The sequence below is a fragment of the Podarcis pityusensis genome, assembly GCF_964106645.2.
Source record: "Podarcis pityusensis genome assembly, chromosome: Z".
Taxonomy (NCBI): Eukaryota; Metazoa; Chordata; class Lepidosauria; order Squamata; family Lacertidae; genus Podarcis; species Podarcis pityusensis.
In genome coordinates this window covers 15,413,610-15,701,967 of record NC_138044.1, presented here as the reverse complement: position 1 = coordinate 15,701,967, position 288,358 = coordinate 15,413,610, and the positions used below count along the sequence as shown (strand labels likewise).

Sequence of the window (288,358 nt, the reverse complement as noted above, 5' to 3'; positions counted from 1 at the left end):
CACCCACTCCACTTCAGGCCTGGGGCCTTCGCTTGCATCCTGATGTCATCCAAGCTTTTGTTTTCCAAGATGTGCTTGGATCAAGCAAAACTGCTCTGCTGGATCCATTTCCCCGGCTGAACATTTGTTTGGATAACCTTTTGGAATGAAAAGGGGCTCCTCATTAAATGTGGGTTTGGGAAGGGTGCTATTATTCCCTAATAATTCTTGTAACTGCTGTTTTGGAAGCTGGGGGAGGGGGACATGGAGAGCAGGGGATGTTTCATTGTACACCCTTCAGTCGAAATGCATCTGAAAAGATCTGAGCTGGCAAGTTGTGTGTGTGTGTGTGTTTCTTTCAACTGCCCTCAAGACAACTCTGGAGAAATAATGGCTTATTCCTTGTTTAAGTCGCATCCCTGCTGTGTCTAACACTTTGTGTAAAAGTTCGGGCATATATTTTCTACTCCTTTTCTTCTTCCACTTCTTCTCCCTCCTCAGATGTAATTTGATCGCTCAGGCTTGGTCCTCTTAACTCTGGAAGAAGGCTTTTATTAACTGTTTCCTCCCCGCTTGGAGGAGTGAGTTTGTGAAGAGTGCTGCTGTCTGTAACAGGGTATGTCAAGGAAAAGGGCAACCCAAACGATCAAGTGGATGAAGCGACTCCTCTGCAAGGGAAATTTGCAGTGTTTGTGGCTTTTTAGTCTACAAAAAAAAGACAACTAAGAGATTACATGACAAAAGTTTATAAAATTATGCCTGGCATGGAGAAAGTGGATAGAGAAAATTTTATCTCCCTATCTCTTAACACCAAAACTTGTGGGCATTCAATGAAGCTGAGCACTGGAATATTCAGGACAGATAAAATAAAGGACTTCTTCATGCAGCATATTGTTAAACTATGAAACTCTTTCCCAGAGGAGGCAGTGATAGCCACCACTTGAATGGCTTTAAAAGAGGATTGGACAAATTCATGGAGTTGAGGGCTATCAACGGCTACTAGTCATGATGGCTAACTCTCTGCCTCCCATAGTTGAGGCAGCAATGTTTCTGAATACCAGTTGCTGGAAACCACAGGAAGGGGAGAATGCTGCACTCAGGTCCTGCTTGCAGGTTGCCCTTAATGGGCATCTGGTTGTCTGCTGTGAGAAGAGGATGCTGGACTAGAAGGGCTGTTGGCCTGATTCAGCACTAACCTATGGCCCTTCTCAGCTGAGGCTTACCCCTAGTGGCTATGACACAAAAGTTAGGAATAGACTAGTTGGCAGAAGTGGGATCACATGCCCAACATCTCTGTATGTCTGAATCTGTTGTGAAAACAGAGAATCTTAAGCGACCCTGGATTCAGCATGCAAGTAGCAGATGGAAATATCTGTGCTCTTGAAAAGGAAATCTGGAATATCAAAGAGACCCACCCATCCTAGATTTTTTGGTTTTGCAAGTAGTGGAAACAAAATTTTCCCTCCCGGTTTTATCGCTCTAATTTGGGCCTGAGGGAAGGGAGCCATGAGGCTCTTTAAGAAGGAGAAGTTGGCATCGAAGCACAAAACTGCTCAGATTTCCTGCTCATCTTCCTTTCTTCGGCATGGAGTGTGTTAACCTTGTTGTCCCTCTCTTGAGCGTTAATAGGGGCAGTCTTAGTAATCCCATTTAGTAATTCCACTGGAATTCTTATGGAATTCTGCATTCCTGCAGCTGCAGCAGTAGACAGACCTCATGCTATGGAAAGCAGGAGGGGTCAGAATTGCTTAGTTTCAGGATATGCTCTTGTGATACTCCCTGCAGTGTGACTATGCTGCAATTTCCCAGAACTGCTGTCCTCAACTTGGGAGGGTCAGGATTGCCCCATGATCTGTGTTACATAATATTCAGTCTTGTTTTGTTTTTTGGTACCTCTCCCCACTGTTGACAAAGCAATATTTGAAAAATGTTATGATATACCATATAGGTTTTTGGCCCAGTGCTGTGGGGTCCACTCTCTCTGGTCACTTTCCCCACCCAGATTAACCCACCTACTCAGACAGACAGAAAGGGAGAAAGTGTGCTCACTCTCTTTCACATACTAATAGATACATACTTAGCTTTTCCAAGAAGAAGAAGAGGATTTGATATCCTGCTTTATCACTCCCCTTCAGGAGTCTCAAAGCGGCTAACATTCTCCTTTCCCTTCCTCCCCCACAACAAACACTCTGTGAGGTGAGTGGGGCTGAGAGACTTCAGAGAAGTGTGACTAGCCTGAGGTCACCCAGCAGCTGCATGTGGAGGAGCGGAGACGCAAACCTGGTTCCCCAGATTATGAGACTACCACTCTTAACCACTACACCACACTGGCTCGGGTCGGGTGAAAAACTGGATCCAGAAGAATGAACAGTTAGTATGTCATACTAGAGACCAGGGATTGAATCCTCACTCAAATCATTTATTTAATCAATTTATTTAATCAATATATTGGGTTACTGCTTTTGGTTTGATTTTATATGTTGTGGTCTTGTTGTGAACCGCCCTGAGACCTCCAGGTATAGGGTGGTGTATAAGTTGAATGAATGAATGAATGAAGTTCACTGAGTGACCTTGGGTCACAGCCACTGCCTCTCAGCCTATAACATACCTCACAGGGGTGGAATGGGGATTAAATGAGGAGGGGGAAAACTTTATACACCACCCTGAGATCCTTGGAGAAAAAAGGTGGGAAATAGATTCAATCAATCAATCAATCAATCAGTCATCAGTCAAAGAAGCCCTGAGAAGCACATAGAGTTGAAAGAGGGAGTTGGGAGGAGCATCACTCCTCCAATTTCCTCCTTCAGCTCTAAGAACTTTTCATAGGAGAAAAGTGGCAACTGCGCTCTCCATCTCATGACCAAGGGAGGCAGTGAGTAGGGTGGGGCTCAGAGACACTGAGGACACCTGGGGAAAGATCTCAAGGGCCACTGTGACCATGGGTGCCATTTTGAAAATAGGCCAGGCACAATGTGACATATAAGGGCCTTGGGGGGGGGGCTGTTTGTCAGCCTCCATGAGAAGCACTGGTGGCTACCAGTTTGTGGCTGGATTGTGACTATTATTATTATTATTGAATTTATATACCACCCTATCAGGGTGGTTTATGGAATAAAATCTATCCAGTGGATAGATTAGCAAGTGGATGAGTACCACACTAAATATGTATAGCAAGGATAAAGCTCATGGATAACAGAGACAGGTTAATGAGAAAGGTTCATTTATTTCATAAAAGAAAGGACTTCTTCACACAGTGCACTCACTCCCAAAGGAGGCAGTGATGCCCACCAACTTTGAGCTTCAGAAGAGGGTTGGGCAAATTTGTGGAGGATAAGGCCATCAATGGCTACTAGTCATGCTGGCTATGCTCTGCCTCTGCAGTTGGAGGTGGTAATAAATCTGAATATCAGTTGCTGGAAACTGCAGGAGGGGCAGAGTGCTGTTGCACTCAGGTCCTGCTTGAGGGCTTCCTATAGGGGCACCTGGTTGGCCACTATGAGCACAGGAGGCTGGACTAGAGGGACCATTGTCTTGATCCTATAGGACTGGTCTTACGTTCCTAATATGGACTCCTTTCTTTCAGCATAGTTTTTTTTTGGGGGGGGGGGGGGCAGACGAATCTCCTGGCTTCCATTAGGATTAGCTTCTATATTCTCACTAAATTCTCACTTTTCTTGTCTTTGAGTTCTGTTTTACCATCTCCAGAAAAAAATCTGAGAACCTCTGTCTCATGCTGCTGTGAAGCTAGAAAGCAACAGATAGTTGTCTAAACATGTCTACCCACTACCCACCCCTTAAGAATTTCTGAAGGGCTGAGGCCACCACCTGTAGAGTCTCAGCTGACCCTTTTCTAGTGAAGTGGGCGGGGGAAGAGAATTTCAGTTTTCTTAGCCTTTCAATAAGAAGCTGACCAGTTCATGCTTGTTGAACCAGTACAAGAACTGGAGCACAATGATCTTTCAGAATTCACACTCCTCTGAATTTTGCAACCATATACTCCATGCAAGCAGTAAGTATTAATAAAGAGCCACTGTGGTATGGTGGTTAGTGCCAGACTAGGGCCTGGGAGACACCAGAATTCAAATCCCCACTTGGTAACCTTGGTCACTGCCTCTCAGCCTCACCTACCTCATAGGGTTGATGTGGGGATTAAATGAGGAGATATAGAACCTTGAGCTCCTTGAGGGGGAAAAGGTGAGATATAAATGCAATAAATAAGTAATAAAAAACAAAAATGCACAAATTAGAAAAATGTGTACGATGGTACCTCGGGTTAAGTACTTAATTTGTTCCGGAGGTCCGTTCTTAACCTGAAACTGTTCTTAACCTGAAGCACCACTTTAGCTAATGGGGCCTCCCGCTGCCGCCACGCCGCCGGAGCACGATTTCTGTTCTCATCCTGAAGCAAAGTTCTTAACCCGAGGTACTATTTTGGGGTTAGCGGAGTCTGTAACCTGAAGCGTATGTAACCTGAAGCGTATGTAACCCGAGGTACCACTGTACATTAATGAAGATAATATACAAAAATGCATTAACTAGGGCGAGTTGCTTTGCAAAAATGTGTCTGGTCTTGGTCAAAACTGCATACAGAAATGAGTACGTTAGGAGATACTTACCCTAAAACACTTATGAATTTTCACAATTGCAGTTAGGAGATACTGACCCTAAAACACTGATGAATTTTCACAATCGCAGATTGCTGCAGAAGTGTGGAGAACTGGATTTAGGATTTGGAAAGTGAGAAACTCGAAAGAAACTGAAATTGTTAGTTTCATCCCTCCCCTCCTCTGCTTGGAAAGCGGAGCCATGAGGGGTTAACATGGGATGGGCGTTCCTTTCCTGATGTCACAAAGTCAGACAACCAAAGCCTGAAGGGGGCCCTTTGTTGGCAGTTCAATGTATGCAGCCTCTGCTTGAGTTGGATGTAGGACGGAGCTGGAAAGTGGGATGGCAAAATTTGGGAGCTCTCATTTGGAGTAATTAATCATAATAGAAAATCAAAGAATCATAAAAAATGGATGATCCACTGCGTTGACTTCTTCAGTTAACAGTTTTTAAATGAAGGCTGGATTTGTAGCCTTTTTGTGTGTGTATGTACCGGAGGGAACTTTTGTGTGAAGTTTTCAAGAGGAGAAGAGGAGGAGGAGGGGAGGAGACAGCAAGCCTACAAAACCAAGGGCCTTGCTCTAACCGATGAAAATGTTGGAGATCTGCCTGAAATTAGTGGGTTGCAAGTCGAAAAAGGGTCTCTCTTCATCATCCAGTTGCTACTTGGAAGGTGAGTTCAGAGCTGCAGGGTCATTTGGTGGGAGGGAGGAGAGAGAGTAGTTAATCTGTCAGGAGGGCCCCACAAAAGCAGAATTCTTAGCTCCATACTCACTTTGCCTAAGCCTCTGTTCAATTGTGCTTGTGCTTTTCCAGAGAGGGGCCAGCTGCATTGATAGGGGACTGGGCTGGAGGACTTCAGAGGGCCCTTCCCCGGAGTTAGCCTCCACTTGATGGTTTTAGTCCTTGCATGAGGGGTAGGGGGAGCTGTTGGGGGTGGGGTTAGCAGCATCAAAGAAGAAGCTTATTTTTTAAGCAGTTTCTGTGTAACTTTCAAACCAGGTGATTTTTATTAACCACAATGTACAAAAAGTGTGTCCGATTCTCTTCCATTTATGGTTGGAAACTGACGAGAGCTCACTGACAATCTGCTAACAAAACCACGTATCTGTGCCTTGGGCTTCTTTCTTGCCGGGAGCAGCCCAAGAGGTTGCTTTTCAGAGGAGAGGATGAAGCCACCCAGGCCTTTGAAGAAGAATTTTAAGTGAGACCCATTCTTGAAGAGAGATTTGCATCAATTGATCCAGAAAGTTTATATGTACGTGTGTCTTGGGGTTGTGTAGTGCTGTTAGTTTGTTTTTTAATTCTTCCTTTTCGACGCAGATATTTTATTTGCATCATTTAAACTTCACTTCTGTTGGCCTTCTACGTCTTTTAACTTCACATATAGTCTTTGGGACATGTCCTTAAGATCAGCACAAGACCTTAAAAAAAAAGCCTTGCACAAGACCTAGAAGTGAAAAGACAACCTTTTTAAAAAAAGCTATACTCTTCCTTTGGAATATTAGAGCTCAGGATTCAGTTTTCAACTTGTGTCACCAATTGTTCATTTGGACTTGGTCAAGTTCTTTAACCTTTTGTCCCAGTTCCCCCAGGGATCAATGGCACGTTTTCCCCCATCCAGATTTTTTATTCTTTCTCTTCTGGCATTGTTTGGACTGTTCAAGCAGACCATGGCTTTCTTTTCTTTTCTTCTAGGGCTTTGGACAGTGGGTTGGCTGAGGCTTTTGGATGTGGCTCATATACAAACATCATGCATGCCAGGAGCCTCCTCTTGTTCATCAGTTTAGCAAGCGGAAATGAGTCCCCGTGACTTCCTTGAGCCAGTCAGCAATATCTGTTTCTTGGAAGGTTGGCCAGTGAATTCTCCACAAAAATAGTTCTGAAAAGTGGATCATAAAAGCAGATCTTAATAAGTACCTTCAGAGCAGGAATTGTGGCCTGCTTGTAATCATTTGTTATATCTGGGGTTCCAGGAGTTATTGAGTTTGATTTTCAACACTGAGCAAAAGCAAAGGCACCCCCCTTTACTCAAAATTTCCATCTTCTCAGTCAATTCTGCTTTTTTTAAAATAGAAAAAATGCCATCTTATTGTAACAGTTGTCTGCCATTAACATAAGTTCTACTTGGAGTAGAGCGGGGACACAAAGAATCAGGGCTGGGAGAAAAATAAACACATTTGTAATGCGAAAAATTTATAGGAGCATTCATTAAAAAATAATTATCAGGCACTGGCTCTATGGAACATTAAAGTGAAAGGGGTGGGAGGAAGGAATACCGGACACCTAGGAATGCAGATCTGACTCCTAAGAATCGGGACCCTATGCTGTGTCGTTCCATAGCCAGCTATCTAGGTTGGGAAAGGGTTGAAGGGTCCTGGGTCAAGATCCCTTCAACAGCTCCACAGAATATTATTATTATTATTATTATTATTAATAATAATAATAATAATATTTCAATTTATATACCACCCTTTATCAAAAGATCCCAGGGTGGAGTATAGCATTAAAAACATATTAAAGAACATCAATGATAGAAACAAAGTAAAAAGCATATTGACAGACAGCATAATAATAATTCTAATAATACTACTAATAATAAGATAATCATCATAATAGTCCCCACTTTTACATGCCATAGATTATTTAATAGCCATAGGCCTAGGTAGATAGGAATGTTTTTGCCTGGTACCTAAAGACATGTAATGATGGTGCCTGGTGAACCTCTTTGGGGAGAGCATTCCATAGTCAGGGAGTCACCACAGAAAAGGCCTGTTCTTTGTTGCCACCCTCCAAACCTCTCTGGGAGGGGGGAAATAGAGAATGGCCTCAGATGACAAGTGCAGGGTCTAGGTTGGTTTGTATGAGGAGAGGCAGTCCATAAGGTACAGAGGTGCTGAGGTGTATAAGGCTTTATACGTCAACATCAGCACTTTGAATTTGTCCTAGAAACTAATCGGCAGCCAGTGCAGTTGTGCCATAATTGGCACACACCGTACTCTTAAGCTTCTGTTAGAGCTCTTCAGGCTGTCAGAACCCAACAGATGCTTGCCATTATGTTTCGACCATTGACTTTCTTGACTAGACCACTGTAATTCTCTGTGTGTAGGACTGTTCTTGAAGACTGTCCAGAAACTTTGGCTGGGGCAAAATAAAGCTGCTAGAATAGCCATGCCAGTGGTGAGGACCTTCCAGTTTCTGTGACTAATGAATGCTACCCGGCTGTTTTGGCTAGGCCAAGAAAATGCCACCTATTCTACATCTGAAGTGGGGTGTGGGGCAGAGAGAGACATGGCTGGCCGAAAGGGGGCTTGCAGTTATCATTGATTAGAAGCATGTGAAAATCTATGTGCACCAACAATCAGCTGATCAATTTAGCTTGCAAAGCAGTTTGAACATTGTAACTTGCAACCGTTTTGCTTTAGTTATATTGGTTGCCAGTTTGTTTCCAGGCTGAATTTAAAGTTCAGTGGTACCTCTGGTTGCGAACGGGATCCGTTCCAGAGCCCCGTTCACAACCTGAAAGGAACGCAACCCCCTTCTGCACGTCTGTGCACGCGCAGGTCACGATTCACTGCTTCTGCGCATGCGCATGACGTCATTTTGCGCCTCTGTGTATGCACGAGCGGTGAAACCGGGAAGTAACCCTTTCCGGTACTTCCAGGTCACCACAGGATGCAACCTGAAGCAAACATAACCTGAGGTATGACTGTACTGTATCTGCTTTCCATGCAGAATGTTCCTGGTTCAACCCCCAGCAGTATCTCCAGGTAGGGCTGGGAGTGCCACCTGCCTAATACCCCAGAGAGCCACAGGCTGTCAATGTAGACAATATTGAGGTAGATGGACCGATCACCCAACTCTATATAAATAAACTTTCTATGTTTAAATGCATAATAAAAAAAGGGGACACAGATTTACATAAAAGGCAAATTTAGAAATAATGAATGAAGCAGGGGTGGCCAAACGCTCCAGATGTTGTTGGACTCCCATAAACCCCAGTGAGCGTTGCCAATAGTCAACGGGTTGGGAGTTGTAGCTGAGCAACATGTGAAAGTCCAAACGTTAGCTCCCTTTGCTTTATTAAGAAATACAGCACATTTTCTCACTCCATATCTGTAAGGGTATGTATATAGAAAAAGATAGATGGATAGATTCTGCTCTATTGTACCATAGCTGTGTGCCTGTTCAGCTTGCTGTCCTGGTGCTAACTGCAGATGAGCAACTTCAGGGCCTCTTCTGCTGTCCCAGACTTTCCTATAAGATGTAAGGTGGTGGGCACCAATAGAATGTCTTTAAAAGAGGATTAGACAAAGTCATGGAGTAGTAAGGCCATCAATGGCTGTGTTCTCCCTCCACAGGCAGAGGCAATCTGCCTCTGAATACCAGTTGCTGGGAGTCACAAGTGGCAAGAGTTGCTGTCAGGCTCAGGTCCTGCTTGTGGGCTTCCCATTTGGGCATCTGGTTGCCCATCATGAGAACAGAGTGCTGGACTTGATGGTTCATTCCAGCAGAGCTCCCTATGTTCAGACCTACTGTGGTACCAGAACCTCCATGCTCAGATGCAGTCTCTCGCTGTATACCAGTTGCTAGGAATCACAACTGGGGAGAGTGGAGCTGCAGTCAGGTTCTACTTTGTGGGCTTCCCATTGTGGCATTTGTTTAGCCACTGGGACCAGAATGCTTTACTGTATGGGTCCCCTTTGGCCTGATCCAGCAGCCAACCTCTTATTATGTTCTTATGGCCAGACAGCCGTTTAAATTGAGGACTTCTCTCTGTCAAGGAAAGCACATGGTGTCCCCCCCACCATGTTGCAGGTCTTTCAAGAGCAGGGGTCAGCAAACTTTATCAGCAGGGGGCCGGTCCACTATCCCTCAGACCTTGTGGGGGGCCGGTCTATATTTTGGAAAAGAAAAAAGAGAATGAATTCCTATGCCCCACAAATAACCTAGAGATGCATTTTAAATAAAAGCACACATTCTACTCATGTAAAAATATGCTGATTCCCGGACCATCCGCAAGCTGGATTTAGAAGGCAATTGGGCCGGATCTGGCCCCCGGGCCTTAGTTTGCCTACCCATGCTCAAGAGTTTTAAGCAGAGGTTCCCAAACTGAGGCTTGAAGGTTTCTTGTTTCAAGACTTCAACTTCCTCCAGTGGCAGGGCTCTTTATTGCCCTCCTTTGATGTAGCCACTGTCTGCATGGAGATAATTAAGCATTACAGAAACACCAGTAGAAAACATTACTCCAATTGTTATTGTTGTTTAAATTACAAGAAAGTAGTTTCTGATTAATCCTTAGGAAGAATGTTCTGATAGTAAGAGCTGTTCAACAGTGGAACGGACTCCTTCGGAAGGTGGTGGACTCTCTCCTTCCTTGGAAGTTTTTAAGCAGAGGTTGGATGGCCATCTGTCAGGGATTCTTTAACTGTGATTCCTGCATTGCAGGGGGTTGGACTAAATGACTTTTGGGGTTCCTTCCAACTTTGTATGATTCTATTCCATACCTGGATATGAAAGACACTGCAAACTCACAAGCCTTGTCTGAACGTTCAGCAGACATAATAAAGAAGTGGAAGGTGTGATGAATTGCTAAACTACAAACTGTATATACTGATCAAAGCCTTGTAGCTTATTTGAGTTATCTGACACTGCCGTTCAGCAATCAGGTGGAATTTATCACAGCATAGTGACCATGTGACTGTGCCTCTTGCTTTGCCTTTATTGGGAGGGTGTGGGTAAAGAACCTCTGATTTTTGCACTGGCAGAATGTAGCCCTTGGTTCAGAGGTTAAGAGTTGCATTGGTTGGGAAACTGCCCTACTAGAAAAACCAACTAACTAAACGAAACTATCACAGGGACAAACAAAGGAGGCTGCCTTCACCCCATCACATACACACACCTAGAAGACTATGACCCCCCCCCCAAAAAACCCCCACATATGAATCAATATAGTTACCTGAACCCAGCAACACCGCCCCCCCCATCAAAACACACTGCAGCCAATCAACAACAACCAACCATGCCCTGGGCCCTCTGATCTCTCCTCTGCCAGCAAAAATAAGGCACCTATCCACGCAACACTTGCAAAAAACCCCCACTCATATACTTTGTAAAGGATGAAAGGATTTTTAAAATAACATTTTTATGAAGTCTCCAAAAACATTTTAAGGCATTTATCACCATATACAATTTTTTTTTAACATCCAAAGTTTCTTATTGACTTCCCACCCCATCTTCTTCGTAAAGAATGAAAGTTTACTATCCCTCTCACCCTGCTTCTTTTTTCTCCCCCTCTCTCGTCAATTCTCTTTCTCCCTCAGCCCCACATTGCCGGCAACAAAAAGGTCTCAAATTGACTGTAATTGGCTTGTATGAAATACTCTATGTCTTGAAAACAGAGACACTGGATGTACTTTTGTTACTAATGGAATATATTTTAATAAAAATTGATATTTAGAAAAGATTTGCATTGGTTGCCCCGTCCACTTTTTGCCTCTAATCCCATGCCTCACTGGTGCCATGCAGCCCCTGGAAGGTTGTCCAAGAGGGGAAGTGGTCCTTGGGGTGGAAAAGGGCTGAAAAAACAGTGATGGAAATAGTGTAGGGCAAGAGCATCTTGGGAAATATGAAAGACACATCCACACACACACACTGAGATCTATCACTGATGCTGAGCTCAGGATACCATCATTTTGTGACACACGATTAGGTTTCGCCAGGAGCTGGGCTTCTTCAATTTTGTCCTGAGGTTGTGAAATGTTCCCTCTTGGGAGACTTGCTCATCCCCTTTCAGATACTGACAAAAACATTCTTTAGTCTGCCTAGACCCGTTGATTCTACTACTGCTGTTTGCTCTGCTCTTTTAAAAGTTTTATTGGGTTTCAACTGGGCTAAATGTTGTGTTTTAATCATCGTGGCAGTGTCTTAGATGTTTTGTGTCAAAAACAGCTTTGATAACTACTGTTAAGAAGTAGTTGGAAGGACAGTTCCACAGTGGCAGAGCATCTGATTGGCATGCAGAAGGTCCCAGGTTTCATCCCCAGCAGCATCTCCATGTAGAGCTGGGAAAAGACAATCCCTGAAACTCTGGACAGCCACTGCCAGTCAGTGTTGACAGTATGGAGCCAGATGGACCAAAAGTCTGATTTTATATGAAGCAGCTTCTTGTATTCTTATTTGATTCAGCTCTTTATTCAGAACCATGATGACTAGAATCTTTCTTGGGGGGGGCATAGATGAATGGTAAAAATGCCTGTTTTGCATGTAGAAGGTCTCAACTTCAATCTCTGGCATCCCCAGTAGGGCTGGAATAAAACTCCCAGACCCAAACCCTGGAGAGCTGCTTCTGCCAGTCAGTGTAGACCAGGGGTCTGCAATCTTTAAGACAAAAAGAGCCACTTGGACCCGTTTCCGAAGAAAAAAAAACTGGGAGCTGCAAAACTCGTCATTATAAAAATAACTTTTTTGTCACTTTTTTATTATTTCTTTGTTTGACCCCTCAGAATTACTCCTCCTCATAGAAATAAACGTTAAATTAACGTTACCTTTTTTTGTGTGTGTGTTCTTCACTCCCCTTCAAAACAGTGACCAGCGTACATGCCCCCTTTCAATGCAGTGACCAGCCTACATGCCCCTTACAATGTAGCGGGCGGGCAGGCAGGAAGGTGACGTCGGGACGGTGCGTGACTAACGCACGCACTGCCCCCATGCGACGTCACAGCCAGTACAGCGCCCGCCACAGTGGGGAGTGTTGGGGTGCACAATGCGCCTCCTCCCCTCGCTAGTATCCACCCCGGAGCTGCGGTAAAGGTGTAAAAGAGCCACATGCGGCTCCGGAGCCGTGGGTTGCCGACCCCTGGTGTAGACAATGGTGAGCTAGCTGGACCAAGGGTCTGACTCCACATAAGGCATCTTCATACATCCCTAGTGGGTAAATAGTTTTGTGAATTGTGGTGGATTTTTGTTTTTGTTTTAAGCCATCGTTGCTAGCTCGAGCAATATTGCTCCCTAATACAGTGGTTTCCAAAGTGGAATTTCCTTGGGGGGGTGGCACTGAGAGGCAAAGGGGAGACAGGGGGTGCTGGAGTATCAGACTTTGAAAAGCTAGTGTCACTGGATCAAGTCATCAGTTTTGTTGAATTAATCAAACTGAGAAGTTTGAACTGGATTTTTACTAAATGTGCAATTGTTACTGTTTTTAATTTTATTGTTCTGGTATCTTCCTTAGTGGCTTGTGCAAACTCTTTTTCTGAACAATCCTTTTTCTAGGGTAGGGTAGTGGGCACTGGGGATGAGTTTATGGAACCATGGGGGTAGTGGCCCGAAAAAAGTTGGGGAACTACTGTGTTTGTGGTGCTTAATCAAAATACCCCCATTACGGCTTCTATAAGGGTTGTCTCTCCCCCCTTCCCTTCCTGCTTGATTCCACCTGGTAAATATTATCTTAAATGGTTTGAAGAACCAAATGGTTGACAGCTGCAGCTCCCACCCTTTCTAGCTCTCCTCTTTCTTCCCAGTTTGGATACTTATTCGCACCCCCTTTTTGCATTGTGAAAAGGAGTAGATCAGATGCAGGGTGTGTGTGTGTGCTGCTGTCTGTTCTTGCTGCAGATGTGGTCTCAACAAACGAACTGCATCCATATGTCTCGAAGAGAGGATAAAATTAACTTGCTCTCGCTGTATTTTTATTTTAAAACACAAGTTACTTTTAAAGCAGAGAATTTTCCCATCAAAGCAAAAGCTAGTTCTTGTAAAAACTTAGCTCAAATGGAGCAGAGAAGGTGTGGTTGTTGGGGAACCCTCCCCAATTCAGTGCGCTCTGGTTAAAAAAAAAACCCCAAAAAATTGTAACCAGAGAAGTGATTTCTTTCACTGCCAGCTATTAGATTCTGTAGACATTCCTGTATGGTGAAAGTATCTTGTTACAGTAACCCCAGAGTAGCCTAGTGAAGATTTGACGTTTGCTGTGGTTCTTAGAAAATGCTGGGCTCTTTCTCTACGTGATTTGCAAGGATATGTGTTTGAACCAGATTCCAATTTCCATAATTGGGAGAACTGAAGCATTATCTATACCCACCCACCTAAATTCAGTTCTGATCAAAATACAACAGATGAAATCCAGTACCAGAAAAGCGCAAAGTTTGTGCTGTTTGAACCCTTAATGCAGAAAGGTTGTAGCATTTTGGAATATTTAAGTCACACCCAAACTATACATTTAAAGTGATGTAAACAAAATCTGCTCCCTTTCCCTTATGGGGTATCCAAGAGCCCGTACAGAGTCCTTAAGTGGGTTCCCTATCGGCAGAAGAAAATAACAGAGCCCAACCAGAGAATATTGAGAAGCAAAGTGGCTAGTAAGCCTGATCTTTATTGAACTGTTGCAACGGGGTCCTCACACCACATGCAAGAGGGAGGAACGACCCAGAACAATGGTGTGCAAGCCCTTATATAGACTTTTTGAAATTGCTACCCTGTAAGCTTAAGGCCACCCCCCAGTACATCACACATACATCACAGAAAGAGCGGTCTACAGCAGAATCCTAAGGCCAGGATACCTGATAATGGTCACTGATTTCATTACTTGTACAGTCTGGCTACACTTTTGTGATGGTTAATACTTTAGTTCCTGAATCCAGGTCACAGGTTTACCCTATTCATACCCAAATGTGCCCTTAAGGCAGGATTTTCTGAGCACAGAGACAATAGGGAGGCTTTTCGTATTTCCATCCAAACTGCAGAGGAATATTTGAGGTGACTGAAAGAGTCAAAATGACTTTAAGACTGTTTTCCTATACTGTTTCAGACATGTGGTGTGGGTGTGTGTGTGTGTCTGGTCTGTGTGTCTGTGTATCTGTCTTTGCCTGGTACATTTATGAACATTTATTTTATATCTTAGACCTTATAATTCTTATAACAAAAGCATTCTAGTTCCACGTTAACAGACAGAGCTTCCACTCTAGGAATCCTGGGAACTGTAGTTTGAAGAATGCTGACCTCACAGACTTACAGGTTCCAGCAACCTTAACAAACATTTACCTAGATTCTCCATGGCTGTTAAAGTGCTTTAGGAATGCTTTAAATGCAAGGCATGGAGATCACCTAAGTTTAGAGAAAATCCGAGTAAGAGGTGACATGATAGAAGTTTATAAAATTATGCATGGTGTGTAGAAAGTGGATAGAAAAACGTTTTTCCTCCTCTGTGGTAACACTTGGACTTGGGGACATCCAATGAAACTTAATGTTGGAAAATTCAGGACAGATAAAAGAAAATACTTCTCCATATTGCTCGTAGTTAGACTGTGGAACTTGTTCCCACAGGAGGTGGTGACAGCCACCAACTTGGATGGCTTAAAATAGGATTGGACAGATTCATGGTTGAGAAGATGGCTACTAGCCATGATTTCTATGCTCTGCCTCCACAGTTGGAGAGAATAATGCTTCTGAATACCAGTTTGGAAACTGCAAGAGAGGACAGGGCTCTTCTACTCAGATCCTGTTCTGAGGCTTCCCATTGGCTCATCTAGTTGGGCACTGTGAGAACAGGGTGCTGGACTAGGTGGGCCATTGGCCTGATCCAGCAGGGCTCTTCTTAAGTTGTTATTGTCAGATCTGAAACTTCAGAGAGCTTCATTGGAGTGTTTGAGAATTGCTGTAAATAGTTACCATTGCTTTTAGTTTGTGTGCTGTCTTTCTGTGTAGATGTATCCCAAAACTGTTCACAGCTCAAGACTAGCAGTACAGGAACAAGGGTATGTGTGAAAACATTATTACGATAAACTGGGACTGGAGAACCTTGTTCAGCACCAAAAGTAGTGCCACCTACTTCCAACTCGACAGCCACTCCAGAAGGATCCCATGGTTGATGGTATTGAAAGCTGCTGAGAGGTTGAGGATATTTACTGTAAGAGGGACACATCTCTTCTGTTTCTCTCCTGATAGAGGTAATCATACAGAGTGACCAAAGCAGTTTCTGTGCCAAAACTGCTAAGCCCTGATTGAAATGGATCTAGAAAATCAGTTTCCTCCAAGAGTGCCTAGATCTGGGTTGTGGCTACCCACTCAGGAACCTTGTCCAAGAAGGAGAGATTAGTAACTGGCCAGTAGTTTTTCCAAATCCAGGGAGGATTTTTTGAGGAGCGGTTTTACCACTGCCTCCTTCAAGCAAGGAGGGACCACCCCCACTCGCAATGAGGCATTAATCACCTCCCTGGCACAGCCAACTGCTCCCTCTCTGCTAGTTTTTATCAACCAAGTGGGGCAAGGGTCCATTCCGCAAGTGGTCACCCTGACCAATCCAAACATCTTGTCCACATCCTTGAGCCTTGCAAGCTGAAACTCATCCAACACAGCAGGACTAGGAAATGCTCTGTACACCCCACTGAGCAGAATCAAGATCCTGGTGGATGCAAGCAGTTTTATCCTCAAAATGCTTTGCAAACAAGTCACAGTGAGCTACCATTGGTTTCTACCACCTCTTTTAGGTCAGACTGTAGCAGGCCCCATACTACCTGGGAAAGCTTCTGGACAGCACAATGCGGATGCAATGGAAGCAGCAAAGTAAGCCTTCTTTGCAGGCTTCACTGCCCACTAGGTAGGCCCAATGATGAGCCCTCACCATTGTTCAGTTGCATTCAGCCGGATCTTTCCTCCACTTGCATTTGAGCCATCTCCTAGCTTGTTTCCTCACCCTAACCTCTGGAGTATGCCAGACATCAAACTGCTTCCCTTACAAATGACATGCATTTCATGCTAACTGTTGCTGTCCAGACAGGTGTCTCTTATTTTGTTTGATGAAGCTAAACAGCTTTTGTTAAACATGGGACGTTTGTGTTAGTGTTTTGCATGAAGGGGGAAATAAGTCCCTGTCTTTCTCTCCTTCATTATGCATTTCTTCCTAGGCCTTCTGCTGCTTTATTTGGTTCCAGACTGTGTGTTTTCCATCCATCCATCTCCTCAGTCTCCCCAGTGAATCTAGTATCTTGCTTCCTCACAAAAGGCTTGGCTCCTGCCTATCACCCACTTAAAAGAAACACCCAGTTGTAATGAAACTGGGTGTGTAGTGTCATGGGAAGATGTGTTTCGCAAGTGTGAAAGGTCATATGCCTGCAGGATCCCTAACAATATTTATTTACACACACACACAGAGAGAGAGAGAGAGAGAGAGAGAGAGCAGTCGCTGTAGCAAGTTATTTGTGACTTCATCATGTGCACAGTGAGCGTGCATTGATTTCTTTTCCCCTCTGATTTCCATTGAGCATGCATAACAGGATGCAATCTTAAAGCAGCAAATTGGAATACAGGCGAGGTATCCTTTCTGAGTTGCTCAGACTTTGTGTTGGGCACCAGGGTACATGATCTGGCCGTATGTTCTCTTTGCTGATAGATTAAGACTCTGCCTATCTCTGTTGAGCAGATCGCACCTGTGTCTGATGTCACAGGTGCATGATGGTGATGCGATATTTAGAAAATTTGGCACCACCTCTGCCTGATACTGGAAGCCAAAGCTCTGTGGTGAAGCCCACATTTTATTCATGCATGCATGCATGCACACACATACATATATACCAGAGTGGTTTACAACCACAGTAAATATATACTGCCCGCCGCCTGGCCACCCTGCCCTCCTCCCATTTCTGTGGAAGGAAAGCCACATTCTTGTCCATGGGATTCACCTCCCAGCTACTATAAAAGTCCTGCTGCACCTTTGGGACTGTGGAGACTCCAGTCCACAAATGCTGCCGCTGTAAGGAAATGTGCAAGTCCTCAAAAAGTGCACCAATATTTGTTCTTGTTGCAATGTGCTAAAGGTAGTCTGGTGGAGATTAGCTGTAGTGGAAAAGTTAACTGAAAAAGCAGACATTGAGGGGAGTCAGTCTGAAAAGTACAAGCTGAACATGAGTCAACAGTGTGATGCAGCAGCGAAAAAAGCTAATGTTATTCTAGGCTGCATCAACAGAAGTCTAGTGTCCTGATCAAGGGAAGTCATAGTATCACTTTATTCTGCCTTTGTCAGACCACAGCTAGAGTACTGTGTCCAGTTCTGGGCACTACAATTTAATAAAGATACTTATAAGCTGGAAGTTGTGCAGAGGAGGGCAACCAAGATGATCAGGGGTCTAAAAATCAAACCTTATGAGGAACAGTTGGGGGAGCTGGGTATGTTTAGCCTAGAAAAGAGGAGACTGAGAGGTGATATGATAGCATTTTCCGTCTCTAAAGGGCTGTCACATGGAAGATGGAGCAAGCTGGTTTTCTGCAGCTCCAGAGGGCAGGACCTGAACCAGTGGCTTCAAGTTGTAAGAAAGGAGATTCTGACTGAATATCAGTAAGAACTTTCTGGTGGTAAGAGCAGTTCAACAGTGGAATGGGCTTCCTCAAGAGATGGTGGGCTCTCCTTCTTTGGAGGTTTTTAAGCAGAGGTTGGGTGGCTATCCATCATGGATGCTTTAGCTGAGATTCCTGCATTGGACTAGATTACCCTCATGGTCCCTTCCATCTCTACAATTCTGTGATTAAATGAAAAACCATACTAAAATAGTTAACATCAGAAATTAGCTATTGTGGAAATATGTATACTTAATAGCCTGCATAGGGCTGGTGGAATAGAAATGTTTTCAGCAGATATTTAAACGCTGAAACAAGGTGCCTGTTGAATCCCTACTGGCAGAGTATTCCGCAGGACTAGGCCAATAAAACTAACGGCTTGGCTCCTTATTCTTGTCAAATGTGTCTCACCAATTGAGGGAATAACTAACAACCCTCCTGCAGGTGGTCTCAGTGATTGAGCTGGGATACACGGGTTCAGGCAGTCCTTGAACCACCCTGGATCTACGTTGTTCAATATTTTGTAAATTAATAGCTTGAACCTGGCTTGGTAGAAGATGGGCAGCCAGTGCATCTGTTTTAACAATGGTGCCATGTGCTGTCAGCCAGATGCCCCCATCAGCAGTCTGCCCACCACATTCTGCACCATCTGGAGCTTCCGAATCAGACCCAAGAGCAATTCTACATAGAGTGCATTGCAGTAATCCAGGCTTGAGGTTACCAGTGCATGGACTACAGTGGTCAGGCTATCCGTGTTCAGGAATGGCTGTATCTGGCAAACCAGACTGAGCTGGTAAAAGGCACTTCTAGCTACAGAGGACACTTGAGCTTCTAGTTATAGAGATGCTCCTTCAGAGCTGCTGCAGTTCTTCAGGAGTGCTGAATACGGTACAGAATCCAGTCACTCTACACTCCATTTACCTTAAATATATATATATATATTGCTGTGCAGTAATACTGCTTAGTCTTGTATTTATCCTGGACTGTCCACACATCCTTCCGCTTTATTACGTTTGTGATGCTTCCACTGTGTTACTGAATTATTGCCATATGGAGCAGACACTGTTGTGTAGTGCTACAAAAGTGGTTGGGTGGGGGACCAGAACATCTGGGGTATGAAAAGTTACAGGATTGCAGCAGGAAGTTACAGGACATGCATCAATTGGAAACAAACCTCAAAACATTTGCAGGAGCAAACCATACTGAAAATGGAATTGTGTGTAACCACCCGATGCCTTCTTACATGCAAATAATCATGAATGCGCAATGAAATTGATGCCTGGAGGGACTGTGTGGTGTTCTGAAGTGTTTCTTCAAAGAAAGTCACTGGGTGAGGTGACCCAGAGGTTGCATTAGAAGAGCCTGCTGGATCAGGATATAGGCACATGTTGTCCAACATCATGTTCTTACCAGGGCAAGCCAAATGTTTATATGGGAAACCTGTAAACAGGACTGGAATGAAAGAGCTCTCTCTCCTGCTGCAGGTTCAAGAAACCAGTATTCAGAAACATTGCTGCTTCCAACTATGGAGGCAGAACATAGCCACCATGGCTAGTAGCCATTGATAGTCCTCTCCATGAATTTGTCTAATCCTGTTTTAAAGCTATCTAGGTTGGTGGCCATCATTGCCTCCTGTAGGAGTGATTGTCAACTGTGAAGAAGTTCTTCCTTTTTCCTGTTTTGAATCATCCAATATTCAGCTTCATTGGAAGTCCACGAGTTCTAGCGTTATTAGAGATAGAGAAGGTTTCTCCATCCAATCTGCCATGCCATGCAAAATTTTATAAATTTCTATCATATCACCTCTTACCCACCATTTCTCTAAGCTAAAAAGTCCCAAATGCTGCAACCTTTTTGTTCACCCAGTTTGGCGAGATCCTTTGGTGTTTTTTTGTTTTTGCATGCTGCTTACGTTGTGTCTGAAAACATGGACACTTAAATGTTCTTCGTAATTATCTAATAAATATAGGGCTAAGATCTCAAATGACCAGCATAGGACTCAGTACCTCTTTTCCTTGATAAGTGAAATTGATTTTCTGCTATGAAACTTGAACCAAATTGGAAGTTAGCAATTTCAGGACCCCACTCATCAGTTACTACAGCCAGTTCCAAAACTGCTGCTATTTTGAGGGTGGGATTAAATCATACCCTGTCAAATTCAGGCTGGGCACAGTTGGGCCATTTGCACAGCAAACACAACCTCCCCCCCCCCCCAAAAAAATCAGACACTTTGATCAGGAGAGTGATAGAGAAATGGTTTGGTATCACATCTTCTAACCTTCCTGGAATGAATGCTCAGCAAAACAGCCATTGTTGTTGCCATTGTTCCTTGCAAAGTTTGGTGCAAGCAACATCAGGAGGGAAGCTGAATTAACAGGCTGCCTGCATGTGACCTACGATGCATGTGAGCTCTGTGAGTGCAGCTTTCTCCCTATTGAAGTGCAGAGTATTTGAGGACTGGGACATTCGCAGAGAAACCAAAATGCTTGTTTACAAAGCTATTGTACTACCAACCTTACTATATGCTTGTGAAATATGGACCACTTATAAACGCCATTCCCAGCTCCTCGAAAGATTCCATCAACTGTGTCTCCGAAAATTTTTACATATCACTTGGGAAGACAGGCAAGCTAATATCAGTGTACTGGAAGAAGCAAAGATCACCAGTGTTGAAGCAATGATTCTTCAACATCAACTTCGTTGGACTGGTCATGTTGTGCGGATGCCTGATGATCATCTTCCAAAGCAACTACAGTGGTACCTCGGGTTACATACGCTTCAGGTTACAGACTCCGCTAACCCAGAAATAGTACCTCGGGTTAAGAACTTTGCAACAGGATGAGAACAGAAATTGTGCTCCGGCGGCCCGGCGGCAGCAGGAAGCCCCGTTAGCTAAAGTGGCGCTTCAGGTTAAGAACAGACCTCCGGAACGAATTAAGTACTTAACCCAAGGTACTACTGTACTCTATTCCAAACTTAAAAATGGAAAGCGTAATGCTGGTGGTCAACAAAAGAGGTTTAAAGACTGTCTCATGGCAAATATAAAAAAATGTAGTTGCAACTGGGAAACACTGGCATGCGAGCGCTCCAGTTGGAGAACAGCCTTTACCAAAGGTGTTATGGGCTTTGAAGACACTCGAACTCAGGACGCAAGGGAGAAAAGTGCTAAGAGGAAGGCACGCTTGGCAAATCCACACCGTGATCAACTCCTGCCTGGAAACCAATGTCCCCACTGTGGAAGGATGTGTGGATCCAGAATTAGCCTCCACAGTCACTTACGGACTCATTGTTAAAACCGTGTTTATGGAAGACAATCTTACTCGGCTACGAGGGATCGCCGAAGAAGAAGAAGAAGAAGAAGAAGAAGAAGAAGAAGAAGACGACGACGACGATTAGGGGTGTAATTCAGCATATTTTCCCGTTCTGCCCCATATTTGTTGCCTGCAGCCTTGGATCTGTTCTGCTGCAATTCACTTTCTATCAAAAACCATGTTATTTGTCTCACTGCCTGCTGTGAGGAAATCGTGTAGCACACGTAATTAATCATGTAAATTATGTAACTTAGGTTGTCATTAGGTCATTCCTCCCCATTCATTCCAGTGCAAAGGAAAATAAATGCATTTAGGGGTGGGGGACCATAATCAATTACCTATTGTTTGCGTGCTGAAGGCAGCAAAAGTAGCAGCAATTATCAGTTGTATTCACTGGGTTGCTTTCTGTTGCAGACATAAAGTGAACACCGGCAATTTCCCCTCCTGTGTCTGTTTTTGTCGGAATGTTCTGACATCCCTAACCTTGAGGGAAGCTGTCATGGCGTGCCATTGTTTGAGGAAGTGGGCCTGTAATTGGCAGCCGAGGAAGTAGCTGCAGTGCAGAAGGAAGTCTGTCGCTTCACTTTAAAGGATGCTTTTGTGGGGAGGTGATTATGATGTCTGCAAGTCCACGGGACGTGGCACTTGTTGTTGATAGATGTTGGATGTTGTCTTTCCGTTGGACCTGCCTTGCAGTTGGTACAGCTTGGAAGCTGATTTCCCCTGTAGGTTTCTAGTGTTTGTTTGAGAGGAGAAATGCAAAGTTTAGTCTGGGGTGGAAGCTCCTGACTTCAAGAGCTTTTGTGTGGGTGGGTGGATATGTCAACTGCAAATAGGGATTGAAGGATATTTTTAATGTTCTGGTTCTGTCTGTTTCTCATCTCTATCCCTCCCTCTCTCCCCCCCGCCCGCCCCAAGTTTTCCACCTTTCTGCACATATTTGCATTAGAGGGGAGCAGCTGAATTCTCATAAATATTTTTGTGTTAATTTCTCCCAACAAACTTTGTATGATTTCTTTAATCTGTTTGTTTATTTCATAAAATTTACACCCTGCTTTATTGTAAACAAAAAAAAGACCCTCAAAGTACACCTTCTTTATGGCAGCCTCACCTAAAGAAAAAACTTCTCAGTCATTGGCACCACCAGTGAATTTTTCCAGTCCTTTTTTAAAGCCATCCATGTTGGTGGCATTCACCACCAGGTGAGCACAACTTCCTTATGGCACTTTAGAGAGGCACATTTGAATCTGATTTAGTGGAAAAGAGAAGGAGAGACAGGCACACACACAGATTTGAATGTGCCTCTCTAAAGAATTTGGCTCCCTGTTTGGAACAGATGCTTCTGCGAGGAGGAAGTAAAGGTGAAAAGAGGTGTTTTAAGATGTGTACGTGTGCTTCTCCTAGTGTGGAGGCTGTGGTGCGAAGTAGGGTGGGAAGTGGTGTGTTGTAGAGCACAAGTGAACAGGAACCCTGGAGAAACAGTAGCAGACTGAGGCTGATCAGACCCAGTGACTAGTGAGCTTCGAGCCAAGAGCCTCCTCCTCAGCAGCTCCCCTATGCCGCATGTGAGAGAGGCATTGCTCAAATCTGGAAATGTTGCATTGATTTAAATACGGGTGCCACCTTAACTAGTGACAGTTTCTGTAGCATAGTGCTTATTATGTTTGCCTAACACGCAAAAGATCCTCAGTTCAAAACCAGGTAGAAACAATTAAAGTGTCAGACAGGGACCCAGGAGAGACCAGGATTCAAATCCCCACTGGTGCCAAAGAAGGAAAGAGTTTTTTTCATGTATGCTACAACAGCAACAAGAATACTCATTGCAAAGCACTGGAAGACACAAGACTTACCTACCAGGGAAGAATGGCAGATGAAGGTGATGGACTACATGGAATTGGCGGAAATGACTGGCAGAATCCGAGACCAGGGAGAAGAGTCGGTGGAAGAAGATTGGAAAAAATTCAAAGCTTATTTACAGAAATATTCCAAAATTAATGAATGTTAGAAAGATGCTGGAAAGAAGTTATATGACTTTAGTAGAAATATTATAAAGAATCAAGTATGAATAGATTGACATTGGGGAAAGAGGTAAATTTAAGTCTAAAATTGCATTAAGTTAAACCATGGAACTAAATTTGTGAAAAGGGGAAAGGACTTGCTGGAATATTTAATTGAACTAGAATACAAAAAAGGAGGTGTGAGGAAGTCGAGGAAATAAGCAAATGAAAGATAAGGATATGAAAATATGTGGTTCTTTTGTATGTTTGTTTGTTCTTTTTGGGGTTTTTCTTTTCCTTTTTAATGCTTTTGTCTTCTTTTTTTTCTTTTTGTATTGTTGATGTTTTGTATTTCTGTATTTATTTTTGTTTTTGAGGTCTTGTAATTGTTTATTGCTCATATTTTTCTTCTGTTTTGCTTCTGTTTTTTCCCAATCTTTAAATTTTAATAAATATTTTATAAAAAAAACAAAAACAAAAAACAAATCCCCACTGGGCCATGAAACTCACTGGGTGTGACCTTCGGCTACTCATTCACTCAGCCTAACCAACCTCTCAGGGTTGTTGTGGGAAGCTGTGTACACCACCTTAAGCTTCTTGGACAAAAAAGTAGGATGTCAACGTAAAAAATGAACACATATGGATGGACAAATACGTCAAATTTTCATTTCCCCCAAAAGTTCAGTTCGGTTCAAAAACATCAGTTTTTGAATTCTTCTGTCTTCATGAAAATTTATCTGCATTTTAGTGTGAATTTATCCTAATATGCACATTTTTAATATGCAGTTTTGCCTAAAATGTACTGATTTGCAAAGCAATCTGCCTTAGTGCAATGCATTTGTGTGTGTGTGTGTGTGATTTTCATTAACATACTCATTTTTGTACACACTTCCCTTGCTATGTAATTATTTGTACATATCGCTTGGCTGGAGAACTATGTGAATTTTGGAGGATTTCTGTGTTTTGGTTTCTTGTATTTAGTTGAGAAAAAAACCAAACCTGGATAGATTATGCTTGCTGGAAGGATGCTGGAGTTGGTAGATTGAAATTTAATCATCATCATCAACATCATCATCATCATCATCATAATCTGCCTTTCTTTTCAATAAGAAATACCCAGGTGGTTCAGAAATTGACATAACATCAAAATAACAAGAATCAAATTATTGTAAAAAGTACAGCTACCTGTAATTAAAGTACATAGCAAACAAAAAAACCTCCCTACATTAAAGCATCCTTAACATAATAAACAAGCCCACCAGGACAATGTGACAGTTTAAATAGCAATCAAAGCAGAAGGTTCAAGTCAGATATTGGGGATGTCTGCTGAAGCAGGTGGTCTCTTCAAAAGCAGGCTTTGTTCTCAAATAACAAAGCAGGAGATAGATGTTGTCTTTTTACTTCTGCCACTGAAGTTCATACTACGTGGAGTGCAAACTTTCAATACATGTGAAGATCTTCAGATTCTATGTTCAAGAAAAGCATCACAAAATGTGTGTGTGTGTGTGTGTGTGAGAGAGAGAGAGAGAGAGAGAGAGAGAGAGAGAGAGACCTTCAGCATGCAAAGCAAGTGCTCTGTCACTGAATTTACACCCCTCCCTAAATTTGGCTGCCAATAGGTCCTGTTGTTAAGGATTCAGATATTCTTGGAAGTTGTGCCATTTTCCATCTGTCAGCCGTGATTGTGTGGTCACTCAGGCCTAATAGGTTTCAAGATCTATGGCCAATGAGCACTATGAAGATACGGGTGATACTTTGCATCATGTCCTGCTTTCAGGTTTCTGTTCAAGGCATCTAGTTGGCCACTGTTAGAATAGGATGCTGGACTAGATGGGCCTTTGACCTGATCCAGGAGGGATCTTCTTACAGTCTCCCTCCATTGTCGGAGGCAGTATGCCTCTGAATGTCAGCTACTGGGACCCGCAACTAGGTAGGGGGTTGCTGTTGTTTGTAAAGTCCTGCTTGCAAGCTTCCCCTAAGCATCTAGTTGACCACTGTCAGAACAGCCTGCTGGACCAGATGGGCCCCAGTTGGCCTGATCCAGCAGGGAGGCTCTTTCTATTTCTTTATGAAGATCACTCAAAAGTAAATAGTTTTCCTTGATTTCCAAGTTGTGCTTTCACTGTTCTCCTGAAGTCTGGCCTGTTGCGTCTCCTCATCTCAAAAGAGAGCAAGTAATTTGGTGCAGAGAGAAGGGAGGGGTCAAATTTTTAACATAAACATGAGGGGAGGGGGGAGCGAGGGGAGTTCTCATGCTGTTCACAGCGTGGCCTCTCTCCAGGATCTTGATTCAAGACCTGGCATGAGCCCTTCACCACTTGTCCTTGGTCGTGGTGTAATTGGAGGGGAAGACAGTGCTGGATTTCCGGCCTTCCTGTTGAATCAGTCCCCATTGGGAGGCATTTTTTCTCACTGACCGAGGTTACATGACATCCCACTGTGTACAGTTTACAGTAAAGCCTTTGCACAGGGAGGATGGAGCAGCAGCAGGGGGTGAGGGGGCAGCCTTTTCTCTCTGCACTGCTCTTCACTGATGTCATCTTTCCACCATCTCCAGCTGTTTGCTGTCTGTTTATTTCAGGTGTTTACCCAGCTGATGATGTCACACACACACACACACACACACATACACACAGCACATCCAATATGTATGGCGCCTCTTTGCTTGATAAAGGGAGCTTTTTAATGGGCTTGACAAGATCAAAGCATTCTTCGGGGTAAAATGATTAATCAGCTTAATTTTCTCCAAGTGGCTCTTCTGTTTCTCTCATAATTGTCGTAATTAAATCGCTGCGGGGATGATAAAATGGGTAATCTGTGTGTACAAAAAAGGGACAGATGAGGGGGGTGGGGGGGAAGGCTGAATCCCCGTAGCATGTTTGAAAACTTAATTGTTTTACAGCCCATCAGACCTTTCTTCTTTTCTAGGTATTTTGCCTTGGTGAATAAGGCAGCTTTTGAGGAGAGCTATGCAACCAAAGCTGGTGTGTTTGTGTGCAGATAGCTATAGGATAGGCCTTTCAGAGCAGGTGGTGGGTGGCACTGTGGTCTAAACCACAGAGCCTAGGGCTTGCCGATCAGAAGATTGGCGGTTCGAATCCCCGTGACAGGGTGAGCTCCTGTTGCTCGGTCCCAGCTCTTGCCAACCTAGCAGTTCAAAAGCACGTCAAAGTGTAAGTAGATAAATAGGTACCACTCCAGTGGGAAGGTAAACAGTGTTTCCGTGCACTGCTCTGGTTCTCCACAAGCGGCTTAGTCATTCTGGCCACATGACCCGGAAGCTGTCTGCGGACAAATGCCGGCTCCCCTGGCCTATAGAGCGAGATGAGCGCGCAACCCCAGAGTTGTCCGCGACTGGACCTAACAGTCAAGGGTCATTTTACCTTTACCTTCAGAGGAGACCCATTAAAATTAATGGGCCTATTCTGAGTAGGACAAGCATTGGATACAACCTACCTCTTGGCCTAACCTACCTCACTAGGTTGTTGGGATTGAATGAGGACAGAGAGGGCCATGTACTCCACTTTGAGCTCCTTGGAGGAAAAAGTGAGATAGAAATGCAAAAAATAAAAAAATTAATAATGCTTGCAGTATATTTACATAAAATCATAAAATAATAAAACAACATTGTTTACACACACACACACACACACACTAATAATATAAATCAGCCAAAATACAAAATAAATGTCCTTTAACAGTGGTTCTCAAACTTTTTTCTCTGGGCCACACTTTCAGAATAAAAGTTTGCTCATGCCACACCAAATTTTATATTGATAAATACACTGGAAAACAAAAAGAAACAACTCCTGGCAGTGCTTGATTTATAACATAGAACACAAGTACTTTATAATATGATCATGGGACATCCAGAAAGTATAAATCAACGCAGCTACGTAAGAACGTGAATCATTCTCACAATATAGCGATTCTGGATCACAACTAGGAGTGTCCTCAGTATCACTTGATGCTCTTGCTCTCATATTCTACTAATAAAAAATATTATTTTGACATTATACTATACTATTCTACACTGGAATGTTAAAATGTTTATTTGATTGTCCTTGAATATTCCCACCACACTTGCCATCCTCTCCTGATTAGTGGTGGAGCGTACCCCACCAGCACCTGGGGTGGGTATACTCTGGGCAATAGGGTGGGGGTGCTGGGGGCAGAGCATCTGCATCCTTCTTAGCTGGAGGGACGCAGCAGCTCTGTGCCCTGGCCCTGTGCTGCTTTTAAGTCAGTGTAGAACCTGTAAGGGCACCCTTGCAGCCTTGGGTCCCAGCATCAGAGAGGGGCAGTGCTGCCTCTCCCATGCTTTGGGACTGCACTGCACAGCCTGCCTGGCTGCCCCTCACAGCGCCCTGTAAGCCCAGCATCGCTTTGCAAGAATTGCAAAAATGACGCTGGGCTTGCAGGATGCATGAACTCTTGCAGTCTTCTCAGGCACCCTCCAGGCTCCAACAGGAGGGCGACTGAGGAGGAGGCAACAGGCAAGCATCATCCCCACGCTGCTTTTGCGAGCGGCGCTGGGCTTGCAGGATCCCTGAGCTGTTGCCTCCTTCTCAGGCGCCCTTCTGCTGGAGGGTTCCTGAGAAGGACACAACAGCTAACCATAGGCAGGGCGTCAGGAATGCCCCCCCCCCTCGAAACAATGCCCGGTGCATCGGCACCCCAGCAACCTCCACACTACGCCTCTGCTTCTGATACACAAGGCGCTCCACACCCTTTGAGAACCACTGCACTAAGCACATTCAAAGCAAAACTGTGATTAAGAGAAAAGGGGAGGGGGGACCAGATTCTTTTTTGAAAATTAACCTTTTTCTTCCCCTCCCCTTTTCATTTACTTTTCCAGAAGCGCTTCAGAGGCCAGTAGCCTCTGAATTTGAGCCCCAGGGCCTAAGTGAAGCCGTCCGCTGGAACTCCAAGGAGAATCTGCTTTCGGGTCCCGGAGAAAATGACCCCAACCTTTTCGTTGCCCTGTATGATTTTGTAGCAAGTGGAGACAACACTCTCAGCATAACTAAAGGTAAGAGATGTATGTCAGGATCAGACTACAAAGTGTGTATGAGACCAAGTGTGCGTCCAGATTGTCATTATTTTCATTCAGAACAGTGCTTGTCCAAAAACAGTGCATGGCCTGAAAGGACAAACTATGGGGAGGGCATAGGGAACAAGCAAACTCAGGCACCAAATCCCAAAACAGTAGCTTTTATAATATGTAACCAGACAGAATTGAAGGAGGTCAATGAGGTTGGTATTCCAGTCTTCCTTCTATCTCTGCAGCAGCCTGCTGATGGGCTCCCTCCTTTGTTCATTCCATCTATATGAACTTCCAATTTGATGCTGATCTGAAGTCCAGGTTCTTGGTGCTAGTGCTAAACTCGACAAAGTGTGTCTCTGGTGTCTTTGAAGGAGCATCTTCTCTCAATATGGGCCTTGAGATCAACTTTGGTCTCTTTGCTCTGAGATGAAGATGTGTGGAGTTTGGAGCTGCCTTGGGAATGGCACCACAGTGGTTCTCCCTGCCCCCCCCCCATCACTTCTCTTCATGCAGAAGTTTTAAAACCAATTTTCAGCTCCCATTCCCCATATCAGATCTGTTTCACACGGACAGCAATGTGGGAACCCTCTCTGGAAATGGTGGGTGCCTTTTTTTCCACTGGGATTCTTCCAGCGGGCACACCTGGAACAGTGAAGTTGACCATGTCCATGCTGGTTCCACACCAGGGTTAGGAAAGATTTTTCAGCCTGAGGACTGGCCCACCCTCCACAGGCCATTTTTGGCAGGTGGATGAGGACACCTATCCGGTAATTGCCTGGTTTAAGATGACTCCAGGTGGTTCAAAGTTCAAGTTGCAGGAGCAGACAGAGGCTTGCCTCTGATCTCAGTGCTGTAGTCACACAGCGCTAAAATCAGAGATGACCTTTTGCTTGCTCTTTAAGAGTCAACAGGCAGAGGCTTATCTCCAGTCTTAGCACTCTGGGATCACAGTGCTAAGTCTTTGCTGCTGCTTTTTACCATCAAAGAGCAAGCTGCCTCTTGGATCTTCGTACTTAGATTGGAGATAACAGATCTCTACAGCTGGTATCATATTATGTAGGGTGATTGACAAGTGGGCATGTTTTGCCCCAAATGCCCTTGTAGACCAAATTCAAAGGCCTCGTACAAGATGTGGACCAGGTTCCCTACCCCTGATCTACCTGATGACCACTCTTAGCAACCATGTGATAACGCTTTCTGCAATTGTGACTTCTGGCTTCATAAAAATTGTTTCCAGTTCAAAAATTAAGCAGATTCAGATTATTTCCCCCTCTGATGCTTTTAAATTTGCATTTGTCTGTTGGGTTTTATTACCACATGCTGCCTCAGATGCTTGCCTGTCCATGTAAAAATAAACACTGTATGTGCTGTTTTTATTTAATCCATTGATCCATCTTTTGATTATAGTCAATGACCAATATTCGTTCTTTTTGTTTTAATTGTTTTAATGGAAAGGTGAAAAGCTCCGCGTCTTGGGCTATAACCACAATGGGGAGTGGTGTGAGGCCCAGACAAAGAATGGGCAAGGCTGGGTCCCCAGCAACTACATCACCCCCGTGAACAGCTTAGAGAAGCACTCATGGTACCATGGGCCAGTGTCGCGGAATGCGGCAGAGTACCTGCTGAGCAGTGGGATCAACGGTAGCTTCCTGGTGCGGGAAAGTGAGAGCAGTCCAGGCCAGCGGTCCATATCGCTGAGATACGAGGGAAGGGTTTACCACTACCGGATCAACACTGCATCTGATGGGAAGGTGAGAGCAGACCCTGGTTGACCTTCCAGGCGTATCTTATTTATTTATTTTACATCATTTTTTTGCTAAAAGCATGCATGGTAGTTAGACCACTACTGTTCTTTCTTGAGCATTTGTTCTGATTAATCTGTGGGACGGGGTTATATGATAGCAAGCATTCATCCTGGTTTGCTCGCAGCTTGCTCACATGTCTCTCCGTTCATTGTCCATTCATCGGTTTGTTTCTCCATCATTTTCCAAACAACAAAAAAATTGTGTGTGCATGTGTTTGGTATGGCTTTGTTGGGTGAGGGTAGCAGAGCCAAGTACTGCTGGTTTCCAAATGGATCATTGGAAGATTGAAAACCTGTGAAGATGACAAAAAATAAATAAATGAATAATAGCAAGAACAAATGACAAGAAAGGAGATTCTGACTAAACATTGGATATGTTTAGCCTGTAGAGCAGAAGACTGAGAGGTGATACGAGAGCCATCTTCAAAAATCTGAGGACTTCCGGGTTGGCGCCATTGATAATGGCGGATTTCCTCTGAGTCTCTGAGGGACCAGCTCCGCGGGATCGGGTCTTACCGCTGCGGCGAAGCGGGGGCCCTTTAAAAATCACAGGCGGGCGAAGCCTGTGAACATGGGGACTCGGCGGGCACCTTTTGTGCCCCCCCAAGTCGCGAAGGGACCCTTTTAAGGGCTCCGGAGCGGGACGGGGTGAGTGGTGCTGTGCTGAGAGTCGACTGCTTCTTCCGCGGAGTGAAGCCGCATAGCCGTTATCAGAGAGCGCTGACTTTTTCCTGGGACAATTTGACTTTGAAAGCAACTACCGGTGAGTAGGATTAAATTGGATTTAAAGGGAAAAAACAAGTTAATTCGGCACCAAAGCGGGAAGGTATAAACAGGAAGTCTGCCTTCCTTTCTTGTAAATAGATCAAAGCAAAGAGACTGTAAGCGGAAACTCGGAAAGACGTTTGAAAAAAGACTTAAATCTTAACATCTGGAAAAAGATCTCCCCTCCGGATTGCAGGAGAGGAGGGGGGAAAGGTTTGAACTGTATTTATCTGCAAAAAAAGGGGGAAAGGAAGTTAAAATCCACCGCCTAAAACCTGGGAACGGACTGCTCCGAGATAAGGAATGCCATTTTGTGGAAAGCCTATCGGTAAGCAGAGGACTTTTGACAGCTAACTCTGCAAAAGAGATACAGTGTTTCTGAACTTCTCCTGGTTTTAAAGTAACTGATTAAGTGCAACTGAAACTGTTGTTTTTATGTGAATTGGGGGACTTATAAGGACTATTTTCTTTTTTAAAAGTTGCAAGCTTTAGCTGTTACTGTGTCCCCCTAGAGGAGGCTTGACATTGCTACAATAACAACTGGGGCTAGAGGGATTTTCCATTCCAAAACAAATTTCCAGCCGTGGGATCGATCTTGAATTCTCATGAGAGTGTTATGGCAGATGGAAGAGGAAAGTTAGAGTTGGCGCAGGAAAAAACTACTAGGTCTGGCAGACCCTATCGGACAGATACTACGTTGCAGTGAAGGGCTTCAACATCTGGACCATCTGGAATACCAGGGGCTGCACCTCCACAGGTTAAACCAAAAGTTATGTCGTCCGAAGACGTTTTGGCACAGGCACTTGGAAAAATTAATGAATCTTTGGAAAATTTAGCTAGACAAGTAGCTGAAACAAATAAACAAGTAGCTGAAGCATCGGCTAAAATTGACCAGAATACTACAAGCATCAATAATTTGGGACAGAAGGTGAATACCAACACAGAGTCTATTGAAAAATTACTACAGGAATCTGCTTCGACTCGAAAGATAGCTGAAGAAGCAAAAGATATAGCAACTGCTACTCAAGAGAAGATACCACCGGTATATAAGCAACTGGAGGACCACGGCTTGACATTGCCTATGATTGAATTGAAAGAGAAACAAAGAAATTTAAGAATCAGGGCTGTACCAGAACGTGAGAAAGACAATCTGGCTGATTTTCTTACACAGGAATTCGCAGATTTCTGGCAACAGGATTTGGGGAAGGAAGAATTTAAGATAGAGAGTGCATTTAGACTTGGAAGAGGAGGAAGGAGGAATAAGGTGAGAGACTGCTTGATTACCCTTCGAACAAAAGAGGAGAGAGACAAAATTTTGAATCTGCATTACCAAAAGACTTTGGAAATTTACGATTCAAGTGTGGAGATATTCAAGGACATTCCAAAACATCTTTTGGACTTAAGGCTCAACTACGGAGATCTGGTTGCCCTGCTGAGAAGAAACAGAATCATCTTTAGGTGGGAATTCCCTCAAGGCCTGTCCTTTTAATATAAAGGAAGAAAGATAAAAATAAGATCAGTCAATGACAAAGATAGGTTTCTGAAGGATCACGGAGAAGATCTACAGAAAAAAGTGGAATCCGGAGAAGAGCCAAAAACACTGGAAAAAGGAATACTAGACATAGCAAATTTATATTTTGGACTGCATGGTCCAGAGAAAGAGATACCACTGACAGAACAAGAACAGACACTTGGCGCAGTTGGAGGTAAAGTGAAGTAACCCCATCATGGCTCTGCAACTGTTAAGTTGGAATTGTAATGGTTTGAACTCTCTCGAAAGAGAAAAAGTGTTTTTCATTTACTAAAAAAGGAACAATTGGACTTGATTTGTCTACAAGAAACACATGTAACAAGGTTACACAGGAAACTACTGATTAATAAGAGATTGGGACAGGAGTTTATCTCATCTGACAAAATCAAAAAAAGAGGAGTTGTGATATATGCAAAGGAGAGACTATCACCGAAATTAATTCTTAAAGATGACCAAGGAAGATTTTTGGCAATTGAAATTCAAGTTCAAGGAGAGAAATTTTTGATAGTAGGAATTTATGCACCGAATGAGGGGAAATCTGAATTCTTTAAAAAGTTGCATGAGACCTTATTGGATTATTTGGATTACAATCTGATTTTGATGGGGGACATGAATGGAGTAGTATCTACAAACATGGATAAGGCACAGAGACAGGTAGTTACCAAGGATGGTAGACTACCGAAAACATTTTTTGAGATGATAGACAATTTTGATTTAGTGGACACTTGGAGAACAAAGAACCCCTTGGGAAGAGAGGGAACCTTCTTTTCTGAAGCTAAGATGACATGGACTAGAATTGACCAAATATGGGTAACTAGAGGAATGGCACCAAAGATAAAGAAAGTGGAAATCTGCCCAAAAACCTGCTCCGACCATAATGCGGTAAGGATGGAGTTGAAACTAACATCAACTGGCTCCTTCAGATGGAGGATGAATGACACCCTATTTAGAGATGAAGAAGTTTATAAAAAGGCCCAAAAAACCTTGAGAGACTATTTTGAAATAAATATGAACACTAATGTAGAAAAAAGAGTAATCTGGGACGCAAGTAAAGCTGTCATGAGAGGGTTTCTGATACAACAGAATGCAATAAAGAAGAGAAGTCAAAATGAGAAGAAAGATAAAATTTTGGGGAAAATAAAAGAAAGTGAAAAGAAATTGAGAGCAAAACCAAAGTTGCAGGAGATTTTGAGAGAAATAAAGTTATATCAAGTACAATATATGGAAATGATGAATCAGGAAATAGAATGGAAAATTAAACAAATGAGACAAAAAACATTTGAATCAGCTAACAAATGTGGGAAATTGCTGGCCTGGCAAATGAAAAAAAGACAAAAATTAAAGACTACCACAAATTTAGAAGTGGAAGGAAAGAATATACATAACCCAACTGAGATTAGAAATTGTTTCCAGAGGTACTTTATACAACTATATACACAAGGGCCACAGAAGGAAATGGATATAGACCAATTTCTGAAGACAAATGGATTACAAAAAATATCCCAAGAAAGTAAGTTAATGCTGAACTATAAAATATCTGAACAGGAAGTAGAAGGTGCCATTCAAAATATGCAATTAGGCAAATCTCCAGGACCGGATGGGCTAACTTCTAGATATTATAGATTTTTGAAAGAGTGGTTATTACAACCTTTAAAGGAAGTCTGCAATGAAATATTGGAAGGGAAAAGGGCACCAGAGTCTTGGAAAGAGGCGTACATTACACTTATACCGAAGACAGAGACTGAAAAGACTCAGCTTAAGAACTACCGCCCTATATCGTTACTTAATGTGGATTACAAAATTTTTGCAGACATTTTGGCCAAGAGATTGAAAAAAGTATTGATGGAAGAGATTCATAAAGACCAAGCGGGCTTTCTCCTGGGAAGACGCTTGTCCGATAATTTGAGGAATATAATTGATATTTTGGAAAAACTAGAAGTGAACATAAATACTAAAGCATTTTGGTATTTGTGGACGCGGAGAAAGCTTTTGACAATATCTCTTGGAGTTTTATGAAGAAGAACCTACAGGGGATGGGGGTAGGCCAAGGTTTTGAAAACGGTATAAGTGCAATTTATTCAGAACAAAAGGCTAAACTAATTGCAAATAATGTGGTGACAGTACAAATTGAGAGCATTTGCAGATGACTTAGTATTGACGTTACAGGAGCCAGAATCTAGTACCAAAAGAGTTTTAGAACTGATTCAAGAATTTGGTCAAGTTGCAGGATTTAAGTTGAATAAGTTAAAGACCAAGGTTTTAGAGAAAAATTTAACACCAATGGAGAGAGAGAGGTTTCAGAATGGGAACTTATTTAAAGATAATTATGAAAAATGCTGGGCTGAAGTGAAAAAAGATTTAGAAATTTGGTCAAATTTGAAGCTTTCACTGCTGGGCCGTATTGCTGCGGTAAAAATGAATGTATTCCCTAGAATGTTGTTTTTGTTTCAAACACTGCAAATTGTGGACAAAATGGACTGTTTCAAGAGGTGGCAGAGAGATATTTCTAAATTTGTCTGGCAGGGCAAGAAGCCTAGAATAAAATTTAAAATATTAACAGATGCAAAGGAACGAGGTGGATTTGCCCTGCCAGACCTTAAAACTTTACTATGAATCAGCAGCTTTTTGCTGGTTGAAAGAATGGTTGCTTCTTGAAAACACTGACATTTTGGATCTAGAAGGGTTCAACAATGTATTTGGATGGCATGCATATCTGTGGTATGATAAGGTCAAAGCACATAAAGCATTTAAAAATCACATTGTCAGGAAAGCATTGTTTAATGTCTGGATAAGATACAAGGACTTATTGGAAAATAAAACTCCAAGGTGGCTGTCACCGATGGAAGCAAAAGCTCTGAAAAAGCTCAATATGGAGGCCAAATGGCCGAAATATTGGGAAATTTTGGAACAAGACGGAGATAGACTGAAATTGCAGAGTTTTGAGAAATTAAAAAACAAAGTGCGAGATTGGCTTCATTATTATCAGATAGTGGAGGCATATAAGTTGGATACGAAAATTGGTTTCCAGGTGGAAAAATCAAAATTAGAAACAGAACTATTAGAACCTAAAACTAAGATTTTGTCAAAGATGTATAACTTGCTGTTGAAATGGAATACTCAGGATGAAATGGTGAAATCTGCTATGATTAAATGAGCACAAGATGTTGGACATAACATAATGATGGCTGACTGGGAACAGTTATGGACCACAGGTATGAAGTTTACGGCATGTAATGCCTTAAGAGAGAATATTATGAAAATGATATACAGGTGGTACATGACCCCAGTCAAGCTTGCAAAAAATTAATATTTGCCCGATAACAAATGTTGGAAATGTAAAGAAACTGAAGGTACATTCTTTCACCTTTGGTGGACGTGCCCAAGGATTAAGGCTTTCTGGGAAATGATATACAATGAACTGAAAAAAGTATTTAAATATACCTTCTTGAAAAAACCAGAGGCCTTTCTCCTGGGCATAGTCGGTCAATTGGTGCCAAAGAAGGATAGAACTTTTTTCATGTATGCCACAACAGCAGCAAGAATACTTATTGCAAAGTATTGGAAGACACAAGATCTACCCACTCTGGAAGAATGGCAGATGAAGTTGATGGACTATATGGAACTGGCAGAAATGACTGGCAGAATCCGAGACCAGGGAGAAGAGTCAGTGGAAGAAGATTGGAAGAAGTTCAAAGATTATCTACAGAAATATTGTAAAATTAATGAATGTTAGAAAGATGTTGGATAGAAATTAAGTGGTTTCCAGCTGTAATGCTTTAAGGGAATATGAAAAATGGGTTGTTAAGAGGTAAAAATCTAATGTTACTATTTTAAGACCAAAGATTAGGACAAATAAAGAGGGTAAGGATTTGCTGAACCAACAAACTGAACTGGAATACAAAAAAGGGAGGTATGAGGAGGTCCGGGAAACAAGCTAAGGAAAAATAAGCAATGGAAAAATTGAGTGGTTTTTAATCATTTTTATTTTGTATTTTTTTTTCTTTTTCATTTGTTATTGTAATATTTAAAAAAATCTTAATAAATATCTTATTAAAAAATAAATAAATCTGAAAGGCTATCCCATGAAAGATGGAGCAAGCTTGTTTTTTGCTGCTCCAGGGGGCAGGACCTGAACCAATGGATTCAAATGACAAGGAAGTTGTTGTTGTTTAGTCATGTCCGACTCTTCGTGACCCCATGGACCAGAGCACGCCAGGCACTCCTGTCCTCCACTGCCTCCCGCAGTTTGGTCAGAGACAAGGAAGTACGTAGGTTCCAACTAAACATTAGGAAAACCTTTCTGGCAGTAAAAGGTGTTAAACAATGGAGTGAATTCCCTTGGAAGGTGGTGGATTCTCCTTCGCTTGAGGTTTTTAAACAGAGGCTGGCTATCTGTCAGGGAGCCTAGTTGTGATTTCTGCATTGCAGGGGGTTGGACGAGATGACCTTTGGGTATTCATTTCCTATCAATGTTTGGTTTTTATTATTGTTCTGTCTATGTTTTTACAGTTCTTGCTTTTAACTATAAGCTGCTTTGAGTCCCATCAAGGGAAAAGGTGGGGTTTAACAACAACAACAACTTTTTGAATATGTTGTAATAATAAATAGCATCTATTATTATTGTTATTATTATTATTATTCAATTGAAACCCTCTGAGGATGGTAAAATAAGAAACGAGCACTTGTTGTTTTATTGTTGTTTTTATTTTTATTACTAGTAATAATTATAATTTATTTTTTTACCTGCCCTTCACAATAAGGTTCCAGGGCAGGTTATAGCAATTTAAAAATACAATACAGTGGTACCTTGATTTGCATACATTTTGGTTTGCATAAGTTTTGGATTACAAACACGTCAAACCCAGAAGTGCGGGTCCCAGTTTGCAACCTTTTTTGGGGGGGATTACGAATGTGGTTTTTTTGGAGGCCCCATTGGTGAAAGCACGCCTTGGATTACAACCTGTTTCAGTCTACAAACAGACCTCCAGTATTATGGTTGTAAACCAAGGTACCACTGTACTGAAAATATTTTACGACAAACTACAGTCACAAGAACCAGGGTAAAGAGCTTTGTCTTCAGCACAGGACACAAACTAAGCAGTGAAGGTGCCCAGTACATCTCTGTGGGGAGAGATTTAGATCTTCTTGCTGACATAAGGCAGTGCAGCATCAGCGACAAGGTGTTCTGCCACTTGTAGCCTGCTCCAGCATTGCGATAAGGCACTCTGTTTAGTCTGGCAGCACTCTCAGTGCCAAGGAATGACCAATACTCGCTATGATAATCAGTTTAGATTTGCGCAAAGCAGGTTAATAGTTTTTCTTTCCATGGAACTGTTTTAATTGGAATTATTGGGAATGGGTACCAGCAGGATGATTTCATTAAAGCGAACAGCCACTGGCTTACCACCAGGAATCTATGGATTTTCATCCTAATTTTATTGTGAAGGGAAGAGAAGAAGACACCAAGAGTCTCAGCAGGCCTAGTTCTTAAACGATCAAGATATGTAGATGACGTGTTAATTTCTACAAAAATTAAACAGGAATATGAACAGGTAGTATCACAGTTACAGAAGAAATTTGATGTGGTAGAATTAGGCATAGCTAAAAATTACTTATCCATGCAAATTGAGAAAGGCAAAAATGGATCTTTTCTGGTTCATCAAACTGCAAAAATTGATGACCTTGTTGAAATGCTATGTTTAGAAAATGCAAATGGGAAGGAAACGCCTATGGTATGTGGTTTCACCTTTACAGGTGAAGATAAACCATTTCCTAACAAAACTTTGTATCGTTCTGCTATAGGCAAGCTAAATTTTATTCAAAGAATCTCAAGACCAGATATAACTTATGCTTTTCACTTTCTGGCAAAATTTGTGGAAAAGCCCACTACACAATGTTTTTCTGCTCTTAAGAGAGTGGTAATGTACCTTAAACATACCAAACATTATAGGTTGCAGTTTACATCAAGCATTGACAAAGGTTTTGAAATTTTCTGCGATGCATCTCATGCAGTGGAACAAAATAATTGCAGGGGTGTGTCTGGTATGGTGTTTTGTTATAACGGTTGTCCATTTGAATGGAAGTCCCAGACACAAACCATTATTTGTCTCTCCACAACAGAGAGTGAATTATGTGTATGCGTTCAGGCCACTCGTGATGTGGAATGGTATTTGCAGGTATTTGCAGACCTACAGATGCAAGTAACACTACCAGTAAAAGTTTACCTTGATTCTCAGAGCGGCCTCGCTATCCTATGTTCAGAGACCAATACGCAGTGCACTAGAGTCTTAAGATTACGTTTAGAATTTGTAAAGAAACTAATTGCTGATGAAATGGTTGTATTTAAATATGTTCCAGGTGACAATCAAATTGCAGACATTTTTACAAAAGCACTTCCAAAGGTTACACATGAAAGACATGTACAAAGTATGCTTTATGTTTTTGTTCCACAATGATGAACCGCAGGGGAAATGTTGAATGGTTACTTTAAATGTAAAGGTTCATCATTGTTCCACTCGATGTGTATGTCTTTAAGGGGCCAGAGCAAGGGCCAGAGCAAGATAACGAGACCCAGCTTTACAGCTGTGAAACATAGCAGGTGCTGCTGAGTTGTATTGATTAAGCTGTGTCAGCAATTGGGTGTAGTATATAAGGAGCAGCACCTAGCTCTCCCTTCCCCCTGGGGGATGGGTTGGTGGTTGGGTCATGTTTGTTTGTTAATGTATTTAGTGTAAAAGGAGTTTTTGTTTTTGTAATTAAAACCTTGTTTAAGTTATTTTTGAGTCCCTTTTTAATGCATGGTCTCCCCAGCAAGCTCTCTGCAGCACTACCATACTGCAAATAACCACACTGTGCCACTGTCTCCATCTCTTATAACATTAGCACTTGTGGACAGCCAGTGAAGCTGAATGTTGGAGGTTTCAGGAAAGATAAATGAAAGTACTTATTCACACAGTGCAAGGTTAATAACTGCAGCACTTAACTCCTACAGGAGGCAGTGGTGGCCATCAACTTTGATGGCTCTAAAAGAGGATGTGACAAATTCATGGAGGAGAGAGCAATGCATGGCTATTAGCCACCATAGTTATTCTCTGCCTCCATGGTTGGAGGCACAAATGCTTCTCATTGCCAGTTGCTGGAAACCACTGGAGTGCTCTTGTGTTTGCATCCTGCTTGTGAGTTTCCCATGGCCTTCTTGGTTGGCCACTGTGAGAGCAGGATGTTGGACTTCATGGACCATTGGTCTGAACCTGCTGTAGGGCTCTTATATCCCCCTCCCCCCGGGTTGGAGGCAGTATGAATACTTCTTCTGAATACCAGTTTCTGGGAATCACAAGTGAGTAGAGTTGCTGCTGCACTCAGGTCCTGCTTGTAGGTTCCTGTTGGGGCGTCTAGTTGGCTTCATTGAGATCAGGGTGCTGGACTAGATGAGCCAGTGACCTGATCCAGCAGGCTTTTCTTATGTTCTTACAACTGTATCAATATATTTTCAGCCCCCTAGACCTTTCTGTCCAGCGCTCAGAACTCTCCCCAGGCCACACTGGTCTTGTTTTATACCCCAAGTGATGATGCGGGTGGTGCTATGGTCTAAACCACTGAGCCTCTTGGGCTTGTCTTCGGAAGGTTGGCAGTTTGAATACGCAATGAGATGAGCTCCTGTTGCTCTGGCCCAGCTTCTGCCAACCTAGCAGTTCAAAAGCACACCCGTGGAAGTACATAAATAGGTACCGCTGCAGCAGGAAGGTAAATAGCATTTCCATGCGCTCTGGCACTTGTCAGGGTCTTCCTTGCGCCAGTAGCAGTTTAGTCATGCTGGCCACATGACTTGGAAAGCTGTTTGTGGACAAATGCCAGCTCCCTCAGCCTGAAGTGATGTGAGCACCACACCGCATAGTCGCCTTCGACTGGACTTAACTGCCCAGGGGTCCATTACCTTTTACCCCAAGTGTTTTTGCCTGGCTGGGCTGTGTCCTTGAACTCTCCAGTTAAAGGATCAGAGAGCTTTGTAGCATGAAAGACAGATAGACAGATGGTCAAATATCCAGACTGGTTCAAAGGCAGCTTTCTTTTATTTCTTTCACAAAATTTGGTATTATAAAAAGAACAACAACAACAAAAACCCACCTCAAAGTGGTTTACAAAAGAATAGAAGAATAAAATTATTGGTAAAATAGATAATTATAATCAACCACAAGCTAAAAATCAGATTAAAACACATGTCAACATTCTACATATCTAGGCAGGCTTGTCTAAACCAAAATGTTTTGTAAGAGGTATTGAAAAGAGTATAGCGAAGACACCTGCCTGATGTCAACAGGCAGGGTGTTCCAAAGTTGTGGTGCTGCCATGCTGAAAGATTGATTTCTTACTAATCCAAAAGCTTTCTCTGATGCAGCTTGTCCAGGATTGGGGCAGCACTGTTATAAAAAAGTGGGATCAGTTGAGAAGTGGGATCTGATGGGGGTCTAGACGGGAGAGATACTTCATTTCTTTAAACTTTTACATTTACTATTTGCAAAAGCCTGGTGGGGTGGGGGGAGGCCATGGAAAAAATGCACTCCAGTGTCGTCTGCTTGGCTCAAAATCTTGGCACAACATTTTTGGGGCAGTCTCCTTTGTGGTCTGCCCAGATTGCAAGCTCTGATATATATGCCAGGCTCATATATTGCTTATGGGATCGAACCTGGGCCTTAGAAGGGCTGTAGCTAAGGGGTGGAACATCTGTTTGCATCTGTGAAAGGTCCCAGGTTCAATCCCTGGTGTCTTCACATAGGGTTGGGATTGTTCCCTCCCTGAAACTCTGGCAAGTGTGGATAGTATTGAGCTAGATGAACCTATGGTCTGACTTGAAATAAGGCAGCTTCCTATTTTTTTCAAAATTATGAGAACTGGAATCTTACATACTTCTTAGAGGAAAGGACTTTAGTTCACTGGTAGAGCATCTGCTTTGCATGCAGAAGGCTCCAGGTTCAGTCCCCAGCATCTCCAGGTAGAGCTGGGACTATTCCCTGACTGAAATGCCAGAAGAGCTGCTGCCAGTCAGTGTAGACAAACCTGAGCTGGATTGACCCAATGATCCGACTCAGCATAAGGTAGTTTCCAGTGAATTTGCAGAGCAGCACATCTGACATCAATATGAAACAGAGCCTTCGGTATTATTGGCTCACTCCTGTGGAATGCTCTTCCAACAGAGAGATTCAAGCAGGCGCCTTCTATATTAACCTTCAAACGTTCACTGAAAACTTTCCTTATGCAGATAATTACAGGAAAACATTTTCCTATAATAGTTAGCTGGCAATCTGTTTTAATTTGTGGTTAGCTTTTATTATATTACAGTTGCTTGAAACCTCCCTGATGTTGCTGTTGCTTTTATTAAATTGCAACGTGCAAATATTATTTTTTTTAACAAAAGAATATTAATTTATTTTATTTACTGATAAATATATTTATATACTGCTAAGTCAGTATATTAATTGCCTGTATGATAAAAATATAAATATGTAGGAAAGCTTTTAGGAATAACTTAAGAGACTGCCTTATCCCTTATGCACCCCATATATTCTTGTGGTCTGCAAGTTCCAAAGCTCTCGGAAGACGTCTCTGCAGTAACTCTGAGCGTGCAGGAACCTTTAGTGTGGCTGCTCCTGTTCTGTGAAACGGCATTTCTGTCAAGAAACGACAGGGGCCCACTCTCTGTACTTCCTGGAAACATTTTTGTTCTGACAGGCTTTCACAGCTGGACAAAGGCATCTTTTACCATGCATGTCCACTTCTTAGGGTTTTAGTCTTAAAAAAAAAGTGTTCATCATTTGTGAGTTGTTAACTTTTTTATTATCTTAAACGTGAATCACCTTGATATGGTGGTTTGGAAGGTGACAAATAAATTAATTATGATAATAAGTTTTAATTGGATGATTTAATTTAGAGATTTAATTTGATGATTTTAATGTATTGGTTCATTTAACCTTTCATATTGTAATCTTTTCTAACCTTTTGGTGATGTTTTATTATTACTATTACTATTACTATTACTGTATTTTGATGCAATATTTGATGCAAATATATATTTTGGTTTAAGTTATTTTTAATATTGTATTAGTGCATATATTTTATCTGTGGTTGATATGACCATGGCGGTTGAAACAGCAATAATAAACTAGTAACTGTATAAATATGTGCCATGTAAATGAATAAACATGCAATTTTGTGGTTCATGGAGTTGTGGTGCATGGAGTTGTGGTGACTCTCTCTTCCTCTCTGCTTTTGCTCCCAGCTCTACGTGTCTTCGGAGAGCCGCTTCAACACTTTGGCTGAGCTGGTCCACCATCACTCGACTGTGGCAGATGGGCTGATCACCACTCTGCACTACCCGGCCCCCAAGCGCAACAAGCCCACGATCTATGGTGTGTCCCCCAACTATGACAAGTGGGAGATTGAACGGACGGACATCACCATGAAGCACAAACTTGGAGGGGGCCAGTATGGCGAGGTATACGAAGGCGTCTGGAAGAAGTATAACCTCACAGTGGCGGTGAAGACCTTAAAGGTAGGTACTGAAACCTTTTCTTATCTTCTCTCTTTCTACCACTCTTCTGTTTGGTAGCCACTGCCCTTTTAAAGAGGAAAACTCCACCACGCTTAGAAGGCCCCAAAAGGTACAGACTCCCCCTAATGAAGAAAGGTTGCAGCATTTGGGACTTTTTAGTTTAGAGAAAAGGTGAGAAAGGTGACATGATAGAAGTTTATGAAACTATGCACGGCATGGAGAAAGTGGTTAGGGAGTAGTTTTTCTCCTTCTCTTATGATACCTGTGGGAATGCAATGCAGCTGAATGTTGAAAGATTCAGGACAAATAAAAGAAAGGACTTCTTCACACAGCAGAGCACAGTTAAACTATGGAACTCGCTCCCACAGGAAACAGTGAAGGCCACCAACCTGGATGGATTTAAAAGTTGATTAGACAAATTGGTGGAGGAGAGGGCTATGAGTGGCTGATCACCCTGATTGCTATGTTCCACCTCTACTGTCAGAAGGTTTGCACCTTCACTGTACTCTCTTTGGTGCGTGGAAGAAACATTTTTGTTTAGGCAGAGCCCTGATATGTAGAATGTTGACCTGTGTTTTATCTTCATGTTTATTTTAATTGCTTTCGAAGATTTAAAATAGTTTCTACACTCTACCTCCACTGTCAGAGGCAGCAGTATTCCTGGATACCAGTTTCTGGAAATAACAGGAGGGGAGAGTGCTCTTGTGCTCAGATCCTTCCTGCAAGTTTCCTCTGCAGGCATCTGGTTACCCAGTGTGAGAAGATGCTGGGCTAGTTGGGCCCTCTTTTTATATTCTTAGGATTTGCATTTGAACTGCTGAGTTGTTTTCCCACCTCTGATTTGTACCCCTAGAGAAGCAAATTCCTCAAGTCGGCTTTGTGGATTCTTTTTTAAGAGCATATGCAGACAGTGACACCTAGTGTTCTAACCATGCAGATTATAAGACTTTGGGGGCGGGGGGGGGGAGAGAAATGTTCCTTTCTGATTGCTGCAGATATAGCCTCCATTAACAGATACATTGCGCTCCCTGGGCAGGTGTTTTACTTACTTTAAAAAACAAACAAAAAAAACCTGTACTTTCATCCAGAAATCTCAGCGTTACCAGGAACAGTATTCTTCAGTCATCAAATGCAACTAGGTAAATAGGAATGTTTTCAAATTCCTCTCAAAAAAGTGAATGACAATGTGCACATCATGGGGAATGCCTTCCACAATCTATTAGTAGCAGTAGCAGCAGCAGCAGTATTTAATGTATATGTATCCTGCCTTTCTCTCAAATTAGGATTCAAAGGAGCTTAAAATATTAATAACATATTTATAAAATATGAAACAATAAAAACAAATTAGTTAAAAACAATAAGTAATAATACATCAGAATGTATTGAGAGACAGCAATTAGAATCTAGTTTGCCCAGTGGTCAGCGTTGTCTGCTCCTTAGTTTTCAAAGCTCTGTCTGAACATCTGGTTGGCTGCTGAAAATTGGATGTTGGACTACATGGGCCATTGGCCTGATTCAGCATAAGCTCTTCTTATGTTCTCTGCATCTGATGGAATGGGATCTGTTCTGCAAAGTGCTTCTTATGGTGTAATGAAAATGGTTAGTCTTTGGCTCAGTCTGTGCTATACATCTTAAGCAGTATCAGACCCCTCAGTCATGAAACCACCACCACTACCACTCTGAGCTTCTATGGGGAGCTGGAACCGCAGAACTTAACATCGGGGAGAGTCTGTAAGGAAGGTAGTGATCTCTCAGATATTTGGGGCAGGAGCTGTGTAATACACTTTATATGTTATTATCACTTATATATACATTTTTAGGAACATTTAACCCAAGTATATGTGAGGGGAATAGGGGGTTTCCTAACAACTTCACATAAACTATGCAAAGGAGGAGGTTGCAGCAGATTCTCCAGGTCTAGTATCTTCAGTTCAGATAAAGCAAAGGAATCTGAACACCCACAAGTCCTTTAGACCTGTTGGTCTGCAATGCCAAATGCCCACTGTATTTCAGCCCTTGACACAGTTCTGGATTGCAGAATTTAATCATGTGAGATACATGCCTCCACCACTATCCCAGTCATGCCATACTGCTTTGTAGCTTTTTTGGGTGGTGGAGGGCAGGCTTGCCATTTCCACGGGTAACTTCCCTCCTCCCGCAAACCACCTCTTCCTGCTCTGGGAAGCTGATTTCTCTTAGATGTTTCAGTTATGCATTCTATCGTAAAATCTCCCTGTTTTTCTGAGTTGAAAGCGGGTACTTTGCCACGCTCCGCCGCCAATTCCTAAACGCCAGATAAATACTTAATGAAGGATGACTGGAAGCTGGGACTAAAATAATATAAAGCGGCTTTTTCTTTCTCTCCCTCTCCCCCTCTCTCTCTGTGCAGGGAGAGCTATCAGAGCACTCAGAGAAACTCTCCCCAAAAAGGTGCAGAGCCTGAAATTATGCATGGCTAAAAACACACTTGAAAGGCAGGTTCCTAATCCACCTTCCTTAAATCCGTCAATCTAGTCTTAGACTGCAGGATTAGGGCGCCTTCTTCAAAGGTGTGGAGAATGCCGGGTGGTGTTTTGTTTTTTGTTTTTTTTAAAAACACCTCATATCTGTCTTTAGACACCAGCAGGGGGAGACAGGCCCTTAGCGGTCTCTTTGCAGGGAGAACTCTTGAGAGGTATAATTTGTCTTCCAGAAAAGAGTTTCCAAAGCACTTTGGGCATCCCTTCCCTCCGTCCCTCGCCGTGCCTGCCCCCGCAGCAAAGAAGATCGACACCTTAAAATAATAACGGGAAGGAGGCTGCCTTGGTAGTTTCAACGGACGTCGCTCATGATGAATTATTCCTGCTGCAGCCTATTTATTATCCTGCTTCAAAGTGGCTGGAAGCGACTCAGTGCGTCTTGGCAAAGTAGTTCCTACAGAGAGGAAAAACGAGGGCTGGGGGGACCCCGTCCAGTGCTTCGGTAATGTTGAGCTCCATAGGGCCATTAAGTAAGACTTCAATTAGCACATTGCATTTGGCAAGAGAGAAAGAGAGAGATCGAGATCAAGGATATTTGACAACCTGATTTGCCCAGAGCAGAATGGAAGGGAACCTCCTTCTGACAATCCTCAATTTAGAACCTAACTTCTCTGACTTTGCAAAAGTTTCCCCAACTTCTGAGATTGCATTTCAGCCTTTAGGACTTGCCTACAATTGATTGAAACCGCCAGCCTACACCCAGAGATTTGGCTTGGGTTGTTTTCGAATTGATACAGCAACTCTTAGACTTCTTCATCTCTGTGGCCCCATGGTCATGTCAGCCCCAGCAGGGGAGAGTGCTCCTGTGCTCAGACATTGGTTGCTGGGACCTTCTGAATGCAAGGCCTGAGCTTTAAGCCTTTGATATTCCTCTTCTCTTCAAAGTAAAGTAAGATTCCAGTTCTTATGGTTATTAATAGAAGGAATTTAAGGGGGGATGCCAGAGATTAAACCTGGATCTTCTGCATGCAAGTCGTAGTTATCTTGATTTCAGTAAGGCTTTTGACAAAGTCCTCCCTGATATTCCTGTGAAGAAGCTGATAAAATGTGGACTGGATGAGATAAATGTTAGGTGGATTTTTAGCTGGTTGACTGACCAAATCCAAAGGGTACTCACTCATGGTTCCTCATCATCCTGGACAAAAGTGGCAAGTGGGGTGTCACAGGGTTCTGTCCTGGGCCCATTGTTGTTCAACCTCTTTATAAATGACTTGGAGGAAGGAATTGAGGGGGTGTTCATCTAATTTGCAGATGACACCAAACTGGGAGGCGTAGGCAATGCCACTGAAGACAGAATCAGGATTCAAGATTACTTTAACTGATTGGAGAAGTGGCTCCAAACTAGAGAAATTAATTTCAGTAGGGACAAATGTCAGCTTCTGGGCTGGCAGGAAGATCCATCAATTTAAGACGGCGGACACCTGGCTTACTAGTAGTACATGTAAAAAGGACCCAGGGGTCTTAGTGGATCACAAGCTTAACATGAGTTAATGGTGTGATGCAGCAGCATAAAAAGCTAATGCTATTTTAGGCTGCATCAAGAGAAGTATCCAGATCAAGGGAAGTAATAGAATAACTTTATTCTGCTTTGGTCAGACCCCACCTGGAGTAATGTGTCCAGTTCTGGGCGCCACAGTTTAAGAAGGATAATGACAAGCTAGAACATGTGCAGAGAAGGACATCCAAGATGATCAAGGATTTGAGGCCAAAGGTTTACAATGTACCGCAGGCCAGAGGTTATTGATATTCTGCAACCTGAAAACATTGAAAACCTCTGGCCTCAGGCTGTGGAACATCAAAAACCTCTGGCCTCAGGTTGCAGAATATTTTGCCCCACAACCATTCCCCTTTTGCAGAGCTTTTGTTGCCTGCATCAAGACAAGACAAGGCCTCTCCATTGTTTTAGCACACAAGAGCTTGATTTCTCTCCCCCGCCCCCATCCCCCAGGCTTTCTGTGGTCCTACAGATCTGGCCAGGCGCTTGCTCCATTTCCTCTGATGATGTGATGTGATTGAATCCAGCAGCCTGACCCACCTGGGTGCCTCTGGAGGGTCACGTTTGAGACATCCATCCTGCAGCTGACGTTGGCCACGGCCTCTTTCCAGCCCCAGCCTTGTGGGAGGCTGAAGATCAGTCAGCCTGGAATCTTTTCATGCCCAATAGGCTTACAAACAAATTATTGCCACTGTCAGGCTTCCCCTGATAGTTCATGCATGCTGTGGTCTTCCTGGAAGAGGAGGAAAATGAGGTGTACATCAAGGAGCTAAGACAGAGATTCTGGAAGAGGTTTTTCATTGCATCATAGAAGCAGAGGCAGTGTGGTGTAGTGGTTAGCATCTTTGACTAGGACCTGGGAGAGACCAGGGTTCAAATTCCCACTTGGCCATGAAACTCACTGAGTGACCCTGACCACTTCCTCCCACCCTAGCCCTCCTCACAGGGTTGTTGCGGGGATTAAGCAAGGAGGGGGAGAACCATGTTCACCAGCATAAATGAAACCAACCAACCAACCAACCAACCAACCAGGAAGTCAGAATTCCACAGCAAAGGGTGAAAGGGAATAAGGATGGAGGAGAAACTCAATTCAGTTTGCATTTTAATTTGCACTTTCTGGAACCATGAACAAAACCAGGTGCAAGGTTTTTTCCTGAATTTGCACTTCTCTGAAATTTTCAGTGTGGTTCTCCAGAAAGGTAATGTTTACAAAATGTTTACAAAAATGTGTATATTTGGGCAAAGTGTGCCTAACAATGTATACATGAGTGAAAATAGCATTTAAAACTTAATATATGACTTGGGTCCCAAATATCTGAGATATTGCCTCCTTTCTTACAGATCCTCATGAGTGTTAAGATCAGTGGGGGGAGGGGCTTTTTGTAGTTTTACCTCCCTCAGAAATTTGGGGGAGGGTGGCAGCCCAGGGGAGGACATTCCCTTGTAATAGCCCCTAAGTTGTGGAATTTCCTCCCCATAGTGGTGCATCTAGCACCTCCATTATACAGCTTTTCGAAGCACCTATTTACCCTGACTTTTTGACACTTGAGATGTGTGTTTTCAGGGCCCACCCCATTCCTGTGGTTGTAATCTGTTTTAAGTGTTCTGAATTATAAATTGTTGGGACCTGCTAGTGAGGCACAGGTAATAATAATAATAATAATAATAATAATGTGGTACCTCGGGTTAAGAACTTAATTTGTTCTGGAGGTCTGTTCTTAACCTGAAACTGTTCTTAACCTGAAGCACCACTTTAGCTAATGGGGCCTCCCGCTGCTGCCACACCGCCGGAGCACAATTTCTGTTCTCATCCTGAAGCAAGGTTCTTAACCCGAGGTAATATTTATGGGTTAGCAGAGTATGTAACCTGAAGCTTATGTAATTTGAAGCGTAAGTAACCCGAGGTACCCCTGTATAAGGCTATAGCTATCAGTCTATAGAGCACTCTAATACGAGTGCTCATTATATCTAGTTCGTGGCACTAGTCATCATCCGACGAATTTTGAGCACTCCTGTGCAGAATCTGGCAACGTATGTTGTAGCAGGGTTGGTATCTGAAAGCAGCAGGGAAGTATAAAATTGTCCTGTGTGCCCTGGATACTTATGCAGTAATGGTAAGATGAGGCTAGTACGAATGTCTCTATAGTAAAGACTCTGGAGAAGCACGTGGTCTGTTGTTTCTATTTGTCCAGAGTCACAGGGGCATTGTCTCTAGGCATCATTGCAATTCAAGAGCATATTCTGGACAAGCAGAAGCACTTAGGGAAGGACTAGGAGGGTTGTGGCCTGGGAAGAGTCCTAAGGGCCAGATAGAGAAGGCTGGAGGGCCACATTCCTGAAGTTCCCCATTCCTTGTAAGCTGTTGCAACCCACTGTGAGACCAGCTGGTAATGACAACGAGGATGGTAATAGGAAAAAAAATGCTTGCAAAATTCTAATATTTGACTCTAAAATGCCGTGGAAATGTGGAGAGCTGAACTTAAAACTAAGGGGTGAGGTGAGTGAATCCAGGAGAAACAAAAATTGATAGATTTGCCCAGCGCTAGAAAAGAAGCTGCATTGTAGGGCTCATGAGAGCTGGACTCTGTTCTGTGGGTTCTCAGTCAGTAGCCTCATGCAGATTCCTTTCACACCCTCTCTCTATAAGAAAATAAATGGCTTATTAAGTAAACAGAATGTAGAAGGACAGGAAATCACAGCATGGGGTAACTCTGTCTCTTGACCACCACTCCCAGGCTCAAAGGCTATAAAGCCAACCTGGATTGTGAACCTTTATTTAGCATGCCTAGCCAACATGTCTCCAGAGTTCTGAAGAAGATTCTTGAGGACAAGAAACTTGTTTAGAAGCTAAGATTCTTCACAGCCAGCACTAACCACTAGGTTTCTCGGCTGTGTGATTTATAGCCAGACTTATTTTTTTACCCTTCGCCTTACCGTTCAGACATCATCCTTGCTTACTTTTTATTAGCCCGGTTTCTGTTGGCTAGGGAGAGGAAGTCACCTGCCAGCTGCCAGTCAAACTAATTGGAAGCAAATACATGGATGGGGTGAAAATGCCGAACAGCAAAATGAGCACTGAGCCAGATTTTAAGAACATAAGACGGGCCTGCCAGCTGAATCGTTCCAAAGGCTCATCTAGTACAGCATACTGTCCTCACAGTGGTCAACCAGATCCCTCGAACAGAAGCCTGTAACCGGGACCTGAGTGCAATGGTAGCACTTTCCCCACTTGTGATTCCTAGCAGCTGGGAACAGGAACATCTTTAGTCCTCAGGGCTGGCCAGATACATTCAAGCACCTCTAGCAGAAAAACTCTCACACCAAATTAGAGTTGGTACAGTGTGGTGATTAGAGTACCAGACTAGGACTTGGGAGACCAGGGTTCAAATCACCCACTTGGCCATGAAGCACACTGGGTGTGACCTTGGGCCAGTCACTGTCTCTCAGCCTAACTTTCCTCACGTGGTTGTGGGGATTAAATTGGGGGGGGCACTACTATGTACACCACCCTGAGCTCTTTGGGGAAGAAGGTGAGGTATAAATGCAGGGATGTACCAAAAATTTTCTTGAAGCTACCAGCATGAGTTTGACCAAACTGCGGGAGTGCCTGGTGTGCTCTGGTCCATGGGGTCACGAAGAGTCGGACAAGACTAAACAACTAAACAACAACAACTAAAAAATTAATCTGTGCAAGCCCCATTGAAAAAAGTGGAGGCCACAATCTAGTGTAGTTCTCATTCATTTTACTAGCCGCTGTGCAGGAGAAATTCCAGCAAGCAGGTGGCATTGGGCTGGATCTCCCCTTTTCCTAGCTTCTGAAATTCCAAGGTTTCTTCTCCGTTTCACAGTGGTGCTGCCTCTGTGCCATTTTCCCACCTCCCAGTATCCCCTTCTGCCATTTTCTGCCTTATCCCTCATCAATGTTTTGTTTTCCTGCCCAGAAAGAAAGAAGCCCAGGGACAGAGAACAGCATTGTCTGTAAAGGCACAGCCTCCTCCCAGCCGTGCTTTGTAAATGACCTTCTGGCCACCCAAGCTTCTGTTTATCTTGGACTCTACGCCCTGCTGAGCAGGAACCGTACCTTCCTCACTCCAGAGTGAGGCCAAGCCGAGATGGCTTTCTGCTAATAACATCATAATGCAATTTTAACTGTGGCAGTGGAAGACACTGCGGGGAAAAAGAGAGAGGCAGTGGCTTTTAAAATGCAAAACTTTCTCTCCATGGTTTGGGTTCCATTGCAAACTCTGAGGGGGGCAGAATTCTGTGGCAGAAGCTCTTCTAGACTTGTATAGTTGGAATCGGACCCCTTCAATGCAGGAATCACAGCTAAAGAATTCTGCTTGTGCTGTTAGCCACGGTTTCCAGAGAGGCAATGTGCCATTGAGTTTTAGTGGCTGGAGACAAGCAATTGGGGAGCGAATCGGATACTGGACTAGATGGAATTTTGGTTGAAGCCAGTGAGGCCCCTCTTAATACTTTTTAATACTTTTAAAAGCATCTCCAGATCAGGAAGGCAGTGTATGTAGTTCTCCACACTTAATCTCCACAACAGCCCTGTGTGGTTGGGAGATGATGACTGGTGAGTGGTCATCCAGAGAACTTCATGGTCGAGTGGGAGATTGAAATCCTGGTTTCCCAATTCCTAGTCTTACACTCTAACCACTACACCACACTGGGTTTTTCTCATTTTGTATTTGTAGATTATATGTGACAGGAACAGTGAACTTGTTGACCCCCCCCCCCATGTCACCCTCTCAACTCCCATGAGGTTCAGTAACCATCATGGTTGGGGATGATGGGAGTTGAAGTCCACTGATGTCTGGAAGGATGGTTGGAACAGGAGTCCAGTGACATCTGGAGGGATGATGGGAGCTGGAATCTAGAGGACTAGAGATTTCTCCACTCTGGTATATGCCTCTGAACTTTTTAAGCTACTGATACATCTTCCCTCTGCGAATATTGACTACCTAATCAAGCCTTAAGTGTCATGTCTCACACAAGATGCAGGAAGCAAGGAGGGAAAAGATTATTAATGTGGGGACAGCAGCAGTTTATGGAATTTATCTGTGTTATGCATAATTCCATGGAAAGAGAACAAGGAAGGGGATCCTTTTTCCTCCATGATATTAAAACTTGGGGTCACCTGGGGAAGTTGTTTGTCAGTAGATCTGGACAGGCAAAAGTGTGTCTTTTTATATAATACTTCATTAACTCATCAAGGTGTGCTGATGGAAACTAGTTTTGATGGCTTTGAACACTGACTAAACAAATTCATTGGGGAGGTCTGTTGGCAGCTTAATAGGTTAACAGACCCTCCACATTCAGGTGTGGCCTGAAGCAAGTCCTGAGGGCCCGATAGAGAGGCCTGGGGGGCCATATTTGGCCTCTGGACTTGCGGTTCCCCACAGGGGATCAGCCAGGAGCCCACAGATTGATTCTTGACTTACTCCAAATTCCAGTTAACCCAGCCACCACCATCCCTGGCTCAGCATGTAAATTAGCCCCTATGATATTTCAGAGGAAGGTGACAATTTCTGAAGTTGCATCGATTTCCACATTGCTCAGCCATTCTCTGGATGGTACCTGTGTGGCCTTTTCAAAACAAATAAAGGGAGAGTTTAATCTGGATATAGGGAATAAAATTGTCTCCTGGAACTGCAGTAACCCAACACCAGCAAAATATAAAATAAAAGAGCTTCAAGCAAAATATAGGGTGGTATCAATGCACTTGTTCCATTAGCAAAGATTTTCGCTCACACAATGGAACTCCTCCCCCCTCGTCCACCCCGTGCATGCCCTGCACCCTCCCCAAACTGCTCCTGAGGATTGGAGAAACCCCCAGATTTAAGGGGCAATTGTGAGGAAGAGAGAGATGGAAAGGACAGTGTCCCAGTGCATGCTGGTCAGTAATCATACAGTCCAAAGTTGGAGTTAACTCTTTATTAGCAAAAACATGATCTCCACAGACATTGCGCAGTGGCTAATTTCTGGTGGGTCTTATTCCATGGAATCAGTTGCTGAGACTGAAGGTCCCCACCTCCCCACAGCTATCTACGTCTCCTCTCCAGGGCTATTTCCAAGCAATCAGATACTGCGCCTGCATACAGCCAATCTCTCCTCTCTTTTCATACCTTTCCTTGTTCTGGAAGACTTGGGGGGGGGGGAGGTGAGCGTGTCACAGCAGGAGGGGGAGACACCCATGACTTTTCACCAGCCTGACTCATCTCTGCATATTGACCTTCCTCCTCCCACTTGCCAGATTCAGATTCAGATTCAGCTTCTGATTCTTAACTTCTCTCTGCCACAAACACTCGCAGCTCACTAAGCCCAGTTACTTCTTCAGATTACGACACCTCTTCTTTGCAGTCTTATTCCTCTGACCACTCATTGTCATCCCGTAACCACGCCCTGGGCTCTAAACCTTCTTCCCTTGGGGGTTCCCCAGCTGGTTCCTTCCACCATTCCTCTGTGTCCAACCAGACCATGACATAGAGTTGTGTAAAAATAAATCCATGCATGGACAAGGATTGGATATAGCCAATTGCTGCGCTGAGGGGCAGGCCTGAGGCTAGAGGTTTTTGATGTTCTGCAGCCTGAGGCCAGAGGTTATCAATATTATGTAATGTAAGGCCAGAGGTTATCAATGCTCCACAGCCTGAGACCAGAGGTTATCGATTTTCTGCAACCTGAGGCTAGAGGTTATCGATATTCCACAGCCTGAGACTGGAGGTTATTATTGTTCGTGCAAATGTAATTTCCAGTGATTCCATTATCTAGAGTCTAGACCATGTGCTGAAATCATTCTCTCTCTTCCTGTGCTCCCCTTACCTCTTTTCCTGCAGGAGGACACTATGGAGGTAGAAGAATTCTTGAAAGAAGCAGCGGTAATGAAGGAGATCAAGCATCCAAACTTGGTGCAATTACTGGGTAAGTGTCAGAAATACCAAGCAGGGCGACTCAAACCAAAGCCTTGCGCAGCAATACAGGACATTAAGGAGAAGATAAACCACTTAACCACACCAAGGCTTCACAGAGAGGCATTTCAATTCACTGGCAGGAGCTGGCAATTAATTTTTTTAAAAGTTGAACTGAGTTAGGTTTGTGTGTCTGTGTGTGTTTAAATCTTCATACTTGTATTTAATCTATAAAAGGCCAGAAAGCTTAGACATCTTTAACCAGCTTCTGGAGGAAACTTTGTCTTCTCTTACCATAGTAAGTTGTTTTATTTCAAGTCAGAGCTTTGAACCATCTAACTCAGTATTGTCCACACTGACTTGCAGCATCTCCCCAGGATTTCAGGTAGGGAGACTCTCCCAGACGTACCTGGAGATGCTGGGAATTGAACCCTGGGACCTTTTGCATGCAAATCAGATGCTTTATTACTGAGCTGTGGTCCCTTCCTCATAGGAGTGCAGCACCTCTAGCTTAAAAATCATTCATCCTAGTCATAGGAAGCTGCCTTACACAGTCAGACCTTTGGTCCATCTAGTTAAGTATTGTCTACATTGGCTGGCAGCAGCTCATCAGGGTTTCAGACAGTGGGTCTCTCCTAGCCAGTGTGGTGTGGTAGTTAGTGTTAGTCCAGGACCACCGAGACCAGTATTCATATTGCCACACAACCATGAAGCTCACTGAGTAACTGTAGGGCTAGTCACTGCTTCTCAGCCTAACCCACCTCGCAGGTTTGTTGTGGGCATTAAATGAAAGGGGGCGGGGGAAGAATCATAAACACCACCTTGAGCTCCTTTCAGAAAATTAATCCCTAGGAAAAGGGATTGATTGTTAAACCACACTGAGAACTGTAGTTTTGGGAGGCCAATAGGGGTCTCAGCACCCTTAACAAGCCACAATTCTTTGTGGGAGAGGTTTGCAGTGGTATCATAGTGCTTTAAATGCATGGTGTGAAGATGGCCCGACAATGGATACAACCCAGAATTAATACTGCAAATCATAAATTATTATTTTTCTTTCTTTAGCAGGATTTATTTTTTTAAAATCTAATTTGTTCATTTTTAAATGTTTCATAGGCGTATGCACACGGGAGCCTCCGTTTTACATCATCACCGAGTTCATGACATATGGAAACCTCTTGGATTACCTGCGGGACTGCAACAGGCAGGAGGTGAACGCTGTTGTGCTCCTCTACATGGCCACCCAGATCTCCTCTGCTATGGAGTACCTAGAGAAGAAGAATTTCATCCATAGGTAGGAAAACTTTGTGCTGCTATTCAGAATAGTGATATGATTTGCTTGCTTGTTTGTTTCCTGTTGAAAGAGCCCAGGTCTGCAAATGGATCCACAATTTAAAAAGAAAAACATTATAGAGCAGTTAAAACATACTTTAAAAAATGGTGGCAGTGACAGCCACTAACTTGGATGGCTTTAAAAGAGTGATTAGACAGATTCATGATGGATAAATAAGGCTATCAAACAGCTCCACTGTAAAAGGTTCTTGTTTGCTGGGAAGTACAAGTAGGCAGAGTTTGGTAGCGCTCAGGCTGTGCTTGTTAGCTTCCCACTGGGGCATCTGGTTGGCGACTGTGAAGACGGGGTTGTACTATGTGAGCCTTTGGCCTGATCCAGCAGGACTCTGCTTCTGTTCTTACAGAAGAAAATGGAACCACCTCCCCTTCCACCACTAGCCTGCTACAGAGGCTGTTAATACAATATTTCACAGACAGAGCGATGCAGCTTTACAGTAGCACATTAATGTTGTCTGCTGTGTCTTGGAACACACAGGCACTCCTTAGGGAATCACGTCTTGCTTCTGGATTATTTTTCCTGCCAAGGGTATGTTGCATCCCTGCACAGCTTAGCAGCTGGCAAACCCAGACGTTCAGCTATTTTGGGAGTGGTGATGCTGCACACTCAACCCTGCAACTGTGTATAATGTGAACCTGAGCAAGAGTTCACTTTGCAGCAGAGAAAGTGGGGGAGATTTCAGTCCTTCCCGTACCAGCTGTTTCCCTCCACCCTAAAAAAATCCTCTTCTCCCCACCCCAAGGAGTGTTACAGATCCACCTTTGTCTGAAACCCTGGGAAGCCACTGCCATTGTAAATGATACTGAGATGATGGAGCAATGGTATAAGGAAATTTCATGTGTTCCTATATAAGCCAGTGCTTTCTTCACAACCATGAGCCCTGGAATTCTTTTTTTTTTTTTAATGATATTTATTGAGAATTTAAAATTACAGAGAAAAAAAAAAGGAAAAGGAAAAAAGGTAAACAAAAAGAAAAATTAAACAATACAAGTCAATAAAAAGAAAAAAAGAAAAAACAAAACACACAATACATCAAAACCAAAAACCAAAATAAGCAAAAAATTTAAAAACAAATCCAATATTCCCAAATCTTTATCTTTCGTTAACTTGTTTCATCGACCTCCTCACACCTCCCTTTTTTGTATTCTAGTTATTAATTATCTCAGCAAATCCTTTCCATCTTTCACTATATTCTGTCATTAAATTACCTTAATTTATTTTAACCTTATCTTACCATAAAAAGCCCTAAAGCTTAAAACTTAAAACTTATTTATACGTAATTCCTTTTAACATTTCTACTAAAGCCAAATAGTTTCATTCTAACATTTTTCTAATACTCATTAATTTTACAATGATTTTCTAAATGAATTTTTAAAACTTTCTTCCAATCTTCATCCATCGTCTCTTCTTCCTGGTCTCGGGTTTTATCAGTCCTTTCTATCCCTTCCATCTAGTCCATCAACCTGGTGACCTTCTATCCAAGGCTCTTAAGTCTTTTCCATGTCCCTTCTGCAGGTCTTCTTCATGTTTATACCTGCACTTTACTTTATCTTCTGCTGATCTTATTCTTAATTTCCTTCCTTTCTCACTGAGGGGTAGATCTCGGGGAGACTCCAACTTGACAATATCTTTATCCCTTCTCGACAAGTCAGCCCATTCTCCATAGTCAGCACTGAAATCCAAAAGATATTTAAAAGCATGCTTCAAAGTCCCTCCAAGGTTAAGGGCCCCCACAACTCCAAACTCCCCCTGGGCCGAAACCAGGTCCGAAAAGTCAAAACATCCCTGCATAGGGGGAGCTATCCAACTTCCCATCTCCAGACCAAACAGTACTCCATCTCTCCAAATCTGACTTTCTCCAGGTTCAGTCGTCAGAAACAACAACTTATGTTCCTGCAAGGCCGCAGCTCTCTCCATTTCTATTGCTTGAGGTTCAGCAACAACCTCCTCCTTTATCTTCTTCACAACTTGCCCTGTCAAAGCACATTCCTGGGTTGGTTCCTAACGAGCCCTGGAATTCTTAGGGGAAGGACAATAGTTCAGTGGTGGAATTTCTTGCCTTGCAAGCAGAAGGTCCCAGGTTCAATTTCTGTCATCTCCAGATGGGACTTGGAGAGAGACCCCTGGCTGAAACCCTGGAGAACATTGGGCAGTCATTGTGGACAATACTCTGCTAGATAAACCCATGGTCTGATTCAGCATGAGAGAGCTTCCTATCTTTTTAGTATAATGGCATTACAGTATTGGACCAAATAGATTCTGAGATGGTGTGTGAGGGTCCTGGCTTAAACTGCATGCAGCCCTTCCTTTAATTGGCAGGCCACCACTTTCTGATCCCCAAGGGCTCCCCTTGGCACAAAGGGAAGCTTACTTCTGCTACTTTTGTTGTACCTCCTATCCCATATCTTAATCATAAAATTGAGAGAGGGCTAGATAACCCAATGCTGTCACAAAAACATGGGATCAGGCCAGTGGCCCATCTAGTCCAGCCTCCTGTTCTCACAGTGGCCATTTGGGAAACCCTCAAGCCCATTATGGGAAACCCACGAGCAGGACCTGAGTGCAAAAGCTCTCCCACACCCTGTGGTTTCCAGCTGCTGGCATTCAGAAACATTGCTGCCTCCAACTGTGGTGGCAGAGCATACACATCGTGGCTGGCAGCCAATGAAAACCCTCACCTCCTTGCCCCTGTGTGGTCATAACCCCCAGGATGCCCTTGTCCCTTCCATCACTCCTGCCTTTCAGTCTTTCTCAGTCCTGATGTGGTGTACCAGTGTTTCTACCTCCTCTGTGATTTTACAATAAAACCTCATGATGAAACCTTCCTTCCTAATCACCACAGCTCTTTGTGCAAAATGAGCTCTTCCCCATCCTTCCTTCTTTCCTTCCTTCCCCTGAGCCAGTAAATTGCCCATAATGACACCCCTTTTCTCTCCCCACCCCGAACCATCATTCGCCGCTTTACAGTTACTGGAGTTCTCAGAAAGTCTCTTTCTCTCTCTCTCTCTCTCTCTCTCTCTCTCTCCCCCCGCCCCCTGCCCCCCACCCCCCATCTTTTCAACACGCTTTCCATCCTCCTCTCTCCTTGTCATCTTGTGCTTTTTAGTGATTCCTTTCTCCACCTGCTATTGTCTGGATTGTGTGCCTCTCCCGCTTCTCTCCATTAAGCATCTTTGCCATTCTTGCTGTCTGGAGGATTTTGACCTTTCAGTGTGCTGCAATTATTGCTAGCACTTTACATTCTTTGTCTGGGGAAATGGCCTCTGAGCAATCTAATAGCTGGTGGGTGACTTGATCAACTTTTTGGGGGCATTGTCAGTGTCTGTCTTGAAAGGAACTTGGGCTGAGCTTGGTGCCGTGTGGGAGGTCTCTATTTCCTTTCCGGGATGCTTCCTCTGTGACTTAGGAATGTTGACATGCTGGAAACAACCCCAGTCACTGGGCGGGGGGGGGGCATTCTTCAAATGGGACATTTGTACATCTCTTTCTCCACCCCACAGGGAAACGTGCACACCCACACCCACCAGAGTACATTTGAAAATGATTACAGTACTTCCAAACCACTCAGAAAACTTCAATTTGGTGCATGTTTAATCAAAGACTAGAATATAGATCATTTGCAGTGCATAGTCATTAAATTCACCTCACAATAAAGGGTAGTATTTATAGCAAATAATGCATGTGAGGCCCTTCCATTTGGGGAAGAGGTAGAGCATCTGTTGTGCATTCAGAAGGTCCCAGGTTCAACCCCCAATGGCATCTTCAGGTGGGAGAGACTCCCATCTAGCTCAGTATTACCCATAAGGTAAAGGTAAAGGAAAAGGATCCCTGGACGGTTAACCCAAGCCAAAGGAGACTATAGGGTGTAGTGCTCATCTTTCTTTTCAGGCGGAGGGAGCTGGCATTTGTCCACAGACAGCTTTGCTTTATTGCCTCTACTGACTGGCAGCAACTCTCCAGTGTTTCAGGCAGGGAGTCTTTCCCAGCCCTACTTGGAGAAACCACTAGGGTTGAAGCTGAGACCTTCTGCGTGCAAAGCAGATGCTCTGTTTCCAAGGTACAACCTTTCTCCTTTTAATTTTTCAGATGTCAATGTACATTATTCCACTTATTTCAACGTGTGATGAGCCAGCCTTGCTATTTTGGGTGTGTTTGTGCATGTATGCTGTTTATTGTAGTAAGTGGATCCATGCCTACCATCATGGCACTACTGTTCCCCACCCCCGACCATCTCAGACACTATTTATTTATTTATTTTATTCATTTATTGCATTTACATCCCCCCTTTTTTCCAGGAGCTCAAGTGGAACCACATGGTTCTCCCTCTCCTTGTTTAATCCCAACAACACTGTGAGAATGAGTGGCTGGCCCAAGGTCACCCAGTGAGCTTCATGGCTGAGTGGGGATTCGAACCTTGGTCTCTCAGATCCTAGTCCAGCACTAACTACTACACCACACTTGCCCTTTATGTCTGTTTTGCATGACTTTCCAGGTTGTGCCTGGATCAGGAGCCCTTTTTGCCTCACCTTTCTGTTGGTTAAGAGAGAGAACTTGAGGAAGTGCACCACTACACTCTGCTGGCGCTCTCTCTCTCTCTCTCTCTCTCTCTCTCTCTCTCTCTCACACACACACACACACACACACGCTGAGGTCAACTGCGTTTCATCAGAGTGGTGATCTTTCCCACACAATTAGCACGCCCACCAAAGGTTGCCCACCTGCTTCCCCTGTAACAAGCCTGATGATCCCACACTGAAATGCTGACCGTTTATCCCTAAGACACAAGCTTTTTTTCTGCTGTATCTAAAGGCTCATTCAGGCACCTCCATCTCTGATAATGGCACCACCAGTGTCTCATAGAATTGTAGAATTGGAAGGGACTCAAAGGGCCAATCCCTCCTCAGTGCAGGAATCACAGCCAAAGAATTTGGCTGCAGATTATGGGAGTTGTAGTCCAACAACATTTAGAGCTCAAAGTGTTTCCCACCAACCTTATCCAATCACTCCCCACTCCAAACACAAACTCTCCCCCTCCCAACCTAACGCTTACTGTCTCAACTGGTTCAATTTGCTCCATGCTGGGATCCTCATCTCCGGTCCAACCCCTCCTGCAAAGGGAACTTAGCTTCTTCTTTTTAGAGGAAGAAAAAAATTCAAGTATCACTCTCTGTCTCATTCCTTCTGCACTCTTGGGCACTTTGTTCTGCACTGTCAGTGACCCCAGATCGCAGGAGCAGGCAGGAAAAGTGTCTTGCTTCCCGTTCTCTTCTCTTCTTTGCAAACGGCTCACCCCCACAGACTCCCAGTCCCTTCAGGGGGGTGCTGTTGCTGTCCTCCTCAATGGATTTCAGATGCATGTTGGTGACCTCACTGAATGACTGGAGTTGGCGGGAAATGACGGTCGCTAATGACAAGGTGCTTTTCTCCCCTTTATGTGCTGTGTTGACTGCATTCTCGCTGACGAGAACAGGACATGTCGGCAACGGTGTGTGACAAATTAATGTGCCCTTTCAGTATGGCGCTCTCTCATTGAACAAGGAGCTCTTCTGTGGCTCTGCCAGTGACTTTGCAAAGTTCACAAGCACTGGGAAAGTGGTTCATGTATCTTTCACGTAGGGAAAGAGTTGCGCAGTTGGATTGATTTCCAATTTAGCGTGGCGTTGGGTGGAAACAATTTATTCAGCCTCATCGAACATAAGAAGTCGTGCTGGATCAGGCCAATGGCCCATCTAATCCAGCATCCTGTTTTCACAGTAGCCACCCAGATGCCCTAGTGGTAGATCTTCAAGCAGGACCTAAGCACAAGAGCAGCTCTCCCCTCCTGTGGTTTCCAGCAACTGGTATTCAGAACCATTGCTGCCTCTGACTTTGGAGACAGAGTTATTATGGCTAGTAACTCTTGATAGCCTTATCCTCCTCCTCGGATTTGTCTGCTTTAAAGCCATCTAAGTTGGTGGATATAATCCCCTCTTGTGGCACTGAGTTCCACAGTCAAATACATGCTGCACGAAGAATGACTTTCTTTTAAATGTCCTGAATCCACCAACATTCAGCTTCATTGGATGACCATGAGTCCAAGTATTAGGAGAGAAGGAGAATTCCCCCCCCCCCCATCCACTGTCTCCACGCCACACATAAAGGAGTCACTCTACCCTTTTGGTCATTTTGGTATTTTCTGAAACTTCCAGCTCTATTTTATACTTTTTGAGGTGAACTCTCTTCCATTGTTTTATGAAGGAGCTGAAAAATTGTATGGAAACAATTCCTCCATTCTCTCTCTTGTGTGTTATGGCTTCTACACCCTTCATTGAGGTTGTTACTTACTCCCCACTCCACAAACTCCTGATGCAGTGGCTCCTAAACCTTTTCAGGCCACTGCCCCCTTGGTTCCACAAACTAATCCCTAGTGCCCCATACTTTACCCTACCCTGTACAAATCATTATTCAGAATAGCAGTTTTCATGACCCACTGAGGAAGATAATAACACAAAAAAGTTCAAAACAATAATCATTAACTGCACATTTGTTCAGTTACAACTACTCAGTTTAATTCAACAAAATGAATGCACTTGATTCTGTGAAGCCAGCTTTTCAAAGTCTGATAGTCATTAACACCTCCATTTACACCCTCCTGCTACCCCCTTGCTTCTTAGGGCCCCCAGGTAATCCTGCCCACTTTGAGAACTTTGAGACTGTTGTAATGTTTGCTTTTTCATCACCAGGTGGATGTGTGTTACCAATAAATTTGGCTCCTTGGCCCAATTAAAATGATTGGTGAAGGGTTGTAGCTTAATGGCAGAACATCTGCTTTGTATGCAGAAGGTCCCAGCTTCAGCCCTCAGTGGCGTCTCTAGATAGAACTGGGAATAGCCCCTCCTGAACTCCTGGAGAGCATTGACAATACTGAGATAGATGTACCTATAAGCTGATTCAAACCAGCTTCTTGTTTAAATCTCTTTTTCCAGAATCATGAAAATTAGATTTTTTTATTTTATTTTAAGAGAACAGGACCAATTTTTCAGGTACAGAGCATCTGCTTTGCATGCAGAAGGTCCCAGCTTCAATGCCCAGTGGCACCTCCAGATATTGCTGGGACGGTCCCATACCTGAAACCCTGGAGAGAAACTGCCAGCCGGGGTGGGCTATACTGAGCTAGATGAACCAGTGGTCTGATGCAGGATAATAAGGCAACTTCCTATGCTCCTTGGGAGAATCTATTGCTCAGTGATAGAGCATCTGCTTTTCATGCAGATGAACTTATACACCGCACTATACCCGGAGGTCTCAGGGCGGTTCACAACAAGACCACAACATAGAAAATCAAACCAAAAGCATTAACCCAATAACCCCCCCCCCAAAAAAAACCCCACATTCTAAGAGGGTGTAAAGTGTATCAAAAAAATCAACATTCTAAATGGTGCAAAGTGTAAAACCAACACTTCAAACTGGGCCCAGAAACAAATATAGTGCAAAGACCTTTTAAAATTTCCTCAGGCTCTGTAGTTTATAAGTCACCCTGATGATACATTGTAAGGGCAGGGTATAAATCCAAATAAATAAATCGTCTGCCATTATTGATTTCCCCCCCTTCCCTCTCACTGAGGGAGTCCTAATGAGCTTCAGAGGAAGTACAGGAGTTGCGGAACACTGTTTGAAAATGACTGTTCTAGATCTCCTTTCATTCTTGACCTCTGCTGGGGAAAATACTTTCCTCGAGGTTGCTTAGTCTGGTGTTCCTTCAAAAGGAAGCTTTAAAAAGTCTCAGTTCTCTGCTAGCATCAGAGCCATTGGTTGAGAGGAGGCAAATCAGCTGGGAGAAGGTAAACCTGGAGCAGTGACCAAGTGGTGAGCAGAGAGTTCAATCCTGCTGGCTGTGGGGGTCTGCTTTGCCAGGGAAGATGCACACAGCAGGATTGAACCCCTCCCACCCATTCTTGGTGTCACCCAGTGACATCAGCTGATGGACAGTTGGGTGTGCTTTTGCAGAGAAATGGCCTTGTGGGCCAAACTGGGCTCCCTGGCAGGCCAGAGGGTCCCCATCCCTGAGGCATATCCCTGATTTTGCTAGTGGGGTACAGTGGGAATATTTGAAGCTCCCTGCAGCAAACAGCCACCGCCACCAAATTGTAGATGGCAGCAAAGAAGCCACAGTTTTCACTGCCATCCCATTCTTACATTCAGTTGGTAGAGCATGAGACTCTTCGTCTCAGGGTCGTGTTTTCGAGCCCCACGTTTGGCAAAAAAACTCTGCATTGTAGGGTGCTGGACTAGATGACCCTTGTGGTCCCTTCCAACTTTTGTCAGCATCTACACTTGAAACGTGCTTGTGTAAATTTGATGGAGCAGCCTCTGGTTATGTGAACTGACACTTAATGAGAAGCAGTGAGCACGTAATGGAACAGAAGTTGTATCTGCAGTGAAATGTAGAGAGAGATTTCATAGCCCATCTCCCATCACTGCTGCCACAGGGACCTGGCTGCCCGGAACTGCCTCGTTGGGGAGAACCACCTGGTGAAGGTGGCCGATTTTGGTTTGAGCCGGCTGATGACAGGTGACACCTACACAGCTCACGCTGGCGCCAAGTTCCCCATCAAGTGGACTGCACCAGAAAGTCTCGCCTACAACAAGTTCTCCATCAAATCTGACGTCTGGGGTAAGAGCTGTGTAGTGTGCCTGTGGTGTTCTGTTGTACATGTAAATAATATTGTGTTTGTATATATGTAATAATTTTAGATTAATAAAGTGATATGTGGTACATGCATATTAGGTAAATTGAGGGAAGCATTAGGTTGGGAGGCGGGGGGGGGGGGGAGTGTGCTCGGAATAGTGAGAGTGAACAGGAAGAACAGAAGAAGAGCCCTGCTGGATCAGGCTAATGGCCCATCTGGCTCAACATCCTGTTCTCATGGTGGCCAACAGTGAATGGATAAGCCTTTGAATATTGGTGAGAGACAGTTTGGGATCTAAATGTTGTTGGACTACAATGCCCATCATCCTCAGCAGGCTTAGCCAACAGTCAGAGATGATGGGAGATGTAGTCTAGCAACATCTGTGGACCCCCCAAGGGTGAAGATCACTGGTTCTGACAGACAGTTCAGGGCACTTGGACTCGGGAGTTGGATGTGGAGAGAATGACTGGATGTGCATGGGGTAACTACGTTGATTGTAACCAATTTTTGCATGATGGTTTCTGAGATCAAGGGAACAAGTCTTTGTGCTTGGATGCTACAAGAAACCATTTTGAATCAAGATGACAGGCTGAACCTTTCAAAACTGCAGTGATATCAGCCACTGATTTCAAAACTGCCTGGACTCCCATCATAGCTGTAGAAAAATCCAGTTTTCCAAGGTGGATAATATGCCTGCATCTGTGGAGGCTGTGGGTTGTGTTTTTTTTAACATCACATTTTCTCCTCAATCTCCCAAGTGCTGGAGGACCGAGCTGTTAACAAAAGAAATGGCTGGACTAGAACAGTCCCTGGTTGTTTCCCATGTAATGCATTGTGACACCTCTCAATACACAAGACGGCAGTGGCCTTCCCTTCATGTTAAGAGAGAGAGGGGTGGCTGAAGTAATTACATACAGGTTGCTGAGCTGATGACAAGAGGCTCTGCCTTGCCTAGGGGAATCTCAAGTACCTTTAAAGCACATTTGGAACATATCCCTACCCCCCAGCACCAAAGAATCCTGGGAAGTGTAGTTTGTCAAAGATGCTGGGTAAATTTCAGTTCCCATAATTCTTTGAGGAGGAAAATGTGCTTCAAATCTATGGTGTGTACACAGCTTTCATTTCCTAGGTGGGTTGCAATGCTTGAGGATTTCGTTCAGTCTCCCATCTTTAAGCAAACCAACCTGACATCAAGAATCACAAAACAGAGAAACCAGTAGGAGAACACTTTAATCTCCCAGGACATTCTATACAAGATCTCAAAGTAGCTGTTTTACTACAAAGGAATTTCAGAAATAGACTGGAAAGAGAAGCTGCTGAATTGCAACTCATTACCAAACTTAAAACCATGGAGAAACCTGGTTTGAACAAAGACATTGGATTCTTATCCCATTATACATGACTAAGCCATTTCTCACCTTCTCACCCCTTGCCTTTTCCTGTAAGACCCATTACAGTCGTTAAGAGTCGTCAGCAGGCTCATCCCAGCTATCTGCCAATCTCCCATTCCCACCACCCTTCTGAGTAATACCCCTCCCCACCTTCTCACTATATAGAAGGAGCTGGCAACTTCTGTTTCAGTGTATCTGAAGAAGTGTGCTTGCACACGAAAGCTCATACCAAGAACTAACTTAGTTGGTCTTAAAGGTGCTACTGGAAGGATTTTTTTTATTTTGATTATGGCAGACCAACACGGCTACCTATCTGTAACTGGAACCATGGAAGGCACCACATTGAGCCGCATGAAATGGAAGTCCATCAACCTCACCAAGAAACTTGCACAGGTACAGACTGATATCTTCTTTCTTACTAAATGCAAGAACCTGGACATTATACCCAAGGGTCTTAGAATTAAGAACCCTCTACAATCCACGTATCCCACTGAATATGCAAGAAAACTATGCAACACTTTCTCTAAGAAGCTGCTCAAACATCTGATCAGCGTTCTCTACTCTAAACAGAAGCTAATAAAGGAGGAACTCCTCGTATTAGACAACTCTATCAGGAACCACCAAGCTTGGCAAGAGTTCCAAAAGGAAAAACAAAACATTTACCACTCTCAACTGGAGCTACTGAAAAAACAGAAAAACAAGAAACTCTCTAACCTTTCCAACCTACAGGCTACTAATCAAAACAAGATCAACAATATTGTCAATCTCTCACAGCAAGCACTCAGCCCAGCCGAGGAATCAGTCCTTTCACGTGGACTATCATTCTGCCCTGCCAAATCCCCACACATGATTCAGTTCTATGGGGACTTGGAAGCATTTTTCCGCCGTTTACGCCTGAAGGAGTATTTTCAACACACACAACAACAAGACCAATCAGAACAAACAACAACTTCACAACACAACACCTCTCAACCCACTGGAGAACAACAACCACCCTCCCAACAGAACACTGACCACCAACTACCTCCGAAAAAGTGTTACACAAAAAGGGACTCCACATGGACCCCTCCTGACGGACGCAATACCACACTGGACTTGTACATTGACTGCTTCCGCCACAGAATCCAAACAGATGTGACCAGAAAACACCATCGCTTACAACAAAATCTAAACCATGCTGAAAGGAGAGCCATAGATAATCTCAGAAACAACCCAGACATTATAATTAAAGAAGCAGACAAAGGTGGAGCTGTCGTCATCATGAACAAAACTGACTACATTCAGGAGGCTAACAGACAACTTTCCAATACCGCCTTTTACACAAAATTGGACTCAGACCCCACACAAGAATACAAGAAAGAACTGAACAAGATTGTTAAGGAGCTACCCCCACACATCCAAGAACAGATCCTCACCAACACACCAACAGAACCTCGACCAGGAACTTTCTATCTTCTACCTAAAATACACAAACCAGGAAATCCAGGACGCCCCATCATTTCAGGTATTGGCACTATTACAGTGGGTGTCTCCGGTTATATGGACTCTGTTCTGAAACCATATGCCATCAGTGCTCCCAGCTATGTACGTGACACCACAGATTTTCTGAGGAAAATACAATCTTTAAATAATCTTCCCAACAACACTATACTAGCTACTATGGATGTGGAATCTCTGTATACCAACATCCCACACAACGATGGTTTACAAGCTATAAGGAACACCATTCCAGATAAAACCACAGCGGACCTTGCCACCAAACTCTGCCAATTTGTCCTTACCCACAACAACTTCAAATTCAGTGATGACCTGTTCCTTCAGATCAGCGGCACAGCAATGGGCACCCGCATGGCCCCACAGTATGCCAACATCTTCATGGCAGATTTAGAACAACGTTTCCTAAACTCCTACCCACTCAAACCTCTCTTGTATCTGCGATACATTGACGATATTTTTATCATCTGGACACATGGGCAACAGACCCTGGACACCTTTCACCAGAAATTTAATGATTTTCACCCCACAATCAACCTTACAATGAATCAATCTATGCAAGAAATACATTTTTTGGACACTACTATAAAAATACAGGATGGGCGCATGGACACCACCTTATACCGTAAACCAACTGACCGACAAACATATCTACATGCCTCTAGCTACCATCCCAAACATACCAAACAGTCCATTGTATATAGCCAGGCACTACGTTACAGCCGCATCTGTTCCAATTCTACAGACAGAGACTCTCACCTAAGAGATCTACAGCAAACCTTTTCAGAACTAAAATACCCAGCAGATGAAGTTAGACAACAGATCAACAGAGCCAGACTTATACCCAGAGAGAACTTGCTGCAAGACAGACCCAAAAAAGAAAATAACAGAACACCTCTAGTCATCACATACAGCTCCCAAGTTAAAACTGTACAACGCATCATCAGAGATCTACAACCTCTCCTGGACAATGACAGTTCTCTTTCTCAAGCTCTGGGAGGAAGACCTTTCATTGCCTACAGACAGCCACCCAATCTTAAACAACTCCTAACCCACAATAATACTACAACCAGACTTAACACGGACACTGGCACCAGAGCCTGCAATAAACCCAGATGCCAACTTTGCTGCCACATACACCCGGACAACACCATTACTGGCCCCAACAACATCACACATACCATCTCGGGACTATTCAATTGCTCATCATCTAACATTGTGTATGGCATCAAATGCCAACAGTGTCCTTCAGCTCTCTATATTGGACAAACAGGCCAAACCTTACGCCAAAGAATAAATGGACATAAATCTGACATCAAGAATCACAAAACAGAGAAACCAGTAGGAGAACACTTTAATCTCCCAGGACATTCTATACAAGATCTCAAAGTAGCTGTTTTACTACAAAGGAATTTCAGAAATAGACTGGAAAGAGAAGCTGCTGAATTGCAACTCATTACCAAACTTAAAACCATGGAGAAACCTGGTTTGAACAAAGACATTGGATTCTTATCCCATTATACATGACTAAGCCATTTCTCACCTTCTCACCCCTTGCCTTTTCCTGTAAGACCCATTACAGTCGTTAAGAGTCGTCAGCAGGCTCATCCCAGCTATCTGCCAATCTCCCATTCCCACCACCCTTCTGAGTAATACCCCTCCCCACCTTCTCACTATATAGAAGGAGCTGGCAACTTCTGTTTCAGTGTATCTGAAGAAGTGTGCTTGCACACGAAAGCTCATACCAAGAACTAACTTAGTTGGTCTTAAAGGTGCTACTGGAAGGATTTTTTTTATTTTGATTATGGCAGACCAACACGGCTACCTATCTGTAACTCAAACCAACCTGATTACTGATACATGTATCACCTTATCCTTCCTTTGGGAAAAAGCCATAGCTCAGTGGCAGAGCATCTATCTTGCATGCAGAAGTTCACAGGTTCAGTCCCCAACGGTATCTCCAAGTGAAGCTGGGAATATCCCCTGCCTGAAACCCTGGAAAGCCACTGCCTGTCCGTGTAGATAGAACTGAGCTAGATGAAACAACGATCAGTATAATGCAGCATCCTATGTTCCTGCTTAAATTGGCCTTTTATTTAGAACTATGAGGACTGGAATCTTGCTTTGTTTCTAGGAGAAGGACTGTAGCTCTGTGTCAGAACATTTGCTTTGCATGCAGAAGGTCCCAGCTTCAATTCTCAGCATCTCTGGCTAGGGCTGGAAATGTACACTCTCTGAAACCCCTGGAGAGTAGCTGCCTGTCAGTGTAGACAAGACTGCACTAGGTGGACCAGTGGTCTGATTCACTTTACTTGTGTTTTACTTCCATTCTTGGAGGAAGTATGCCTCTGAATACCATTTGCTGGGAATCACAGGTGGGAAGAGCACTGTTGTGCTGCTTGCAGACTTCCCTTTGAGGCATCTGTTTGGCCACTGAGGGAACAGAACACAGGACTAGATGGGCCCCTTTTGGCCTGATCCAGCAGCCAGGCTCTTCTTATGCTCTTAGGATAGAAGCGAGAAAGGAGGTCAGAGGGCTTTTTTGGAGTGCGTTAGAGAAGGTGAAGGAGAGCTATTTGATTCCCAGAGAAGAAGCAGCATCTCAGTAGGAAAGGAGGTTTCAATTAATCCGCCCTGACGTCTCTTAATTGTGCCTTTAACAGGACTTGAAGGAACTTGAAGTGTTCGCACTGGAGACAAGCTAGTAAATTGAAAATTAGGCTAATTCTGCCCTGTCTTATCTCATGAGACTTGTCTGGATTGATGAAGAGGCTTGTTACTCTTCCTTAACGTCTTCGCAGCCGTTTGGCATGGAATGTGAGCTGCCCAGAGTGGGGAACTGCCAGAGCGTGTTTTGCTCGCGGCTCTCCCACCTCTGGGGAACAAATTTACATGTTGCATTAAAATCAGTTGGGAGTAGGCAAGCCTGGAGTGGGGACTCCTGCAGAGTAGCATTGGGCAGCCTCACCCAAGTGTGAATAATTCTGCAGCATTTTTGCCCCAGGATATGGAGAACACTCCAATCACAGCAGGGGCAGAGGTGTGACTGAGGGACCCACCCATTGCAGAGACTGTGTCAGGGCAGCAAATCACACAGAGATGCACCAGGCAACCTCCTCTGTTCCAGAGGCAGCTTCCATAGGATTTCATTATTTCAGTGGTGTGTTTCTTCTAGCACACTCACAGGAAGGAAACAGGGAGGGGGGGATGGGACGAAAATTGAGAAAATAAATAAAAATAAATACCAGCTCAGACTAGTATGTCCCTATGACTCCAGTGATGTCAGTGGTGCTCCAAGGTTGTAATAAGAGAAAAGACTCCTCTCCCCCCCCCCCCATGACCTATCCTCTCTTTGATCGGAGATGCTGAGAGTCTTCATGCAAAGGGGTGGCTGCTGAGTGATAGTACTTCCTCAAAAGAATTATTATTATTATTATTCATCATTAAATTAATCTATATATCACTTGTATCGCAAAATGACTTCTAAAGCAGTTTACTTTAAAATCAGTACATAGTTAAAATATACACTAAGAGATCCACAGTGGCATTAAAACACCCTTAATTAAAGTATTCAACAAAACATGGAATTACGAAGCACAACAAGTTGTTTTTTTTTTGAAAAATAAGTTAAAACAATAAGTTAAAACTCTTCCTTGTGGATGGAGAAATGTTAATGTATATAGAATTGTACATATGGTTGATTTGAATATGTTATTATTGATTATTTATACGCAATGTATCAGCTGCCTGGGGGGTTTCACTGTTTGGGTTTTGGTTGTTGGTAAAAAATAAAGAAAAATAAACAAATAAATATGAAAAAGAAAAAGAAACAATAAAATTATAAGTTCAGTTCACCGAAAATGGTGTGTCTTCAGGAGCCGGCAGAACATCAACACAGATGGGGCCTCTGTGGCATGCCATGAGACTGTGGCCTCCAGTGAAGCAGCCTGCCTCTGTGTTACCACCAGCGGATAATCTTCACCTTTCCCCAGAGGACCCTTCACCTGGAGGGTGCCAAAGATTTGGGCAGGGATGCTCTGCGAGCAAAGTATCTCAACTGAGGTTTATATATCAATCTGTTGACAACGACAACAACCCTCTGAGCAATTTACATACAATTATATGTGAACTATTCATTAAAAGCATCAATAAAATCAAACATCGTAAATCAGATTGACCTAAAATGCATCAAAATATAGACGAAATCAGCAGCTTTACACATTTGAATATGCTTTGGATGCCCCTTTCTTTTGCTTATTAAGTCCAACCCAGGGATAGTTTAGATGGCCTCTTTACCTCAGCAATCATTTTGGAGAGATTTGTTTTGGTTTAACTAGCCCTGGTGGTTACTTCTCCTAGACTTTTCCTTGCCATGCACGAACCTGGTTTGGGTATGTGCATTGCATGATTAACAGGCAAGCTAAGTGTGAAACACACACCATAGCTCTAGTCCCTGTATTTATTGAGGCAATGCTTATTTTTTTTCTTGGCAAAGAAATTGAATGAATGAATGAATGAATGAATGAATAAAAACAATAGTTCAACACAATATAATTGCATGTTAAAATTACGTGTGGTATGCCATGTTAGCCCTAACTCAGAGTAGACCCATTGAAATTGTTGGGCATAACTCATTTCAGTGGGTCTGCTTGAAGTAGAATTTAGTTGGCTACACCTGTATGTGTCTTAAAATTACATTGGTTTCCCCCCAAATGTCAATCCTACTTAGAGTAGACCCATTGAAATTGATGGGTGTGACTAATAATCATTTTTATTGCATTTACATCCCACCTTTCTCTCCAATGAGCTCAAGGTGGCACATATGGTTCTTCTGCTCCATTTAATCACCACAACAACCCCGTGAGGTAGATGTGGCTAAGAGGCAGAGACTGGCCCAAGGTCACACCCAGTGAATTACATGGTTAAGTGGGGATTTGAATCCTGGTCCTAGTCTGACACTCTTAACTACTACACCACATGGGTCTGCTTTGAGTAGAATTGGCTACAATGATACATGCCTTAAAATCACACTGGGCTTTGTCAGCCGAATGTTAATCCTACTTAGAGTAGACCCTTTAAAACTGATGGGATTAATTTGGGTCCATTAATTTCAGTGGATCTACTCTGAACAGAAGGTAGATACAACCTGTTGTTGTTGTTTATATGTGTTCCCACCTTTGCCATAACCTCCCATTTAAAGTATCAGTACATTGAAAATGTCTTACTGACTTCCTCTTCCCCTGTAGCCTTTGGTGTCTTGCTTTGGGAAATCGCAACGTATGGGATGTCTCCCTACCCTGGGATCGACCTATCTCAGGTCTATGAGCTCCTGGAGAAGGACTACCGAATGGAACGACCTGAGGGCTGTCCGGAGAAAGTCTATGAGCTCATGAGAGCATGTAAGGTTTTACTTACTTCTACATCTTAGTGGGTTGCTGGGGTCGGCTGCAGTCACAGAGAAGCAGGGAGCTGCTCTTCACCTGGTCTTCTGCCCTTACTGACCCTGGTAAGAACAAGCTGATAGATGACAGGCCCAGGTGTCCCCTTGAGAAATGTGAGTTAATTGTTATTCCAAATGAAGATGAAACCATTGCATTGTTTTACCTGGCTTTAGTTACACTCCTTATGTTCTTGTTTATTTTATTTATCGCATTTACATCCCACCTTTTTTCCCAAGGAGCTCGAGGTGGTGTACATGGTCTGCCCCCCACTCCTCATTTAATCTGCAGAACATAATCTGTGGCATAGGTTAGGCCGAGAGACGATGCCTGGCCCAAGCTCACCCATTGAGCTCCATTGCCAAGTGTGGGATTTGAATCCCAGTCTTCTAGGTCCTCATTTAATTCTCACAGTGACCCTGTGAGGTAGGTTAGGCTGGTAGCCCCTATCGCTTCACCCTTATGGCTAGGAGGGAGAACTCAAGGAAGTGCACCTTCTCACCCATCAGGGAGTTTGGCTTCTCCTCCCAAAGAGCTCTTAACTTGTGAGAATGGGAAGAAACTGCATGGTAGAGAGAGTGGGTTTGCACATGTGTTGAAGGTATTTCACAAAAACGCTAACATTCCACCCTTCCTTTCCTACTTTTCAGGCTGGCAGTGGAGCCCATCCGATAGGCCTTCCTTTGCAGAAATCCACCAAGCGTTTGAAACTATGTTTCAGGAATCCAGCATTTCTGATGGTAGGTGCCATCACGGATAATTCTCGCTCTGTGGGAGGCGAGATAAGTGCTTTGTTTTCTGCATGATTGCTTCATCTGCATAACCCCACGCATTTTATTTTATTTTTGGAGATGTAGTGGAAATCTTCTTTTGATAAGTCAGGGTAGGGGGCCACCAACAGTTCTGGGTTCAGAAACTCAGGCAGACAAAACCCACTGCAGTCAACTGAAGGCAACCAAACATGCTCTTAGCACCAATGAAAACTAATAAATGAATAGAAAGAACCTACCCAAGTGATGCTGACATAAAAACCTCACATATACACTAAGTAAAAGAATCTAATTTTACTTTCCCCCATCTGAAAGTAGAGTTTATGTAGATACTTTTGTAACCCAAGAAAATCTTTAATAAAAGCAATTTTAAAAGAAACTAAAGACTAGCACCCAAAATGGACTAGTAGCCAACACAAACACGCGCACACACAGATACTAGGGACTGTGTCCCCAACTCTCTCTGCTCTCCAACCCCTTGCTATTCCTCACATTAACCCCCTAGAGCAGTGGTTCTCAACCTGTGGGTTGGATGTTGTTGGACTACAACTCCCATCATCCCTGACCACTGGTCATGCTGGCTAGGAATGATGGGAGTTGTAGTCCAACAACATCTGGGGACCCACAGGTTGAGAAACACTGCCCTAGAGCTTTCCCTCCCCATGCACCTAGTAAGCAGAGCCAACCAAGGCTGGATCTAGACACATCGAAGAAGCGTTTCCGTTTAAAGTGTTGTAAATTTAAACAGGGAAAACAGGCAGAGAAAACCAGGACTCCACATCACCATCTGGTGGCACAATGTTATATTGCATATACAACACATTCAAATCGCTTTTCCTTTACCAGTCTAGCTGAGTCCCAACTTGTATTTTTGTCCCCATCCTCCTTCTCCCTGCTGAGTTTTACAAGGGGCAGTAGCAAGACTTGATAAGGAAGCTGATGGGCAGGGCTGCCCCCTGAGTTGGTTTTAAGGAAGGCTGGGGTTGGTGGGGTGGTGCTTCACTTGTCCCAATAGAATGGCCTGCACTGCAGTAAAGGCTTAATTTCTGTCAGTTGCTAACTCTGGTTAGTGCCTGTTGACTCTTTGCTCTCTCTCCCCCTGCTCCCCACCCCATCCTTGTGTTTTCCAGAGGTGGAGAAAGAATTGGGGAAGAAAGGAATGAGAAGCGTTGTGAGCACCTTACTACAAGCTCCAGAACTGCCAACAAAGACAAGGACATCCAGAAGAGGAGCTGAATGCAAAGAAGCCAATGAGAGCTTGGAGGCAGGACCCACCAAAGGGCCAGGGGAATGCGGTATGTCCTAGCTCTGGTAGCAAGGCGACTCAAGGTGCCTTCAGGACACTTGAGGCACCTTGAAGAGGCTTGAGGCAGTCTGCAGCACACAAAGCAGCTGGGTCAGGACTCCAGTGCACCATTGGGGTTGCTCCTTCCTAGATTTGATGTGTGTGTGTTTATGAGAAAGAGATAAAATATGGATGTGGTTGTTTTGTATAGCATTATGAGGATTTTTTTAGAAGTATGCTCATACCAGACCAGGGCACAATCTGGATTTTAACATTTAAAAAATAATAATAATAATTATTAAACAAATTGAGAGCAGTACATGTGAAAAGGATCTAGGAGTCTTGGTTGACCACAAACTTGACATGAGCCAACAGTGTGACGCGGCAGCTAAAAAAGCCAATGCAATTCTGGGCTGCATCAATAGGAGTATAGCATCTAGATCAAGGGAAGTAATAGTGCCACTGTATTCTGCTCTGGTCAGACCTCACCTGGAGTACTGTGCCCAGTTCTGGGCACCACAGTTCAAGAAGGACACTGACAAACTGGAACGTGTCCAGAGGAGGGCAACCAAAATGGTCAAAGGCCTGGAGACGATGCCTTATGAGGAACGGCTAAGAGAGCTGGGCATGTTTAGCCTGGAGAAGAGGAGGTTAAGGGGTGATATGATAGCCATGTTCAAATATATAAAAGGATGTCACATAGAGGAGGGAGAAAGGTTGTTTTCTGCTGCTCCAGAGAAGCGGACACGGAGCAATGGATCCAAACTACAAGAAAGAAGATTCCACCTAAACATTAGGAAGAACTTCCTGACAGTAAGAGCTGTTCGACAGTGGAATTTGCTGCCAAGGAGTGTGGTGGAGTCTCCTTCTTTGGAGGTCTTTAAGCAGAGGCTTGACAACCATATGTCAGGAGTGCTCTGATGGTGTTTCCTGCTTGGCAGGGGGTTGGACTCGATGGCCCTTGTGGTCTCTTCCAACTCTATGATTCTATGATTCTATGAAATTAACAAAATTTATATGCCACTTGATTGTACATGGAACTCCTAAGCACTTTGCACAAATAATATTAAGCAAACATTAAAATTATTGACAACAGACAAAGTTAAAAACAGGAGTTTAAAAAAAATGATTCCAAAGGGTGGGTGACTCTCAAATTAAAAACACATCCAAGTTCAAAATCAGTTAATTAAAAACATCTTAAACAATGAGGGCAAGGCCATCCCCAGAGAGGTGGTGTTAAGGGGGTAGCCCTTGCCCTTGCTTACCTCTGAAGCAGCTGCTGCTGCTTGGGGCGCCCCTGCCCCCATTGGACCAGGCCTTGATATAGCTCCTACTACCCTGGTAGATTGAGCCCAGGTGTGCTCTCAAGCAATCTGGCCAGGCCTCCCTCTGCCAGTGAAATCCAGCTGCTATGGAGGGGGGTCACTTACAGTCTCCGGCTGCTGCACTAAATTGGGCCCCCTTTACCCTGATCCACTAGCCAGGCTCCTTGTGTTCTTATTAGCTGTGGTATTTGGGAAAGATCCTCCATGTCTAAGAGATATCTACCTGGAAGTGCCATTTGCTGGTGAGGCAATGGCATGGGCCTTCCAGCCCTGCTTCTGGGGTTGGATGGGCCACTGGTCTGATCCAGCAAGGATGGTTTGCCTTCACTCCTTGGAGGCACTATGCCCCCTGGTGCCAGTTGTTTGGAATCCCAGGTGTCCCTGGTGACGCTGGTATGCTGAGATCTTGCTTGTGGGCTTCCCATAGGGCATCTGGTTGATCACAAGTGTATTTCCCAGTCCTAACTGGGAATTGAACCTGGGACCTCCTGCATGTGAAGCAGGTGCCTTGCCACTGATCTGTGGTTCTATGTCTTAATGATAAAGAAAGATTTCATTCCTCATGGTTCTGAATTAAATAGGGGCATAGGAAGCTGCCTCATACACAGAGCATTGTTCTATCATGCTCAGTATGGTCTACAGTGACCGGCAGTGGCTCTCCAGGGTTTGAGGCAGCTGGTCTTTCCTAGCCCTACCTGGAGACACTGCCAGGGATTGAACCTAAGACTTTCCACATACATAGCAGGTGCTGTATTGCTGAGCTAAGTTTGCAGTTTGACACTTGAGATTAAGAGGCAGCTACACACAAATGGCCACCCAGCTCCAGAAAGCCTATTCAAATTGGCCTACAGCCCAGAGATTTCTGTTGCAAGTTACTGGAGTGAGAACTTAAGAAGGGCCATGCTGGTTCTTCAGACTCCAAACCTGTCCACCATCCTCTATTCCAGCATCAGATAACCAGATGCCTCTGACGATGCAAGGGCACTGGCATGTTGCTTCCCAGCAGCTCTCAGATAAACTGCCTCCAAACAGAGAGGCTGCACCTAACTATCATGGCTAACAGCTGCTGATAAATAAACCTTCCCATTCCTCCATGAACGTGCCTGATCCGCTCTTAAACTCAGTAGTCGTCACTGCGTCTCACAGTAGTAAATCTTTAAAAGTAGCTACTTAAGAGAACGAGCTGAGAAGTCATTTGGTGTCCTTAGATAAGCTGCTCTCTGCCCGCCCCCCGCCAAACAAATCTGCAGCATGGCGCGGGATAATCATGCTGCTGTACCTTATAAGAGTTACTGACATAATTCATGTGAAGCACTTTGAGAGCTTAGAATAAATACCAGGTCTTATTATTATAGCAGTGTAACTTATGCCTTCCATATTTCAAATCAACCTCCAGACAGGCCCATAAGGCGAGGAGATTGGTTTGCCGGTTAAGCAAGTGCTGTCTAATTCTTGACTTTCTATTTTTCCTGATCTGCAGATCCCACAGACCACGAGCCAGCAGTGTCCCCCTTGCTGCTGCGGAAGGAGAGGGGCCCTGCAGACGGGGGCTTGAATGAGGATGACCGCTTGCTCCCGAAGGACAAGAAGACCAACCTCTTCAGCGCCCTCATCAAGAAGAAGAAGAAGATGGCCCCCACCCCGCCCAAGCGGAGCAGCTCCTTCCGGGAGGCGGACGCCCACCTGGACCGCAAGGGAGGGGGTGAGGAAGAGGGCAAGGAGGGCAGCAACGGGGCTGCTCTGGCAGACACCGAGGACCGCTCCAGGTTCCAAGGTGCCATCAGCGAGGCTGGAGTCACAAATGGGACTGTGTCTGGGAACTCAGGGTTGCTGTCGCCCAACCCCTGGAAAAAATCTGGCCCTGCCACCAATAGCCGGCCAGGGGCCAGTGAGGAAGAAAACAGCTTGAACTCTGCCAGCAAGCGCTTCCTGCGATCGTGCTCGGCCTCCTGCGTGCCCCATGGGACCAAGGACACAGAGTGGAAGTCTGTCACCCTGCCCCGGAACCTGCAATCCACAGGGCGTCAGTTCAACTCGTCCACCTTTGGGGGGCACAAGAGTGAGAAGCCTGCCCTGCCTCGGAAGAGGGCCAACGAGGCAAAGGCAGACGTGGTCACCTGGGGGACAGTGACCCCACCTCCTCGGCTGCTCAAGAAGAGCGATGAGGCGCCTGAAGATGTCTTCAGAGATGCTGAGTCCAGCCCGGGTTCCAGCCCGCCCACACTGACGCCGAAACTTATCCGGAGGCAGCAGCTTGTGCCTCCCGCCAGCCTTCCTCACAAAGAGGAAGGCATGAAATCCAGTGCCTTAGGAGGTGGGTTGGGAGCAGAGCAGAGCCCCTCTGCCAAAGCTGGCATCTTCCTCAGCAAAGCTCCTGCTGAAGAGCCCCGGCTGAGGAAGGCAAAACAGCCTTCGGAGAAAGACAAGGGGAAGCTCTCCAAGTTGAAACCAGCCCCGCCCCCTCCACTCTCCTCCTCATCTTTTTCCATAGGGAAAAGCAGCAAGGGGGGTCTTAGCCCAGGACACGAGGAGACACCCATGCCAAAGGGCAAGCAGCCAACTCAGGCCACAGACTCCTCGAGCATTGAGCCCCCCAAGTCCAGTCTGTTAGCAGAGGGGATGAAAAAGCCTGCGATCTCCTCTGTACCAAAGCCCCCATCCTCCACAAAACTGCTGCTGATGGCAGCCTCCGCCTCCTCCACTACTTCTCCCTCATCTGCCCCAAGTGTTGACCAGCCTCCCTCTACGGCCTTCATCCCCCTCATCTCCACTCGTGTCTCCCTGCGAAAGACCCGCCAGCCCCCAGAGAAGATCGCCAGTGGTGCTGTCACCAAGGGGATGGTCTTGGAGAGCTCTGAGGCTCTGCGGACGGCCATCAGCAAGAACTCTGAGCAGATGGTGAGCCACAGCGCCGTCCTGGAGGCAGGCAAGAATCTCTACACTTTCTGTGTCAGCTACGTGGACTCCATTCAGCAGATGCGGAAGTTCACATTCCGGGAAGCCATCAACAAGCTGGAGAACAGCCTCCGGGAACTCCAGATCTGCCCTACTGCAGCTACCGGGGGCCCCTCTGCCACCCAGGACTTTAGCAAGCTGCTCAGTTCTGTGAAAGAAATTAGTGACATCGTCCAGAGGTAGCAGAAGCCACTGGATACCTGTAACTGGGGAAGATGATGGGTTGCTGCACAGCTGAGTGCAGATGCAGGACTTGGGGGTGGGGTGGCATGGGTGGGGGTGGAGGGCATCAGTTGGAACTGGCCAAGGCATTTTGTGGCCTGGGGCAGAACAAAGCAGCCCCAAAATCGTCACACATATTAACTAACACAGGGTGATGTCTTCTGCGCTTGACCCAACTGAAACCAGTGGGTCCCAGGAAATACAATTCAAGGGGTGTGTGAGGCTATGAAGCTCACTGAAGTGAAGCAGGTCTGGATCTGGTCACTGCCGGAAAAGGAGGCTTCCCAGGAGATACAAAGGTGCACCACCTGGGGTCCTGTGATGGAAAGAAGTCAATACACAAACAGACACAGAAAGTGTGCAAGAACAGCTCTCCTCAATTTTAGCCAGGGGTTACACAGGATCCTCTGAGGGTTTCTACCTCCCTCCCTCCCTCTGTGTCACCCTTAAGGGCTCTCAAAACCCTCTGCCTCACCTTGAACCACCCTATCCTATCAGGTGTGGGCACAAAGCTGCCTGTTCATTGCAAGTCTAGCCCCTGAACCAGAGACTCATTGAGAGATGGTCCACCCATCCACATCTCTCTTCCCCTCTCCCTTTTCTAACCCAGATTCCCTGCTGTCTTGAAATCCTCTTATCTGTGGAGTTCTCGCCTTAAGGGGAAATGACTGAACAGTGTTGAGCCTGGCATCATTTCCTTTTATTCCTGTTTAATGTTTCATTTCTTTTGGACTAACCTGTACATTGGAGGCTGTGCTTGATGAACCCTGCTACCTGGACCAGTTTTCCTGGCCAAAAGGTGTATGGAGGAGGTGTCTTCAAGTTCCTTCCTCCTCTTCTCCCCTGTATGGTGTTTTATTCCATACTTGCCCTTCTCCACTTCCCTGACATGTGCACCAGATCTCTGTTTTTTTCCAGTTTGGAACTGGCTAGCGAAGGGGACAGAGGGAGGAGGAGATACTGGCAATGATGCAAAAGCCCTGTCTTGCCAGGAGAACCTGAGCAATTATTATGTCCCTTTGCCCCCATGTTCCCACCACTACCTGTATCTACTGTCGATGGGTCCTTTACCTTACCTTACCTTACCTTACCTTACCTTAGACCTATTCTGGTGGTGAAAAACACCACCACTACCGCATTCCCATCTCTCCAGTAAATAGCCTAGCCAAATTATTTCGAAAATGGCATGATTCAACCAGGGCATCAGTTAAAGCAGAAACCTCCCTAAATGTATGCTGGTGGTGAATTGCAGCATCTGACTAGAAATTAAAATGGGAGCTGTAAATCTGTCCCCCTCAAAAAAAAATAGTATGTAGCACTGCCCTGCAAAGAAACACTTTTGGTGGGTTTTCAGAAATTTGTTAATTTTCATAGAAGTGGGGCTTACTATCAGTATTTAACCAGAGGCAGAAGATAATTTTATCCTCCCTTTATCCTAATTTTCTTCCTGAAACAAGCTGCAGTCATTCCCACTGTAGATTAACTTTGTGCTTTCATATTTGGACTACAAAGCACTTTGTTCAGGGCATGGATAGGAAACCTGTGGCCTTCTGGATCCTGTTGAAACTCCCAGTTCTCAGCGGCCAGCATGGCCAACAGTCCAGTGGGGAAGGGAGCTGTGAGCTGTGAGCCCAACAATGAGGGACTGGCAACTAGTTCTTGTTGGATGCCTGGCCCCTTGTCAGGGATTTTGGAAGTTGTAGTCCAATAACATCTGTAAGGGCACACAACCACTGACTCTTGATTTAATGAAAATGAACTGCAATCCTTTGTGTTCATAAACCCCTCTTGACAAAGGCTCATCTTACAGTAGCACTACTCCTAACAAGTGCCAAGAGGGGATTAGATGATTAAATGCAAAAGGTAATTCCCTGCAGATGCCAAACTAGGCATGTCAGGAAGAAGTGTGCAGGAAGAAGGCATGTCACATGCTGTCTTTGTCTCTGTAGGATCCCTCATCCTCAATTAAATAGATAGATATATAGATAAGATAGACTTGGATTGCTTTAAAAGAGGAGTGGACAAATTCAGGGAGCAGAAGGCTATTGATGGCTACTTGCCATGGTGGCTAAGCTCTGCTTCCATAGTCGGAGGCAGTAATGCTTCTGATTTCCAGTTGCTGGAACTCTTGAGAGGGGAGAGTGCTGTTTGCCTGTTTCCTGTGGGCATCTGGTTAGCCACTGTGAGAACAGGATTCTGGGCGAGATGGGTCATTGGCCTGATCCAGCAGGCTCTTATGTTCTTAGATAAACAGACACGCACAGGGGAGCATTTGATCCCATCTGCACAGAGGGTTCTAAGAGCCAAGAGCAGTTTTATCCAATGAGACATTTGTTGACAGAATCTCCTAATCCAAGCGCATAACTAGCCCCCTGCCCTTTTGCAAAGCGATTAGCTCCCCTGTCTTGCTGGCTTCCCAAAGCCTTGTCCCATCACCTGCTCACCAGTCTACTGTCACATTTACTGCCCAGGAGGTTTCAATCCCACCTACTGTCCCCTTGGCAAAAATTGTTTTTTTTTTTAATCAGCTCAATGCTACTTCACCCTGTTAACTGCAATTTACCGCCACTTGATTTTTTAAAAAGCGAGGCTCAAGGAAACCAAAACCGATTATCATTCGCCCCTTCCTTTTCTTCTTTGGCCTCGCGCTGTCCTTATCCTCTCTATGTGTCTTCAGCACTAACCACTTTTAAATTACATTGCTGCCTTCCTCTTTGAGGGTTCTTTAGCTGTGATTCCTGCATTGCAGAGGGTTGGACTAGATGACCCTACCAATTCTATGATGCTACAATTTCCTTTTTTATACGTTGGTTATGTCGCTGTGACATTTCTGAGACTCTTTCCTCTTCACTCCACCCACAAAACCCACTCGCACACCGCTTTGCAACATAGTCATAACATTTTTTTTTGTACATGACAATAAATATGGGGATGTAAATGCACCACTGCCAGCTGCCTTTGTGGACCCAGATGTGCATGACAAAAAACAAACAGTAGACCAAAAAAGACTTGCACCCCTAAACACTCACATACACACCCAGAAAACGATCTCTCTTTTCCAGTTGGGCTCTACTGTTTCCAGAGGGTACCAATTTCGTTTTTGTGGATAATCTCTTGTTGCCACTATAGATATATGTTTGTAACTCAATATTACACACAGTTTTTGTAGGTCTTTCTGTCTGTTTCGTTTTACAACATGTGAATAGCTGTGTCTCTCTTTGCACCCCCACCCACCCATGCAATAATACTTGCGGGACTTTGTAGTTTTCCTCCTTCAGCTGATGATTGTCCAGTTCAGAATGCGGGGGTGGGGGTTGGAGGATACCTTCCCTCCCCCCTGTAAATGGCTTTTTCTCTCTATCTTTGGCTTTGTGTTTGTTTTTTAAATAATTCCAGATTTTTCTTCCTTAGCATTTTTTTTTAAAATAAATTGATGTCAAAGAAAGTAGGAGTATTTTCTTCCCTGTCAAATGAAGTCAAACTCTCTCCGGTTTCAGATGGATAGGAAGGTTGACACCCTTCAACACCTGACTGTATGCTGCACAGCCTCATTGTGGGATCCAGCATGGAAGCAGCACTTTTATCTCTCTGAATTTCTGGGGAGGGGAGCCTTCTACCTGCTCAGAAGTCCACACACACAAAATTGACTTTTTTTGATAGACTAAACAGGTCTCAAGATGTGGTGAAGCTCCTCCCCAGAAAGAAATTCTCACACATAGAAAGCTAGTGCATCAGTGAGAAGGGCAATGCTAGAGCTTTGGTAACCTTATATCTAATTCTGGGGCAAGCATAAGAATCTCTCAGGAGTTGGGAACCCCCCTTAGGCCATGGACCACAATCCGTCATGAGCAGCATTCCAGGGATGAGGAGGGCCAGAGGCAAAAGTGTGTGAAGGGGTGGCAACAAATGCAACTCTGCCTTTGAACAATAGGCTATATTGGACAGGGATAACTTGGCCATGGTCCTCCATGCTCTGGTAACTTTTGGACTGGATTGTTGTGGTGCGTTCTCTGTGGGGCTACCCTTGAAGATGGAAACGTCAACTAGTCCAAAATGCAGCACCCACATTGCTGGCTGGGGTTCCCTTCAGATCTCAGCTGTATTGGTTGCCAGCCAAGCCCAATTCCAGACACACACTATTGTTTAAAGCCCTAAATAGCTTAGGTCCCAAATATTTGAAAGACTGCCTCTTTCTCTACTGTCCCTTCCCCGGCTTGAAAATCGTCAGAGAAGGGGCCCTCTTGGTAGTTTCACCACCTTCATAGATTTGGGGTGGTGGCATCCCAGGAGAGGGTCTTCTTTGTGGCAGCCCCTAAGCTGTGCAACTTGCTCCCCACAATGGTATGTCCACCACCTTCGCTATACAGCTTTTGACAAATGCTGAAAATGCACCTCTTTACCCTGGCCTTTGACATCCAAGATGTGTGTTTTCAGGGCCCACCCTGCGGCTGATCGTAACTGGTTTTGATTTGGAAAACCAGTTGAAAACTGGTCTAACACTAGAACAGGGACATCCAGTGAAACTGGGTGTTGGAAGATTCAGGACTTTTTCACACAGCTCAATGTATAGTTACTGTGGAACTCACTCCCACAAGAGGCAGTGATGGGCTCCAACTTGGATGGCTTTAAAATATAATTGGACATATTCATGGAGGAGGAGGAGGCTATCCATGGCTACTAGCCATGATGGGTATGCTCTACCTCCATGGTCAGAGGCCGCATTGTTTCTGAATATCAGCTGCTGGAAAACCACAAGAGGGGTTGAGTGCTCTTGTGCTTGAGTCCTGTTTGTAGACTTCCCCTTGGGGCATCTGTTTGGTCACTGTGAGAACAGTGCTTGCTGGCCTAAGATGGGCCATTGGGCTCTACTTAGGTTCTTATGCCTGTGCCCCTTCAAGAGATGGGAAGTTGAGCATGATTTTCATTTTTATATCTCTGGCATATAAGGCCGGCAGGGAGAATTTAACAGCTGTTGACCAGTTTTAGCTCGGTGCTTCATTGGCTCTGGCAGGTGGGAATTTCCTGGGCTGGTTGGGAGAGAGAGAGAGAGAGAGAGAGAGAGAGAAGGGGGTTCAGCTGCTTCCTAGTGTGAGCTTTTCAGGTGATCTTTGGCATTTCAGGGAAGGCATTTGAGTTTCTGCCTTGTGTTTTATCCAGCTGCATCTGGGAGGGAGGGAGGGTTCCCCAAAGGAGCTAAGCGCATCAAGCTGGGAGTGGTGGGTTGGACGAAAGTGGTGGCAATTGGGTTGAAGCCTAAACTTAGCCTAATACGGTGGGAGTTGATTTAACAGATCGATGCATTTAACAGTTTGATAGCTCCAATTTTCAGGGTTATTGAGCCTGAGCAAGAGCGAGAGAGAGCGCCCTGGCTGGGGGGGTGGGAGTGCAGAGGATAGCAGCTTGCTTGCTTGCTTGCTTTGTGAAGTAGGTAGTTGAAATGGTAATGTTTGCTGTCAGGGCCAGCCTTGAATGCTGGCCCTCCCTTTTTCAGAGGCAGCTTGGCTGGAAAACTTAACAAAGAAAAAGAGAGAGGGGGGGAAACATTCTCTGGGGTTTTTTGGGGGGAGGGCAGGATTTTTATTGCTGCTGCTGCTGTTACATAGATGGTAAAAGGTTGCACAGTGTGTGGGAAACATCTTCAGCATATCACTGAGATGTGGAAAGGAAGCCAGGAATCTGCTTTAAACTGAGCCAGCCTATCTAACTCAGTACTGTCTGCATTGACTGGCAGCAGCTCTCCAGAGTTTTAGATGGGACATTCCCAAATCAACCTGGACATACCAGGATTGAACGTTGGCGCTTCTGCATACAAAGCAAGGGCTCAAACACTGTTTCAGCACTTCCCTGTAAAAAAGTAAGATTCTAGTCCTCATGGATCCAGATAAAGGGTTCATTTAAACAGAAGCATAGAAAACTTACTTCTACCAAGTCAGATAATTGGCCCATCTGACTGGCAGTGGCTCGCTATCGGGTTTCCTTGGGGGGTCTTTACTACTGAATACCAGATACTGGAAACTGAAGGAGGAGAGAGTGCTCTTGTGCTCAGCTCCTGCTTGAGAGTTTTCCTCAGGCGTCTGGTTGGCCACTGTGAGAACTGGATGCTTGACTAGTTGGGTCCAGCAGGACTCTCCATATGGAGGTCTACTGCAATAGAACCTCCACACCCAGGGAAACTACCTCTGGATACCAGACGGTGGGGTACAAGCTGGTGGTTGTATTAGGTAGGCCACTGGTCTGATCCAGCAGGACTTTTATTGTGTTCATAGACGTATGTTCTTTGTGGGAGCACAGCTTTACATCTGCTGGGTCAGCCGAGCCCCTGTGCCCTCACTTTTCTTCTTGGCAAACTTCTTTCATCACTGGGGGAAAAAAGTTGAAGGTTGGTGGAGGGGGGATGGCAGAGAGAAGGGTTGTTGTTGTTGTTGTGTTGCTTTTTTCCTACCCAGAAAATATGATCTGAAATTGACAAAAGTAACTGAGCCAGCAGAATTTCCCTCCCTGGTTTCTATTCCCCTGGCAGATCTTCTTCCACCTGCGTGAGAACCCTCTCTCCTTGAAGCTAAGTTTGGCTCTTGGATCCATGCGTGAAGAAGGGTGGTTTATTTTTATTTTTCACTGTCCTTTCTATGGGTTTTTCCCCCCTGGTACGATACTTATGCAGATTTTTTGTTTTTTTAGCTCCCTGCCCTCCTTTTGCTCAGCTTGACCTGAGACTTAATTCCTGCTTTGCTGGCCTACCTTGGAAGTGACGGATGGTGTCCCCTTCACACCCTTCACATTATGATAATCTGATATTGGACCAAAAGTGGCAAGGAGAGTGTTTAAATTTGTGGGGCTGTCTCTGTGAAGAGAATCTCAAGCTGGGTTCTCTGAAGCTTCCAACCCTGAATGCTGTCTTTAAAACACAGGTGAGGAGAAATCTGAGGCCCAAGGACTAATGCAACCCTCCAGGCCTCTCTGCCAGGCCTTTGGGACTCACTCCACAGCCATGTCCGTTCTTCCTAGGCCATATCTCTAATTGATCCTGCTTTGCACCTTTCTAGAGAGTTTTTGCCTGCATGCAATGTGTCGTTTAACCCTGATCCCTGATCATGCACCTTGCTTGCCTGGATGGAGCATAGAAAAGGGTTTGTGTAAGCAGACATTTTATACCGTGCCCACTTTTGCTGCTGGTCCCATCCACCCCGACATGCGACCCTCAGAAGGTTGCCTAGAAGGGAACATGGACCTTGGGCCGAAGAAGCTCTCCTACCTCACTTAATATGTTTGGAGGTGCGGCTGAAACCTGTGGTCATTTGGACAGGGTTGCAAAATGTAGACGGCAGTTGCTATCAGGCCAGTGCCCCGTCTGGTCCAGCATCCTGTTCTCATAGTGGCTGACAAGATGCCTCTGTGGAAAGCCTGTAAATGGGACCTCAGAGCAACAGCAACACTCTCCCCGCTTGTGGATCCCAGCACCTAGTATTCAGAGGCATATTGCCTCCCACAGTGGAGGGAAAACAGGAGAGCCTGGCTGCTGAATCAGGCCAATGGCCCATCTAGTCCAGCATCCTCAAAGTGGCCAACCAGATGTTCCAAAGGGAAGGCCACAAGCAGGACCTGAGCACAACAGTGCAGTCCCCTCCAGCGTTTTCCAGCTACTGATTTTCAGAAGCATTTACCGTCTTGGATTGTGGAGGCTTGGCCTAGCCGTTGGGGCTAGTAGCCATCAACAGATCTTCTTTTAAAGCCATCCATCCAAGCTGTTTGCTGTCAATGCCTCCTGCGGGAGCAAGTTCCATCTAGTTTAACTATGTATGTCCTTTAAATGGATTCAGGCACAGACTTTGGCTTCGACTGCATTGGACCGCCTTTTTCATTGAGTGTCGGCTTACGTCTAAGCCATTCATGCATTGCCTGACTAATTATATGCCAAATGGGATGCTAAAGTATGTCTATTATATTTATAATCCATCTAAAAGAGTCCAGCCTCATCCAGTACTATATTTCTGCCACAGTTTTATAAGAACACAAACACATAAGTTATTTGCATTGTTGTGTGTATATACATTTTATGCGCTGGTTCCTTTAGGAAGCCTCAAGTGGAGAGGCGTATAATAACACACATAATATATGATAATTGTTTGCACTTTTAGCAGAGCTGGTAACAAACAACTCATTGAGAGCAAGGAGCAAAACAGGAGTTAGGAAAAAATCCATGCAGATAAGCTCAAGATAGAGATTTAACAGAAAATCCTGTGCCTATATCATACGATCACTTCCTTTGTTCCTACTGAAAACTTAGCTCTTTCCCCAAAAGGATGGGGGACATTATTATATCCACTTTCTCCCCACCATCCATAATCTTTATATTGTCTCACAGTCTGCAGTGAAGTGGCAAATTCTGAATTGCAGAGTCCTTTAGTGATTTTAGTCGTCTTTCCACTCACCTTTCCAGAGTGACTCTTGGAGCCCATCCTCTGTGGCTGACTTGTCTCCTTTCATTCTGATGGGTACCACTGGCTAAAAAGCTCCCCATTCATGCTGATTGGGTAGTTTTTGGATGCTTGAGGCAGGGGCCCTGATGCAGAAAAAATTGTAAAGGGTCTTTGCCTCCTCCCCAATGCAGCCTCATATCCCTACGCTCTGCTTGCACCTCTAGACTACACTTCTAGACTAAAAGGGTGCAGCCAGTGGTCTCAGCCAGTGGTGGTGGGGAACTTGACTCTGTCCCTTGGATCTTCAGTGGCCCAGCATATTTTCCTAGAGCCGTTTCTGCCATTTCTGGGTATTCAGGACTAGGCTGAAAGTCTGTTGTTGTTGTTGTTGTTTAGTCATTTAGTCGTGTCCAACTCTTTGTGATCCCATGGACCAGAGCACGCCAGGCACTCCTGTCTTCCACTGCCTCCCGCAGTTTGGTCAAACTCATGCTGGTAGCTTCAAGAACACTATCCAACTATCTCGTCCTCTGTCATCCCCTTCTCCTTGTGCCCTCCATCTTTCCCAACATCAGGTCGTTTCCTCAGGGAGTCTTCTCTTCTCATGAGGTGGCCAAAGTATTGGAGCCTCAGCTTCACGATCTGTCCTTCCAGTGAGCACTCAGGGCTGATTTCCTTAAGAATGGATAGGTTTGATCTTCTTGCAGTCCATGGGACTCTCAAGAGTCTCCTCCAGCACCATAATTCAAAAGCATCAATTCTTTGGCGATCAGCCTTCTTTATGGTCCAGCTCTCACTTCCATACATCACTACTGGGAAAACCATAGCTTTACCTATATGGACCTTTGTTGGCAGGGTGATGTCTCTGCTTTTTAAGATGCTGTCTAGGTTTATCGTTGCTTTTCTCCCAAGAAGCAGGCGTCTTTTAATTTTGTGACTGCTGTCACCATCTGCAGTGATCATGGAGCCCAAGAAAGTAAAATCTCTCACTGCCTCCATTTCTTCCCCTTCTATTTGCCAGAAGGTGATGGGACCAGTGGCCATGATCTTAGTTTTTTTGATGTTGAGCTTCAGACCATATTTTGTGCTCTCCTCTTTCACCCTCATTAAAAGGTTCTTTAATTCCTCCTCACTTTCTGCCATCAAGGTTGTGTCATCTGCATATCTGAGGTTGTTGATATTTCTTCCGGCAATCTTAATTCCGGCTTGGGATTCATCCAACCCAGCCTTTCGCATGATGAATTCTGCATATGTTAAGTAAGCAGGGAGACGATACACAGCCTTGTCGTACTCCTTTCCCAATTTTGAACCAATCAGTTGTTCCATATCCAGTTCTAACTAGCTTCTTGTCCCACATAGAGATTTCTCAGGAGACAGATGAGATGATCAGGCACTCCCATTTCTTTAAGAACTTGCCATAGTTTGCTGTGGTCGACACAGTCAAAGGCTTTTGCATAGTCAATGAAGCAGAAGTAGATGTCTTTCTGGAACTCTCTAGCTTTCTCCATAATCCAGTACATGTTTGCAGTTTGGTCTCTGGTTCCTCTGCCCCTTCAAAATCCAGCTTGCATTTCTGGGAGTTCTCGGTCCACATACAGTGGTACCTCAGGTTAAGTACTTAATTCGTTCCGGAGGTCCGTTCTTAACGTGAAACTGTTCTTAACCTGAAGCACCACTTTAGCTAATGGGGCCTCCTGCTGCCACCGGGCCGCCGGAGCACGATTTCTGTTCTCATCCTGAAGCAAAGTTCTTAACCCGAGGTACTATTTCTGGGTTAGTGGAGTCTGTAACCTGAAGCATACGTAACCTGAAGTGTATGTAACCCGAGGTACCACTGTACGGCTTAAGCCTGCCTCGTAGAATTTTAAGCATAACTTTGCTAGTGTGTGAAATGAGTGCAATTGTACGGTAGTTGGAGCATTCTTTGGCACTGCCCTTCTTTGGGATTGGGATGTAGACTGATCTTCTCCAATCTTCTGGCCACTGCTGAGTTTTCCAAACTTGCTGGCATATTGAGTGTAGCACCTTAACAGCATCATCTTTTAAAATTTTAAATAGTTCAGCTGGAATATCATCACTTCCACTGGCCTTATTATTAGCAGTGTTTTCTAAGGCCCATTTGACTTCACTCTCCAGGATGTCTGGCTCAAGGTCAGCAACCACACTACCTGGGGTGTACGAGACATCCATATATTTCTGGTATAATTCCTCTGTGTATTCTTGCCACCTCTTCTTGATGTCTTCTGCTTCTGTTTGGTCCTTACCACTTTTGTCCTTTACTATGGTAATCTTTGTATGAAATGTTCCTTTCATATCTCCAATTTTCTTGAACAGATCTCTGGTTTTTCCCATTCTATTGTTTTCCTCTATTTCCACTGGCTGAAAGTCTAGGCTGCATCAACAGAACTATATCATCAAGATGAAGGTAAATGATTGTATTCTGCCTTAGACAGACCCCTCTTGGGTGTACTGTCCAGTTCTGGACATCTGAAGAAACTGGTGTAGCTACATAAGGAGCTTACAGATGAGCTGAGATCTGAGGGCATGTATAAGAAATGGAAGAAAAGGGAAACCACAAAGAGTATATACGAGCAGCCAACAGCTGCAGGAAGGAGGTCAGGCTTGCAAGAGAGGTTAAAAATAATTTTCAAAACGTTTCTTCAGCTATGCTCAAACCAAGAGGAAGAACAAACAAGTAGTAGATCTCGTGCATGGAGAAGGCAGAAATGCTACTCTGTGACTGATAGAAGGTGGAACTGTTCAACACTTATTTTGCCTCTTCACCCAAAAGGAAAGCAATGCCCAACCTGCTGACAACAGACTAAAGGATGTAAGAAGGGAGCTGCAGCCCAAGATAGGAAAAGAAGTGGTGAGGGAACACTTAGCTAATTTAAATGAATTCAGATCTCCAGGGCCTGATGAGCTGCATCCAAGGAAACTAAAGGAGCTTGCAAATGCAAGCTCAGAGTCACTGTCCATAATCTTTGAGAATTATTGGATAACAGGATTCTTTAGCAGTGATTCCTGTATTGCAGGAGGTTAGGCTACCTGACTTTGGGGAGTCCCCTACAACTCTACAATTCTATGATTCTATGATGGTAGATGCTCTTGCCAGTTTCTGTGCCCCAAAGATAAATATATTGATATTCTGATTCATGCTTTTTAAAATCTGTTTTACAGAAAACCAAAATATTGGCAGCACACTAAGTTTGTCTCACAGACTTTGCAGTCAACCCCATTATCCCAAGGGTTATTTTCTTGAATCATCATGTCCATTTCAACAGTGTAGCAGCACCATAACTCTGCAATAGAGCACCTGCTTTGACCAATGCTGTGATTCAGTACATACGAACACAAGCAGAGCCTGCTGGATTGGATCAATGTCTCATCTAGTCCAGCATCCAGTTCTCACAGTGGCCCAATGCGAAACCCGCAAGCAGGACCTGAGTACAATAGCACTCCTTGTCTGTGGTTTCCAGCAACCAGTAAAGTATGATGTAGCATCTTACACCTTGAGGACTGGAACCTTAACTTCATCATAGTTAAAACACTGTAGCTTGTTGGCAGAACATCTGCTTTGCATGCAAAAGGCACCAAGTTCCATCCTTCTCGTCTCTGGGTAGGGCTAGGGAAGAACACTCTGAAACCCTGGAGAGCTGCTGTTAAGGAATGGTGGGGCTCTATGGAATGGTGAAAGGGTTAGCGTGGCCAGAGGCTGATCCAGAGGAAATGGGTTGCAATTTATGGGGGTTTGTGCCTCCTACAAGGCAGGAGCCAGAGCTTGAGGATGGGAAGAGATCTGAGCAGTCAGAGATGGGTGAGGAAGGGCAGGACACGCCAGGAGCTGAAGCAGAGAAGGTGCCTGAAGTGGGGACAGAAAGCAGCAGGCACAGCAACAGCTTCCATGTCAAAGGAGTCACAGGTTACTTGTGCCTGTTGCTCCAACATCCGGCTCAGAGCATTAGCCTGGGGAGTGTGTGTGTGTGTGTGTGTGTGTGTGTGTGTGTGTGTGTGTGTTTAATTCACCTCTGGAACTACTGTAGGTTGGTGCTTTCTTTGTCAATAAAGAATTAAACTACTGGCTGTTTGCCCCCCCCCCATGGGAGCGAGTTCCACAGTTTAACTGTGGTGCGTGATGAAACTCCTTTCTTTTATCTGCCCTGAATCCTCCAACATTCATCTCCATTGGATGTCCGTGATTTCTAGTGTTGTGAGAGAGGGAGAAAAACTTGTCTCTACCCACTTTTGCTATACCACCAAGTTTATAAACTTCTATCATGTCCCTTCTCACTCACCTTTTTCTCTAAACTAAAAAGTCCCAAACGCTGCAACCTTTCTTCGTAGGGGAGATTCTCTAACCCCATGAGCATTTTGCTTGCCCTTTTCTGAAGCTTTCCCAACCCTGCAATATCCTTTTCGAGGCCATTCTCTGCCCTACCTAGAGATTCCGAGGACTTACCTGGGAGTTTCTGCGTGCAAAGCAGATCCTCCACAGCTGAGCACCAGCTTTTCTCCTAGAGATCAGCAAATTGCCAGCTGTGTCCAATTTGTGGATGCTGGACATGGAGGCAAGCACAGATCTGGATAGTGACAGAGGTTATGGACTAGGCCAAGTTCCAGCCTGACATTCCTCCTATCTCAAGTTCAAGACCCACAGAGGGCTGAAGTCCTGAGAGCACCTGTCTTTTTGCTGCTTCGGAAATGGTTGGCTGAATGACACCTGTTGCTTCTTCAGCCAGGTTGCAAAGGAAGATGACCAGAGGCTGGGTGCAGGGGATGTCTCACAAACCCTGCTTTTAATCTCATCCCACTGGAGAGCTCTGTTTCAGAAAACAGCCCCAATGTATGGCTTGATTGAACAGCAAAGCTGCTGGGAGCTTTTAATTGATGTTGCCATGGAGACAGCCCTCTTACTTTATAACCCACCCCGCAACACTCTTTAAGCACTCAGATCCTTAATAAATACCCAGCCTGTCAATTTTCCATCCAGCTGCAATGAAAGAGTTTCCAAACTGCACTGGGCTCAGAGAAAGTCATGCTAACCGGTGGGCTCCAGATTTCATCTTCTGATTATTCTTCTGTGGTGAAGCAATGCTCAGTTGTGGCTCTGCAGAACGTGGGGTGGGGGTGGGGATTCTGTTCCCTCCTTTAAACCAGAGGGAGGAACAAGCAAATATTTATTTCAGTCTGCAATCGATAACTGGCACACAGATTTTGGTTATGCCATTTCCACGCCTCGATTACCAAGTAGCTGTGATTCCTGCATCGCAGGGGGTGGGACTAGATGACCCTTTGGGGACCCAGCTCTATGGTTCTATGATTTTCAAGTCTCCTGAGATTCAAGGAGGAGGTGGAGCCAGATTGAGAAAGGGGCAGAGGCAGCAGTGCTTCTGTATACCAGTTGCTGGAAAGCACAGGAGAGTGGTCTTGTGTTAGGTTTTGCTCACAGGCTTCCAGATACCCAATATGGGAAGCCCACAAGCAGCACCCAAGCACAATAGCACACTCCTCCCTCTGTGGCTTCCAGAAACTGGTATTCAGATACATTACTGTCTTTGTTGCAGCAGAGTGTTACCATTTTGGCCAGTAGCTTTGCCCTCCATAAACATGTCTGATCCCCTTTTAAAACTGTCCTGCATTCCCTGCTGCAACAGGCTGAATGAGGCCCATCCAGTCTGTCCTTCTCTTCTCTCAGTGGCTATCAAGATGTTCATTATGGGAATCTCCCAAGCAGAACTTGAGCACAAGAGCAACTCTCCCCAGTTGTGGTTCCCAGCCATTGGCATTCACAGGTATATTGCCTCTGACGTGGAAGGAGAACATAGCTATCACAACTGGTAGCTAGGGAATGGGCAAGAAATTCAGCTCACTTAAAGGCAAACTTACATAATATGCACTTTCAGAAACAATGCAGAAACTGCACTGCAGCCCTTCTCCAAATTTAGTGATGCAGTTCTTTCCAATCATTGCCCTTTTCTGGAGTAACGTGAGTAAAGATGCACACATCCACAAAAACAGCATACAAATATGTGTTGTTTTAGGGGAAATTGTTTTGTGAAACAATGCCTGTTAGTGGAAAAATATTTCAAACGTATCAATTAGGAGAATCTGCATAAAAATGCTAATGACTTTTCATGAGAACTTAAAGGAATAGCAGTCTTCCACAGGCTGTGGAAATGTGGAGAGCTGGTTGGAGAAATTAAAAATGGAGAAAAACTTCAATTCACAGTTCTACCCATCTCCAGCAAGGGGTGATCTCTCTCCCCAAACCCAGAAAGCAAACCCCCTCCACCTCATTCTTCCACAAGGATACTGTGTCAGAAATAAAAGAGAGTGGTCATGGCCCTTAAGGGCTCCCTGTCTGGCCCTCAGAACTCTATGAAGGCTACACCAACTCCACACTTACCAGGCCACACCCCTAACTCCCCCCCCCCATTATTTTGCATGGTTAATATATGTATCCTTGAACTCCAATAGTGCCTCTTGCTTGCTCTGACTGCAGTATAAAGGTAGGGGTGGGTGGGTGTAAACTAAGCTATGGTACAAAGGTGAAATTTTCATTTGTTTCTCCACCCACATTTGCTTTGGGCCCCACCCACCACTGGCCCATGACTCCCAGAAGGGAATGTGGCCCTTGAGCTGAAAACCGTTCCCCACTCTTTCTCTCAAGCATCTGCTCAGTTCTTAAAAGCACCAGCCAGGTCTTCTTGAGTTTCAGAGGTGCCCTCCATGAGTGAAGACTGTGATCTATGCTCCCAATGTTCCTTTACGGTCAGGCATTGCAGGGGGGAAATTGTAGCATTTGGGGGGGGGAAATCTCTTCTGCACTGTTCTCCCTTCCTGCAAAACACGCAGAAGTGGCCTTGAGACTGAGCTGCCGAATCAGAACAGCTGAAGTCAGTGGAAAGGAGGAGACTGTTGTGGAATCAATCCCTTCTTGACCCCCTTTTCCGAAAAACAAGATTTTGCAGAATAGGGAACAGGAAAATGAGAAATGCTTGTGTTGTATGAGGCAACAGAAGGATGAAATCAGGGGTGAGGGCACTGCTGGTCATCCCAAGAGTGTTGAAGATGTAGCACAGGACAGATAAGGAAGGACTTCCACAGCCGAAGTGGGTGGACAGTGGACTTCAGAAGAGAGCTGCTGTCCTCCGTCGCCCAAAGCGGAAGCTGAAGCCTCCCTTCTTCCGGCTGTAGCCATTCAGCTCCTCAGCAAGGTTCCCCAAAGTGCCAGCCCTCTTCTCACCTGCCTCCTCTGGCAGGTAGTTGGTGGCTTCATTCTCATCTTCTGGGCCGCCTCCTCTCTCCCTCCCGAAGCGGAGGCGGATGCCAGCTCGCTCCTTCTCAAACCCCTGTAGTTCCCTGGCGATGCTGAGGAGGGACTTGAGGTCTCCAGGCGAACACTTCCACTTGGTAGCTCCGGGGACCCAGAGGCTGGCCTTTTGGCCCAATGCCTGCCCCTCATCCAGGGGGAAACAGACACAGAAGCTCAGCAGGGAGAAGCAGGAGAAGAGGCAGGAGGCCTTCATCTGGAGAGAAAGAGTGAAAGACATGTCACTGGATTTAGGCATCCCTAGACAAGTCCTCAACCCACCACACAAACACACACCACAAACACCTCTGTACTTTATAATGAATAAGGGAAGAGCTAGTGGCTGCATTCAAAACTATGATACCACTTTATTTATTTTTTTCAAATGATATTTATTAAAATTTTCAAAAATACAGAAAGTAAGAATTAAAATACATTCAAAACCTTATTTTCATACATCCACTTTCCGGGACTCCCCCCTTCCCCCACCCCTACCATATTCCTCTTTCACATTGTTGGCTCCACAAGCTCTCAGTTCTAATTGAAACTTAATTTATTTAGACCATTATCCGAATTTAAAATTTATACACTCCTCATCAATACTCTTGATAAAAGACAAAAATTCTTTCCCAGGGCCCACCCCATTTTCATTCCACAATTTCCCTTTTTTTAATAATAAAGACACCCCACACAATAGAAATATCAAAAATAAGAAATAAAAAGTATAGTAGATAAAAAAGAGCCATTTCAAAAAAAAAGAAGTTAACAAGCCTTTGGATTTTAGTTCTCCCCCCACTGTCCCCGGTTTAATTTCCCCCTGACCACCAAGCCATGTTATCCGCCTGGAATTCTTAAAGTCCATAAATTACCTATTTCCCCCAACTCCTTGCTGGCTTTTTCTTTTTATAGTTATTTTTTTTTTTTTTAAAAAACACTTAACTTCAGATCTTTAATAAAACTCCCCCCATTGTTCTTTCCAAATTGTAGTCCAATTTCCTCTTGTTCCGCTGCTAAAACGTTCTAATTCAGAAGCTTAGTAACTCTGCAGGGATTATTGTTATTCAGGAACAAAAACTTGCGTTCAGTCCCTTCCTTTCTTCAATAGAAAATTCTATTGTCTCCTTTAGCTGAACACCCTGTAGACAAAATATTATTTCCGTTTTGCAGCTTTCCCAGAAGATAACCAGTCCTGTAAAATTCCAATGGTATTTTTCCACTTACGACCATCTTTGTAATGTCCCGAAACTCCTCTAGGGGGATTGTTGTAACTTTGTTTTCTCTAGTCCAAAAGTCCGATTGTTATCCATGTTTTCGCCATTTTGTATCCAAATTTTAACGAGTTATAACAAATTGTAACAAATTTAACCAGCAAGGTTCTCATAATAAAATCCTCTCTGCTTTCCGACTTTGACAGCTACTTTGACAGCTGTCAAAATCTCCGACTCTTTTCACCAGGCTCTCTCTTCAATCACCCCGGTTCCCAGGGGGGGGGGTTACGTTTCTTCTCCCTCAATTCTTCCTCCAGCACAGTTCTTATAGTTCCCCATCGTGGAATTCTTAGTTTTTATCAGCAGTACAAATCTTTTTGGACCTTGGTTTCCCCGTCCTTGTTTTGGAAGGTTTACAGTAGGGGGGGGGGACTGACTTCCTTTTTGGATCCCCCCCCGCTCGTGTCCAATCCGAAAAAAAAATTCTTTTTTTTTTTCCTCCTTTTGAACCCGGTTTCCAAATTACTCACGGGTTGTTGTTAAGAAGTCCGAATTTTCAATGGAAGAAGTCAGCGCTCTCCGCCGGATGGCATGCGGCTGCGCTCGGCAGGGATAGCAGAGGACTCAAAGCACCACGCTTCTCCCCGGCACCCGATCCGTAGCCTTTAAAAAGGCTCCTTCACGAGTCGGGAGGGCGCTAACGGTGCCAGCCGAGTCTCCATGTCCACGGCCCTCGTGGCCGTGGCAAAACTATGATACCACTTTAAACTATCATGGCTTCTTCCAAGGAATTCTCGGAGGCTGGAGTTCGTTCTATTCCCTTCACAGTTCCCAGAATTCCCTGGGAAGAGAGATTGACTGTCAAATCACTCTAGGAGTTGTGTGCTTTACTCGCATTTTTAAATTTATCATTGATTTTAATTATTCTCTGAATGTTTTAAATAAATATTTTTAACAGCCCCCCCCCCCCAATTTCATTGTTTTATTCACATTTTAAACGGCTTATAAGTATATAAGGGTACTGAGAGCCATTAGTTGAACAACCAATCACTCTTCTCAGGGAACTCAGGGAACTTTAGCTCCAGGAACGGGAATAAAGATCTCCTAACAACTCTCAATAATTCTCCTATCCTGTGGTTTCCAGCAGCTAGTATTCAGAGGTTTGATGTTTCCAACAGTGGAGGTAGAATATTCATTCTGGATCAGGCCAAGGGCCCATCCTGTTCTCATAGTGGCCAACATAGTCTCCAACTGCCCTAAAAATGCTGGGACTGTCACAAAAATCCTTGCACCATCATGGCTTCTCACTATGTCAAGGAGAGTCCTGAATTCCCCTGGCCAGTGGGGAAAGGCAGTGGGGAAGGGGAGCAAGGGGGAGAGGCAGCCTGACCTCTCACGGTGGTGCAATGGGAGCTGCGGGGAGAGGTGAGCAGCACTGGCCTTCATCCCACCTTTCCTCCCTCCCTCCTCTGATGGTTAAGCCTGTCAGGAGCTAGAGTCAGGTGAAGGTCAGCAATAAACAAACACTGGTGTCGGTGAAGTTAACTCTTTATTCAAAGAAACCCAAATAGTGCAGCTGTAGTGATCCCAGCAACTCTTCCCAGTAGGTCTTCCCACAGCTGCCCGAGTCTCTTCCTCTCTAGGGTCTTTTCCCCAAGCATTCTGAGACTGTGTCTGAACACAACCAATCTGTTCTTTTCATTTCTTTATGTGTTCTGGGAGACCAGGCAGGAGGGGAACTGGTCACAGCAGGAGGAGGAGACTCCCTGGAATCTTCAGCAAGCCACCCCATCTTGTCTCCTGGCCCCCCTCCTCTCCAGCCTTTGAATTAGGACTGCTCTCTGCCACACATTAAAATTATTGCTGCTGTTGTTACAACTTCATGTGCTGCACCACTGAACGACTGCCTTACTCTCCTACAAAATCCAAGAGGAAGTCTGGGCTCTTATTTTTTTTACTGCTTAGAAGTTTTTCTCTTTTGCTTCTGAGTGAAGCAGCAGGCATTTTCCCCCTTTCAATCTTTTATTAGTATATCTTGATTAAAATTTGGCCTGGCTAGTTAAAATTGCCCCATGGCTTGATCTGGCCTGTGACCTCTTCCACTCCCCAGATTGCCAACTCTGTCGCTCCATTAGCACCATGTGGATTCAACAGGAGCCTTGTAAAACAAGAATGCAGGAAAACAAATTAATCACGAGATCTGGACAGCTTCCTTTGGCAAACTGAGGCTGAAAGAGAGTCAATTCCGGTCGCAATTATTTGGATGGTTTTGAGGGGTTGGCATGGAGCCCCCTTTGAGCAAAGGCTCACCGCTGAAATGTGGGCTTTTGGAATACACAGTTATCCCCCCTTTTCCTTTCCTGCTGTGAAATGAATTCTTCCTTTTTGCACTGCAAAATTGTGCGCCCTACTTCTCTCGCAGAGTTCATTCTTGTCTCGTAGGGTGAGATACAGAATAGTCTAAAACATTTATTGAATTTTCGTGTAAAGCTTTGCAAACCCTTGACACACCACAGGTATCTTCTTCTTCCCTAGACATAGATTTTTATGTTTCAACAGCAACTATATTATAATAAAATTACAGTAGTTGATAAAATAATAAGGGAGAGAAGAATAACAGTGACCTCATTATTTGAGTTTACTATAGATCCCCAAGCCAAACGGAGGACATAGATGATGCCTTCCTGGAACAGATGGCCAAGCATGCAAAAGGAAGGGAGATAGTAGTAATGGGGGACTTCAGTTACCCGGATATTTGTTGGATGTCAAACTCAGCCAAGAGCATAAGGTCAAACAGATTCCTCACTGGCCTTGCAGACAACTTCATTGTCCAGAAAGTGGGAGAAGCAACAAGAGGAACAGCCATTTTAGATCTGGTCCTAACCAATGTTGATGACCTGGTTAGTGCGGTAGAAGTGGGAGGATCATTAGGCGCGAGTGATCATGCTCTTCTGAAGTTTACTATACAGCGGAAAGGAGCAGCCAAGCATACTAAGACTCAATTTCTTGACTTTAAGAAAGCCGACTTCATAAAGCTTAGGGAAGTGCTGGGTGAGATCCCATGGACAGTAATACTAAAAGGAAAGGGAGTTCATGATGGCTGGGAGTTTGTTAAGAGGGAGATAGTAAAAGCACAACTTCAGGCAATACCAATGAGACGGAAACATGGAAGGTGCCTAAAGAAGCCAGGGTGGCTATCTAAAGAACTTTTAACTGAGTTAAGATTAAAAAATGATGTGTACAAAAAATGGAAAAGGGGGAAAACCACCAAAGAGGAATTCAAACAAATAGCCAGCACGTGTAGACACAAAGTCAGAAAAGCTAAAGCACAGAATGAACTCAGGCTTGCTAGAGAGGTTAAAAGCAACAAAAAAGGCTTTTATGGGTATGTTCGTAGCAAAAGGAAGAACAAAGAAACAGTGGGGTCACTCAGAGGAGAAGATGGTGAAATGCAAACAGGGGACACAGAAAGGGCTGAACTCCTCAATGCCTTCTTTGCCTCAGTCTTCTCCGATAAAGAAAACAATGCCCGACCTGAAGAATTTGGAGCAAATGATTCAGCAAAGGAAACACAGCCCAGAATAACTAAGGAGATAGTACAAGAATACTTGGCTAGTTTAGATGTATTCAAGTCTCCAGGGCCAGATGAACTGCATCTAAGAGTATTAAAAGAACTGGCAGATGTGATCTCAGAACCACTGGCAGTCATCTTTGAGAATTCCTGGAGAACAGGCGAAGTCCCGGCAGACTGGAGGAGGGCAAATGTCCCTATTTTCAAAAAGGGGAAAAGAGAGGACCCAAATAATTACCGCCCAATCAGTCTGACATCAATACCAGGGAAGATTCTGGAGCAGATCATTAAGCAAACAGTCTGTGAGCACCTAGAAAGGAATGCTGTGATCACCAATAGTCAGCATGGATTTCTGAAAAACAAGTCATGTCAGACTAACCTGATCTCGTTTTTTGACAGAATTACAAGCCTGGTAGATGAAGGGAACGCAGTGGATGTAGGCTACCTTGATTTCAGCAAGGCATTTGACAAGGTGCCCCATGATATTCTTGTAAAGAAGCTGGTAAAATGCGGTCTTGACTATGCTACCACTCTGGATTTGTAACTGGCTGACTGACCGAACCCAAAGGGTGCTCATCAATGGTTCCTCTTCATCCTGGAGAAGAGTGACTAGTGGGGTGCCACAGGGTTCTGTCTTGGGCCCGGTCTTATTCAACATCTTTATCAATGACTTGGATGATGGACTCAAGGGCATCCTGATCAAATTTGCAGATGACACCAAACTGGGAGGGGTGGCTAACACCCCAGAGGACAGGATCACACTTCAAAACGACCTTGACAGATTAGAGAACTGGGCCAAAACAAACAAGATGAATTTTAACAGGGAGAAATGTAAAGTATTGCACTTGGGCAAAAAAAATGAGAGGCACAAATACAAGATGGGTGACACCTGGCTTGAGAGCAGTACATGTGAAAAGGATCTAGGAGTCTTGGTTGACCACAAACTTGACATGAGCCAACTGTGACGCGGCAGCTAAAAAAGCCAATGCAATTCTGGGCTGCATCAATAGGAGTATAGCATCTAGATCAAGGGAAGTAATAGTGCCACTGTATTCTGCTCTGGTCAGACCTCACCTGGAGTACTGTGTCCAGTTCTGGGCACCACAGTTCAAGAAGGACACTGACCAACTGGAACGTGTCCAGAGGAGGGCAACCAAAATGGTCAAAGGCCTGGAAACGATGCCTTATGAGGAACGGCTAAGGGAGCTGGGCATGTTTAGCCTGGAGAAGAGGAGGTTAAGGGGTGATATGATAGCCATGTTCAAATATATAAAAGGATGTCACATAGAGGAGGGAGAAAGGTTGTTTTCTGCTGCTCCAGAGAAGCGGACACGGAGCAATGGATCCAAACTACAAGAAAGAAGATTCCACCTAAACATTAGGAAGAACTTCCTGACAGTAAGAGCTGTTCGACAGTGGAATTTGCTGCCAAGGAGTGTGGTGGAGTCTCCTTCTTTGGAGGTCTTTAAGCAGAGGCTTGACAACCATATGTCAGGAGTGCTCTGATGGTGTTTCCTGCTTGGCAGGGGGTTGGACTCAATGGCCCTTGTGGTCTCTTCCAACTCTATGATTCTATGATAGATTTTTTTTAAGCACAATACAGTGAATGAATGATGGCTTAGCTTAGGGTGGAGGGGTCTTTTTCAGCACTGAGGGGTCACACCCCCTTATTGGAAACCTTCTGTGGGCTGCATGCCAGTACTGGGTGGGTTGACGGAGAAAGTGGGTAAAATAACAGAAGTGAGATTCCCCCCCATGCTCAATTTCAAGGGGGAAAGTATTCATTAACAGGTGTAGCTTGAATTGAGCAGTGTTTGCAAAGGAAGATTCATGCAGCAATCAGAGTTTCCATTCGGCATGGAATTTACCACTGAATAGAAGTCCTTGCAGGAAAGTTGGAAGGCCTTAATGGGAACTCCTGAGTGATGCTGTTTCCAGTAGTGCATCATTTGGTCCCAGATTTGATGCCAAATGCAAACCCCACTTTAAGAGGGCTCATCCATACTGCCAATTAATCTGGATACAAAACTTCATGTAGCTTCATTAATTCTCTGTTGTCATGGAATCAAAGAATTGCAGAGTTGGGAGGGTAACCCAAGGGTCATCTAGTCCAACCCCCTGCAAGGCAGGAATCACAGCTAACAAATCCCTGACGGGTGGCCAACCAGGTTCTGCTTAAAAATCTCCAAGGAAGGAGAGTCTGCCGCCTTCTGAGGGAGTCCATTCCCCTGTTGCACAGCTCTCACCATCAGAAAGTTCTTCTTAATGTTTAGTTGGAATCTCTTTTCTTGTCTTTTGCAACCATAAGTTCAGGTCCTACCCTCCAGTACAGGAGAAAACAAGCTTTCTCCATCTTCCATGTGACAGCCCTTGAGATATCTGAAAATGGCTACCATATCTCCTCTCAGTCTCCTCTTTCCTAAGCTAAACATATCCAGCTCCTTCAACCATTCCTCATAAGGCTTGGTTTCCAGACCCTTGGTTCCAGACCCTCCTCTGCACACATTCTAGCTTGTTCATATCCATCTTAAACTGTGGGACAAAGTACTCTAGATGCGGTCTGACCAAGGCAGAATAGAGTGGTGCTATCTCTTCCCTTGAACTGGTCACTAGACTTCCATTGATGGCAGCCTAGATTAGCACTCACCATTTTGGCTGCAGTATCACACTCATGCTAAGTTTGTAGGTCTACTATCACCCCTAGATCCTTCTCACATGTACTGCTGTCCACATGGTGCTCTCCTGCAATTCACTGCCTTCCTATATGTTCCCCTCCCTTGATCCAGATTCCCCCCCCCCCTTTACCAGGGGTACTCTGAAAAAGAAATTAGTATGAGAAAAGGACAGGAAGGTGTGAGAAGGCAGCAATTTGGAGAAGAATGTAATATAGACAGCAGATGATTAATGGAGGTACAGAAAGCTTATTAGCTATATTAAATGAAAGTATGGAAGAGCCTTAACACTCATGCCCCAAGCCTGATAGTATCATAGAATCCCCTGGCTTGGGGATCTATAGCAAACTCCCACAATGAGGTCACTGTTATTCTTCTCTCCCTTAATTTTGACCCAAATGCTCTCACTTTGGCTTTGAGGTTCTAAATCTTGGATCTCTTCACAGGTATACACATCCCTGACATATAACGCCACTCCTCCTCCTTTCTTGTTGGTCTGTTTCTCTGAAATAGATTGTATCCCTCCATTATTACATTCCAGTCGTGGGACTTATCCCACCAGGTTTCAGTGATGCCTATTATGTCATATTTAGTTTGCTGTACCAAGAGCTCAAGCTCATCTTGTTTATTTCCCATGCTTTGCGCATTAGTGTACAGACATTGAAGTCCATTAATCATTCCCCTGTGTCTCTTATTTAAGGATTTTTTCCTCCCACCACTAGGTCTGCGTGCTGTTTGCTCCATTCGGTCTATGACATTTGGATGATCATCTTCATCAATTGATAGACTCCTACCTTCAGGAGCACTGTCTCCCTCCCCCACATTAGTCAGTTTAAAGCCCTCCTGATGAGGTTTCTGAGATTTTTGGCAAAAACATTCCTCCCAACCGTTGTGAGGTGCAGCCCATCGCTTGCCAGAGGTCCATCTTCAAGAAACTGCAGTCCGTGATCTAAGAATCCAAACCGTTCCTGTTTACACCATTTGCGAAGCCAGCTGTTCACTTCCACTATTTTCCCCTCTCTCCCTGGGCCACGTCGTTCAACTGGGAGGACAGATGAGATGACAATTTGTGCATTTAATTGCTTCAATTTCCTGCCCAGAGCCTCGTAGTCTCTTTTGATCTTCTGGAGGCTATTGCTTGCAGTGTCATTGGTTCCCATATGAACCAAGAGGAAGGGGTATTTGTCAGTGGGTTTTATGATTCCTTGCAGTCGTTCAGTTACATCTTGGATCTTAGCCCCGGGGAGACAGCACACTTCCCGAGACATCTTGTCAGGCCCACAGATCACTGCTTCTGTTCCCCTCAGTAGGGAATCCCCTATCACCACTACACGCCTCCTCTTAGGTCTGGTCGGGGTTCTTCCGCGAGCTGTCCGTTCCAAGGTCGCCTGCACATTCCCTGAGGACTGACTTTGCTGCTCATCTTCATATACCTGATCGACTGTAATGAGGGAGAGATCCTCAAATGGAGTCTGATCTTCGTCTTCCATGCTAGGGGAGAGGACCTCAAAGCGATTGTGTATTTCTAAACAATCAGAGCGAACCCTGGGCCTCCTACTTCTTTGAGTCACGTTTCTCCATATATCTGGCTCCTGTGTTGGTGAACTAGCCTCCTTCTCAGGGGAGTCCCCTGTCTCCTCCTTGGTGGAGACAGTGTGCTCTGTTGCTTCCAAGAAGAGCTCCAGCTCTCTAATTCTTTGGAGCGTAGCTACACGTTCCTCCAGTTGCTGGACTTTGTCTTCTAAGAGGGCAATCAACATGCAATTGCTGCAGGTAAAGCTGCCTGCAACCTTTGGCAAGATGGCAAACATTGCGCAGGAACCGCAGGCGACTGCAGCTGTTCCCTCCCCCTCCATCTTGAGAACGTGTCGTTGGGGGTGGCTACAGCGGTCCTCCATCATAAAAAGCGTGAACACAGGCCAAATAACTCCCCCCCAAAAAAACCTAGGTCTCCCCCAACAAACGTTTGAGACTAGCTCCCCTAAATCTAAAAGATGGATCAAACTGCACGCGCCGGTAGGCGCGCGCCGCTACCCTGCAAGCTCTGATAAGCTCCTCCCACAGCTAATCACCTGCCTCAACAGAAACCCTGCCCCCTCTGACCTTTGCACAGGGAGAGCAGCTAATCAGCCACAAAGAAACACACGCACAAGAAAACCCCTTTTGCTCCCTCTTCAGCTGCTGCCCTGATATTCTCGGTTCAAATAATAAAAGGCATTAAAAATGGATATAATTTTATGTGTATATTGAGATGAAATGTGGATTTCAAGGTAAATAAAATTATGTGATAAAATTATGTGGGTTGCTATCCAGCTAAGTTCTACCCAGAGCAGACCTATTGAACTTGATGGACCTAAGTTAGCCACTGCAATAAATTTCCATAAATTTATTCTGAGTAGGACTAGCATTGCATACAACCCCAAATAATTAAGTACAGATTTTCATGTGGATTTTAAAATACAGAATCTCAGATTAATGCAGAAACAAAACAGGTATATGAACCCAAGTAAAATTAGCACAGACTGGAGATAGATTTATTTTATTTGGAGAGCAAGTGTGGTGTAGTTGTTGCATTAGGGCCTAAGAGACCAAGGTTCAAATCCCCCACTCAGCCATGAAGCTCATTAGCTCAGTCACTGCCTCTCAGTCTAACCTACAACACAGGGTTTCTGTAAGGATAAACTGGGGAGAGGGAGAGCCATGTATGCCACCTTGAGCTCCTTGGAGAAAAGATGGAATATGAATACAAAATAAATTAATTAATTTCCCCATTGCTTCAAGTTGCACCCCCTGAAATCTCCTCTTCTAGATAACTGTTAAAAATGCAGCAACTCTGCCTTCCTTTGCATCTGGCTGCTCAAGTCATGAAAGGGCAGCAGATTTTAAGTCCTTTAATTTATCATAATTGTCATGTTTACTCCCCAGGGAGAAGCGCTTGTGGGATTCTCTGCTTCAGGTGCCAGAATAATTCAGCCAGCCTTTAGTTAACTCCATGTACCTTGACTTGGCACGAGGGAGGAGACTAGTTGTTTCCTGCTCTGCCTCAGCCAACAAAATGTGTTTAATTCTGTTCCTTGTAGAAATCCGAGGCACTTTTCTCCCAAATGACACACTTGTTTTTAGCATGCTATTTCCTCTAATCTGCACATTTTTGCAAGTGAATTTCCACTAACACAATACATTTTATGCCTGCCATTTCAAGAAGATAAGGTGACCCTGGGTTCTGGATAAGGCCAGTGGCCCACCTCGTCCAGGATCCTGTTCTCACGGTGGTCAGACAGATGCTTCAGGACAGGTACACTAGAGCACTCTCTCCTCCTGTGGTTTCCAGCGACTGGTATTCAGGGGCATTACTCTTTTTAATTTTTTATTGATTTGCTAAGAAAAAAAGTTCAAGCATAAGAAAAAGAAAGAAAACAAATAACCTTTCTTGAAAAGATATCTCATAAAACTAAAAGTATCTAAAGGGCAGAGCTTGATTGACTGTTTTTCAATATGTGGCATGATTTTATTCCCTATACAAATGCTGAGGCGCATGGTCAATCAGTGCCTTCTGTACATGCAAATATCTGGCTCATTTAAGGCTATATAGAACAATAATGATAGAACTCACAAGTGGATGATACGTTTATTTTTATTAATCTTTCTTATTTGTAAAAGAAATCTTTGGATGGGTTGATGCTTTATTAACCCTTTGGAGCCACACTGTGTCTTGGTGCACAGTGGCTGCACTACTTTATAGTTTAAAAACTGAAAAGCCTCTGAGCATAGAGGCAGAGCATAGCCATCGCAGCTAATAACAGTTGATAGCCGCATTGTCCATGAATTTGCAATATATTTCCAGTGCAAATAAACCTAAATTTTCCCACTAAAAACTTCCTAGAAAAACCTGTCTGTTGTGTTGGAACCCGCCTCATGAAGCCAGGCTACTCCAAGAGGCTGCCATCCAAATCGTCAGAATTCCAGAGGCAAATACATCTGTAAATGCCTTGGAGAGACTGAACCTGCCAAATATATCCTCCTCATCTTTCAATGTCTGCTTCTGCATGAAAAGGAGTTGCGTGATACTGTTCAGGGATGCAATAGCTTGGTAAATGACATCACTGAAATAAAAAATTTAAAGCAAGGGCATTTGTAACTTGATGCACTCTCAGTTATGTAATGTACTACTGTAATGTGCTTTTTGTGATATCATAAGATTGGGAAGAGGAGAGCACTGCTGTGATATTTTAGTTGATCTAAGACAGCAAAAACATCAGAAAAGCCCTGTTGCATGAGGCCACTGGCCCATGTAGTCCAGCACCCTGTTCTTGCAGTAGCACGCCAGATGACCCAATGGGAAGCTCACAAGCAACATCAGAGCACAAAAGCAACTCACTCATCACTTGTGATTCCCAGGAACTGGTATTCAGTGGCTGGCTGCCTCTGACAGTAGAAGTAGGCCATTAGAAGAGCCTTGCTAGATCAGGCCCCTCCAGTCCAGCATCCTGTCCTCATAATGTCCAGCCAGATGCCTGTGGAAAGCCCACAAACGGGACCCAAGAACAAGAGCCCTCTCCCCTCCTGCTGCTTCCAGCAACTGTTTCCAGAAGCATAGGGAGACAGAGCATAACCATCATGATAGTAGCAATCAACAGCCCTCTGCTTCATGAATTTTCCTAATCCTCTCTTGCAGTCAACTAAGCCATACTCGCCAACATTTATCCAATGAAAATAGGGATGGCCTAAGTAAAAGGAGGACATTCTGGGATCAGATCAGAAACCGGGACGGCTTTTGTAAATCCAAGACTATCCCTGGAAATTAGGGGCACTTGGAGGGTCTTGCCTCCCCATTCTGAAGGAGGAGCCAGAGTGGTCCAGCTTTAGTGGGGAGGCTGTTGTCAAGGCAACCATGACTCACCCAGCCCAGCCTATGTGACATCACTCACTGCTGGCTTCTAGGAACCAACTGCAACTGATCAGCAGTTGGCAGTGAGGAGCAGGAGTGAAAGAGTGGGCAGTGAGTTTGAAGCCCTGGCCCCAAGGCAATGACCAGGTCCATTGCTGCGGTCCTCCTCTGCCTCATCCGGACTTCCCTGACATGGGCTAAGTGGAGGGAGCTTGACGGCTGAGAGATGTTTTGAACCCAGGGCTCCAGTTTCTTAACTTCTCCTTGTTCTCTCCTAGCTTCAAGAGGCTGCGAGAGCTGCTGGGCAACTGCTGCAAGAGGAACAAGGTCCACCTCTTTGTCCCCAAGGAAGATCCAGCCCTTGTGAGTGGCCAGGGGATGGAAACAGGCGAGTCTGGGGGTCCAGGTGAGCAATTATTCTGTTGCTGAGAGGGAGACGATGGCGAGGCCTGTAAGACTCTTGACGATAATGGAGTCAGGAGGAGACTGACCTCTGCTTGGAGGAGTCTTGGAGGAAGGCAGAAGTGGGGGTTTTTGTGTGTGTTGTTGTTTTTTATGTTCTTTCTGTCCTTTTTTCTTTGTTTCACCTGCAGAGTTGCCAGCCCAGGGCCCACCGTTGGAGCTCCACTCTTTGAGGAGGTTCACAGTGGAGCCCCTTGGGAAGATGATCTTCATGTGGCCAGGAGAACTTGGGAAGGGTACCTCAGCCTCCACCATCTTTGGCATTTAAAGCCGAGCTCTGGGAGGCAGTGGGGGGGGCAGTCCTTGGATAGGACATGCCAACATGCCCCCCAAGGGCACCTTGGGGGCCAGAAACACCGTCTCTGGTGCCCACAGGTTCACCTCTCACCCCCACCAAAATCAGGCTTGAAATAAACATCTTTTGGTAGTCAACAGAATAGGGGCAGTTTGGGCTTTGGAGGGTGGGATGTGGCACCTCCAGGGGTTTCCCATCCCTTAAGTGGCTGTTCTCTTCTTTCCCTTTCCCTTTCCCTTTCCCTTCCACCCAGACTTCCGGGGTGGTGCCATCGGCAATGGCGGACTCCCTCTGAACTGGAGGGACCAGCTCCACGGGAACAGCTTTTCCACTACGGCGAAGCGGGGACCCATTCAAAAATCACAGGCGGATGAAGCCTGTGACCATGGGACTCGGCAGGCACCTTTAGCGCCCCCCCAACCCGCAAAGCAACCCACTAACGGGCTCCGGAGCGAAGAGGGGGAAGTGGTGCGGTGCTGAGAGTCAACTGCTTCTTCCGTGGAGCGAAGCCACACAGCCGTTGCCGGAGAGCGTTGCCTTTTTCCTGGGACAATTTGGCTTTTAAAACAACCACCCGTGAGTACTTAAGTTTCGGACAATTTTTTTAAAAAAATGATATTTATTGGAATTTTTTTTTTTTAATTACACAAAAAAAGACAAGACAGAAAAATAAAATAAAAATAAAACCATCATTCTCAGGTTCTCCACTTTCAATACCTTCTTTCTTTGACCTCCTCCTCCTCCCTTTTCTTGTATCCTGATTAATAATAATCGCAGCAAATCCTTTCCATATTTCATAGTATTCTGTCATTACATTACCTTAATCTATTTTCATCTTATCTTATAGAAAACCTTAAAGTTTAAAACTTAAATCTTATTTTTACCAACTTCTCCTAGCCATAACATTCTTACCAAATTCTTTAAACATTTTTACAAGAGCCAAGTAATTTCATTTCAACATTTTTCTAGCATTCATCAATTTTATAGAACAATCCTAATGATAAAAAAAAAAAGAAATAAACAATCCAATCTTCATCCAGCGTCCCTTCCTCCTGGTCCCGGGTTTTGTCAGTCCTTTTTATCTTATTAATCTAGCACATTAACCTGGTAATCTTATATCCGAAGCCCTCAAGTCTCTTCCATGTCCCTTCCGCAGCTCTTCTTCATATTTTCCTTTCATTCGTGGGAACTCCAGCTTGGTAATGTTTTTGACCCTTTTCAACAAATCAGCCCCTTTTCCATAGTCCAGACTAGACTCCATGTGGTATTTAAAAATATGTTTCAGATTCCCTCCAAAATTAAGAGCCCCCACAGCTCCAAACATCTGGCGGCCCATTGCCAGACTCGAAAAGTCCAAATCTCCCTGTATAGGGGGGTCTGTCCAACCCCCCATTTCCAAACCAAAGCAAACTTTGTCTTTCCAAGTCTGGTTTTTTCCAATTTCATTTATCAAATCCAAAAATTTATGTTCCTGCTGGGCCGCAGCTCCCTCCGTCTCTGGCGCCCAAGATTCAGCAGCATCCTCTTCTCTCAACTGTTCTGTCATGGCACACTCCTGTTTTAGCTCCTGGGTGGGCTCCATATAATTTCCCACTACCTGTTCAAAGGTTCTGGCCGCATTAGTCATCAAATCCGTCTTCTGGCTTAACTGATCCAATAGGGCATTTATTTTGCAGAGAGCACCCAACAGTGCTTCTGAAGACATTGTCCTGCAAGGTCACAAATCCTTTCCCACGGTTGTAATCTGTGGCAGCTGCAAGCTCCCAGGAATTAGTTACAATTTCACAGTCCCCCTCTAGGGGGAAATCTTCTGGTTGTTCTTTCTTTTAAAAACAATAGCAACAAAGTTTCTTTTTTAAGGTATTTTGTACATATTTGTTCTTTTTAAAATGTGAAAGGAAACAATGGAATCACTATGTTTCTCTTCTTTTAACTATCTGTCAAAGACATTTGTTTCTGGTCAATGAGCTTCAAACGTCAATTCTGACACCCCGCTCCAGGATCAGGACGGTGGAAAATTACTTTGCTTTAAACTCACTTCTGCAGGTTTAAACAGCCCAAAAAAGATCCCCCTTCTTCTCCTGCTGCCGAAGGGGGGTTCAGCAATTTTAAATGATGAAAGCCAATCCTTTGAAAGTGATTTTTAAAGCTCTAGTTTACGTTGTCTTTGCTTTATTCTGGCTACAAGGAAACGGAAGGCTGACTTCCTGTTTAGACCTTCCCGTTTCAGTACCAAATTAAGGTAAATTTTTAAGTCCAAATTCCTTTCTATTTTGCCAGTTCTTATTTAAAGTCTAAATGTTCAATGTTCCAGTACTCACGGGTGGTTATTTTAGATGCCAAATTGTCCCAGGAAAAAGGCAGCGCTCTCCGGCAACGGCTATGCGGCTTCGCTCCGCAGAAAAAGCAATTGACTCACAGCACCGCGCCACTTCCCCCTCTTCACTTCGGAGCCCGTTAGTGGGTTCCTTTGCGGGTTGGGGGGGCGCTAAGGGTGCCCGCTGAGTCCCACGGTCACAGGCTTCATCCGCCTGTGATTTCCAGAAGGGTCCCTGCTTCGCCGTAGCGGAAAAGACCCGTTTCATGCGGAGCTGGTCCCTCCAGTTCAGAGGGAGTCCGCCATTGCCGATGGCGCCACCCCGGAAGTCTGGGTGGAAGGGAAAGGGAAAGGGAAAGAAGAGAACAGCCACTTAAGGGATGGGAAACCCCTGGAAGTGCCACATCCCACCCTCCAAAGCCCAAACTGCCCCTATTCTGTTGGCTACCAAAAGATGTTTATTTCAAGCCTGATTCTGGTGGGGGTGAGAGGTGAAGTTTCGGACAATTGGACTCTAAATAAGGATTTGTGAGCAGAAAGGAAAACTGGATTTAAAAGTTAAATTTAATTTGGCACTGAAACGGGAAGGTCTAAACAGGAAGTCAGCCTTCCGTTTCTTTGTAGATAGATTAAAGCAAAGACACAGCAAACTAAAGTTCTGAAAATCGTTTCTAAAGGATTAACTGTCATCATTTAAAATTGTGGAACCCCCTTCGGAAGCAGGAGAAGAGGGGGGATTTTTTCTGGACTGTTTAAACCTGCAGAAGTGAGTGTAAAGTAACTTTCCACCGTCTTGATCCTGGAGCGGGGTGTCAGGACTGACGTTCTTTGAAGCTCAATGACCAGAGACAAACGTTTTTGACAGATAGCTAAAGGAAGAGATACATAGTGATTCCATTGTTCCCCTTCACATTTTAAAGGAACAAATATTGACAAAATATCTGAAAAAGGAAACTTTGTTGTTAGATTTGTTTTTAAAAGAAAAGAACAAGCAGAAGTCTTTCCCCTAGAGGGAGCCTGTGAAACTGTAACCAATTTTGAATCGGGAAGCTTGCAGCTGTTACAGATTACGATCGTGGGAATAGACTTCTGACCTTGCAGGACAATGTATTCAGAAGCTCTGTTGAGTGCTTTCTGTAAAACAAGTGCCTACTGGAACAGCTACATGAGAAGACGGATTTTATGACTGATGCGATTAGAAATTTTGGACAGGCAGTGGGATATTATATAGAGCCCACCCAGGAATTAGATCAGGAGTGTGCCCTGACAGAACAGATGAGGGAAGAGGATGTTGCTGAATCTTGGGCGCCAGGGATGGAGGGAGCTGTGGCTCAGCAGGAACATGAATTCTTGGATTTGACAAATGAACTTGGAAAAAGCCAGATTTGGAAAGATAAAGTTTGGTTTGGTTTGGAAATGGGGGGTTGGATAGACCCCCCTATGCAGGGAGGTTTGGACTTTTCGAGTCTGGCAATGGGCCGTGAGATGTTTGGGGTTGTGGGGGCTCTTAATTTTGGAGGGTTTTTGAAACATGTTCTTAAAAATACCACATGGAACTTAGTGGGGACTATGGAAAAGGGGCTGATTTGTCGAGAAGGGTCAAAAGTATTGTCAAGCTGGAGTTCCCAAGAGTGAAAGAAGTAGGAGATAAAGGAAAATATAGCTATAAATATGCGGAAGGGACATGGAAGAGACTTAAGGGCCTCGGACATAAGGTTACCAGGTTAATGCGCTAGATTGATGGGATAGAAAGGACTGACAAAACCCGGGTCCAGGAGGAAGAGACGCTGGATGAAGATTGGATTGTTATTTCTTTTATTATGATTGTTTTATAAAATTGATGAATGTTAGAAAAATGTTGAAACGAAATTATTTGGCTTTAGCAAAAATGTTTAAAGAATTATGTAAGAATATTATGGTTATGAGAAATTGGTAAAAATAAGATTTAAGTTTTAAGTTTTAAGGTTTTCATAGTAAGATAAGATTAAAATAGATTAAGGTAAAGTAATGACAGAATATTATGAAATATGGAAAGGATTTGCTGTGACAATTAATAATCAGGATACAAAAAAGGGAGGAGGAGGAGGTCAAAGAAAGAAGGTAATGACAGTTAAAGATATGAGAATATTGGATTTGTTTTTAAATGTTTGTGGTATATTTTTGTTTTTTAATTGTGTCGTGTTATTTTTTGATTTTGATTTTTATTAATTTGTATTGTTTGACTGTGGTTTGTCTTTTCTTCGTTTTTTCTTTCTTTTTTTCTTTTTTATTCTCTTTTATAATTTTAAAATTTTCAATAAATATCATTAAAAAAAAAAAGAAGTCATCATCAAAGACCTTCAGTCAGGGGAGAGGGAGATCTTACCAAGTTACTGTATTTTTCGCTCTATAAGACGCACCAGACCACAAGACGCACCTTGTTTTTGGAAGAGGAAAACAAGAAAAAAAATATGCTGAATCTCAGAAGCCAGAAGAACAAGAGGGATCGCTGCGCAGCGATCCCTCTTGCTGTTCTGGCTTCTGGGATAGCTGCGCAGCCTGCATTCGCTCCTTAAGATGCACACACATTTCCCCTTATTTTTTAGGAGGGGAAAAGTGAGTCTTATAGAGCAAAAAATACGGTAAGTCCGGCCACAAAGAGTGACAACCATGGGTGTAGCCAGGATTTTTTTAGGGGAGCCTTTCATTTTGGGGACAAGATACAAGAATAAGACAGGAGAAAAGCTCTTCTCTTTTGGCTCACACCAGGGAACTCTCCCTTCAAATGGCACATGGTTGCTATTTGACATCACAATGAATTTATTTTGTACACTTAGGGGTGCCTCCCCACCATGCCAGGATCCTGAGACCCACAGGCATATCTGGCAGGACGGCGCCAAACAAAGGGTCCTGGACCAAAGTATTTTCTGAGATCTTTTTGATAACTGGTCCAACAATTCACCCTTCTCCTTGTCTGGCTCTTTTGAATTTGTATATAACAAGGAACTGATTTTGTATCTGTTGACACTGGTTGGGACCACAACTGCCAAATTTTGGAAGACCTCAGCAGGGCAGATTCCTCACTCCTTCCCAAAGATGAGACTGTCAAGGCCCTGTGGAGATCGGGATTGGCAACTGGCGTCCCTGGGACCAAACTGCCCTCCTGAGACAAATCAGCTTGTCTAAGCCACAAACATGTCTTGAGGAACTGGATTTCTTGGAGTCTTTCTCCTCCCTCCTCCCTCCTCCCTCCCCCTCCAAAGCCCAACTGCCTTTAACTGTCTCACACACACACCCGTCCCAACTGTCACCTGCCTGTCACACGCCATCCTCAGCCAATCAGCACGCAGCACACCCCAAGGTTCCATTCTCTTCTCACAGCCCACCCACTGCTCTCACTTTACCTTATATCCCACAAATTTTTCTCTACACAACATTTTACCACATGTCCCTTAATATACAAACCTACGCAGGTCAGTTAACAATGACAAACACCACACAAACACACACATTTTACTACATGTCCCTTAATATACAAACACCACACACATAAACACACACACACCCCTGAACGATTTTGGTCTGGCACCTCCTCTTTCCTTGGAGGTTTTTAAGCCAAGGATGGATGGCCATCTGTTGGGGATTCTTCCGGTGGGATTCCTGCATCGCAGGGGGTGAACTAGATGGCCTTTGGGGTCCCTTTCAGCTCTATAATTCTGTGATCACGGATACATGGAGACATTTGCAGGAGGGGGTGAGCCGGAGGAAGTGGGGCAAGCTGAGAAGCCCCCTTGCAAAGGGTTTGGGGGGATGACAGAAAGCAAGGAGGATGGAAGGAAGAGAAACCAGGCAAGGGGAATGCTCTCTGGATTACAGGAGATCATGCAGGGAACAGCACAGTCCAAGAATTGCTGGGCTCTGTGCAGGTCTGGAGCCACTGTGAGCCTAACAGGGGTTGACTTCCCTGAATATCCTCTGTTTAGCAGTCACAAAGAACAGCATTGCCCAGACCTGGAGACTCTGTGGCTTATTGAGTCTGGGGTGGAGGACCTCAGGGACCCAAATGCACCCCTTGGGCTTCTCTGCCTGGTCCCCAATTCTCCCATTCACTGGGAGTTGCTGTCCTCAAACAATGCCTCTTGCTGGCCTGCATGGAGGATCGAGAGAGGGGTATGCAGAAGCTAGTCGGCTGCACAGAGGTGACATTTTACATCCATTGTCCCACCCACTTTGCCTCTGGCTCCACCCATTGCTAGCATGTGGCCCCCAGAAGGTTTCGCAGATAGGAAAGCGGCCCTCGGCTGCAAAATGTCCCCCACATCCCTGTCCCATGACATCCTTTCCCATCCCTTTCTCAGAGTCACCTCACCCTGCTCTTGATTTTTCAGCATCTCATTGTTGGTGAGCAAGGACAGCCTTATTATACCCTACCCATCTAACTGGGTTGCCCCAGCTACTCTGAGTGGTTTCCAACATATAAAAAAACTCAATAAAACATTAAAAACTTCCCTATACAGGGCTGCCTTGAGATGGCTCGGGGGTAAGATAACTCCATATCCTCCAACATTTCTCTGATGAAAATAGGGACACCAAAAGGAAAAAGGGGACATTCCAGGATCAAATAAGAAACTGGGAGGGCTTCTGTAAATCTGGGACTGTCCCTGGAAAATAGGGACACTTGGAGGGTCTACTGGCCATCACTGCCTCCTGTGGGAGGGAGTTCCATAGTTTGTGCTTCAGGAAGAAGTCCCTCTTTTTATCTGCCCTGAATTTTCCAACATTCAGCTTAATTGGATGTTCACGAGTTCTAGTGTTACAAGAGAGTGATCAAAACGTTTCTCTACTTTTTCAGTGCAATGAAAATTTTATAAACTACTATAATGTCGCCTCTTACTAGCCTCCAAAGAAGCACTGAGAACTCAAGGCCAATCTCCTTGCCCTAGTGGTCTAGAAATGGCTGAAGTTAGGGAAATAGGAGTCTAGATTTGTTTACCTTTAGTTTCAAGAGCTGACCTCATCTATGCCACTCTTTGCGAGACAGAACACCCACTTGGGGAAAAATATTCCTTGACAAATGAATGAATGAATGAATAAAAAAATGCATAAGCTTTCTTCTGAACACAGTAGCAGACTTTGGGCTCTCAAATTTCAGTGGCACCCTGTGTGACACTAAAATTCAACACACACACACACCACCTCTCATACTCCCTTCTACGGCACTGTTGTGGCACCCCCTGCAGTGTGCCACCCAGTGCAGCCAAACCAGTCTTGCTACCCTAAAACCACCTCCGCTGAACATGGCAACAGGTTTCCTTGAGTACTTACTTTTCTGCTTCTGCTAGATTGACTGCTCCGTCCAGGTGGGAAAGTAGGATGTGCATAAGGTGCCCGTGTCTCTCTTTAAATAAGACCCCTCATTAAACAGACACCTCCCCTCCCCTCTGATAAGATTATTGCTCTGCATTCCAGAGCCTAGGATTCCATTGTGAAGCCTGAAGTCTGGGAGGGAACATGGATCCGACTGGGCTTCTTTGAGGGCAAAAGAGTCTTTTTGATTAGCTGTTCACGCTCCCCCTTTAAAAAGTGCATTTAATTCAATTGTTATTTTTCTTTATATCCCAAAGCAGGCCCAGGACTATATCGTTAATTAGCACTGAGTCACCCGTGAGTGACAGGGAAGATGAAGAAGGTGATGCTGATTATCATAGTATAGCATCATAGAGTTGGAAGAGATCCTTAAGGGTCCTCTAGTCCAACCCCCTGCAACCACAGCTAAGGGACCCCCTAAGGCAGCCTTTCTTAACCTGTGGGTCCCCAGATATTGTTGAACTACAACTCTCATCATCCCTAGCTAGCAAGGCCAGAGCTCAGGGTTTATGGGAGTTGTAGTCCAAAAACATCTGGGGATCCACAGGTTGAGAACCACTGCAGGAGTTCAGCAATATAATTAAAAAGTAGTTAATGCTGAAGACACATATAGTGGTTGAGGACAGTGTGAGGCCAAAGGAGGGAAGGAAGAGGTGAATGATAATTGTTTTTAATGACCATGTGCTGGAACTACTAGATAAGGTGAATCATCTTTCGATATTTTGGACAAGTAACAAAACCAACCACCATTTGACTTAGGCAGCAGCTAATTGGCCTCTTCAGAAGAACGGTGTGAGCAGAAAGCTGTTAATGAAAGGGGCAAGAGCCCTCAATATATACAAGGGGTGGCTTCAAGAGAAAGGTCCTTCTCCATATGATCCCTACCTCAATTTATGCCTGCAGGCACAAGGAATCCTAGGCTTCAATGCTTTTTATGCACGCATGATATCTGATATGAGTATTTTCATCTTGGGCTCCCTACTGAGCACTTATTTGCTTTATCCTTTATACTGATTTATATACAGTTACATAGATATTTCTTTTCCTGATAGTGTTTGTATGGTTTTGTCATGGCCTTTGGCTAGTACAATAAAGCATATCTTGCTTTGATTTGCTTTATAGTACTCTTGTCTTCAAAGCTAGCACTCAAACACAGACACTTTGTTCAAGAGAAGGGCCGATCATTCCAGGAGTGTGATCCTATTAAATGTTGATTTGAAGTTTTACATCTGCCCAACCCCTGCAGGCAATAACCATTTTTAGAAAAACCAGATACAATGTTGTTCCTGGATAAGGGAGACATAGTGACACATGTAGGGAGGAGGGTATTGGTTTGTGGTGTTTGGTTTTGTTTTGTTCTTATTTTTATAATGTATTTTGTGCTTCGATATTGCATTTTTATGTTGTGAACTGCCCTGAGATCTGCAGATGAAAGGCAGTATACAAATTTAGTAATTTAATAGCCTTGCTGGCAGGGGCCAGTGGCTCACCTAGTCCAGCATCCTGTTCTCACAGCGGCAGCCTAGATGCCCCAATGGGAAACCAGAAAGCAGAACCTGAGCACAAGAGGACTCACCTCTTCTGATGTTTCCAGCAACTGGGATTCAGACGCATTACTGTCTCTGACTGTGGAGGAAGAGCATAGTCATCGTGGCTATTGATGACCTAAGCCTTCCTTGTAGGTGACCTTCACTGCCGCCTGCGGAAGCAAGTTCCACAGTTCATGCACTACATGAATAAGTCCTTTTGTTTATGTCTCCTGAATCTTCCAACATTCAGCTTCATTGGATGTCCATGCTCTAGTGCTATGTGGGAGGAAGAAAAAACTTCCCTCTGCCGACTCTTTCCAGGCCATGCATAATTGTATAATCTTTTATTATGTCGCCTCTGACTTGCCTGTCTCTGAACTAAAAAGTCCCAAATGCCGCAACCTTTCTTCATAGGAGAGTTGCTCCATTGTCTCTGATGGTGCATGACAACTCACTTGAGGATCTTGGGCAAGCTAGCCACTCCTTCCTGAGCTTAATCTACCTCACAGGGTTGGTTTGAATTGGGGCAGTAGCCCTCATGTTCACCTTTGAGGAAAAGCAGTAAACCAAACAACGCATAATAATGAGTTCCTTTTTATTAAGTTTTTGCAAGTCCACACGTTATGTTATCGGACACCAATCACACACTAGTGATCTACTTCACTGAAATGGTGGATGGGCACATGATCTGCCCAGCAGTTCAGACATGAATGGGCAGTATCCTATACCCAGCTCCCTTGCTGACCTTCACACACCCTTAACTGACCCATGCAAAATACATGAAAGTCACATCTCTCTTCCCCCACCCTCCCTTTATCGCTGAACTTCCAGCTCAATAAAATGCAGAAGTGGCAAACTCTCCCTGCTTTGTATAATTCCTTGTCATTGTCAAGATCAAACAGTGCATGAAAGTGAAATGATGGCTCACTGGAAAGCATCATTGGAAAGGTCAGGCCAGCCTCTGTTCAAGTAGTTGTTCAGAGCAGCATCTAACCATCAAGGATCAGCCTTTGAAGGAGCACATCTTAGATCCAGAAACACCCATGTCAAGTAGCTGCCTTGTTCATCTTCTGTAGCATCCTGCCCTGGTTTCTTGTGCGCAGAAAACCCAGAAATACATCACACAATACATTTTGATAAGCCATACAGTGTTAAGAATTGCAAGACTGTAACATCTTTAAGTTGGAGGAACATAAGAGAAGCCTTGCTGGTTCAGGCCAAAGACCCATCTAGTCCAGCCTCCTGTTCTCACAGTGGCCAACCAGATGCCCCAAAAGAAAGCCTCCAAGCAGGACCTGAGCAAAAGAGCACCCTCCCCTCCTGAGATTCTCAGCAACTGGTATTCAGAAGGATGCTGCCTCCAGAAGTGGAGGCAGAACATAGCTATTGTGGCTAGCAGCCATCTATAGTTTCTCCATGAGAGCCATCTTCAAATATCTTAAGGGAAAGCTTGTTTTCTCCTGCTCTGAAGAGTAGGACCAAAACAAGGAAATTCCAACTAAACATCAGGAAGAATGTTTTGGAGGTAAGAGCTGTTTGACAGTGGAACAGACTTCCTCCGGAGGTGATGGGCTCTCCTTCATTGGAGGTTTTTAAGCAGAGGTTGGATGGTCATCTGTCATGGATGCTTTAGTTGAGGTTCCTGCATTGCAGGGGGTTGGACTAGATGGGTGTCTCTTCCAACTCCATGATTCCCATCAGCCTCAGCTACTGTGACCAGTGATCATGGATGATGGGGACTGTGGTAGATACAGAGAAAGTGAGTCATGCTTATGTCCCATTGCTGTGAACAGAACTTCAACCAATTTCTACTAACATTTCTCAGTAATTTTACTGCGACTTAACATCACAATTTTTCTCTAGATTGGAAAATATTAAAACTTGCATGGGCCCCTCTGATTCATCTTTAACCACCCATGTTTCTCATACTTTAAATTCTTACCCCTCTTCACACCCCCACCCCCAAAAATGGAGTTAAAATCTGCTGTATGAGCACTTTTCATTGCAGGACTTACACTGGGGTAGACCTGCAACATAGCCCTCCTTGATGAACATCACCTGTGTAGTAGCAAACAATGTCCCTGAATTTCAACAGCTTGCCATTTATCATTTTTGTTCTGTAAAAAAAAATATGCTAAAGGTTCCAAAATAGCTGACATAACCTATTCAGTTTTGCCATTTTGCTGTTTTTTCATCTCAGCAAAGATATTGGGTTTAAAAAGAAGTTTCATATAGTTTTTCAAATGAAAACTGATCCAGGGAAACTGGTTAAAGTGCTCTTCTCCTGATGCAACACACGCAGCTTTATTTTGGAACATTTTAACACGCTGAGATGCACTTGAATTCTGCTCAGGGTAGAAAAATGCCCCATAAAATCCCCCCCCCCCCAATTGCTTGGTTTCTGACTAGGAGGGCTAAGGTGCCACAAGACTCTTCCTTGTTCTTTGTGCAAGAGGCTAACCAGGCTGGCTGCCCCTCTGGGATTAATCTGCCTTGAGCATCACAGCAGACATGTTTCAGCCTAAGCCTGAGAAACAGATAACACAGAGACTCTTCAGGAGTTAATCCTTGAATCCAACCTGGAAACTCCACATTTTAGACAGCCCCTCCTTTTCATTGAAATAAACTCACTAGGGGAAAGCAGTGGAGGCTGGTGCTCTTTGGGATTGGTGGGACGGAAGGCAAAGGAGCCCAACAGTAGGTGGAACCTGGGCCAATTAGGTCAATTAGTACGTGCCACCTAGGCCAATTAGTAGGTGGCACCTGGGCAAAGCCAATTAAGTCTCATTTTGTCCCCACCCTGCCTCTGGCAGGGCAGCACTGAGACTAAGGAGGAAGAAGTTGACATTCAGTAGCAACCCTCAGACTGGGTCTAAAGAGGAGGGCAGGTGGGTGAGGGGCTGGATGAGGCCAGCCTGAGGTTGGTAGAGCTGTGCCCCAACAGGCACTCCTGAGGCGAGGCTTTCAGGGTGACAGAGGAAATATTTTCACAAGCCAACGACAACCCAGTTTTGCTTTCTTTTCCTCCCGTCAAGAAAGCAGTTTCTCAAAGATCCAAAATGTGGGAGTGGGAATGGAGAGATCAAGATGACCGCTTAATCCCTTATCTCCTCCCTGATCCAACAGAATTAGAAAATATTCCACCTAAAGCAAAAGAAACCAGGGCAAACACAATGGACTGGTTGTCTAGCATCACAAAGGCAAACACCATAAATCTATTTCCACATCACTTGGGTGAATTATATAAAAGCAGAATGTCCCGTTCATTTGTGGGAGACTTTGTCTTCACCGAATGTCCTCTGAGGTGGAGCACATGCACCAATATCTACGGAATCTTCTTCGAATTGAACAAATTGAACTATTAAAAAATAATAATAATCAAACCAGTCCCAAATCTTGAAGCTTAGATACTGCAGATACAGGAGCAATAACAAACAAATAAACAAAACAAACAAACAAACAAACAAACAAACAAACAAACAAACTCCTAACCTTCCAGTATCAACAAGAAGCAGATTCCTCCTGCCTTCACTTGATTGCAGGTATTGTTTGGGCTTGAGTGTAAATCAAATTACTTAATTAGGCTGGAAGAAACAGCAGGAGTGGGATTTGTCAAATGGGCTTTAATTCCTCAACCGAAAATTTTCTCCAGGTGTAAGGTAAAGATAACAGCTGCTTCCCGCCGCCCCCCCCCTTTGTTTTCAAACACACCCTTCTGAAAGCAGGACAAGTTTCTGTTCCTGGGATGGAAGCTGAGTGGGGTTGTCTTATATAGGGAAGGTCCTCCAGGACTGGTCCAGGTTCTTTGAGTTCCTGAATGAATATGAACATAAGAACATAAGACCATCTAGTCTAGCATCCTGCCACCTAGATGGCCCAATGGGAAACCCACAAGCAGGTCCGGAGTATAATGGCAACACTCTCTCCACCTGCAATTCCCAGCAGCTGGTATTCAGAGGCACAATGCCTCCAAAAGTGGAAGGAGAATCTAAGAAGCACCTTCTGGATCAGGCCAAAGCCCATCTTGTCAAGCATCCTGTTCTCTCATTGGCCAACTAGATACCCCAATGGGAAACCTGAAAGCAGAACCCGAGCCCAAGAGCCCTCTCCCCTCCTGTGGTTTCCAGCAAGTGGTATTCAGAAGCATGACTCTCTCTGACCATGGAGGCAGTGCAGAGCCAGCTCTACTATTAGGTAAACGGTGGCCCCCAAGGTAGCAGCCCTGCCCCCCCACCTGCTCTGCTGCCTGTTCAGAAGCAGTGCTGCTATTGGTGCCGAATTCAGCCGAAATGTCTGAAATTGTGCAAGATCTTGCGAGTGCACATGATTTCAGCAAGATCTCGCCTGAAATTAGTGGAGATGTTGGTGCTGCGTCTCCGCCAGTAGTATGGTGCAGGAGCAGGTATGGTGGCAATGGGAGCAGGGCAAGGGGACACTCCCCGTTTTGCTTCAAGTGGTGAAATGGGATGCACCACCCCCAAGGCAGTGCCCAGCTGTCATGGTTAATAGCCATTGATAGCCCTCTGCTCCTTGACTTGGTCCAGTGCTCTTTTCAAGCCTTCCATGTTGGTGGCCATCACCACTTCCTGTGGGAGGGAGTTCCACAGTTTAACTCTGTGCTGACTGCAGAAGTTCTTTATCTGCCCTGAATCTTCCAGTATTCAACTTCATTAGATACCCACAAGTCCTAGTGTTAGGAGAGAACTTGTGGACATCTCATGAAGCTGAAAGCTGGCAGTGTCTCCCACCACCCCTGGGCACAGCAGGGTAGATAAGCCTGACAAGGAGAATTAAAAAAACAACAACACCTCCCAATATGAGGCACAACTAATGGTGTTTGGAATGCAGCTATATAAATGGTTAATGGCCAGTTGTTACTCTGGCACACCATTCCCTGTGTGTTTAGAGGAACATTTATTTTTCTGTCATACTTTTTGTGTTTACTGTGGGGAATTAACATGGATGGACACTCACATGGGGGGGGGGGCAGCTGGGACACCTGGAGGATAATCAGATCTAGCAACCTTCCCTGTGAATCAGAAAGGATGCATGCCCTCCCTTCACCATCGATGTGAATAAATCTTCATGTAATATTTTGTGCACTCTCCACAACAACCAGTATCAATCTTAAATGTATTAATGTTGAGGGAATTGGCCCTTGGGAGCAGTTAATTGATGTTGCGCCTACCTTGCAAAAATAAGATGTGAGACACTTGGCTTGCCAGTAGTACATGTGAAAAGGATCTAGGGATCTTAGCAGACCACAAGCTTAACAATGAGTCAACAGTGTGATGCAGCAGCAAAAAAGGCCAATGCTATTCTAGGTTACATCAACAGAAGTCTAGTGTCGTGATCATGGGAAGCCATTAGTACTGTTCTACTCTGCCTTAGTCAGGCCACACCTGGAATAAATACTGTGTCCAGTTCTGGGTGTCACAATTTAAGGAGGATACTGACAGGCTGGAACGTGTGCCAAGATAATCAAGGGTCTGGAAAGCAAGACTTATGAGGAATGCTTGAGGGAGTTGGAAAAGAGGGGACTGGGAAGAGATATGAAAGCCATCTTCAAATAACTCAAGGGCTGTCTCATGGAATATGGAGCAAGCTTGTTTTCTGCTGTTCTAGAGCGTAAGATGCAAACCTATGAATTAAAATGATAAGAAAGGAGATTCTGGTTAAACATTAGGATGACCTTCTGACAGTAACAGCTGTTGAACATTGGAACAGACTCCCTCGGAAGGTGGTGGGGTCTCCTTCGTCAGAGGTTTTCTAATGGAGCTTGGAGGGCCACCTGTCAGGGATTCTTTAGCTGTGCTTCCTGCATTGCAAGAGGTTGAGCTAGATGGTGCTTGGGGTACATCCCAACAATTCTATGATTCTATGCTCAAACAGCATTTGCAGATTTTTTAAAGACTGCCAGAAGCAGTGAACGGAGACTGTATAGCAGGCAAACAATGCTTTTTCCACACAACTTCCAATTCTCCAGTGCACAAAGATGATGGTCTCCACTTTCTATTTTTCAAGCCCCAGTTGGCTGTGATATTAACAGCCTTAATAACCTCTCCCTGCAAAAGTATACCACAGTAAATTTGAAGGCCTTAAGGATTTGGTGCCTGTTAACTGGACACAGGCTCCCCATTCCCTGCTGAGATAAGATGAATTATGTCACCAATTGTATTAGTTGTATTATTTATCAGTTTGTATCTCTGTGTACAAATTAACATGTGGACAGTTTACAGTGGTGCCTCGCAAGACAAAATTAATTCGTTCCGCGAGTTTTGTCGTCTTGCGATTTTTGTCGTCTTGCGAAGCACGGTGTCGGGAAAGTTTTGGAAAAGCTTCAAAAATCACCAAAGTCTTTAAAAACCTCAAAAAAGGCTACCACACCGCGTTCTATGAGTTGCTCCTCGAAGTCAAGTCGCAACTGTATTAACGGTGTTAAGAAAAAGGAAACAAACTTCCAAGACGTTTCCGTCTTGCGAAGCAAGCCCATAGGGAAGATCGTCTTGCGAAGCAACTCAAAAAACCCTTTCGTCTAGCGAGTTTTTTGTCTTGCGAGGCATTCGTCTTGCGAGGTACCACTTTATCTGGATCTCTGTCCTCTACCCTACTCCCCGGAGTCTAATTGCCCACGTATCTGAAGAAGTGTGCTTGCACACGAAAGCTCATACCAAGAACTAACTTAGTTGGTCTTAAAGGTGCTACTGGAAGGATTTTTTTTATTTTGACTATGGCAGACCAACACGGCTACCTATCTGTAACTGCCCACCAATAGGTTTTGACTGGCCTTGCTCTGTCAATCAGGCAAAGCAGGACACTCTATCTGTGTGCTTTAAATGTCTGGTGTGGATCTGCCCCAAAGCTCCCTTTAAGTTTGGTATTTTACATGGCATGGAAGTTGGTTCTTAATCTTGGCTCCTCTCATGCCAAGCTCAAGACACCAGCCAGGTAATGCTGGCAGAACAATTGTCTTCTCCAGGGATTCCTAGGGAACTTTGCCCATGCATGGATTGTTCCAATACCCTTCAAAATGTTTCCGTAGGCAAATTCAGGTGGCGGTTCAGAGCTGTGCAGAACTGCTTACCTACCTCACCTGAGAAATATTCTGTTATTGAAAGGAAGCACTTCCTCTGCAACTCCTTGAGTGTTTTCCCCTCCGCAAGAATCTCCAGATTCATTTCTCTTGAGAAGGAATCTCAGCAACTCATATCAAAATCCTTTCTCCCATTCCTACAGGGCAGAGACAATGGGAGATCTCCTGGACCACTATATCTAACCAGGCTCCATCATAAGAAATTGCTGGCCCATTTAGTCAGCCTCCTGTTCTCAGTGGCCAACTAGATGCCCCAATGGGAAGCCTATGAGCCAGGCCTGAGCACAAGAGCACTCTCCCCTCCTGTGCCTCCAGCAACTGGTATTCAGAGGCATACAGCCTCCAACAGAGGGGGCAGAACAAGAGGTGAACCCTGCTGGATGAGGACAAATGAGGTCCATCTTGTCCACCATCCTGTTCTTGCAGATGCCCCAATGGGAGACCCAAAAGCAGAAGCTGAACAATTCTCCCTACTTGTGATTCTCAGCAACTGGGAGAACTCAAGAAGAGCTTGCCTACTGGATCAAGCCAAAAACAGTACATCTAATCCAACATTCTGTTCCCACAGTGGCCAACTAGATGCCCCAATGGGAAACGTACAAGCAGGATTTGAGCACAAGAGCTCTTTCCCCTCCTGAGGTTTCTGGCAACTGGCTTTCAGAAGCATTATTGCCTCCATCTGTGGAGGTGGAGCACGACTAGTAGTTGTTGATAGCCTTCTCCTCCATGAATTTCTCCAATCCACTTTTAAAACCACCCTTTGCTTCCCTGTTAGTGCCAAGAACACACCTGCTTCCTCCGTCTCGCCTCTTCTCTCTACCAGTCCTTCAGCATCAAACTGCTAAAGAGTTTGCTGCAAAACCATTGCCAGAACTGTCCCATAAGCGCTTGGAAGAGAGTGGAATTGGCCACAGCAAACTAAGTCATACACCCCATTTTTGAACATCTGGGCTTGATGGAGAACAGCTTGCTCTGCTAACTATCTCTCTTATGAGCCCCCCCTCCATTGCAGTCTCTTTACAAACTAAACACCACAGCTGGGGTTGTGCCATTTGCTTAAAGCTCTTTTGGCAATCCTGTTTTCTGTTGTTTGCTGTAAAAGCCTGAGATGACAAAGAAAAGAAAAGAAAAATACTTATTAACCAAGCTTTTCTACCTAGACATGATTTCTGCCATGCAACAGCAGCTGAGGTATGGAGGGCTTGAGGACAGGTGGGAAGCAATTTCTGAAGTTATCAGTGACCCACAGATAATAAGCCCTCTCTGATTGCTTCTGCAAGACCTTAATGGGATTGGAAGAAATGAGAGGCTTGGGGGAATCTTGAAAGGTGCACAGCTTCTGTCTGATGCAAAAATGAGCCCATGGCCTTCTGTCCTCCCTGGGCAATAGACACTGCTGGAGCAAGGGGAATGTGGCAATCACCACTACTGTTATAAGGTTGGGGGTTAGTTTAGATGATCTCCGTGGGTACCTTTCAAACTTGTGATCCCGTGACTGTGAGGTTAAGATCTACAAGAGGAAACCTGGTGAACTGGTCAGACCAGTCCAAAGAGACTGCCACAGAAACATATGGATGGGCTTTCCCCCACCTCACCTGGCTGGATGCCACATAATCCTAGGATGGGGAACAACAGGCTAAGAAGGTTTTTTGTGTAAGACAGAGTTTTGGCTGATGCTGGTAGCTGGAGACAGAGAGGCATGCCTGTTTTGTGCTGGACCCCAAGGTGTGACTCAGGGGTTTCCCTGGAAACCCAATGGGGAAGCAAGATCTGTCAGAGTGTTAAGGCTGTGAGACCCTTCATCCTAAAGTCAGGTTGTATATATGTAGAAGTAAAACCATATATTCTAAAGACACCACAGTCTCCATTGACCTTCATTCCAAGGAAACTGAACCCTGTGTAAGCACTCTGAAATCTCTCACCACTAAAGAGACTGAGGTGTGCACAACATTTTTTTCTACCACAGATGGAAGGCGGAAGTCATACGCTCCTCAGCAAGCCAGGTGAGAAAGATCATATGCTAGACATGTGGTTTGTACCCATTATTCAGCTGGGAGCAGGCTAGAACTTAGCTTTTCCAGTGCCACCCAAAATATGGGAGCTGTCTCATACACATACACACATTCTCCACCTTAGGAATATTTCCCAAGCTGATATATCAAGCGCAGGGGTGAACAATGTCTGCTATAAACTTCCTATTCTACCTCCAAGATAAACTCAACTCAACTCAATCAAACTCAACTCAATCCAGTGCAACCCAAACTCAAATTGACTCTGGATTCCTCCCAGTTTTGGGAACTGACAATAGACAGGTTAACAGAAATGAAGGTGCTGAATGACAGGGAGAGGGGGCAGTGAGAAAGAATAATAGGGTGAGTTGTTTCCCCCCGATCCTGATAGTGTATTGAAAGTTCAATCCTCACCAAATGTGGGAGCTGTGGAGCCCCTATTTTCCTGGTAAGGAGAAGGTAAGTAGACTGATAACCATCCTTGGGGCTGCTTCACACATAATGCATTTCCTACAGGACCATGGAAGTTGTGATTGTGAAGCTGAGTTAGATCATTGCTCCATATAACAAAGAATGGGCTGTTCTGACTGGCAGCCAGTCTCTCCAAAGAACTTGGGGTATAGGCCATTCTCGTCTCTGCTGTCCATGATTCACTTTTAATGGGAGATGCTGGTAGTCAAACCTGGGACCTTCTGTATGCAAAGCAGGTCCTCTCCTACTGAGTAACAGCCCATGTGCCTGTTTGGACATGTGGACAGTGGTCCCCCCCCCCCAATATTTATAGAAGCATGATGTGTGAAGCACTTGCAGGTATTAGTGCCAGTGGGAATCCCAGATTCTGAAATCGGGTGGCAGTGCAGTGATTGATTATCAAGAGCCAGTTTGATCAGTTGAATGGTCTTTGGGGAGGCTTTGGGGAACAGAGGAAGCTGCCTTGTATGAAGTCATTGGCCCACCTAGCTCAGTATTGTCTACACTGGCTGGCAGCAGCTTTCCAGGGGTTTCAGGCAAGAGTTCTCTCCAAGCCCTACCTGAAGATGTCATTAAGGATTGAACCCGGGACCTTTTGCATGACACTCAGATGCTCTACTATTGAGCTAGAGACCTACGTTTGTCAAGATCCTGGTCCTCATGGTTCTGAAAAAACCTCACGGGTTTTTTTTAACCTCATAGTTAAATAGGAGAATAGGAAGCTGCCCTATATTGTGTCAGACCATTGGCCCACCTAGGTTGGTATTATCTACCCTGATTGAATGTGGTTCTCCAGGGGTTTCAGGTAGCAAGTCTTCCAGATCTACCTGGAAATGGCAGGGGCTGAAGCTGGGACCTTCTGCATCTCAAGAAGATGCTCTATGACTAGGCTGAGCTTTCCCCATTTAAAATTTTTCCCCCTAGATATATGGGCCACAGAGAATTTGATAGTCACCATGTGAAATATGAGCCTCATTTGCCTATGTGTGTGCATGCAGGGAAGCACTGGGTGCTCAGGATTTGCTGGATTTTGGGGCATGCATTAATTCTGCCTTTATTACATCACAGCTTGCTCCCTCATCTGAAGGCAATGTGATTCTTCAGAGGTGCCTGCCCTTTTTGCTTTCTGCAGAACTGAGACACAAGGGCAAATTCCTCCATAGGAACACAGGACGCTACCTTATACAAAGTCCGACGGTTGATCCATCTAGCTTAGAGCAGTCAAACTAACTAGCAGAGGTTATCCGGGGTTTCAAATAGGGAGTCAACCCAACCCTGTCTGGGGATGCCAGATATTGAACCTCGGGCCTTCTCAGTGCTTCCCCCGCCCCACCCACAAGAAAAATAGGTGCTGGAACTCACCACAAAGTTGTTACAGTAAGTCGTCGGGCAACTCAGGGCAACCCTGAACAATTGCCGGTTTGACAACAAACCCACGGAGGTGCTAAAAGCTACTGCAAACTGTCTCTCTAACCGGTTTGGAGGTCACCCCTGGTTCTTGTGCAGGTCAGATAAATGCACACCTGCTTCCCTTGTTCTCTTAGATTCAGGCAGGGGGCTAGGGCATCTCAGAAAGGCCCTTGCAGAAACACACACATGTGCAACAGTAGAGGCCTGGCAGGAAAGCTTAAAGCCTGCCGCTGCTACACGGGAGACTGATTGAAGAAAATGGAATATGAATTGGCCCCACCCCATAGCTTGACCAATCACGGCTAGGAGATAGGTGGAGTCATAGTTCTTAAAAAATTGTAGACTCACACATGCTGACCAGCTTCCATTTTGACCTGACATGTTTGCTTTGGGCTTCTCAGAAGTGCATAAAAGGCAAGAAACAGGTGGGAGGATTGCCAGCCCACAATGGCACCCACCTGAGAAGTGCCAGAACTGTGCTTCGACACACTCCGACTGAAAAAAAAAGCACTGGACCTTCTGCATGCATAGCAGGTACTCTGGCACTGAGCTGCGGATGCTCTTGATGAACACAGGAAGCTGCCTTATTATGCTGAGACAGACCATTAGTCCATCTAGTTCAGTATTGTTTGACGCGCTTTGTCACATGATATTGTTTACAGTTTTCCAGGGTTTCAGACAGTGGGTCTCTCCCTGCCCTACCTGGAGAGAGATGCTGGGGACTGAACCTAGGATCTTCTACATCTTCTGCTTTACCACTGAGCTCTGCCCCATTGAAAATACAGCCCCCTCCTTGCTTGTGGCTCTTTCTCACAACCTCCAGTGTGTTTTCCTGCTCAGATTCTTTTGGATCAGGGCCTGTGGGTGCCTTGTTACCTCTGTCTCTCCCAACTTCAAAAGGACTTGCAAACAAATGTGGCTGATTCCTGTGGCTTTGAATTAGTTAGGCTGAGAGAAGATAGAGGAGTCCAGCTATGCCCGAAGGCTGGCCATTCTTAGTTTGCATGTCCTGGTGCAAATCATTACTCTTGACGTGCTGACTCCATCCTTCACCCTGGTGCTTAGTTTGTCCTTTTGTCCATAAGAACAGTGGGGCACCCTCCAGTCTTCATGCAGCAACACAAAGAAAGTGTTGTGACTAGAGATGTGAGAAGACATCCCTTTCGGTTCTGCCCTGTAGCTGTCACATGTAACACCGTTTCCATTCCGCTCCTTTTTGTCTTCCACCAAAACTACTCATCTCATCTGCTGTGATGAAATAATGTAACTTACACAATAAATTACGCAGGTGACATATGCTGTCATTACATTATCCCACCGCATTTATTTAATGCACAGGAAATGCAGTGCAGAATGGGGTGTGTGTGTGTAGCATAATCGGTTACAGATCATCGGCAGACTGGAAGCAACAACAAAGGCAAATACTGAAAATAATCGCTGGAATAATTTCTATTCCAGACAAGAAGGCGAAAAAGCAAACTGTTTCAGCAGTTCCTGCTCCTGTTTCCTTCAAAGTTCTCTTGATGCCCCTGGTTGTGACAGCGAGGCAAGCTCACACCAAATGAACAAAGGTTGGATATGTCAAGGATTCTTGAGTTGTGATTCCTGCTTCGCAGTGGACTAGAGTAGATTACTCTTTGAGTCCATCCAACTCTACGATTCTATGATCCAGGAGTCATTTTCAGTGCAATCCATGATGTGTGATTTCCTGACAGCACAGCAATATTTTCCTTTGGCTTTGCTTTGAAGCACTGTCAGTCATTCTCAGCACTGACACAAAGCCTTCCTTCCTTGCCATGGGTCTATTTCATCTCCTTCAGCCTGGCCTTGTATGTGAGCTCACCTTGCCTAAAGATCAGGCTGTTGTTATAAATAGCATGATTACATCTCTACTATGGGGTGGGATGCTGGATATGCTTGGACCACTAAGAGATTCACACATTCTAGGGGCCAGGTTCTTTGGCTATCGAAGCACCTCTCTTTTTTCATAATAAGAATAAGAATAATAAGTAGTCGTCGTTGTCGTCGGGGTGGGGGGTGAGTAAGATGGCTTCCATTGTGCAGCTGGGAAATCCTTCTTGCTTGTGTTTATATGGGAGACTTGTGGACTTAAGACAACCCTTGCTTTGGAAGAGGTAGAGCTGGCACCTTTGCTTCCAGGAACCGGCTGTGCACATCAAGGGGAACTCTTGAAGTATTAAAACATTGTTTGGTGGGAAGGGGGCTCTTTCGGGTCCTGCTGCCCCAGACTCAGACAAAAAACAACACTGAGCTACGGGGGACTGGGGGTGTGGGTGTGGGTGGGGTGGGGATAGAGAACAAGTAGGGTGATGTGGGAAGGAGACTTAGCTAATTCTCATCTCTGGCAGGCCGGATCTTCATCTCGGTGAACTTGAGGGAGTACTGCCAGCCTGTCCACGAGGACCACTCGATGCCATCGGCGTAGGAGCTGTGGTGGCCCTTCAGGTACTGCCCGTTCAGGTTGGAGGTGTGGCAATTGCGGTACCACCAGGCCCCGTGGTAGAAGGAGGCACAGTTGTTCTCTGAGTGGTCGTTGTCCAAGTCTTTGGTGGTGAACTTCATGCCATTGTGCTTCAGGAACGAGTCGCCTGCAGGGGGAAGGAGTCATTTGTCAGGGCGTGGTGAGGTCTTTGGAAAGGGCCACTTGGTGGACAGGGACATCTGCCCCCCCAACTCCACAGACAGCCTATTGAAATTTGCTCCAAAAGCTCTCAGCAGGTCCATAAGAACATAAGAAGAGTTTGCTGGAGGAAGCCAATGGCCCATCTAGTCCATCATCCTGTCCTCACAGTGGCCAACCAGATGCCTGTAGGAAACTCACAGGCAGGATTCTGGCACAAGCACACTCTCCCTTCCTGAGGTTTCCAGCAACTGGTATTCAGAAGCATTACTGCCTCCAACCATGGAGACAAAAGCATAGCCATTTTGGCTAGCAGGTGGCACCAGATCTGCGCTAGGGGTATTAATGTCAACATTCTGCGACAAAGTAATGGAAGGCTGAAAAACTAAAGGTGCAGTTTTTGGTGAGGCTAAACGAATGAACAGAACTGTAGCTCTACATTTTAGAAAGGGGTTTGCAATTCAGTTGAAATAAAATTTTGTTTTGTTTAACGTCAATAAAACTATAAATATTTGCTTTCTGAGTTAGTCCCTGACAGCTGAGAGCTAAATTCTTCCTTGCAAATTGGACGTTCCGACCTAAATGTTCTTTCTGTCAGGGTGAAATGTCAATTTCTGAACTGAAGTTTCAATTCTGAGCAGCTGTTTTGAAGTGGAAATTTGCCGTTCTGACAGGCCCGATTGCTCCAATGCTATTAGCACCGGTGCTGTTCTGGATATAATGCACGGTATTTTGAGCACAGAGCAAATGGCCTTCCTTCCTACCTTCCTTTTTTCCTGGTGATCCACAAAGAGGTATATACCCCAAACTTCCACAGCTATTCACAAACACACATCCCCAGTGCACAAATATCCACTGCACATGCGTATCTGTTTCCCCTCTCACACATATCCCCTCTGCCCTAGGCACCAGGCAAACTTACCTGCTGTCCCAGAATAGTCAGCAATAGTAACTGGATAGCCATCTTCCTCAGGGTCAACAGAGAACAAACCCACCGAAAATGTTCCATAATGTGCATAAGCTGTGCCATTATCAAAGTCCTCTAGGTCAATGCGCAGCTCGTAGCTGGCTTGCGTGGTCAAGGCATGGATCCTCTTCAACCCTGTTAAATGAGTTTCAAATCAGTTTATATGTGGGGCATGGATGTGTCCTTAAATACATACATGACTGTTTGTCAGACACTGCATTTTATAAACGAGGAAATACAAACTTTGGAACTCCCTGCCTATTGACATCAGACAGGTGCCTTTGCTGCACTCATTTCAGCACCAGCTATAAACATTTTTTTTTTTTGTTTAAGCAAGCCTATCCAGACATGTAGAATGCTGACATGTTTTAATCTCAGTTTAAACTTCTTGATTTTAATTGTATTTTGAAGACTTTTAAATAGCTGTTTTGTACTTTTTTACTGGCAATTTCGTTGTTTTATTTCTTTGTATACCATTTTGAGAGTTTGATATCTTTGGGTTTTTTTTGCAATCAAGCAGTACAGTGGTACCTCCGGTTGCGGACAGGATCCATTCCGGAGCTCTGGTCAGATCCTGAGGTTTCCACAACCGGAGGGACTGCTTCTGCGTATGCGCGTGTGGTGAAAGCCGGAAAAGTACTTCCGGGTTTGCTGTGTTCACATCTTGAAGGATACACAGCCGGAGGTGTGCGTATCCAGAGGTACCACTGTATATGCATTTTATGAAATACATAATTTGCTATGTTCTTCTTAGAAGGTGCAGCCTTTTCAGAAAGCAGCTTTCTTAAGGCTACCAAAAATATTAAAAATCAGACCTGCCTTAATGTGTGATTGGACGCGGGTGGCGCTGTGGTCTAAACCACTGAGCGTAGGGCTTGCCAATCAGAAGGCTGGCGGTTTGAATCCCCGTGACGGGGTGAGCTCCTGTTGCTCGGTCCCAGCTCCTGCCAACCTAGCAGGTCGAAAGCACGTCAAAGTGCAAGTAGATAAATAGGTACAGCTATGGCGGGAAGGTAAATGGTGTTTCTGTGTGCTGCTCTGGTTTCGTCAGAAGCGGCTTAGTCATGCTGGCCACATGACCCGCAAAAACTGTCTGCGGACAAACGCCGGCTCCCTCGGCCTATAGAGCGAGATGAATGCCTCAAACCCAGAGTTGTCCACGACTGGACTTAACTGTCAGGGGTCCTTTACCTTTTCCTTTTAAAATGTGTGGTGTGCAGATATTGGAGATTCAAGATTCTGCTCTGGGTAACTTAAGGGTAGTTACCCTTAAGTTACAAGTACGGAGATTCTGACACAACATCAGAAAGAACTTTCTGGTGGTAAGAGCTGTCCGACTGTGGAACCGACTTCCTCAAAAAGTGGTGGACTCTCCTTCATTGGAGGTTTTTAAGCAGAGATTGGATGTCCACCTGTCATGGATGCTTTAGCTAAGATTCCTGCATTGCAGGGGGTTGGACTAGGTGACGCTTGGGGTCCCGTCCAACTCTACAATACCATGATTCTAAGGATGTACAAACATAAGAAAAGCCCTGCTGGATCTGGCCAATGGCCCATCTAGTCCAGCATCCTGTTCTCACAGTAAACAGCCAGGTGCCCCATTGGGAAACCCACAAGCAGGATTCGAGCATAAGAGCAGCACATTCCCCTCCTGTGGTCCCAAACAAGTGGTATTCAGAAACTGGTATTACTGTCTCTGACTGTGGAGGCAGAACATAGCCATTATGATGAGTAGCTATTGATAGCCTTCTCCTCCATGAATTTGTCCACTCCTCTTTTAAATCCATACAAGCTGGTGGTCATCACTACATCCAGTGGGAGGAAGTGAAGAAGTCCTTTCTTTGATCTGTCCTGAATCTCCCAACTCTCAGCTTCATTGCATGTCCACAAGTTCCAGTGTTGTGAGAGAGGGAGAAAAACTACCCAATTCCTCCATGTCATGCACCAACTGGAAGTGGGGGTGGAAGAGGCCATGGGGTATTAAGAGCCCAGCCAACACAACAAGAAAAGCTACTGTTGGCTGTTGTGTCATGTGCTTTATCCACAATTTAGTCCCACTTCCCAGTCCAAACCTTCTCAGCCTCTGTTTCATGCAGCTTTTAGTGTGGGCCTTCAGAGGCTGAGAGATGGGATTTTGCTGCCTATCAATTAGGACTTGCAAAAGCACCTCTCCAGAGGTGGGTGCTGAGTGGGGAGAAGGAGTCCTGCTGATCATTTCTCAATTAAGAGGTGATTTGGGGAAACTTGTCATTCGCCGTGAGTGATGACTCCTTCTCTCCCTTTTTCAAACCTCTCCTCCATCGCACCTGGTGTTCTCTTTAATTACCAGTAGTTTAAGTTATACTTGCAGGCTGCAGGCTCCTTAGGTAGAAATCATCTCCACAACATGACACAATAGCCAACAGCAGCTTTCCTTGCAAACCCCAACAGTTTTGATTCAGAGGTTTCTGCTCGCTGGTGTGCAGCTTATCTAGGAATGGGTCAAGGCCGGCATAACAGGGAAATTCCAAAGTGAACAGGTGCTTGGAGCATTTGGGACTTTTTGGTTTTGAGAAAAAAGCAGTAGGAGGCAACATAATAGAAGTTTGCAAAATTATGCATGACCTGGAGAGAGTGGACATTTCTTCCTTTCTCATAACACTGGAACTCATGGGTATCAAGTGAAGCTGAATGATGGAAGGTTTGGGACAGATAAAATAAAGTCCTTCTCTATGCATAGTTAAACTATGGAACTCACTCCCACAGGAGGCAATGAGGACCACCATCTTGGGTGAGCCAGTCACTGCCTCTCTGCCTAACCTACCTCACAGGGTTATTGTGGGGATCAAATGAGGACTAGGACCTGGGAGACCTGGGTTCAAATCCCCCACTTGGCCATGAAGCTCAAGGGGTGGTGCCAGTCAATGCCTCTCAGCCTATAACCTACCTTACAGGGTTGTTGTGAGGATAGGATGAAAAGGAGGAGGAGAATCATGTGCACCACATTGAGCAATTTGCTGCAAATGGTGGGCTAAAAATAAATAAAGCCACCTCTCTGCCTCTTCCCCAAAGCTGTGATAATAAAGGCCAAGATGCACATACCGAGCCAGTGTTCTCCAGTCAGTTTCCCAAATCCATCCCTGTAAGCTTCCCACCCGCGGAAGAAATTCACGGAGCCATCCTCACGCCGCTGGAAGACCTGTAGTGGGAGAAATCAGTGCAGGATTAATAAGAATGAGTGAGAGAAAGTGTGTGTGTGTGTGTGTGTGTTCACGGGGGGGGGGAGGCGGGGGCGAGCTTCTGTCAGCTTTGTCTCTGCCTCCCCCATTCACAGTCCAGTTTGAATAGCGATGGTGCTGCTTTATCAGATGAAAGAGCTGAGATGCAAACTAAAAACCCCGTTAAATTGGCTAATTATGTTGGAGTGGTTCAGCGAAGGGGACTCTGAAGAGGCTTCCTGTCAGGATTAATAGGGAGGTTGACACTGAAACCAGAAATGTTATGTTACAGATATGGCGGCTATTAATTTTCTCATTCTAGGCTATCACCCAGGGAACTTTCTTCCAGCCCAAGGGCCACATTCTCTCCTGGGCAACCTCCTGGGGGCCGCAAGCCAGGCTGGGAGGGAGGCAAGGGGCATGAGCAGAGTTCAAGGGCACATTCCAGCCAGGCAAAAGCACTCAAGAAGGATACAAAGCATAGGTAGTATGGAGCCTATAGAAAGAAGGAATGGCTGAGGAGGAGGTAAAGCCGGACCGGAGTCCCAAGGGTTGTATCAAGAGCTCTCCAGGGATGCACTTGGTCCCTGGGACTGTTAGGTTTCCCAACACTGTTGTAGGGTTGTTGTTTTTAAAGTAATGTGCAAAGCAGACATAAGAATATAAGATGATCCCTCCTGGATTAGTCCAGTGGCCCTTCTAGTCCAGTCTCCTCTTCCCACAATGGCCACTCAGATGCCTGTAGGAAACAAGCAAGCAGGAATTGAGCACAAGCGCCCTCTCCCCTCCTGGGGTCTCCTGCATCTAGTCTTCAGAAGCATGCCTGCAGCCCGTGGAGATTAAGCATAGCCACTGCAGGTAGTAGCACAGCCCTCTCCTCAATGCATTTTTCTAATCCTCTTTTAAAGCCATCCAAGTTGGTGGCCACCACTGCATCCTATGGGAGTGAGTTCCATTTTTTAACTATCCTCTGCATGAAGAACTACTGAATTGTATTCTGATTTTGGATTGCCAGCAGATCTCCCCTTAGCCATGTGTTATCTTATGATTCAGTGTTTTATAACTCGCTAAACTTGCTGTTGGGTACATGACCTCCCTTCTGGTGCCCACGGTCTGCTATTTGTGAATAGTGTGCCAAGTGATAGGGAAGCCCTGCTGTGTTGCATTTGAACCACAGCGTCTTATAGGCAAACCCTATATAATGGTGAACGTGAACATTTCAAGCTGGTTTTCATTTCTGGGCAACAGGAGTTTTGATTAAAGATTAAGCAATAACGAACTGTGCATTTACCGGTTCGCCATACCCCCTTCTGCTGTAGTTCTCAAATTAGCCAAGTGAAATGTCCTCCTTTTGGTACTTTTCTTGCTTAATTAAACTTTGATCTGTTGGCGGGAGAATCAAGAAAATACCTCCTGTGTCTGCTACTCACCATTAATTAAGCGTCCATCCCCTGATTTAATGAAGCAGGGGCACATTTTGACTGGAAGGGCACCAAAAGGAAAGTTTACTTTCAGAACAGCTGAGTTCTCAGATCACTGGATGTTAGACCGTGACCTAAAAGGCCTTTCAAAGTTGCCCATACAAGTACAATGGCACATCCATTTACTTTAAAGCGGCATTCTGGTGATGGTAACCCTATTTCCACTGGTGATGCCAATATGCCACCATTACCCTCAGGCTAATAATGGTTGGAGGGTTGGAACTGGGGTATTATTTCTAACAGTGGCAGGGAACCCTTTTCTGCTGGAGGGCCGCATATTATGGGCAACCTTCCAGGTGCCAGATGTAAAAGCAGGCAGACGTGAACTTTACCTCCATAAACTAAGCTAGTTTCATATGCACATTGAAAGCTGCTTATACCGAGAGTCAGGTCAATGGTCCATCTATCTCAGAACTGTCTACACTGACTGGCAGCAGCTCTTCTTCTTCATATGTGTTACTTCAAGACTGGATTACTGCCATGTGTTCTATGTGGGGCTTCCCTTGCATTGATCCAAAAGATGGAGTTAGTGCAGAATGCTGCAGCCTGGTTGCTGACAGGACTGAGACATTGTCAGCATATCACACCTGAGCTCAGAGATCTGCACTGGCTGCTGTTTTGCTACCAGGCCAAGTTCAGTGTGTTATTATTATATAAAGCCCTTAACAACTTGGGACCAATTTACCTGCAGATGGTCTTACCTCATTTATGCCCACTTGACCATTTCATTCGGCAGAACTGGCGCTCTTACAGGTGCCACATAATACCCACCCTGCATTTTTAAGTAGCGTGGCAGCAACTCCCTGCCTATTTGTATCAGGCAGCTGGCTTCATTGTATTCTTCTTAGCACTGGCTAAAAACATTTTTGTTTAGACAAAGATGTCCAGATGCTTAGAAAGTTGATGTGGGTTTTAATCCGTTTTCAGTCTATTGTTATTCTCACCCTTCGAAAGTATTATGGTTGTTACTTTTCCTTTCTTGTTTTATCCTTTCCTTAACCTGCTTTGAGATTTCCTCCCCTCCCACCCATTTTATTTTGTTTACAATCAAGCAGTTATAAATTTTATGGAACAAATAAATAAATACGTGGAAAGGCAGTATTTTGGGTATAGGGATCCCAAACAGTACAAGGCTTTTTAGCTTGAAACCAGCAGTGGGGGAATCCAACTGGCATCAAGGGAAGTTGGGAGGTTCACTCATTCTTATTCCACCCATTACTGCATTCTGTGCTGGACTCAGTTTCCAAACCAAGAAGCAAACAGCTTCTGACCAGCTTACTCTCTGTACATTTGTCCAAGCCTCTATTTAAAAACAAAACAAAACAAAAAACCCACCTAAGCCAGGGATGGCCACCATTTCTGTAGTTAGTTTTGCAAGTGTGTGAAATATTTACAGTCAATTGCATTGGGTGATAGGGAGTTGTAGCGTTCTGTGGAAGTGTGTGTGGAGGGGGAGGGGAAGAATTATCTCTGACTGATGTCCTCCCTCTCCTGTTTTCTTCCCATGAGCTGCACAAACATCCCCCACCACCAAAGCCTTTTGCTATGGATGATTCTTCCTGAACAGATTCGGGCAATTTCATGCTGCATAAACTGCCCATGATTACATTATTGCAGTATCTGGAGGTTGAGCACCACCGCGGCCAGCATATGCTTCAAAATCCTGATGTGTTTCTGTTGCATCACAATGGAACATTGTTAAGGGGCAGCCAGGAACTGGGCTCCCCACAGTCTTAGTCTGGGGTTGTGTGCTAACCTGGACAGAGAGGAAAACATGGATGGATTTATTTATTTTTTTAAGGTGGGGAAAACAACAACAGCATTTTTCTTTTCTTTTGCAAGGGCTGTACTTCAGTGGGGGAGCACATGCTTTGTACAAAAAGGTCTCTGGGTCCATCCTCTGCATCCTCAGATGGGGCTAGGAATGTCCCTTTCCTGAAATCCTGGAAAGCTGTTGCCAGTCAGTGTGGACTATACTAAACTTGATGGATGAATGGCCTGACTCAGTATCAGACAGCTTCATGTGTTCCTACTTAATTCAATCAATACTTAAGAACATAAGACGATCCTCGCAGGATCAGGCCAGTGGTCCATCTAGTCCAGTATCCTGTCCTCACAGTGGCCAACCAGATGCCTATGGGAAACTGACAATCAGAATCCGATCACAAAAGCAGCACCCTCCCCTCCTTAAGTTTCCAGCAACTTGTATTCAGAAAGCTTTGCTGTCTCCAACTATGGAGGCAGAACATATCCATAATAGCTAACAGCTATCAGCAGCCCTCCCCTCCGTGATCTTGTCTAACCCTCTTTTAAAAGCATCTAAGTTGATGGCCATCAGTGCCTCTTGTAGGAGCAAGCTCCATAGTTGAACTATGTGCTGCGTGATTTTTCAGAACAATGAGGACTAGAATCTTGTTTATTGTGGCTAGGGGAAGGAGATAGCTCAGTGGTAGAGTGCACCATTTGCATGTAGAGAGCCCCAGAAGAGGCAGATTTAGGGGGGCATGACGGGTTCAGTCGCACAGTGTGCAGAGAGCATCAGGAGCACTGCAGGAAGTAAATTGACACTCGTTCCAGCAACTTTTGCTTGTTGGCCTGCACAGTCCTTTTCTGTGGCCCCCAGAAGGCTGCTTAGAAGGAAACATGGCCCTTGAGGCTGGAAGAATTGCCGAGCCCTCCATTAGATGCTCCGCCACAGCTCCAACCAACTTTGCAAGCCCTAGTTTGGAGGCTGTGACATGATGCTCACTCGTCAGGCTCGCCTCTGATCCAAGCAGTACTTACCTTCTAGAATTAGAACCCTTAATTTTTATCCCTGCATTGAGCGCTTGAGAAGCTGCCTTCGCTAAGCCCCTTTGAAAGGGGCTTTGGGCCTGAACAGTTTGACGGCTGAAGGACACTTTTGCTGGAATGGGGCCCAAAGCTGATTGCTAATGGAGAGCTTTTCTTGGCTCCCACATCAGTGGGGCATGGGGAAGGAGGGAAGGTTATGGGAGCAGGAGATAATGCAAGCTCCTTCATTAAGCTGCTTTGACCTCAGGCTGCAAAGTAGGCCAGTTGTCCACGGCACTGATGGAGGAGGGTTTGGAGGGGCTTGAGTTGCATTAGCAGAGAGCTCTCCCTCGCTCTCATTCTCCTCTCCGCAACCGTCCATGTAAAGGCCTGATTACACAAATGCCTTGAGAGATTAGTGGCCCGAACAGCTTTGGTGATAAATGCCTCTTTGGTGATTATCCCCCTTTGTGGAGGTGCAGAGACAGCCATGCATGGACCCCAAAGTGGCGTACAATGCCACAGCCACAGTTCCTTTGCCCCTCAATATGATTTGTTATTTTTCCTCCCCCAGAGCTGATTTCTCTGTGGCCATGTGGGCTAGAAACCTGAATCTGAAATCAGGGGAATTTGCCACCCCTTTTAAACTTGCCATCAGTACGTCATATAAGAAGGTCTAACGGGATCCAAATATGTCTGGTCACAGCCACGGAGTCCCAAGCAGATTAACACAGCCATCAGGAGGAAAAGGGGCTGTGACGTTTTGCTAATAGCTAAGGTGTTGCGGTTGGGTCTGTATCCCTGAGGACTTAGTTTTATTGCTGGATCACAAAGGGAAAGCATTCATAGCTTCAAAGACAAGGGTCAAGAACTCAATACTCAAGTGTTCTATTCCAGGGTCAGAAAAGAAATTGATGTTGTTTGGTAAGGCTGCCAAGCTATGATTGAAAAACCAATGGCTCCTTAGGCAGTTCAGAGACAGGCTGTGCTGGGTAAATTTGGGGAATGGTGGCTGAATACTACTAGGGTATCAGATTCCAATATCATTTTCTTCATAAAAGATGGCTTTACACACAGGTTCACGTCTGCCCACCCCCGGCATGGCCACAAAGAGGAGATCGGAATTTTCTGTTTTAAACTGAACACACTTTAGCATGCCATTCCAAACTAATCATAACAGTGGTTAGTCTTAACCATGGTTTATCAAAACAAAAAAACAAAAAAACACACAACAACCTTGTAAACCACAGTTTGAAGTCATCTTGTTCGTACAAACCATCATTAAGATTAACCACAGATTATCCATGTTCAGGCATCACAGCAACCAGTCAGTGGTACAAACTGGACACAAAGCTTTTGAAATTCTTGCAAGCTGTGCCAGGCAGTGGGAGGATGCAAGCCCCCAAGATCAATGCAACTTGTTTTTGTTTAGCATTGCACCTGGTTTAAGCCACAAGGGGGTTGGCAATAGTACTGTACTTATTGGAGGCAGACTACAGGAATCCTGACTGCAGGGCTTACTTATCTCCTGATTCAACCCCAAAATTTACATGTGTGGGTTTCCTGCCTGCCCCCGGAAGTGATCAGTTGTGACCTTCCTGGAGATTCTTGCAGTGCATTTGAGCATTCAAGCAACTGGCCTCAATCCCCCCCCCCCCACTGCCCACAAATCATCCAGAGGGTGACAGCAACAGTTTTAATAACCAGGGACCACTCAAGAGTGTATTGCTCTGATACTGCATTAACTTCACTGGAATCAAGGACTGTCACTTATGCGTCAAAGAGGTGCACATATATTCATAAACTGTGCATCTGCTCTTTTATATGCATAGGTCCAGATTTAGACATACCGTAATTGCTATAATTGAAATAGACTGCATTTCACCCAAATGGAGAAGGCTGTGACCAGGTGGCCTCTGCCTGCCAGGTGCTCACCATTGACGGACAACCACAAAGGCCCTTCCTGCTCTCCCCTCTTTGGGTCTGTTAACTTTACAGCCCTTCGAAACAGAGCAGTGTCCTTCAGCCTTCAGTCCCCAGCGTTGCTGGACCAATTCAGCTCCCAGCATCCTCCCAGCAAGTAGCGAGAGAGAGAAACATTTTTCAGCCTCTCTCACAGCACTAGAATTTATGGACAGCTGATTCAGGAAGGATAAAAGAAAATACTTTTTCCACACAGCACATTGGTACACTATGGAACTTGCTCCCACAGCAGGCGGCGATGGCCACCAACTTGGATGACTTTAAAAGAGGATTAAACATGGCTATCAAAGATTAATAGCCATGATGACTGTAGCTCCGCCTCTGTGGTTGGTAATGCTTCTGAATAAAAGTTGCTGGAAACCTAAGCAGGGGAGATTGCTCTTGTGCTCAGGTCCTGCTTGCAGGTTTACAATTGGGGCACCTGTTTGGGATGACATATGGGTCTTTGTTCTGATGCTGCAAGCAAGTTCTTCTGTTTTTAGTTTTGGGGGAAGCTGATCTGAGTACTGTACATCCTCATCCCAGAAGCTAGTTATTTGTTTATTTCATAACATTTATACACTGCTTGTTTTTTTGTTTTTATAAAAAAAGCCTCAGACTGCTCTACAAAAGGTAAAACAGAAAAATCAATAAAAACATCACACCCATACAAAAGTTAAAATACTAAAACAGATGGAAATCACCTCAACATTCTAAGCATCTGGCTAGACTTGTCTAAACAGGGATGTTTTTAGCTGCTGAGTACAGTGTAGGCACCTGCTTGATCTCAACAGGCAGGGAGTTCCAAAGTGCAGGTGCTGCCACACTAATTCACTGAGTTGTAACGGATGTGGAATGGGTATTATGTGGCACCCTCAGCAGTGTCAATTCTGCCAAAGCAGTTGAGTGCACACATGTTGGGGGCATTCCAGATTCAGATGAGAAAAGATTGTTTTCTCATTGTTAGATTCTATGCAACGGGTATGCAGCAACTTTTTCGTGGATCATTTGATAGACAAAGCCTGTTCTTGCTTTTTCTTACTAGATCAATTGGGTTGTATCCAGTGCTATTATCCTAGAAAAAGAGGTGCTGGAACTCACAATGAACACCTCACTTGGAAGGGTGTATTTTAAAAGTTTAACAACCTATATTTCCATCCTTTACTACATATTTTGAGACTTTAAAACTCTGCTGGGGTTCTCTCAACAAAGAGTATGGGCCTCAAACTTGGATCTTGGCATCCAGGAATTCTCCTTTTCTCTCTCTTTTGCACCAGTAAATATTAGCCAGTCAGTCCATATGCCAATGTTTGTCAAGTTCAATGTACTGATGGGCTTAACATACGAGGTAAATAGAACTAACTCTCTTCCCTGCTTTGCTGCCTGGGGGCAATTCTCACTCGCTGCAGGCAAGTAGCTATTTCAGAGCCTCAAAGAATCGTGAACGTTCTGTACATATTTTTTTGTTGTTACACATCTCCCCTTCTCTTTTCACTTGGCTTTCAAGCTGCAGGTGAATTGTGTAAGTTTTTTGACCAGTAACTAGAGCTTTTAGAGTGTCATTGAAACAAGAGTTGGGGTAAAGATATGAGTCAAAACCAAAACAGGAAATATAAATGGCCATGTCTGGGGGGATAGTTAAACACCAGTGTCACTTCTGAAAAGGAAAGAAAGGAAGGAAGGAAGGAAGGAAGGAAGGAAGGAAGGAAGGAAAGAAAAGGTGGCATGACAGTGCAGTCAAAACTGAATTGACTCAGAGGGTCAAAGGAGCAAAACCTAAGTTTGTTTTAACATGTGTAGTGATGTGTAAGAGGTTCTGTCAGAAGCCTACCTTGATTTCTTGTACACGAAGAAAATTCTCCCTCCTTCACTCATGAGGTTCTGGCTATCCTCAAGAGTCCATGTTGGGATTGAGAGAGCTGGATTGGAATTGGTCATCTGAGGGGCATAATGTAGCATCATAGAATTGCAGAGTTGGAAGGATGACCCAAAGGTCATCTAGTCCAGCCCACTGCAATGCAGGAATCACAGCTAAATAATCCCTGACAGACGACTACCCAACCTATGTTTAAAGACTTCAGATGAAGAAGAGCCCACCACTTTCCAGAGTAGTCCTTTCCATTGTGTCAAACAGCTCTTACATGAAAAGGTTCTTCCTAATATTTCTTCAGAATCTTGTCATTTGAATCCATTGGTTTGGGTCATACCTTCTGGAGCAGCAGAAAACAAGCTTGCTCCATCAGACATCTTTTTAAACAACTTGGATGAAGGAATTGAGGGGATGTTCATCCAATTTGCAGATGACACCAAACTGGGAGAGGTAACTAATGTCACAGAAGACAGAATAGGAATTCCAAATGACCTTAACAGATTGGAGAACTGGGCACAAGCTAAAAAAATGAATTTCAAAAGGGACAAATGTAAGGGTCTGCACTTAGGCAGGAAGAAGCAGCTGCACAAATATAAGATGGGTGACACCTGGCTTACTATCAGTACATGTGAAAAGGATTTAGGGGTCTTGGTAGACCACAAGCTTAACATGAATCAACAGTGTGATGCAGTAGCAAAAAGGTGCCGGTACTCACCATGAAGTTGTTACAGTAAGTGCCACACATTTAACCAGTGCTTTACATCTAGGGAAATGGTGCCGGTATTGCGGAGGATGTTGACAAGCTGGAATATATGCAATGGAGGGCAACCAAGATGATCAGGGGGCTGGGAACCAAGCCTTACGAGGAACGGCTGCAGGAGCTGGGTATGTTTAGCATGGAGAAAAGAAGATCTGAAGGGTTGTCACATGGAAAACTGAGCAAGCTTGTTTTCTGCTGCTCCAGAGGGTAGGACCTGAACCAAAGGATTAAAATCTCATGAAAGGAGATTCTGGTTAAACATTACAAAGGAGTTTCTGACGGTAAGTGCTATTGGACATTGGTGGCTCTCCTTCATTGGAGGTTTCCAAACAGAGACTGGATGGTCATCTATCAAGGATTCTTTAGCTATGATCCCTGCATTGCAAGGGTTGGACTAGATTATCCTTTGGATCCCTTCCAACTCTACAATTCTATGATTCTATGGTCAAACACACTGGGACCCTGCCAGAGAAGGGCAGCAAATTTTTTTGATGATGATGAAAAAGAACAATGGGATAAGTGAAGGCTATTATGGAATGCTCCAAAGGTGTGCACAAAGAGTTTCTGCAGGATATGGAAGAGGACAGAAAACCAATGCAGGGATTTGAAATAGGATATTTATGATTATAGGTGGGAACAATTCTGGCAATGAACTATTTGATATTGCCATGACCGAGGAAGACTAGGAAGCAATAATGCAGCAGAAGGCAAGCAGAGTTCTAAAAGATTGAGAGGAGATGGGTTTTTGCAAAAGTGTGTAATTTATGTAAGAAGTTCACACACAATGTTCACAACAGGACCAAATGAGATGGAACAGACCTTGGCTTGAGTGCCATCGAGACCAAAATGGAGCATAATTTGCAGCTTGTCCTACCATAAGTCTGAAGTCCCGAAATGCATTTATCTGGGCCCTCTTTCACATCTTTGCCCTGCGTGGTCAGTCTGATGCTCAAGGTCTGGATTTAGCCATGACATGTCTAGCATGCTGACAGACTTGTTGAGGCATTTTGCTGCCAGCGTGTTGCCTTGATGTTAAAACTATTTTCTCCTCAAAGCTGAGAGGATCCTGCTGACTGGGCTGGCTTTAAATAGGCACATAAGTATTGGAGTTATCATCTCCCACTGCCCTTTGAGAAGTCGCTGTTTCAGTCCTTGGAGCACTTTTGAAGCTGTGAGAAGGTATGGAGAAAGGTGGCCTTTCTTAACCTTTTCATGAGTGACTCCATCCTTTTCTCCTTCAACTCTTTTTCTCCAACCCAGATAGTGGTGAGGGGGAAACAGGGATGAGGTTGCCATTTAATTTTAATGATTTTATTAAGGTTATGTTATTACATTTCATCGTCAAAACTATTATATATAAAACATTCTTGTTTCCTAAGAAGAAAAAGAATGAAATATAAAGGGAAAAGAAAAAAGGAAGTGTATAAGGAGGGAAAGAGATCAGGGTTTTTCCCCCCCAGCCAGAACTCGCCAGAACTGTTCTAGCAACTCTCAAGTGGGCAATACTGCCATTATAAGAGAACAACAGAGGTGTTCATAGTGAGTTCCGGCACCTCTTTTTCTTGAAAAATAGCACTGGAAGGGATAATAGAACAAACAACAAAAATTCTATAATGCTGTGTATAAATTAAAGGGGGAAAATATATAATACACTGGCATTCCAGAAATGTAAGAATAAGGCCCAACATGGCTTAATAAATTTGCTTTCTTGATTATTATGTATTGCATTTTTATTATACAGTATATGAGGGGGTGTGGCAGACTCCCCATAGTCTCTACATTCAGTGGAGTGGCAGAATCTGAGCAAAATCATAAATTCCTGAATTTAGCAAGGGCTGGGAATAACACCAGCAAACTTCTTCATGAAGCCAGCCTGGTGATGCCTTGCTGGGGGTGGGTCATTGAAGAAACGATGGTGCTGATAGCCAGCTATCAGCCCTCAATGGAAGTCATCAACAAGACAGAAGGCTCTGCCAGTCACAGAAGGAGGTTGCCAGGGTAACAAGGGAGGTGATGTCACCACAGGAAGAGAGGGTGTCCTTTTACAACTGATGTTTTGGGAGCAGGGGTTTCTGGGAAGAAGGAGCAGGAAGTGGGCAGAACTCTATGCAGGGACTGAAGGGCAGCAAACTAAAGGGCTGGGCTGGAACAGGCAGCTAACAGAGAGACACAGGGATGGGGCTTAAGGTACCTCTAAATCCAGTGCTGCACTGCTTGGAAGGACAAGCCCCTCTTGGGATGTCTCTCTCTCTCTCTCTCTCTCTCTCTCTAACTCAGGTGTAAACATGCGTGAATAAACCATATTTCTAAGACACTTCAGTCTCCGTTGTGCCTGGTTTTTCCCAGGTAAATGCGAACCCTGGTTAATTTCCAAGAACCTTGAAATCTCTTGCTGCCACTCAGTAGAGGTTGGGGTGGCCGGTAACAATATGTAAGTTTCATAATTAAGGCAGTTTGCCAGGTTTTCCTTAACTGATCAGATATGGCAAGAGGGTCTTTATATTTCTACTTTGGGGCAATACACTGTTTTGCTGTTGTTAGCGGTGTAGTAGTCAGCTGGAAATAAGTACTAATTACTTTAGAGTGAAGCATCAACAGGAGAGTTATTTTAAGGTTTCTCGGGAGACATTGTCGTTTAATTTGAAAAAGCATGTGGCAGGGGGGAAATGCCTGCCTTCGCTAATTACAAGTGCATCAGAAAACTAGTTCCTCTTGAGCATCATATATTTTGTCAGAAGTGGAAAGTCTATAAACATCTGAAGTTTCTTTATACCGAGTGAGACCAATGAACTCAGTCCTGTATGGACGGACTGGCAGCAACTCACCAGGAATGCAGGCAGGACTATTTCCCCTGCCCTACCTGGAGATGCCACTGGGGATTAAACTTGGGACCTTTTGCATGTAAAGCAGATGCTTTACTACTAAGCTACCACCTGTCCCCTAAAAATAAAGTAAGATTCTAGTCCTCATGGTTCTGAATAAAGGGCTGAATTAAATAAGAACACAGGTCCATCTAGTGTGCTGTTGTCTGCACTCCTGGCCACAGCTCTCCAGGGTTTCGGGCAGCCCTAGCTGGAAATGTTAATAATAATAATAATAATAATAATAATAATAATAATACATTTATTTATACCCTGTCCACCTGGCTGGATTTCCCCAGCCACTCTGGGCGGCTCCCAACAGAATATTTAAAATACAATACAATGTTGGGGATTGAACCCAGGACCTGCTCTACTCCTGAGTTACAGACGTTCCTGTTGAACATAGGAAGCTACCTTATACTGAGTCAGACCATGGGTCCATCTGCCTTAGTATTCTCTACACTGACCGGCAGCAGCTCTCCAGGATTTCAGGCTGGGAGTCGTATCCCAGTCCTACCTGGGGATGCCAGGGATCGAACTTGGGAACTTCTGCATGCAAAGGAGATGCTCTACTACAGAGCTGCAGCTACCTCCCTGCTCTGTAGCATTGTGGTCACACGGATTGAATCTCAGGTGCTCCTTTTTGCATGTGGCACAATGTGGATTTATGTGGCTTGTGCCATTCTTTGAATCCATACAAAGCTTGCATCCAATTTGTGCTCAGTTTATTTGTCAGAGGAGGAAACCAGCAAGCCCTCAAGAAGCTGCATGAATCTCCTTCCTCAGCATGTCATGGGCTTCGCTGGCAACCTGAGCTGTAGATGAAGAAATTATATGATCTCATCCAAAGGGATTTATAGAGCAGCATGAGCAATTTAACCTATGTCCTGGCTCCCAGTAGGCTCTCAGAAACTGTGGAGTGGGGAGCATGTTGACACAGTGTGAGAGACACAACCTGTTTATATCCTGATCTGGTTCAGACAAATTGATTTGACTGTCCTGGAGTAAGTATGGGTTAAAAAAGAGAAAAAATAGCCACACATTTATCAGAGCAGTTCCACAAGCAGGGCGACTGGTGTAATTGTATTCAGTTCAAATTTAAAGATCCTCCTACCTAATTTGCAATATATGAGCCAGTGTGATGTAGTGGTTAAAGTGTCAGATTAGGACCTAGGAGACCCAGGTTTGAATCCCCACTTGGCCATGAAGCTCATTTGAGTGACCCTGGGCCAGTCTCTCAGCCTAACCTACCTCATAGGGTTGTTGTGGGGATTAAGTAAGGAGGGGGGAGAACCATGTATGCCACCTTGAGATCCTTGGAAAAGAATGTGGGATAGAAATACAACAAATAAACACATTCATTGATCAGCATTCACAGTTAAATTTTGCAACACACTTCTCTGGCCAAATATTGTGTACAAAAATGCATATAATAGGGTAAAGTGTGCATAAATGTGTGGAGAGTAGTCGTGGATATAGCACACCCAAGTGCATTTTTTTGTAATGTGTGTGGATTCAAATGAAGGTACAAATAAGTAAATGTAAAAATATACATATAAATAAATGAATGTTAAATAAATAAATAAATAAATAAATAGCTATTTTTAATAGCTAGCTAGCTGTGTGTGTACATAAAAATGTATGTTTTGGGGGAAATCTAAACTTGGCAGCAGGGAGGTTGGGAAAATGATAAAGCGAGAGAAACAAAAACTGACATCCTTATGCGTAAGTTTCCTTCCTTTTCTTGAAGAGCTCCAGAGCCTTCAAAACCCACCTTTCAGTTCCTCCCTCACACACTGATGTCTGCTCATTTGGGCTCATTTCATTTACCTCACAGAATTGCCTTAGTGAAACTCAGGTTTCCCGCCTTAAAAATATATATATATTAAGAAAATAGCTTTAAAGCTTTTAAGAACTACATCGCCAATCACTATCTGCTCATAGGATCCCATTTCGTTTCCCTCACAGAATTGCTCTTGCTACATGTTCCTGAGGATCTGGGTTCAGTTTCTCACCATTTTTTGTTTTTAAAAGAGCATCAAAGTGTTCAACAATTGCAGGCAAAATTTGAACATGCAAAATTTCCCCCTCCAGTAGAGAGAGGAATTTCTGGTATTTACGTAACTGTTAAACACAGAGAGAAGCTCTGACAGGCAAACAATACAGCTGGTCACCAACAGGGACTGTCCCTCTTATGGACACAAAACTGCAGCCCTCTCCCCTCATCCATAAGGACCTAGTTCTTGCTCTCAGCTGAAGCTGGAGTTCCCTAGGCCGCATCATTCATTCCTTCACACAGCTCTCTGATTCTTTAAGCCATGGACTTAAAGAGACACTGGGTAATTTGCTTTTCTGGAAAGGTGCCATTCACAGCCAAGCGACCGCCATTTCTAACTCATGTCCTCATTTTCTAGGGTAACAAAGGGCCTACAGGTTATATAACTGCAACTATCAGGATTATCAAGTCAGCTTTGTATACTTGGATTTTTTTTATGTTGACTTTCTCCAGTTTCACCTTCTTAGAAACGGAGGTGAGGCCTGGCTTGGCCTGGCCTAGTCTGACCGATGAGGGATTCCCTTAGTCCTCTCACAAAGCACCAGCATGCTGACTCTGCACAACTTGCTGCCTTATTTATTGGCACTTATGGATTACTTGTCTTCCTACAGATATAAAAATGTAAGGCTGCCAACGTGCAACCCCCATTGGAGGAGTTGTAGTGCCACATCACAATTCTGGATTTGCGTGAAGTTGGTGAGCAGGGGAGCAAAAGAGGAGGCAAGTTTTTAAATGGTGGTTTTAAACAACAGCATGGGTTTAAATAAAGCTGTTTAATGTGGTATCATAGTGCTTTAAATGTATGGCGTGAGTGTGATCTTAAGTCAGAGTCATTCTCAAGATGATCAATGGCCTGGAAACCAAACATTATGAGGAACAGTTGAGGGAGTTGGGTATGTTTAGAGGAGACGAAGCGGAGACAGGACAGTCATTTTCAAATATCTAAGCTAAAGGGCTTTCACATGGAAGATGGAACAAGCTTGTTTTCTCCTGCTCCAAAGGCCAGAACCCGAACCAATGGTTTCAAGTTACAAGAAAGGAGATTCTGAATAAACATCAGGAAGAACTTCCCGGTAGTAGGAGCTGTTCAAGAGTGGAATGGTCTTCCTTGGGAGGTTGTGGACTCTCTTTCCTTGGAGATTTTTAAGCAGAGGTTGGGTGGCCACCAGTCATGGAAGCTTTAGTGGAGATTCCTGCATTGCAGGGGGTTGGACTAGATGACCCTGAGAGTGCCTTCCAACTCTACAATTCCATGATTTTATGAAATGCAAAGTGAACAAAATTTATCCCTATCCCTATCTGGCAGGAGGAAAGACAGCAAAACAAAAATGTTATGTTGCTTATTCAGATAAGCCAAACTATCCCAGGCTTTATTTTCTCACCTCGGGGTAACCTGGCTGTCCGTAATACCATGCCCATGTGATTTTACCACACACCAGGTGCAGAAGGTGTGATAAAATGGTTTGCCTCTCTGGCAGCTCTTAATTTTACAATCCACTCTCATTTTCAACCCAAACGCTTCCATCGCCACTAGCCACAGTGTTGATGGCAGAGATTGTGTCTGCAAGTCAAGAAAAATGGATGGGTCCCAAGTGACACCCTCTGCTTCTCCTCTTAACTAACGAGCTGCGATTGAGTCCCCAAACAATTTGTTCTGACAGGTCTTTTGCTCCTGACCAGTGTCTATAATAGATGTGTACGAGAGTGGCTTGAACAGAGCAGGGAGAAGATATTATTCACATCCCTCATTTCCTCATGAAAAGGGTGCTGGGCAAATCGTACATGATGTTTTGTCAGGGATCTGGATTGGAGGAGCTGCCATGAATCAGGCCTCTGACCTGGCGATCGTAGTGTATGCTTGTAGACATCTGCCAAGCTGTCACCAGCATCACACTGTCTCCTGGCCCTGATTTCAGTAGAAAGACATATGCAGATGGCTCTGTCATGTCACCATGGCTACTGAAGTGTAGGTGGGTTCAGGCATAACCCAAAGACCAGATTTCAGCTCAAAGGGATTTATTGTAGCAACAGGAACAAGACTGACAGGGCCCAGTATAAACATCTTAAGACGGCTCAGGCGAAACACAAACCCCACCTGTGATAGGTCGCCTTAATGCTGCAATTAGAGAATCACAACACTGGCCTATCTCAGCAGGGATTGGTTGCCTGCCAGCTATTAACAATGTCATTGGAGGGTTTTAGACTCCTCTCTGTCTTTTGTTATGCAGATGGTTCCTGAGCTCCAGGAGGCCTAGGCCTGTATTGCATGCATACAGCCTAGCTTTGGTCTACAGTGCCTGGATACATAACAGCTTCTTAACTGTCCACCTTCCCTGTAGGCCCCAGTAAACAAAATATGATCCCTCACTCAGTTTTCACTATGCAATCATTTAACATGTAGAGTTGGAAAAGGTTTAGAAAAGGGCGAGCAAAATGATCAAGGAGATGGAGTGCCTCTCTGATGAGGAAAAGTTGCAGTGCTGGGGACTTTTTAGGGGAAAGATGTTAGAGGTGGCATGATAGAACTTTATAAAATTATGCATGGCATGGAAAAAGTGCAGAGATAAAATTCTCCTTCTGGAAACTAGAAGATTCAGGACAGATAAAACGGAAGAAATTCTACATGCAATGCAGAGTTAAACTATGGAACTCACTCTCACAGGAGGCAGTGATGGCCACAAACTTGGATAGCTCTAGACAAATTCATGGAGGATTATTTTATCAGTCTTTATTAGCCAAAATTACTCTACCTCCACTGTTGGAGGCAGTATGCCTCTGAATGCTGGGTGCTGGGAATCACAAGGGGGGGGGGGAATGCTGTTGTGTTCAGGTCCTGCATGTAGGCTACTCGCGGGTCTCTGATATTGCTGACACACACAATGTCCCTTTATGGATATGCCACCACGATGCATGAAAATAAAAAGAGCCAGAGACCCAGCTATCCCAGCATCTTGTTCTCACAATGACCAACCTCTGGGAAACCTGCAAGAGAACCTGAGTTGCAATAGCAGCTCTCCCCTCTTATGCTTCCCAGCTACTGGTATTCAGAAGCAAAGGAGGGAGAAATCAAAATAGCTGTGTTGGATTAGGTATGTGCCATTTAGTCCAGCATCCAGTTCTCACAGGGGCCAACAAGGTGCCTCAATGGAAGAAAGCCTGCAAGCAGGGCCCAAGCACAACAGCACTCTCCCCTCCTGTAGCTTCCAGCAACTGGTATACAGAAACATTGCTGCCTCTAACATTTGAAGTAGAACATGCCCAATATTTCCATTATGGGTAGTAGCAGCAATGCTCCTTCCATGGCTGTGTGTACAGTGGACACTCAGGTTTCGAATGTGATCCGTGCGGGATGCACGTTCGCAAGCCGCAGCTGTGCGTCTGCGCACACGTGGGTTGCGATTTGGCGCTTCTGCGCATGCGCAAACCACGATTTAGCGCTTCTGCGCATGTGCAACCGCTGAAACCTGAAAGTAACCCATTCTGGTACTTCCAGGTTTCAGCAGTCCATAACCTGAAAAAACGCAACCTGAAGCGTCTGTAACCTGAGGTATGACTGTGTTCCTTGTACACCGTTTTGAAATCTGAAGAGTGCCAACCTGATTGTTTGACAAGAGTGATTTTTCTACCACTTCTTAAAGCCAGTTCTCAGTATCAGCCTGTCTGTAGGTATCTCCTACTTCAGCTAACTTTCTGACTTTTCAAGTTCTCGTATGAAGCTGCTCTTGTTACGATTTGTGATTTTTCTGCTCCTGTCTCGTTGCCTCACTGTTTTGGCATTTCTTCAGCCTCGTTCATTAATTTCTCCAGGCTGGCGTTGTTGACACAAACTAGCCCCCAATCTAGCATCTTTGCCATAGACATGAATTGCTGTGATGACCCCAGCGCTCTCTGGGAAGGTCACATCTATGACTCTCCTCCCAGAGGGGAAACTTGTTAAATTTCTGCCAATGACTTCATCTTGCCTTTAGAAAATGGCAGGTCAGGAGATGGAATTGCGTGTTAAGAGCCACTGATAAACCTTCAGTCACTCTGTTGTGTCTTAAGTTCCAACACCCTTAGGGTACATGCCCCGAAACCACTTCATGTGGATCAGTTACTCCTTAATATCACTTAGCCACCCTGTTATTTTCCTGGATACTTCTGCCGATGAACTCTTTAGCCCAGCTGAAAGTTTTGCTTTCTTGCCATTTGCTGAAAGTGGAATGAAAATCCCACTACTTCATTAGCCAGTAATGGTGATCTAGTTCTGAACTTTTAAGAAATCAACCTTTTAGTTTGGCAGCACCCATGGTTTGGAACTCCCTGCCTATTGACATCAGGCATGCACCTTTACTGTACATTTTTCTGCACCTAAAAACATATTTGTTCTAACAGTCCTGTCCAGATATGTAGAAACTGTCATGTGTTTAAATCTGGTTTTAGCTTAAACTGTTGGTTTTAACAGTATTTTGATTTTTTTAACATTCATGTTTTCAATTTTTTATGATTATTTTAATGCTTGTTTGCAAACCACATAGAGGTTCTACCTACAATCAAGTGGCACATATGTTTGGAAGGGCTCAGAGGTTGAGCACGTGCTTTGCATGGAGAATTCCCAATGCAGTTTTCCAGGGAAGGTTGGGAGTGTCCCCTGCCTGAAACCCTGGAGATGGTTTGGGGAGAGTCAGTGTAGACAATATTGGGGTAGATGGACCAGCGTTTTGACTCAATATGAGGCATCACTTCCTATGTTTTTATTTCAATCAGCTCCTTATTCAGAACCATGAGGATTAGGACCTTAATTCTAGGGAAGGGCTGTACCTCAAGGACAGAACCATGTTCAATCTCCAGGTACAGCTGTTGGTAAAATAGAGCCAGATGAATCAGTTGTCTGAATCCAAGTCTAAAGCACCTTCATATGTACACAGGTGCTGTGCAGGAAATAAACCAGAGCACTCTCCAAGGCTGGGCTCTTCTTTCTGGGAAACCACATTTCTCCCCTGAGCTCAAAATGCAAGACAGAGCCATGGGCAAAATGAGGGTATGGTCTTGCTTATAAGAGTGTTGTGGGTATCTAAGTTCCTAATGAACTGTGAGAGTCTTTCTCCATGCACAGCTCTGCCCCCACCTTCTCGGCTGTCTGCTTGTCACACCAAGCCGCAATGAAATCTAGAAACTAATTTTATGCCTAGAGATAAACAAACAGAACATCTAACCATGCTGGCATACAGACCATCAAGTTTAGTACACAAACCCTGCTTTTTATGTGTGTTCCATTAATAATAAAGTCGGCATTATCACAATATTTTGCATTTACTCTTGTATAGATTTATTTCCCATCTGCTCCTCTCCAGAAATGAGTTTATTTTACATCGGCGTGATAATGCCAGGGAAGGTTTGTTTTATGTATATTATTTCAGAACCCCAAAACATAGAACAAAGTACAGTGATAGCAAATGCCGTTTGTTCTTCGTTAAGTCCTACCTACTAAAAAAGTAAAAATCGAAATCTCATTCCATCTGTGTCTTTCCCAAAATGTTATTGTTGAATCCAACTAAGTTCTAGTTAGAGTAGACCCAGTGAAATTAATTACAGTGGAATCCAACTCCCTTCAGCCCCAGCCAACATAGCCAACAATCCAGGTTGATGGAAGTTGTTGGCAACATTCATTCACAGCACACATTTAAAGCATTATGATACCACTTGAGACAGCTGTGCCTTCTCCAAATAATTCTGGGAGCTATAGTTCATTAAGGGTGCTGAGAGTTGTCAGGAGACTCCCTTTTCCCCTCACAGAGCTACAATTTCTAGGGTAGTTTAACAATCTGTGAGGGAGATAGGGGGTTTCCAAACAACTCAGCACTCTTAATGAACTACAGCTCCCAGAATTCCTTGGGGGAAGCCATGACAGTTTAAAGTGCCATCACTGCACTTTAAATGTATGGCATGAATGTGGCTGTCATCTAGCAACAACTGGAAAGGCACAGCATCCTGGTCCCAGCCACAGGGTGCTGAAAGTCTGGAAGCTGAGCTGCCATCCCATTTCCAGCTTAAACCAAAACTGTGCTGATCAGATGCTGTTAAATTGTCCATATCTGAAAGCACCCTCAGCATTTGCCCTGGCACTGACTGGCCCTGTGCTCTTGCTGCAGTGAGGCCCACGGTTCCTCCATGCCCAGAAGGCCCTGCCCATCAACCCACAAAGGATGCCAGCTTCTCTTGTCTCCTCCGTAAGCTCCCAGAATCTGTTCCCCATCATTGCCTCTCTGCTTCAACCTTGACGGAAGGTCACATGCTTTGACCAGCTAAGCCAACGGGTCTATTACTCAAACCAATGCGTCAAAGAGACTTAAACAGGCAACAGATCCTTACCGTCCACCCGCCGCCATCCGTCGTCATGTCACAGTAAACCTGGAAGCCTTCAGGGTAGTGAGTGGGGAAGACAGAAAAAACACCGTCCTCTTGTTGTCCGCTTGCATAGATGTCAAAGCAGTCCCGAGGCCGAGAGCCTGCAGTGAAGTGTGGGGCAGAAGTGAGTTGGGGGGAAGAGAAACAAGAGAGGTCTAATTAATAGACTAAATTACAACATCACTGTTTGAGCCCTTGGCTCTGGACTCTCGCCTATTCCAACTGGTTGCTGTCACTAAGAGAGACTTTGTTCTGTTTCCTTCTAAGCTCTGGGCAAGTGGAGTTCTGGCAGAACTCTTGTTTCATAGAATCATAAAATTGTAGAGTTGGAAGGGACCCAAACAGTCATCTAGTTCAACCCCCTGCGATACAGTTTCTCTCTCTCTCATTTTTAGGGGGTTGATTCGTGCAGAAACAAAGCAGTATGCTACATCTGGGACTGTGTGTTTTTTTGCTCAGAAGAATCATAGCTGAGTGGTAGAGCATCTGCCTTGCGTGCAATTGTTCCCAGATTCAACCCCTGGTGTCTCCAGATAGGTCTGGGAAAGACCCCCTGCCTGAAACAGTAGAGAGCTGCTGCTAGTCAGTGTGTAGAGACAATACTGAGCCACATGGATCAATGAGCTGACTCACTATAAGGCAGCTCCCTATGTTCCTACAAAAAACGCAAAATGCAGTTCTATCTTACCACTGAGCGTTCACTTGTGCATGTGGGGCTGAATACCCACAATTCCCTGTGAAGAGGGACTGATTGCTAAACCAGTCTGGGAATTTTAGCTCTGTGAAAGCAGTTAGGGGTCACCTAACAACTCTCAGCACCTTAACAAGCTACAGTTCCCAGGATTCTTTGGGGGAAGCTATGGCTGTTTAAGTGGCATGAAACTGCTTTAAATGTGAAGTGCAGATGGGGCCCAGGATACATATTTTACATTCTCTAACTTCTTATTTGTGGTCGGTGGAGTGTGAATAAATTACATTCATAATTGCCCCAAGAAGGAGAAGAGAAGGAAGCAGATCTCCTACCGTTGGAGCATCCTTTTGGCCGGGCACTCCGAGCTGGAGCCTTCTGGAGGTCAGCTTTGAGCCGAGGTCGGACCGCACTGCGGTCCTTCTGCAAGGTGTCCAGGATGTCGCTGACAGAGCTCACTAGTCTCGCCATGTTGGTCTGGCTCTCTGAGAGCAGCTGTGTGGAAAAAGTCCAAATTCGTTATGACTCAGTTCAGGGGGTTTGCCAACACACCATCCGCAGGCACCAACCTGTCCACTACTAGCTTTAGGACAGCCTGCGAAAGGTCTCAACCAGGGCCAGCCCAAGACATTATATTTTATGTTTTCTTTTATTTCATAAAATTTATACACCACTTGATTGTAAAAAAAACCCCAAAAACTTCAAAGAGGTTTATGAAAGATAGAACAGTAAAATCAATTAAAAAAACTACAACCCTATTTTAAAACATGAAAAAGTTAAACTACTAAAATAGATTCAAATTACTTCAAGTATCTGGGTAGGCTTGTCTAAACAGGAATGTTTTTAGCAGGTGATGAGAAGAGTACAGTGAAGGTGCCTTCTTGATCTCAATAGGCAGGGAGTTCCAAAGTGCAGGTGCTGCCACACTAAGTGATCAAGTTCTTACAAATGCAGAATGGGTCTTATGTGGCACTTGCAGCAGTGCCAATTTTGCTGCATGAGGCAAGCCAGACAATGGTACCATCACCACCCTGTCCATGCATCCTGACTAGGTGATATCCCCTATGAATAATGTCTTTTTTTGCTTGGTGCTTTTAAAAGCACTGCTACAGAGTTCAATGGGACTTATGAATGCTTTCCTAGCTGCAAGCCTTACTGAGTTCAAAGGAATTTGCAGCCCAAGCCTACTAAGCGAGGCTTTGCTCTGTTCTACAGCTCCCTCCTCTAAACTGTCCCTTCAACTTCCTGCCCCCATACTCAGGTACTTTCCCTCAGCGGCTGTTCCTTCCAGCCTCTACAATTCTATGATGCTCTGATTCTAATACTGATTTCCATTCTGCCCTGTATTTGTTATACGTAGGACCATTTCGATTCTGCCACAGTTCATCTTCCACCCAAAACCACATTATTAATCTCAGTTGTCCACTGAGGCAAAATTATATAACTTACATAACTTATGTAAATGAGATTCCTCTTCCATTATGACACCCCATTCATTTCAGTCATTTATGAACTGAAAACAATAACAACAGTGAATACTGATTCTACTCAGTGGATTGATTTCTCTTCTGGACATGGTGGTGAATAAGCCGGCATCTGCAATTCCCAGCCCCATTTCCAGTTTTGCCAGAATCTTCCGACATCCCTAATGGCTCCTGACTTCCTTCCTTCCTTCCTTCCTTCCTTCCTTCCTTCCTTCCTTCTCTCTTTCTCTCCCCCCCCCCCAACAGTCTGCCTTTATTAAATTTATATAAGAGAGTTTACATTCAAAAATTAAAGCACAAGATGCTTTTCATTTACGTTGAGAAGGGAAATGTGTCAAGGGAACTGCATTGCATCTTTGCTTTTTATGATATGGAAGAAATACAAATTTAATAACTAATGATTTCTCATCGCCCGTTGGTTTGTCTGGGAGCTAAAGTTGCTGAGCTAATAGGAAAGGTTGCAGATTTTTGCTCTGGCCATTTCTAAAATTAGACTAAGGCAGCCACAGTGACCGAAAGCAATCTTGTCATTTCTGTCAAAGTATCAATTGGGTTTTATTTTATTCTAACTCTTCTTCTTCTTCTTCTTCTTCTTCTTCTTCTTCTTCTTCTTTTGTATGTAGCACTTTTGGGTATTAATGGTGGTTCATTACATTAGTCCCAATGCTAAGATTTTTTTTAATGTAGTGTTCATTTTAGAGTTCAAAACCGTAAGTGGTTTAGGCCCCATAGGTATATCCCTACAGACTCTCCTGGGTGTTAAGATCAGCAGAGGAAAGACATTTTCGTAGTTTCATCTTCCTTAGAAGTTTAGGTTAGTGGCAGGCCTGGAAGAGGACATTCCATTGTGGAAGTCCTTAAGTTGTGAAGTTTCCTCTCTACAGAAGTGGCTCTGGCTTCTTCACTATACAGCTTCTGGCAAATGCTGAAGTCACACCTCTTTACCCTGACCTATTCCTGAGACTAATCTGTTTTTAATCATTTTTAATTCTAAATTGTTGTAACTTGCCCTTGGACCCTGCTGGTAAAGGATGGGTAATACATTTAATGCTAATGCTAATAATAGTGTGCTGGGGTGGGTGTGTGGAATTTTTTTTTATATACATATTGCATTGTTCATTATTGTTTTAGACAAACCTATCCAGATACGTAGAATGTTTACATGTGTCTTAATACGTTTTTAGCTTAGTTCTGTTTTTAATTATTATTTGAATGTTTACATAGCAGTTTAAACTGCTTTTAGTGTTTTATTCTTTTTGTAAAGTATTCTGAAGGTGGGTTTTTTTAAATAAAACAATGCCGTGGTAAATGAATCATATGGGGAAGAAAACATTATCATTATCATTATTGTTATTCCTATGTTAATATCCCAACTTTCCTTCAAGAAGCTCAAGGTAGCATATACAGTTCCTCCCTTTTCCTATTTTATCCTCACAACAACTCTGTGAGGTAGGTTAAGCTGAAATACAGTAATTGGCCCAAGGTCATCCACTGAGCTTCTTGGCTGACTGGGGATTTGAACCCTGGTCTCCCAGGTCCTAGCCCAATACTACAGCATACTGGTTCTCAATATCAGGAGTATGCAACGTAATAGTATGAAATAATTTCCCCCTCCTTTCACAGTGGACCTAGTAATGTATATGGTAACATTTTAAACAAATGCTATCTGGGCCCCCATTGTGGAAGCTTTATCTTATTGAGCTGCAAATTGATTGCATTTCTCTGCCAAAACATCGAGAGTTTTATGTTGCATTCTGCTGTGTTTGTTGATGCTTTTAATGATCATGTATTTTATTCCCTTTGCCCTGTAGACTTGCCCAGGGAACATTGTTGATGGGCAGAAATGTAAATCGTGTCATTAAACAACAAAAACGTGATTGAAAATTGGGCTGCTATAGGTGATCAACTCTACAAAGCTGACTTCAGCTGTAGTGCATGGGGTAGCAGGCTGTGCACTGCGTAATGGCTTATTGCTTGTACATATGCATGTGTGTTTGCACATACACTAGAGTTAAGGAGCATTTGCCCATTACTCTTCCTTAAGGGTGGGGAGCTTTTTCTGACTGGTGATTCAGATCTCTATCACCCCCAACCCTGGAGAGCCCAGCTGCTATCAGGTGATACTGAGCTTTGATGCCCCAACTGCCAGGACTTCAAAGCATGGTGAGGAACTGTTTGAAAGCCCTTTTGCAAACAGCCTCACACTGCTATTCAAACTTCTGAAAATCAGGGGTCTAAAGAGCTGTTTGCAAAATGGCTTTCAAACAGCCCTACACTGTGCTTTGACTATATGAGCCTTCTCCTAGCAGGCAGAATTGAAACTTCTGCTCACCAGGTTCAGTCCTTGCGGATGCAGGGGTCTCCTTTGCCAAGGGAATATATTAGTGAAGCAGACTCCAGCAGGATTGAACCTAATTCTCCCACCCATCAGTGATGTCAGAGGATTGACAGGTGGGCCATGGATTGGGAGAAATGACTTTGTGGGCCAACTTGAACTCCCAGGCAGGGAGGCTAGAGGCTTCCCACCCTAGCAGTACTTGAAGATATGACTTCTGGAGACCTAGGGGAGGCTGCTGAGCTCCACATAAGGACAACTGTAGCAACTCAAACTAAAAAATGTTAACAAGGCATACCCAAAACACCAAAGCCAGGCCCAGAAAATAAAAGTAATGGACATATCATGGCATGTACTAAGAACTTAGAAACTGAGATAGCAGAGGAGTAATAAGACTTGCTTTGTTGTTCTTCCCATGTAGGACACTTTGCCTGGGATCCTGCGTTGTCTGAGGAAACTACTGCTGTCTTCAGACTCTGATGATTGGACCTTGTAGTGACCAGGGATTTCCCTCCAACCAGGTCATCACTATTCTGACCTTCACCCACTAGGAGCCAGAAACTGTGGCATAAGACTTATGTCCTTCAAGATACCCGTGTGTGTGTGTGTGTGTAGTTTCCCAAAGGACTATATAACTCTGGTGTTTGCTCCAGGCTGCTGCTGAGGTAATTTGGCTCTTACATTAGCTGCAGGTTTGCTTTCCATGGTGCTGAAATCATTCTACTGTGGTTTTCATACCGGCAGAACTACCCAAAGTTCTGAACCTACACCAGAACAGCACCAGCACAGCAGAACCTACACCAGAACAGCACCAGCAGATCACCTTACCCCTGTGCCCTCCTGACCAAGTTGTTGCTTTCCTGGGATGACTAATCATTGGTAAACAAGAACAGCACATGGAAAATATTAAATAGCAATAAGCACTTAGATGCACTCAGGGAACCTTTTCATCTTGGGGGGTCAGAAGTTTATCTGCCACTAACCCCCATGGGCCAAGTTTAACAGACGGGCAGGACAGCCTACCTGTCAGTCATCATCAAGGAATGAACCAGCAAAGCAGTACCCACAGGATCGTACACTTTATTCATAAGCTGATGAGCAGAAAGTTAGGTTCTGCTGGCTGTGGGGGTCAGCTGATGGGCAGTTGGATGTGCTTAGGGGGGAAATGGCCTTGCAGACCCCTTGCAGAGCCAAGATTGGCCCACTGGCCACAGATTCCCTACCCATGGACTAAGGTGGTGCCATTTCATTGTTAGTGTGCTGCCAAAGCTTCCTGTGGCTGTAGGGGGGGTATGTGTATTGCATGGGGGCTCACAATACTCACAACAGCATTAAAAACAACATTGCAATTGCTATACATAGTATCAAACACAGTAGCATATAATTAAAGCAAACAATAACTAATTCATCAAAGTAATTGAAACAATTCAGTGAGGCTTGCTGAACTCTTGAGTTCAAAAAATAAGGATCCCTTGGCAGAAGTGATGGGTGGTTTTTAAAAGCAGATTTTCCAACATCACAATTTTCCATTAAACACCCTACACGGGGGTGGAGGGGGGGTGGGGGTGAAAATGCGAACAGCTTTTCTCCTTGCTCGCACCTTTTATCAGACTTCTCCATAAGAGTCAGCAGTTCTTATCTAATATACAGTGATGATTCATTGAGGAATTGCCTTACTTCAGCAAGAAACAGGTGCAAAACCAGGAGGGTTTATAAAGGTTTTTACAAGGATGTGATGATGATGTCTTACCTAACTGAAGATGCAGGCGAAGAGGAGGATTTAGAACTACAGGAAACTGGTTCACACTGAATCAGGCCATTGGTCTATCAAACTCAGTACTGTCTACGCTGACTAGCAGTGGCTCTCCAGGGCTTCTGGCAGAGAGTCTCTCCCTGACCTACCTGGCAATACCATTGGAGATTGAAACTGGGGCCTTCTGCATGCAAAGCAGGTGCTCTACCACTGCGCCTTCACTCCTAAGAATATAGGAAGCTGCCTCCTTAGTCCAAGTTGGGGCATTTAGCTCAATATTGTCCACACTGACTGCAGTGGCTCTCCAGGATTCCAGACAGGTGTCCTTCTGGACCTACCTGGAGATGTTGGGGACTGAAGGGACCTCTTGCGTGCAAAGCATGTGCTTTTCCTGAACATAAGAAGAGCCCTGCAGGATCAGGCCAATGACCCACCTAGTCCAGCATCCTGTTCTTCCTCAGTGGTCAACCAGATGCCAACTATAGGAAACCTAAACACAAAAGCACCCTTCCTTCCTGCAGTTTCCAGCAATTAGTATTCAGAAGCATTAATGGCTTCCAAATATGGAGGTAGATCACAGACATGTTCAGAGACATCCTTGTTGCCCTAGCCCAGTCTCAAGGTTTATGGGACTGAACCCCTTCCCCCTGCCCAGACAATTAAACCTCACTTGAATGCAGAGTTGTAATGGTCAGCCATTTTGTTTCCAGGTGATGCACTTTCCCTTTCACTACAGGGATGTAATGGCTGTTCTTTCCACCACCCCCTCTAACCTTGCCTTAGGCATCAGCACTGAATTTGCAGAAGCCTCCTTTGATGACTTCAATCAAAATGCAACAGAGTTCACTGAGGTAAGCCAACATCCTCAGGGCTCACCAGCATTTAGCTACCTGTCTGGCAAATGAGCTCTCAAACGCTACGTGCAAAACATGTACAGACTCCCCTCCCCTGCCTTCTGTAACCTTCCCAGTTTTCCTCCTATGAAAAGCTGTGGCTGCAACTTTCCTCCTCCTCCTAATTAATTAATTAATTAATTAGATTTTTATACCACCCTCTATCCATAGATCTCAGGGCAGTTCTGTGGCATCCCAGACCAGTGTTGCGGTTGTAAATTTGGAAGTGCATAAACTCATTGTGAGAGCCCCTATACAGCCACATCACCAAGGAAAGTCTATCAGGGGCAAAGGGCCACATTCCCTTTGGGGGCAACCTTCTGGGGGCCACATGCCTGTGGTGGGTGGGGTCAGAGCCAAAAGTGGGCTGAGCAATTTGGCTGGTAGCCTAGTTTCTACCCGAACAATTATCTTCTATATGTTTTTGGCTTTTTGTATTTAATCAGTGGTGTTTTAACTTGTATAAGCTGCCTTGAGTCTTGGTCTCGGAAAAAGGTGGGATATAAGTAAATATTGTTGCATGCCACCCCAATCTCTGAGCGGTGCGAGATTCCAGGGGTTCCAGGCACTTACCCAGGGTCCGGTGTCCTCGGAATGAGGGACAGCAGAGACGGTGGTGTCACAGAATCACAGAATCGTAGAGTTGGAAGGGACCACGAGGATCATCTAGTCCCACCACCTGTAATTCAGGAATCTTTTTGCCCAAACATGGGACTCGAACCCACAACCCTGAGATTAATGCTCTACCAACTGAGCTATCCCAGGTTGACAATGTGTTATATGGTTTATTTAGATCTATACACTGTACAACCTGAGCCTGTGTTGGAGGGGCTCACAGGATTCACCCGCCCCCAATTGGGTCTTGCTTCTCCCATGGCCTCAGCACTGGATTCAAGCAGAGATCAGGCATAGCTCTTTCTCTCATCTGCCCAGCCTGCCTCCAGCTTCTAGCTCACACAACTCTGGTCTTTGTCTTTCTAACTGCCAGACAGTTTCTAACTACCCTGCCCATTTGTCTTCTGGCACAGAGCCACCAAGAAACTTGCCTGGCTACTCCAGCAATTGATCCTTATTGTATCCAGGAATTAGAAGGGACTGTATACAGGTACACAGCCTACCTCCCCAATTCTCAACACTATAATAAATGCAACCACCACCACAACAACACATCCTTATCTATCCTCCACCCAGACAAGCAGGAGTCTTGAGCAAAGTTCAAGGACATATCCCAGGCAGGCAGAAACCCTCAAGAAGGATGCAAAGCAGGACTGGTAAGGGCTGTGGTCCTGGGAAAAGTTCTGAGAGCTAGGCAGTTAGCTAGAGAGCTATAGGGCAGCATCCAGCCCCCAATCCTGAGGGTCCCCATCCTAGTCACAGCTCTGAGAAGAGTTCAGAAATGCAGACCACTGTGTGATCCATTATAGCCGGTGAGATACAGTGGCCAGAGTGTCCTACTAGGACCTGGGAAACCAGGGTTCAAATTTGCACTCCCCCATGAAGCTTGCCGGGTGACTATGGGCAAGTCCCCTGCCTCTCAGTTTAAAATATCCCAAAGGGTTGTCATGAGGCTGAGAACTATGTAAGTCAACTTGAGCTCCTTGGAGAAAAAGGTGGGATACAATAAAGAGATTATAAGTAAATGCTTATACATGCATGTATCAAAAAGGAGCAGCACACAGAATGAACAAGTCCTTTGCATCAGGAGTAAGCGCCATTGAACTCAGCGGCTGGTTCCATGGGGACTGGTGGAGAAGAATGCAGGGAGCCCAACAGTAGGTGGTTCCTGTGCCAATGACAGGTAGAGCCACACCCTGATTGGTTGTATGCATGAAGATGGTCAGGTAGGGGGTGGCCAAGGGCAGACTAAGGTTGGTGGGGCAGCAACCTCTATATGACCTAATCTCCACCACTTGCAACCACGACTGTTTTTATAGAGGCTATGGAATGCTCCTTCCTGCCTTCTTCTGTTCTTTCTGTAATTAAAACACACTTCCTGAAAACCCGTTAAGAGAGTTAGCATCCTGTAAACCAGGGAGCCTGGGTAAGTAATGGTGTATATTCAGGGGGAGATAGTAAATGTTTTGACATCTGTTTCTAAAATAATAATTAAAAAGCCAAAAGTTTGCACTGCACCTAACTGCAGCAGACCTTAACATTTTCCATATAATTTGATTTTGGTTTATTACACGGATGGAAGTGACTTAAATAAAATATTTTAAAACCCTCCAATCTAGAGGACAGTCTGCAGTTCACAAAAATCTCTGGTCAGCTACTATTTTATTTATTTAGACTGAGATGATTTTTTTAAAAGAGACTCCACATTTTTAATTGATTGAGGGCCAAGGGGTCAGCAGCAATGGAACACAGGAAGCTGCCTTATCCTGAGACAGGCCATTGGTTCATCCAATTCAGTACTGTCAACACTGGCTGACAGTGATTCTCCAGGGTTTCAAGCAGGAGTTCTTCCAAAAACTAACCTTTCCCCTGAAAGTAAAGATGCTGGACCTCTGGCTATGACCCTTCAAATGGCTTTAACTTGCTCCTGGAACACAAGCCAAAAGTTATTGGGGATGAGGGGGGGGCACACTGCAGTTCTGCTACCTGCCTGTCCATAACATATGAAAATCATCTCAATCTATATTGGTCCCTAACTTATACTTTGCATGATTTGTGTGTTTACGGGGCAAGTGTTCACAGGAGCTAGCCTCTTGCCCCTCCGCTCCCATCCATCACCTGTATGAGACGGCCTTGCTCATTCTGCAGAGCGTTCAGCTCCTGCCCCATGGTGCTGTGCCCTTTCTTCAGACCGTCACAGTCTGCCCTCAGCTGGGTGGCATGGCTGAGAACTTTGGACACCTCATCCGACAGGCCCACCAGCAACGCCCTCTCCTGCCCCTTCGATGACTTCGTCTCGGCATCAAGATCTGTCACAGCCCTCAGGACAGACGACTGGAGGCCCTCCAGGCGGGTGAAACCGGTGCCCTGGTCCGGGCAATTGGGGTCGATGAATATGTTGACACGAGAGCCATCAGCTTTCTCGATGGTGACCAAGGCGTTGGCTTCATCGGGATTGGTGCTGATGATGGGTGGGGATTCCGTGACGGGCGTGTGGTAGTGGTTCATGAAGAGGATGGCACCAGTGACAGTGACGGCAAGGAGAACTGCCACAGACAGGAGGACGGTGCAGAGGATATAACCGCAGCTCATTCTCTAGAAAATGGAAGCAGAGAGAAGGTTATGGCCACTTTGTGGGCCAACATAGCAATGGCAAGGGATGGGTAGGGATCGGGAAGTGAGGGGAGAGAAAGTCAGGTCATGTCAGGGACCAGAAGCTGGGTTCCTCTTCATTTTATTTATTTTTTCAACAATCTGTTGTTTTTTTTAATTATATGGCTACTAGCCACTGTGACTATGCTCGTCCTCCATGATAGGAGGCAGTTATGCTTCTGAATAATAGTTGCTGGAAACCGCAGGAGGGGAGAGGGCTCTTGTGGTCAGGTCCTACCGTTGGGCTCCTCATTCAAGCAACTGGTCAGCCCCTGTTAGAAGAGGATGCTGTACTAGGTGGGCCATTGGTCTGATCCAGTGGGACTTTCTAATATTCTTACTCATCCTTCATATCTTGTTCACTCTCTCGCCATCCACTTACAAGATGCAGGGACAGCCACCAACTTTAATAGCTTTTGAAATAGGCTAGACAAATTTATGGAGGTTATCAACAGCTACCATTCGTGATGGCTATGTTATCTCTCCTTTGTCAGAGGCAGTATGCTGGGAATCACAAGTGCAGAGAGTTGCTGTTGCACTTAGGACTTGCTTATGGGCTTCCCCCCACAGTTGGCCTCTGTGAGAAGAGGATGCTGGGCTAGATGACCCATTGGCCTGATCCAGCAGGCTCTTCTAGTGTTCTTATATACCATTTGAAACGGTTCTTTTTAATCTCAAATGGGTTCACAAGAAAGAATAAAACAATGCAATTTTGAGTTTGAAATAGTTAAAAACAACTGTTTAAAGCATTAAGAAAAATAATTAAGATGGTAAGCTGACAACCACATTGAAACACATGTCAATGTTCTCTGTGCCTAAGCAGAAATGTTTTTAGGAGGCACAGTGAAGACACCTGCCAAATGTCAATTGGCAGGGAATTCCAAGGTGTCGGTGCTTCATCACGTGATGGAGGCAAGGACTGTGAACCTGAAGGAAAAGGTGATGCAAGGCCAACCCCAGAGGCATTGCTACCAGATGAATCTGTGGGGCCAATACCCCCCCCCCCCGGCCAGAGGATTTGCCTTCCTCTGACGACCCCACTGTGCAAAAACCTGGGAGATCTGAGCCTCCCTCAGATGACATCAGAGTCTCATCTCCCTCCCATTTAGGGTATGCTGCCAGAGGTGTGGTAGTCTGTGGACACAGCAGGTCAAAGGCCCATTACTTTTTCTGCAGATGGGTCCCAGCAGGGTCCGTTGTCTCCAGCATCCTAGAACTGCCCCATCAGCATGAAAGGAAAGCTCCTTAGCCACTATGAAAAAGCCTCCTCTGGTTGGAGCCCAACCAGAGTGAAAGAAGGTGAGGCAGCCACTGAGGATGTTCTCCTAGGGACCCTCTGGAGAAGATACACTGGAAGGACACCAAGGAGCTGTTGTTCTGTCTGCTCCAAAGCTAAGCCTTTAGGAACACTGACAGCCAGAGGCATAGCGGGGGGGGGGGGCACGGGAGTGGGGCACATCATTGGGGTGGCACTTACCATAGGCTGGGGCCTGTAGCTGGCCCAAGCCACACATCTCTCTTGGGAGTGACACAGTGGCTCGGGTGCCTACAGGCTCTGCATTGCCCGAAACAGCAGCATGGCGCTTGCGTCTGCCCATCGCCTACCCCTCAGCCGCCCTACAGCTGAGGCAGAGGCCGTGGGTGGACTCTTTGGAGGCTCTGGATAGCGTGCCCTGCCCCGGCTCACCCCACCACTGGGCGCAGGCTGCAAACCGCCCTGGGTGCCTGAGCAGCTTGCTACACCACTGCTGACAGCACAGGGGGCTTCCATTTCAATAGAATGGGGTACAAGTTCTGTTATATATGCTCAAGGAGAATACAACCTAAGTCACTCCAAAAAAGGATGCTGGAGCATTCCAAATCATTTGACCATGTATGTGAACAGACAATAGTATATCTAGCTGAAGGGCAACACAGATAGATTGGCATTGAGTGTTGCAGTACACCCTTAATTAGAATTATTGCATGATTATAAGTTTATTGTCTAATGGCTGTGACTGTCATGAAAGGACCCTGTGCCTCTGAACTGGTCACTACACCACCGGTTAGCTGCAATGCTCCACGACCCCCAAGCCCACTGATATCCCCCAGGATATCTCAACCCACTGGGATTTCAGAAAGTTTCTTCTTTGTATAAGCAATCCTTACTCCGTTGCCCAAGGGTCGTGTTGAAGGGCACTTTCAAAATAAGAATATAAGCACTTGCTGAGTGCCTTTCAAGGGTACAAAAAGTACTCGAGATATATAGCCTCAATAAACCTTCGTAACAGCCGATATGTCCCCGTACTGTAGTTGCCAATATGTGTGTGTGTGTGTGCGCGCGCGCGCTGAAGCCGGAGGAAAATAATAGCTTGTCTAAAGTAGGGTTGTCACCTTTGGTTGGGCAAAAGGACAGGTCGGGGGTGGTGGGAACGGCGGGGGGAGAGACGGACAAAAATTACTTTACCTGGTGCAGAAATAACTTCAAAGCAATCCAATACAATCCGCCGCCCCCCTACTCTCCACCAGAGCCTTGCAAAAACCCTCTCATGCTCTCTGACCCACCCTATTCACTCTGTCTGCAAAAAACTCCTGCACTGCAGCTGGTCCCTCTAAATCCACTCTCCGACCCACCCACAGCCACCCCTGCTAGCACAAAACCTGAGACTCCACCACAGAAGGCCTGTGCACTGCAACTCCTCCCCCCCCCCCGCAACCCACCCTCTGCCCATGCAAAAACTCTCTTTCAAATTCCTCCTCTCAGCTCTATCCCACCCTCTGCCCATGTCCCTCAGGCTCTCACTCTCGGCTGTCCTCCTCACGGACCCACCCTTTCCTGCACAAACTCTTTGCTCGGGCTCTCGTTCTCCTCCTCCCACTGGACCAACCCTCTACCACGCAGTTGGAGGAGGAGGAGTCCAGACTGCTTGAAGTCCAAACAGGACAGGGGCCACTTTTCTCCAAAAAAAGAAAAAAAGAATGATCATGCTTTTCTAGGCACAGGTGGCATTGCAACCCTAGAGTCATTTAGAGAGCTTGCAGCCAACAGCAGATTTCAAACAAGGGCCTTCTGGCTTGTGTTTGTAGCTGTTGTGATTGACCACCTCAGTTTGCATTGGAAAGAATATTTTGAACCAAGTACAGAAGTGGGAGGTAGGTTAGGCTGAGAGACAGGGACTGTGACAAGGTTGCCCAGTGAGCTTCATGACTGATTTAAACCACTGTCTGACATTCACAGACCAACATTCTAACCACTATACCACACTGCTCCAGTATAATTAAGGTTATTAATTATTTAATATACTTATTCCATAAATTTCTACACCACTTGATTGTGTTTTCTTTTGTTGTTTAAAAACACACGCACACTCAAATCAGTTATTCTTAGCATTAATGTGGTGCTCTATCCAATGTTTCTCCTACTCAGCGTAGTAATGGGCATGACTATTGTAAATCCATTAATGTCAATAGGTCTACTCTGATGAGAACTTAGTTGGATGCATCTGTATATTATTATTATTATTATTATTATTATTCCTGTTATTCACCTCCCCTATCCTAAGATACCTGGCTGATCATACAGAGTGGGGGTCGTTCTCTGAAGGTGAACAGATAAATGTTCACTCCTCAGAGACATCTTTCTACCAGGCAGTTAGTTAGACAGAAGGGCGCAGTTGATATACGGCTCGCTTGGGTGCCTGCTCTATGAAATAATAACGACGGAGGGGTCACGGAACAGATGCGCTTCTGCGGTTGGATTCGTTTTTATTTAGTGCGACAATAAGCAGTCCCCGCTTCCAGCAGGGCCAAATGGCGAGACCTGGTTCCGGTCAGGAATTCCTTCCACTGTGACTCTGGAGTCACCCCAGCGCCTCGCCTACCGAAGAGGTTGACGGACCTCATGACTCTTTAATGAGTCTGGCGGTTTGCAGTGAGAAAACATCTCATTGCTGCATGAATCATGAATCTCTTTCGTTAATAAAAAAGCAAGGAGATGGGACAGGGAGAGAGGGGAGGTGAAGGCAGGGGCAGTGTTTTTAGAGCAGGGAGTCTTATTTGGAAATGGCCCAGGGCACCAATTCCTTTCCAGAGCCACACTCTCCGAGGTGTGCGGTTGATTCTGCAAAGTTTGCAGCAAAAGGATTCTGGTTGGGGATAGCTCTGACCTTTGGGACCTTGTAATGTCTCGTCGCTAATAATAACACCCCCCCCCCAAAAAAAACCCCAGCCTGCCTGGAGCATTTTTGCACTTCTCCCCCTAAAGTTTCCATTTTCTTTTAATAATAAATGCTACAAATGAACAGACAGATCATGGTGAAAACTCACGCAGAATCCAAAAGATCAGAGTGGTTTCTGATGCCAGTCCCCCTCAAGAGTAGACCTGCTGAAACTTATGGATCTAAATTAGCCATTTCTGATAACTTCAGTGGGTCTACTCTGAGCAGGACTAGCATTGGATGCAACCCATTATTTCCAGTGCAGCTTCGCATGTGCTCGTTCACAAGTCCATCATGTTTCTACAAAGATTTTTGTGGAAGATGGAGTTCGTGCAGAATGCTGCAGCATGACTGCTGACAGGAGTGAAGCTGTGTGAGCATATAACACTTGTGCTCAGAGATCTACACTGGTTGCCTATCTGCTACTAGGCCAAGTTCAATGTGTTTGCCTGTGAGATCTCGCCTTACCCCATATCCGCATAATAATAATAATAATAATAATAATAATAATTTATTTACACCCTGCCCATCTGGCTGGGTTTTCCCAGTCACTCTGGACAGCTTCCAACCAAATATTAAAAACAATACAGCATCAAACATTAAAAACTTCCCTAAACAGGGCTGCCTTCAGTTGTCTATTAAAAGTAAAATAGTTGCTTATTGCCTTGACATCTGCTGGGAGGGCATTCCACAGGACAGGTGCCACTACCGAGAGGGCCCTCTGCCTGGTTCCCTGTAACCTCACTTCTCGCAGCGAGGGAAGAGCCAGAAGGCCCTCGGAGCTGGATCTCAGTGTCCGGGCTGGACGATAGGGGTGGAGACGCTCCTTCACGTATACAGGACCAAGGCCATTTAGGACTTTAAAGGTCAGCACCAACACTTTGAATTGTGCTTGTAAACGTACTGGGAGCCAATGAAGATCTTGTTTTAGTGTTTATAATATTAACTTGTAAGATATGGATTTGTTTGTTTTTTTGTTTTGTTTTGTCTTTTTTAGTTTTCGAATGTTGTTTTTTGTGTGTTGTGTATTGTTATCTTTTTATATCTTTCGTGTTGTTGTTATGTGGAAAATACTAATAAAATTTAAAAAAAAAGGTCTTTCAGGATCGGTGTTATATGGTCTCGGCAGCCACTCCCAGTCACCAGTCTAGCTGCTGCATTCTGGATTAGTTGCAGTTTCCGAGTCACCTTCAAAGGTAGCCCCACGTAGAGCGCATTGCAGTAGTCCAAGCGGGAGATAACTAGATAGAGCATGCACCACTCTGGCAAAACAGTCTGCGGGCAGGTAGGGTCTCAGCCTGCGTACCAGATGGAGCTGGTAAACAGCTGCCCTGGACACAGAATTAACCTGTGCCTCCATGGACAGCTGGAGTCCAAAATGACTCCCAGGCTGCGCGCCTGGTCAGGGGCACAGTTACCCCATTCAGGACCAGGGAATCCTCCACACCTGCCTGCCTCCTGTCCCCCAAAAACAGTACTTCTGTCTTGTCAGGATTCAACCTCAATCTGTTAGCCACCATCCATCTCCAACTGCCTCCAGACACTCACGCAGGACCTTCATGGCCTTCACTGGTTTTGATTTAAAAGAGAGGTAGAGCTGGGTATCATCTGCATATTGATGAACACACAACCCAAACCCCCTGATTATCTCTCCCAGTGGCTTCATGTAGATGTTAAAAAGCATGGGGGAGAGGACAGAACCCTGAGGCACCCCACAAGTGAGAGCCCAGGGGTCTGAATACTCATCCCCCACCACCACTTTCTGAACATGGTCCAGGAGAAAGTAGCAGAACCACTGTATAACCGTGCCCCCAGCTCCCAACCCCTCAAGACGGTCCAGAAGGATGTTATGGTCAATGGTATCAAAAGCCACTGAGAGATGCAGCAGAACTAGGAAACAGCTCTCACCTTTGTCCCTAGCCTGCCGGAGATCATCAACCAGTGCGACCAAGGCAGTTTCAGTCCCATGATGAGGCCTGAATCCCGACTGGAAGGGATCCAAATGGTCCACATCCTCCAGGCATGCTTGGAGTTGTTCAGCAACCACGCGCTCAATCACCTTGCCCAAGAACGGAAGATTTGAGACTGGGTGATAGTTGGCCATATCGGCCAGGTCTAAAGATGTTTTTTTAAGAAGAGGTTTAATGACCGCCTCTTTCAGTGGGCCTGGGAAGGCTCCCTCACAGAGGGAAGCATTCGCCACCCCACAGAGCCCATCACCCAGCCCCTCCTGGCTCGCTTTTATCAGCCAGAATGGACAAGGATCAAGAAGACAGGTGGTTGGTTTCACTTGTCCAAGCAGCCTGTCCACATCCTCGGGGGTAACAGGTTGAAATTGATCCCATATAACAGGACTAGACAGGACTCCGGCACTCTCCCGCCCCGGCCCTGCTCCCACGGTGGAGTCTACCTCCTTCCTAATCTGAGCGACTTTATCTGCAAAAAAAAAAAAATTGCAAAAACATTGCAGGAGATCTTGGGGTCCCTACCAGGCCCCGATGACTGCTTTGTTTTGTAGACCTGGCAATGTTACAGGTGCCACATAAGACCAGTTCTGCATTTGTAAGAAATTGATCCTTCAATTTGACAGCACCTACACTTTGGAACTCCCTGCCTACTGACTTCAGGCAGATGCCTTCATTGTACTTTTTTTAGCACCTGCTAAAAAAGTTATTGCTTAGACATGCCTAACCAGACATGTAGAATGCTGGTCTACATTTTTATTTGTTTTTAGTTTATTTCTGATTTTGTTTCTTGGGATGTTTTAAATAGTTGTTTTTTTACCAATAATTTTATTGTTTTATTCTCTTTGAAAACCTGTGTGTGTGTGTGTGTGTAAAAACCCAAGCAATGTATAAATTTATAGAATGGATAAATAAGTTAAACCAGTTTACTGTACTTGTGAGATTCTCTTAACCCATATATACCCATTCCACGAGGGCTACTAACCATGATTTATCAAGGAGGTATCAAAGGCTACTCGCCATGATGGTTGTGTTCTGCCTGCACAGTTGGAGGCAGCAGTGCTTCTGAATGCCAGTGCTTCTGAATGAGAGGGCTCATGCACTCAAATCCTGCTTGCAGGTTTCCCACAGGCATTAGCCAGCAGGAGAACAGGATTCTGGACCAGATGGGCCCCCTTTGGCCTAATCCAGCAGGCTTTCTTCCATTCTTATGTTCTTATGACCGCTGTGATCTGCAGAACTGGGTCATGATATAACCCAGATTGAGTACCTCTGAAGGAGCCGGACCAGAGGTTTGTATCTGCAATGAGCTGATGCTTGAACACCAGTGTGCAATTTTGTAGTGGTTACTTTGGATGCCGGAGAAACAGAAAGAAGCTTAGCAGAGCAGGCTAGTGTACTAAAGCTTGCTGGACTCTGGGGGCCTGTCCTGATTTTGCCTTTGCTGGATGCTGCATCTATTTCTTCCACTTATTTTCAACCACTTATTACAAAGGCCTCCTAAGTCTCCAGTGCTGTGCTCCATGAGCACAATCCTCTTAAATCACACTCCTTTGTTCACTTGCTTCTTATGGAGACTCCTGATGATGCCTTGTCAAACTGTTGTGCTCTGGTGTAGAAATTTGGTGGTGGTGGTGGGATGTTCTCTTGATATTTTTCAGGGCTGATCCGCTGTAATCTATCTTCTTTTTTGGGCATGGGGGCATGTGCAATCCAATCCAATTTGCATCCAGTAAAGCCAGCCCAAGAGGTGGGGAATCTCTTTAGGCCCGAGGGCCACATTCCCTCCTGGGCAGCCTTCCAGGAGCCATATGCCAGTGGTGGGCAGGGCCAGAGGAAAAGGTGGGTAGAGAAAGAAATGTAAAATTTACAGTAGATTGGCTTCTACATTCACAAAGCCCTCTCTATCCTCCATCCAGTCAACCATGTGGCATTATCAGAGTTTAAGGTCATATTCCAACCAATCAAAAAACACTCAAGCAGATCAAAAAGGAAGGCCAGTGAGGGGTGTGGCCTGAGGAGAGTCCCAAGGGCCAGGCAGACTACTTGGGAAGGCAGCATCCAGCCCCCAGGTCTCCGGTTCTGCATCTCAGCCTGAGGCCAAGATGGTGCCTCCCATTATTCCATGCGCAAAAGCTAAACAAATTGGCAGTTGAGTCGGCCTTTGGGACTCTAGCATACATGAGTTGAGGGCAACAGCAGGTTAGCTTAGAGGGTTACGGAGCAGGTCACACAGCACATTCTGCTGCCTGAGGCAGCCGCATCACACTGCAATGACAAGGCCGGCCCTTACATTCATTGCAGACTAGCCAAGTGCTGTTGAGGCTTTCCGGGGCTATGGCATCCATTTTTCTTTCTCTGTGTTGAACGTGGCTGAGGGATTGTCCTCTGAAGAGCCTTCCTTACTTGCCTCTAGGTCAGTTTCTGTTCACACAGCAATGGCCGGGGAGGGGGGTGTTAGTTTCTTTCAACTACATTTTACTTTTCAACTTTGTTTTCCTAGCAAAATCACCTCCTTCTGCTACAAAAATGAAAAGCAGAACAATAATGCAAGGAAACCAGGAGGCCCGTAACTTGTCCACCCCTCCCTGCATAACAAATCGTTTCACAAATGCAACACCTTCTCTTTATTTCAGGGCTTACCCAAAACACCCTCCCTCAAATCAGGCAAACTCAGGAGAAAGGAGACCTGTGAGCTGTACTGCTTACGTTGGCTTAAGTGGATATTGATTGATTTTACTTTTTAATCTTATATGAAGCTCCTGAGAGAGTGTTTTTTGGGCTGAGTATGAAAGAAGCAGGTAGGAGTAATATATAAATGAAAGGCAAACAAATATAAGGGGTTTTGGAGAGGGAGGTTTATAGAGGGTTGTATCCAACAATAATCCTACTAAGCACAGACCCATTGAAATGAATGGGCATTATTTTTAACAGGTCAACTCTGAGTAGAACTTATTTGAATACAACCCATATCCTATCATGGTCTTCCTTTAGCACCATTATGCCTTATGCAAATATACTGAACTTATCCCATACAACTATTAGCCAATATAGATGTTTTGGACTACAATTCCCATCATCCCTTGCCATGCTATCGGGGATGATGGGAGCTGTAAGTCACATCCACACCATACATTTAAAGCACATGGATTCCCCCAAAGAATCCTGGGAATTGTAGTTTAAGGGGTCTGGGAACTGTAGAACTGTGAGGTGGTAAACTACAGTTCCCAGGTTCTTTGGAGGAAACCACAGAACTTCAATATGCATTCAATATTTGCCATCAATGTGACCATAGTCAACATATACCCCACTGGTGAGGGGTATCAGAGAATCCTGATGAAACAAAAAATGTGTCCAGGAACTGCCAATGCTCACTAATTCACCCTGTGTCCAGACCAGAATTCAGTCCAGTGGATTCACCACTGGCTATTGTTGCTGCTTTCAGTCTCCAAATGATATGCAACTATGTTTTTCTGCAGGTGCATTGCATTTCCTTTGTATTGAGAGAGTAGAACAGTGTAATGACGTGTGTCCCTTACATGGTTAATTACATAAGTTATGTAAGTTGCAGTTTAGGCCCAGGCTTTCTGAAGGACACTGTCCTCCCATATGAACCTGCCCTGGCTCTGAGATATTTTGGGGAGGCCCTTCTCTCCATCCTGCCACCCTCACAGGTAGGCTTGGTGCAAACACGGGAGAAGGCCTTCTTGGTGGCTGCCCCAAGCTTTAGAACTCCCTCCCTGGAGAAGCTAGACTGGCTCTCTCCTTTATGCCCTTCTGCCAGCAGGTGAAGACTGTTTTATTCCAACAAGTATTTTGGGGGCTGACTGTTTTTTGTGCTTTTAATGGTGCTGTGCCGTTCTTATTATCTGTATTTCTAGATTTGGTTGTTGGCTTTTTTAATGTTTTAATTCTATTAGAATATAAGCACTTTTTAGCAATTAACTTTTATACATTTTGAGCTTTTTGTATTTTATCTGTGTTGTTTTAAATTGTATAAACTGCCTTGAGTCCCAGTCTGTGAAAAGGTGGGATATTGATGATGATGATGATGATAACGTGAGCTCGCCACTGTGGACAATGGGACAAATAACATACCCGGTAGTTCTGGGCAGAGGGTGAACTGCTGTAGAACAGAAACAGCGCTGCCTGCACTGAAAAAGAAGGCAGAGCAGAAAACAATGCCTTATCACACCCCTACCAGTGTCTACCCCTGCCATACACTGAGACCAGTGTGGTAGAGTGTTTAAGAGTGTTGGACTAGTACCTGGGAGACCAGGGTTAAAAAAAACCCTTGGCCATGAAGCTCACTGGGTGACCTGGGGCAAGTCATTGCCTCTCAACCTAACCTACCTCACAGGGTTGTTGTTGGGGTTAAATGAGCAAGGGGACCATGTACGCCACTTTGAACTCATTGGAGGAAAAAGTAGTATAAAAATCAATCAATAACCATTGGCTATCTTTGCTGCCTCGCCCCACAAGGAGGCTCAGCTCTCTCCCTGTGGTTGCATTCATTTCCTTACTCCATTCCTGCCGACTTTCCCCCTGCTTTCCATTACACCTGCAACACGGAGGCTATGATTTTCTCCTGACCTCAGATGCAGCTGTCAGAATGGATTGAGGCCTCACAGCGGGGGGCGGGGGGGGGAATGAGCTGCATATTCAAAGAGACAAAAGACAACTACTTTCCTCTTGGGAGGTGGAAAAAGAGACAGAGAAATTGCTGCATTGACAAAGTTCCCCTTCCCCTCCTCCAAGCCTTGTCCTTGCCTCTCCTGTGAGTTTCTGTCTGGAGTGACATCTTCCTTCCAGCATCCTTTGTCCTCCACCCCTGCAGCCATTTGCATTAAGGCAACTTCAGCAATGATCTGGATTAGGCACATGGGGAGATGACGGGTGTTATGTTACTGCACTGGAGTTCCTGTCTTCTCTGCTAGAAATGTAGGCCCTTCTTGCTGGGAATGGGCCACAGAAATGGCACACATTCTGTCCGTGCTTACATAAGAAGAGCCTGCTGGATCAGGCCAATGGCCCGTCCACTGGCGGAGGAAGTGGAGTGGGGGGGAGCGCACTGCCCCCGGCAGCACCATCCCGGTGGGGTGCCATCATGGCTGCCCCCCTGCCTGCGCTGATCGTCACGCCCCCAGGACGCACATTAAGCCCCTGCTGGCAGTGCGCCACACCCTGGGACTTGCGCCAGCCCCGACCCTGCCTGCTCTCCGCCCCCAGTGCCGGAGCATGAAGCTCCACCACTGGGCCCATCTAGTCCAGCTTCTTTTACCCCCCAAAGATGGCCATCAAGATGCCTGTGGGAAACCAGCAAGAAGGATCTGAACATAGGAGCATCGTGGTTTCCAGCAACATATTCAGAAGCAAGGGCATATCTAGGGGTTGGCAAGAAAGATCACACCTTTGGCTTGGAGTGGCTAAGAGCCCACATCTGTTCAGAAGCATTGCTGCCTCCAGTTGTAGAGACAGAGCATGGCCATTGTAGCTAGTAGCCATTGATAGCCCTCTCCTCCTCCACGAATTTGTCCAGTCTTCTTTTAAAGCCATCCAGGTTGGTGGCCATCACTGCCTCTTGTGGGAAGAAGTTCCATAGACTTAACTATGCATTGCATGAAGAACTTTCTTTTATGTGTCCAGCTGAAGAGCTGCAAATCACTTGGCCAAGGGGATCACTGGCAGAAACCAGGCAGCAGCTCTGGTGATTGCCTTAAAGCAGCAACAGAGAGGCTGCATTGTCATTTTGGGGGTTTGTGTTGCCTCCAAACACAAGATGTCAAGAGTCAATAAGCGAAGCATCTTGAGAGTTAAACAATTTAGCACGGTGGTTTTTTAATAATAATAGTATCCAGATCTGCTGAACAACATGAAAAACAAAACAAAAAACAACCCAGGCGATTTTGACTCCATGTGTGGGCTTGAGGCCATGTTTCACTGGAAGCAAAGTTACAAAATGGATTTGGACAGGCTCCGCGATGGCACCCTCAGGCAAGCAGCAGGAACTCAGGGCTTGGTGGGGCCCACTATTGCTGATAAGAATATCAGAAAAGCCCTGAGGAATCAAGCCAATTGCCCATCAAGTTCAGCCTCCTGATCTCACAGTGGCTGACCAGCTGTCTGTGGGAAAGCAACAAGCAGGATTTGAGCATAAGAGCAACTCTCCCCTGCTGTGGTTTCCAACAACTGATATGCAGAAGCATCGCTGCCTCTGACCATGGAGTTGGAGAGCATAACCATCGTGGCTAGTAGCAATCAATAGCCCTTTCTATGAATTTGTCCAATCCTGTTTTAAAGCTATCCAAGCTGGTGGCCATCACTGCCTCCTGCTAGATTGAGTTACATAGTTCAAGTATGGGCTGCATGAGGAAGTACTTTCGTTTATCTGTCCTGAATCTTCCATTTCTCTCCCTTGCTTACAGGGTTCTGGAATGATCTCACAAAGGCTCATGGTGGCCTTAGCGAGGTCTCATGGGGCAGTATGAGATCTTACATAGTGTATCTTGATTTCAGTAAGGTTTTTGACAATGCCCCCCATGATATTATTGCAGATAAGCTGGTAAAATCTGGGTTGAACAAGGTAACTGTTAGGTGGATTTGTAGCTAGTTGACTGATCTAACCTAGAGTGCTCATTAATGGTTCCTCGTTATCCTGGAAGAAAGTGACAAGTAGGGTGCCCCAGGCAGCCCCTGTCCTGCAGCCATTGTTGTTCAACATCTTTATAAATGACTTGGATGAAGGAATTGAGGGGATGCTCATCCAATTTGCAGATGACACCAAACTCGGAGGGGTAGCCAATGTCGCAGAAGACAGAATTGGGATTCAATATGACCTTAACGGATTGAAGAACTGGGTCCAGACTTACAGAATGAATTTCAATAGGGGCAAATGTAAGGTTCTAGAAGACCCTTGAGGTCCCTTTCAACTCTATTATTCTATTATTCATGAGTTCTCATGGGAGCCTCCCAGAGCCTACGTGAGACCTTCCCAGGGCACAGTAAGCAAGGCAGAGAGCTTAAAAGTTCTCCTAAAAGCTCTCCAGTTTGTATGGGCAGGGGGGCAAGGCCTGCTCAGTGAGCCAGCTGCAGGAAGGGAGAAATAGCTATGGGGGGTGTTGTTCTGGCTATGCGCAACTTCAGCTTTATGAGCAATCTCCCAGAACCTGACACCCATGGAATTTGCAAGACACCTGCGTGAATATAATTGTGCCCAAAACTATGCCCAACTTCCTCTTCTGAAAAAGAATAAAATAAAACCTCTCTCTTGCGCTGAAGCAAAGAGGATTTTTATTCTGAAAAGCGATGGGTTTTTCCTTCTGCCTTCTCGTCCTTTGTTGAAGGTCTTTGACATCTCCAGAGGGTCTTTAAGCAGTTACATAATAAGCAAAAAAATAAGCAACAGACGGAGCCAGAACGTGCTCCCCTCGCCGATGAGGAAAGGGAGCAGGGGCCAAGTTTTATACTATATCGGAAACTTGCATTTCTGCATTCCTCAGCCAAAGGGCTGCAGTGTTGATGGAGTGTTGCATTATTCAGGACCAGTGGCAGTGGCTGGCGCTCATTGGGCCCATGGGCAGAAGTCAAGGGCTACAACAGTAGGTGGAGCCAGAGCCAGTTATTGGTGGGGCCAGAGCCAATGACAGGCAGAGGCAACTAATTCTACTTTTGCCCCTACCTTGCTCCCTGCTGAGTTCTACAAGGGCAACAACGAAACTGAGGAGGAGGAAGCAGGCAGGCCGCAAGCTGTAAGTAAGAAGGCAGGCAGAGTAGACCCATTGAAATAAGCAGACATGACTCTGAGCAGACTATGGCTACATTTGCACTATGATGCAACAGTCATGGCTCCCCCCACCCCCAAATCCTGGGAGCTGTAGTTTGTGAAGGGTGCTGATAATTATAAGACCCTCATTCCCCTCACAGAGCTATGGAAGAGGGATTGACTGTTAAGCCATCTTGGGAACTGTAGTTCTGTGAGGGGAATGGGGGTCTCCTAGCAACTCTCAGCACCTTTCACAAACTACAGTTCCCATGATTCTTTACAAGAGGGTTAGACAAATTAATGGTGGATGGCTATGCTCTGCTTCAATGGTCAGAGGCAATAAAGCTTCTGAATACCAGTTGCTGGAAACCACAGGAGGTGAGAGGGCTCTTGTGCTCTGGTTCCAGTTGAGGTTTTCCCACAGGAATTTGGCTGACCACTGTGAGGAAAAGATGCTGGATTCGGTGAGCCATTGGTTTGATGCGCCAGCCAGGCTCTTCTTCTGGTCTTATCTAATACCAGAATCGCAGCATTCCCCATAGTTGCCCCCCAGCCTGCCTGCTATCAAGCCACTTAGTTTGTCCACATTTCCGTAAGGCAGATGACACGGTGGATGCTTTCTGGAACACAAGTGAGACTGAGATGTTTATTAAGAGATTATGGGACCAGTTGCCAGGAACAACAGTTAAGTATAAATTGCATCAAGACTAAGTTGGTGGTGTTTGAAAGCCGCCCTCCGTCTCATAAATAGACTCTTGATGATCGAGAAATTGAACAAGTCAGATGCATTTAACTGCCTGCGGGTTTGTTTGTTTCTTTGTTTTGGCAATTGGAATACACTAACCAAGATCCCTGCAGTTTCTGGATTTGTAAGAGCTCAGCTGCCCCAAGGAAAGGTTTCTCCTCAACTGATGTGTGGGGCAGAACTATAGGGACTACTGGAGACAGATCAATTAGAAGCCCCACAGCAAAATTTCTTTTAAAAAGGTATGTGTTGCCTGTTCTACCCTGTTCTGTGTTGCAGCCTGTTTCAGAGCAGGGGGAAAGCTACACAGCTACACGGCTTCATGTTTTGTTTTATTGCAGTCAGCCCATATCTCAAAAAGGGTGTTGTAGATAAGGGAGGAAGGGATCTGTCAATTTCAGTTTGGCTCCAGTGCTGTTGGCACACAGCGCCTGAGTTTCACATTATCAGGAGCCAGGGACAGGCGAATCCGTCAATTACAGTCCCCCCCCCCCATTTCTTCTTGTTCCAACCCTAAATTCTATTCCCCACATTTCTGCAGCAATTTGCAATTGTAAGTCCCCATGAAAACTGGTCAGCAAATTTTTAGTGCACATTTCTAATAATAAACACAATTTCAATGCAGTTTTGAGCAATGCACAGGTGTTCGTAACACAATGATTGTTTGCCTGTTGTTCTCAATAATATAGCCGTCTGTAATGAGTATGGGTTGCTCGTGCGTAAGTTGCCGCCTCTCCTCGCTATGTTGCCTTGTTAAACCTTTCAGTCTGGACAGCCCTTCACTTCGTGGCTGCCTCAGTCGCTAGCAGAATCCGTCAGTGGGCGTTTCTTAAACCTTTTCCAACATAAAGTTGTTTGACGCCAAGTCTCCTCCTACTCTCCCTGCGTGGAAGTCTTCTGCGCAGGGAGGGCGTGGGTAGCGGAGGACCCGTGCTCTCCCCGCTGGTGTCCGGTGAAGAGTCCTGGAGCCCTCTCGCCGATTCCCCCATCTGCCCCCCTTTATCCCTGGTGTTGCGCTGATTTGCTTCCCCATCTGCTGAGCTGCCTCTCTCCCTGCTGGGCCCTTCTCCAGCATCATTTGAGAGCCTTCTCTCCGCCTCTAGCTCCGATGTCAGTTCCCTGACATCCACCTCCCCCCCAGGACCCCCTCCACCCCCGGCCCAACCTGTTGACCCAACTTCGTCCTTTCTTCAGCCAACGATGCGGGGAACCCCCGGAAGGAGCTGTCGCCATCCTCTGAGGATTCGAAACCCGCTTCCCACCCGCTCTGATCCCTTCCCGCGGGGTGGGCCTCCCAGTCTGATTCTTCTTCCTCCGAAGCCTCTTCTCCCTCCCCTTCGGAGGCAGAAAAACCCACAAAATCCTCTTCATCGTCTGTGGTTCCAAATTGCTCCTCCCAGAATCTCGCTAGTGGTTTGGGTTTGTCCGGGAACAGGCGGTGGAATTCCTCCACCACATACCCGTCAGTGATTGCCTCCGCGGGAACCCACGTGTTTTCCGACCCGGGTTCTCCCTCCCAAGCCACCAAGTACTCCACCTGGCGTCCTCGCCACCTTGAATCAAGTATTTCCGTGGCCAAGTTGTGGTGCTCCCTCTCTTCTACCTGCAGGTGTGTGATGACTTCTCCCTCTTGCCCCGGGAATCCCCGTCCTTCCCTGTACTGTGAGAGTAGGGACCTATGGAACACCGGGTGTATCTTCATGCTGTCAGGCAATTTGAGCTTGAATGCCACGGGGTTCACCTGCTGTGTTACCTCAAACGGTCCCAGCCGCCTGGGCTGCAACTTCTTGCACCCCCCCTTAAAAGGTAACCCTTGGGTTGACAACCACACCCGATCTCCCACCCGTATGGTCTCCCCTTCCCTACGGCGCTTGTCTGCCTGCCTCTTGTAAATTTCCTTGGCCCGCTCCAAGTTCATCTTAAGTTGCTGGTGCAGGGCTTCCATTTCTTCCACAAACTGCTCTGCCGCCGGTACGCTCCAACATTCCTCCCCACTCCCCGGGAAGGCCCTGGGGTGACACCCATAGTTGGCCATGAACGGGCTCATTCCCGTGGACACATGTTCAGCGTTATTGTACGCAAATTCAGCCAGCGCTAGTTTCTCTACCCAATCGTTCTGCCTCTCGCTGACGTAGCAGCATAGGTATTGCTGGAGTATACTGTTCGCTCTTTCTGCTTGCCCGTTGGTTTCCGGGTGTCTCGCCGTTGAGAAGCCCACTTCGACCTGCAGCAAGCTCATGAGCTTCTTCCAGAAATGGGAAGTAAATTATTTCCCGCGGTCGGAGATAACCCTCGAAGGAGCCCCATGCAACCTGAAGATGTGATCTACAAACAACCTGGCTGTTTCCTCTGCCGTGACCGCATGTGAGCAAGCTATAAAATGGCACATTTTTGTTAGTAGATCGACCACTACCATGACCGCTGTCTTCCCCCGGGACTTGGGCAAATCGGTCATAAAATCAATGGACACCACCTCCCAAGGTTTCCCCGGCGTGGGTAAGGGTTCCAGTAATCCTGCGGGGGCAGCCCACTCCCTCTTTGCCCTTTGGCAGCGGTCGCACCCCCGTACATATTCCCGTACATCCTCCCTCACCCTGGGCCACCAGAACTGCCTGGTGACGAGCATCATGGTTTTGTGCTGTCCAAAGTGCCCAGCTGTGGGGTTGTCGTGGAGTTGTTTGAGTACCTTCCCCCGTAGGGTCTCCCCCGGTACATACAGCGCCCCCTTATACTACAGCACCCCTTCCTTCTCCTCAAACACTCCTTGGGTTTCTCTTCCGTCTCGGAGTTCCCGGATTTTAGTTTGTGCGAATACGTCGTTTCTAGTAAGTCCGGCCAGTTCTTGTTTCCCCACCAAGGTTCCCCCACACACCCATCGGTCCTCGGGGATCACGTGTCGTATCTCCGGCGGCCCCTCTCCTTCCATGTACTCCGGCTTCCGGGAGAGAGCATCTGCTCTCATGTTTTCCTCTCCTGGCACGTATCGGATTTCGAAGGAAAACTTGGAGAACTCCTGTGCCCATCGAATCTGTCTCTGGTTGAGCACTCGTGCGGTCCTCCAGTACTCCAAGTTCTTGTGATCTGTACAAACCTGGATCTTGTGCTGCGCCCCTATTAGTAGATGTCGCCATCGACGAAATGCCGCATAGATCGCAAGCAGTTCGCCGTCATACACAGTATAGTTTTGCTCCGACTTGTTCAGCTTTCTTGAGAAAAAGGCACACGGTTTCCATTCCTGCTTGCTCCTCCCTGGCTGCCAAAGAACCGCCCCAATGGCTCTGTCGGATGCGTCGGTCTCTAGCCTCATGGGTTTCTCCAGATCCACGTGCAGGAGCTGCTCTTCCAATGCGAACGCCTTCTTCAGTTTTTCAAAGGATTGCTGGGCCTCCTCTGTCCAGACGAGCTTCCTTTTGCTACTGAGACAATCTGTGATGGGTGCTGTCAAGTGGGCGAAGTTCTTGATGAACTTCCTGTAGAAGTTGCTGAACCCTAGAAACTTCTGCACGTCCTTCCGGGTTTTGGGAGCCTTCCACTCCAGCACTGCCTGCACCTTGCTTGGGTCCATCGCTAAGCCTTTGTCTGATAACTTGTACCCCAGAAACTCAACTTCTCTGGCGTGAAACTGACATTTTTCCAGCTTGACCCACAACTGGTGCTTCTGCAGTCGTTTTAGCACTTCCCTGACGTCTCTGACATGTTGCTCCTCATTGTCCAAATAGATTAAGACGTCCAAGAAGGCTACGCAGTTCTTGTACAGCAGGGACCCCAACACGTGGTGCATGAAAGCTTGAAAACAGGCGGAGCCCGACTGTAATCCAAAAGGCATAACTAGGTACTCAAAGGCCCCCAGGGGTGTGAACATTGTGGTCTTCCATTCGTCCCCCTCCCTCATCCTAATCAAGTTGTATGCTCCCCTGAGATCAAGCTTGGTAAAAAAATTCCCCTGCCTCACCCGTGTTAAAATGTCGTCAATCCTGGGCATTGGGAAGGTCACTGGTTCCGATACCAAATTGATGGCCCTATAGTTCACAACGAGCCTGGGTTGATTAGTGTCCTTTTTGTCCACAAAGAACACCGGACTGCCCCCTACCGCTTTTGATTCTCTTATGAAGCCTCTTTTCAGGTTCTTGTCAATAAATTCCCGCAACTCCTTCATCTCTCTGTCCGACATGGCATACAGTTTACCCACTGGTAGCTGCGGCCCAGGGAGCAAGTTGATTTGGCAGTCAAAGGGCCTATGGGGGGGGTAGTCTATCTGCCTCCTTCTCGCTGAAGACCTCCTGCAGGTCAGCATATTGTGGTGGCACCTCCCCTTTCGGCTCCACAGCTATCCCAGCCACCCTGGCCACGGTCATTCTTAGGGTTTCCCCGCCTAGACAGTGTTCCAAGCAGTAAGCGGACCCAAAGGCATTCTCTGATGCCATGCCACACTGGATCATGTTGTGCTAGCCAGCTCATCCCTAATATTCTTGGGGGCCCTGCCAGTGAGGCTACGTGAAAGGCAATGGTCTCCGTGTGCCTGGAAACCCTCATTCTCATTGGTGGGGTCTGGTGCGTCACTTCCCCTCCCAGAAGCTCCCTGCCATCAATGGTGGTTACTTGCAAGGGGAAATCCAGGGGCAGCAGTTGGAGCTGGTGCTCTAGTGCAAAGTCCTTGCTGAAGAAATTGCAGGAACTGCCTGAATCCAACAGCCCTTTCACCTTGACTGGGTGCCCATTCGGGAGTTCTAGCACCACTTCTATGGCTATAGCCGCCCTGGGGGGGTCTTGTTGGGGCACTTCTATTGGTTGCTGGCCTGGCTGCTGTGCCCGCTGAGTGGCAGCCAAGCGTTGGCGTTTCCCTGTTCCTGCCCCTTTACCACCTCCTCCTCACCCCCTGCAGCTCCCACCATCCCTTGCCAGGCCTTCCTTTGCGGGCAGACCCTGGCAAAATATCCTGGCCGCTGGCAGAGAAAACACTTCTTGGTGCTTTTCCCATCCTTTCCCTCCCTCTTGCGATCCTCACTGGAGTTTGAAACCTCCTGCGCGCGCGCCCCATCTATTTCCATTGGCTCCGCCGGCGGGGAAGGCTGCCTTGGTATTTCAGGAATGCGGTAGTCATGGTAACGTTGCTCTCTCCCTTCCCGCTTCTCCTGGGCCCGCGCTTCCTGCCTTACACCAATCGCAAGCACAGCCTTGGTCAGCTGATCCATCAACTGCGGGCGGGGTGCGCGGGAAAGCTCGTCCTTCACCGTTGGGGACAACCCCTCCTCGAACAGCATTGGAATGGGTTCAGAGTCCAATTCCCACCCGAGCCGGTGGACTAACATGGCAAAGCGTGACCAGTAGTCTCTAACTGACTGGTTCCCCTGTTTGCAGCCCATCAGTTCCCGCCGAGTCACACTTTGCTGTACATCACTGGAATACATCGCATCCATCGCCTGGAAGAATTTCCTCAGGTCTTTCAAGGTGGCATTCTGTGTTGCCATTAGGGGCCTGATCCATTCTCTGGCCCCATCCTGCAGATGTCCGACAATATAGGCAACCCTCTCCCCATCGTCTGCAAAATCATTCTGTTGCAGTTCCAACGCGTACTCTATTTCCGTTCGGAACGCACTGTAGTCCTGGGGTTTCCCTCCAAATTTGTGTACCAGTCCCGGTACCTTCCTTGCTACGGGGGTGGGTCTGACCTGAGCATCCTGAGCCCGCCTTTCGTCCAGCCGCGCCGTCAGAAGAGCCACATGCTGTTCCAAATCTCGGTTCCTCTCCACCAGATTTTGCACTCCAGCTGCTCCCTCCATGGCGCCAGCTTCTGCGGTTTTGCTCATGATGCTGCCCGCCTGTCGCTGTGCACGAGCGACGTCAGGGACTGACGGATTGCTGTAATGAGTATGGGTTGCTCGTGCATAAGTTGCCGCCTCTCCTCGCTATGTTGCCTTGTTAAACCTTTCAGTCTGGACAGCCCTTCACTTCGTGGCTGCCTCAGTCGCTAGCAGAATCCGTCAGTGGGCGTTTCTTAAACCTTTTCCAACATAAAAGTTGTTTGACGCCAAGTCTCCTCCTACTCTCCCTGCGTGGAAGTCTTCTGCGCAGGGAGGGCGTGGGTAGCGGAGGACCCGTGCTCTCCCCGCTGGTGTCCGGTGAAGAGTCCTGGAGCCCTCTCGCTGATTCCCCCATCTGCCCACCTTCTCCACTGGTGTTACGCTGATTTCCTTCCCCAGCAGATGGGCTGCCTCTCTCCCTGCTGGGCCCTTCTCCAGCATCATTTGAGAGCCTTCCCTCCGCCTCTAGCTCCGATGTCAGTTCCCTGACACCGTCTTTATGCACACTCTTTCCCCTTATATGTTCATTTTTATTAATGTTTTTTATTGGATAGCTGCATTCCCCTCCCTCCCTCCCTCTTCAAACATATCCAACCAACCCCATCCCAACTTAAGCTGAACCATAGACCCCTGTGGCAACCTTCAGCATTCTGTGTCTACTGACCACAAACTAACAACTCCCTCTTGTTTCTCACAGACACCCTGTTTTGTTTCCATTGCTCTTCACATGCAGCAACTGTGTTTGGTATTATCAGGAGCAGGTTTATCCATCCATTCCAGTTTCTCTCTGTTTCTCATTTTCCCAACCTTAAGTTCAGTTCTCCACATTTCCATAACAGTTTGAAGGAAGGGTTTAATTCTTTAAAGAAGTCATAATGTAAATTCATCAGCATTTTAGTGTGATTTCCCACCCCTAAAATGCAGAAGTCTGTACAGTTTAACCTAAAATACATGTTTGCAAAGTGATTATTCCCCGTCTCAAAAACATTTTTAAAATGTTCTTTTTGACAATATATGCATTTTATGCATACTTTGTCCTCATATACACATTGCTCGGCTAGAGAACTACATTCCAAAATTCAGAGAAGTGTGAATTTCAACAGATGGCTATGTTTTGCTTCACATAATGTTTCAGAAAATGTGAATTGGGTTGGTCCGCCTTTAAACTGAATTGAAAATAAAATGGCCAGTATCATTATTCCATTACAAAAATCTTATGGCACAACCACATTTGGAATACCATGTGTGGTTTTGGTCACCTCACCTCAAAAAGGATACTGCAGAGCTGAAAAAGGTTCAGATAAGGGCAACCCAAAAGATTAAGGAGTGACTCCCCTATGGGGAAAGGTTGCCGTGTTTGACAGATAAAATGTGAGTAACAGGTTAAAATTTTGCATGGTGTGGGGAAAGAGGATAGAGAAAACTTTCTTTCATAACACTAGAACTCATCAATATCCAATGAAGTTGAATGTCAGAAGATTGAGGACAGATAAAAGGAAGGACTTCTTCACACAGCACAGTTAAACTATGGAACTCACTTCAACAGGAGGCAACTTGGAAGGCTTTAAAAGAGGATTAGACATGGCTGTGGTCTATGGTCAGAGGCAGTAATGGTTCTGAAATACCAATTGCTGGAAACTACAGGAGAGGAGACGGACACAGGTGGAGCTGTGGGTTAAACCACAGAGCCTAGGCCTTGCCAATCAGAAGGTCGGCGGTTTGAATCCCCGCGACAGGGTGAGCTCTGGTTGCTCGGTCCCTGCTCCTGCCAACTTAGCAGTTCGAAAGCACGTCAAAGTGCAAGTAGATAAATAGGTACCGCTCTGGCAGGAAGGTAAACGGCGTTTCCGTGCTCTGCTCTGGTTCGCCAGAAGTGGCTTAGTCATGCTGGCCACATGACCCGGAAGCTGTACGCTGGCTCCCTCAGCCAATAAAGCGAGATGAGTGCCACAACCCCAGAGTCAGCCACGACTGGACCTAATGGTCAGGGGTCCCTTTACCTTTACCTTTACAGGGGAGGAGACAGCTCTTAGGTGGCTCTTTGACCTGTTCCAGCAGGCTCTTTTTCCATTTTTTCTCCTCACAGAGAAGAAGAAGAAGAAGAAGAAGAAGAAGAAGAAGAAGAAGAAGAAGAAGAGTAGTAGTAGTAGTAGTAGTAGTAGTTTGGATTTGATATCCCTCTTTATCACTCCCCTAAGGAGTCTCAAAGCAGCTAACATTCTCCTTTCCCATCCTCCCCCACAACAAACACTCTGTGAGGTGAGTGAGGTTGAGAGACTTCAGAGAAGTGTGAATAGCCCAAGGTCCCAGCAGCTGCATGTGGAGAAGTGGGGACGCGAACCCGGTTCACCAGATTACGAGTCCACCGCTCTTAACCACCACCCCGTGCTGGAGGCAGCAATGCTTCTGAATACCAGTTTCTGGAAGCTGCAGGAGGGAAGAGTGCTTTTCTGCTCAGGCCCTGCTTGTGGGCTTACTGTTGAGGCATCTGGGTGGGCACTGCTGGAAAAGGATGCGGGACTTGATGGGTCATTGGTCTGATCCAGTAGGTTTCTGCTAGGTGATGCCTTAGGTGAGTTTGAGCCTGGTGTGCAAAACCTCAGAATTACTTGGAAGGAAATGCTGCTAGGGAATCAAAATACAGGGTGATTAAAATGATTTTTTTGGGGGGGGGAGTTGCAGCTGTCACAATGGCTGTTAAACCTATTCTGAAAAAGCAAAGCACCTCTAACAGGCCCACAAAGCAGAATGCTTAAGAACTCCTGCTTGTTATGTGGCGAGATTGGGTGAGGTGAGACCCAGCTGGTGTGAAATGAGAGCTGTTATTTTTCACCTATTCCCCCCTTCTTCCATCTCCATCTCGTAGGGATCAGAGCTTTATGCTCTGACTGACAGATCACATTTCGGAGAATGAAAGGAGCCGGGAGAATAAAGCCGCTCTCCCGGCCCGGGGAACGAACACGGCAGAACGAAGGAGCTTGTCTCACCAAAGGGGAAAGCAGATGAGGGGTTGATACAACAGCCTCATCTCATCCTCCAAGCCCCTTGCAAGCTCAGAAAAGCACAGCGATGCACAGAACAAGCAGTCACTCGGGGCAAATGATCGGGTGCTTTTTGATCGGGAAGGCCGGTGGGGAGAGAGAGCATGTCTCATCCGTGGAACTGCCCGGGAACCAGCACCGAGATGGTGGCTGGAACATTCTTGGCTCATTTCAGGCTCTGCACCACCCTTGAGGGCACCCCGAGGAAATAGGAGTGAGTGATTAGAAGAGGACAGGAGTCTGACGGCAGATTCCAAAGTTCTTTGCTACATATCCTTGAACCCAAATCACCCTCTAATGAAGCATCACTGATGTAGCAAAGGGAAAAGAGATGCTATTAAGAACATAAAAACAAGAAGAGGCTGCTGGATCAGGCCAGTGGCCCATCTAGACCAGCCTCCTGTTCTCACAGTGGCCAACCAGATGCCCCAATGGGAAAATATCAAGAAGGACCCAAGCACATGAGGACTCTCCCCTCCTGTAGTTTCCAGCATTGGTGTGCAGAAGCAAAACTGTGGAGGCAGAGCATAGCCATTGTAGCTATAAAGCAGATTCAGGGCAGCACGACTCGTCCCTCCACACTGGGAGCCAAGCCAAGGGGGGCGCCGCAACTATGACGTAGTACACACTCAGAATGGAAGGCAAGAGGTGGGCTGAATTTTGGCCTTGCACAGGGTCCACTGAATTTTGAAAGACCCAAGTCCCCCCTTGTTGTAGCTAGCAGTCATTGATAGCCTTGTGCTCCTCCATGTCTAATTCTCTTTTTAAAGCCATCTAAGTTGGTGGCCATCATTGCCTCCTGCAGGAGTGAGTTTCATTGTTCAACTGTCTGCTGCATGAAGAAGTCCATTCATTCGCCTATCCTGCATCATCTATCAATGGCTACCAACCATGATGGCTTGGCTTTGCCTCCATGGTCTGAGTCAGTAATGCTTCTGATCACCAGTTGCTGGAAACTGCAAGAGGGGAGAGTGCCCTTGTGCTCAAATCCTGCTTGCAAATTTCCCTGGTTGGCCACTGTGTGAACAGGATGCTGGACTAGATGGGCCACTGGCCTGATCCAGCAGGGTTGTCCTTATGTCCTTACTCTGTTACCACAATGTCTGGGTGATGGCTGATTGTGAACCATAGCTTTAAAATGACATTTGACAAATTCACAGAGGATAAGGCTATCCGTGGTTACTAGTTAGGATGGTCACCTGCTACCTCCTGGATCATAAGAATATAACCTAAGAAGAGCCCTGCTGGACAGCCCCATGATCAATCAAGCTTTGCCTGCTATCAGGTTCCAAGTCAACCCGTCTCCACCACTTGAAGCAGCAACATCTCCAAGGCTCTACCTCCTGTCAGTAAAAAAACAAAACCCTCTAGGCTTGACTGCACGACATAACAACATTTCTCAGGGTCCAACTCCTGACACAGCAAACCCCATGGGCTCCACTCCATGGCACGGCTCCTGATGCAGCAAATGTTTCTAGGCTCTGCCGCTCTTGTGCTAGAAACTACCCCATTCTGCCTCCTGATCCATTAAGAACTCATCAAGCTCCACCTTTTGCCCAGTCAAAGCCCATCCTGGCTCCCCCTAACTGCTCAAATGTCTTTCAAATCACTGGTGACAACCTTAAGCCACTATGGGTAGCGTTTGCCTTTGAACCACTTCATTTCCACTTTTGCTCAGCCACAGAGAGGACTTCAGGAGGGTGCACACTAGTTTAGACCTGTCTGCTCAAAAGAGACCATGATTAAAAGTCCTATCTGCTTAAAAGAGACATGATTACCTAGCCTCACCCTTTATGTTAGTCATTTCCAAGCTCTGTGCCAACAGCATTTAAACAAGGCAGTGAGCTCAAAGGAGCCAGTCCCAGGGGTGCTTACCTGTTGTTCAAAAGCACGGGGGGGGGGGAGGGGGAGGGGAACAACCCCAAAAGACTCATTCAGCACAGTGGTGGAGATACCTTCATTTGCCTTTGTGATGTATAGAATGCTCCCCTCTTTTCTTGACATGTTCCGTTGTTATGCAGCAGACCAGTATTGTTTGTTAATGGTTTTGCTTTGTTCACTCCTGTATAGGTAAAGGGTAAAGGGACCCCTAACCATTAGGTCCAGTCGTGACCGACTCTGGGGTTGCGGCACTCATCTCGCTTTATTGGCTGAGGGAGCCGGCATACAGCTTCCAGGTCATGTGGCCAGCATGACTGAGCCACTTCTGGCGAACCAGAGCAGCACACGGAAATGCCGTTTACCTTCCCGCCAGAGTGGTACCTATTCATCTACTTGCACTTTGACGTGCTTTCAAACTGCTAGGTTGGCAGGAGCAGGGACCGAGCTCTACCCCGTCACGGGGATTCAAACCGCCGACCTTCTGATTGGAAAGTCCTAGGCTCTGTGGTTTAACCCACAGTGCCACCCGCGTCTCACTCCTGTATACGACATCATAAAAACTCGATTTTTAAAAACAGTGCACTAGAGCGGTAGAAATTCAAGTTCTGGACAAATTGTTGCAGAATCTGTATGGATGCTGAAAACCTCAGCAAGGTTTCACGAGAGATGCAAGATTGAAGTCGCCCTCCCTCCTCACCCCAAGTGCTAGACAGCAGATGGCAGAAGTTCCCTGGGAGAGCACTAAGATGCATGCAGCTGGAGGGAGGCAGAGAGAGGCAGGAGCAGCCAAAATCTGTCCCATGAGACGCCCAGCAGAGAGTCAGGGGCAGCTGCATAACTGATGCTTTTATCTCACCTGCAGCTGCAGGGAATTATGACAGAGAGGGAGCCGGGGGCAGAGCTGGCATCAGAGTTTTCATAGGCTCTGGACAACAGAATGCCAGCATAGCTCCGTAGTCCCATTTTGCTGCTAGACATGTGAAAAGAAGATAATGGCTTTGAGCATGTACAATAGGCTTCCTTCCTACATCACTGCATAATAACCACTGCCAGCCTCCAAACATCGGAAATTTGTCATGGCCCTAAATCCTGAGCAGTCTTCCTTGAGCATGGAATCACAGAATTATAGAGTTGGAAGGGACCCTGGGGGTCATCTAGTCCAACCCCCTGCAAAGCAGGATTCATAGCTAAAGAATCCCTGGCAGATGACCATCCAACTTCTGTTTGAAAACCTCCTCCAAAGGAGTTTGTTCCACTGTCAAACAGCTTCTGCTGTCAGAAAGTTCTTCCTAATCTTTAGCTGGAATCTCCTTTCTTTTCTTTTGAGTCTTTTCAAACTGTGAACCAAATGCTAGCATAGCATCTATGCTAGCATTCGATTGACGTTGGAGAGAGACGGAGTTGAGGAATAAGACCAAGGGTACATATTGATATAGGAATGTATTAGATAAAATGTAAAAAAACATACAATAATAAGAGTACATTCATTTGTAAAAAAGGAATATACAACGGGATAGACAAGAAGTCCAAAATGTTGGTACATATATGATTTTGGAATAGTTTTTTGTCCTTGTTTCTTTTCTTTAGGTATATAAACTTTGTATACATGCTGAAAATTATATTATAATAAGCCTTGTGATGTAATATGATGTTTACCGATGTAACATAAGAATGTTAATAAATAAATAAATAAAACAAAAACAAAAGCAAACTGTGAACCAAAGACCAAGCCCACACAAAGCTGCCTTAATCTGAGACAGACCGTTCATCCATCTACCTTAGTATCATCTACACTGACTGTCAGCAGTAGTCCAGGGTCCCAGACAAGGGTCTTTTCCATCCCTGCCTTCAGACACATGGAGTTGAACATGGGACCTTCTGAATGTGCAGCAAAACTTCTACCACTGAGAGACTGCAAACCAGAACAGCTAGGCTCTGCCAGAACAGTGGGAAGCAGTAATCCTTCTGAATACCAGTTGCTCAGTTGCTGGGAGAAGGCTCTTGTGCCCAGGCTCTGCTTGCAGGTTTTCCACAAGCATCCAAGTGGCCACAGTGGGAACATGAGACCGGACTAGATGGGGCACTGGCCTGATTCAGCAGGTTCTTCTTGTGATGAAGGAGAGGATAGAAATCTAATAGCTGTCACAGATTTATCCATAAGGTTGCCTTAAATATTTGAATATCCTTTTGTCATCTCCCCCCTGGACAGTTAATCTTCTTTTCTGTAAGCTAAACACCCTCTGCTCTTTCAGCCCATCCTCTTGGATTTGCCTTCGCAAGTCCCTTTATCGTCTTCAATACACTAATCTGAAATCCCTTCCCAATTGATCAACATCTGAGGATCACCAGGACTGAACTTGCTTCTCTGTATCACAGGTGGTGCCGGGGGGGGGGGGGAGGAATTGAGGGGGGAGGCCAGGACACCACCTTCCCCCAGCAAGTACTTCACACGTGTGCACACACACCATTGCTGGACCCTCCTGGTTATTTGAAGGCCCTTTTTACATCATTAGAACACTTTTATTGCTGTTGGTCGATACATCCTAAGGACTCCTGAGCATGCTTATTTGAAAGTTAACTCCATCAAAAATCAATAGGGCTTAACTTCAGAGAGAAAATATATTTTGGAGTGGGAGCGTCCATGTGAAATATATATACCATTATTTCTCTTTTGGAACTCTAACACGAGCAGTGGAGGCTGGTCCATGAAAGCAAGTGTGGTACTGCCAAAACAATATCAGTCTGCGCCCCCCTCCCCCTGCACAGCTGCCTGCCCTCCTATGACCTGGTAGGGAGTAGTCCTGGATTCATCTGCTATTGGTCCTCCTGGCTTCCACCCCACCAGTGCCAAAGAGTAACAGCCACCATGGATTGGTTGGCTCTGCTTGTCATTGGCCCTTGCTCCACCTTTCATTGGCTCTGGCGCCACCTATCGTTGGCTTCATGGCTATCTACTATCAGTGGTGGAACTTCAAGCTCCAGCTGGGGGGGGGGGGCGGAGAGCAGGCAAGGGGGCATGGCTGGCGCGCATCTTGGGGGCGTGGCACGGCACATGTCCTGGGGGCCTGGTGCACCTTCTGTGGGGGTGTGGTGCCCAGCACTGGGGGGGGGGCAGCCATGAAGGCACCCCACCGGGATCATGCCGCCGGGGGCAGTGCGCTCCATTAATTTATTAATCACCTTCCTATACCACCATCTCCAAGCAATTTTGCATAACAGTTTTTTTGGGTTTTTTAATACTGCAAATACATTTAAAACAAGACTGAAACCCTAACAAGTGGACACTCATGGTAAAGACTCATTTATCCAACTGGGAAAACCCATCTCTGGTTGTTTTCAGATAGTGCAGAAAGTGGGCACCTCCGTCTCTCAAAGAGGAATGCTGTTCCACAGAACAGGGGCAGCCACATGGAAGGCCCTGCTGTGAATAACTTCAGAGTTGGTTACTGAGATCTTTGGAACTTCTCAGAGAAACTTTCCCACAATATGCACAGATCTACTGGGTGTATAAGGAATAAGATGGTCTCTCAAGTAACCTGGTCCTAAGCTGTACAGGGACTTACAGGTTAGTACCAAAACTTTGAACTTGGCCTGGTAGCAGATTGACAGCGAGTGCAAATCAAGTAGGGTGTTATATGCTGGTGGTAACTTACCCTCACAAGCAACCTAGGTGTCGTGTTCTGCACCATCTGTAAACCTCTGGACCAACCCCAAGGCTAACCCTCCCAAGAGTACATTGCAGTAATCCAACCATGAGGAAGAGTGCAGAGTCCAGTTGCAGAATTCAAGCTTTGTATATAGAAAGTCCCCAGGTTTGGTCTCTGGAATCTCCAGTTTTAAAACCAGAGTTGCAGTTAATGGGTGAGTAAGGGGAAAGTCTCCCTTTGCTTGAGCCCCCAGAGAGCTGTTCACAGTCAGTCAATACTGAACTAGATGCTGAATAAAACAGGATTATGCAGCTAGGCTGCAGCTCAGTGGCAGAGCACATGCTTTGCATGCAGAATGCCCCGGATCTAATCCCTGGCATCTCAAACTACAAAAGGATATTGGGCAGAAATTGGGACTGGGATCCCTGGAGATCTACACCAGTCAAAGCAACTAGCAAAGCTAGCCAGTGGTGTGACTCTGTAACAAAGCAGTTTTTATAGGCGGATCATCTCTTCTGACTTCCAAACAAAGCTGCCCACGTTCTCAGGTAGATAAGACAGTGCTCAGAACTTAAGGCTGGTTGCTATTTTGACTGGCTCTTTTAGGCATGAGCTTATGGGCATCCATCTGGGGCCTGAAGCATTAGGTAGCTATGTACTCTGCCCCTGAGTGCATGGGCATCCAATGAAGCTGAATTCTGGAAGACTCGGGACAGACAAAGCAAAGGACTTATTCACACAGCACACAGTTAAAACTATGGAAATTGCTCCCACAATGGAGGCAGCAATGGCCACCAACCTGGATGCCTTTAAAAGAAGATATATGGAGGATAAGGCTAATTAATGGAGGATGGCGCTGTGGGTTAAACCACAGAGCCTAGGACTTGCGGGGTGAGCTCCGGACCACAGAGCCTAGGACCACGGTGGGGTGAGCTCCCGTTGCTCGGTCCCTGCTCCTGCCAACCTAGCAGTTTGAAAGCACGTCAAAGTGCAAGTAGATAAATAGGTACTGCTCTGGCGGGAAGGTAAATGGCGTTTCCGTGCGCTGCTCTGGTTCGCCAGAAGCGGCTTAGTCATGCCGGCCACATGACCTGGAAGCTGTATGCCGACTCCCTCGGCCAATAAAGCGAGATGAGCACCGCAACCCCAGAGTTGGCCACAACTGGACCTAATGGTCAGGGGTCCCTTTACCTTTACCTTTAAGGCTACTAGACATAACGACTATGTTCTGCCTCCAAGATCAGAGGAAGTAATGATTCTGAATCCCAGGTGCTGGAAACCACAGGAGGTGAGTGCTCTTGTACTCAGGTCCTGCTTGTGGGTTTCCCACAGGTATATGGTTGGTTTCTGTGAGAACAGGATGCTGGACTAGATGAGCCAATGGCCTGATTCAGCAAGGCTCGTCCTATGTTCTCCCTCCACTGTCTGAAGCTGCGTGCCTCTGAATACCAGGTGCTAGGGAACACAAGCTGGGAGAGTGCTGTTGCACATGCCTTCCTTCCTGGACGGCCACTGAGGGAAGCAGAAAGCTGGACTAGATGGACCATAGGCTTGATCCAGCAGGCTCTTATAAGAAAGGGGAACTCACAGGTTTCCATCTGCGCCCCCTCTATTCCAATAGCACACATGGTCCCTGAGCCCATGGCATTGGCATGATCTATAGCGTACATTCCTTACCAATATGAAGCAATAACTATCCTGTTGCAACCCTTCCAAGGCAAAACATTCCAGGGCTTAACCAGATCACTGAGAAACAAGCTGGTGTTGAACCATGGCTTGCAACGTAATTCCTTCTGAATGTGCTGCATGATATTTTCTGACTTACACACACACACAATCACACACACACAAAGTTTCATAACTTCCTTTTTAAAAAATAAAATAAAAAATGGTTGTGTTTCACCTCCTGCTGTGATAACAAGGATTGATCCCCTTCACGGTACTTCTTTCCTGTAATCTAGTCTGAGCCACCGCATCTGTTGCCTCCCTAGGGAGGATTTTACACCACACAGCACTTTTAAGTGGGATTGTGGTCTGGGAGGATTAGATCTCATGCTTCCAAATCTCAGAGAACCTGGTTGTCTTCCTGACAAGGCACTCACTAACCAAGTCAGCTGTGAAAGACACTTTCAAACATTGGCAAAGGCAGGTTCTACGCCCGCCTTACAAAAGTGCCCTCATCAAATTCAGTACAAACATCTCATTTTGCATGTGTTGGAAAAGAAAAAGGATTACAGACGTTTCCAACAGCCTAAACGGGAGGGATGTTTATAGAATGGGATGAGCTATTGGCTAGTGCATGTGATATCAACAACCCAATTTCCCTCTGCCTGGACCTAAAGCACTTCAGCAACTTTTAAATGAGCACTTCCACAATTCTTTCTTTCATGCCAAAGAATGAGCACATAAGAAAGCATCATTTGCATGTCAAAGGATAGTAACAAAAATACTAGGGGCTGCCCCCTGCTCATATTGCTCACCAACCCTGCCTGTGTCCCAACATCCCTGCTTTATTGAAAACTATGCTGTTGTTTAAAATTGCCATTTTAAAACCTGCCTTCTCTTTTGCCTTCTGCCCCAACTTCATGCAAATCCAGGATTCGGATGAGACACTACAAATTCTTCAATGGGGATTTTGTGATGACACCCTTACATTTTAATGTATATAGGAATAAGCATTTTTTTAAAAAAAATGTAAATGTGGTCTGGAAAATGTTTTTGAAATGCTTTAGATAGCAGCTAGGGAAGATGGTAGTGATCTGATCAGGTCTAGAACTCTGGTGTGTAGGAAGGTGGGGAGAATTGCAGCAATGGGCAAGATTAACACTTCCCACCTTAATCTATCTGATTTCCCCAATTCCAGATTGGGATCCCCCAAACAAAGCTACTTTTTCCCCGCTAAAGAAAAAGATGTGATTCCTGCATTGCAAGTTGGACTAGATGCGTCCCTTTCAACTCCACAGTTCAGTGATTCTAGGTGGCTACTACTTCTAAGTAAAGAAATTAAAAACACTTTTAGAGAAATGTGTTTCTCTAAAGGACTAATTTTGAATATGCTTTTTTTAATTCTTTCTTTTTTTAATGCAAAATGGCCTAAGATTCTGTGACAACCACCTTCATCAGATGGTGCATTGAGACAACTGAGGAAGCTAGTTGTCATCTCTGAACATTCATTCCATTTTCTACTAGAAAGAACCTTATTCAGAGCTAGTCTCAAGGGGCGCTCAAACACATTTCTCTTTATTCCTGAAGACAAACATGGCTTTTGTATTGATATCAGTTAACGTGACATGTCATTTGGCTCTGAAAATTAGGCCAAACTCAGTAGGTCAAACTATGCATTGTGTTAAAACACTCTGGGATGTATTCAAATAAGTTTTTTTTCCCCCCAGAACAAACCCATTGAAATTGAAAAATATTAAGCTAGGTCCATTCATTTCAATTTCAATTTAAAAAACACGCTCTATTTTAGTAATAGTATGGCTGGTTTTGTTTTGTTTTGCCTATTCATCTTACAAAGGAAAAGTAATCATGCAGGGAGGGCCCTGATCCAGAAAACAGCACCTTTGGAGGCAACAATGACCCAGTGTGGTGCAATGGTTAGAGTGCAGGACAAGGGCTTGGGAGACCAGGGTTCAAATCCACCACTCAGTCATGAAGCTCCCTGGGTGAGCTTTGGCCAGACACTTGCTCATAGGGTTGTTGTGATGATTACATGGGGAGATGGAGAAGTATGTAATTGAGCTTCTTGAAGGAAAGGTGGGATAAAATGTAATAAATGAAGCAAGAGGAGGTGGAGGAGGAGGAGGAGAGAAAGCCCCCAATCTTTCTTGGGAGAGGGGAGAGTACATGGCTGCTTTTCCTTCAAAATAAAAGTGTAGTGATAATGTGTACTTAAGTCCCTTGCAAACCATAATGTATTGAAGGGTTAAGTGGCTAGACAAGAGTCCCATTATGAGAAGCCTACAAGCAGTACCAGAGTGCAACAACCATTCTTCTCACTTGTGCTTCCCAGCAACTGATACTCAGAAGCAGATTGCCTCTGACAGCGGAGGCAGAACACAGGGCAGTAAGCTTTAGTTGGTAAGTGAATACTGTAAACTGAAGCATTAGTTGGTTCATTAGGAAAGGTACATTTCAATATTTGAGACTTGAGAGCCTGTAAATATGCCAGTATATTTTTTGGAAGCTACTTTGAGTTTAGTATGTTAACTGCAACAGCAGACCTTACTGTTTACAATTTGACATGCACACACCACAAACAGGCTCTGTATCCTTGTCCTACACAAAGGTCCCAACCAGTTAGGGATCACCTATTGAATGCACCCACAGAGGTGTGAAGCCAGAAGAGAGAGCCCACGACCTTCCAGATGCTGTTGGACTCCAACTCCCATCAGCCCCAGTCAACAACTGCCAATAGTCAGGGACAATGAGAGTTGGAGTCCAACAATTCATGGAGAGTCACAAGTCCTCTCCCCCACTCTCAACACATGTTATATGTAGGGCCTGCTCTCCACAGCTGCAGTCTTTTGCACACTAAAACTGGAAGTAAATTCTACTGAAATCAGCAGATGGGCTGGTGGGGGGGGACATACACAAAAGGAAGTACAGTGAATCTGATGTCTCCGCTAAACATTAGAATGGAAGTCATATTATCAAAATCCTTGGCAGGGAGGATGCAGTACAAGGAGAATCCTTTCGTAAAGAAATTATCCAATTTAGCTGTTACAAGGTCTGCTGATTTGAGAGATTTGGGGAGGGAGAGAACAGGCAGAGAAACACATTCTAGATGAGAAAGGGTGGTTTATCAAGTCTCCTTTGTTTTGGTAGGGGGACAGGGGTCTGATGCCCCAAAACGGTCCTACAGAGATCTAGCACCCAGTGAGTAGCACATGTAGCGTAAAACGTGGTGTGTTCCCCCCTTCTCACAGGAGGATGGAAGGTTCAGAGAGAACTAGGCTGAGGCAGCAAAGGGTTGTTGGCAGGAACAAAAAGGGAGTTGCATCTCAGTGGCAAAGCTCTGCATGGAGGATGGAGAGAGGTGTGTGCATGTAAACATAGAAACAAGTCTAAAGTAACATTTGCATCTATTGCTTGTCCTTCTTTCCCCTCTGGCTCCCCACATGTCGCTGGAATATGCCCCCCCCCCCCAAGGAATGTGGCCCTTGGGTTTAAAAAGTTTCCCCACCCCGACATAGATTATTTAACATTACTGTTGCACATTTCTCCAGGCTATTTTACTTCTACTACTGCAAATTCCTCCTTAAAAGGAGTCTTCATTGCGCCAGGCTTCATGCACATTCCAGGCAGCAGAGGCAGTGCTTCCTGTGTATGAGTTTGTTCTTTAACGATCCTAAACAGCACTTCATCCAAATTGACCCCAGGCTGCTATGTAATACTAATAACAATAATCAATTTACAACAGTGGAATATAAATCTTGTTTAAAATAAGTAAGAACCTTAGAATATCCCTGCTGGCGCAGGCCAAAGGGGGCCCATGTAGTCAGAGGCAGTAATGCTGGAAACTGCAGGGGAGACTTGCTCTTCTGCTCAGGTCCTGCTTGCAGTTTTCCTACTGAAGCATCTGGTTAGTCCCTGGGAGGACAGGATGCCAGACTAGGTGGGCCATTGGCCTGATCCAGCAGGCATTTCTTATGTTCTTATGGCCAGTCATGACACCCAGAAGCTGGACTTGAAGGCAGCAGCTCTCACTAGTTGTTTGTCTCTGGCATCTAAAGTTGCAGTAGACTGCTTCTGAGCCTGGAGGTTCTGTTCCAGTTGTGTACTGAAAGTACTAGAGGCTTGCCCATTTGGGTGAAAAGGGCACTGCCCCACCAACCTTTCCCCCCAGGCAAAACCCACCTGCCTGTCTTCTTACTCACAAGCAGTCCAGCAGGTGCCCCTGGTTGTCAACTTCTTCCTCCTTAGTCTCAGTGTCGCCCCTTGTAGAAGGGGTGGGAGACAAAACTAGAATTAGTTGGCTCCACTTCTAATTGGCTCTGGCTCTGCCTACAGCTTGTCTTCTGCCTACTATCATCAAGAGCCACTGTGGTGTAGTGGTTAGAGCACTAGACTAATCCCCACCTGGCCATGAAGTTCACTGGGAGACACTGAGCTACTCACTACCTCTCTTATCCTAACCTACCTCACAGGGTTGTTGTGGGGATTAAAATGAAGAGCTGGAGAGAACCATGTTACATGCAAATGCAGTCAATCAATCAATCAATCAATCAATACCATTTCTTGCAACAACAGAGTGCCTCTGGGCTCATAAGGGAACATGTGAGTTTTCTATAGGCGCTTTGGAGAGGGGGTGTGTGCAAGGTGGGGAGTGTCATTCCCCCTCTCCCCCAGCCTGTTTATCCATTTGCCTGTCTTATGGCTCAGCCTCTGAGTCAGAGAGAAAGAGAGTGACATTCTGTCTGTAAATAAATAAACTAAATAATTCAAGGAGGATTTTGCCAACAGCCAGCAACACAGGTTCCAAGAGAGTCCCTGGGGAAGGTTGCGTGTGTGTGCAGGAGGGTGAAGCTGGGAGTGAATGTACAGAGCCTGCCATCCTGAAACTCCAGCGAGAGACCTGTGCACGCCTGCTAATCTCGCACAAACAGAGGTGAGGGTTGCCAGGGCGGATGATGGGCTCCCAGCCACCCAACTCCACAGTGTTTCAGAGAGAGCACCTGTTCCAAAGACTGCTGCTAGCCATGCACCTGCGTCCTCCACCCCTATCCTGGCAGCAGTAGATGACCGGATGCCACTCAACTTGGCAGCATAGGGAAGGGGGTGACGGATTGAAGAGGACAGCCCGGAGCTCAGCAGCAGAACATCTGTTTTGCATGCAGAAGGTCCCAGGTTCAATCCCCAAGAGCACCTCCAGGTGTGGCTGGGAAAGACTCCCTGCCTGAAAGCTCTGAAAGCTGTCAGTCAGTGCAGACAATCTTGGGCTGGATGGACCCATGTCTGACTTATGCTAAATTCTTTTTAAAAATCAGTCTTTTCTTCAGAGTCACAAGGTCTGTGATCTTAGAACTGTAGAGTTGGGAGGGACCCTGAGGATCATCTAGTCCAACCCCCCTGCAGTGCAATCTTGCTTTATTTTTAGGGAAAGAGCCATAGCTCAGTGGTTGGGCATCTTGCCTTGCATGCGGAAGGTCCCAGGCTCAGTCTCCAGGCAGGAGTTGGAGACACAACCATTGCCTGAAACCCTGTAGGGCTACTGCCAGTCAGTGTAGACAGTCCTGAACTAGGTGGACCAGTGGTCTGGCTCTGAACAAGACAGCTTCCTTTGTTCACAAAGAGCATCCATAGCTCAGTTTTAGAGCATCTGTGGGAAGCAAAAAGTCCCAGTTTAATCCCTGGCATGGGCTGGGAAACTCTTCCTGCTTTAAACCCCTGGAGAGCTGCTACTGGTCAGTATAGACAGTACTGAGATTGATGGGCCCAATGGCTTGACCCAATAGAAACCACTTTCCTATGTTTCTGTTGAAATCAGCCTTTAATTCAGCAACCTAAAGCCTGGATCATGATTTCATTTGATGGGATGGGCTGCTGTATAGTGGTAGGACACTTGCTTCGGCATGCAGAAGGCTCCAAGTTCAATTGCCAGCACCTCCAGGTATGTCTGGAAATGCCCACTGCCCTGAAATCCTGGGGAGCTGCTGCTGTTCCGTGTAGACAGTACTGATGGTAGATGGAACCAATGGTCTGACAGTTACCTGTGTTCCTGTATAATTGTATTTAAAACTATGAGGACTAGAATCTTTACTTTTAGGGAAAGGGGCTTAGCTCAGTTGCAGACTACCTGCTCTGCAGGTTCAATCCCCGGCATCTCTAGGTAGGGCTGGGGAAAAACTCTGTGGGAGCAGCTACCCATCAGTATAGCAGATGAACTCACTATGGCAGTTTATTGTGTTTTCGTTGCTGGCAAGGGCTGTAGCTCAGTAGCACAGCATGTCCTCCATGCAGAAGGTACCAGGTTCAACCCACAGCATCTTCAGGTAGGGTTGGTATGAGACTCCCTGTCTGAGACCCCTAGAGAGCGGCTGGTCCTGAGCTAACTGGACCAGTGGTCTGTCTCAGTATAAAACACCTTCGTATATCTCTATTTAATTCAGCTCTTGATTCAAAATTATGAGGACTAGCATCCTGCTTTGCTTTTCAGGGAAAGCTCACAGCTCAGTGGTAAAGCAACTGCTTTGCATGCAGAAGGTCCCAGTTTCCGTCCCTGACATCTCCAGGTTGAACTGGGAAAGACTCCCTGCCTGAAGTCCTGGAGAGCTGCTGCCAGTCAGTGTGGACAGTACTGAGCTAAATGGACCAATGATCTGACATAAGGCATCCCCTTATGTCCATACTGAATCCCAGAGACTAGGATCCTATTTGTATTTTTAATGGAAGGGCCTTGCTTGGCGACAGAACATCTGCTTTGCATGCAGAAAGTCCCAGGTTTGATCCCTGGCATCTCCAGGTAGGGCTGGGAGAGGCTTCCGATCTAAAACTCATGGAGAGCTGGTCCTGAGCTAGATCGGCCAGTGGGTTGACTGGCAGCTAAGAGGGAAACCACCTCACATGGCTGGATGGGCAAAAGTGTACCATCCGCGTGTCCCCAAATACTTCTACATCTTTTTAATTTTGTGCAAAGATACTGCAGTCACATTACAGGACTGGGCACAGGAAGGGGAGAGGAGCATCAACAGGAGGATAAAAAAGTTTTTGGGTGGCTGGTTTTCTAAGAAACAGAGAGAAAGCAGTGCATCCTGTATCCTGTCCAATCCAAAGCCTCCATCCTTTTAATCTAGAGTGACTCTGGATGGAGATGGTTGCATCCTCAAGTGCAGAGGAATATTAATATAGTGTGTGTATTGTTGGGAAGGGATCAGATCCTCTTATTTAGCCCCATATTAACCACCTGATTGTAAGTATAAATGGGGTAACTAATCCAAATTAAGCATCCAATTGTGCCCCCCTCCAATTTCCTTTTGTACATCTCTCTTTCTCCATCGATACCAGTTCCTCTCTCCTTCACTCAGGGTTTATCCTCCTACCCCCGTTCTTCTATTCCTTGCCTCTCTTAGACCACCATCCTCACTTATTTATTTATTTTTTAAAAAATGCTTACCTGGGATTTCTCCTGCGGACCATCTTCCAGCTGAGAGGCTCCCCCCACGTTTTTCCATCTATCGTTGACCATCTTCTGGATAGGGTGATGAAAAGACTGGTGGAGATAAAACACAGATCCCACAAACGCAACTGAGAGTCGCCCCGGTGATGCCGCAACTCCAAAGTGGTACCCAAGGGGGTGTGATGGAGAGAGTCTCTCTCCCACCACCCCCACCCCGCCCACCAAAAAGAGTTCCAAAGGAGAAGCAGGAAGAAGACAGGCAAAGGGTTGCTTCCCAAGCGCTGGGAAGAGAAAAGGGCTGGATAGGAAAACGCACAGAGCAATTTTGCCTCCTGGTGGGGTCTTGAGGTTCCTTCCTCTAGCTTAGCAGATCCTTTTACCTGCGCTCGCTCGCTTGCTCGCTCGCTCGCTCTCCCTCCCTCCCTCCCTCCCTCCCTCCCTCCTCCCTCGCTCTCTTTCTGCCAGGATCTCAGGAAGATTTGGAGCGGGGACGGGGAGGGACCTGCCGCATCTGCAAGAAACTGAGGGGGAATCTCTCTCTCTGCGTTTCCAGGCAATCCCCTCTTCTTTCTCTTTTTGGCTAGACAAAACAAGCCCACTTTTGCAGGAAGGATGTGCGTGCGTGGCGGGGGGGGGGGGTAATGAAGGGCTGCTTGAGGGAGGAAAGAAGGAAGGAAGGAAGGAAGGAAAGGGAGGCGATGGTGATGACCCACCTAGAGAAAACTTCCCCTCTTGGGAATGCTGATGGTGGGGCGCGCGCGCGTGCGTATGTTGAGGGGTGGGAGCGGGTACTGAAGCTGTCTGGCCGAAGCTCGCGGCACTTCTGCCGCTTAGGGAAAGCCGAAGCAGGCAGCGCGGTGGGATGAGGTGTGGGGGTGCCGAGACGCGAGGTTCCTCCGCGCGCGCGCGTCAGGCTGGCAGGAGTTTCTTGCGCGTGTGAACTTGGAGACGCGTAGCGAGGCGATCGCCTTCCGCACCTCCGCGCGTTATAATAATTGTTAAGCTACGATACTACTACTAGTAGCATAGTATTGTATAGCTTAGTGCTACTATTACTAGTATACATACTAGTATTGCTGTTACTATCGATATCACGGATGCTATTACTACGAATACTACAGAAAGTAATGTTAATATTACTAATGATAATAATGCAGCAGGCTCTATTCCTTCTCTCCCCAGGGGAACCAGCACTCCCAGAAGATGGAAACACACATTCACTCGTTTACATACAGGAAGGGAGGCGTTCACACACACATAAGTACACACCAGAAAGTTGTTAATGAAAACGTGTCCTATCTTCTAACCGCTCCTCAGTCGCAACTCTCTTTTTCTCCCCTTTACCCACCGCTCTGCAACCTGGTTGGCTTCGGGCTGTGTTCACACGTGCAGCTTCCTTCCTTCCGCACCTGAACAGGGCGCCCTCAAGCGACGCCTGCTGTGCATGAATGGGCAGGGTGGGGTGGGGTAGACAGGAACCTTCCCCCCCCGCCCCACCACACGGTTATAGGGTGCCAATTTGAATAAAATATTGTGGGGGCCCAGGTAAGTCCCGTCCTCCATAATCGATCACATGATGCAGTGCACACAGACTAATTGAATGGGAATGTCCATCAACTTTGTTGCCTCAAATATTTTATTGCGGGGGCCGAAGCCCCCCACGGCCCCTAGGAGTTGGCTCCTGTGCACGGTTACATTTTTCCTGGCCCCTCTAGCCGCCAGGCTTCATGAGGGAGCTGCTTCAGTCGCGCGCTTCTTGAGGGCAGAAAACAGCCAGCAAGGCGAAGCGTTTCACATGCCGGCTCCGCTGCGCTACGAGGCTTTGGACAGCCAGTTGTGGCCAGGCAGAACGCCTGCCTGCACGGAATCTCCAGGCAGGGTCAGAGGAATCTCATTCTGTAACCCTGGGGAGCCGCTGCCAGTCAGTGTAAACAATTCTGAGCTAGGTAGGTAAGCGGGCTGACAGTATGAGGCAGATTCCTATGTTCCACTGAGAAACAATGTACATTAGCATCTAAAGAGGGTGGGTAGGCTGGAGGACCATTAAATCCAGGGTCTAAAATTACCTAACTGCACCACTGATTTAAGTTATAACTAATCTACACTATGTGAGTGAATTGGCCATTTGAGAGGAAAAAGAATTAAGCTTGCCTGGGTATTCTCTCTCTCTCTCTCTCTCTCTCTCTCTCACACACACACACACACACACACTACAGAAATTTGTTTAATTTTCTTCCTTTTCTTCCTTCAAAGAACTCAGGGCAGTGTCTATGGTTCTCCTCATCTCACTCACCCATTTCATTCTCACAACAACCCTTCAAGGTAGAGCAGGTTAAAAATGAGTGGCTGTCCCCTGCAGTAGTTAGAGGTTTGGACTGGGACCTGGGAAACTAGGGTTAAAATTCCCCACTTGGCCAAGAAGCTCGCTGTGTGATCTTGGGCCAGGCACTGGCTCTCAGACTAACTTTCCCCTATAGGGTTGTTGTGGGGATTAACTGAGGAAAGGTGGGCAGACAACATACACCGCCTTGAACTCCTTGAAGAAAAAGGTGGGATAGAAATGCAATAAATGAAATGAATGAATGTCCCCGCACAAGTGCTATTCAGAGGTGGATTGCTCCTGCACATGGAGGTTTCACTACCCCCGATGTGGCCCATAAGAACCTAAGAGCCTCATTCAGTCCACCTTGGCCCAGAACACTTGTTTTTTACAGTGGCCAATCAGATGTGTTTTGGGAAGTTTGCAAGCAAGGCATGGAGGCAACACAAGCTTCCCTGGGTTTTTTCCCAAGTACCTGGTAGACTGCCCCTGGGTCTACAGTAGAGTTTCATTTTACTGTAACCATTGCAGAGCTGCATGCACATTGCACAGGTTAGGGTGAGATTTAAATTATTTAAGATAATAATAGTGGAAAGGTTGGTTGTTGAGGGACAAGCTCTCTCTGGGGGGCATTTTCTGCCATTAATTATTGTCTCATTGAGGAAAACTCAAATAAATTTCCACAGGACCATCTTGAAAACTGCTGCCCTAGAAAGACGAAAAGAAAGATTTATGTGTGTAGCTTCTGGGTGTGATTTCCATTAGAAAAATGCATGTTCCGGGACTGCCAGAACATGTCAAGAAATTGCCACTTAATCAACTTGCATTAGCCACTTAATCAACTTGAATTACTTCCATTAATCAGAGGGTCTCCTCCAGCAATACTAAAGTAAGGAAGGCATTCCTCATGTAAAATATTTTTATAACACTTCTCATTCAAATAATACATCCCAAAAAAACTCAGTATAAAAAGAACAACAATAAATATAATCCTGCAACCTGTATAAATCATGCAAACATGCCTGTTCTCTCTTGTTTTGAATGATCTTTTTAAAAAAAACACATACCATATTTTGCATAATCTAGCACACTCTTCCTCAACCTCGGCCCTCCAGATGTTTGAGACTACAATTCCCATCATCCCTGACCATTGGTCCTTCTAGCTAGGGATCATGGGAATTGTAGTCTCAAAACATCTGGAGGGCAAAGTAATACGTTTAGTGTGGAGAACCTATGGCCTTACAGATGTTGCTGAATGATAACTCCCATCATCTCTGGTCATTGGCCATACTTGCTGGGGCTGATGGGAATTGTAGTCCAGCAACAACAGGAGGGCCAATGGCTCTCCATTCCTGCTACATTTGACTAGGAGGTCTCTCCCCCTCCCCCCACTGAGAAAAACTTGCCTCAGCCACCCAGACTGCTTTTGTGATGACTCTAAGCATTGCCTTTGCATTTCTTGCACCCACAAGGTCTAGAAACTTGGTGCTGGTTTTGTTCAAAAAGCCAGTAAGCTGGATTCTGAGGCCAATGCAACATTTTGTGCTTTCACAGTACTTCTGCAGAGCTGCAGCATGTCCTGACTATTCATGGCAGGTACGTTTTGGCTATTGCACCACTTACTCACAGGCTCACTTGTTCGTTTTTCTTCCTAATGCAATGGGGTGAGGATAAAAGAATGCGTTCCAATCTCAGCCTTGGCAAGCAGGTATGAGTTTCTTAATTGGCAGCAGATTTCAGTGCTGTCAATCAGGTTAAGCTTCCTGCTCCATCTGACCAGAACCTGTTTTCTTTCCCACCTGCATTCCCTGACCCCTCCCCCAAAGAAAAAAAATAGCAATCTGATTCTGCCAGGATTTGACACTCTGCATAGATGGCTGCAGATTGTGTGTGGGGGGGGGGTGTTCTCCATGCAGAGCTCAGCAAACTCCAGAAAACAAGTGTCTGTGGCAAAGGACCCCCCCCCCCCCAGCTAAACTGAGGTAGCAGAAGGAAGCTCCTTCTCTGAGGAAAGGAGCCTTGGCAGCAGTGCTGGCCCGACCATGAGACATGATGAAGCAGTCTCCTCAGGTGGAGATCTAGCCTCTAAGGCACACCCTCATTGCTGCTGTCTGTCCCTCCCCAGCCTCCTTTTAACCCTCCACTGCCTTCAGTGTGTTTGTGGGGGGATCTGCAGAGGAGGTTGTAAAAATGGAAGGGGAGCAGAGAAGGAGGCCGTTGAGGTTGACATTTTCTGTTTTACCCCAATCTATAAAATGTCTGGGCAGCTTGCCTCTGAGCTGAGCTGTGGAAGCTTCGCCCAGGAGGGTGGATGGAACACTGCCCCACCAACCTCAGCTTGCCCTCAGCCAGCTACAACTTCCCTTCCTCCTACAACTAGTCCAGGACGGTGGTCCTGCCTAACAACTGGCTCCTCCTTAGTCTTAGCATTGGTGCTTGCAGAACTCAGCAAGGAGGAGGGCAAAAAGAGAATTACCGCTAGTTGGCTCTACTTGTCACTGGCTTTTGATGTTGGATCTGGAGCCCCTTACCAGCCTGCTTTGCTGTGCTCAGCCTGGCAGTTTCTCTGGCTCCAGGTCCCTACCCTGCTTGGACAGACAGACACACCCAGGAGGGATGGGCCAGAATCTCCCATAGCACTGGCTACAGAAACAATAGGGGCACAGGGATCAGCTTATTGGGTCCTACCAAAAGATTTATCTAAATGAACATCCTGTGTCTGACAGTGTGCAGCCCGAAGGCCACGATGGTGCAAGGCAGGGCCTTTTCCAGCCTTTCCTTTCTAGGCAAGCTCCCAAAGGCCACATGTCAGTGATGGGTAGGGCCAGAAGCAAAAGTGGGAGGTAGAAATGCATGCAAATATTATCTTTGTACTGTTGCAGGTTGTGGGGTGGGGCAGCCTGGATGATGCCCTGAGTACCTTCTGATTATCGGGGTCCTGTACTGAGTGACATTAGAATCTGACAAAGGAGTTTGCTGAAGCAGTCAGGCAGGTTTCTTTGTGATACATGCCCACTAAGTGTCCTCATCAGCATCCCAAAAGAAGGAGCTCAGCTGCAAGAGCTACAGCTAAGTGATGGTGCCCTCTAGGTTGGATGGGTCTTTCCTCCACCTGCCTCACCTAGGAGTACAAGAGCCAGTGTGGTGTGTGAGAGCTGAGCTGGAAGCAGGATGTAAGCTGGAGACACAGAGCCATGCTTGCTCTGTGCTGGATCCAAAGCTGTGACTAATGGAAAAGCAAGATCTGTTGGGGGTGAATGCTGTGAGCCCTTCCACTTTATGCTCAGGTTGTATATATGTGCATAAAGGTATGCATAAAGGGTAAAGGGACCCCTGACCTTAGGTCCAGTTGCGAACGACTCTGGGGTTGCAGTGCTCATCTCACTTTACTGGCTGAGGGAGCTGGTGTACAGCTTCTGGGTCATGTGGCCAGCATGACTAAGCCGCTTCTGGCAAATCAGAGCAGCGCACGGAAATGCCATTTACCTTCCCACCAGAACGGTACCTATTTATCTACTTGCACTTCATGCTTTCGAACTGCTAGGTTGGCAGGAGCAGGGACCAAGCAACGGGAGCTCACCCCGTTGTGGGGATTCGAACCGCCGACCTTCTGATCAGCAAGTCCTAGGCTCTGTGGTTTAACCCACAGCGCCACCTGCGTCCCATATTTATGTGCATATTTGACCATATATCCTAAGGATACCACAGTCTCCACTCATGTTCATTCCAAGGAAACTAAATCCTGGGTAAGTGCCTGGAACTTGGATATTAGGGTGGCATGTAACAGTACAGTAGAATGGTTTCTATAACTACTCACATGTTCCCCTTCCCCTCCTCCCCTCTGAATTCTGCACTGTCCAAGTTGCAGTGACATTTTGCCTTGGGCAGAATCCTCTGACCTGGATAACAATAATAATCACAGGTGAGATCGGACACACAGCAGTGGGAAGGACCAGGGGCTTGTAAATGAGATGGAGCCATTGAAGGGTGTGCAGAATTAGGGAGAGGAGATCCTCTGTGTTTCATTAGCCCCTCACAGCTGGCTGATTCCGGGTGGCTTTTCCAAGAGAGCTAAAAGAGGCCTCCCAGCTCCCAGAATCATTGCAAGCTGTCCTTCCGCACGCCCCACACTAATTAATTGTACAGCATTGCAGATTTAGACAGTTAGTTGCAACTGCGTGTCATTTTTTACTCCTTCCTTAGATGCTGGCAGCCAATAAGAGATGGAGGGAGAGGGAGGGAGAGAGACAAAAGAAAGAAAGAAAGAAAGAAAGAAAGAAAGAAAGAAAGAAAGAAAGAGGGAGTCTGTGCAACATCATTGCTTGCTGGGAATCTCTGCAATTGCTTCCTTATTGTAGATGCCTCAAGATGGTCTCCTGGGACACATGATTGTGCGTTTCTGGCCCAAAAACCCTGCAAAACATGTCAGGGTCTCACCCACAAGGCAGGCAAATAACTCAGTGTGCTTCCAGGCTGCCACTGTTTCTAGGTAGGATTCAGTCATGTGCTGACAAATTCACATTGCACAATTAGAGTCTGTCAGGAGATCTTGCGTGACAAACCAGCTTCCCAAAAAGATCTGACTTCTTGCGATATGGAACGAGACAGGAGAACACCCTGGAAAGTGTGCAGTAACATTTGCTTTATGCAAGGGAGTGTTCACCTTACTGTGCTGAAGCACAGCAAAGTGCCTTGAAGCACACTGAACACAGGGAAACTGTTCACATCAGCATGGCTTCATTAGTGTCAGATTTGTTTCCATTTGCCTACACACCAGGGGGCATTGACAGGGTGGGAATGTCTTCGCCGTACGCAGAGGTGTTCACACCTTGGCTAGGGATGAATTAGAAAAAGCTTAAGAACTACAACCGGTGTGAGGCTGGGTTGAGAAATGATGACTCAGACAGTAATATTTTACAGAAAAGTACAGGATACATATGCATTTTGGATAGTATGCAAACACAGGTTAAAAACCCATTGGTCCATATACCGGTAATTCTGGCAGCAGCTCTCCGGTATTTCAGAGAGCAGTCTCTCCCAGCACAACCTGGAGATGCCACTGGGGGATTGAACCTGGGACCTTCTGCCTACAAAGCAGGTGTTCTATTACTGAGCCACAGCCCTCTTTGCCCCCTACATATGTGACCATTCCACTACCACAAACATCCACGTTGTTGCCTCTTTCCTCCACATCTCTCCATTTCCCTGCTCATCATTAATGATGCATATAGAGAGAAGTAATGCTGGATCCAACCCAGAGACATTTGAAGGCCTTGTGAGTATTGGGTGGCCCCAGAATGCCACTGGTTTTTTGTTTTCTTCATGGCTTGAAGGACCTTTAATGAAGCTCAAAGAACAGGAGAGCTGGCCTCCTCTTGGTACATTAACCCTCCCCATTTCCCAGTGTGTTTGTGCCCCAGAGAAAAAGAACCAGATGGTCAGGATGCAGTAAGGGCATGGAAAAAGACATTACAGTGGCTGGGGGGGGGGGAGAGACATCCCTGGAGCTACCTACCCCCAGCACAATAGCAAAATTATAGCCAGGCATGTTTCTAGCTCTTTGTTCTTAGCCTGGTGGGACATTTGGGGGAAGGAATTAGGGAAGGGGTACTTGTTTCCCCAATTTGGGAAGGCCTCTACCCTCCCATCCCCAAACACAACAATGGTGGCTCTTACTGGAGAGGGTTAGGAAGAGATCTTCAACCAGGCAAATGACAGGATAGGCTCAGCAGTGAGCACAAGGTTCAGAAGTCACAATTCCAATATAGACATAATGACATGAGAAGAGTCTGCTCAATGGCCCATCTAGGCCAGCATCCTGGTGCCACAGTGGCCAACCAGATGCCCACTATGGGAAGCCCTCAAGCAAGATTTGGACACAAGAGCATTCTCTCCTTGTCTCCAGCAACTGGAATTCAGAAGCATTTTTGCCTCCAACTGTGCTTTGTCCTCCCTAAGTTTGCCTAATCCTCTTTTAAGGTCATCTAGGTTGGTAGCCATCACTGCTGTGAGAATCATAGAATCATAGAATTGGAAGAGACCACAAGGGCCATCGAGTCCAACCCCCTGCCAATGAGAATGAGTTCTGTAGGTTAGCTATGCACTGTGTGAAGAAGGGCTTTCTTTAATCTGCCTTGAGTCTTCCAACATTCAGCTTCATTGGATGTCCACAAATTCTAGTGTTAAGCAAGAGTTTTCTTTATCCACTTTCTAGACAGAGAGGCAGGGCTGAATGAAAGTGATGAAGATGCCCCACAGATTTTCATGCCCCTCCTGCCGAATGTCTAAAGCTATGGGACTCTCTTGCCTTACGAGACTGCTATGGGGGCAAACACACACTCTGCTGGTGCATCTGATCCCATCTGTGGAAGTCAATAATGGTTCCTGGTGACAAAATCAAGTCCTGCCCCTCTGACTCCAGCTCTGCTATCACCTCTTCCTGTTCAGCCCCTACTGTTGGCTGGCGAAAGTCCTCACCACAAGGGGCTTTGCACCCTGCAAGAAGGGCGATAGGGGGAGCTGGCTGATCTACCATTCTCCCTTTCCATTATCTAGAGTTTTAAGAGGAGAATCTTAAGTTCAGTTCTCCAACTTTCCACTTCAGTTTGAAGATTCTTTCTTAAAAAAATCATCAGCATTTTAGTGTAAGCCTCTCCTAATATATACATTTCCCTAATATAATGCAATTTAGTAGATTCCGTTTCCTAATGTATGCATTTTCATGCACCTTTGTTCTTTTTTCATGCATTAACTTGGCTGCTGTCGGGCCTCTGAGCATGCATGAAGTGTTTTTCATGCAGAATACACCCAAACAGATATTTAAAATCCACTGACTACCCATCTTGGCCTGAAGACTATGAGAATATTGAAATGCGTTATACGGAGAATGCGGGCTTTGTCCTCTTCCCTGTTGAGTTCTACAAGGGGAAACACAGAGGCTGAGGAGGAAGGAGATGGCACAACCTCCTGGATTAGTTGTAAATATGAAAGGAGATTGGGTGGGAGCTGGCTGAAGGGAGACTGAGGTTGGTGGGGCACTGCCCCATTTGCCCTCATGGACCAGCCTCCTCTGGTAGGGCAGAAGGCAGGAAGATCAACAGCAGGTGTTGCCAGAGCCAATGACAGGCAGAGCCACACTCCAATCAGTTGTAAGTAAGAGGGCGGGCAGGTGGGATCTTGCTGACCGCAGACTGGAGGGGGGGGCGCAGGGAGCAGTCCCCTGTTCACCCAAATGGAACAGCCTCTCTCTGTGGTGCTTTATTTCCACAGTTCACTTTTGTTATCCACAATAAGATTAAATGCATAAACAAGGTGGGGGGAGGGTTGTCTTGCAGCTGGTGGATCCCTTCATACATTCAGAGCAGGCTGTATCGGTAGTCACCATCTTCTATGGAGTTTGGTCCAGCTCATTTCATCCCTGGCAGACTCCCGGCCCCTGACAAGAGCCTCACCCCACCGTCTTTCAAAACAGCTGGGGGGCTTGCTTCTCTCGAAGCTGTTTCGACTTAACTCTGACAATAAAATTTACCATTAAAAATAAATTTGTCTTGGCTTCACGCAGCCCTGGAAATCTGCAGGGGGAGTGATTCAGTGGGCCTGTCACGCCGCGGCATTCAGCCTGCTGAGCCGAGCACACTGGATCTTTTCCAAGTCCGGCAACTCATTTTCTCCTGCCGGAGCCCAAGAACGTACAGTTGGGTTGACGTTTAATTTAGCACCTAACATACCTTGACATAAACCCATAATACAATAGCAGTGGGGGAGGGAGATGGTGATGGTGAGAGGAGGAGGAGGAGGAAGAAAGGAGAGCAGGGCCAACTGATGGAATTGATTTTGTTTTGTTTTGTTTTGTTTTTTTAGGTCTTCTACTTTTGCTCTGTCAACAATCAGCAGGTATGACAGGATGAAAGCTGCAATAAAGGGAGGATTGAGCAGCGAAAATTGGAAAGGGGAGCGCTCTTGGTTTCTGCTCCCACGGCGGTTGAACAAATGTGCCACCTAAACAATGGAGAGAGTTGTGGCAGCATTGTGGCTTCCCGTTCCAGGATGGGGTTTGAGACCAAGTTGGAACCCAAGATTCAGATGTGGCTGAAACACATTTGCCATTAGTATTTTGCATGTGAAATTTTCACTTTGAGTCTGAAACTTGAATTTCAAGGTGAAATCTGTGTGTGATATCATCATCATCATCATCCATATCCTTTCTTCCCAAGCTTGGATTCAAGTAGGCTTCCAACATTTAAAAATGCCGTTATGAAGTAATATGAAGTACGGTAATAAAAGCTGAGTAGTTAAGACCAGTAATTAAAATACATGCAGACATATTGAGAGCCAGCCATTCAAATCCACTTTGCCCTGACAGCAGCCCAGTGATCAGCGTCACCTGCACCTTAGTTTCCAAAGGTCTGTCTGAACAGGAAGGTCTTTGCCTGCCAGCAAAAGGAAAGCAAAGAGGCAGCCAGTCTTACCTCTCTTGGGAGACAGGCTCACAAAGTGAGATACAGTCTTTCATATGGCCTGAGCCCCAACCACATAGTGGACTGTCCCTAGACGCAGGGACCGTCCCACATAACTGTTCACCCAATTCTACCCAATGCTATTGTTTATCTATTTTTTGCATTTATATTTCACCTTTTTCTCCAAAGAGCTCAAAGCAGCTTGCGTGCTACAGATAGGTGTGAACAGTAGTATATACTGGTATCCATTTGTGCACTGATCACTTGTTTTCCTAGGATGGTCAAGAGCATCAGGCTGAGTCAAATGTCTTTCAGGCTCACCATTCTTCACATTTCCGGAGCAATTTCCAATTAAAAAAACCTTCCTGGAAACTCTTCAGCATTTTGTGCGAGGTTCTCTTGATAAACATATTTTTGCATATTTCTGTAAGCAAATTCTCTTAATATAATGCATTTTTGTATGTTATTTTCACTAATATAATGCATTTTTGTATGTTATTTTCATATTTTTGTTATTTTCACATTTTTGTATGTTATTTTCATTTCGGGGCACATTTCCTCATAATATTTTCAGCTGGAAAACAACATCACAAAATTTAGGTAAGTTTTTAAGAATTTGGGTAAGAATTTTAAGGATGGCTGGGTTCAACTCTCTTGGAAACTGCTAATTTGATAGGATCAGCTCTAAATCCAACCTAAATCAAATTTCCCTAAATCACTATCCCTGCTTATGACCATCTCTCTTGATTGCTTTGCAATGCATGGATCTACTTTCCATGGAGTCGTCTCATTTGTCCATCTGGGCCAGTGATGTCTACCTTGTCTGGGAGCAGATCCAGAGTGAAACCATTCTATGCAGAGATGCTGAGGATTGAAACCCGGGACCTTCTGCATGCATCCTACCTCACAGGGTTGTTGTGGGGATTAAATAAGGAGAAAGGAAGAACCATGTATTCCACCTTCAGGTCCTTGGAAGAAAAAAAATGAATCCCTGTAAATAAAACTTCAAAGGGGTTCACAAAGAATATGAAATGTGCATGCAAAGTGCCACTACAAATCAATACTAAAAACAAGGGGACACACACACACACGCGCGCGCGCAAAATGAATAAAACCAACAGTTAAAATTATGCATGATAAAGTTAATATTATAGGTTAAAAGGTATGTGAACTGTACCTGTTTAGGTAGGCTAGCCTAAACAGAAAAGCTTTTAGCAGGTGCTGAAAAAGAATACAGGGAAGGCACCTGTCAATAGGCAAGGAGTTCCAGGGTGCCACACTAAAAGATTGGTGCCTTGCAAGCACTGAACAAATATTATTTTGCACTCGGAAAAGTGCCAGTTCTGCAGATCAAAGTGGCTGAGTGACAATATGTGGGGTAAGGTGACTCTCCAACTGTAAAAATATATAGCCAGGTCTTAAATACGACTGGACATCTGCCATTGTGCATCACCTGTGAAGTCAATAGAAAGACACCCCAAACATTTAGTCCTGAGGTTGGTGTAAAGCAAAGCATGACAATGGGATTTGGTGTAAGTGTACTCTTTTTTCCCCTGTCACCCCATCCCATCCACGTTTTCATGTTTCCTCGTGGTGAGGCTGCTCCACCAATGCACCAATACAGTGGTACCTCGGGTTAAGTACTTAATTCATTCTGGAGGTCCGTTCTTAACCTGAAACTGTTCTTAACCTGAAGCACCACTTTAGCTAATGGGGCCTCCTGCTGCCGCCGCACCACCGGAGCACGATTTCTGTTCTCATCCTGAAGCAAAGTTCTTAACCTGAAGCACTATATCTAGGTTAGTGGAGTCTGTAACCTGAAGCGAATGTAACCTGAAGCGTATGTAACCTGCGGTACCACTGTATATTAGAGGAGATATCTATCATGCCGGCATCTCACTACCCTTCAGTCGGAAAGGGCTTCTTCACACAGTGCATAAATGATGGAACTTGATCCCACATGAGGCAGGAATGTCAGCCAACCTAGTAAAGGTAAAGGGACCCCTGACCATTAAGTCCAGTCACAGACGACTCTGGGGTTGTGGTGCTCGTCTTGCTTTATGGCCGCAGGAGCCAGCGTTTGTCTGCAGACACCTTCTGGGTCATGTGGCCAGCATGACTAAGCCGCTTCTGACAAACCAGAGCAGCACACGGAAACGCCGTTTACCTTCCTGCCGGAGCGGTACCTATTTATCTACTTGCACTTCGTGCTTTCGAACTGCTAGGTTGGCAGGAGCCGGGATCAAGCAACTGGAGCTCACCCCGTCACGGGGATTCAAACTGCCTCAGATCGGCAAGCCCTAGGCTCTGTGGTTTAGACCACAGTGCCACCCGCGTCCCGTCAGCCAACCTAGATGGCTTGAAAAGAATATTGGACAAATTCATGGAGGAGAGGGCTGTCTGTGGCTACTAGCCACAATGGCTGTGCTCTGTCTAGCTGGAGGCAGCAATTCTTCCAAACACTAGCTTCTGGAAACCGCAGGGGAGGAGAGTGCTGCTCTTGTGCTCAGATCCTGCTTGCAGGTTTCCCTGCAGGCAGCCGCGTTGCCACTGTGAGAACAGGATGCTGGACTAGACAAGCAATGGCCTGATCTAGCAGGCTATTCTTATGTTCTTACATCAGGCAGTGAGTCTTTTAAGTACAGGATTGCACCCTACATCCAACAATGTAAGAGAGAGCATGTCAGTTCTGCTTCCCTGGAGGTGGAATTTTGAAGTTCCTTCAAGGGAGTTTAGTTTTTGACAAATACAGATAGGTTTAATTGTCCTTACTCTTCTCTGGTGGGCATTTAAAAGAGTTTCAGGCCTAGCGTGTGGAAATGATGCCCATCAGGATTGATCCCACCATCCTTTCTTTTAAAAGAGATATCTTTGGAGGCAGTTGGCTGAGGTGTCCGTTGTACATCTTAGATGCTGCTGTCATGCAGAATATACCCCAACCAGCGTTCCTGGATGATTTCTGTAACTCCGCTTGCTGCTGCTGATGGAACAACATGGGGGGGAGGTGCAGACTGATCCCCGCAGTAATTGTCCAGACTTCCTGGACCCAGCTAATAAAATACTCTCTCTGCCTTTCCCTCTTGGCAGAGTTTTGTCAACTGGGAGCACGCAGACAGTCGTTCTCTCTCCTGCATAAGTGTGTTTCAATTCACATTGCTGGGGTTCCCTGGAGAAAGCAGCAGCCGGCGGAAAGGGAAAGATTTTGGCAACATATGACAGACACACATACACAAAGGCATTGTTGTTGCTGCTGCTGCTGCTGCTGTGTTTTGAACAAATGGTGCCCAAGCACAGTGCAGGAACTATTTATTTATCTCACTAAATTTATACCTTGCTTAATCGGGGCATAAGAGTGGACCCAACAACCTCAAAGCAGTTTGCAAAGAGAATAAAACAATAAGATTATCAGTGGGGAAAACACTCCATAAAACATTCGAAAGATAAAATCAGCAATAAACTAAACACAGATTAAAACATACATCAGTGTTCTACATGTCTTGGTAGGCTTGTCTAAACAAAAATGTTTTTAGTTGTTTGTTGGCAAAAAAAGAACATTGAAGGCACCTGTCTGGTGTCAATATGGTGCTACCATGCATAAAGATTGATTTCTTACAAATGCAGTACAGCTGTTATGGGGCACCTGTAACAGTACCAGTTCCACAGGTTGAAGGATCCCCACAAAGGACCACTATCCAGCCTCTACAGCAACCATTTCTTCTTCTACAATCCTGTTTTAGAAGTGAAGCAGAAGCTGGAACATCTGGGTGAGGCAGTGGGGACCTGCATCTGTCTTTGCCCCTCTATATTGACTCCTGTCTATCTTCTTGTAGATTGTAAACCACCTTGAGAATTTCTGTCATTTGGCAGAGACTAAATATACACTCCAACAGAGAAATAAATATGCAGAGGCTCTGTCTTCATTATGAACCCTGGACGTCACCCAAACACTCTTCTGAACATCCAGCAGAGAAATGAATCGTTCATTAACATCTGGGATTGCGTTGAGGTTTTTTTGGAAGCGGCTGTAGAACTCTCCTAATAGCACCCTGATCCTCTGCATCTTCAGAGTTAGCTAGGATTCATACAGCTTCTCTGTTCCTTAATTGTTCACAAGGGACCTTAGCACTGAGGCTTGGAAGATTGCTGGCTTGGTTTTATTTATTTTTAATATATTCTTTAAAACACACACAAAAATGCTGGGGGGGAGAACGGGACCTTTTTATTTGTTTTACTTTATTTCATCCTTTGTCTCCCAGACAGACTGGTCAGGTTTCCCCCCACTCCCCACCCAACTCTCAAAAGAAAATTACTCTAAAGCCAAATGGAAAGGTTATTCAGACGGACAGTAAAACCCAAAGCATTTGACACATCTGTGGCAGGGAGGGGCAGGTGGGATATGAAGTAGGGAATTTGCAATACTGGAGACAGGTAGGGAAGGCTCAGTGGTCTGCTTGGCATGCCGAAGGTCTGCGGATCAGTCCCAAAGCAGCATATTTTAAATTAAACAAATTATTGAGGAAGGACCTTAGCTCAGTGGTAAAACATTTGATTGCCATGCAGAAGGTCCCAGATTCAACCCCCACTGGCATGTCCAGGTGGGGCTTGGAGAGACCTAAGATGGCTAGAGGGCCATCTTTGACCCGCACACCTGAGGAGACATAGTCTTTGTTTATGCTGGATTTCAAAGTGATTCTGGAATGACAGGCAGGTGTCCACTGGTTGATTGCAAAGATGTTGTCTGTATCAGCATCAACTTTTGTTTGGGAAACTTGGGCAGGGTGGCGAATAAGGAGGGATCGGCTGGCATTTGATTTAACTTGAGCATCTTGGTAACAGATTAATGTTGGCATTTACTTTGCCTGCAATGCGCCTTTACACTTCTTCGAAGTTGGGAGCACTGCAAAAAAAAAAACACACACACACACCACACACTCACACACACACTTTTCTTGGCTTCTTCTCTTTTGTTGGCATTTTATTCTTCCAAGACAAAAAGAAAATGGCCTTTTATTATTATTATTAATCATTTCTATAGCGCTTTTCATATGCAATGCTCTTTCACATCCTGATGGCATCCATCCTCACAATAGCCCAGTGCAATAAGCACTCTGTTTGTGGGGCTCACTGTTTGTCTGTGAGTGTAAGAATACAAGAAATGTAAGAACATAAGAAAAGTCTGCTGCAGGCCAATGGCCCTTGTGGCCCAGCATCCTGTTCTCACAGGGGTCAAGCAGATGCTTTAATGGAAAGCCTGAAAAGGGACCTGGGTGCCACAGTGCTCACCCCTCCTGTGGCTTCCAGAAACTGTTATTCAGAAGCATTTCTGCCTCTGACTGTGAAGGGGGAGCCTGACCATCTGGGCTAATAGCCATTGATAGCCTTCTCCTCCATGAATTTGTCTAATCTTCTTTAAAATGAGTATTGTTCTTGTTCTTGTTTTTATTACATAGTTTGGGTTTATGTTTTGTATTTTTATGCTGTGAACCACCCTGAGCTCTTCAGATGAAAGATGGTGTACAAATATAATAAATAAATAATAACAGATTGCCAGCCATCACTGTCTCCTGAGGGAGCAAGTCTGAACAAATATTAACTGTTGTGCATTGAACTTAATGCAAATTGGAGTCGATTTCACAATGGCACAAGTGGGTGGCAAGGAATGGATCGACACAAGCTCAAAGCATGTTCCATCATGCTTTGAGCTTGTGTCGATCCATTCCTTGCCACCCACTCCACATATATGCCACACTGCAGATTCAAGAACAGGGGTGAGAGGACTCAAGCTTTGTGCCTCTGAGGTGCCCTGCCTTGCTTTGTATGCCTCTCAAATTTCAGTTTGGGTTGCCTTCACAGGAGGCAGCAATGGTCACCAGCTTGGATGGTGGTCAGATGTGATTGGACAACTTCATGGAGGACAGGGCTATCAATGGCTATTAGCCATGATGGCTGTAATCTACTTCCACAGCTGGAGGCAGCAGGAGGGGAGAGTGCCCTTGTGCTCAGGTTCTGCTTTTGGGCTTCCCATTGGGAGATCTGGTTGGTCACTGTGAGAAGAAGATGCTGGACTAGATGGGCCTTTGGTCCAATCCCTCAGGACTCTTCTTATGTCCTTATGAAATTAATGAAAATGACTAAGTTATGTCCATCAGTTACAAAATTCAGTCGACACCGTTTCACATTCCAGCCACAGTGACCCAAAAGTAGGTAGGGTTCCAAACAGCGTGGTGTGGGCCTCTTTCAGGACCTTGGAGAGCTCCTGCAGAAAGCAACAGTTGTTATTTGTTATTTGCCTACTTTCATCTTCATTTTTTTAAGGGAACACAATAAATTAAACATCTCGTGGTCTCCTTGATCCATAAAATCGGTAGTGGCATTGTTTCTATTGGCCGGGGAGCATGTGGGGACCAGGAATTTAAATGAGTGACATCAATGAAGGATTTCTAAATAACAGCTGTGCTCAAAGGGCTTCTCAGAACTCTCTACTCTTTCTGGCAGAGAAATTGGCAATGGGGAACCGTTATGCAACATTTCTCTGGGATGGGGGAGAAATCTATGGTGCAACCACATTTAGGATGTTGTGTACAGTTCTGGCTGCCTCACCTCAAAATGGATATTGTAGAGTCTGAAAAGGCCCAGGAAGGGCCAACCAAATGATCAAGTGGATGGAGCAACCCCCCTATGAGGAACGTTTGCAGCACTTGGGGCTTTTTAGTTTAGAAAAAAAGGTAAGAGGTGACATGATAGAAGTTTATAAAATATTCATGGCGAGGAGAAAGTGGGCAGAGAAAAAAAATTCTCCTTCTCTCATTAATCTAGAACGCATGGACATCCAATTAAGCTGAATGTTGGAGGATTCAGAACAGATCAGATAACTTATGTTGAAAACCCACAAGCAAGACCTGAGCACAAGAGCCCTCTCTCCTCCTGTGGTTTCCGGCAATTGGTATTCAGAAGCATTTCTGTGTCTAGCTGTGGAGGCAGAGCAAAGCCATCACATCCAGTAGCCATTAATAGCCTTGTCCTCTTTGAATTTGTCTATTCTTCTTTTAAAGCCATCTAGGTTGATAGCCATCACGGCTTCCTGAAGAAGTGAGTTCCATAGTTTAACTGTGTACTGGGGGGGGGGTCATTTATTTTATGCTAGTACTTCTCAGAGTAGGCCCACTGAAAATAATGGGTGTGACTAACTTAGATTCATTAATTTCGGTGGTTCATATTTTTCTGGATACAGCCCAGAGGCATTAATCTGCCCTAAACCAAATGTACTCGTCCTTCCCAATATTCCTGCTGTGCATATATGAGACTGGAAGAAAGGAGAGATGCAAAAACAACAGTGCCTTCTGCTTTGAGATCCGCACCGGCCCCCACCCCCACCCAGAGTTGGGGAACACGCTTCTCTTGGAAAAATGCCATTACAGCCACCAAACAGCCACCACACACACACACCTCATCAGACATCATAATAATATTAATAATGAAAGGGCAGCTCTTTCTAAGATCTTAGACCCTAGTGTAGAGCAGCTGACAGAAGCTTTGCATGCAAAACAGCCTCGTGAGCTTCATTCGAAGCAGAAGAGAATGGAAAACATGGGGGTGGGAGAGAGAAAGCCCTCCCAAACAAAAACACTGATCCAGTCCCTTCATTACCGAGGATCAAAAATCAAGACGAATGCTTTTCAGTTCACAACATCTGGGCTTGTGTGTTGGAATTTTGCAGGTCTTTTCCTCCCTCCTGTGAATAGATCGTGATAGGAACTTAAGGCCAGGGAAAGCCATCTGAGGTTCCAGGTGGCCACCACTCCACCAGTTCCTTTGCTGTGTCCACTCAGCACCATAGAGTTAGAAGGTGCTTTTCATAATGGGCCAATCCAGTAGAACCTCCATGCCCAGGGGCAGTCTACCACCAAATACCAGTTGCTGGGAATCACAAGTGGTGAGAGTTGCTGTCATGCTCAGGTCCTGCTTGTGGGCTTCCCATTGGGGCATCTGGCCGGCCACTACGAGGATGGGATGCTGGACTGGATGAGTCCCCCCTGACCTGATCCAGCAGACTTTTCTTACATATTATGAGACCCTGAGCAAAAACTTAGCACAAGGGGCATCCTTCTGAAGAGCCCATGTATCTGAACTATTACAAGGACATCTTGCTGGGGACTTCTGTTGATGTGTTATGACGCCCAATTCCTAAATTCCACCTAGGCCTCCTGTTGGTCCTGTTCCACTTGAACACCCTCCCAATATTTCTCGGCCTCTTAACCTGTTGACCCAGTGCCAAAATAAGAGTCATCGCTGGCCTGGATGTATGCACCAACCCTCCTCAAAGGTCCCTTTTTGTACTCACACCTGTAACCACTGCCCCCTGTTGTTCAAGGGGTTCCTTTCCTCATCCTCGAGTCTTCATTAGCCCACCCAAAGGAGGTGCTCAGATTGAACACAAAGGGAAAAGAGGGGGGAAGGTTAAGCGAACACCTAGGAAAAGAACACAATTCTCACTGCTCTGGGGTTGTGTGCCATACGGCTCTCTCTTGCTCTCATTCCAGTTTTATGTGTGTTCTGTTGAATTCCAATTAATGGCAAGTGGAGTGGGGTGGGGCAGTATTCTGCTGGATTCCTTGAGGTGGGAAGCAAGAGACCCATCTGTAGGCAATGGAGGGGCCTATGGAGGGGACAGAATTCACCAAGTTCCTTGGGGAACCTGTCCCCCAGCACTTAATTTGGTGGGAGAACACACATCACTGTTATAACAACAGGAAAACAAAACCCATTTTTTTCAGTGATCAACAACCCTACATCTTTATTCTCTTGCTCCCTCCTGGTTCTCATCACACGCGCACGCACACACACAAACACAAATGTTATTTTTTTCTTGTCTCCAAGCCTCCAGCTCTCCCTCATTCTTTCTCTCTCTTTCGTTCTACCACAGAAGAATATTGATTGAAACGCTGGGTAATCCATTGTTTTTGCAAAAAAAAAAATTGGCTTTGAACAGTCCCAGGTGGAAGCCGGGGGAATCTGCATGTGTTAGCTGCTTGCAAGTGCATCTGCCTTCATCCTCAGGAAAGAGGGGGGTAGGTTGGAGGAATTAAGAGAGGAGGATGCAGTAGCAGCTGGGCTGCTGCAGGAATGAAAACTGGTTCTTGTTAGTTTAGGGGAAACCAGGTGTGTCTTGTTCTTCAGGATCCCATTCTACATCAAGTGTCTCTGTTTATCAAAATATTTCTTTGTTTGTTTTATTTATGTCTTGCTCCAAGTGGTGTCTTGGTTCTTCTTCCCCTCCTCATTTAATCCTCCACAACAGCCCTGTGAGGTAGGTTAGGCTGAGAGGCAGTGACTGGCCCCAAGGCCATACACACTGAGCTTCATGGCCAAGTAAGGATTTGACTCTTGGTCTCCCAGTTCCTAGTCTGACACTCTGCAGAACACTGAAAGAAGACTGAGCAAGTGACTGTGCTCTGTCTCCACAACTCGAGGAAGAAATGCTTCCTTATAAAAGTTGCTGGAAACCACAGAAGAGGAGAATGATCTTGTGTTCTGGTCCTGCTTGTGGGTTTTCCAGAAGAGGCATCTGGTTGGCCACAGTGAAAACAGGGCGCTGGACTAGATGGGCCATTTATCCATCAGGATCTTAGGTTCTTATGGCAGACACTTATTGTCACTGGTAACATACTGTCCCTATTTGGCCTTTAGGAAAGATTTTAATAATGCCTTCAAAACTATATTACTACTAGATCTGGGGGCAAAGGTAGAGCACCAGGTTTGATTCCTGCCCCCCACTCCAGCATCTTCAGGTAGAGTTGGGGGGGAGACTCCTTATCTGAAATCCAGGAAAATGACTGCCAGCCAGTAGAGACAATGCAGAACAATATAGACCAATTGTCTAACTTGACATAAGCCAGCTCCCTATATCATTCTACCCTTTATTTTAAAAACTGAGGACTAGAAGCTTACTTTGTTTTGAGGGGAAGGACCTTAGCTCATGGGCAGAGGATCTGTTTTGCATGCAGAAGATCCCAGATGCAATGGCATCTCCAGGCAGGGTTGGAAAAGATCTCCACCTGAAAACCCTGGAGAGCCTTGGCCAGTCATTGTAGTCAATACGGAGTTCAGATGGACCTGTGGTCTGACTCATTAGACGGCCGCATCTTTTCTTCCCTTGATGTACTGCACCAACTGCCTAAATGTTTGTCTAAAAGATTGGAGGGTTTAAAAATAAGCCTCCTGCAGAGGTTCTTCCTATAAGGGAGACAAAATGGAACAGAGCTGCTTAAGGGATTTTGACATCCTCTCGGCAAGATTCAAGGAGACACTGCAAGCGTTCTGGAGAAGGACACAGGAAAACTGTTGTACCGTCAGCTCAGTAATGAAGTGGGGCAGTGACAAGTGGACAGCGTTCCCTTTATGAGGACTGAAGGCCCATCATTGATTTATATGATATATGGTGTGCACAACAATACTGATGGACCCTTTTAAGGTGCTATTTATTGCAACTGGCTAGTGGAGGTCAGTTTCTCTCCGGTTGATTTGCAGGGTGGTTTTTTGTCCATCCCCCCCCCCCCATTCTATCCCCAAGCACTGCGCAACAGAGACTTCAGGCCTTCTTTAAAAACATGCAGAGGCATTTTAGGAAAGGGTCTTACATGTTATGGAGAGAACAGATAGAGATATGTTTTTCTCTTTCTCTCATAGGACTAGAACTCGTGAACATCCCCTGTTGCAAGATCCAGGATGAATAAAAGACAGCTTAGAGAAAAGACAAGCAAACGACGACATGAAAGAAGTTTGTAAAATTATGCACGGCATGGAGAAAGTGGACAGAGGAAAGTTTTTTCTCCCTAACACTAATGGACATCCCGCATAACACATGAACATCCTGTGAAGGTGAATGCTAGAAGATTCAGGACAGATAAAAGAGTGTACAGCTTACAGTGCATCGTTAAACCGCATGGAACTCACTCCTGCAGGAGGCAGTGACAGCTACCAACTTAGATAGCTTTAAAAGAGGATTAGAAAAAATCGTGGATGAGAGGGCTATTAATGTCTACTAGCCATGGTGGCTTTGCTCTGCCACCACAGTTGGAGGCAGCAATACTAGTTGCTGTAAGCCACAGGATCCAGCAGACAGGCTTTTCTCACAATCTTATGTTCCCCACTAGGCTGGCCGCTGCGGGGGGGGGGTGTTCAGAAAACCCAGGTGTGTGCATTGGAGGGTGGGGCAGGTATTTCCTGTCTGCCCCCTCAATACCCAGTTTGGGGATTCCTAGTGTTTCCATTTGCCCCACCTTCTTTGCTCAGTTAATTGTAACCGCTTACGGCACAGAAGTCACACCCTCAACAAAAAGGCTTAGGAGCAACACAGCAGGTATAAGTAACCAAGCAACACGGTCACCAGACACAACATTGACAGTAAATGGTTACCTGCTTTAACTGAGGGATATAGTCTTGGTTGACTTAGCTGTGGCTGCAGAAACCCTTTTAGGAATCAAGAAAGATGAATGAAGTTTAGGAAGAAGCTGGTCCTTCACACACACAGAGATTTCATTTCCCCTCCTTCCCCCCTCCCCCCTCTGTTTTGCTCTTGCACTTTCAATTAAGCCACGGAATTAATCTCTTGCAACAGACATTGGCTGTTGTCATTGCTTTTTAAAAAAAGAAAGAAAGAAAACAAATCTAATTTGCATTGGGACTCCTAATTACTTTTACTGCATATGCCAACAATTGCAATGGAGGAAACATGGGAGGGAGGATGAACACTGGACTCTCTCGCAAGGTTTTCACAGACAGTGGTGATAATTGTAGGGACTTGGGTGGTAGTCCCCATACCAGGAATCATCAGAGGCAGAGTCCTCTGACAACAACAGCCCTGAGGAGCAGATGGATCCACTGCCTGGCCCATCCCATTTGGAGCTGCAGGCCCCAGAACTTGCATCTCCTTCCCTGATCTCCAATGAGACCTCTCTACTTCCAGACATCAATGATTGGCTCATGGACTCCTCAGAGTTAATAGGCAGGGAGTTTCAAAGTTGTTGGTTCTGCCACATTAAAAGATCAATTCCTTACAATGCTGAATGAGAATTACAGACCATCCAATTGTCCCTATTTTCCAGGGACGTCCCTGATTTAGAGAAGCTGTCCCAGTTTCTGATTTGATCCCATAATGTCCCACTTTTCCTTAGGATGTCCCTATTTTCATTGGAGAAATGTTGGACGGTATGGAGTTATCCGACTCCTGAGCCATCTAAAGACAATCCTGTATAGGGAAGGGTTTTTTTTTAATGTTTAACGTTTTATTATGTTTTTATATATGTTGGAAGCCTGCCCGGAGTGGCTGGGGCAACCCAGTAAGATGTGTGGGGTATAAATAGTAAAATTATCATTATGAAATGGGACGTCCCTATTTTCATCAGACAAATGCTGGAGGGTATGGGATTACGTTGTGTCTGTAGCAGCACCGATTACTGTGAAGGACTTGGGAATGTGGTCTAGGGAGAATAATAAGAGTGTCAAAGAGAGATCCAGAGGGCCACGTTGGATGTACCCTGTCCCTGTTTTACAGTAATCCTCCATGTGGAGGATTACTCAAAGCAATATCCCCTTACAGCAGGGGTCAGCAAACTTTTCCAGCAGGGGGCTGGTCCACTGTCCCTCAGACCTTGTGGGAGGCCGGACTATATTTTTGGGGGGGGAAATTGAATGAATTCCTATGCCCCACAAATAACCCAGAGATGCATTTTAAATAAAAGCACACATTCTACTAATGTAAAAACACGCTGATTCCCGGACTGCCCATAGGCCAGATTTAGAAGGTGATTTGGCCAGATCCGGCCCCCGGGCCTTAGTTTGCCTACCCATGCCTTGCAAGAGGGGCATCTTCCAAACTGCCCAGATCCAAGCTTTCTCTCTCCCCCCCGCAACACCCACAGGTAGGGTTGCCAGGTCAACAGCATCCCAGACCCCACGATTCCAGGGCCCAAACCTGAGACCTAGGAACAATCTCTGGTGGTCATGCATGGGGACCCAAGTGATGTCATGGGGGAGGCCCCTGGAGATGGAGGTTAACTGTGAGCAGGCATGGCAAGTAGGGATTGTGGGGCCAGGGCTCCCCAAATATTTTCAATGAAGGGGCTGGACCCCCCCAAAGTTCTGTGTCAGCTGTGTGCACAGCCGCAGGGCGTGCTAACATCACATGTGCAAGCCAGAGGGCATCCACACGACATGTCAGCATGCTCTGTGGCATGCACAAGTGACATCAACGTGCCATGGGGCGTGCTGACATTGCATAGCCCTGGCGCCCTCAATCACAGGGGAAAGGCAGTGCATGTGATTGGGAGAGGGGATGAGGGCAACCCCGTCCCCTCCCAAAGGTCTGTTCTATAATTTGAAGCCAAGCTGAAGCTTGCAAGCTGCATGCACAGTCCTCTTAATAATTTTTTTTAATTGTTAAGGGCCCTCTCACCCACCTGTATTTTCAAGCCCCCAGCAGGAGAATTCAGGCAGGACCTGAAAGTCTTATAAACAATACTCGCAAGCTGAGTGGTAATGGAAAACAGCCCAAAATCTTGGTACCACTCACCCTGGAATGTGGTTATAATGGAGAAAATTATGCATCCTTTGAGATTTTGACAGGGACTAGAACCTCCAGGCATTTATTATTATTATTATTATTATATGATTTGGCACTCCTTCGTTACATGTACAGCGAAACCATCATTTTCAAGATGACCCTCATCACAATCCTGGCAGAGACAGAACACTATCCTTGATAATCAGAATAATGCTGATATTCTTTACTTGGGCTTTTGTTATTTTCCGCCTCCATGCAACTGGACTCATTCTACAATTTTATGGTTTTTGTATTCCATCTTTTAATTTTCATCTGTTGCTACAGCTGTTCTCTCTGCTTTTTATATACGTTATCGAATGAAATAAAAATTATTCACAAGACGAAAAGAAAAAAGACCTGGAGCTCTGGCTAACCTACCCGCAGGCAGGCAGATCTTTGCTCTTCAATTCCCCCTTCCTCCTCCACTTTTCTTTCTTTCTGCCATGCACAAGCAAGAGAGGTTGGTTGCATTAAGAAAAAAAATCATTGCCATTTCTTTTTCTTCTTAGAACGGCAACCTATTTGCTATCATTAACTATAGATGGGACACTTTCATGGCCAGGGCAGAGGCTTGGAAGGGTAGGAGGTGGCCCACTAGTAATGACTGCAGCTGGCAAGAAGCAGGCGAAAGGTCCTAGTTTGCTCAGGCAGGGGAGCCTGTCCCTTTCTGTTCTCTCTCCCTGCTATTCTCTTCCCCTTTTCTTAAAAAAAGATTTTTAAAAAAATAAAAAATAAAAAATAGAGCCCATTGTCCCTGTGCAAGCTTCTAGATAGCCTGATAATGAGGCCTTTTCAGCAGCTGGTCGGTCAGTCCTTTCTTCTCAGTGGCACAAAGGCTAAAGTGTCCTTACCTGCTTCTGAACAGCCTCTCCTGCAAAGCACCCCGTTCACCTCCATTACACCTTCCAGCCTCTGATCCACTGTCTCCTGGGATGGAGTGGCTCCTCTGGGTGGCTCCCAGCAAAGTGCCAGGGATCCGAATAATAGAGCTTGTAGAGTTGGAAGGGTCATCTAGTCCAACCCCCTGCAAAGCATGAACCACAGCTAAAGAATCCCTGGCAGATGGCTATCTCACCTCCCTTTAAAAACCTCCAGTGAAGGAGAGGCCACCGCTTTCCAAGGTCATAGAATCACAGAATTGATTCTATGTAGGGATTGCAGCCAAAGAATCCCCAACAGGTAGCCATCCAACATCTACTTAAAACACTCCAATGAAGGAGGGCCCACAGCGTCCCGAGGGAGCCAGTGCCACTGCTGAACTTTTTGTCAAGGTTCCCTTTCAGTGTCTCAAGTTACCAGCATTTTCCCGCTGGGAGTTTCCCATAGGCGACTGCTCTGCCAGCTAATAGATTTAGCTCTCATGGCTTCCTCCCCGCCATCCACCCAGCAACTGACATGCCAAGCATAACTCTTCGTTTTTGCTTAATTTCATTTTGCCGCTTGTCCTTTTGGCCCTGCCGTTCCGCCCCTCAAGAATTCCTATCCTCCTTCCCTCTTCACTTGCCTCTACTCTAAGCAAGCCTTTTGCATAATCTGATTTAGGCAGAGTCTCTCCCCCACCCCTCACTGCCAGCCCCCTCTACCCTTCAGCTTCATCCTCATCTCGCTAAGCATTTGATCCACCTGCAGTGTTTATTTGGCAGAATCCCAAAGTTACTTCCACCTTCTTTTCAGTAAAAAAATGATACTTGTCTACATATCGGCTTTGCACTAGTCTGACTGTCACGGCTCCCAAAGGCTCCTGGGATTTGTAGTCATTATCGCGGCAGGATGGGCAAGTCTAGAGTTTCTGCTCTGTGACGCTTCTTGTTAGGTGGTGGGTTGACATAGCAGCCGGCACAGCGATTTCTTCAAGTAGCTCTTTATTATGGTAAGCTGGAATAGAACTAACTGCGAACAGCTCAGCCGGCCTGTATTTATAGGCAGCCGGCTGTCAACATTGTAACCACAACAGCCCAGAGTTCCCGCCTAAAATAACTGCCGCGGACCTGAGTGAAAACTATCTACAGACCTGAGTGAAAACTATATACAGTATCCCCCTGTTGGCCCAGGGTGAAACTACACTACATAACACCCCTCCCCACCGAGATAAGGCGTTAGTTACAATCGTAATGGTTTCCTTATATACAGCACTACGCGTAATGGTTCAATTAAGCACAAAAGCATATCGGTTACATTTCCCATACTTAGACCAACAGTGATACCTGTCCAACAACATAGTCCTTTAAATAAGTTGGGCGCTTGGAAACTCTGCCAGACCGCCGGGGACTGGTAGCCAAGTCCGGAGGGCCACACAGTTCTCGCTGAGGCTGTGGTGCGACCCTAGGTGGCGTTGGAACCAACTCCCCTGGATCCGCTGCTGTGGGTGGAGCCTCCGCAAGTGGAGTGGTCTGAGTCTGTTCTGAAACGGCTTGGTTCGGCTCCACGCTGGCAGTTTGTGAGGGAGGTGTAGGTGGGGCCTCGCCATCTGTACGTGTCTCTTCTGGAGCCGCAAGCGCAGTTGGGGGCACTTCGGTAGTGTCCAAGTCCCCAACCCTGCGCCTAAGCTGGTCTATGTGCCGTCGCCACAAGCGTCCGTCTTCGAGTGCCACCTGGTACGAGCGAGGTCCAGTGACTCCCACTACTGTGGCTGGCACCCAAGGGATGTCCCCCACATAGTTCCGGGCAAAGACCTGGTTTCCTGGGACAAATGACCGTGGTGCGTTGGCACAGCCTGGGGGTTCAGCCACGGCAAAGTCTGGGTGTAGCCGGTCGAGCGGTGACCTGAGGCGGCGGCCCATAAGCAGTTCAGCAGGACTCCTCCCTGTGGCCGCATGAGGGGTGATGTGTTGCACGAACAAGTATTCGGCGACCCGCTCATGCCAGTCTCCCCGGTCCAGGCGCGCCAGTGCCTCTTTTGTCGAGCGCACCATTCTTTCCGCTTGCCCGTTGCTGGATGGATGAAAAGGTGCCGTTAGGGCATGGCGGATGCCCAGTCCCAAAAGATACCGCTCAAATGTGCCTGACGTGAACTGCGGTCCGTTGTCAGAGACAAGGACATCAGGACACCCATGCGTTGCAAACAGGCCTCGCAGCACCCGGATGACAGCTTCGGTAGTGGTGGAGGGCATCAGGGCGACCTCCAGCCATTTGGAATAGGCGTCCACCACTACCATAAAGGTCCGGCCGTGAAAGGGGCCAGCCAGATCGATGTGCACCCTCGACCAGGGTGTCTTTGGCGTCTCCCAGGTGTGTCCCTTAGCTGCCGGTGGTGCAGGCCTCGACTCCTGGCACGCTTGACAGGCGGACACCCAGGCAGTGATGGCATCGTCCATATTAGGCCACCAGACGTAACACCGAGCCAACGCCTTCATTTTGACAATTCCCGGGTGGCCAACGTGCAGAGCCTCCAGGACGCGCTGACGGAGTCCCTGGGGAATCACGACGCGGTCTCCCCACAGCAGGCAGCCGCGATGAGCTGAGAGTTCATGTTGTCTGGTTGCGAAGGGCTGGAACTCCGATGCAAAAGGCCCTTGTGGCCACCCCCTCCACACCCAGTTGAGCACCCGGCTGATGGTGCGATCCTGGGCAGATGCGGAGGCCACAGTGGCAGCCGATACAGGCGCTGCCGGAAGATCCTCAATCAGAAGGAGCGATGAAGCTGGAGCCGGGTCTTCCACAAATGCTGGAAGAGGGCAACGGCTGAGGGCGTCGGCATGGCCCATCGATTTCCCCGGGCGATGGATGAGCCGGTAGTGGTAGGCAGCCAGGAAAACAGTCCATCGCAGCATGCGTGGTGAGAGGACCGGTGGAGTTGGACGATCACCGGCGAGGAGGCCCAGGAGTGGCTTGTGGTCAGTGATGAGGTCAAAAGTCCTGCCATAGAGGTATTCATGGAACCTCTTCACTCCAGCCACAAGTGCCAATGCCTCCTTGTCGAGCTGGCTGTAATTCCGTTCCGTCGGAGATAGTGTCCTGGAAAAGTAGGCGAGCGGTGCTTCTCTTCCATCTGGAAAACGGTGACTAAGGACAGCACCGATGCCAAAAGGTGAGGCGTCGCAGGCAAGGACCAGCGGCCTGGATTCACTGTACTGTACCAGCACACTGTCTGAAGAAAGGAGAGCCTTGACCGCGTTGAAGGCCGCCGTCTCCCGATGACCCCAGGCCCAAGGCGTCTTAGTGCTAAGGAGTCGGTGAAGAGGCTCAGCCACTGTGGCTTTGTGGGGCAGGAACATGTTATAAAAGTTCAGCAGCCCCAGGAATGCCTGCAACTCCGTTTTGTTCTTTGGGGTGGGGGCCTGCTGGATAGCGCGGATCTTGGATGTGGTTGGATGAAGACCGGAGGCATCGATAAGATAGCCCAGGAACTCTACCTGTGGAACGGCGATCTGGCACTTCTCCCTCTTTACCTTGAGCCCGGCCTCCTGGAACCTGGTCAGCACGGCACGGAGGCGCTCGAACAGCTGCTGGTGTGAGTCTGCAGACACCAAGACGTCATCAAAATATGGTACCACGCCCGGAAGCCCTTGCAGGAGACGCTCCATAAGGCTTTGGAAGATGCCAGGAGCCACACTCACCCCGAACTGCAACCGGCGGCAACGGAAAGCCCCCCGGTGGGTGACGATCGTCTGGGCTTCAGCAGTGGCATCATCGACTGGCAGTTGTTGATAGGCTTGGGCAAGGTCCAGCTTAGCGAAGACCTTACCCTCACCCAGGGAATGCAGCAGGTGTTGGACAACAGGAACCGGATAAGCGTGCTGCTGAAGTGCCTTGTTGATCGTGCACTTGTAGTCAGCGCAGATTCTCACCGACCCATCTGGCTTGACAGGCGTGACGATGGGGGTTTCCCACTTTGCGTGGTCAACCGGCTCCAAAACTCCTTGGGCGATCAGTTTGTCCAGTTGTTCATCCACCTTAGCCTTGAGAGCAAAGGGAACCCGGCGTGGCTTTAGCTTGATGGGGGCGACTTGTGGATCAAGGCTAAAGGAGATGGGCGTACCTGTATATTGGCCCAAGGTGCCGTCAAAAACCTCGGCAAAGTCTTTGACCAGACCCTCAGTCTCTGCGTTAGAGATGCAGTTGATGCCGGTGACTTCCAGGCCGAGGGCATCAAACCAGTCTAGCCCTAGGAGGCTTGGCCGCTGACCTTCGACCACCACCAACCGGAGCAGGCCCGAAAAATCCTTGAAGGCGATCCGGAACCGGCCAACGCCTACCACGGGAATGTCGTTTCCCTGGTAGTCTCTCAGGTGTACGCGGTGAGAGTCGAGTTGCCTTTTGGACACTCTGGGTACCAGTCTTTTGATGGTGCTCCATGACACGATGGACAGGGCAGACCCGGTGTCGATCTCCATGTCACATGGAGCTCCTTCAATGAGCACCGTGACGTTCAGCTTGCGTCGCGTAGGCGAGTCGGTTTGGCCAATCGTGGTTCCAGACGGGCAGCGGCAGTTGGTGAGAGCGAAACAACTTTCCTTGGCAGACTGGAGTGAAGACTTGGACTTGCGAATCGATGAAGGGGGGGTGTCAGACGGAGCCGATCGGCAGACCTTAGCGATGTGGCCCCTTCTGGAACACTTCCTACAGATGGCGTCTCTGAATCGACACTTGGCACGGGAATGGTTGCCTCCGCAGCCAGCACATTCCGGTTGGCCCTTGGACTTCTGTTGGAACTTCCTGCGCTCCCGCTTTGTCTGGTGCACGTCATCGTCTTCACTGGAGGATGCCTCCTCACTGCTGGCCTTTTCATGATGCACCGGAACTGGCTCCCTAGCAAGACGCGGGCTGCTGGACTTGCGGATCTCCTGGGCGGAGCGTTCAGCAGCTTCTGAGGCCACAGCCTCCTCAATGGCTTTCTGTAGCGTGAGGTCTGGCTTGGCTAGGAGGCGCCGTTGCAGATGGATGTCCCGGACCCCGCAGACGATTCGATCCATCAGGGCATCGTCTAAGTCTCGGAACTCACAGTGCATTGCAGCCTGTCGCAGGGCGGTGGTGTAGTTGTTGATTGACTCCCCCTCTGCCTGGTTCCGGTGGTAGAACGCATGGCGGGCAGCAATCTTGGACGGCTTTGGTGCGTAGTGGTTGCGGAGCTTCTCTTGGATCGTGTCCCATGGTGTTGCCTGGACTGCTTCAGGCGCAACCAACGCTCGGGCCGTCTCAAACACCTCAGGCCCACAGAGGCTGAGGAATAGGCCCCGCTTCCGCTCCTGTGATACTTCTGTCAGCTCGTTGGCTTGGAGGTAGCAGTCGAACCGAGCGAGGTAGGAGTCCCATGATTCAGAGGCTGGCGCAAACGGCGGTAGAGGCACAAGTGAAGCCATGATTCCGATGCCGGCGTGAAGGGCGATGGATGGAACACAGTGCTCTAGCCAGAACAGTCAGCTCTGAATTGGTTCTGCCCAGTGATTTCGCTCAGTGATTTCGCTCTGTGATTCAGCTCAGTGATTCAGCTCAGTTCAGAGGCTGGCCGCATCTGGCTGTGCTCTGATGTCCATCTATCCCACCTTCGTCGCCAGTGTTAAGTGGTGGGTTGACATAGCAGCCGGCACAGCGATTTCTTCAAGTAGCTCTTTATTATGGTAAGCTGGAATAGAACTAACTGCGAACAGCTCAGCCGGCCTGTATTTATAGGCAGCCGGCTGTCAACATTGTAACCACAACAGCCCAGAGTTCCCGCCTAAAATAACTGCCGCGGACCTGAGTGAAAACTATCTACAGACCTGAGTGAAAACTATATACAGTATCCCCCTGTTGGCCCAGGGTGAAACTACACTACATAACACTTCTGTGTTTGTTCACTCGTCAGTTCATTCATCCATTAAGTGAGGTATGTGTTTAAATCCCCTGTGAGGGGGAGGAAGGTTAAACCCCCCGCCCTGCAAGCCAAGACCTTTCTCTCTCTCTCTCTCTCTCTCTCTCTCTCTCTCTGTGTGTGTGTGTGTGTATGAGATAGAGACATAGAGGTACAGTGGTACCTCGGGTTAAAAACTTAATTCGTTCTGGAGGTCTGTTCGTAACCTGAAACTGTTCTTAACCTGATGCACCACTTTAGCTAATGGGGCCTCCCGCTGCTGCCGTGCCGCCAGAACATGATTTCTGTTCTCATCCTGAAGCAAAGTTCTTAACCTGAGGTACTATTTCTGGGTTAGCGGAGTCTGTAACCTGAAGCGTATGTAACCTGAGGTACCAGTGTATATAGATATTTCTATAAATGAATAGATAAGTTGCTTTGTAGGTATTGTTTTGGTAAGGTTCACAACAACCCTGCAAGGTAGGTCAGTGGTGTGAGGATTATCCCTCCATGTTGTAAGTTGGGAGCTCAGGGAGAAATACTGCCTATTCTTTTATTTGGGGAAGCTAAAGTTTGAACCAGGGATCTTGTGACTCTCTTCTCAAATAAATAGTGGCTGTTCCACCCTAACTCTCAACCAGAAAGTATTATTATTATTATTATTTTGCTGAATTTATATCCCACTTTTTCTCCAAGGAGCTGAAGATGCTGTACATGGTTCTCTCCCCCACCCCCCACCCCATTCACCGTATTTTTTGCCCTATAGGACGCACCGGCCCATAGGACGCACCTAGTTTTCAGGGGGGGGGGGAAATCAAGTAAAAAAATATGATTTCCCCCCCGCAGCTCTGGGAGCAGTGGACAGGCTGCACGCAGCCTGTGCGCTACTCCAAGACCTTCTCCCTGCTTTTGTGGGAGGTGGCGGAATTCCCCCACCTCCCACAAAAGCCCACAGGAGCCCAGCGTGACTCCTGCGGGCTTTTCGACCAGGAGGGAGAAGGGACTGAAAAGGCCAGTCAGTCCCTTCTCCCTCCTCGAGGAAAAGCCCCCAAGAGCGGTGCGCTCTTTAAAGGGTGCGCGGCTCCTGCGGGCTTTTCTAGGAGGTGGGGGAATCCCCCCCCCCGTAGAAAAGCCAGCAGAAGCCGCGGAGCCCCTTTAAAGAGCGTGCGGCTTTTGCCTGCTTTTGTGGGAGGTGGGGGAATTCCCCCATCTCCCGCAAAAGCCCACAGGAGGGTTGGAGAGTAGTGGGAAGGCGTCACGCGCCTTCCTGCTGCCCGCCATCCTCAAAGCCGGCTTGGAGAGTAGCCGGAAGGCGTTGCGCGCCTTCCTGCTGCCCCCCATCCTCTGGGGCGGGCAATGGGGGAAGCGCTGCTTTCCCCACCGCCAGCCTCAAAGAGCAGACTCTCCTGGCTTCAGCGGAAGCAACGCAAAGCCTCCAGAGCGCAGGCTTCGGAGGCTTCGCGTTGCTATCGCTGAAGCCAAGGAGCCTGCATTCGCCCCATAAGACGCACACACATTTCCCCTTCATTTTTGGAGGGGGAAAAGTGCATCTTATAGGGCGAAAAATACGGTAATCCCCCCCTGTGAGGTAGGGTAAGCTAAGAGGCAGTGGCTGGCCCATGGTCACCCAGTGGGCTTCATGGCTAAGTGGGGATTTTATCCCTAGGCTTCCAGGTTCTTGCCCAACACTCTTAACAACTACACCACACTGGTTCTCATGATGTAGAGGTGTCCATGGCAGAAGTGAGGGGATGGGTGCATAAACACAGAGGCCCTGAAGTCCCAGGAAGCCAATGGAAGGAGGGATCAGACCAAACAAATCTCATTTATTTTGTGGCCCTTGGTAACCTCTCTAGGTCACGCCCCCTTTTCCACCAGCCACACCCCTCACTAGCCCTGCCCCACATCCTCCTTGAGTGTTATTGCCTGGCTGTAAATGTGTCCTTGAACTCAGATAATGCTGCTTGACTCACTGGATGGAGCATAGAGAAGGGTGGGTGAGTGTGTGTAAAAACAAACCAAATGTGCAAAGGTAACATTTGTATTCAGTGCTCTGCCCATTTTTGCCCCTGGCCCCAGTGCTAGGGTTGCAAGATCATCCATATTTCAATGTAGACTGCTACATCCTGTATTCAATACAGGATACTGATTGTCTTTTATTTCTGCTCCTCCCTTTCTGTCTCTAGGCCAAGTTAGGGATTCTCTCCAAATGCATCTGTGTGAAAGAGTGTGTAAAAGGTCATGTATTTAAGCTCTGGGGTAACCAAGCACAGATAGATTTACAAATTCACGTGCATGTGTGTGTGCATGTGCGTGTGTGACAAATTCCAGAGAGGCCATCCTGTTAGGGTACAATAGATTGCAATAGATTGCTTTGAAGTCACTTCAGCACGAGATGAAAAAAATATCACCCCCAAACCATCCTGCCACACCCTGTCCTATATTTTGCCAGAACAAAGGTGGCAGCCCTAGGCCCCACCCACTGCCAGCACATGGCCCCCAGAAGGCTGCTCAGAAGGAGATGTGGCCCTTGGTCTGAAATAATAGGCTCCCTGCCCCTGGAACGAAAGAACCAGAAAGCCCCACCACCACCCACCCACAGAAAGAGTAAGAATACCTGGCATTTACAAAATAATAATACCCGACTGACATTACACTTCAGAGCGTTGGAAGCACTTTGCATAGCATTACACTTCAGAGGAGTAATCTTGTCACCAATTACCAAGGCTGCATGATTGCTCCCTCTTCTTACCTTTGCAGGTATCTGAAGAGTGACAGCCTTGACTGTTTTGCAATCTCCTAGCCCCACTTGGAGCAAAATCCCCTCTCAGCTACACTGGAGTGTTTTGCCACTGAGGCAAAATAGAAAGGGCCACTTCTCCCCACGCTGACATCCCCTGCTGTTGACCCCCCACTCTGATGACAACTTTCCCACTGATTCCACACACATACACACCCTGGCAAGGTGGGATGGTTAAGGAAGAGGAGGAAGCAAGGAGGGGAGGAGGGGGAGGTTGTGAGTGGCGAGCGGTGCACTCCTTGTGGGCCAGTATCTGTAGACCCTCCCAATGGTCCCATGCCCGTCAACCTGAGGCAATTGCTTCACCTTGCCTCCTGGACAGGCTGGGCCTGCCCTGAACCCCCACCCCACCAGATTGTAGAGGTGAGCTAAGGCCAATGTGAAGGAAAGATGGAGAAATCTGCCACTGTGCAGTCTTAAGTTTGCTCCATTTGCAATTTCTTTTCAACTCCACATGCATTTTATTGCCACCCATTGTAATGTGAGCCAGTGTGGGCTAAAGTGTCAGACTAAGATCTGGAAGAGCAGGGCTCAAATCCCCAGTTTGGCCATGAAGTCATGGGAGAGACTTTGGGCCAGTCACTGCCTCTCAGCCTAACCTACCTCACAGGGTTGTTGTGGGGATTAAATGAGGAAGGGAAGAACCATGTACACCTTCTTGTGCTCTGTGGAGGGAGAAAAAGGCGTGGGATAGAAATGCAGCAAAATAAATAAATGAATACATCAGCATGTGTACATAATTTTGCTTAAAATATGCACTTTTTGCAAGAACTGCTCCTCCAATAGAATGCATCATTATACATCATTTCCGATATTATTTCCAGTCTTCATACATATCTTACACAAATGCACAAATCTCCTACGGCATTCTTTAGTTGGAGATCTCCATCGGGAAATTCAGGCAAGTTCCGGAATGGGGGAGAAATTCAGTTGCACTGAAGGCAAATCAGTCAAATTCAATTTCTGATCTGAAACCATACAAGCACCAAAACACAGCCATCCTCCAGAATCTGCACTTATCTAGCATTTGGTGGCTGTTCTTGGCAATTCTAGGATCACTCGATGCAAAAAACCACATTTTTAACTGAAATTGCTCTGAAGCCTGTCATTGTTTTTAGAATGTTTTGATCTTTTGCTTTGTTTTTTATTTTAAATTGTGGATCTGTTTGCCTCCCTGTGCTCCCTAGGGGTGTGATGGTTGAGGGGAAGGATAAGAATATCAGAAAAACCCTGCTGAATCAGGCCAATGGCCGATCTAGTCCAGCATCCTATTCTCACAATGGCTGAGCAGGTGCCTCAGTAGGAAGCCTGCAAGCAGGAGCCAAGCAGAAGAGTACAGTGGTACCTCGGGTTAAGTACTTAATTCGTTCCGGAGGTCCGTTCTTAACCTGAAACTGTTCTTAACCTGAAGCACCACTTTAGCTAATGGGGCCTCCCACTGCCACCGTGCCGCCGGAGCACGATTTCTGTTCTCATCCTGAAGCCAAGTTTTTAACCCGAAGCACTATTTCTGGGTTAACAGAGTCTGTAACCTGAAGCGTATGTAACCTGAAGCGTATGTAACCCGAGGTACCACTGTACTTCCCCATCCTGTGGCTTCCAGCAACTGGTATTCCAACCTGAGATAAATTCAATAAATTGACGATGAAATAACTGAATTTTGCAGTGCAGTTCTCCAACCAACTGGTGTTACAAAACTGTGTGTGTTAGGGAAAGTTTGCATTAAAATGAAGGTGTTCAGGGAGAAAGCATGCAACATGCATTAGGGGAGGTTGCTTGCAAAAATGTGTGCATTAGTCAAAATGCCATACGAAAATGTATGTTTTTGGAGAAATTTGCTCTGAAATGCCAATGAATTTTCATGAGATTTTATATACAAACACATTGTTGCAGATCAGTTGGTTAAGAGCATGGTACTGATGCTCCCTGTGTGGATTGTACAAGGTTCAGTCCCTATATGGGACAGCTGCATATTTCTGCATTGCAGGGGGTTGGACTAGATGCTCCTCAGGGTCCCTTCCAACTCTAAAAACTCTATGATTCTATTATTCTTTCTCTATGAAATGTAAGGAAATTACTTCAAGACCAGGAAAATAAGGCAAAGGTTGCTGGCCTCTGTCAAGGACATGGCAGTGAGGCCAGGCCAGACTCTGCAGCCCAGAAGCACCCCCAGCAGAAGGCAGGCAAGCAGGGAAGGATGGGGAGCCAGGGGTGGGGCCATCCAGGACATGCCTGGGGGGTGGCGCTGACAGTCCCCCGACAGGCTGTTCTGCCACCTATGCCGGGGTGGGGGAGGGATCCCCACGGAAGCCACCACCTGCACGGGGGTGCCTGGGTGCTTCCTCAGAATTTTGCACCCAGGGACACAGCCCCCTGCCCCCCTGCTATGCCACTGAAAGGGAGTGGCCATATTGACAGATTCTTCCATCTCTAGGGAATTTTGAATTTCAAAGGAGAGACCTGCTTTTGTTCCAGAAGTGGGATGAACATCTGAGCCCCATGGGAATTCCAGAGGGTGGTGACATGAGAAGAGTTTTGTTTTTTACTGGTGGCTCCCCACCTGCAGAATGCCGTCCAGGGAGGCTCAGCTGGCACCATCATGGGATAGCTTTTGGTGCCACGCAAAAGACTTTTGGCTTTTAAATTATCTGTGGCCTCTATGACTGACTCAGATGTTTTCATCCTGCCTTTAAAAAACAGGATTGTCTTTTTTATGCTGGTTTCAATTTATGTGGTTTCATAGAATCATCAGGTTGGAATGGGCCCAAGGGTCATCTAGTCTAACCCCCGGCAATGTAGGAATCACAGCTAAAGAGTCCCTGGCAGTGGTCATCCAACCAACCTATGTTTAAAAACCTTCATTGAAAGAAAGTCCACCACCTTCTGATGTAGTCTGTTCATTTGTAAGTTGCTTTGCATTGCTTTGGTTTTTAAAAAGTCACAATAAATTTAATAGCAAACAATTTCCCCCACATCCCTAGGATATCTCCTGTCCTACCCACCCTGCCTTCAACTCATGATGTGAGCATTTGTCTCTGCAAGTAATGAATTGTGACGTTATTCGTTGGAAAGTGGATTGACAGTGTTGGGATGTCCGTGTTCCTCCTCCCTTTCATAAATTTAAAAGGATGTCCTTGAAAAGGCAAAATTAACAGCAGATCAAAAATGACATCCAGACTCAGCCGCAATGTTTGTTCAGGGCTTTGGTAAATCAGAAACCCCATCACATGCAATCATTTCAGTTACAAACCCTCCAACATTTCTCCAATTAAAAGAGGGATATCCTATTCCATACCCTCCGTTTCCCTGATGAAAATAGGGATGTCCTAAGCAAAAAAAAAGAGGACATTTCAGGATTAAATCAGAAACCAGGATGACTTCTGAAAATCCAGGACTGTCCCTGGAAAATAGGGGCACTTGGAGGGTCTTGCCTCCCCATTCTGAAGGAGGAGCCAGAGTGGTCCAGCTTTAGTGGGGAGGCTGTTGTCAAGGCAACCATGACTCACCCAGCCCAGCCTATGTGACATCACTCACTGCTGGCTTCTAGGGACCAACTGCAACTGATCAGCAGTTGGCAGTGAGGAGCAGGAGTGAAAGAGTTGGCAGTGAGTTTGAAGCCCTGGCCCCCAATGATCAGGTCCATTGCTGCAGCCCTCCTCTGCCTCATCTGGACTTCCCTGAGGTGGGCTGGGCAGAGGGAGGGACTGGTCCAAGGTCACCCTGTGAGCGTGGTGGCGGAGGGATGGCTTGAACCCAGGGCTCCAGTTTCTCAACTTCTCCCCATTCTCTCCTAGCTTCAAGAGGCTGTGAGAGTTGCTGCAAGAGGAACAAGGTCCACCCCATGGTCTCCAAGAAAGATCCTTGTGGGTCACCAGGAGGTGGAAACAGGCAAGTCTGGGGCTCCAGGTGAGCAATTGTTCTGTTGCTGAGAGGAAGATGATTGCGAGGCCTGTAAGACTCTGATGATAATGGAGTCCGGAGGAGACTGACCTCTGCTTTGAGGAGACTTGGAGGAAGGCAGAGGTGGTTACTTTGTATTTTACTTTATTTTTGACCTTTTTCCTTTGTTTCACCTGCAGAGTGGCCAGCCCAGGGCCCACCGTTGGAGCTCCACTCTTTGAGGAGGTTCACGGTGGAGCCCTTGGGAAGATGATCTTCATGTGGCCGGGCGAACTTGGGAAGGGTACCTCAGCCTCTACCATCTTTGGCAATTAAGCCGAGCTCTGGGAGGCAGTGGGGGGGCAGTCCTTGGATAGGACATGCCAACATGCCCCCCCAAAGGCACCCTGGGGGCCGGAGAGACCGCCTCTGGTGCCCACAGGTTCACCTTTCACCCCCACTGAAATCAGGCTTGAAATGAACATCTTTTGGTAGCCAACAGAATAGGGGCAGTTTGGGCTTGGGAGAGTGGGATGTGGCACCTCCAGGGGTTTCCCATCCCTTAAGTAGCGTTCTTTTCATTCCCTTTCCCTTCCACCCAGACGGAGTCCTCATCAAAGGCCTTGAGGCGGGGAGAGGGAGATCTTGTCAAGTTAAGTCTGGCCACGAAGAGTGACAACCATGGGTGTAGCCAGGATTTTGGTTGTGGGGGGGCTTTCATTTTGGGGCCAGAACCTCAGTTTGCTATGTGTTTTTATTGGTTTTTATTGATGGGGGGCAGCTTCCCCCCCTGCCCCCCAGCTATGCCTATGGTGACAAGAGACTTCCCAGGCAAGTTCAGATACAAGAATAAGATGGGAGAAAGCTCTTCTCTTTTGGCTCACACCAGGGAACTCTCCCTTCAAATGGCACATGGTTGCTATTTGACATCACAATGAATTTATTTTGTACACTTAGGGGTGCCTCCCCACCATGCCAGGATCCTGAGACCCACAGGCATATCTGGCAGGAGGGCACCAAACAAAGGGTCCTGGACCAAAGTATTTTCTGAGATCTTTTTGATAACTGGGCCAACAATTCACCCTTCTCCTTGTCTGGCTCTTTTGAATTTGTATGTTTGGATCGAGACCTTAATAACAAGGAACTGATTTTGTATCTGTTGACACTGGCTGGGACCACAACTGCCAAATTTTGGAAGACCTCAGCAGGGCGGATTCCTCACTCCTTCCCAAAGATGAGACTGTCAAGGCCCTGTGGAGATCGGGATTGGCAACTGGCGTCCCTGGGACCAAACTGCCCTCCTGAGACAAATCAGCTTGTCTAAGCCACAAACATGTCTTGAGGAAATGGATTTCTTTGAGTCTCCCTCCTCCCTCCTCCCTCCTCCCTCCTCCCTCCTCCCTCCTCCCTCCCCCTCCAAAGCCCAACTGCCTTTAACTGTCACACACACACTGTCCCAACAGTCACCTGCCTGTCACACGCCATCCTCAGCCAATCAGCACGCAGCACACCCCAAGGTTCCATTCTCTTCTCACAGCCCACTCACTGCTCTCACTTTACCTTATATCCCACAAATGTTTCTCTGCACAGCATTTTACCACATGTCCCTTAATATACAAACCTACACAGGTCAGTTAACAATGACAAACACCTGTCCATTTGACTGGGTTGCCCCAGGCACTCTGGATAGCTTCCAATATAAAGAAAGACATAATAAAACATTAAACTTTTAAAAAAAACTTCCCTATACAGGGCTGCATTCAGATGGCTTGGGGGGGGGGCATTACTCCATACCCTCCAATATTTCTCCAATGAAAATAGGGACGTCCTAAGGAAAAGCAAGACTTTCCAGGATCTAATCAGAAACCAGGGTGATTGGAAAATAGGAAAATATGGACGCTGTCAGGAATCGCTCCAGGTGACTCAAGTAAGTAAGCTGAGCTGAATGGAACAATGAGGGAATGCATAACAGATCCTCACTGCCTCCTGGCTTGCTTTTGCCCTGGTGTTTTGGAAGCTTCTGAAAATACCCTTCAAATCAGCTGCTTGGATATAGGAGAGAGTGTTGGCCTGGCCTGAGGCCTCAGAGCTGCCCACCAGGTGCTTTCTCAGATGAAAATAGGAACATCCTATTCAATAATAAAGGGACGCGGGTGGTGCTGTGGGTTAAAGCACAGAGCCTAGGACTTGCCGATCAGAAGGTCGGCGGTTCGAATCCCCGCGACGGGGTGAGCTCCCGTTGCTCGGTCCCTGCTCCTGCCAGCCTAGCAGTTAAAAAGCACGTCAAAGTGCAAGTAGATAAATAGGTACCGCTCCAGCGAGAAGATAAACAGTGTTTCCGTGCGCTGCTCTGTTCGCCAGAGCTTAGTCATGCTGGCCACATGTACACCGGCTCCCTCAGCCAATAAAGCTAGATGAGCACCACAACCCCAGAGTCGGTCACAACTGGACCTAATGGTCAGGGGTCCCTTTACCTTTATTTAATAATAATAATAATAATAATAATAATAATAATAATAATAATTTTACTATTTATACCCTGCCCATCTGACTGGGTTGCTTCTAACAACTTTAAAAATATAATAAAACATTTTAAAACTTCCTTATACACGGTTGCCTTCAGATGTCTTCTAAAGACTGTATAGTGTTTTATCTCCTTAGCTGTGAGGTTGCGAAGCTCCATACCCTCCAGCATTTTGCCTATTAAAATAGGGATATCTTATTTCATACGCTCCAGCATTTCTCCAGTGAAAATAGGGACATCCTATTCCATACCCCCCCATCATTTCTCCGATGAAAATAGTGACGTCCTATAATTACAAACTTCTCGTATTTCTCTGCCTCCTATGTTCTTCTTTTTTCTTATTCTTCTTGTTTAGAAATGGATTTCTTTTGAAGATTGGAGGGGAAACAATCTGATTTTTGTTGGCTAAATCAGATCGACAATGGGAATATTTCTTTCTCTCTTTTGATATTTCTCTGCTTGAAAAGAAATGTCCACAGATCGATGCATGTCCCATTTTGTGCAGCACTGGTGAGGATGAAAAAAGTTTTCCTGCCTTTCAAATAACAAAACGGTGTAACACTAGAAACAAGGCTCCCATTACTTTGATGGTTAAAAAACAGACTCTGGGAACAAGCTCACCCCCCCACCCCTTTCTGATATTTTGCAAACTTGGTCCAAAGGGCAGATATCACTGGATGGCAAAGTTCTGGAGGGCTCAGAATATAAGCTTTTTGGTCTTTTATTGCAGCACATATAAACTGTACCACAAAACCTCCAAAATGAAGTTTTAAATGGATGGACGGCTGTAGCATCTACTGGGCTTGCCTCTTTACAGTATTTTTACTGCTGGTCCTTAAAACCCCACAAACATCATCAAAGCAACATTTTACCTTCCAGCTGACATAAAGAGAATTGTTTTCTTGCAAGGAGTCAACGGGTGGTGATGTTGCAAGGGAAACTGGCTCACAGCTGGTGTTCTGAAAATGTGGTCTACCCACCCAAAGGAATCCAAAGCTTAGCCCAGTATTAGCAACACTGACAGGCAGCTGCCTTTTACCAAGACAAGTGATCCATCTAGCTCAGTGTTGTCAACACTGAAACTCTCAAGGGTTTTAGGCAAGGATGTAGCCAACCCTTTTTGGAGATGCCAGGGATTAAACCTGGGACCTTCTGTGTGCAAAGCAGATGGTCAACCATGGAACTATAGATGCTCCTGAAGAACATAGGAAGCTGCCTTATACTGAGTCAGGCCATTGGTCCATCTAGCTCAGTATTGTAAACACTGACTGGCAGAAGCTCTCCGGGGTTTCAGAGCAGGATCTTTCTCAGCCATGCCTGGAGGATGCCAGGAATTGATCCAGGGACTTTTTGCTTGCAAAGTAGAAGCACTGAGCTACAGCCATTCTTTAATTACATTAGAGGAAGGAGGCCTTCTGAGCTGGATCCAGTGTCAGCAGCACTGGGATGGCCAGTTAATAAATTCATTGGATTCTGCCTTACACTGAGTGAGATTGTTGGCCTGCCTAGCTCAGTATTGCCTGCACTGGCTGGCAGTGGCTCTCCAGGATTTCAGACAAGAAATCCTAGCCCTACAGAGACGCTGGAGATGGAATCTGGAAGTATTTGTTGAGCTTACAACTCACCTCCCAGCTAGGAATAACACTGAGCTGAGATTACCAGTTGCCCTGGAGATGCAGAACCAAAGTATAGTGTGGCCACACCCCTCATCTAGAGCATGAGCCTTACTAGGTTGCATCATCATGTGGGATGCTGTACTTGAGGTGCAGGTTAAGAGAGACAGTGTGGTATAGTAGTTAGATTTCTGGACTAGTACCTGAGAGACCAGGGTTCATAACTCAGTCATGAAGCTCACTGGGTGACCTTGGGCCATTCACTGCTCCTCAGCTAACCTCACAGAGTTGTTGTGAGGTTAAAAAGGTCAGGGCAGGAAACTATATAGAGTTATCATTAATTATATTTTTATGTCGACTTTCTTCCAAGGAGTTGAAGGTGGAATATAGATGATGATGATGATGATGATGATGATGATGATGGGCCTAAGAAAAGGCACAGAAGCCCATGGCCACACACACCACTTATCACCAGATCTCCATTTTGTCCTTATTAAATCTATGACATGCTTGGGAAAATAGTGCTAATAATTCAGCTCCCTGCTAAAGGATCTTTGAAGCCAGGAGCTTATTAAAGCAACAAGACTTAGCATTTCAGTGGCACCTTTTTCTCAAAGAAATCAAAGCCCTTTGCAAACATTACTTAACTAAAATGAACAGCACCTCCGGGATATGTTGTTATTCTATTATAATACTAATATCGGAGGAAGGCGCAATGAGATCCAAGGAAGACAAGGCAAATTTTCTTAATGTAAAGTCCTTTATCTCTCTCCCCCCCCACACACACACCTCTTAATAAATGTCTGTGCATCTCACGGCCTTGTTTCCTTCAGATTTTTAATTCAAGATGCATGCAGAAACTTTTAATGTGCACAGTGTTTTACATATTTTGCTCTGCTCATATTTTGCATTACCCCTGTGGAGCGTTGTTGAAAAACTCCTGACAACAATGGATCCAAACTACAAGAAAGAAGATTCCACCTAAACATTAGGAAGAACTTCCTGACAGTGAGAGCTGTTCGACAGTGGAATTTGCTGCCAAGGAGTGTGGTGGAGTCTCCTTCTTTGGAGGTCTTTAAGCAGAGGCTTGACAACCATATGTCAGGAGTGCTCTGATGGTGTTTCCTGCTTGGCAGGGGGTTGGACTCGATGGCCCTTGTGGTCTCTTCCAACTCTATGATTCTATGATTCTATGAACACACAAACCCGACATCCCACATCTTCAACTGATGGGATTCAAGATTGTGGAAGTTTTCTTTTGTTGGGGGCGGTGGAAGATTTGCTTTAAAAAGAAAGAAAAGAAAATGAACCATTTCTTTCAAGCTGAAACAAATAAAGATTCTGTAATTTGCCTCCTCTACCAGATGTTCTGCTTGAGATCCAAATTTGGATTTGGAATGTGAAAGTTTAGTTTTAGACCATGTGTGTGGAACCTGTGGCCCTCCAGAAATTACTGAACTACAACTCCCATCATCCCCCTACAATTGGCTGTCCTGGCTGGGGCTGATGGGAGTTGGAGTCAAACAACATCTTCAGGCCCGCAAGTTTCCATCTGCTGATATAAGAAAGGGTGCTCCCCTCTCATGAATGAATGCCTCTTCTAAATAGGAGCGTTCTTCCACCTCTTGCCTGCAGTAGGGAATGCACTGTGTGGAGAGGTCTTTGTATCTGTCCACCAGCATTCAGCTTCATTGGATATCCATGAGTTCTAGTGTTATGGAAAGAAAACTTTTATCCACTTTCTCTATGTACTGCATAACTACATGGACTTCTATCATGTCATCTCTTCCTGGCCTTTTCTGTCAACAGTTGCTGCACTTTTTCCTCATAGGGGAGTTGCAAACTGCAAGTAGGACCTGAGCACAAGAGCAGTCTCCTTTCCTGGCAGGGCCGGCCCAAGACACTTTGGCACCTGAGGCAAACCACAAAATGGCTGCCCCTCCCCACCAAGGAGGAAGGGGTGAGTGAAGAAGTACAAGGGAGGAATAAAGGTCTATATCAGGAACAAGGGCAAGCATCAAATCAACCTTACCTAGCGGTTAAAGTGGGAATCAAAGGCCGTTATGGGGGGGAAGGGGCCCACAATAAGTCACACCTGGTAGGTGCAGAGCCCCCCAGAGGGCAGCCTCTGCCATTTCCTCCCTAGGTGTGGGAAGAGACCAAGTATTCACCAAGTGGCCACTGCAGAAGCAGAACTGGGGGATTGCCAAGGAGGTGGCAAATTTGGTTTCCAAGAAGTGTGCCACAGCTGTTGCTGCCACTGCGGCAGCAGCAGGCGAAGCATTCCTTGAAGACTGGATCTGCTGCGTCTGTGAATCCTGCTGCCTGAGGCAGTCACCTCATCTTGTCTCATGGGCAGGCAGGCCTTGCATCCTGGCACAGGCATGCCTAGTTTTATTGTGCTTTGCAGATATACAGGGATGGGTGCATCTGCAAGCAGCCCGACCACTTCCAGGGAAAAGAACACCCCCCCTTTCCACCCCTAAGCTGGTCAGGACTGGAGCTAGAATTTCCCTTTCCTCCCCCTGCAGCCAGGGCGGCGCCTGACTTAGTAGACTGCCGTATGTTGTAAACATAACTTTTATATGCATTGGGAAACAGACAAAAAATGGTGTGACTTTCTTTATTGTGATACGCTTCTTTATTGCAGTGGTCTGGAACTGAACCTGCAGTATCTCTGAAGTGTGCCTGTGTTCAGAAGCATTACTGCCTTCGACCATGGAGGCAGACCATAGTTACAGTGGCTCATAGCCATTGACAGCCTTCTCCACAGATTTGTCCATCTAGGAAGCCCCAAACACAGCAGGCTTTCATCGAGGAGAGTTTTCTGAGCAGCTCCTGGAAAGCTTCCCTTGAGAGAAGGCAGCTCTTCAATCCCCAGATGAAGAGGGAGGGAGGTAAATTCAAGCTCTTTTATTTCCATATTTATTTATTTGGCAAGCACAGGGGAAAGTGAAAATGTGAAGGGTAAAAGAAAGCTTGGCACCATAACTTTCTCTCTCCCACTCCCGACATCCTTCTCCGTTGCTCCCCTCCCCTGCCTCCAGCCCACACAGCACTTCATTTGCAGCTTCTGTGGTGGCAGAGAGCAAACCGGCTCCACCGGGGGAGGGGGAGACGCCTGTCTCGGAGCTGTCAGGCTGGGTTATCACCTTGACGCTTTAATCGAAGAATCAGACTTTCACTTGGAGGATTTGATTCTGCAAAGCGGGCCCTGACTCTGACTTTCAATGAGCACACGTGGGAGGGGAAAGCTTGATGTGGCTTCACACTTCCCCGCACTGGGCCAGCTAGCTGGTTAGACAGGGGGGTTGCAGTTGCTTCAGGCGGCAGATGCATTCCCCCAGGGTCTCCCCTAAGCCAGCCTGCTCTGCACCTCATAAGAAGGAGGGAGAGTAAGACTATCAATGGCTACATTCAGGACAGATAAAAGAAAGGACTTCTTCACATGATGCATAGTTAACTGTGGAACTCCCAATGGAGGCAGTGATGGCCACCAACTTGGATGGTTATAAAAGAGGACTAGACAAATTCATGGAGGATGGTGGCTATTAGTGGCTACCAACCATGATGGCTGTGATCTGCCTCCACTATTGGAGGCAGCAGTGCTTCTGAATACCAGCTGCTGGAAAGTACAGAATGGGAGAGTGTGCTTGAATCCTGCTTGTAGGCATCTAGTTAGCCACTGTGAGAACAAAAAAATGATTTGGTGGGCCATTGGCCTGATCCAGGAGGCTCTTATGTTCCTAAGAACCCTAATGGATCAGGCCAACAGCCTGTCTAACCCAGCACCGTATTCTCACAGTGGTCACCATATGCCTCTGGAAAGCCAGCAAGCAATTGAGTGCAATAGCATTATCGCTATTGTCTAACTTTACCAATTTGTCCAATTATATTACAGTGGTACCTCAGGTTAAGAACTTAATTCGTTCTGGAGGTCCGTTCTTAACCTGAAACTGTTCTTAACCTGAGGTACCACTTTAGCTAATGGGGCCTCCCGCTGCCGCCACGTGATTTCTGTTCTCATGCTGAGGTAAAGTTCTTAACCAGAGGTACTACTTCCGGGTTAACGGAGTCTGTAACCTGAAGCGTCTGTAACCTGAAGCGTCTGTAACCCGAGTCACCACTGTATTGTGCATGGAATTATATACCATGAATGGAAAGCAGATGCTCTACCACTGAGCCACAGACCTTCCCCCAGATATAACTGCATGACTCATGCAGTCTGCCCCGAGCCCTCTAAGCTAGTGTACTGCCCTCATGAGAGCACCGTCCCATCATCAATGCTGAAGTAAAATTCAGCCAGCAATTTAGTCTACTTTTGTATGCAGAATGGCAGAAGCGGGACATCTCAAGTTCTACTCAGAGTAGACCTATGGAAATGAATGGATCTAACATAGTCACATCCATTATTTTTAATAGGACTAGCATTAGATAAACCCCCTTGTCCTTGGACTCAAGCAACAGACTTCATCTAGCACCAGGCCTGCGTCTGATAGCCACATAGTTTATTATTATATCAAAACAGATCTATTAAAATACAGGTGATAAAAGCAGCAAAGCAGCATTAAAACCCATTTCCTTGAAAAAGAAGTTCCCAAAAGACTTGTTGGAATAAAATAGTCTTTACCTGCCAGCAGAAGGACAACAATGGGGAAGCCAGTCTGGCCTCTCTAGGCAATCGAGTAGTATGGGGGTGGGGCAACAGGGGTGGTTGCTCTGGATGCAAAATTGTTAGGTGAACAAAATTTCAACACCTGGTGCTGCGTCAATACAGCTGTGCATGTCCATTATTGGGCTCCGTTGAAAATGGCTTCTCCATGTGAACCAGGAAATGACTTCTCCAGACAACAAAACAACTCTTCTTTTATCTCTGCAGCTGCAATCTCCTGGGTGATGCAAACACCCATTAGGCAGTTGAATGTTGTTACGGTAAAATCTGGGTGCGGGGTTACTCTGCCACCCAGCTCGTCGGACTAAGTCCGCGGGTCCCTGCGGAAGAAAAATGAGCTCAGCCGGAGACAGGAGCAAACTGCAGAAGATCCAAGTTTATTGCGCAACAGGTTCAAGGTGAGATTGAACAGCGAGAAAGGGGTGACATGAACTTTTGAAATTTCCCTCCATGTCCCAGAATACAGTGCAAAATACATCCCAGTTACATCATGAATACATTAAGAAGAGGTTGGGTTACACAGATTACATCACAAATACATTAGGAAGAGGTTGGGTTACACCGGATTAACATATGGAGGAGGGAGGGGGGAATATGCAGAGCTGGAGATATGCGCAGATAAGCACATCCTGAGAAGACAATGGTCCATGTATGCATAGTCTGTCACCTGGCATCGCCCGGAGGAAGGGCTTGGCAGAGCGATTTGACAGGATTAGGGTCTTGACACCTTGCTTGAGGGATTATGGAGGACAGGGGAGGTGTCATGGAGTCCTAGAGAAATTGAGCAAATTGGCACGTTGATTTTCTATGAATTTTATAGATTTTAGTCCCTTTTGACATTGACAATTGGAAATAAATGGATATATTGTAGCGAAGAAGAAGGTGAAGAAGATATGCCCCCCCCCTTCCGTATCAATGTGCACGCATATTCCATCTGTTTCCCTTCCACCCACCCCTTTGCATGGCCCTGGGCTCTGGCAACCCACGCTACACCACTGTCAGTAGGAAGGGAGTCCCACAGTCTGGGAGCTACCACAAATAAGGCCCTCTCCTGCGTCCCCAACCAAGCCTGCCTGTGAGGGTGGCGGGACTGAGTGAAGGGCCTTCCCTGAAGATCTCAGAGCCAGTGCAGGTTGGGGGGGTGGGGCGGGGGTTATACAGTTATTCAGATAGGCACGGTGGGTTTAACTCGTTATTGATAAAGGTGTACAGTATTGATCAATAATTCCCCTTGCTTTGAAAAACTGCAAGTTAAAACTAGCTTATTCGTCTTCCTTAACTCTTGTGTTCTGGGATTGTTGTGGTTTCTCCTTGCCTTCCTTTTCTACACAGCCACACACACACACACACACCTGCCTTCCTGCAGCCCAATTTTCAATGATGCAATGGCTGGTTATCTGCCGCTACACTTAAGAGACAGTCAGAGAATCCAGGAGAGTCAAAACTGCTCACCCCTGATCTAAAGAGCACATAAGTGGGGAAAATCTTGTCTGAATATTATTTTTTTATTCCTTCCCCTTTTGCCACTTGTGTTCTGACCCAACCAGGAAGAAGTTCCTCTATGGGGAACTGAGGCATTTCACAGCTTGCATCAGTGCATCCTTGTTCTCCAGCTCAGACTTTTCCTCATTTTATCCTTTCCCCTCCCCTCCCACTCCGCGCCATCGCACTGCTCCAACTGCTGACTGTGGTGAAATCCCTGCGGTTAATTGGATCAGGGTCAGTGTTTTCCAGAGGAATATTAAGTCGGGTCCACAGCTTCAGCCTGGAGCCATGCAGAAACTTTGCAGTATGTGGCCCTGGAAGCTATCACACCGCCAGATACACACAGGTCCAAATCAAGCTTTTATTCCATGCAAGATTTAGAAAAAAGTGCATGGCAGAGTTGCAAACCCTAATCAGCATCGTCACTGATATCTGCAACAGGGTAAAAATAATAAAACACCAGACAACTCCCACCTGATGGCCTGATGATGATCAACTTTGGGAAAACAGAGATATGTTTTTACGCTGGCAACACCAATGTTGCATAACGTTCTTCCTGCTGGAATGTGAGCGGCCCCATTCCTTCCACCAGCTGTTGAGGACACACCTGTTTAGACAAGCGTTCCACTGGATCTCCTGGCCTGAACCTCCTGTTTTAACTGCTGTTTTGCTTGTTAATGGACATAAAGAGTATAAGAAGAGCCTCATGGCTGGATCTAGCCCAACAGTGGCCGGCCGGATGCCTGCTTCAGTGGGCTTGTTTTATGACACATTTCAATAGGTTGGTGTTTCTTTTAATGTTTGGATTAAATTGTCCTGTTGTGGATTTTAATTAATTAATTGCTACAATGCACTCTGTGTGGAGATTACCTTGCATTTGATCTGGAAGCTGCAGAATGATCTGGTCAGTGCAGAATGCTGCACCACAATTGTTGACAGGAGCGAGGCCTTGTCAGCGTGCACCACCCATGCTCAGAGATCTGCACTGGTTGCTGATTTACTACTGGGCCAAGTTCAAGGTGTTACTATTAATATATAAAGTCCTTAACAGCTTGGGTCCAGCTTACCTGTGAGATCATCTTACCCCCACATGTGCCTGCTTCCGTCAGCGGAATTGGCACTACCACCACACATGCCACATAATACCCATTCTGCATTTGTAAGAAATGGGGGGGGTTTAGTGTGGCAGTACCTACCCTTTGGAACTCCCTGCCTATTGACATCAGGTAGACATCTCCACTGTACTCTTTTCAGCACTTGCTAAGAACATTTTTGTTTAGGCAAGCCTACTGATATATGTTTCTGTCATTTCCGTGCTCTGGTTTGCCAGAAGCGGCTTAGTCATGCTGGCCACATGACCCGGAAGCTGTACACCGGCTCCCTCGGCCAATAAAGCGAGATGAGCGCCGCAACCCCAGAGTCGGCCACGACTGGACCTAATGGTCAGGGGTCTCTTTTCCTTTACCTTACCGAGATATGTAGAAGGTCGATGTGTGTGATTTAATCTTTTCTGATTTTTTAACTATTTTAAATCTGTTTTTGCTGGTGTTTTTATTGCTTTATTGTGCCTGCCTGTTATCAATAGGCAGGGAGTTCTATAGCATAGGTGCTGCCACACTAAAAGATTGATTACTTACAAACTTGGAAATAAGAATTATTTGCCACCTGTAACAGGGTCAGTTCTGAAGATCGAAGCAGTTACATGGGCATGTGTGGGGTAAGGCAATCTTGCAAAGTAAACTGGCCTCCAGGTGTTATGGGCTAGTATGTCATTGCTTACTATAATTCCCAGGGAAATTACTTTGTGAAAAGGGGTGGGATGGGGAATAGGAATCTCCATAAGAATACGGTAGCAATGAAGTGATCAAATTTAGAGGGAGCTGGTTGGTGCAATAATGTGATGGAAATAATTGAAGTTGGTTGTAGCAATATTGGGAAGGAGTTAGGGAGAAGCTTCGCAGTGCAATAACAGGATGGAACTTGCAGGGAGATGTGTGTGAGTGAGACAGAGAGAGAGAATATAAAGTGCAGTCATTCTTTTTCTTTTCTTTTTTGTCCTAACCCCCGCACCCCCAATCAACTGGATTTTCCTTCCGCTTTGCTCAAACTGAGCTGCCAATCCAACAGGTGTATGTTGAATTACTTAATGGGGAGGGGCAGAGGGTAATTGAATGGTGACAGGAGAGATAATTTAACTAATGACTTGTAATGGGATACAGAGCCTTTCACCTTTAGTTCATCGGTTTGACTCTTTCCTAGGCTGATGGGAGCCATCTGTTTACATTGAAGGCCTGCTCAAGTAGATGCCTGTGTTTCATTGATCTGTCAACAGCCATGGGTGGGGGTCCTATCAGAAGTGGCTCTACTACAGGATGGTGGGGGACAAGCTCAAATGGCTGCATCCACTGATGGTTTTTGGGGGCATCAAGGGCAGCAGAGTGGCAGGTGGGCAGGTTAGGCTTCCATTGAAATGAACAGGAGCTCTCAGTGAGAGCCATAGAATATAACTCCTAGGTGTATTGTATCTAATTTTAGAAGTCGAGAGTGGCAGGAATCCATCTGGGAGGGGAACAGGGGGTCTCCAAGCAACTCTCAACACCCTTAACAAACTACATTTCCCAGGATTCTCTGGAGGGGGTGCTGTGTGCTTTAAATGTATGGTCCAAACGTAACCTCATCCTGCGTCCTGCCAAATCTGGTGATGGTATCTCAGGTGATGGTCAAAACTTTTCTCTCACTTAACATATGCAGATGTTATTCTAATTCATGTCTACTCTGGGGTGATTTGTAAAGGGATGGCCTCCACCCACATACAGACCTTACAGAGAGACACAGGCAGAAACTGATAGCAAATCAGAGGAAGGAAACCTCAAGTCAAGGCAGGAAGCAGATCCTTGGGCCATATGCCAAGCATCACAACAATTCCCTACCTACCCTCATGGCATTGCAGGGGGTTGGACTAGATAGCCCTTAAGGCCCCTTCCACAATGATAAAATTCTACAATTTTAAAACTCCACAATTATAAAGATTCTATGATTCATCCTAGGGGTCAGCTAGTCCCAATTCCACCCTTAAACTATCAGATCGGAGGATGTCAGGATGAGTCTTGTTAGCAGTTGAGGTTGCCTCGGATTACATTAGCAAGCCCATTAAGGGGTCTTATGGAGGGACCCCAGCTGGACAATTTAAGGGAGGTTTCTCCATAGCAGGGTGACAGTGTTGACTGCATCATGTAGGAAGTGTCAGGTTGAGCAGCCAGCTGGCTCAGTACTTAGAAAAGTTTGCTTGAGGTAGAGTCAGCCTCATCCGGTTCATCCCAGTATGGTCTGGGGGATTGTGCAGGCTCTAAAGCTCTGCCTGAACCTGCTGGTACCAGCAGTTCAGATCTGCCTTTGGAAGATATTCAGTTCAGGGGTGACAAAAGGAAGGGATTAGCCCAGGAAGCTGTTCTATCCTGAGTCAGACTGCTGGTCCAGCTAGCTCAGGATTGTCTGAGGTTGAGGACAGAGGAAATGGTGATTCTTCCTGAAGTTGTTAGACTCCAGCTTCCATCAGCCCCAGCCACCATTGGCAATAGTCAACAATTATGGGAGTTGTGGCACAACAGCATCTGTAATCTACCCAGCCCTGCACCACACTGACAGGCAGCTGCTCCCCAGGTTTTCCAGCATGGATCCATCCCAGCACTAAATGGAGATGGGCCTAGGATAGGCTCTGAAAGGGCACTCCCTCCTGCCACCGGGAGGCAGCCATTCCTTCAGGCTGCCCCTATGGGAGAAAAGGGGAGCTAGCCTCGTTCCACCAGCTATGCCAAACGACCAGCTACATCAGGCACCACCTCCTACAGAACTGTTTAATTTTAGTTTGTTTGTTTGCTAATTTTCTTCAACTGAGGATCACAGGGCATTTTACAATCTAAAAACACAAAGATACATAACATAGTAACAAACAGGCGCGCGCACACACACACACACACACCCCACACACAGTCGAAAAGGTCATAGATTGTTTAATTCGCCAAAGGCCTGGAAGAAGAGGAATGTTTTTGCATGGCACCTAAAGATATGTTGTGAAGGTACTGGGCAGGCCTCCTTGGGAAGAGCATTCCACAGACAGGGAGCCACTGCAGAAAAGGCCCGTTCTCATGTTGCCACCCTCTGGACTTCTTGCAGAGGAGGCACACAAAGAAGGGCCTCAGAAGATGATTGCAGTCCAGGTCGGTTCATATGGGAAAAGGTGGGCTTGAGGTACTGTAGTCCTGAGCCATTTAAGGCTTTATAGGTCAAAACCAGCACTTTGAATTGGGCTTGGAAATTAATTTTCAGTCAGGCCAGGAATGGAATTATATGTTCAAATCATCTTGCTCTGGTTAACAACCTGGCTAGCAAATTCTGCACCAGCTGAAGTTCTTGAACCATCTTCAGTGGCAGCACAATGCATAACGTGTTGCAGTAATCTAACCTAGAGGTCACCAGAGCATAGGAAACAGAAATTAGGCTATCCCTGCCCAGATAGGGGCACAGCTTGGCCACCAGCCAAAGCTGATGGAAGCCACTCCATGCCACTGAGGTCAACTGAGTCTCAAGTGACAACAATGAATCCAGAAGGACCCTCAAGCTGCTTACCTGCTCCTTCAGAGGAAGTGTAACCCCATCAAAAACAGGCAACCTCCTGCCTGTTTGGAGGTTCTAGCAGGGGAGCACAGCTTTCGTATACCCTTGACCGAAGAACGGTACACTCCTTCTATCTGGGATGGTCGTCCTCTTCCACCGAGCGCACAGCTTCGAGAGGGACGCACATGGAGGAAGGGGACACCCGCCTAGCCAACCAGATCAGCCGAATCAACCCTGGCGATCAATGGGGTGACAGATGTCGCAACCAGATCACCCTCACTCCCAAAGAAACACCCCCTGAAAATGACCATCCAGGTATGTCATCTATAACTTGGACAACTGCTCCAATACCAGCTGGTCAATAGAATAACTATTATTATTATTATTATTATTATTATTATTATTATTATTACAAGGTGACATACATAGTTCTCCTCCTCCCTGTTTAGGTTAGCCTGGAAGACCCCTGGGTTACCTTGGGCCGGGGTGTGGCTTTGAACCCAGAGTGGCTGGGGAAACTCAGCCAGATGGGTGGGGTATAAATAAATTATTATTATTATTATTATTATTATTATTATTATTATTACTACTACCCTGGTCATCCAAGTCTGAGTCCCACACCTAACCACTACACCTAGAGCTTGCTTTCCCTCTCCTCCCTCCATGTCCCTTTTTCACTTGTGTGTCATGTCTTTTAGATTGTAAGCCCGCAGACAGGGAACTCTCTTGATTTAGTTGATTGTGCATAAGCTACTCCAGGAGCCTTTTTGGCTGAAGCACAGAGTGCAAATAAAATCAACAACAACAACTCATGGTAGTTGAGGGGCACTAGGACCTGGAACATTCATAAACTGAGTCCTTCAACAGCAGTAAAAGCAGAGATTCAGGAATCAGACCTGCTCCCTTGTCATTCCCAAAAAGGGCCCTCCAACCTGGATCCTGTACTGAATCAGCACTGTGGACAGCTCCCGTGTCTGACTCCCTCATTAGGCAACATGTGGAGGTGTTGTCTCAGCAAAGAACTGGAGCCACCTTGCCTTATAAAGGTAGGCAAGAAGTGCTTTGTTGCAAGATACTTGGGGGGGGCAGTCATGTGATTTAAATATATAGTGTGTATGCAGCCCAGGTTTCCATCAGATGGTCTTTACCTGCATGCCTGCTCAGCCACCTCTCTCTTCCACCTTCCCTAGGTCTGCTTATCAGCTCACCACCAGCCTCCTGCCTGCCTGGCCACAGAGTAAGCCATTCTCTGCTTACAGTAAGAGGAAAAGCTTCCCACAATCCTCTTGGAGAGAAGCAGGATTGCTTAGCTTGCTTGTCTAGTGGATTATTTTGTTGTTCGTTGGTTTGCAAACCACTTGGCAGAAAACAACATGCCAAATATTTCTTTCTTTTTAACACACACACATATCAAGCTGGGTTTACATAAAATGATACAGTTTAGGTGAACAGAGCACGCCATCATGCCTGGTGCCCATTGGGACTGGTAGGGCTGAAAGCCAGGAGCCCAACTGTAGGTGGTAGCAGAGCCAACCTCAGGCAAAGCCGACTATTTCTAGTTTTCTCCCCATCCTCCTCCTCTTCCCTGGTGAGTTCTACAAGGGACAACACTGAGACTATGGAGGGACCTGGCAGGCAGGGCCACCCCCTGGACTGGGCGCACATTGAAGCAGTGCCCCATTCATTCTAATGGACCAGATTCCACCAACTAAGGAAGCTTACAATCCACCACACCCATGGGAAAAAATTATTTGTAATCGCTAAAACAGCCCCTCTCCTTTCCCCTTTCCCACTACTTTCCCCTTTGGCTAAAACCCACCTGCCAAGCCTTAGAAAACCCACTTTAAAACCTTGATCTCACATGCTTTCCCTTTAAGAGCTGGGAAGGCAGCCCAGCCGAGCAGAAAATGGCAAGCAGTGTGTAAATAACGCCTTGAGATTCTCTCTCTTTTTCTTTTTCATATGGGTTTATTTTGTAAACCTGAACTTTACAAATGTCAGGGAATAAGCAAATGCGAGGCCAGGGAATAACTAAATCTCTATTAGAATTCCTTGCGATAACATCCCTTCATATTCTATCTCAGTCTCGGCATGTTACAGATAATCCTAGCTTAGGCAGAGGAGATCTCAGGTACCATTGAACGGGAGAGGTATTTAATTAGCTCTGTCATAAACAAACCTGCCACAATCCCACATGATGCAATGAGGGGAGGGGTGAGGAAACGGTAAAATTGGTGCAACTCAGGGATTGATTGACGTGGAGCCAAGAGACTAGTCCCTTGCATGATTATTTGTTGTTGGTTTATCTGCAGTTTTCATGTGACTCCACCTATTCACATCACCTATTCCAGAATGACTGGTTGATTGCATTTATATCTCACTTTTCTTCCAAGGAGTTCAAGGTGGCATACACAGTTCTCCTCCTGTCCATTTTATCCTCAAAACAACCCTGTGAAGCAGGTCAGGTTGAGAGTCTGTGAGTGGCCCAAGGTCACCCAGTGAGCTTCATAGCCGAGTGGGGATCTGTATTCTGTCAACCTCTTGTATGCCAGGAAATCGTACACCAGAAACCATGGCTAGGACTCCTCCAAGGAAGTGGCACTGAGTTTGGGATGGGCACCTGAGAAATTGCTCACAAACATGGAAGATTCAGGAAGAGGACTAGACAAATGGGGACAAAGCTAGAATGAGTTGGCTCTGCCTCTCGCTGGCTCTGGCACCACCTGCTGTTGGACTCTCTGCCTCTGATCCTACCATTCCCATTTGGCACCAGCCACCATAGCCACTGAGTTAAATGAGGTTTCCTCCCAATGCAAAGCACTGAAATCTTGTTCATTCTGCCTGCTGCTCCTTTTTATACATGCATGCATGAATCAAATATTTGTTCTATATTTATCGCATTTATATGCCACCTTTTTCTCCTCATTTAACCATCACAACAACCCTGTGAGGTAGGTCAGCCTGAGAGGCAGAGCCTGGCCCAAAGCTCTCTGACGCCACCTACTGCTGGGCATCCCGCCTTCAGCCCCAGCAGTTCCCATGGCTATTTTCCACCGCCACTGGGAGATACTGAATTAGATCAGGACAGGCTAAGGGTAGGACTAGGCGCTCAGCAGGAAACACACACAAAAAAATCCATCCCTGAGATACAGCAAGCATAGTTGCTGACCAGGGTTGTAAGCACTTTGTACACCACGGGAAGGCCTCCCCGCTCCCCAGGGTACAGTCCCTAAAAACCTTCTGCTCTTTGCGAATGTGCCCTTCCTTGTCACCCTCTTCAGAGCCTTGCACTGGAAAGGAAAGGGGGGGGGGTAAATTAAAGGTAAGAAAAACTTTTCTAGCCTTTGCTGCAATGCTCTGAGCCGTGCAAAAGCTGGGCTGGTTTTGCAGCAGACAATAGCCTTGGGCCTCAGCTGTCCCCCTGAGGTTCCTGATGCTTTGAACAAGGCAAGGCCTGGCTCTCCGCAGAGCCAGAATAATTTGTGGTTCCTTCAGACTCTTGGCAGTCTCCTTGGAGTTCTGGGGTCAGTGCAAATCTGGGAAGTAAACAAGGTGGGTGAGGGGCAAATACAGGGCAGCTTTTTTGCGGGGGGTGGGGGGAGTTAGACCTCTGGGTTTCTAACCAGATAGCACATTATGTATTGAAACAATGGATTAAAACATTAGTACCACCACCACCACCACCACCACTACTACTACTACACACAAACACCTTTTTAAAAGGCACTGGAAAATGCCAAACAAAAACTTTTAAGCCACAAGGGTCACTACGCAGGCAGAGCATACACACCCTCTAACATTTCTCTGATGAAAATAGGGACATCCAATTCCATAATGATAATTTTGCTATTTATACCCCTCACTTCTTACTGAGTTGCCCCAGCCACTTTGGGCAGCTTCCAACGTATATAAAAACATAATGAAACATTGAACATTTTTTAAAAAACAAAAAACCCTTCCCTATACAGGATTGCCTTCAGTCGGATCAGGGGTCAGATAACTCTATACCCTCCAACATTTCTCCAATGAAAATAGGGACATCCTAAGGAAAAGTGGGACATTCCATGATCAAATTAGGACAGCTTCTCTAAATCAGGGACACCCCTGGAGGGTCTAGCAGAGGTGGGCAGCCTCAGTTCCAGGGGCCAAATGCAACCTTTCAGGCATCTCTGTTTGGCCCTTTGGAATCTTCCTGAGTTACATTCCTCTGCCCACTCCAGCCACACACCCTTTCCCCAGATCATGATGGAAATGCAACAGCAGAGATCATGCCATGTGGAAGTGAAGGGTTAATTCTACTAGGGTTACAAGCAAGAAGCCAAAGGAAGACAAGTGGAGATTTTGCTGAGCAGCAAACAGCCTGCTGTTTGCTGAGGTAGCACCTGTCCTGATTGGCTGGGTAGTTCTGAGGGAGTTCTCCTGCCCTCTGTATGCTTGGATGAATGTCTCCCTTGTATGTACAAGGGCTGAACTGAGACAGAACCCCTCTGTTTTTTCTCCCCTCGAGTTATACGCTGCTTTTGTTCAGTTTCCTCAGTAAAGTGTTACCAGCATTTCTCTTCTAAGAGGCCATACCCCTTACTGGCTCTGCTTCATACCATCCTCAGGCATTTTTTGCCTGGGTGGGATGTGCCCTTCAACTCTGATCACACCTCTTGCTTTCCTGAAAGGAAAGAAGAGGCGTGATGTAGAAGCTAGCTTTCTGTATAAAGTTTGAACTTACATGTTGCTCTGCCCGATTTTGCCTCTGGCCCTGCCCACCATTGGCATGTGGCCCCCAGAAGGTCACCCAGGAGGGAAGGTGGCCCTCGGGCTGAAAAAAGCTTCTAGGATCTCAGTTGATGGCAGGTGAGGGAAAATTCCTGCTTGAGACTCTCAGTCAGTCGGAGTGGGATATATTGGATTGCATGCACCAGCGGTTTTGGCTGAATGTAAAGTTCCATCTGCATAGCTTATGAGGATGGGATACAGTTCAGTGGTGGTGAGGCTTTAATTAATTTAGTGGCACGTCTGTGCTGCCCAATAGCCAGTCTCCTCTGGGCGAGTTCATAAAACGGAGTTAAAATAAAATAAAACCCTGGAATGCAAGAATATACCTAATAAACCCTAACATAAAAATATAAAGCAAATTAAAACAGCGGCAGAATAAAGCCAACATTCTTGCAGATCTGTTGTCAACTAGAGATGTAGGGATCTGCGTCTGGGGATGCAGCTGCACCGCCCAGTTAAAGCACCTGTAAAGTACATGACTGCCCCCTACAAGGAATCCTAGGAACTGCAGTTTACCCCTCAAGGAGCTACAACGCCCAGCACCCTTAACTAACTACACTTCCCAAGATTCTTTTAACACACAATCCATTTAACACACATTGAAAGCATCTGGCTTGCCCCAAATAATCTTGGGAAATGTAGTCAATTAAGGGTGCTGGGAATTGTGAATGGGTGAAAGGCATAAACTACACTCCCCATGATTCTGGGGAGGGGCAGGGGACACACAAGCTTTCAGTGTGCATTAACTGTATAGTGTAGATGTGACTCAGGTCAGAAAATTTCTCCATCTAACTTACTATTTGGAGAGCCAGTGTGGTGCAGTGGTTATTGTGTTGGAGTAGGTCCAGGACATGGGAGAGAACAGAGTTTGAATCTCCACTTGGCCATGAAGCCCACTGGGTGACCTTGGGTCATAGTTACTGCCTCTCAGCCTAGCCCACCTCACAGGGTTGTCGTAGGGATTAAATGAGGAGGAGAAGAACCATGTGTGGCATTCATACAGAGCCCCCAGTTGTCTCACGGACTATTGACCCGTACACCACTAATCCGCTGCCACCAACCAGGTCCTCCCCAGTAAAATCACTTCAGCCTCAGTCAGGTTCTCAATTAATAAAGAAGAGTGTATTTTATTTCAGACACAAACTTTTCCAGCATTCGAAACATTGTTACTCTTTACTTTCTTAGTCTTATTTTCCTCTCTCTATCTCTTCCACCTCCCCTCACTCAAGAACCCACTGTCCTGTCTCTCTATTACCAACTGCCTAGCAACTGCTTCTCCAACCGCCTTTCCCAACCAGCCAACCCACTAAAACCAACCAACTACCCACCAACAGCTCCCAACAACAACTACTCAAACCTACTCAGACTACTCAAACCTGTGTATAAAAGAGCTAAGTCCTTTAATACACAGGTAGACTCCGCCTCCGGCTTTCCTATTGATCTATATTTTTAACCCTATCTCTCCCCCTGTTCAAACATTTTCTAAATGAAAGGGCAAACGCCACACCATGTAAGCCTCCTTGAGCTCCCTGGAGAAAAAGGTGGGATATAAATGCAGTTCACAAGTGTTGTCTAGTCTAGAGGCACAGCCTTTCCCAACCCAGAGGCCATACTTAGGAGAAACCTCCTGGGGACTCTTCAATTTGTTCAGCAGGAGACGTTCCAGCCAAAGTCAGAGGTTACTAAAAAACACCTGTCTATTCGGCATCCAGACAAGGAAGAGGCATCATCCAAGTTCAAGGACACATTCCAGCCAGGGTACAGCATTCAAGGAGGTTGTGACATTCAGTGAAGCTGAATGTTGGAAGATTCAGGGCAGATAAAAGGAGATACGATACAATGGCCATTTCCAAATATCTCAAGGGCTGTCACATGAAAGTTGGAGCAACCTTTTTTTCCTCCTGCCATGGAGGGGAGGATCCAAACCAACGGCATCAAGTTGCTAGAAAGGAGATTTCCACTAAACATCAGGAAGAACTTTATGCTGGTAAGAGCTGTTTGACAGTGGAAAGGACTCTCTCAGAAGGTGGTGGACTCTTCTTCCTTGGAGGTCTTTAAGTAGAGATTGGATAGCCATCTGTCATTGATGCTTTCGTTGACATTCCTGCATTGCAGGGGGTTGAACTAGATGACCCTCAGGGGTCCCTTTCAACTCTATAATTCTATAATTCTATGATTCCAAGTACTTCTGCACGCAGCACAGAGTTAAACTTTGGAACTTGCTATGGAGGCAACCAGCCCGGATAGCAAATCGGCAGCCAGTGCAGATCTCTCAGCCCAGGTGTCATATGTTGATAAGGCCTCACTCCTGTCAGCAATTGTGCTGCAGCGTTCTGCACTAACTGCAGCTTCCAGATAAAGTGTGAGGGAAGCCCCACATAAAGTGTGTTGCAGTAATCCAGTCTTGAACCATGCGTTAACTACTGTGGCCAGGCTTTCCCAGTCCAGATATGCAAAGCAAATTTCCATAAAGCAAAGTATTCTGGTGTGTTATTTCCACAACGTATTTTTAAGGATACTATATCCCAGGGTATTCATTTTTGCACCTTGCCAAAACTACATTGCAAAACTGGGGTTATGCTTCAGTTTGAGAATCGTTGTGGAAAAGTGCAATGAGATAAGCTGGTCTTTAAGTTATATTCTGGCTCCCTCCCTGATTTCCTACCTTCGGCATCCATATCTCCTAGATCTTTGTATGTTTGCTCTAAATATCATTGTTGGTTTTTCAACTTGGCAACTATGCTTTGCAGCTGAGGGTGTTTTTAACACGGGAGAACAGCCCAACCAATCAAGATGGAGATAAAAACAACAGCAGCAACCAAGTCTGATTAATCCAGCACTGGGATTTCTAGGCTTAATCACATTTGAAGCCAGAAAGGGCAGCTGTCGAGTCTGGAATCAGATCAAAGGTTCTTGGTGCCATTCAAATGAGAAGTGCCTTTTTCCTAACAACTGCATTTGACCTTAGCGTTTTGCTTTCATGGGAACCTTCCTCAAACAGGGAAACAGGAAGATGCCTTATACTGAGTCAGACCATTGGTCCATCTAGGTCATTGTTGTCTACACTGACTGGCAGAGGCTATCCAGAGTTTCAAGACAGGGGACATTCCCAGCTCTACCTGGAGATAGAACCTGAGCTCTTCTGGATGCCAAGCAGGCACTCTGCCATGGAGCTACAGCCAGTCCCCTAAAAATAAAGTAAGATGCTAGTCCTCATGGTTATGGGCTGAGTTAAACAGGAACAAAATACTCTGTCATACTGAGTCAGGGCAACAGTCCATCTGCACTCAGCCAACCACCATCCAGTCCAGATGGGGACCCTCCTCAGTCTCAGTGTTGCTCTTACAGAACGCAACAGGGAGAAGGATGGAGATAAAACTAATCGGCTCTGCCTGTCAGTGTCTCTGACGCCCCCTACTGTTGGGCTCCCTGCCTTCCGCCCCACCATTCCCAGCACTGGGAGAGATTCTGTGAACGAGATTACATTGGGATAGGCTAAGAGTAGGATTAGGGACGCAGGTGGCGCTATGGTCTAAACCACAGAGCCTAGGGCTTGCTGATCAGAAGGTCGGCAGTTTGAATCCCTGTGACAGGGTGAGCTCCCATTGTTTGGTCCCAGCTCCTGCCCACCTAGCAGTTTGAAAACACATCAAAGTTCAAGTAGATAAATAGATACCACTCCGGTGGGAAGGTAAACGGTGTTTCCGTGCGCTGCTCTGGTTTCGCCAGAAGCGGCTTAGTCATGCTGGCCACATGACCTGGAAGCTGTATGCCGGCTCCCTTGGCCAGTAAAGCAAGATGAGCGCTGCAACCCCAGAGTCGTTCGGGACTGGACCTAAGGTTGGGGTCCCTTTACCTTTACCTTTAAGAGTAGGATTAAGTGTGCAGCAGAAAACAGAATCCCACGTTACATGAAGCACACTGGATGTGGCCTTAGACCAGTCACTGCCTCTCATGCTAAGCTACCTCACAGGGTTGTTGTGGGGTTTTAAATGGTGAGGAGGATCATGAACACCACCTTGAGTGCCATGGAGAGAAGAGGTGGGATAAAAATGCAATCAATCAATCAATCAATCAATCAATCAAAACAAATCAAACCCTGAGATCTGGCGAGCACAACTGCTGACCAGGGTTGTAAGCATTTTGTACCTGATCCTGTTTGTTAGAACTGATGGGAATCCAGCTTCCTCTGGGTTGCCACAGGCTCCCCATCCCCGCCGTAAGACTTGTCCATTTCAGCTGAGTTTTAACAGCAGAAACTAAGGAAGCAGAAGATGGTTTTAATTTGTCAAGAGGATGCAGCCCTTTATATATGAATTTGCTATTTTTACAGCATTGTTTATCTGAAGCCTCAACCTGCCTCACACCCTCAGGACAGCAGCCGCCTCGAAAACTAGGCCCTGGATGTCAGATTAATTGAATTTTGTTAAATCGGATCAGTTTTCTAAACGGGATGCTGTAGGATTAATTAGGCAAACGAAGGGAGCTAAGTAAGTTTTAATTTGACTCGCCGACAAAACAATTGAACGATCAAATGCCAACGACAGAGCTAATGGGCACACAAGATTAATTAATCGGACTTGGCATTGTGAAAAGGGGACTCTGTACAGCCACACATTTTCTACAACATCAGTGGGCCGTGGTTGTATTTGTGGCAGGAGAAAGGCGTGTTGGCAGGGGTGCCTCACACCCAATGGGACTGGTAAGGTGGCAGACAGGAGGGCCATAAGTGGAAAGTGCCAGGCCCAGTGAAAGACAGAGCCATCCAATGGTTGGTTTTTTAAAAAGAAGGCATGCAGGTAGGGATTTGCTGAGGGCAGTGCTGCATTTGCCCTAATGGACTAATCTCCACAGGGTGTGTTGCAGAACTTTATGTTGGACTCCCATTATCCCTGATCACTGGCCATGCCAGCTGGGGCTAATGGGAGCCACAGTCCGGCAACATCTAGATGGCTGCAGGTTAAATAGATCTGTGTTCAAATCCTTGCATTTGTCATGGCATTTGTTTGGGTAACCTTTGCTTTGCACAAGACCCACTTGTAGGAAACACAAAATGCCCCCGTTCCTTTCTCCTCAAATTATACACTGTTTTTGTTGGGTTTCCTCAGTAGAGGGATATCAGGGTGCCTACTGTACAGAGGTAAAATGTGTGTGAGTTGCTGCACCCAATTTTACCCCTTCTCCCACTGGCACAAGATGCTCAGAAGATTGTCCAAAAGGGAATGAAACCCTCAGGCTAGAAAAATGTTCCCCACCAGCCCTGGAAGTCTGCTAGATTTAACCTCTGGCCCTCTTGCTGTGCCTTAAAGCAGCAACCTGTGATGCACAAAAATCCACCTGGATAAGTCTGTCCCATCCCGTCCCCCCCATTACTTTATCTAAGTGCTTTGACAAACAAAACCTGGCTAGGTTTAATCATTTTCAGAGTCTGGTTTAAAGGTGCAGGAGCAGAGCTGCTACAAGAAGTTGGCAACCCTAGCCGTTGCCTCCCTAGCTATACTCCAAGGGAAAATGAGTTTCCTTAAGGACTAAAGGCAGGTTCTAGAGAAAGAAAGTAGCTGGTTTCCGTTCTCCCCCCACCTCCTCCCCGCAATTGGGAATTGACTTGAGCCTTTAAAATCTGTAGGCTTTGAATCAACTTTAAAGCTGTTTTCTCCCCTCATTGCCTCTCTATGCTGTGGGGGAAATGTCCCTGTTGAGTTTCTACCTCTTGTGCAGCACTTAAAGGCATAGAATATGATTTAGGAAAGTAGGGACTGTATAGCATAGGCCCCTTGAGGCCATATTTGGTTTTGTTTTTTGTTTTTCCCCCTCCACAGAGCAGGAGATAAAACAACTGAATTTGTACTTTGACTACAAATATTTATAGTCATTCAGTTCTTAAGACTTTGAGTTTGTTTCAGAGTTTGTCAAGCTTAGATTAGACCCATGATTTCCTCTACGCTTGACTTATTCCAGAGACAACCCTATAGACATTTCCATGTGTGCACAGTTCATTCAGAGTTGTACTGCACTGTGGGTTTTGTAGTGATGCAGGGCATTCCTAAATATGTTTATTTGGCTGCTGTAAGGCTGCAGAATTAACTACATCCACCAGCAATGTGGCAAAACACATTCTTACAATAGATCTAGGTTGAAATTTATCAGACATTTTTTCTGGTGTGTGTGTGAAAATCTAATGATCTTCTTCTTCTTCTTCTTCTTCTTCTTCTTCTTCTTTTGCCTTCCTAGAAAAAGGAGGCCACTTTTTTGGATTGTCTCTGAATATTTTTCACCAACAACAAAAAAACAAAAACCCAAATCCTTGGGGGGGGGGGAAGCAGCTGCTTCATGGTAAGCCCATACTTCAGAAAATGCTGAAGAATTTCTCCCTCGCCTGGAGAAGCTCAGGGAAATGATACCAACCCTACTGCATGGCCAATTTTGTCTGCCGACAAATGTGGAATTTTAAGAGGTCATTTGAGCTTGGCACTTGTTTACAGCCATAAAATGGCCTGCTATTGCACTGCATCATGGATTCTGAGTCTTAATGCTCAGAGAGCCATATATATTAGTTTATTTACCAAAATTTATATACCGCTTGATTGTAAAAATAAATATCCAAAACCTCAAAGCAATTTACAAAAAGATAAAGCAAGAAAAAATTACAGCCATACTTTAAAACATAGAAAAGTTAAAATACTAAAACAGATTAAAATTACCTCAATTTCCTAAGCATCTGGGCAGGCTTGTCTAAGCAAGAATGCTTTTAGCAGGCACCGAAAAGAGGGCAGTGACAACACCTGCTTGATCTCAATAGGCAGGGAGTTCCAAAGTGTAGGCATCACTACACTAAATGATCAAGTTCTTACAAATGTGGGGTGGGTGTATGTGGCCAGTTCAGTAGTGCCAATTCTACCAATTGAAGCAGCTTAGTGGGCCCATGTTGGGTAAGGAGATTTGGTAGGTAAGCTGGTCTCAAGCTGTTAAGGACACCTTGTTAAGGACATAAGTTAATAGCAACACCTTGAACTTGGTCAGGGAGCAAATGGGCAACCAGGTGTTAGATGCTGGCAGTGTTGGGATTCTTTTAGTGATTTAGTTGAAGAATAAAATAATAATTCCCTGGATGCCTAGATCCAGATGTGGGGCAAGTACTATTTGGTGAGAAATTTAAAATCACAAAACATGCAGCAAAGTAAAGCATGGCTGTAGTTAGACCTTTAAATATCCCCTTCTTAAGTTTCTTCCAAAGTTCCCCACTTCCCCTTTGCATATGTTTGGTAAGTCTAGTAAGAGATCGTATGTTTGTAAGTTTAAAATGGTTTACTTACAAATATTTCAAAGCTCAGGTTCATGTGCTTTTCCATACAGCAGGAAGGGAAAAAAGGCAGTACAACTTAGGAAACATTTACCAGTTTTCGAATCTATCTTCTTATGAAGGGCTGCATCTCACCGGCAAAGTATCTGCAATGCATGTAGAAGGTTCAGTAACTTTTCCTTATTGGGTGGGAAAGGAATTCATAGAATCACATAATTGTAGAGTTGGAAGGGATCCTTAAGGGTCATCTAGTCCAACCCCTGCAGTGCAGGAATCCAACCTCTGATTAAAATTGTCCAAGGAAGGAGAGTCTACCACCTTCTGAGGAAGTCCGTTCCACTGTCGAGCAGCTCTTACTCTCATAAAGGTCTTCCTGATGTTCAGCCAGAATCTCCTTCCTTGTCATTTGAAATACCACTGGTTAGGGTCCTGCCCTCTGGAACAGCAGAAAACAAGCTTGTTCTATCTTCCATGTGACAACCATCCCTTTAGGTACAGTCATACCTCGGGTTACAGACACTTCAGGTTGTGTTTTTTCGGGTTGTGGACCGCCGAAACCCGGAAGCACCAGAATGGGTTACTTCTGGGTTTCGACAGTCGCGCATGTGCAGAAGTGTTAAATTGCGCTTTGCGCATGCCCAGATGTGCCAAATCGCAACCCACAAGTGCGCAGACACACCGCTGCGGGTTGTGGACACTGCGGGGTGCAAACGTGCATCCCGCACAGATCACGTTCGCAACCCAAGTGTCCACTGTATTTGAAGACGACTATCATATAACCTCTCAGTCTCCTCTTATCGGGGTTTAGCATACCCACCTCCCTCAACCGTTCCTCATAAGGCCTGGTTTCCAGACCCTTGAGCATCTTGGTCACCTTCCAGAGGAAGTCAAGCATTCCAAAATCTTCCACAGTTCAAACTATAGTCTGTCAGGCCACAGTCAATAGAAGCGATAAAAGTTGTTTAGATTGAACATCTTTGTTTGGCCCATGGCACAATGATGATAAAAACAGTTGCTCCAGCTCCTAGATCACTTTGGTCACCCTTTTCTGAACTTTCTCCAGTCGTACAGCATGGCAGGATGGGAATTCTCCAGAGGTGTGTGTGTGTGTGTGTGTGTGTGTGTGTGTGTAGGATTGTTATGTTTGAAGAACAGAAAAAGTAGTCTTCTTTTTGTTGTCGGATGCTTATTTAAATGCACGGAGAGCCTGCCGCTGTTTGTTCCCTTCCCTAATCCCATCTCGGATGCCACCAGGAGGATGTTCAAAGGACGCACTCAGAATTGCAAAGGATGCGCTCTTTGGGAAGGGAGAATTAAAGTAGGGAAGAAAGCTGAACATCCCCTAGGGATCGGTTTGTGCCCTCAGGTGCTGTACTAATATTGAGGGGAGTGTTGAGGGGAGAAGGAAGATTGATAGTATGTGGAGCAGGGTGGGTGGGGAGACGAGGCTTATCCTGCCCAATATGCTGTTGATGGAAGAACAAGGACTGTGCCCTGCAGCTGTGGTTTTAAAATTAAATTACAGAAGAAAAGCAACTTAGAGCAGATGAATACCTGGTGGGACAGAGGGAGGGAGAGCCTGTGAGTGAGGATCCTGTCAGTGGCTGTCAGTCTCTCTGGGTCTCAAGGAACACACACCCCATTTTAACAAGCTAGTCACTGGCTTATAGAATTGTAGAGTTTGAAGGGAACCCCAAGGGTCATCCAGCCCAACCCCCTCTGCAATGCAGGAATCACAGCTAAAGAAGCTGCTGCCAGTAGGTGTACACAACGCTGAGCTAGATGTAGCAGTGTTCTGACTCAGTACAAGGCAGCTTCCTATCTTCCCATGAATGGGCTGCAACTCACTGGTAGAGCACCTGCAGTGTATAACTCACTGGTAGAGCACTGGTAGAGCACCTGCAGGTTTAATCCCCAGTAGCATCTCCAGCTTGGACAAAAAGCTCTGCCTGAAAACCCTGGAGAGCTGCTGCCAGTCAGTGTCAACAGTACTGAGCTAGATGGGCCATCAGTCTGACTCAGTCTATTATTATTATTATTATTATTATTATTATTATTATTATTATTATTTCATAAAATTGATATACCACCTGATTGTAATATAAAAAGAAACCTCAAAGCAGTTGACACACAAAAAAAGAATACAGTAAAACAATAAAAATTATCAGTTGGGGGAAAGCTATTTAAAACCTGCGGGGGGGGGGGATTAAAATAAGCTAAAACCACATTGAAACACATGTCAGAATTCTGTAGGTTTGAATAGGTTTGCCCGAACAAAAAATATTTATATCAGGCAGCAAAGGTACCCCCCTGGGGTCAATAGGCAGGGAGTTTCAAAGTGTCACACTAAAAGATGAATAGGTGTGTGTGTGTCCTTATGTTTCGATCAGCGAAATATCACTTGGGAACCAAATATCTGTGGGTCCCAATAAGGGCTGGATGAGGTGTTAAAACTGAGGAATCCCGAGCGATTGGCTAGGTAGCTTGAGGGGGGGATCTTTGCCACCTCCCCAAAGCAGTCATTTATTCATGCTGAAGGATTCCGCGCGCGCCCCCCCCCCCAACTTGCTCCTTCAAAAGCCAGGCTTACGCTCTTCGCTGGCTGAGGCTCCAGGCTTTGAACTGAGCGGGGGGGGGGGGGGGAGAGAGAGAGAGAGAGAGAGAGAGAGAGAGAGAGATAAGATGAGAGAAAGGAGGGATTTCGTGCTCTTCCACACCCCTCGCCTCCTCGTGCCTCCGTCACTTGCATTGTCAAGTCTGATCAGAAGGAGGATCAGTCGTCCCCGACTCTTCCTCTCTCTCCAGATTTAATTAACGGTCCTTTCATCTCTACCCTGAAGGAATCTGCTATCTTCTGTCTCCTTAATTAACGTTCATTAAGCAAATCAGAAGAACGTTTTCTCCTCACAGCCTGGAAGGTTCTTAGACCGCTTGCCAGGCACCATGTTTGCATGCCCCCCCCCCAAAGGGAGGAGAAGGCACGGTGAGGTCATGAGAGGGGGCGCAAGATGGAAGTGGGAGACCCTATGCGGAACCTGAATTTGTTCCTTTGTCTCAGCTGCTGAAGCCCTATTAACTATTATTATTAAAGATAATGGGACTAATGTGGCTTGCAGATAAAAACACAAAACACAGATAAAATACAAAGAACTAAAAACAAATAAAAGATAACCGTGAAGAATATAATTGAAGCAATATAAAAAATAAACCTATTGAAATACAAATATAGACAGCGCAGCACTACTAAAAGCCCTTTCCTTCAAAAGTCAGCCAGTTCCCATAGGCCTGTTGGAACAAGAGAGTCTTCACCTGCTGGCAGAGGGACAACAAAGGAGGGAGCCAGTCTGGCCTCACTAGGAAGGGAATTCCAGTCTGGGGGCAGCCACCGAGAAGGCCCTGTCGTGCATCCCCATCAAGCCTGCCTGTGAGGGTGGCGGGACTGAGAGTAGCGCCTCCCTTGAAGATCTTAGAGTCAGGGCAGGTTAGTATGGGAGAATGCGGTCCTTCAGATAGCCTGGGCCTAAGCTATATAGAGATGTATAGGTCATAACTAGGGTCACTAAGAACAATATGGGTGCCCACCATGACCTGTATGAGAAGGAAAGACAAGCCCTGCTGGATCAAGCCAAATGTCTGTCATGGTGCAGCATGCTGTTCTCACAGTGGCCAACCAGAGGCCAGGGCTCAGGAGAGGTGTGTGCATCTTACCACTGCCTGGGATCAAAATGGGGGCAGGGGGCCAAAAGAGGGGAGCCAGAAATTTCCTGGGACCTCAGAAGACCTTTGCAGATATTATGTGAAGACTAGCTTTTACATTTTGTGTAAGCCTATATAAAACACTACGACATTTCTTCCCCCACCCACTTCCTGTCCTGCCAGCATGGCCCTGCCGACTTCTCCCAGGCAATCCAGAGAGGCGGCACTGAAATCCCAGTGAAAGATAGTATGAGTGGGCAAGGCAAGAAGGCGGGCTTGCCTTGCCTCCCCTGCGGGAGACATGCTCCACCTACTGAAGGGACTGCAGCGGGGGTTGGTCCCGACCTGACAACAGCCTGACTTCAAGCAGAAGAGGGCAAAGCAGCTCATGGTCACCATTATCATCATGAACAGATGAAGAACTGACTACATCTGGTAAAATCATCTTTTCCAAACAACTGTCCCAAGAATCAGGAGATGGTTAACATTTGCATTGATTCAAATTATAATTGTAAAAGTATAATAAAAGCAAACAAACAACACGTATTTCATAGTGCTCTGCTTTATCAATTCTAGGAATAGAAGACTGGGTAATGATTCGTCTGTGCATTTTAATTTGGGGGTTTTCTGACAAAAGGTGTTGTCGATTTGGAATTATTGGTTAACCTGGGAAACAGCTCAGATATGAGGAACAAGGAATTGCAAAGTCTTTTTACTGCTGAGCACAACTTAAGTTATTTCAGCCAGCTGCCAACAAGCTGCATAGTTTGCAGGGGAGCTCTTGCTGGATTGTTGGTGTTTTGATCAAGCAAGCACATTCAGTGCTGCAATTTTTACTTGCATTTATAATATTGCTTACAAATAAAACTGAATGACAGAAAGAATGGTGAAGCCTGGAGAACATTTTTAAGGTTGAGTGAAGGAAGATCAGTTATAGCATGCCGTATTTTACTGCAGAGGAAAGGAGCAGCTTTAGATATACTCCCATCCCAACAGCGTCATTGCAAAAACTTCCCCTTTAGTTTTTTCCTCGTATAAATAAAATGCCGTTGGAAACAGTGGATGAAAAAACCTCTCATGATTTTCCACTCCTGGTTTAGGAACAAATTGTTAGGTAGTTGGCTCTTTTAAAATTAGAAGTATTAAACATATTTGAATTTACACAGGAAATCTTCCACTACTGTACCCTTACATACTGTACATACAAATGCATGTGGAAGATGAGAGGCATAATCATAATGTAGGCATTGGCATTGGATATATCAGAACTAAGTTTCCATCTCTAAAGGAAATAGACACATCCCTTTGCCTAAAATATTCCCAAAAGCAGAGCCATAACTACAAGGGGGCTAGTCAGGTTTCTTGCCCCAGGTGAAGCTTCCAGAGAGGTTCCATTGAAGCTCCAGGTCTCTCTCTCTCTCTCTCTCTCTCTCTCTCTCTCTCTCTGTGTGTGTGTGTGTGTGTGTACAAATGCACATTGGAGGGGTGCCAACCTGGGTCTTTGACCTAGGCAAAATAAAGCCTAGTTTTGACCGTACCAAAAAAACCCCACAACCAAGTTTTCCCAGAAAGCATACTGAAATGTCAAAGCACCAATGGAGAGTTGCATGTAAGAGAGTGGCTTCTCTGTAGTCAACAGAAACAAGACAGTCAAGATTAGCTCTCCTGCGTCAGCACTGCATCTGCACCGGTATCTGTTGAAAGCTGGGATTCTAATGAGAAGTGGCAGAAACTTTCCTACAGGATCCCAGAACATGAAAAAGCCGCAGCAAATGTTACCTAGTTTGGCGAGAACTAGGAAGGTGCCTGCTCTCTGGGACAGGAGCTGATGTCATCTTAGAAGCGCCGATCAAAGCTGAAGCTTTGAAGTGATACAACGTTTTAAAGGGCATCATCAATGTTGTAAACTTCTTGGAAGAATGTGGTCTAGCATTTACTGGTTCATTCCATCAAATTGGTGATTCATCCAATGGAAACTTTTAAAAACTTGTGGAACTGTTCTCCAGGTGGGGCCCCATCCTTCAGAAACATGTGCTAAGTGTAGAGGAGTCACAGAAAAGGAGTGAGAGGCTTCAAGTTCATTATTTGTCCCCTGACTCACAAAATGTATTTATTGCAGAATGCTCAAATCATGTGAAACAACACATTTTGCTTGAGTGACAATCTGTAAAGTACTTTGCAGTAATAGTAAATCCACATCAGATTCTTTCCGTATTGAACAAACAACATTTATTTTGAGATGTGTACTTTTAAAAGAAACACAAAATGAGATTCAAGAAAGATTTCTCAAGTTTGCAGATAGTAGCAGTGAAAGAAGGAATCAAATTGCTCAGTTGTGCAGGGATGTGAATAGTTTTATTAGTTATTATCTTTCCTTCCTCATGTTTGTGAGTTCAGTAGAGTGCATCCCTTTGCAGCTTAAAAGAGAAACTTAGGCTAGTTTTAGCTTTTTAAATTTAAGTAATCCAGGATGTTTCAAGGCAGTTTGGATTCTCCAGGTATTTCCCCCTTTAAAACAACAATTACAGTAACAGTCTGTAAACAGTAAAAATAACATTTACTCACTCAGAGTTTCTGTTGCAGAATGACAAATACAGCGACTTTGTTCAGGCAGGCTTAAAATTGTAATTCAGTTACAAAGTCATGCTTTAGTGTAGTTTAAGATGGTGTCTGAGCAGACATTCTCACATTTCTGGCTTGATAATGAAGATGAAGAGTAAGAGAAGAAAGAAGATGTGCCCAAGCAAGTGGGACAATATATGTGTCTTGGGCACAGTGGGAGTGTCTCTCACAGGATTTTCTCTAGGAAACTTACAGGATAACTATGAGAGCTTCAGTTCCCAACATGCGCCAAATCGTTGGTTTGACTGCATTTTAAATATCCCACAAGTTGATAACTGATACACTGAAAGAACATGCTATTCCTCTCAGTGACCATATTGCTCAAGATTTCGATAATGGGGCAAATAGGGCCAGAAAACACAACAGTGCACATGCAAAAATGGAAAAGAAAAAAGCTCAACAGCCATTTTTTCACCTTGTGGGAGTCACACACTCAACACATGTTGAAATGATGGTGCTGAATGCATACCTGAGGCAATCACTTTTTCAAAACTATTAAAACTGTGCAACACCACTTCCATTCCTAAGCAGTGGGAATTAATACAAAACGGTATTGGTTGTTCTCTTTGTGGTATAATAAAACTCCAAAAGTCCGAAACAAGATGGCCAGATTGTACTGGATGTGTAAAACCTTTTGCAGCTCACTTGCCTGGCATTAAATTAGCACTGGAAGACCTCCTAGAACCAAATTTGACAGCCAAAACAAGCCATGAAGTCCACAGAGTTTTATTATATGTGACATCTTTTGTCTGTATGTTGATGTCAGCTGTGTGGTACAAAATATTAGCTGGCATAGATATTTGCAACAAGGTCATTCAGGCTAGAGATGCCACACTGGATGTTGAAGTAGCAAATGTAGAAATTCTCCTCACAGAGCTGACAAAACTTGGAAGCAACTGAAAATGCAAGTGGAATGAAGCCAGATCGGTTGTGTCAAACCTAAATATAGAAATAAAACTCTTCTCGTAGATGTAATGGAGTTCAGTGCAAGAGGACAAGGTCACATGATGACAGCACACCTGATGCTAACTTGGAAGAAATGAATGGCACGGATTATACTCCAGAAGAGGCCTACTTCAGAAAGTGTATGTTTTACGTTTTGGTAAACAATGGTCTAGCAGAATGCGATGCTGTTAAACAGTTGGCAGGGGGGAAAATTGATTTCGTCTGGAAATATCTCACCATGTCTGAAAGTGATGTGGGGGGGGGGGAGCTTTGTCTTTATCAGAGTGATATCCCGCTGACCTTAATGCTAATGATTTTGGAAAATAAATGCAACATTTATTCTCAGTACATAAACAAATTTTGTAAATGCACAGTTAAAGCCAATAGAACTTGGTGACCTGTTTCCAAATATTTGTGCTAGCTTAAAATGTAAAGGTACCCCTGACCATTAGTCCAGTCACGGTTGACTCTGGGGTTGTGCGCCCGTCTTGCTCTATAGGCCAAAGGAAGTCAGTGTTTGTCCACAGACCGCTTCTGGGTCATGTGGCCAGCATGACTAAGCCGCTTCTGGCGAATGAGAGCAGCGCATGGAAATGCCGTTTACCTTCCCACTGGAACAGTACCTATTTATCTACTTGCACTTTGACGTGCTTTTGAACTGTTAGGTGGGCAGGAGCTGGGACCGAACAACAGGAGCTCTCACCCCGTCTTGGGGATTCGAACTGCCGACCTGATCGGCAAGCCCTAGGCTCTGTGCTTTAGACCACAGTGCCACCTGCATCCCTTTGTGCTAGCTTAAGAATACTATTAATTATTCCAGCAACAGTTGCTTCTGGCAGAGGTGGATTTAAGGCAGTATAACTGGTCCCCCCCCCCCCCCAGAGCTCTGTGCCAAGAGGGCGTCTTCCCAGCTCCTTCCCAAAGCCTTATTATTATTATTAAAGATTTTCTTGGTTTACAAAATTATATGCTTTGTCTCTTTTTACAGGTTGTACAGTCTTTCTTACAAATCAGTTACATTAGTTGTGAGACATTAGTGTTGAGTACAGTATAAGGTTGGGGAAGAAGAGGGGGGAGAGGAGGGGTGGGGTGGTGAGGCTTATATTCTTTTGTATAGTGTACGTGCGGGATTTTGTGTCATTGTCAACTGGGTAGGTTCTCTTTCTGTGTATTCATTGCATTTCCTTGGTTGTGAGAGGTATTGGAGGTTAGGGTGTGGTTGGTTGTCTGCAGTGGGGTTTGTTTGCATTTGTGAGGGGGGGGAGGGCTTGTTGAGTCAGGCAAGCCAGATTGATTTGTATGCTGTCAGTGGACTCTTCTTGTTGTCTTGTTGGGCTGTGTATATGATAAAGGGGGACCATACTGGGTTCTCTAAGCCTATTTAGTGCTTGCCCAGCATTGATAAGGAGCTGGGAGGGCTCTGGAACCCTGCCAGAGCCTCACACCTCCTTCCCCAAGCCCAGTGCCTCATTTAGCCAGCTTTGGGAAGGCAGCTTTGGGCCGGGAGTGGGGGAGGGCATTGTTTAGGCTAGAGACAAGTTTGGGGTAAATTCATTCATCCCTGTCATAGGTGATCTTGAAACCAACCTAGAAAGAAGAGCAACAATATATAGGAGTGTATACCTTTTGCTGCCCATCTGTCAGGCTTCCACAGGTGCACCTGGTCCAGTCCTGTCTCTACCTAGCTACAGGATATCCATCTTAACTAGCAGGTAAGTCTACTCCACAACTGCTGATGGGAGCATCTCAAAACAGCCAGAAGCAGGCATTACTCAGGGAAGAATGAAGTAGATACACTCTTAGCACCAGCAGGAGATCCTGAATGTTCACTTACAGAACATACATTTTCGCTTGCATTAGCCGTTCCAAGCGGTTTTAAGGATCCACAAGAAAAAAATTAGCAGGGTAAAAAAAAATGTTCTTAAATAAATCATGAAGGAGGGAGCTCTCTGTTTCATTCCCACAAGCCAGCCAGGTTATTGTCTTCCCATCCCCAGCCTTGGGGTCAGCTCTCTGTCTCCCCGCTCACTACCTGATATGCTGTGGGAGTTTCAAATCAGCTCGGAGCCTGAATGCCACACTGCAGCAAATGGTAAATAAATAAATAAAAGGAAATTTAGTGCCAGCATCAAACAACAAAAGACACAAGGGGAAAGCTACCTCAAAAAGATTGCAGGGAAGTGATCCACTTGATAAAGAGGTATAATAAAGATCAGGGAGCACATTCATGGAGATCACATGCTCTCCAACATTTCTCCAGTGAAAATAGGGGCATGGCCACTGGTCCCATCACCTCCTGGCAAATAGAAGGGGCAGAAATGGAGGCAGTGGGAGATTTTACAGTCACAAAATTAAAAGACGCCTTCTTCTTGGGAGAAAAGCGATGACAAACCTAGACAGCATCTTAAAAAGCAGAGACATCACCTCGCCGACAAAGGTCCATATAGTTAAAGCTATGGTTTTCCCAGTAGTGATCTATGGGAGTTGGACCATAAAGAAGGCTGGTCGCCAAAGAACCAATGCTTTTGAATTATGGTGCTGGAGGAGACTCCTGAGAGTCCCGTGGACTGCAAGAAGATCAAACCTATCCATTCTTAAGGAAATCAGCCCTGAGTGCTCACTGGAAAGACAAATCCTGAAGCTGAGGCTCCAATACTTTGGCCACCTCATGAGAAGAGAAGACTCCCTGGAAAAGACCCTGATGTTGGGAAAGATGGAGGGCACAAGGAGAAGGGGATGACAGAGGACTAGATGGTTGGATAGTGTTCTCAAGGCTACCAACATGAGTTTAACCAAACTGTGGGAGGCAGTGGAAGACAGGAGTGCCTGGCGTGCTCTGATCCATGGGGTCACGGAGAGTCGGACACGACTAAACAACAAGGAAAAAATGATACATTTTGGGATCAAATCAGAAACCGGGATGGCTTCTGTAAATCCAGGACTGTCCCTGGAAAATAGCGACACTTGGAGGGTCTGAGACCAGGGGGAGCAAGGTGGGGTAGGTGGTTGCAGGTAGGTAGTGTTAGTGAGCAATGCAAGCAGGGGCAAAAGGCCCTGGTATTTAAAAAACAAACAAACCCATAAAGAGTTATATGAGCTCTCCTCTGGCACAGAGAAGGAATGCTCAGTCTAAAAATAAATAACAAGATGTTGTATGTGGGCTGTGGCAGTCAGATGTCTGTTGGTTCCCCTTCAACACATCCGGGCAAATCTGTTTTTTGTATCTTCCACGTCTGCGTTGCTCCTGTTGATTAAAATGTGGTAAAAAATCTCCATTCCTGTTCTCTTCCAACACCATGTCCAGCTGGGTAGCAAACTCTGCTGGAAACGCTGAGTACTTTATTACTATATCTTTTCAAAGCTGAGCTCCACAAGGCCCCAGGCCAGCCATGAAACCTCTTTGATACAACTGCAAATTCACTTTAAAAAATAAAATAAAATGTAAGTACGGATGCAATGAATATCCTGGATGTTTGTTTCCCAAAAGCAAAAGGTTTTTTTTTTTAAATTGCATATTTATAATTGAGGATAAGCACCCCAAGTAAAGCAATATCACAGGTCTGTCTGTGGGGGGGGGGAGAGAGAGAGAGAGTAGGTGAAATGGTAGGTTTTGCAATCCTGCTTTATTTTATTTTATTTTATTTTTACTTCCATTTATGAATTGCTTCCAATAAAAATATCTCGAAGCGATTTAACAATAAGAACATCAACCAAGAGGGCAGCAGCAGCAGTTTCATATATGAAGCAATCCTCAGTCTAATACAGATACAGACCAGGATAAAAAATAAATACATCTCCACTGAAAAGTCTTGGTTTAAAAAGGAATGTCTTCAATACGCACCGAAAGGACAATCATCTGACTTACTATTATTTCGACTACTATTTTTATTATTACTATTATTACTATCACCATCATTGTCAATCTTTATTCTAGAAATGGTGTCTGTCTGATATATTCAAGAATGAACAGGATTTAGCGCTTAATATTGGGGCCATGAACTGGCCAGGACCTGGGGCAAATCTAGGGTTGCCATATTCTGAAGAACAAAAAAGAGGACACATTTGTCAACTTCTACTTTTAACTATGGATCTCTAAGACAAGTCTCATTTTACATACCCGTGAAAAAAATGGCAACCCCAAAATAGGCAAGGCAGCTGATAGTCTGGTGGCATAGAGCAGGGTTAGGCAATGTGGTGCCCCTGGCCAGATGGACTCCAACTCCCCATACCCCTGACCACTGGCTATGGCTGGGGTTGATAAGAGCTGGAAGATATCACATTGGGCTGTCCCTGGCATAGAAGGACACATTAGTGGTAGAGATGTAGTAGTATATTGTTTTATGGACTCAAAGACCCATTAGAGAAGGCTTCCTCAACCTCGGCCCGCCAGATGTTTTGAGACTACAATTCCCATCATCCCTGACCACTGGTCCTGCTAGCTAGGAATCATGGGAGTTGTAGGCCAAAAACATCTGGAGGGCCGAGGTTGAGGAAGTCTGCATTACAGCATGATGCCAATAACACCAAGGTTGCAGGTTTGATCCCCATATGAGACAGCTGCATATTCCTACACTGCAGGGGGTTGGATGAGCCTTTCAAACTCTACGATTCTATGATTCTATACTATTTCTACAGCTGGGTCTCTATCTCCAGCATCCGTAGGCCACCCACTCAGCATGAAAGGGGAGCTTTTTTCCACTGAGAAGATGTCTTCTCACCCTTTGTATTGACTTGGAGCCATTCAGAGTGAAAAGAAATGTGTCAACCACTGGGGATCCCTTAGAAGTCCATTTGATCCCTTGAAATAAGGCCTGAGGGAAGGACACAGAGGAGAAATTGTTTTGATTGCCCCAAAGCTAAGCATTTAGGAACATTGACAAGACAAGGACCTTCAGTTTCCATGGAACGAGGTACAACTTCTGATAGGTACAAAGGAACTTCAAGGGAAACAAAAGCTAAGAAGATATTGGAGCACTCCAGATCATTTGCTCCTGAATGTGCATAGAAAATAGTAGGTCTAGCTGAAAGGCAACATGTGGAGATCTGCATTGATCATTGCAATGCATTCATAATCATTATTATTATACTTCAGGTTTAATAAAGTAACCAGCAAATCAACAGATGGATAGAGCAATGTATTAAAAAAATACTTAGGTATTATTCTTCAGAAATGTAGTACAGCATAGAGTACAGCCCTAACCCAACTCTCTTATATGAAAGAGATGTATATGTAATATATGTATTTTTTCATGTAATTTTTGAATAGTGACACTGCTTAAAACTAAACATCAGATATAAGCAGGTGGTCTGATATTGACAAATTCTGATTGAGTGAGAATCGCCAAATATCACCTATAAATCTGTCTAAAGTAGAGTGCTCCTCCATCCCTACTTCTGAGTATACATTGCCACCCCAAAACCCTTCAACACCAATTGAAACAAATTCCCTCTTGAAGAATTTTTTTTTAAACCTGGGCAATGCCAACTGCATACATTATGCAAATAGAGTAATTTTGCACAATTTCCCACAATCTGCACATTTTTAGATTGAATGATTTATTCTATTTTGCTAATCACAAGGAGGAACAAGCACTTATTGCTAGGAATCAGACAGAGATTCCTCTGGGGTCTGCACCTTTTCAAACAGGGTGTCCCAGTCTTAAGGACTAGAAACTCACTTTTATTGTTGTTGTTACTGTGGTGTTTGACTGTTGATTTGAAAATGTCTGTACAGGGGGAGAGAAAGGGTTAATATGTAGACCAATAGGAAAGCCAGAGGCGGAGCCAACCTGTTTATAAAAGGGCTTAGCCCAAGGTTTGGGTGTGGGTAGTTGGTTGGTTTTAGTGGGTTGGTTGGTTGGTTGGTTGGTTGGTTGGTTGGGAAAGGCAGTTGGAAAAGCAGTTGGCAGACAGTTGGAATTAGAGAGACAGTTAGTGCAGTTGGTTCTTGTGTGAGGGGAGGTAGAAGAGATAGAGACAGGATAAAAATAAGACTAAGAAGGTAAAGCGTAACAACATTTTGAATGCAGTTAAAGTTTATTTGTGTCTGCAATAAACTACACTCTTCTTTGTTAACTTAAGAACCTGACTGAGTCTAAGTGATTTACTGGGGAGGACATGGTTGGTGGCAGCGGATTAGTGGTGTACTGGTCAATAGTCCGTGAGACTACCGGGGGCTCCATACGAATGCCACAGTTACAAACTTAGATATTTAGGAAGCTGTATTTTGTGGTCACTATCACATTCTGGAGCAGATCATGGCATATTCATATGATTATTTAGGAAGCCAGAAGGAAAAGAGACCAGCATTCTTTAACTAATCCCTTCATTCTCCTTCCTGAATGACAAAACTGCAGACAGCTTGACTGTAATGAGATTTGACTGGAAAATTCTACCAGTGGTGGGCTCTGGAGCTTCACTGCACAGCCTGCTGGGAAAGATCTGCCTAGGTCATACATGTGAGTGCATCACGGCTGATCATGCCACCCCATGACTGACACTCTGGCGGAAGCCCATGCAACTGTCCTGAGTGATGTGTAATGATGGCTTTGTCAGGCCTGGTGCAGTTGGCACCTTGGCAGAAGGTCATTCGCGCATTCCCCAAATGAGCTTTGTCAGGCTTCCGTTGGTTGAGTTGATTGATTGACTGGCAGCCCAACTGAGTGGCAGAATCGCCTCTGTGTCGCCGTGGCTTGTCAAATCTTCGACAGGTGCTCCAAGGAACCTGAAAGATGCCGCTAGCCAAAAGGCAGCTACAGTGACGGGTCACAGGAGGAGCTGCAGAGCCAGGAATGTTGCCGAGAAACCAGCAGAGCAATTCCATTAGCGGCGAGACCAGCAATTCCCACCAGGAATGCAGGAAGCAACTCAATACTGAGTCAGACCAATGACCTATCCTGCTCTATATTGTCAACATTGACAGGCAGTGCCTCTCAAGGGTTTCGGGCAGGAAGTCTGTTCCAGCCCCACCTGGAGATGCAATTGAGGTTTGATCCTGGGGCCTTCTGCATGTGAAGCAGATACTGAGCAACAGCCAGTCCTCCTAAAAACCTGAGCTGTGCATGGTCCATTTGACTCAGAGTTGGTGTTTTGGGGTCTCCCACAATTCAGTGGCCTTGCTATCATTATTTAATCTAAGACTGTGGTTCCCAAACTTTTATTTGGGGGGACACCCCCCTTGGTTCCATAATTTCATCCCCAGTGCCAACTACCCTATAAAAAGCATTCACAATAGTGGTTTGCATGACTCAGGAAGTTAATAACACAATAAAATACAAAACAGTAACAATTAATTGCACATTTATTCAAAATCCAATTAAAACTAATCTGTTTAATTCATCAAAACTGATGAACTTGATGCCAGCTTTTCAAAGTCTGATAGTGATTTACACCTCTAGCTCCCCTTACCACCCCCTTACCTCTTAGTGCCCCTACTGGTCAATCCTACTACCCCCATCCCCAGGGGTTCCTACTGCTCACTTTGGGTACCGCTGGTCTTAGCCATTAATAATCCATTTCCTGCTGCAACCCGGATGCTGCAACCTGGAGATATGATTGTTTTGTTAACTACACAAAATTGGCATGACCAGGTTTGGAAGACTGCACTTCTAGAAAAATTAACAAAACATTGCAGAGTAGTCAGAGGTGACATTACCAGAGGTCAATTTTATAATGACTGGTCTCAGTTCATTTTTTAAATTAATTCCTCACCTAAAGAACCTAGATGAAGGCCCATCTAGTTCAGCGCCCTGTTTTTGCAGTGGCCAACCAGATGCCATTGGAAGCCTGTTAGCAGAACTGCACTCACCACCACCTGAAATTCCCAATAACTGGTCTTCAGAGGAATACAACCTCTGGCAGTGGGCATAGACCATGGCCATTGTGACTAGTAGCCATCAGTAGCCTTGTCAACCAGATGCCCCAATGGGAAGCCTTCACGCAGGACATGAGCAGAACAGCAGCTCTCCCCACCTGGGATTCCCAGCATTTAGAGGCATACTGCCTCTGAAGTGGAGGCAGAACAACGCCATTGTGGCTAGTAGCTGTTGATTGCCTTATCCTCCATGAATTTGTCTAACCATCTTTAATGCCATCCAGGTTGTTGCCCATCCCTGCAAGTTGTGGCAGCGAATTTCAAAGTTTAGCTGTGCACAGTAGGAAGAAAGACAGAAATACAGGTTAGGCAAAGAGACTGTTCCAAGAGCTTGATGGCCAGAGGGAGGTTTGAAGCTCTTTTCTTCCCAGTCCTGGTGTAAAACTCTTAACTCAGATCCCTACATGATGGACTGGGGAGGCACCCCAATTCAAACTTTCAGGACAATGGTATTTAAAGAAGAATCTAATACTGTATGTCAACAGATAATATCTGATCCTGTGCTAACTCTACTTTCACTAGGGAGTGATAGCAAGCCATGTGCTTTTTTAGTTCATAAAATATATACACTGCTGCATTGTGGGGGGGAAAAAAGAAAGAAAACCTCAAATAGGTTTACAAAAAGATAAAACAACAGAATCAAGAAAAAGATATAATAACTTTAAAACATACAAAAAGTTAAAATGCTAAAACCGATTAAAATTCACAACAGCATGTCTAAGACTTGCCTAATTTTTTTTAATTTTTTTTTAATGTATGAATGCCTGACAGCACTCTTGCTAGCAATGACTAGGATGGAAATAGCAGCCAGATGGATGTCAGGCTCAGGTCTATCTGCCCCAAACTCGCTTGCAATGATTTGGGAAATAGTATGATCAGAGCAGCTAATTCAGCACAGTAGAGTGGTCAGAGGCCAAGCAAAAAAATGCAAGTTTGGGGCAACATGGTTTATGTTTCTTACTTCTCTGGTCAAACCTCCAGTGATGCATGTATCCTTATGGAGAGATACGATTTCATAAATGACTTTTACTGTTGTGCAAACAGTATGCAAATGAATATTCCAAATGTACTCCATATTAGTTTGGGTTTGTTTTTATTGCTGTTTCTTTATGTGTAGGAAAAATCGATAAAATGTAATTTTTTTTAAGCCTCTGTCTCAGATGTGTGGGGAACCTGCAGCCCTCCATCTGTTGTTGGACTCCAGCTCCCATCAGCACAGCAAGAATGGCCAGTGGTCAGGGATGATGGGAGTTGTAGTTGAGCAACTTCTGCAGGCCCAAAGACTCCACACACCTCCTCTAATTGCTCCACCACGCTGGTTCATGCATCGCTCCTCAGCGCTTGTTTCCTAGAAAAGCAATGTCTGTTTGGTTTAATTTGACTTTTTCTCCTGAGTATGATTGCATTATCTCTGGCAAATTGTTTAATTTTAAAAGACAAACACAAGCCATGTACATGAGGAATGGGAACTCCTGAATCAAAGATATAAGTTCTGCATTAAGAAATTAATTAATTTTATTACGTTTATAATCCGCATCACCTCTCCCTCCCTTCAGCTCGCCTGGTCTCAGTCTGCTTAGGGAGGGGAAACTGTTTTCATTCCCTTCTGGGTAAACTTTTGGGAGCCACATGCCAGTAGTGGGTGGGGCCAGAGGCAAAAGTGGCCGGAGCAACAAATAGAAATGTTACAGTAGTGTAGTTTTTACAGTACTGTAATTTCTCTCTCTCTCTCTCTCTCTCTCTCTCTCTCTCTCTCTCTCACACACACACACACACACACACACACCCCCTCACCATCTGCTGTCCAGGAAAGCAAGAATTCAGGGACACATCCCAGCTACAAAGCAGGGTCCCTTCCAACTCTGCAATCCTATGGTTCTCTAGATAAGAACAAAACAGAGCAGTTGAAAAAAATGGTCTCTCCTCTCTTCTCTCAATATCTAAATGCCACCTTCTGCACCATACTCACTTTTTCTTTTTCTCTTTTCTCTTGTAAAGTTTTTTTTTTTTAATTTCATGTGGTAATATATATATATATATAACAGAGAATAGTAATTTTAACAACAGGTGAAAATTAAAAGATGAACAACAAAACCACAAAACTGGCACATAGAATGAGTCCAGTTGCACTTGAATTAAAACAACACAGTCCAAGTAAAGACTACCAGCATTATCAGATTATCAACTCTAGTTCCAAATTTGCTAGGTTTGTGATGAGGGTTGTCCTGAAAATCAGGAAGAACTTTCTGGTGTTAAGAGCCATTCAACTGTGGAGTGGTCTCCCTGGGAAGGTGGAGGACTCTCCTTCATTGGAGGTTGGATGGCCATCTGTCATTAATGTTTTAGTTGAGATTCCTGCATTGCAAGGGACTGGACTAGATGACCCCTTGGGCCCCTTCCAAACTTTACAATTATATTATTTTTATACATCGGTATCTTCCCATACTCTATTTGAGGGCAGCTCCCCAAAGAACACATTGCAGTAATCCAGCCTGGATAGAACCAATGGTTGTGTCACTGAGGCAATAATGAAAATAACCATATCATTTTTCCTTTCTGGTTTTCTAGTTACTACATTCTACACTCACTGAAGTTCACTGTCTTTCATGGAAATCCCACAAAAAATGCATTTCAGTAATACAGTGGTATCTCAGGTTATAGACGCTTAAGGTTACAGATGCTTCAGGTTACAGACTCTGCTAACCCAGAAATAGTACCTCGGGTTAAGAACTTTGCTTCAGGATGAGAACAGAAATCGCACGGCGGCGGCGCAGCCACCGTGGGAGGCCCCATTAGCTAAAGTGGTGCTTCAGGTTAAGAACAGTTTCAGTTTAAGAACAGACCTCCAGAATGAATTAAGTTCTTTACCCGAGGTACCACTGTATAGCCTGGACAGAACCAGAGCATGTGTCAATATATACGGCATGAAACAGAACAATAGAAACAACCTTTCTCAGTGTCTAGTTGCTGCTTTCTACACCAATTGAAATTTCCATACATTATTTAAGAGCAGCCCCCCACAAAAAAAAAAAATGCATTGCGGTAATCTAGTCTGAATGGAGCCAATGGACATGTCACTGAGGCAAGGCCGGCCTTCTCTAGATAAGGTGCAAACCAGAACAAGCATATTCTCTCTCCCTATTGATCTGCATTTTTCCTGCTTCAGGGGTTGCTGCAAGCAACCTATCGACAGCCCCTGGGCCTTGCACATCACCTTCGCTTCCCACTGTTTCCCCCTCAATAGCCTCCAGCTCCCATGTTTCCGTATCAAATGCCAATTTCACCCCTGTCCGGTGCGGTTGCTGATAGTGGCTGGTGGGTGGGCTGAAAGTGTCAGAGGAATTCGCTCCAACACACTCTTCCTGCTCTTTGGCTTCCCAGTCATGTGCTGCTCCAAAGCATGGCTGAATAAACAGCTCAGCCGGCACCCCAAGCTTTACCGCCCTTCCAATTTCACTGCAGAAGAGCCAGTTTTGCCGTGCATGAATTGGCTGGCGGGGGCCAGGCTGCATACCAACTTGCCCTGTGTTCCGATAAACCTGGGAACAGAACATCCAGGGGAGGCAGAACATGGCCATCATGCCTAGTAGCTGTTGATTAGCCTTATCCTCCACAAATGTGTCTAATACTAATTTAAAACATATATTCCGGCAGCCATTGCTAAATCTTGTGGGTGCAGATTGCATAGTCTAGCTATGCGCTCAGGGCCGGCCCACCTATAAGGCTCAGTGTGGCAGCAGCCACCTCAGACAGCAGGTTAGGGATAGCTGGGAAGGGCAGCAGATCTGGCCAAGGAGAAGGCCACTCACCACCTCCTGTACTTGTCACTTGCTGCCTCGTCTTCCACCACTGCCACTCATCCCCAGCCTACTTTTATCTCCCCACCACTACCACGTACAGAGTGCTGGAGCTTCCCCCCTGCTGTGTCTAATCACCTCAGGTGGGGGTGGAGGGAGCACCTGGGGTGCAATTTTCTATTTTGCCTCAAACAGCAAAATGTCCTGGGCTGGCCATATATATGCTGAATGAATAAGGACTTTACTTTGTCCTGAATCTTCCAAACATTAAGCTTCATTGGATGTCCATGAGTTCTAGTGTTATGGAGAGAATCATCTCCCTAACCACTTTCCTCATAGTTGTGTTGCTCCAACTCCTTGAAGGAAGCCAGACTATCCTCCACCAGGGCCAGGGCTTTTTCAGTGACGGCTCCAGCCTGGTGGAATGCTCTGTCCCATGAAACTAGGGCCCTGCAGGACTTGATCTCCTTCCGCAGGGCCTGTAAGACAGAGCTATTCCACCTGGCCTTCAAATTGAATTAGCCTGATCCTCTATTCCATTTTCCCTTTCCTCTTCTATGAAGAAACCCTTTCTGGGACCCCACATTTAAATTCTTCCCTGGTCTCCTTGCTGGCCCTAGTAGGACCAACTTGGCCAGTTAGCCCTGGTGATCATTCGATGTCTATTGACTGGGTTTTTGTCCCCCCCCCAAAAAAAAATGACCCCTGAATTTTTGAATTTTATTGATATTGATGCTGCATTTTATGTTGTATTCTATGCTGTTTTATGCTGTTTTTAAGTTGCATTTTAATCAGTGTTTTATATTTCCTGTTAGCTGCCCTGAGCCCGGTTTTTAAAACGGGAAGGGCAGGGTATAAATAAAAATTTATTATTATTTTTATTATTGATTATTTTGGATGCCTTTTGAACTAACTCCTCCCACTGAGGCACACCAATGACTCTTTCTGAACAAGAAGGGGTATACAGTATGGGTCTTTTTTTTTTACCAGTTGACCCTTCCTGGTGCTAAAGCTCAGTGGTAGAGCTCAGTGGTTCAATTCCTAATGGCATCTCCAGTTAGGGCTGGGAGAGACTCTGAAACCCTGGACAGCCACTGCTGCCAATCAGTGCAGACAGTATTGAGCTAGATGGGCCCAATGGTCTAACTTTGTGTAAGGCAGCTTCCTATGTTTCTGGGATGGTCCACAGCTCAGTGGTAGATCCCCTAGTAAACAAACAAATAAACAGCCAAGCAAATAAGACTGCAAAACAAGAGGAATGTTATGTAAGGTGAGGAGGGGCACACGGCTGGCCACTCTGAATGTGCTCTTTCGATAGGCAGTTATCAGAACATACACAACCAGCAATGGGTATT

At 45.7% G+C, this 288,358-nt stretch overlaps 3 protein-coding genes and 5 long non-coding RNA genes across 20 annotated transcripts in view; 4 read left to right on the top strand and 4 right to left on the bottom strand.

Annotated features, from left to right (window-relative positions):
- The window catches only part of ABL1 (ABL proto-oncogene 1, non-receptor tyrosine kinase), a 132,263-nt gene extending 50,082 nt beyond the window's left edge, over positions 1-82,181 (top strand). The window contains exons 1-11 of one of the 2 annotated variants that reach the window (XM_080990598.1): positions 4,874-5,257; positions 28,077-28,250; positions 29,721-30,016; positions 42,639-42,911; positions 53,768-53,852; positions 54,953-55,130; positions 63,656-63,840; positions 71,988-72,140; positions 72,830-72,919; positions 74,080-74,244; positions 77,040-82,181. In XM_080990598.1, the coding sequence (XP_080846724.1) occupies positions 5,173-5,257; positions 28,077-28,250; positions 29,721-30,016; positions 42,639-42,911; positions 53,768-53,852; positions 54,953-55,130; positions 63,656-63,840; positions 71,988-72,140; positions 72,830-72,919; positions 74,080-74,244; positions 77,040-78,697 (3,342 nt within the window). In that variant the 5' untranslated portion in view covers positions 4,874-5,172 and the 3' untranslated portion in view covers positions 78,698-82,181. Of the gene's footprint in view, positions 1-4,873; positions 5,258-28,076; positions 28,251-29,720; positions 30,017-42,638; positions 42,912-53,767; positions 53,853-54,952; positions 55,131-63,655; positions 63,841-71,987; positions 72,141-72,829; positions 72,920-74,079; positions 74,245-77,039 lie in introns of those variants that run through there. The other variant, XM_080990597.1, reaches the window with a different exon arrangement.
- An 11,004-nt stretch (positions 82,182-93,185) lies between these two features.
- QRFP (pyroglutamylated RFamide peptide) lies at positions 93,186-242,317 on the bottom strand. Of its 6 annotated transcripts, XM_080990681.1 has the most exons (3): positions 112,920-113,016; positions 106,295-106,495; positions 93,186-94,682 (listed from the first exon to the last, which is right to left on the bottom strand). In XM_080990681.1, exon 3 carries the CDS (start codon positions 94,680-94,682, stop codon positions 94,284-94,286), a length of 399 nt encoding a protein of 132 aa, XP_080846807.1. In that variant the 5' UTR covers positions 106,295-106,495; positions 112,920-113,016; the 3' UTR covers positions 93,186-94,283. The 6 variants fall into 6 exon arrangements, with proteins under 6 accessions (XP_080846807.1, XP_080846809.1, XP_080846810.1 ...); XM_080990683.1 differs by lacking the exons at positions 106,295-106,495; positions 112,920-113,016 and adding an exon at positions 242,222-242,317; XM_080990684.1 differs by lacking the exons at positions 106,295-106,495; positions 112,920-113,016 and adding an exon at positions 242,238-242,314.
- LOC308468457 lies at positions 106,485-107,703 on the top strand. The gene is made up of 3 exons (XR_013981655.1): positions 106,485-106,951; positions 107,083-107,210; positions 107,398-107,703. It is a non-coding gene; the product is annotated as an uncharacterized lncRNA (long non-coding RNA).
- Positions 129,036-203,667, bottom strand: FIBCD1 (fibrinogen C domain containing 1). Its single transcript, XM_080990644.1, has 7 exons — positions 203,266-203,667; positions 164,577-165,053; positions 155,714-155,873; positions 154,655-154,791; positions 134,426-134,522; positions 131,300-131,479; positions 129,036-130,345 (listed from the first exon to the last, which is right to left on the bottom strand). Exons 1-7 carry the CDS (start codon positions 203,335-203,337, stop codon positions 130,086-130,088), a joined length of 1,383 nt encoding a protein of 460 aa, XP_080846770.1. The 5' UTR covers positions 203,338-203,667; the 3' UTR covers positions 129,036-130,085.
- Positions 224,059-229,403, bottom strand: LOC308468160. 2 transcript variants are annotated; one of them, XR_013981502.1, is made up of 4 exons: positions 229,268-229,403; positions 228,496-228,668; positions 228,023-228,082; positions 224,059-224,277 (listed from the first exon to the last, which is right to left on the bottom strand). It is a non-coding gene; the product is annotated as an uncharacterized lncRNA (long non-coding RNA). The 2 variants fall into 2 exon arrangements; XR_013981503.1 differs by lacking the exon at positions 224,059-224,277 and having other exon boundaries at positions 227,700-228,082.
- On the top strand, positions 239,863-252,222 carry LOC308468458. 5 transcript variants are annotated; one of them, XR_013981656.1, is made up of 8 exons: positions 239,863-240,895; positions 241,008-241,119; positions 241,293-242,721; positions 243,972-244,126; positions 247,039-247,189; positions 247,880-248,126; positions 250,109-250,299; positions 251,449-252,222. It is a non-coding gene; the product is annotated as an uncharacterized lncRNA (long non-coding RNA). The 5 variants fall into 5 exon arrangements; XR_013981657.1 differs by lacking the exon at positions 241,293-242,721 and having other exon boundaries at positions 239,870-240,895; XR_013981659.1 differs by lacking the exon at positions 241,293-242,721 and having other exon boundaries at positions 239,870-240,895; positions 241,008-241,236.
- Positions 252,223-259,168: 6,946 nt separating this feature from the next.
- LOC308468467 lies at positions 259,169-272,312 on the top strand. Its single transcript, XR_013981672.1, has 2 exons — positions 259,169-262,181; positions 271,950-272,312. It is a non-coding gene; the product is annotated as an uncharacterized lncRNA (long non-coding RNA).
- LOC308468460 lies at positions 266,811-280,844 on the bottom strand. 2 transcript variants are annotated; one of them, XR_013981663.1, is made up of 5 exons: positions 280,738-280,844; positions 273,546-279,436; positions 272,963-273,048; positions 268,084-268,216; positions 266,811-266,997 (listed from the first exon to the last, which is right to left on the bottom strand). It is a non-coding gene; the product is annotated as an uncharacterized lncRNA (long non-coding RNA). The 2 variants fall into 2 exon arrangements; XR_013981662.1 differs by having other exon boundaries at positions 272,963-279,436.
- Positions 280,845-288,358: the final 7,514 nt, after the last annotated feature.

Coding starts and splice junctions, on each gene's coding strand:
- QRFP (XM_080990683.1), bottom strand. CDS start 94,682: ATGAAGGCCTCCTGCCTCTTCTCCTGCTTCTCCCTGCTGAGCTTCTGT.
- FIBCD1 (XM_080990644.1), bottom strand. CDS start 203,337: ATGGTCAACGATAGATGGAAAAACGTGGGGGGAGCCTCTCAGCTGGAA. Junction 155,874..164,576: donor AGCAAGGCCGTCTCATACAG/GTGATGGATGGG, acceptor TTTTCCACACAG/CTGCTCTCAGAGAGCCAGAC. Junction 130,346..131,299: donor TGACTATTCTGGGACAGCAG/GTAAGTTTGCCT, acceptor TTCCCCCTGCAG/GCGACTCGTTCCTGAAGCAC.